This window comes from Actinia tenebrosa, unplaced genomic scaffold (genome assembly GCF_029948245.1).
Source record: "Actinia tenebrosa isolate PJP-AT-01 unplaced genomic scaffold, QUT_ActTen_1.0 PGA_scaffold17__23_contigs__length_9995812, whole genome shotgun sequence".
Lineage (NCBI taxonomy): Eukaryota > Metazoa > Cnidaria > Anthozoa > Actiniaria > Actiniidae > Actinia > Actinia tenebrosa.
This window is the reverse complement of record NW_028292577.1, coordinates 6,855,565-7,064,583: the sequence shown is the minus strand read 5'-3', so window position 1 is coordinate 7,064,583 and position 209,019 is coordinate 6,855,565. Positions and strand designations below refer to the sequence as shown.

At 38.5% G+C, this 209,019-nt stretch overlaps 19 protein-coding genes and 1 long non-coding RNA gene across 24 annotated transcripts; 9 read left to right on the top strand and 11 right to left on the bottom strand.

Annotated features, from left to right (window-relative positions):
- Positions 1-7,837: 7,837 nt before the first annotated feature.
- LOC148910382 (uncharacterized) lies at positions 7,838-12,483 on the bottom strand. The gene is made up of 7 exons (XM_089031682.1): positions 11,955-12,483; positions 10,959-11,651; positions 10,614-10,788; positions 9,960-10,066; positions 9,585-9,666; positions 9,210-9,385; positions 7,838-8,930 (listed from the first exon to the last, which is right to left on the bottom strand). The coding sequence occupies exons 1-7, from the start codon at positions 12,264-12,266 to the stop codon at positions 8,715-8,717; spliced, it is 1,761 nt and encodes a 586-aa protein (XP_088887808.1). The 5' UTR covers positions 12,267-12,483; the 3' UTR covers positions 7,838-8,714.
- A 5,957-nt stretch (positions 12,484-18,440) lies between these two features.
- On the bottom strand, positions 18,441-35,077 carry LOC148910379 (uncharacterized). Of its 5 annotated transcripts, none has more exons than XM_089031863.1 (18): positions 34,344-35,076; positions 34,029-34,162; positions 33,911-33,940; positions 32,875-32,919; positions 32,223-32,282; positions 32,074-32,121; positions 31,611-31,664; positions 31,085-31,141; positions 30,730-30,771; positions 22,520-22,552; positions 22,167-22,233; positions 22,056-22,080; positions 21,554-21,952; positions 21,322-21,348; positions 20,853-20,919; positions 20,352-20,444; positions 20,052-20,079; positions 18,441-19,050 (listed from the first exon to the last, which is right to left on the bottom strand). In XM_089031863.1, the coding sequence occupies exons 1-17, from the start codon at positions 34,613-34,615 to the stop codon at positions 20,054-20,056; spliced, it is 1,479 nt and encodes a 492-aa protein (XP_088887989.1). In that variant the 5' UTR covers positions 34,616-35,076; the 3' UTR covers positions 18,441-19,050; positions 20,052-20,053. The 5 variants fall into 5 exon arrangements, with proteins under 5 accessions (XP_088887989.1, XP_088887988.1, XP_088887987.1 ...); XM_089031862.1 differs by having other exon boundaries at positions 32,223-32,285; positions 34,344-35,075; XM_089031861.1 differs by having other exon boundaries at positions 32,074-32,124; positions 34,344-35,074.
- On the bottom strand, positions 23,066-23,701 carry LOC148910381 (uncharacterized). Its single transcript, XR_016120066.1, has 2 exons — positions 23,498-23,701; positions 23,066-23,261 (listed from the first exon to the last, which is right to left on the bottom strand). It is a non-coding gene; the product is annotated as an uncharacterized LOC148910381 (long non-coding RNA).
- Positions 27,137-29,893, top strand: LOC148910380 (uncharacterized). The gene has a single exon (XM_089031760.1). The coding sequence runs from the start codon at positions 27,152-27,154 to the stop codon at positions 29,891-29,893; it is 2,742 nt and encodes a 913-aa protein (XP_088887886.1). The 5' UTR covers positions 27,137-27,151.
- Positions 35,078-35,419: 342 nt separating the features above from the next.
- Positions 35,420-36,399, top strand: LOC148910378 (uncharacterized). The gene is made up of 3 exons (XM_089031681.1): positions 35,420-35,555; positions 35,900-36,083; positions 36,169-36,399. The coding sequence occupies exons 1-3, from the start codon at positions 35,482-35,484 to the stop codon at positions 36,397-36,399; spliced, it is 489 nt and encodes a 162-aa protein (XP_088887807.1). The 5' UTR covers positions 35,420-35,481.
- Positions 36,400-39,789: 3,390 nt separating this feature from the next.
- On the bottom strand, positions 39,790-43,002 carry LOC116305710 (uncharacterized). Its single transcript, XM_031715674.2, has 2 exons — positions 42,043-43,002; positions 39,790-40,536 (listed from the first exon to the last, which is right to left on the bottom strand). The coding sequence occupies exons 1-2, from the start codon at positions 42,376-42,378 to the stop codon at positions 40,072-40,074; spliced, it is 801 nt and encodes a 266-aa protein (XP_031571534.2). The 5' UTR covers positions 42,379-43,002; the 3' UTR covers positions 39,790-40,071.
- A 3,491-nt stretch (positions 43,003-46,493) lies between these two features.
- On the top strand, positions 46,494-57,960 carry LOC116302375 (4-aminobutyrate aminotransferase, mitochondrial). Its single transcript, XM_031711653.2, has 17 exons — positions 46,494-46,670; positions 48,273-48,373; positions 48,885-48,914; positions 49,142-49,259; positions 50,062-50,114; positions 50,886-50,966; positions 52,173-52,265; positions 52,709-52,771; positions 53,456-53,519; positions 53,915-54,063; positions 54,298-54,379; positions 54,886-54,941; positions 55,332-55,393; positions 55,692-55,797; positions 56,075-56,221; positions 56,719-56,830; positions 57,503-57,960. Exons 1-17 carry the CDS (start codon positions 46,616-46,618, stop codon positions 57,646-57,648), a joined length of 1,518 nt encoding a protein of 505 aa, XP_031567513.2. The 5' UTR covers positions 46,494-46,615; the 3' UTR covers positions 57,649-57,960.
- A 2,720-nt stretch (positions 57,961-60,680) lies between these two features.
- Positions 60,681-69,069, bottom strand: LOC116302379 (4-aminobutyrate aminotransferase, mitochondrial). Its single transcript, XM_031711657.2, has 17 exons — positions 68,970-69,069; positions 67,979-68,085; positions 67,851-67,880; positions 67,407-67,524; positions 67,095-67,144; positions 66,639-66,719; positions 66,175-66,267; positions 65,519-65,581; positions 64,959-65,022; positions 64,384-64,532; positions 63,926-64,007; positions 63,400-63,455; positions 63,108-63,169; positions 62,675-62,780; positions 62,099-62,245; positions 61,652-61,763; positions 60,681-61,283 (listed from the first exon to the last, which is right to left on the bottom strand). The coding sequence occupies exons 1-17, from the start codon at positions 69,052-69,054 to the stop codon at positions 61,174-61,176; spliced, it is 1,515 nt and encodes a 504-aa protein (XP_031567517.1). The 5' UTR covers positions 69,055-69,069; the 3' UTR covers positions 60,681-61,173.
- Positions 69,070-69,473: 404 nt separating this feature from the next.
- Positions 69,474-71,489, bottom strand: LOC116302376 (ubiquitin-like protein ATG12). The gene is made up of 4 exons (XM_031711654.1): positions 71,352-71,489; positions 70,881-71,017; positions 70,290-70,352; positions 69,474-69,902 (listed from the first exon to the last, which is right to left on the bottom strand). The coding sequence occupies exons 1-4, from the start codon at positions 71,482-71,484 to the stop codon at positions 69,843-69,845; spliced, it is 393 nt and encodes a 130-aa protein (XP_031567514.1). The 5' UTR covers positions 71,485-71,489; the 3' UTR covers positions 69,474-69,842.
- A 51-nt stretch (positions 71,490-71,540) lies between these two features.
- Positions 71,541-81,177, top strand: LOC116302369 (actin-related protein 8). Its single transcript, XM_031711647.2, has 13 exons — positions 71,541-71,676; positions 72,452-72,742; positions 73,539-73,646; positions 73,956-74,129; positions 74,893-75,003; positions 75,220-75,335; positions 75,876-75,936; positions 76,887-76,979; positions 77,259-77,363; positions 77,990-78,100; positions 78,471-78,654; positions 79,567-79,730; positions 80,052-81,177. Exons 1-13 carry the CDS (start codon positions 71,626-71,628, stop codon positions 80,202-80,204), a joined length of 1,722 nt encoding a protein of 573 aa, XP_031567507.1. The 5' UTR covers positions 71,541-71,625; the 3' UTR covers positions 80,205-81,177.
- Positions 80,655-92,343, bottom strand: LOC116302368 (cilia- and flagella-associated protein 52). The gene is made up of 15 exons (XM_031711646.1): positions 92,122-92,343; positions 91,322-91,658; positions 90,244-90,372; positions 89,863-89,962; positions 89,666-89,722; positions 89,239-89,414; positions 88,881-88,938; positions 88,470-88,582; positions 84,189-84,337; positions 83,615-83,833; positions 83,306-83,346; positions 82,892-82,938; positions 82,515-82,617; positions 82,077-82,211; positions 80,655-81,394 (listed from the first exon to the last, which is right to left on the bottom strand). The coding sequence occupies exons 1-15, from the start codon at positions 92,195-92,197 to the stop codon at positions 81,248-81,250; spliced, it is 1,887 nt and encodes a 628-aa protein (XP_031567506.1). The 5' UTR covers positions 92,198-92,343; the 3' UTR covers positions 80,655-81,247.
- Positions 92,344-93,367: 1,024 nt separating this feature from the next.
- On the bottom strand, positions 93,368-101,667 carry LOC116302370 (85/88 kDa calcium-independent phospholipase A2). The gene is made up of 12 exons (XM_031711648.2): positions 101,318-101,667; positions 100,519-100,738; positions 99,709-99,856; positions 98,766-99,043; positions 98,366-98,548; positions 97,458-97,683; positions 97,274-97,375; positions 96,845-97,075; positions 96,316-96,466; positions 95,752-95,882; positions 95,350-95,675; positions 93,368-93,653 (listed from the first exon to the last, which is right to left on the bottom strand). The coding sequence occupies exons 1-12, from the start codon at positions 101,536-101,538 to the stop codon at positions 93,438-93,440; spliced, it is 2,433 nt and encodes an 810-aa protein (XP_031567508.1). The 5' UTR covers positions 101,539-101,667; the 3' UTR covers positions 93,368-93,437.
- A 1,930-nt stretch (positions 101,668-103,597) lies between these two features.
- On the bottom strand, positions 103,598-107,817 carry LOC116302373 (peroxisomal 2,4-dienoyl-CoA reductase [(3E)-enoyl-CoA-producing]). Its single transcript, XM_031711650.2, has 10 exons — positions 107,669-107,817; positions 107,235-107,286; positions 106,667-106,732; positions 106,338-106,407; positions 106,151-106,210; positions 105,712-105,776; positions 105,360-105,422; positions 105,084-105,114; positions 104,661-104,765; positions 103,598-104,111 (listed from the first exon to the last, which is right to left on the bottom strand). Exons 1-10 carry the CDS (start codon positions 107,803-107,805, stop codon positions 103,903-103,905), a joined length of 858 nt encoding a protein of 285 aa, XP_031567510.1. The 5' UTR covers positions 107,806-107,817; the 3' UTR covers positions 103,598-103,902.
- Positions 107,818-107,866: 49 nt separating this feature from the next.
- On the top strand, positions 107,867-117,047 carry LOC116302372 (sorting nexin-8). The gene is made up of 13 exons (XM_031711649.2): positions 107,867-107,927; positions 108,044-108,171; positions 108,516-108,651; positions 109,922-110,115; positions 110,806-110,923; positions 111,510-111,631; positions 112,316-112,396; positions 113,017-113,137; positions 113,783-113,822; positions 114,188-114,320; positions 114,610-114,678; positions 115,123-115,419; positions 115,694-117,047. Exons 1-13 carry the CDS (start codon positions 107,906-107,908, stop codon positions 115,784-115,786), a joined length of 1,554 nt encoding a protein of 517 aa, XP_031567509.1. The 5' UTR covers positions 107,867-107,905; the 3' UTR covers positions 115,787-117,047.
- Positions 117,019-121,691, bottom strand: LOC116302374 (uncharacterized). Its single transcript, XM_031711651.2, has 7 exons — positions 121,336-121,691; positions 121,127-121,255; positions 120,548-120,602; positions 119,694-119,797; positions 119,371-119,491; positions 118,936-119,044; positions 117,019-118,401 (listed from the first exon to the last, which is right to left on the bottom strand). Exons 1-7 carry the CDS (start codon positions 121,415-121,417, stop codon positions 118,321-118,323), a joined length of 681 nt encoding a protein of 226 aa, XP_031567511.2. The 5' UTR covers positions 121,418-121,691; the 3' UTR covers positions 117,019-118,320.
- An 850-nt stretch (positions 121,692-122,541) lies between these two features.
- Positions 122,542-135,539, top strand: LOC116302377 (putative pyridoxal-dependent decarboxylase domain-containing protein 2). The gene is made up of 27 exons (XM_031711655.2): positions 122,542-122,658; positions 122,839-122,900; positions 123,262-123,315; positions 123,738-123,806; positions 124,158-124,307; positions 124,823-124,878; positions 125,293-125,362; positions 126,108-126,171; positions 126,628-126,658; positions 126,977-127,014; positions 127,219-127,297; positions 127,911-127,995; positions 128,165-128,213; positions 128,622-128,693; positions 128,910-128,939; positions 129,149-129,230; positions 129,621-129,715; positions 131,006-131,120; positions 131,378-131,460; positions 131,975-132,080; positions 132,286-132,344; positions 132,551-132,663; positions 132,967-133,138; positions 133,468-133,545; positions 133,925-134,017; positions 134,539-134,641; positions 135,325-135,539. Exons 1-27 carry the CDS (start codon positions 122,551-122,553, stop codon positions 135,471-135,473), a joined length of 2,265 nt encoding a protein of 754 aa, XP_031567515.1. The 5' UTR covers positions 122,542-122,550; the 3' UTR covers positions 135,474-135,539.
- A 147-nt stretch (positions 135,540-135,686) lies between these two features.
- On the top strand, positions 135,687-139,856 carry LOC148910377 (uncharacterized). The gene has a single exon (XM_089031767.1). The coding sequence runs from the start codon at positions 136,527-136,529 to the stop codon at positions 138,801-138,803; it is 2,277 nt and encodes a 758-aa protein (XP_088887893.1). The 5' UTR covers positions 135,687-136,526; the 3' UTR covers positions 138,804-139,856.
- On the bottom strand, positions 139,705-141,560 carry LOC116302378 (ribonuclease H2 subunit C). Its single transcript, XM_031711656.2, has 4 exons — positions 141,338-141,560; positions 140,814-140,926; positions 140,584-140,703; positions 139,705-140,251 (listed from the first exon to the last, which is right to left on the bottom strand). Exons 1-4 carry the CDS (start codon positions 141,522-141,524, stop codon positions 140,198-140,200), a joined length of 474 nt encoding a protein of 157 aa, XP_031567516.1. The 5' UTR covers positions 141,525-141,560; the 3' UTR covers positions 139,705-140,197.
- Positions 141,561-141,636: 76 nt separating this feature from the next.
- LOC116302366 (uncharacterized) lies at positions 141,637-158,422 on the top strand. Its single transcript, XM_031711644.2, has 25 exons — positions 141,637-141,704; positions 141,793-141,835; positions 142,046-142,083; positions 142,295-142,329; positions 142,409-142,478; positions 142,909-142,959; positions 143,312-143,564; positions 143,881-144,021; positions 144,553-144,756; positions 145,149-145,367; positions 145,720-145,905; positions 146,347-146,640; positions 147,176-147,304; positions 148,082-148,199; positions 148,750-149,461; positions 149,814-149,914; positions 150,224-150,503; positions 150,767-151,004; positions 151,430-151,533; positions 152,129-152,347; positions 152,715-152,933; positions 153,541-153,678; positions 153,990-154,107; positions 157,366-157,517; positions 157,779-158,422. Exons 1-25 carry the CDS (start codon positions 141,696-141,698, stop codon positions 157,869-157,871), a joined length of 4,164 nt encoding a protein of 1,387 aa, XP_031567504.1. The 5' UTR covers positions 141,637-141,695; the 3' UTR covers positions 157,872-158,422.
- Positions 158,423-162,968: 4,546 nt separating this feature from the next.
- On the top strand, positions 162,969-175,798 carry LOC116302367 (uncharacterized). The gene is made up of 13 exons (XM_031711645.2): positions 162,969-163,067; positions 163,355-163,533; positions 167,861-167,899; positions 168,370-168,396; positions 169,954-170,007; positions 170,316-170,406; positions 170,523-170,558; positions 170,860-170,892; positions 171,075-171,104; positions 172,110-172,275; positions 173,393-173,751; positions 174,119-174,342; positions 174,613-175,798. Exons 1-13 carry the CDS (start codon positions 162,995-162,997, stop codon positions 174,853-174,855), a joined length of 1,554 nt encoding a protein of 517 aa, XP_031567505.2. The 5' UTR covers positions 162,969-162,994; the 3' UTR covers positions 174,856-175,798.
- Positions 175,799-209,019: the final 33,221 nt, after the last annotated feature.

Sequence of the window (209,019 nt, the reverse complement as noted above, 5' to 3'; positions counted from 1 at the left end):
TTTCTTTTATTTGTAAAGAACTAGATTTGACCAACCAGGATTTTCAGGGAATTTTTTCGAGAATCTTTCGTCGAGCACCTCCCCAAACAAGGAATTTCTTCTGCCTAGTTAGATGAGATCAAAAAAAGCTCCAGCCAAAAGCCGCAAGATAGAACACCGGGAACCGTCACCTCAGCGCGAACAAAAAACAGAACCCATTATTTCCCCCAATAGAAAAATACATTTTTCCAAATGACAGTTTCCCAATAGTTTTGACTGTGAATCTCATAAGAATTTTGGACAGATGGCACATAGGGACACTCGGGCAGTTTGTTTTCGAATGGCATTGACAGTTTGTAACTCAGTGCCCTTTGCTTTTTGAATTGTGTAAAAATTCTGAGTTTTTCGATTTTTTATGAAACTGACTCTTAATTTAAAGCAATAAGAGTTCACTTTGGTAAAAGTATTAGAATGCTATTTGGATCAAGAGTTGGTTTGATACACGGACCAACTCAAGTAGCAATTTTCAGCCATCTTTTGGCAGCGAAATCGTCCCTGGAGCTCAAACCGATTTTTCCCTTTTTTCTCGAAAACTAAGAGTATTTTCAAAACTAACCACACAGCGTTTTCGTACTTCATCATACACTACTAAAATCCAAAAGTAGAGCGAATTCGAAAATTTGAGCCTTTCCACATATTTCTGATTTTGTTTGATTTTTACAGACAGTCGCTCTTAACTTGGGGTCATAACAACCAAGAGACATTGGTTATAAAATCCAAACATATTATTTAATAAAACCATAATAATATTAGTTAATATAAATGATTAACTTTGGGGTTATGACTACCAAATGGCATTGGTTATTATACCAAAATGGTGGCATCCTAGATTGATTTTACTTGGCCTGTGCAAAGTTGTATAATTAGTGACTAACAATCGAAGTAAAGCAAAAGAAAACAATTTGTATCTACTACTGTGTATTACGTTGACACTCCAAAATCGCTCAGTGACAGATAAAGCCAAAATTTTGATCCAAAACTTCATAATCATTAAGGTGGCTCGACTGGGTTTTGTTAGTGGCGTACCTTCGAAGTTTGAAGGGAAAATGCGTCGCTGCCAATAAGTTAAGTTCAAATAAATCATTATGAAATGTCTAGAGATAGATTCAAGTTTTATACGATATACAATTTATCGCGATCGGAGTTACCATAGCGATACAGTGACGTCATGTCATTTTTTTTATACATTCCGTTTTTGGCGAAATCAGACGTTTGTTTGAAAACTGGTTTAAGAGCTCTTAAAGTTCATATGTTTGTCTTCAAGTTAACGAAGTTATGGAAGCGTTTTGAAATAATTGCCACCGCAACTTTTGGGCAACAAAAATATTAAACAAATAAAAAACAATCCAAAGCAATTAGTTCATGTGACCGAAACCTCTTCTTACTGGACTTGGGAAAAGCTTTTTTGGGGTCATAGTGTTGTGTTAATATTCCACTAGTCCTTCTGAGAAACGGAAAGAAATCGCTTTATTCGATTTCGAGAAATATGATTTCAAGCCTAGTTAGTAAAGTTGTGCCTTTTGATATCCTGTCAAAGATTTCACTTCTCTTTACTAAAAACGGTCAAACTCAATAATCCGATGATGAATTTTTTTTTAACTTCCAAGTCAGTTACTTTAGATAGCGCATTTACATACCCTAAAGTTTCAAGTTCATTGAAATAATTTAAAACCGTCAAATAATATTCTCAATTCCATAAACATTTGTATCCCAATGCTAAATGTGCGACCGCTTTCTTCACTCGCAGTTTGTTTATATCGTTTACGCCTTTCTATTGTCCAGAATATTTCCAAAGTCGTGCATTCCAATACCTCACGCTTTGCATTCAATGCTTGATTGCTTTCCGAAACCCTTCCGACTATGATAACTTTTGTAGTAGCAATTTCAATGAGCTAGCAAATAACAAAGGACTTAGAAAAACGCTTGGCACACAACTATAGTACTCTAAAGACTAAAAAAATACTATACTAAATAAAGTCCTTTGTTATTTGCTACTTATACAAATTTTCATAGTCGGAAGGGTTTCGGAAAGCAATCAGGCATTGAATGTACACAGAGCCTGCGTTTCTTCTGGCCTGCGGCGAAGAACAAGGGCTCTGGCATATTCCATATTTTGGCGCATGCGCAATTCTCGGAAAGTTAGATATAACCGGTCAAAGTAATCAAAGTCAAAATAATCAAAGTAAAAATTAAATCAAAGTAAAAATCAAAAATCGGGGGAAAAAGTATTTTGAATTTTTGGCAAGTCTTTGAACGCTTGCGCTGTTATACCGGAAGTCCAAGAAAGCCTGGTATCAAAATATGGATTATGCCAGAGCCCTTGTTCTTCACCGCAGGCCAGAAGAAACGCAGGCTCTGGGTACGAGATTGAACCTGCCCTAGAGAAAAATTCCATTTCAGCTATCTGTTTCCTTGAGACCCAAGTTTTATGCAAACGCATTTCATTTTTGAGCTGTCTCGATCCGAGTACGCGAGATAAGTGCTTATATGAGAAAAAAATGTCTCGTCTATTATCGCAACAGCCTACCAAAGGATACGAGTTGTCTCCCTCCCTCTCCCTCTTGAAACACCCTGTTTTAGTGTCCGACTTTAGTGTAATATTGCTTTTCATGTGATTAACTTGTGTTCTGCTGTTTTTTCACTACTGTTATGTCCGGTCAAGTTTTTTAATTCAGTCTTCTCTACATTTTTTAGGCAGTGCGCATTAATCCGCGTAGATGCCCCCATAAAGGAATCTGAGGAATGCACATCAAATAGTTTTATTGGTCGGGATGAGAATTAATACTAATAAATACAAGTAAAATGAAAAGGAATTCGATTTTTTTTACCAAGAATACTTCACTTCCTGTTGATATCCTCTTTTTACTTTACAAATGTACTTGTTAATTTTCGTTAACTTTGCATTGTTATTAAGGTGGCTCGACCCCCTCACGCTTGACCGCTACCTTCCACTTTTGGAACGCTAGTGCATAAACACGTCTTTTATCCTATTGCAAATCTTTTTTGCACATAAGTCACATAAAGATTGAATTAATGTTTGATGTGTTTGATGCAGTTTTTTATGAGATCGGACGTCATAACACGTGATTATGATGAAATATTTGATTTCGTTTAGAAAATAATGCAGAGCGTTCAACACTAAAATGCTTCGTACCACATAATTATATACTGGATGCCTCCATTTGTGGGGATTTTTGAAAAAAATCTATCTAGCTAATAATGAGATATTTGAGATTATTTAAATATAGTGCATAATCTACTTCAAAACTAAACAATGGATTTCATACGGCCGAAATTAATATTTCAGAGCTATATATTCACAAAAGTCATTGCTCATTTAGTTTTACTCTGTATCTAGTTTTAAAAGGAACATTTTGAAGGTAATCGACTTATGCGATTTTGTGAAAACGTATAGTGCAGAAGACGGGGTAAACATTTGATGCGCACTTTTCATCGCAGTTTTCTAGTCAATCTTACTAGATCTTCCATTATTCTAAAATTCGCTGATCATTTCTCTCAAAATTACGTCAGGATACAAATTTGAACTTAAACTAATATTACACAAAATTGCAAGACTATTGAACTCATTTAAAGCGATCTAAAGCGAACGAGAAATACAGAAAACATTGATCGTTTCCCAACGATTTGATGCTCTGGGAACACCAAATTCTTTCGCACCATGCACGGTCTCATCTCGCTTGGCTGATACAGAGTAAAACTAAATGAGCAATGACTTTTGTGAATATATAGCTCTGAAATATTAATTTCGGCCGTATGAAATCCATTGTTTAGTTTTGAAGTAGATTATGCACTATATTTAAATAATCTCAAATATCTCATTATTAGCTAGATAGATTTTTTCAAAAATCCCCACAAATGGAGGCATCCAGTATATAATTATGTGGTACGAAGCATTTTAGTGTTGAACGCTCTGCAAGGCTAAATTTATTTTCTAAACGAAAACAAATATTTCATCATAATCACATGCTATGACGTCCGATCTCACTAAAAATTGCATCAAATATTAATTCAATCTTTATGTGACTTATGTGCAAAAAAGATTGCAATCGGATAAAAGACGTTTATGCACTACCACTAAGGTAGCGGTGAAGCGTGAGGGGGTCCAGCCACCTTAAATGTTCCATTTAGAAATAATTTCCATTTAAAGAGGTAGCTTACCTTGACAACAGTGTAGCTTCAAAACTACAAGAGAAAGAATAAACGCCAGAAGCATGTCTCTTTCTACAGTGAAAACATTTCATGTGATTAGTCGTTAAATTGCTCAGATATGATATCTGAGATAAACAAGAACCATATATATCCAGACACACGGGTCACGTGATGTGTTGTTTACAGGAAATAAAACATAGAATGGTTTTCCCTGTCTTTAAGCCAATATTGACCCGACATTATCCAATTAAACATAGAATGTAGTCTGGACAAAATTAATTTTCTTATGAATATAATTTAAGTAGGAAATATTAAGAAAGTTTTATTTTTTTTCCTGAAAAAATTCTTTTGCCTGAAGCAACCACAAAACGAGTTGAAACAAATCACCTCATGCCTCGCTAAATAAAAACTATGTTGCTTCTTTATCAATCAAGTGTCTTTGAAAATTTTACTAAAATGTGGCCTGCAGACTGAAAACATTTGTTTAGAAGTTTAAAAAAAATTAAACATAGAATGTAGTCTGGACAAAATTAATTTTCTTATGAATATAATTTAAGTAGGAAATATTAAGAAAGTTTTATTTTTTTCCTGAAAAAAATTCTTTTGCCTGAGCAGCAACCACAAAACGAGTTGAAACAAATCACCTCATGCCTCGCTAAATAAAAACTATGTTGCTTCTTTATCAATCAAGTGTCTTTTGAAAATTTTACTAAAATGTGGCCTGCAAGACTGAAAACATTTGTTTAGAAGTTTAAAAAAAAATTAAACATAGAATGTAGTCTGGACAAAATTAATTTTCTTATGACTATAATTTAAGTAGGAAATATTAAGAAGTTTTATTTTTTCCTGAACATTTTTTACTAAAATGTGGCCTGCAGACTGAAAACATTTGTTTAGAAGTTTAAAAAAAAATTAAACATAGAATGTAGTCTGGACAAAATTAATTTTCTTATGACTATAATTTAAGTAGGAAATATTAAGAAAGTTTTATTTTTTCCTGAACATTTTTTACTAAAATGTGGCCTGCAGACTGAAAACATTTGTGTCTTAGTTTCAAAAGAAAGCTACTGATATGCCGTTAAAATCGAATCGTATAGTATCGTACATCCTAAAAAAGGAACATTCTAAGAAAATTTATCATTAAAAGCCTCACTGAACATTGATATAAACAATCCTTTAATTACTTGATCAGTGAATTATAAATACGTGACTACGCAACTAATGATTATGTACTGTTTAATCAACGAGCAGGAGTGTTTTATCGGGTATAAAACACGAGGCGCAGCCGAGTTATTTAACGAGTTTATTAAACGGCTTAAAAAAACACATGATGTATTTTCTCATATCGTACCGAATGCTTTACGAAATACACCAAGTTTGATAGAGAAAATCCAAGTTAAAGTTTATGCAAATGAAGACGAATCTATATCAGATATAAAACCTCCTTCATGGTCATGATTTCTATTGTGTTTCCTTCATGAATTATTAATGAGTTTTTTAAGATACCGTGATAACAGTTGGAATGCTCTCTACATACTTCACTGTACTCAGTCAAACATTCAGAAAGTAATAAAACAGATATTAAAATTGTCTTCGTTTCTGACCTGTTTCATTTAAAAAAAACGTATAAAAGTCAATTACTCGTTGTTTAGATGTTTCTAGCTTCACAAAAAAATTTCTATTTCTTAAAACAAAAGTTCTGCAGGATATTTCGTACACTAATATTTAAAGGAATAATTATCGCCGTCACCGTCGGCATCACAATATTTAGAATTACGAATAATATTTTTTATTTGAAAAGGGTAGCTAGGAAATACAGTGTGTGGCCCAGTATCCTGCCACTTCAGCTAAAAATCACCGTAACTCCCTTTTATTAAAAGCTACTGCATTGAAACCCGATCAAATTATGAATCAATTAACCTGCAACACAATAAGAACAAATTTTTCATTTGTATCCTTTGTCTTTGGTTTGCATCGCAGTTTTAACAAAGTGGTTTGGAGGTCCAGTATCCTGCCACCTGGTCCAGAATCCTGCCACTGCCAACAACCGTGCGGTTTATTGAGATCCCTGAGTTGTTTAGGTGCTAAATAGCAAAAAGGCACTTTCTAAATACGCGCTTAATAGTTTCTTTCATTAAAAATTGCAAAACAAGTTAGATATCATTCATCGCCTTGAGCAATAATTCCAAACGGCTCTTGTGACTTTCACTCGCAATACAAAATTTTCATGTTATAAGATCCGCTTATTGATATTACAATCTGAGACACAAACAAATAGATCCCAGTTTGAAATAAAGTTCTTATCAATTTAATACTCCTAAATGATTATTTCTAATTTTAAAATTGTAAATTTAAGAAATTAAGCGTGTTACGAGTCCACTTTATTTATCTATTTACTGCATAAACAGCACGAACACAATGCATAATTAACACGAACGCGCGCGAAATGCACAAGTGTCTCGCTTGGTAACAACTAGATAAATTACATTAACTTCATTTAAAACACACTTCATATCCTGCTAACATATCGCATACATTATTCACATAGCCATTATCAACTTATTACGAATATATTTCGCTGTTCATTTACTATACAAAACGATGAGAATGACTTGTCAAGCACTAGCTTATTGGGGTTTCTATCTTGTTTTAATTCATTCATCTCCTGCTCTTCGGTCGTAGAATTGCAGAAATAAAACAGCCAAAGCAACATACAGCCCTTCTACTGCTTTATCAATATCAGTACATAGCTTTAAGAACTTCCTAGGCAAAGGAAGACAAAGAAGAAGTCGAACGATGAGCTGGCAGGAAAAAGGGCCCCCCAAGCCTAACCTTTGTCATTGTTTCTAGAGCGTAGTATTCAAACAAAAACGTATTTAATGGACCTTTCCCTAAGTTTATGAATGTTTTCATCATCATTCTTTCATCACATGAAAAGTCATAGCGATCCCAGTCGCGTTTCGCATGTTTTGAGTTCATTTATAATCATTGGTAATTTCACTGCGCAGTAAAAAGCCTAATTTTAGCCATGATAAAGTTTACCTAACTGCTCTTTTCTTCTCCTCGTTCCCGAATGCGTTGTCCAAAAAGCCCGTCAAAACTGTCTTCAGAAACAGGAAGTGTTCGGCTAATCATTGGATAGCTTCGGATTAAGTAGAAAAATAAAGCCGACGAGATATTTTAAGTTGAATTTTTTTTGGCAGGATACTGGGCCAGACACTGTACATATCTCGCGTTTGACAAAATTCGATCCGATAACGGTTTGAGATGACATTTCATTACCCCTCATTATTTCCTTGATAATTGCGCAAATACTCTTACTCAAAATTTTCCCACTCGCAGACTTTGGAATGCTCTCCACAAACTCCACCCCTCCCCTCAGCTTCTTGTGTGGTGCTACCTTTACTTTACTTTTAGCTGTGTTGCGAAGCAAAATCACAAATCAAAGTCAGGCATCGGGTTGAGCTTTATTGAACGCTCTGCAGGCGAACCAGTGTAGACAACGGTGGAAAGAAGGCACACACACACAAAAAAAAACGGTTTTAATTTTTACTGCTAAAAAATAGCTTTTAGAAGAAAAACATTTATCAATAATAAAGAATTTTAAAATAGAATGAATAAATTTAAAGCGGTTTAAAATTATTTTATTCAGCTGAAAATTATACGTTCGCTAGTGACCTTTTCCGTAGCTGTTTCTGGATAATTAACATTACTGAAAGTAGTTCTAAATATTTAACCTCTAATAGAGGATGACAGTAACAATACGATCATTTTCTCATCATCAAACATGACTGACGGCACGTGATCACGTTGTAAACCTATATCCAACAGTTCTATATACGAGAAGTAGCGAACTATTGCAGGCAAGATTCTATGTCGACGGTACTTTTGCACCCAAAGGGGTTTTGACCAAGGGTGCACGTGGATGGTAAAAACGGATTTCTCCTTGCAAAGTACGGATATCAAAACCTGAAACTACCTTCGATACTGAATGTCTAATTTATAATTGTAATTTTGTATATGGGGAAAAAAAAGCCTTTGAAACCTTGGTGATATCACCAAATTTAGGAATACAATACATGAGTGTAAATGCTATTAATAATTCATGAGGAAAACACAACAGAAATCACGACCGTGAAGAGTGTTGTAAATCATATACAGAATTGTGTTCATTTGCATAAACTTGGATCATTTGGATTTTCTTGGGAAGATTCACTTTAATTTTGAAAATTTTAGTGAAACACAAAGGAACTAACCTAGACGTTTGATAAGCAATCTACAGTATTCGTGTCCGTGTTGTATCCAATATACAAACTCTCGGCTACGCCTTGAGTTTGTATATCGGATACAATACGGCCACTCATACTGTATATATTACATAGTAAATGTAATAATTACAATTATTATAAGCACGTACTTCCTAACTTTATGGTCTTAAACCAAGAGCCATACAATTAGCTAACTAGTATCCAATGGAGAGTAAAACACGGGTTCTATTTCTATTGTTACTCATATTGCTTTCGCAACACTCTTCTCAAAATTTTCCCACTCGCAGACTTTGGAATGCTCTCCACAAACTCCACCCCACCCCTCAGCTTCTTGTGTGGTGCCACCTTATCAGCGACGTACTGCTGGACCTCTTCTGCAGTGATCCCACCTTTGGCCACTACAAATGCTCTGGGGAGCTCCCCCGCCTCTTCATCGGGGATCCCAATGAGCTGTTAAAATATAGAAGTTCAGTTTCCCATGCACTTGCTTTTAATGTGCGTGAAGTGTATTCCCAGGCATTATTCCATAATATTCATACATGTTATTCCATTGAAGATTATTTTTGCTCTTGAGAAGAAATATAGGTGAACTCAAACGTAGAATCTCATTTCCAAAAGGATATGAAATGGTGCAATCATTATACGCCAAACTAAATAATTTGCATTTGGATGAGCCGCATTTTGGGAAACTGACGATATGATGATCACGATTTCAAGTAAAAGTTAAAGTAGCAAATTCCAATAGCTATTTTTCGTCGCTACCTGAAGGCCTTTGTATTTAATGAGTTCCTTCTTTCTGTCGACAATATAGAAATACTCATCTTCATCGTAATGGCCAATGTCTCCCGTGTGAAGCCAGCCGTCCTGGTCAATGGCTTGTGCAATTTGCTCCGGGTTATTCAAGTAACCTGAAGGAGGTTACAAGTTATTGTGTATGGCACTTGATTTTTGTTCCACTGAAATTTTTAGCTGGGACCACAGGCTTCCCAGGCTAAGTAAGTCGTTTAGGGTAAGTTACCCCTTAAGAAAACTTACTTAGTCTGGTAAGCCTGTGCTGGGACAGGAATTTTGCCAAAATTCTGGCTGGAAAATAGCAGCCTCTCGTACCTTTTGTAATACCAGGTCCCCTTAAGCATATTTCACCATCTTCGCCTGGTCCAAGCGCTTTACCAGATTGTAAATCTTTTACCTAAAAAAACACATACACAAACAAACAAACAAACAAAGATAACTCACCTACCTGATTTCGTGCATGTATCAGAGGCACGTCAAGTCTTGTGACAGGGGGAGAAGAGGGGGAGGTCCATATTTCTCGCCTCAACTCAAGAAAGTCAGGTAATAACAGAGCTTTTCACATGTGCAAACGAAAGAAATTCTGGGAAGCTTTTTTGATCCTACCTTTAAAAAACTGAGAAATAAACTCATAGTAATAGTATGAAGAATCTTTAAGGCCACTAATGACATTAATTGTTAAACTCTTACTTTAGCTTCTGTGTTGGGAAGCAAAATCCCAATGGATCCACTTTTAGTAGGTGGTTTGTCTAATGGATTGACCATGGTCCCTCCTCCTGTCTCTGTCAGACCATATCCTGTAAAACATATCATCCAAAGTACCCTATCAGTCAAAACGTAGAATATTTTGCTGATTCTATCGTGTGCTTGTGAGTGAGTTTTCTCGCAGGAACTAGGGTCGGTTTTAATTTACTTCCTACATGAAAATCAATTTTTAAGTTCGATTTTTTGGGCTTTCACTTTACAGTGCCTCTCAATAGCACGGACGTCAATCAAGCCGTTTCCATGAGCACATGTTCGAGTACGTGCCCTTTTGAAAACTTTGTTTCAGTTTCCTATGGTGTCTTGGAAACACACTTTGATTGACGTCTACCAAAACCCTATTTTGATGCGATGATAGAACACAAACGATTTCGCGTGTGCTGTGATCAATTAAATAAGTTTTAAGAGATGTAAAACAAGTTATAAGAGATAGTACGATGACATATCTCTGTTAATGGCAATATCTTATTTGGCAGCTCTGAGCAGTGTGAAGTCCGGATAATTGCAGTAAACTATACTTACAAAGCAATGGTGGCTCAATATTGAAAGATAATCTTAGAACATTTTCTCAGTTTACGTTACCTTGCTGTACAGAACAGACATTGGGGAACCTTTTCAGCAGTGTTTTCTCCAGTTCGCCTGACAGATGGGCTGCTGAACACACAATATACTTTACAGATGATAAGTCATACTTCTCAACCATGGGATGTTTGGTTAGAAATAATACAATTGGTGGAACTAGAGGCAGGAAAGTAACCTGGAAAAAAAATAAATAAATAAATTCAAAGGGTAAAAAAAAAAGGAAATGATTCATACATCTAAAAAGTTTCCAAGACTTTTCCTCAATTTATTTTCTTGTGACAAAAGTTTGGCTGCCTCTTCATTAGGGATTACTTACAACAATATATGTTGCCCAAAAACTCCTACCTTGTGCTTTTCGATGGCATCTAGAAATAGCTCTGGTTCAAACTTCGGCAAACAGATGAGCTTAGATCCAAGGTAAAAGTGTACTCCCATAATATAAGCAAGTCCATAAGCATGGAAAAATGGCAGAAACGCTAATATTATTTCTTGAGGTATCTCAGGTCGTTTGGGCATGAATCTCTCACAAGCCATAATAACGGCTTGTGAGATGTAGTTTGTACTAGTCAACATGACCCCCTTTGGAAGACCTGTCGTTCCACTAGAGTAAGCAAGATTAACTACATCTTCACTTGGTGTCTTTGTGCTGTGGATGTTAGGTAAATAAGAGCCGTCATCGCTCAGAATCAGATTCCACAAGGTATCAATATCAAGAACATTGTCCATAGATAACTTTACTTTAGACGTAGCTTCTCTTGCCTTGGGTAAGAGTTCCAAAGATGAAACGAGGTATTTTGCACCAGTGTCATTCAACTGATATGCAAGTTCATCTGCAGTATACGTTGGATTCACTGTAGTTACAGTTCCACCGGCAACTTGGATGCCATATAGTGCTATAGGATATTCAGGTATGTTGGGCATGAAGAGGGCGACAACATCTTTCTGGTTTTTACCCATGCGTTTGAAGGCTGATCCACATTTCTTTACAAGATCATGGACGTCATTGTATGTAAATAACTTTTCATTCATGTAATCAGCCTGATGATGGAAGGTCAAACATATAAATTGTATTTGCTTTATCGATTGTTTGGATTTGATAAAATGAGTTTATAGACTATAGAAGTTATGATAACTGCCGTCAACAACTTTGAATCATTAGTTGAACTACAGTAACAACACAGAAAAAATTATCATTCATAAAAATGTCTGGTTAAAACTCGGGAAAATGAAATTAAGTACTTAGGCAGATCCAGTGGCAAATCCAGTGACGTTCACATTGTTCCAATATAAATTCAATGTAGGTTAGTCCTAATTTTTTAGAGCAATCAATAATGTACTCACAATAGCATGTTTCTCCCCATGACGTTCACAATGTTCCAAAATAAATTCGATGTAAGTCTTGTTCGGAATGTGGATATCGGGAGACGAAGAACGAATGATTCTTTTGTCTGTCGAGTTTAACGATAAACGTTGACTTGAATAATGAAAGTTGAGCCTTTGCACGAGTAATACACTATGATAGACATTTTCGAATACTTTTTGGCCTAAATTTATTGTCCTTTGCATAAAATGTCTTTTATTGAGAAGCATCTCGACTCTACTTATGAATCCAATTAAATGGTCATGGGTCAATGAGGTTCTTACTTTTTCCATTACTTGGAGTCACCGATCACGACGAAAAACGCGACAAGCCTAAAGATATTCGACAGGTCCTACTGAGTCTAGTCAAAACGCTCCGATGCACCCAGGGTCCCTATTCAGCAACATGGTACAAAGGTAATACAAGTTTTTGTTAATAAGGCCTTTGCTGTAGAGCTGTTGTATATGAATTGTAGCGTTGCAAATAGTCTAAAGCATATAAAGCCCTCATTTGAAAAACCTATATCACTACTGCAGTCCTGAAGATTTTAACGTAAATTTGATTATACATTCAATATAATGCCAAAATCTAGAAAAACCCTTACCTATGTAGCAACATATTCTCGTATCAACTTTCAGGTGTTGTGGGAAACTTTGCATTATATAACCATGGTTATGTTTGAGCGACGCTTCGTCAGTCAGTTGACATTTTATGCATCAAGAAACGAAACAAATTTGAAAATTAACTCTTTTCACTATCAACAAGCAAAAAAGACGCTATATAACTTTGGAGGCCAATTGAGATACGAGAGTAGACCCGCCCCCCTCCCCTGTGCGGGAGACCAACTTCAATAAAGGGTTTGCTTGCATGCTTGAATACTCTAATTCCGAGAACTCTGTTATTCGGGGTCAACCTTGATTTTGTGCAGATAATTCATGCTTTTCATTAATCTTTACTTTAACTTTTGGCATTTGCCTATTATTTTGAGACTGATACAAGGCTAAGCCCGAGTAACGTGTTTGTGTGTGGAACTGCGTCAGGCTTAAAAAAGTGATGTACAGTCCCTAATAAAGACAAGTTGAATAATATTTCTGAAGGAAGTTGTAGAAAATCATTTCACGTCTTGGTCAACTCGATCCACGATTCTTACACATTAAGGTATTTTCAGTGGTAAATATTCAAACACTCTGGCCCCGTCTACAGATCGGCTATTGTTGTAATTATAAATAACGCCAGATGAGTCGTGTCCTGAGGTCACGGTCTAGAAAAGTATCGTGCATATGATACATTTTTATATATTTTATTAATAGGCTTATTTTTAGGTATAACTATATATGGTAATATAGAATATATATATATATTTTTTTTTAATTGTATACACTTAATTCAATAAAGTTAGTCACCAAAAACCTAGAAAGCTGGGATCGCTGAGCATCATGGGAAACTTTTCATATCAAAAAAGCATATATATACAAAGCTTTTTTAATACAAATTGCAGCTCGATGATGCTCAGAAGAGGTGGGACTGTATTAAACTGGTAAAAGATTCGCAAGTCCATGAACAGTTATCAAGCGGTTAAACGTGTAAAATGAATCTACCCATAATCCTTGTCGGCCTCAGCTTTATAGCTTTTCAGCTGACTAACTTTATTGAAATAAGTGTATAATTAATCAGTTTAAATGTATTCTTATGTAACCGTGCTACATTGAATTTGTTACTTAAGATATATATGTTTTATCTTATGAAGAATAAAGACATTTATTATCATTTATTATTATTATTATTATCATTATTATTATTTCGATAATAAAATCATTCAGCATACAATCAAGAACATTACATGCATCCATTGCAATAAGAGCAACATATTGCATATTTTGTTGTATAGGAATAAGGAATGGTCAAATCCTGAATTGTTGAGCTATTAGCTTTTTTTTTTCCTTTTTCTTTTTAATTGTTTGTTATGTTTGTTTGATTGTTTTATTCAAACTTTTCTTTTAATCGATTCAAGTAGAAAATTGGAAACTACCTAGGTTATAATGAGGTTTACAATTGTGTGTAAGAAAAAATTGAAATAAAGTTTACATTTTTTTTTTTTTTTTGATATTCCGAGTCCGAGTCCGAGTCCGAGTCCGAGTCCGAGTCCGAGTCCGAGTCCGAGTCCGAGTCCGAGTCCGAGTCCGAGTCCGAGTCCGAGTCCGAGTCCGAGTCCGAGTCCGAGTCCGAGTCCGAGTCCGAGTCCGAGTCCGAGTCCGAGTCCGAGTCCGAGTCCAGGTTTAGGGGCATGCCCGGATCTCTCAAGGATACTGGTCTTCGAGTCTCGATTTTCAAAACGAGTCTCGATTTTCAAAACGTGTCTCGATTTCCAAGAACGAGTCTCGATCTCTAACGACATGTCTCGATTCCCAAAAACGTGGGATCTCTCAAGGATACTGGTCTTCGAGTCTCGATTTTCAAAACGAGTCTCGATTTTCAAAACGTGTCTCGATTTCCAAGAACGAGTCTCGATCTCTAACGACATGTCTCGATTCCCAAAAACGAGTCTCGATTCAATCGAGGGGGTTTTAATGGACGAGGGACGATCGAGGAGGCTTTTTGGAAATCGAGGAAGTATTCCTCTCGTGTGATTTAAGAAACAATTAGTAATGATCCTGAATGTGTGAAATGAAAACTATAAATGTGGCGGTGACGGCAAAAAGAGAAGAAAAAAGAAAAGAAATTTGTATGCTGGACTAGTGGAACAAAGTGTAACAACGACAAACAGACTTGTTGTGGACAATATATAAAAGAAAGCAAGAGACTAAAGGCTTTATCTTTTTTTCTTTCGGGCTTTATTTTCTGTGCTGAGTTATATTTCCTCATTTCCATTTTTCTCAGCACACATTTGATTAGGCATTTCTTGTCTTTGAATTTTAAATTGGAGCATCTAATATCTTTTATATATAACGTCTCAATCCTTCCGTTCTTCTCCTGAATTCAAAAATGACTATCTCAAGACTGATAGAAATATGATGCATACATACGCCCTCATTTTTGCAACGAGAACGCAGTATAAACAAAAAAGGTATGGTTAAAGTTTCATGTATCAGTATGGCATAAGTTTGGAATAAGTTTTCACAGTTTTGCTCAACCAACATGGCGACTGTTTCATTGTTAGTCATATCTCAAGAGTTTTGAGTCACACGGCCGCACACACTCTATTCAGCGTCTAGTGCAGTTTATTTTTCGTACGTTTGATTGTAACTTTATTTTAATATTTGTTAAGTTTTTTCGTTTCCTCTCTCCTGTCTGCACGTTTAAGGAACATGCAGCTACGAACGGCTGAGATTCGATTGGTAGCATTGTGAATGGTTTTTTTTTTGTTTTTTTTTTTGTTTTTTTTTTTTCTGTTTTTTTTTTTTTTTTTTTTTCTTAAGCTAGAACCGTTTAATTAACCACAATTGTCTTTTCGTTTAATTAACAACAATTGTGTCTCTATCACTTTTGTTTTGGTTCTTAATTTTGAGTATTACATTTATGTGTTTGGAAGTTTTGCTTACTGTATCCTATCGGAATTATTCAATTAATCTTCGTTATTTCCTTCGTTATGACTTTTGAGGAAATTTCCTTGGTTCGAAGTTAGTTTTTATTAGGCTTACGAACAACTCAATGACAACAACGTAACAGATATAGCGGTAGCTTTGTTTCGTAAACAAAGACTTCGAGGTAACTTTCGCAAGTTTAAAAATAAGTCCTCCATAATTTACGTGAAAAGCGGGCCAAAATAATGGCACATTTAATTTTACTTTCTTTATGATTAGTACTTTTCTCGGATCCCTTTTCTCGGACTCAAGCAATTTCCCGCGTGCTTGTATAACTCAAAGCGCGCTCGTTTTCTATCTCTTCAATATATAATATAATAGGATAGCGGATAGCTTTTATATAAGGCTTTGCTTTTTTAAATAACGTACGTATTTCGGTTTGAACTCGTATTAAAGCCCCCTCAATTGAATCGAAACACGTTTTGGATCTCTCAAGGATACTGGTCTTCGAGTCTCGATTTTCAAAACGAGTCTCGATTTTCAAAACGTGTCTCGATTTCCAAGAACGAGTCTCGATCTCTAACGACATGTCTCGATTCCCAAAAACGTGTTTCGATTCAATTGAGGGGGCTTTAATACGAGTTCAAACCGAAATACGTACGTTATTTAAAAAAGCAAAGCCTTATATAAAAGCTATCCGCTATCCTATTATATTATATATTGAAGAGATAGAAAACGAGCGCGCTTTGAGTTATACAAGCACGCGGGAAATTGCGTGAGTCCGAGAAAAGGGATCCGAGAAAAGTACTAATCATAAAGAAAGTAAAATTAAATGTGCCATTATTTTGGCCCGCTTTTCACGTAAATTATGGAGGACTTATTTTTAAACTTGCGAAAGTTACCTCGAAGTCTTTGTTTACGAAACAAAGCTACCGCTATATCTGTTACGTTGTTGTCATTGAGTTGTTCGTAAGCCTAATAAAAACTAACTTCGAACCAAGGAAATTTCCTCAAAAGTCATAACGAAGGAAATAACGAAGATTAATTGAATAATTCCGATAGGATACAGTAAGCAAAACTTCCAAACACATAAATGTAATACTCAAAATTAAGAACCAAAACAAAAGTGATAGAGACACAATTGTTGTTAATTAAACGAAAAGACAATTGTGGTTAATTAAACGGTTCTAGCTTAAGACAAAAAAAAAAAAAAAAAACAGAAAAAAAAAACAAAAAAAAAACAAAAAAAAAACCATTCACAATGCTACCAATCGAATCTCAGCCGTTCGTAGCTGCATGTTCCTTAAACGTGCAGACAGGAGAGAGGAAACGAAAAAACTTAACAAATATTAAAATAAAGTTACAATCAAACGTACGAAAAATAAACTGCACTAGACGCTGAATAGAGTGTGTGCGGCCGTGTGACTCAAAACTCTTGAGATATGACTAACAATGAAACAGTCGCCATGTTGGTTGAGCAAAACTGTGAAAACTTATTCCAAACTTATGCCATACTGATACATGAAACTTTAACCATACCTTTTTTGTTTATACTGCGTTCTCGTTGCAAAAATGAGGGCGTATGTATGCATCATATTTCTATCAGTCTTGAGATAGTCATTTTTGAATTCAGGAGAAGAACGGAAGGATTGAGACGTTATATATAAAAGATATTAGATGCTCCAATTTAAAATTCAAAGACAAGAAATGCCTAATCAAATGTGTGCTGAGAAAAATGGAAATGAGGAAATATAACTCAGCACAGAAAATAAAGCCCGAAAGAAAAAAAGATAAAGCCTTTAGTCTCTTGCTTTCTTTTATATATTGTCCACAACAAGTCTGTTTGTCGTTGTTACACTTTGTTCCACTAGTCCAGCATACAAATTTCTTTTCTTTTTTCTTCTCTTTTTGCCGTCACCGCCACATTTATAGTTTTCATTTCACACATTCAGGATCATTACTAATTGTTTCTTAAATCACACGAGAGGAATACTTCCTCGATTTCCAAAAAGCCTCCTCGATCGGATCTCTCAAGGATGCTGGGAAACGAGGGACGTTAAGGAAATCGAGAGACGTTGCCGTTAACGTCCCTCGTTTCCTATCGAGGGTGCTCCCACGATGGAGGGTGCCTACGATCGAGGGAAGGTTAATCGAGGGTGCCTAAAAATTAGTAAAAAGCAAAAAGGAGAAAAATAAGAAAAGTTTTTATTCGTCATAAATAACCTGAAAAATCCTGTGACTTTGCGACAAGCAATTACATAGCGGTCCTTTCAATGACAAAGTAATTCAGATTATTACTTTTTTTTCTTTTTTTTTTTTTGATATCACAATATCATTTAAAAGAAACCATGTACAATAAAGTTCGCGCGGCTTGTGCAAATGCAAGCAGTGGGAAATTTTACTTTTCATTCATATTTCATACATAATTTTGCCTACATTTGTGTATGGTTTTGATTTTTTATTTGCGTATGCACCGTACTTTCTTCTTCGAGAAAAGTTTGTAAAATATTGTGCAAATGCAAGCAGTACTTCGAATGTTGAAGAAATAGAAAACGCGCGCGCGTGCTGCATGCACGCGGAGGTTGGCAGAACACGAGAGAAGTGTTAGGACTGAGAAGCACAACGCGTAGTCGAGTGCTTCTGGAAACTTCTTGAGTGTTCTGCCAATCTTCAAGTGCTTTATGACTGCACATAGCACATCAAGCAAGTTTATTTCTTTTATAAAATACAAATTACAATAATAGATAGGAATGACGCAACTGAAAGTGCGCACGCGTGCAGTGTGCTCTCATAAAGCACGCGCTCCAAACCAATCAGAACGCGACATTTATAACAGTTATTTTAAAATGTCTGTGCGAAGATGCGTTTCAAGATAGTTTTATAATTCACTAATCGTATATACCGATCATGTCCTTTTCCACACATTGCAATTGGATATCATCACAATAAGAAATAACGTCTTTTATTGGTAGCAGTATGTGTTAACAATGCATATATACAAATACTCACACACAGAAAATAATATATTTTACAAAAGACGTCAAACCAGAATATTATCCAAACAGGGAACTTACACAATCTATCTTACAAATTTCAATAAAGTAAGGTAACGAACAAACGCAAAAACTTCTTTACCAACACTGGTCCAGGGGAAGAGGGAGAGTCAACATCTACCCCAATTGATTTTATGCCGGCAAAAAGTAAGTTTTAATCGAAGTGAAAGGATAGTGCAAACACTATTCGGTGTTTTCCAGAGTGCAGTCAGTAAACCCGTGAAATATACGCGTAACCGTAAGGAGCATTAGTTACAGGCATGTACCGCTAAATAACTACGCGTATTTCACGGGTTTACTGAATGCACTCTAGTGTTTTTATAGTGCTATTTAGTGCTAACTATATAGATCTGTTTCATGGATATATTGTCTGCACTCCATTTTTGATCATAGTTTCATATCTTTCATATGCCATTTGCACATTTAAATATTTGCATATTATTATTTACTTATTTACATGTATCTATTCTTCTTGCCAAAAATACTTGCTTGCTGATGTCAATCTGAAATGGAAAAGAAGGAAAAACAGAGCATCATATTCATTTGATTGGGTTTATGTGTAAGAGGCGCTAATATCAACCCCAATTACACATAATCCCCAACGCACGGATGTTCAAAACAGATTTTAATTCATTTCAAAATTAATCCTAAGCACCTTCCGGGTCAGACATATATGCCCTTCCCTCGCAGATGCCATAACTAAGCACCTTCCGGGTGGTAGGCATGGAATTACCATGGCTATTTCCCCTCACAGATGCGTAACTATCCTAAGCACCTTCCGGGCAAGCATGAGAGCTCCTATCATGCTTTTCCCTCGCAGATGCCATAACTAAGCACCTTCCGGGTGGTAGGCATGGAATTACCATGGCTATTTCCCCTCACAGATGCGTAACTATCCTAAGCACCTTCCGGGCAAGCATGAGAGCTCCTAGCATGCTTTTCCCTCGCAGATGCCATAACCAAGCACCTTCCGGGTGGTAGGCATGGAATTACCATGGCTATTTCCCCTCACAGATGCGTAACTATCCTAAGCACCTTCCGGGCAAGCATGAGAGCTCCTATCATGCTTTTCCCTCGCAGATGCCATAACTAAGCACCTTCCGGGTGGTAGGCATGGAATTACCATGGCTATTTCCCCTCACAGATGCGTAACTATCCTAAGCACCTTCCGGGCAAAGCATGAGAGCTCCTATCATGCTTTTCCCTCGCAGATGCTACAGCTAATTAAAGCACCTTCCGGGTGGTAGGCATGGAATTACCATGGCTATTTCCCCTCACAGATGCCTGGATCATATGAGCAACGCAAACGCAACATACGCAGACTCAACAAACGCAACATACGCAGCCTCAGTATTGCAGTTTTCACTGAGGTGAGAGAAAAACAAGTACTGGCAATGGGCAGAACACTACTGAATCTACGTATGTTGTCTGGGTTTGCATTTGTTTTTTGTTGCTTGTGCGAACCAGGCTTAAGATGATGTCCCGTAAGTACAACAGTACTTACCTTTAGTTAAAGTCTTTAATAAACTGAGCTGGAAAAAATGATATTGAAAATTGACATTGATAAGATATGAGAAATAATAAATTGAAACAGAATGTTAATATAATCGTGTTTATACTAAGATGTATTGACAAATGAAAACCCAAACACAATAACTATCTCTATGGCATTCAATGCTATCAACATGGATTATTTCAGTCTTTTCTTTTTTCCGTTCTTTTTTCTTTTTCTTTGATATTTGGTTCTTTGAGTTGTTATTGTTTGGATTTCTTTGAAAAAGAAAAAAAAAATGCAGGAACAGACCTCTCATTTTCTTCCTTTCTTCTTCATTTTGCCTTCTCCTGATCCTCCGCCTCTTATTTCTTTCTTGTTTTTTATTTGTCACCAGCTTTTCTTCTAAAAAAAAGAGTATGTCCTCATGATAGATATAGATTGAACTTTTGCTGAATTTCATAGGTTGGATTTATAGTAGATTATTAAAGTGTTTTTGTTTCAGATCAAGATGCCAAACTTCACATAACCTAACGCAAATGAATCCAACTGAATGGTTTGAACTGGAAGTCCTAATGATGTGCATGAATGAAAAAATGCTTTTGTCTTATATATTGTCTGTATATCAAAATTCCTTATGTACAGCATCTCATATAGCATAGAAACAGTCTAATTTACTGGTGCACTTACCTAAGGTTTGCAATACCAGTATGCCAATTATGTACATTTCGGTGGGTAATCTAACGCAGCAGTATCAGCATTTTTTATTTAACCAATTACATTACATGCATAAAATTTATACTTTCAACTAACCATTGTCAATTACTAATGTTGAGTCATTCCCATGAGCATTTAGTGGTGCACTTCCACCAAAAACAACCTATAATAAACAGACAAACACACACACAAAAAAGAGCTATCAAACTCATATGCCTTTTCAGTCTTCACAATGATACACAGTGCAGTTATAGTGACTACAGCTTGCATGGTAGACACATTTCCTATGGTGTTAGCCTCAACTGCATGCAATAAATTCATAATTAACAGAACAGCTCGTGGAAATTCAAAGTATTTGTACCATTCTAGTTTAACAATATTTGCCTTCCGTTGGCATTTGTAAACATTCTAGTGCAATTGAGGCTAACACTGTGCAAATATATCAGCAGTAAAGCATTTTAGTGGTATTAATAGTTGGACTACAAAAAGGTCATTCCATTTTTCCTACAATTGTATAATGTACATGTCCAGCTTAATGCACTTACATACATGTAAACTTACTTACCTCATCATCTGAATCTTGTAATAATTGCTGAATAACAATGGAATAAAATATGATTAAATCAGTTTTTTAAATTGTTATTCAATCATGAATTTTAACAAGTTGCTAGTTGAAAATAAATTGAAATGAATAAATAAATAAAATAAAATAATTAATTAAATTTAAATGTATAAATTTAAATTTGAATAAATCAAACAATAATATACAATATCAAAAATAAAATCATCCCGAAAACCTCGTATGCAACTTCGTGGTATTTTCTGTCAAGTGGCTGCTGTTGCTGCTGCTGTTGGAGGCGCTCTTGGTGTAGTTGCTGTTGCTGCTTTTGCTGTTGTTGATGGCGCTCTTGGTGTAGTTGCTGTTGCTGCTTTTGCTGTTGTTGATGGCGCTCTTGGTGTAGTTGCTGTTGCTGCTGCTGTTGATGGCGCTCTTGGTGTAGTTGCTGTTGCTGCTGCTGTTGATGGCGCTCTTGGTGTAGTTGCTGTTGCTGCTGCTGTTGGTGGCGCTCTTGGTGTAGTTGCTGTTGCTGCTGCTGTTGATGGCGCTCTTGGTGTAGTTGCTGTTGCTGCTGCTCTTGGTGGTGCTCTTGGAGGTGCTCTTGGTGTAGTTGCTGTGGTGTGTGTTGCATGGATGACTTTGGTGAAGAAAAAGTACAATTAATATACACAAGATGAATGGAGGTAATGTAAAACAGAAACAGTAAAACAAAAAAAGTGGCATCATCATTAATTACTTACATGTTTTGAAAACTGCTGGCTATTGCTAAGGTAAAAGAAAAGGAAATGGTATGAATTTGCATATTTTAATTCTGATTCAGTAATCTTAATCCAATAAAATTGGTTTCTTACCTTAACATCAGCTTGTAAACGGTGAGGTCTTTTTGACAGATGTCAATGCCACTAAAAAGTTCTTCCACTGTAATAATAAAATCATGTTAGAATTACATAACATACTAATGTATAGCTACACTAAAAATCTTTAAAATGTGGATATACGATGGGTGGCGCACTGTGCTAAAACATTGCCATTCACTCCATAAACAATACAATGCAGGTTGAGCTAGAATTGCATTTATAAAATATTTGATTTCCAATAAGGAACATGTATGGAGGATAGTAACATGGCCCCACAAGATTCTAACTTTAAAGCCAACTGTGCGCAATAATTAAAAACAATCATTGATAGTTATTTGTTATTTTACCAGGCTCTTCTTCACCGCGGCGAAACTTTCCAACTGTAAATAGAAAAAGCTAAATTAATTCAATGCAGTAAATTCAATTTATTGCATAAAATAGAATAGAATATAATGAAATAGAATATAATGAATTAAACTTAGATCATAAGAAAATAACATCAGTGGATAGTTTCAAGAGATCTCTTAAAAATATTTATTAGCTTTTTAATATTTTGTATATATCATAAGACTTTTTAGACCACTCCCGTACGAAAATTATCGGCGAGACACGAGCGAAAATCTAGCCTGACATTTTAGCCATACAGTGGCGAGAATTGAGCGAGAAAATAATAAACCTAACAGAGCCATAATAAGCCTGACAGGAGCGTGAAAAATGAACGAAAAACGCTTAGCGATTTTCAGGCTTAGAGCGATAGTTGTCGGGCCATACATATTGTATGGCTGTGTTATGGCGTGATTATGGTTTGTTTGCGTGGCTCGTAATTTGAGCCTACCACGCGACTATTTTAAAACTTTCAATCTACAAAATGGTACATTGACAACTCAAACAAGTAATCCGATACAGTATTTATTATGCTCTTTATCATAGGTATTACATCAGCAGTATCATTTTACAAACTGTTTAACTTTCCCTTGCTTCTGTTGACTTTTACTCGAGCGTAACTAATTTGCTGTGTAAAGCATTCGTTTATCGTCTTCGGTGGTGGAATGTCTCGATTTTGCTTTATAGCAAATGCAGTGACAAAATCTGCAACATATTATAAAAGGTAGGGGATTAATCACGGCAGAATTGATTTATGAAAAGAAATTAATGCCCTGTAGAGTGAACGCATGAAACATTTATTTAGAATTGATTGTAGTAATAACTGTAATTGAACAAAAGAGAACAACTTATTTCTATTGTGTAATCTAAACAAAAGCGATGCATTCAATCGTCACAAGAATTTTGGCAAAACTCAAACCGAGTTATTGATCGTTCCTAACCTTTACAAGCATTAACTTTCACTGCATCAAGCGGCTTTTTGCTGTCTTCAGTGACCTTTGACGTTGTCATTCCTTGGCCACAGGAATTTGCCAGTTCCTCCACAGAAAAAACCAAAGGAATGAGCTTCTGGAGGAGAAACTGTGGACCGTTCGATCCTTTGCTCTGTGCTGCCGTCGTACCGATCCTTAACTTCGTCCTGTCGACGAAGACATCAGTTGATTCGAGGAGTCTCACCTTATTTGTGCCCTGAGTCAGAAGTCAAAGTCATAAAGGGACATGAAAATTTATACATACAATTGTAAATAATTCCCGAAAATAATTACCTCAGCTGACGGAGAAAGGTTTGCTTTCAGTTTGTATTGCTCGGTAGGAGTGGTGGTTGAAACATCCTCAAGCATATCCATGCAAGTTTGTTCATCGAAAGAACTTGCATATGCTTTTAAAAAAGCACAGACTTCAGGAGATGGAACTGAAAAGAAAAATGAAACAATAGGTTAATGAGCGGTTGGCACAAAAAATGAGAATTATGTTAGAAATAAAGTTTCTATAGAGAGAAAGATTTAATAACTTTTTTTGATGCAAGTGTTAAACTTACTAGGGTGTTGTTTTCGAGCATTTAGCTCCTTTCTTAATTCCTCGTTTTCAGCTTCAAGGGCCGAAATCCTCGCACGAAGGGCAATCGGCTCATCATCTGTTTGTACCGGCTCCCCAGTGGACTCTTTAGAGGACTCAAGCTCTTCGAAAGGTGCTGTTGTCTCGAATTCCTTTAAAAAGATACTGTCTGTGTCAGAAAGGGATTGCAGAGCTTGTCTAAAGACTCCACTTAGCTGCTGGTCTTGTTCTTCAAGGTGTACAAAGTCTGGAGTGTTTTCGTCGTCGCTGCTATCGTTCCTGCGCATGCTGTTGTTGTTGTTAATGCTGTTGTTCCTGTTGCTGTCGCTGGTGTTGTTCCGGTTGCTGTTGTTGCTACTGTTGTTCCAGTTGTTGCTGCTGTTGTTCCTGTTGCGGTCGCTGGTGTTGTTCCTGTTGCTGTTGTTGCTACTTTTGTTCCAGTTGTTATTGCTGTCGATGTTGTTGTTGCTGTTGTTTTGGTTGTTGCTGTTGCTCAAGTTGTTTCTGTTGTTGCTACTGTTATTTCTGTTGCTGTTGTTGTTGCTAATGCTATTTCTATTGCTGTTGTTGTTGTTGCTGTGGCTGTTGTTGTTGCTGCTGTTGTTCCTGTTGTTGTTGTTGTTACTGCTGCTGTTTCTGTTGCTGTTGCCGTTCTTATTTTTGTTGCTGCTGTTGCTGTTGTTCTTGTTTTTGTTGCTGTTGTTGTTGCTGTTGCTTTTGTTGTTGTTATTGTCGTTACTGCTGTTGTTCCGGTTGTCGTCGTTGTTGTTGCTGTTTCGGGCGAGTGGCGGAAAGGCAGAACGGTAAATGGTGTCAGTGATCGTTTCTATTATTTCTTGACCCGCTAAAACAGCAGCAGCATCTCCAGATGTCATTAAGTTGGTGCACTGTTGCCTATTTTTCTTCCGTTTGGCCGGTGGCTCAACTTCTTCATTATTTTCCTCATCTCCCTCCATGCTCGCTTGTAGTCGCTTCGATGCCTTCCTTTTTCGTTTTTGTTCTGTTACCGGACGCTCATCTTCTTCCAGACCCGATTCTTCATCTATCACATTGTCTAGATCAATGGCAGTTATAGTGTAAAGATTGGCCTCGACATTGTCGCCTCCCAAGAACCAACCTTTGACGCGCTCCTCTGCTAGCTTTGCATAAATATCAAGCTTACCTGTATTATAAATACAAAAGAGGAACTCTTTACCTTATACGTTGCATATAATTTAAAAGTATATACAAACTGAAATAAGATATATAAATTCAGTTGGGGAAGGTACGTTTTGTATTGGCGGGGAGGGCTGGGGTGGGGTTCGCAGTAACCTTTCTTTTTAATTATTGTAACCCTCCCCCTTTCCTTCAGTAAGAAATTCATGACCCTCCTTCGGTATTAAGTTAACCCTTTCCTAGCTTTCATCAAATTAAAAAGGTTTTACCTGCCACAAAAGCTCAATTTACTGATGACCCTCCCCTCTGAAGTCCCAGCCCTCCTCCCCCAATAATAAACGTACTTCCCTTACAACAACAGAGACCACGTTGGTGGAATTGCGCCAAAATTCTAATTATGCTAATTTCTACTTAAGGGTAAAATAGTGCAAGAATATATACTGGTATGTAAAATAAATCAATATTGCATTGTAATACCCTAAAAACTATGAATGCAGTTGGTTTAACAACTAAAGTTAGAATTTTACGAGTCAATTTTTAATTGACATAATTTCTAAAAAACATGCATGAATAAGTGGGCGGCCGCGCGTATTCTTAAGTCGAATGAAAATAAAGTTAGATAAAATATGTAATAAGCACTACAATATATTATGAATGGATACAACCATTGTTTTTGTACCGTACTTATTTACTACGCAATTGCGTAAAAAACTTACCTTTTGGGCCAATTTGTAGAATTTTTCCGAGATATCTCACTCGTTCTCCACTAGAGTCTCTCCACATAACCTCCACCTCTTGGCTAGGGTTAAAAGTGCCCCTTAAAGTGCAGCGGGACTTTGGTATTACAGAAACACTTTTGTCCGATGCAAAATATATGCATGCATAAGAACTAGACATTGTCGGATTTTTCTCGCTTATAAAATTATCTGGCAGCTACACGTACTCTGAGAGAAGATGATTATAAATCAACTGTCGAGATTTAAGCGCCAAAAAATCGAAAATTATGGAACCTGAAACTATCTACAGAACAACCAATGGGATGCTAATGTGAGGACAGAGAATTTTAGCCGAGTTAATGATTAGCTCAACCGTTTAGTCAATAAGTCAAATTCAAGCCCAGTTGGTCATAATAGCAGGATAAAAGTTATAGTAACTTTAGGAAGTCTTTTCTTACTACAAAGAATAACGAGTTAATCCGCAGCAATAGATTGTGCATGGCTGAAACAATGCGCTAACAAATCAGTTCCGATTATAACGATCTCACGGGAATATTCGGGTTAGTTCGCGTATTGTTTAGCCATGTGCTCATTAGCGCTAAATCTTCATTAACCTACGATCTCTTTAGAAATTAGTTTAGTTTTGTTGGATACGCGGGTGCCACAGACGCTTAAATCTGGGTTGTCCTTAAATATCATTTTAATATGTTAGCTTAGTTTATGACTTGTTTACGATATTTTCTGTTTACCATTTCGGAAATTCTAACTAAGTTATTCCCGTACCAAATTGAGTTAAAGTTTGATTTCTTTTCATAAGATGGTAAACAAAGAGTTAGTCTTTTTAGGAGTGTACGTCTTTAGGTACTTCATTACCAAGTGGTAAGAAAACTAAGATTTCTCACTGCATAGTTACCAACTAGGCTAAGTAAGGGGGGTGCACGACATACTGGTTGTTAAGATAAAACTGAGCTAGACTGGCAGCTGTCCTTCAAGATCCTTGGACTATAAAAGGAGAGTTACCACGCTAGTTTGGTGTGTTAGTCGGGAACCCGAATGCTACAACAACTTGGTACGCGTGTGGAGTGTAACCAAAATAGTGAGTTCATTTAGAAGTGTGATTATTATCCTATATTTAATTTGATCAACTCAATACAACTATACTAGTTCAGTATGGCTGAGAATTTAAGTTGCAGTAGGAAAGGGACCAAAAAACGAAAACTGTCTGATAAAGAAACTGCCAAAACTGATTCACTTGACGAATACTCAGAATATGTTGAGGTAACAGTCCCTTTACTGAATATTAATCAGATTCCGGAAATCACAACGCCTGAAATACAAGATGAAGCGAACACCACCGAAGAGTGTTCTGACTCTCACGCGACGAGCGAACCAACACAAAATGAAATTGATCAATTTTGGGACGAAGTGTATGACTTAGCCTTGCATGAACAACAAGTAGAAGCACAGCAGAACTGCAACACTTTAGAAGAAAATATTCATGCCAATTACAACGATCAAGAACAAGATGAAGATCAGTTTGAAGAGATAGCCGAGATGTTGACATTATCTGAGGACTCCCTAGTGAATTCTGAGACATTCGGAGACGATGAAAACGAAAGCTATTTTTATGAAAATGAAATGGAGAACAAGGGTAAAGAAGAAAAAGAAAAAAATGACCAACAACCACTTTACCCGGGAGCTTCAATAAAAATCGGTGCTGTCATGGTTCTGCTCTCACTTTATGCAGTGAAATTTAACTTGCCAGCAGATGCAATTAGTCGACTTCTACTCATACTCAATCTATTGCTGCCATGTGGACATGTATTACCAACAACTTTGAACAGATTCAAGAAATATTTTTCAAACTTAAAGCACCCTCTCATTCTACATTATTATTGTTCGTTTTGCCTTGCCACAGTAGAAGCGAAAAGTAAAACGTGCTCTAATACTGCGTGTTTAAAGGATCTAACAGTGAGAGGAACCAAATCATATTTTGTTGAACTTCCGCTGGTGGAACAACTGCAAACCTTTTTTAAAAGACCTTCTTTCTACAGTGACATTCAATACAGGTTTCATCGTAAAAAACTTAACCGTGACAACATTGAGGACATTTACGATGGAAAGCTATATAAAGAAGCATTTGAGAAAGGCATCTTGTCGTCTCCTGACAACATATCGTTCCTTCTTAATACAGATGGAGTTCCAGTTTTCAAGTCTTCCAAAGTTTCAATTTGGCCTCTCTACCTAGTCATTAATGAGCTTCCATACCAAAAGCGAATGGCCAAAGAGAACATGATTTTTGCTGGGTTGTGGTTTGGGGAGAAAAAGCCGGCGATGTTCACTTTTCTCAAACCACACCTTCTTGCACTCAAAACTTTGGAAAGAGGTGTTGAATTTGCTTCTCCAGAGAGGGGAACGTTTAATTGTAAAGCCATTCTCCTTGTTACCACCAGTGATCTTCCTGCACGTTGCCTTCTCTGTAACAGCATGCAGTACAATGGAGAATGTGGTTGTTGGAAATGTTTGCAGCCTGGAAAGACATTCGCAACAAGTGCTAGAGGACACACTTGGATATATCCGTATCAGGAAAATGACCCCTCGGGACCAATACGAACATTAGAAAACATTAAAAAGGATGCTGAAAGAGCGCTTGAACAACTGAAACAAGGGGTTAAAAGGTACATGGTTAACGGGGTAAAAGGACCATCATGGTTAAGTATTCTTGACAATTTTGATGTTGTAAGGGGTACAGCTATTGATTATATGCATGGGGTTTTACTTGGGGTACAGAAGCACTTACTGACCATGTGGTTTAGCTCAAGTTTATCGGGTCAAAAATTCAGCATTTCCAAACTAGTTGGTAAAGTAGATAAACGACTGGAGCACATTACACCAACTACGAACATTAAGAGACTGCCACGATCAATATCGCAACATCTCAAATATTGGAAGGCGAGTGAACTTCTTTCCTTTTTGTTATTTTATGGTCTTCCCACATTGTATGCCATTTTGCCTGACTCTTATTTTACACATTACACGTTATTTGTTCACGCTATCTATCTACTTTTGAAAGATTCCATTTCAGAAGAGAATTTAAAAGAAGCTAATAATGCATTACAAAATTTTTGTAAAACATTTTCTAAATTGTATGGGGAGCGTTACTGTTCTATGAACGTACACCAACTTTTACATTTGACTGCAAATGTTAAAGACCTGGGACCCCTTTACACACACAGTTGTTTCCCTTTTGAGGATAAAAATGGATTCATACTAAAACTGATTCATGGAACACAGTTTATTGACAGCCAGATCATATCTGCTGTTTGTCTGACGCAAAAACTTCCGGAGTTAAAAGAGTCATGCATACCGGTAGGGAGTGAAATAGAGACAGTTTGTTATGAGTTGATTTATCCCCCTAAACGTAAACAAAGAGTTGAAATTAAGAATGGGATTTATGCGATAGGATCTTCTTATTTAAAAGAATTGAACGCCAGGGAATTTACTGCCTTAGAAGAATGGCTTGGGTCTTTTCCGTTAATTAAAAAGGTCAAGGCCTTCAATAGATTAGAAATTTGCGGTGTTGGTGAAATTTATGGCTTAGCATATAAACGTTTACAGAGGCGAAATGCTGCAACTGTAAAATGTTTTTTAGGAGGTTCGACCAAATTTGCACAAGTGGCATATTTCATACAGCATGATGATCACACTCTTGCTGTCGCACATCCTATCGCGTGTATGAACTACAATCCAAATGTACATATTACATCTGTCAACCCCTGTGACTTTGATGAGGTCATGATGTTTGACATCACGAACATTAAGGCTTGCTGTATCTATATTTCTGTAGTTGACTGTAATCCAGTTAAAGCATATATATGTGAATTCCCAAACAGTAGCATTGTAACTGAATAAGACATACGTTGGGTAATAGGTGGAGATCTGATTATATCAAAATACTAACGAAAAATATCAGGAAAGTTATATTGTTGTAATTAGAAACCATAAATAAAACAGATAATTAATTGCAGGACGTGACTTCAGTTATTCGTTTTTCAGAAACCCCACGATATAAATTTTCGTCCTCCACTCGGACTGATTTATAATTAATAGTGGTACTCTAACTTACCAAGCGATCGGACGTATTATTTTCAAATCGAGCCGCGCCTCTGAATCTGAATTTTAGGTTAAGATAAAGCAAATTATGTCAGGCCTGATTGTGGGCCATAAAATGGCCAGATAAAGTCTTCAGGTTTTAGGCGATCCTTGGAAAGTTATTCCGTTGTGACCTCTGGCGCTTCACACAAAATTAAAGCCTGATTCGGACCCATAAACAAGCCAGACAAATGTATGGCTCTTCAAGGTGGACCAAACATTTACTCTGTTTGGCTGTGTCTCGCTCTAATCATGGCTATTAAAGCTAAGTATGGCTAGAATCACGCTTGATTCTCGCTCTGTTCAGCCTCAAAGTTTCGTACGGGCTCTTTTGTATTTCATAACTTTACATTTTTCTTATCTTATCGTATTTATCTTTTTATCCATATTTTTGTTTATTCATATTTCTTTAATTGTATTATCGTAAAATTAGTCATTGTATATTCTTATTTAGGGCACTACTGAAAACCATGCTTAGTGAGTAGGTTTCCCTCATTAAAAATTAAAGATTATCAACTCAAATTCAAATGATTATATTAAAAAGGGCATGTAAAAAATAAATAAATAAAATAAACAATGAAATAAAATTTACTTACCTATGATTCCACCACCTTCATGAAATGAAGTATCAACCATTGCTATAAAAAAAAAATTTATATAAATCAACATAATAATAATAATAATAATAATAATAATAACTTTACTTAAACTGATTTAAGACCAGTCAGTCAAACAATTTAGTGAAAATGTATTAATTGGTGACCAGTATACAATATATAAATGAATATATTTACTTATATAATGTAACAGCTAGTCCTGTGCATGTGAGAATATATTGATAGTTATTGAACACATAAAGAAAAATTAAAAATTAAATAACATGATGATCATATATATATATGAAACCAAATATCATCTTGAACACATTAAACAGTTTTCCATGCAACTTACATGGTGTGTGCTTTATAAAAAGCTTTGGTGTTGATGCTGATGCTGATGCTGATGTTGCTGAAAAATATATTCAAAAAATAGGTTGATGAATGGATATATGTATGGTTGGACGGAAAGATGGATGGATGAATGGATACATGGGTGGATGATTCACAGTGGCATTCAAAACATACATGCATGAATACATTTCACACTGTACATTTCATGCGACTTTGTGGTTCCACTTGAGTTTGGATTGTTTGCTGACATTCTGTGTTCGATAAGATCAGAACACAGACACTTTGATTTGTTAGAAATCTCACAATACTCAGGAATGATAAATGAGCAAAAGATAACAGCACTCATTATACACTTTTGTATGCAACGTACAGTATATGGTGTGTGATTCTTGGTTTTTTGTGTGTGGGATATATATGGCAATGCTGCTGCTGCTAAAAAACAATAACAATAATCATATATATAAATCATAACTGCATTCATACACTAGAAGTTAAATACATTTCTTTTTTTGCATCCATAAACTTACATGGTGTGTGGTTCTTGTCGGTTTTTGGTTTGATGGATGGCGATGCTGCTGATGCTAAAAAACAATAACAATAATCATATATACATATATATATATATATATATATACGTATACACAGCCATTTGCAAAAATGGCCGCTTCCAATATATATACAAGTATATCAAAAGCATATCAAATGTTATGGGATGTATATATCCTCCATTATATTTTTTCGAGTTGTTTATCATTAGGGCTTTCTGAAAAAAATATCAAGAAAGATAGCCCGCCCTGCTGTCTGATATACTTTCGATATACTTGTATTTATATTTGAAACGGCCATAATTTTTGCAAATGGCTGTGTGTGTATATATATATATATATATACATATGTACATATATATATAAATCATAACTGCGTTCATACACTAATAGTTATTAACACTAATAGTTAAATACATTTCTTTCTTTGCATCCATAAACTTACATGGTGTGTGCTTTTTGGTTTTCTGTTTGATGGATGGCGATGCTTCTGCTGCTAAAAAACAATAACAATAATCATATATATATATAAATCATAACTGCATTCATACACTGGAAGTTAAATACATTCCTTTTTTGCATCCATAAACTTACATGGTGTGTGGTTCTTGTCGGTTTTTGGTTTGATGGATGGCGATGCTGCTGATGCTGCTGCTGCTGAGGAAAAAAAACAACAACAGTAATTGTATATATAAATCATAACTGCATGCATGCAAAAGTTACTGCAGCCAGATCGAACTGATCGATTTATAAAACATACCTTCTCGCCATACACTATTGCATGTAAGCTTTTTTGAAACCAATAATAAAGCATGCAAACAGTGGTTTACCCTTAGATAATTAATAATATTGATGATTAATTAATCTTTTAAGAACTAGGATATGGTCAGAAGTCCTGAAACCCTCTCTGAAGCCAAATTTGTTCCAAATATAAAGTGCATAGAGTGCAATTTACATTCATGATATTACAATAATTTACAATAATATGAATGTGCTGCTTGATGATATACAATATGTCGCTGCATGTAATGAAAAATTTCATGAAGCCTTCCCTAATAGATAGAGCACATTATTCCTTCAAGGGTTTTTTTTGGAGGGGACTGCACTAATATTGTCTCCTCAAAAGTGAAGCAAGAGTGTGAGCCTTTAAATTCTCAAGCAATTTAATGACCAACTGGATTACAAATCAAAAACTAAAAATGGTTAAGAAGTCTCAATATTTTGACAATCAAAGTAATATACTCACTAATTCCTAAGTCATCTCCAGACTGATCCTGTTCTTGCTGCTCATCTGAAAAATAAAGAAAAAAGTCCATAACCAAATTCAACCTGATTTAAGAACAATAATTATTCATTCCTATACTCCCTCATTAGACTAATTAATATGCAAGCTTATAGGCCAGCCAGATCAGACGTCGAACTTTTTGCTCCGAATCTAATGTCCTTTGCGTTTGTTTGCCCTGTAACTGCTAGAAGTACGTAAGCCTAACACATCACATGACATCTCCTATCTGGTGCAAAGCAAAAGAGCTGATTTAATTCTTATATTGTAATCCTTGCTGTTTTTTTAGCTGCTGGATGCAAAGGTAATTAGGCTTGATGCAGCAAACATGTGACATCTGAACCTAAGCTAATGCATATATTCTTATCAAGTTAATGTATTATATAAAGACTTAAACTTAGAACTTTATGAATTATTCTTCAAAGAGTTCCTGCAACAACTGTATATATGTGATTGCTTTCAGACTTCGGTTGATCGAAAGAATTACTGATTTTATACTGCAGTCCATTCATAGCATAGTATCCAGAAGACCGAGTTGATAACAGGTTCAGTCCTTGTTTACAAAAGGCAACCTATATTTACTGACTCATTGAGCTGTGACACAGGAAGCCCAAGCAAAGAAATCTTGTACAAACAATAAAGAACGTCAGGAAAATATTAAATCACTCAAAATCTTATGACGTTTTTGATCAAAATTGCTCTGCTTTACTTTTTTATTTCGTCCTCTTTGGGTTCTCTTTTGGTTATGTGCTCAAATTCAAGACCAATTGAGGCATTTTTTATTGTTAGGGAAAAAAGTCTTCAAATGACTTGCAATCGCATACAGAACCCAAAAAGAACATGAATACATGAGAAAAAGCAGAGCTTTTTTTAAGATTTGGAGTGTTTTGATATTTCCCTGACATTCTTTGTTGTTTCTACAAAATCTCTTTGCTTGGGCTTCCTGTGGTAATTAGTCTGACGTCACTGCGAACTGTAACACGATGCAAAATACCCATACCTTTGCCTCTGGATAACCTTTTATTGGAATCTGTAACAAAAAACAACAATTGCTCGTAAAGGATCATCTAAACAGTAACCGGCCCACATGGTTTATTATTTCCCCATGCATCAATTACCTTTTTTGTGAAACAAGAAAATCTTCTTGGATTTGGTTCCTTTCATTAGCGAAAGCAGCTCATTCGCACTAGGGAGAGAGTCTGCTACTCTTTCCATCTTCGAGCCTCTCGAAGTGGATCTAATCACTTGCAATCTGGTGAATATAATTCGGACAAATACGAATATTTTAAGTGCACAAACAATAAACAATTTAATGCATGTTAGTTAAAAAAATGGTTTTGATAATGATTCTTTGTTTATTGCTTAGCTTAAATATTAAGTTACAAGATCGGAGTTCTATTCGTCTAATAATGTTCGTTCGCAAGGTCACTTACCGGTCTAATGACACATTAGCCAGGCGGGGCATGGAAGATTTCAGGAGATCCCCCAATTGATCTTTTGATAACTTTGGGGAAAATGAAATCCACTTTGCCCTGCCGGAATTCTTCAATTCTTTCTCTAGTACACCTCTGGGTATACACTTTACCCGATGCTTTAAGAGCCAAAATTCTCTCTTCACAGACCTGGTTCTCAGGGGACTTGGTTCTCTTTCGCTCTCACTAGAGCTACCGGAGCTGGAAGAGCTCGAAGACGTTGCTGGGTCCATGGTATTAGCAGTAGAGTTCAGAGTAGAGTCGATGTTTTTTAGGTGAAGCGAAGTTTCGAAAGACTGTTCTACAACAGTGACAAAGCGTTTCAAACGCCGCCCCTAGTAATGGCGTATACCTGCGTTTCCTGGCATATAAGGCATCTCATATTACGCTGCACAAATGCTATCCAGACATGATGACTACCGTAAAACAATTCATCAGTCTCAACAAAAAGCAAGAATGCATTTCATGATGGCAAGATATAATAATATTATCATAAAATTATTATATATAATGTAGTGATATGTAATGAAGAATCGGCTTCACATCGAAATACAGTAGCTGCCAATCCCATCTGGATTATTTATTCTATTCATTGACAGTTTCAAAAATCAGGTTAAACCGGAAACTGTCGTCTCACGAATGAAGCCTCCTTTAGGCCTTCAGAATAGAATTGGAATTGTAAAAATTAAAATTTATTCAGAAAAGGAATGAAAAAGCATAAAACAATACAGCAAAGGGTAAAAAAAGAACTATTTCGTGCGGGCTGGAACCCACCCTTGCTTTGAGGCGCTTCCATTATGGCGAATCATATTACAGGGACGGCGGAGCAGTTTTTTGATTGGAGGACTCAATAGTGACATTGTATGACAAGATGGGGGGGGGGGGGGGGGCTAAATTTAGTGAAAATGTATTAAAATTTCACAAAAAGTGGGGGGCCTAAAGCTCCTCCAGCCCCCCCCCCCCCCCCCCCCCCCCCGGGTTCCGCCGTCCCTGTATTAGGGTACAAGAGCGGAGTCTGGACCTCCTGTGTTGTAATCTCCGTCATAGACCTGGATTGTTCTGTTGTCAGTTCAGTTGTAGTTATATTTATGCCTGATTGATGGTCAAAATGGAACGAAAATACGTCGAATGTCCTTTTCCGAACGCCAAGCAAGAAGCCCACTCGAGCGCATTGTGAGTATAACCTATTTCTCATATATGTCTCAACACGCAATCCGGTTGGCTTTTAGTTTGTAAATGCAAATGTAATGCGGTAAATGTTGATCTTCAACTGACGTAAATACAACTTTTCATAAATGAACCTTACCTTCCATATTATTATATTGACGTTGACGTTAGTGCTTCTCGTATGATAAATAGCTCTCCGTTATATCGTGTTGTACAAAAGAACGGTGAATAAGTAGGCGGGACAAAGAATCATACCGGCAAAAAATTAAGTGCCACTACGATCGCCAACGTATGCAAATTCTAACTTAGCTTATAAAAATTATATAAGTTTTTTGCTCATTCTTTTACAGATCGGAGGCCATAGAACACATTACATACAAATGCCCTTCAAAACCAAGAAAGTGCAGAGTGTACGGCTGCACATTTTGGGGCAACAGTAAAGAAATGCAAGCTCATCAAGAAGAGAACCTTGATGCCCACAACCGACTGCTGACTGAGAGGAACTCAGAACTTATGAATCTGCTTTTGTCAGAGGTATATACATCATTATCATCCACTTGTGATTTGTTAATTTGTCTTTTTTTTTTACTTGTTTTTTGTTTTTGTTTTTATTCATCAGTCGCCATACGTAGAGATCCATTTACAAGGCATTCAAGCCATGTGGACTCGTCACTGGCTTATCGATGACTTCAAGCAAAATCTCGCTTTTGCAAAAAGTCAAGATAAGCCACTGATGAGTCCTATATTTTACAAGGACACCCTGGCATGGAGGATGCTGATGTTTCCCTCCACGGGAGAGATCAAATTAAAAAATCTGGCCAAAAGGCCGGTTTTTCTAAGAATTGCGTAAGTTATAGTAATAAAAATTAATTTCCGTTCCATCAACAATGCTTTTCAGCAAATAATCCGAATATATCCAATTACAGTAAGCGAGAAACCCGCAGAGGTAAGGTCAAGGAGGGTTAAACATACCACAGTGCTCGCAGGGTGGCTTAACCCATGAGACGAGAAACATTTTAGTTTTATACAGCTATTTCATAAAAGGATGAATACTGAATCTATGTGTATTAACTTTTTAGTTTTATACAGCTATTTCATAAAAGAATGAATACTGAATCTATGTGTATTAACATTTTAGTTTTATACAGCTATTTCATAAAAGAATGAATACTGAATCTATGTGTATTAACTTTTTAGTTTTATACAGCTATTTCATAAAAGAATGAATACTGAATCTATGTGTATTAACTTTTTATTTCGAATGCCTTTTGGTATTGGAAAATGCTATTCAGTATGCTGAATTCAGTATTTCTTTTTTGGAATAGCTGTGTATTCTGAATATTCGATCCCTACTTGCTTAATTAAGCATTATAAAAGCGACTGAAATTTCTACGTGAAAACACATTTGGGGGTGGGGGGTAGCCGATGAACAAATGCTAATACTCCTTTTGGTTTTCCAATAGATTAGCTTTCGATGATGTTATTACCACTATCCCCACCCCCGTTTTGCTACGGCAAGGGGAAACTGTCGGGGGTTCATTTACGCTTAGCTGCAACCTGGAACAAGCCTCAGTACGGGTTGCAGCGGTGGTATTGCACTTCGATGTCCAAAAGGTATGGATAATAATAAAGGATAAAACTTTTGAAAAAAATAAAGAAAGAGAAAGGTGAAATGGTATGAAAATACGATAATGAGTAGCATGGAGTGAAAAAGAAAGTTTTTTCGCAAACAGCAAAAAGTAGAGGATACATCAATTTCATCAAATTTCAAGTTGTAATTAAATATATTTGTTGTATTTGATTTTGATTTGTTTTGTTTTAGAAGACTGATCCGACCGATTCCGCCAGCCAGCTAGAAAATCAACCAGTAGAAGAACAACCAGTAGATGAACAAGAAGCGGAGCATGACAGCGAAGCCATCACAAGGTAAGCATTCGAAGTGAAATGCAAAAAGAAAAAAAATCCTCAATAACTATTAAAGTAAGTACCTGTACGAGTACGAGATACCAAACTTTGTGTACTTTATTAACAGAAACGACGAAATGAATCCGGCGGCAATCGACATGACCTCAATTATTTCAAGGTTCCTCGACAAACTTGAGAGAGAAGGGAAAATGCAAGAGATTATTTCAAGAGCTGAGGAGGTGGCCAAAGATTTACCTAGAGATATTGGGAGGGGAGGGAAAGTAGGTGTGGATACTTTAAGAACTCTTGAAGTGTCAGTAAGGAAGGTGTTTGAGTCTCGTATCCACGCACCAGAATCCCTTGGTGAGGAGGTGGACGAAATAGTCACAAGCCGTTATATGGCACGTAGACAAAAAACCCAAATCGATCTGCTGTATAGCAGCTGTGCTGATTCAGACAACACTGGTCTGAACCTACGCGAATTTGGGAACATGAGCTCGTATATCAGTGGCTCTATAATTATGCTCCTCAAGGATGTCATGTAATTGTATTTTTCACATTTGTTGACTGGGACCGAAGTAAACAGTGAGTTTTGTTTTCCCGAGGAGTCGAAATTTGTTCACGTTCATGTGATAACCTCTTTCCCAGTCAGAATACGAAAGGAGTGGATTTGACAGTTGGTGTATAACAATGGTCATTGTAATGGCCTGTTTTTATATTGCACATTTTATGAAGTCTCAGTTTCAGAATAATGACAATCTCTGGACACTTGACCAGTTGACAGGCTACTACTAGCCGATAACAAAACAAATCTATATTCTCAAATTTGATTAACATTACATTAGTTATTAGTTACTGAAGTTATATTTTAATTACATGAGAATTGGGGTTGGGCTTGGATCTTGGGATATGAGTAGGGTAGTGAAAATTTTAGATAGTACTTAATGTTAATCACTATTTACATATTTATATATCTTAGAATACATATATTCTTAAATATTTGTATATTTCTATTTATTTATTTAGTTTTTGTATTAATTTATTTGGTTCTTTTATAGTGTCCCCAATTAGCTTATATCATTAGCTAAATAACTTGACACTTTTAATAAAGTTTATCTATCTATCTATCTATCTATCTATCTATCTATCTATCTATCTATCTATCTATCTATCTATCTATCTTTAGATTCATGGATGGCCCTAGTGTAACCTAATAATAGATAGCATTTTTCGTACTCTTAAAAACGTGCTATTTCAATCCAAATACAGTGGATTGACAGATATTGATGCTGTTTCTCCTCCCTAGGAGTCACTCTTTCATTGCTTTTGTTTTCAAATTTTACGAACTTCACAAACCTAGCTATGTTACATTAGGGAACATGGTCGTGGATTCTGCGGTTTCTTAATCGATCAAAAACCCAATATGATACGAAATCAGGTTAGATCATGCTTAACACTGTCTACTGATGCCCCCAAACATCCACTCAGTATTTAAGTTTCATTAGGAAATCGGGACGAAAATTTCAAGTAAGTTCGTATGAACTTCACTAGGTCCTAGGGTTTGAAGAAATTTCAAAATGATCAAAAACCGTGCATCTTCATGAAAAATTGCAATATCTTTCCACCGTTTTAATGTAGTGCTACTAAATTCAAGCACATACATTCTAGATACCTGTACTAGATGTCCTCAAACTTTCATGCAAAAATATTGAGTAGATGTTGAGTTAGAAGGATTTTCTTGGCCAAAGTTGTCGAAATGTGCGTAACCGAAAAGTAGCTGTTTTGAGCAAATCTAACCATTCCAAGCGGATAATGATAACTTCTTACAAACATTGAGGATAGGAATGGATTTTATACCAGTTGATAAGAGGTTTCTTCCGCACACTACACCAAAAGTGGAGGATAAAATAACATAATTCTAGGAAGTTATGATTTTTTATATGTACCCCTGTAAAATGCCGTTCAAGTTACAAATGGGAAAGTTAGGGTTAACAATTGTCAACACAATTCCATTATTCTCGTTTCGCAATGAAATTATGACGCTTTCAGGGGCGGCGTGTCTAGGAGAGAAGTGGGAGAGGAATTCCGTATTTAATAGATAAAGTATCAGTCGACCGCTTATATAAAAAAGGGAGGGGGGACGAAAAACAAAAACGACAACAAACAAATAAAACTAAAATTGAAAAAAAGGAATTAATAAAAGATGATAGAAAATAAATGAACGAAAGAAAGAAGAAAACAATTTTGGGAAAGAACAAACAAAATAACGGAAAGAATAAAGCCTGGAGAGACTAATAATGACTTTTTACTATCATTTTATTTTTTATTTCGGCGATTAACAAAACAAGCTCCTTGCCAGTATACTCCCCACTTTTTAAAGGCTTAGGATGGTCTCTCGTATTCGCCAGACTAGTACACTAACCTAGCTTTAGAGTGAAACTGACAAGTTGAATTTGAAAATAAACAACCCTAGAATAAAAAAAAGATAGTGCGCCATTTGGCTATCGATAGGTATTGAATATAAATTAGAATTAAATGTATTTATTCGTCTTAAATAGATGAGCGACTTCTACTAACAGGTGACGTTACCCCATCTTCGAAACATTACAAGTATCTGTCAAACAGGTACGTTGGGGAATAAAATAGAAATAGAGAGGAACAGATTTGCAAGCAACTCCTCAACTGTCGGTCCATTCCATTCCCGCCATATTCTTTCATTTAGAAAAGAACAAATGTCGTCGCTTGAAACTCCCCGCCTTTCCTTGATTTTCTGTTTTAATTGGTTCCATTTTGATTCGATGTTCTGTGTATGGACACCTGTAACAGGATCAACGAAATTAATGGAGTGGTTGACGACTCTGTGGGTTGTTACTTTATTGGCGAGATGGAGTTTTAACTGCTCGTAAGCACCCCAGTCATCCGTATGTACCTCACTTCCAGGCTTGAGGCACCTATCGAGGATCGGTACAAGTGTTTGTCGGCTTCTGTTTGCAACCACTTGATAATGCCCTCTTGCCGGTTCGAATTCTGTGGTTATCACGCCAAAAACCCAAATTTCTTTTCGTCGACGTCCTCTGTTATACTATACAAAGAATAACATATGTAAGTAACTATGAAAAATGTGGGTAACTCCGTACAAACGATTAAGAAGCGTACCACAGTTATAAAATATACATTCCATAGCAGTATCTTTTAGTAGGAGTCGTACTATTTGAGATTTTTCGTTAGCGCAATTCATCACTCAAACATCAAAATTATTATAATATAACTTATACAAAACAAAACAAAAAAACAAAACAAAAACTAAATTGCACTAAACAAAAAACTTGATAAATACATCATGTGTGAATCGTTCTCCCTATTCCTCCCCCTAGCGGAAGTGCATTTTTGATTTTTTTTAAAAGTTGTCTCCCATAGTTCCTGCGGTGTCACTAAAAACCCGAGGAGGCGCTTGTAGTCGCGGCGGATGGTCTTCGCTATGTGAGAGGGCCGCTTGATGGAGAATAGGTCCTACATTGGTCCTACATTACGCATCAATCCTCAAAAATAAAGCCTTAGAGAAACGTTTAGACTTAATTTTTCATTCCAGAGTATTTTTTTGCGATCTAATTAAGAGGAAAAAGACTGCGGAAAACATGTACTTTTAACTTTTCGTTCAATAATATTTTTCTGTAACTTTCATGTATTTTTTACGAGACGCTGGAAAATCTTTTTTTCTTTATTATTAATTTCAATTTTTTGTTTCTGAAAACGTTTTTACTAGAAGATGAGCTAGTCGCGTTGTGTTGGAATTCTGCGAGGAGACTGATGATAAAATCGCTGAACTTCCTTATGCAACCAGTTGTGCCAGATTTCCCTTAGTTTTCACTCTGGTTAACTTGTTCACATAAGTTCTAAAATAGTATTTGCGGTAACGGTATTTCAGTGCTTCTAGTCCGCATATGCAAAATAACAATATCCATGAAACTCCTTAGCATCTAAAACTACGATATAAGAATTGGCTCCCACATTAACACATCACAAGATAGAACCACCTCACAAGTCAGAAGTTTGTTATTTTTTATCCTATGATAGTCATGCAATTCAATTGGAACGTCTCAAAAATACCCGACAAAGATTATCTAGCATCGGTAAACCTTCGGCTGGCGCGCGCGCTAATTATTATCTGTGAAATCTCTATAACCACCTGAATATGAGTGAATTATTGTGCGAAGTTATCTAAACCGTAAAAACGATACTATAGTGGTACAGGTGAAAGTGTTTTGATATTGTACCGTCAATAAATAAAAAATGCCGGCAACAGTAGAAAGACGCTAATCCAAATTAAAGAGGAGGAATAAAGGAAGAGCCTAAACAATAGCAGGTTAACAATAGTAATGATGGCCGCGCGAAAAGTTTGATTCGGGGAATCCGGTGTTTATGCTTGATGATCAAAAATAAAACGCAATATGCTTTATTTTAGAAACTTACTTTTATTTAAGGACGTTTTAAAGGTATAAGGAATGGGAATGAAAGTATATCAGAGAAAAGATGGAATGCGTATGAAACAATAGTACTTTGCTGCCAGTAAAGGCATCGTTATTCTTACCTTGGGCTTAAGGTTAAACTTGCTTTCATCGCATTGAACAATGCAGTTGGGACCACCAAACGGCTGGATTGGATATCTCTCCAAATATTGAGAGCAAAGATCTTGCAGCATTCTGTAAAATTTTGAAGTGACATTAGCACTTAGCCCAATAGCTCTGGAAGCATGTTTTTGACTGGCATCTTGACTCCAGAAAAACATCAGAATCATCAAGTTTCCCAAAGAGATTTTGGAAAAGGCTGCAAAGATACTGTTTGTTCTAAGAGATCTTTTTTTCGAACAATATGGACACCTCCTAGACATAAGAGAAAAAGCGAAGGACAGTTTAGGAGAGAACATAGATTTCACAAGCTGTTAAATGAGAATCTATCTTATCAAATATTATTTATCTATCTTGTCATTCTTACCAACTATATCCATCGATATGGCTTTCCCTTCGTTTATCGAGGACCATGTTTTCATTGCAGGTTCCACAATATAGGGGATCTGGTAACAGCGACCTATGGCGAAGCCACTTTATAATTTTTCGTCTTGGTTTTCGCTTTAAGTTGAAAAGGTATTCGAGATTCATTGAGATACGATGCAGTTAAGCTGTCTGATTAGAAAGTGATCATGAAAAGTGAAAGTGATCGTTACGCATTCAAGGAAGGTATAAACAAAGACGTTGCTAAGAAACCAAAAGCATAAACAATTGTTGCCATGGAGCCATTCGTGTGTATGAATTAGTTTAACCTCACATTTTACATGTGCTGAATTCGATTCCAATTTCAATTCAATCCGACTAGATAAGTTAAATGTGGCAACCTGATTTAGACGTCGAATTGAAGGTGTCAGATTTAAGGTTCACAGCGACTAACGCGGAGTTCTTTAAAAGAAATTATTGAACATTATTGATTCTAGTTCTTTGATTGACGGCCGTTGAAATTCTGGTTGGCGAACGAGACATCAAACTTTGAGGGTCGCACTTCAACGATAATGGTTGTAATTCGGCTCTTTCCTCATGATCCATTTGCACAATACGTGAATGAGTTGTTTAGTAATTGTGACATGTACTTATAATAGGTCACGTGACCCATCTCCTTACTAGTAAACAAACAGCACCGTGAAAATGAACACCATAAACTGAAAAATCACCTCGATATTAGTGAGAAGCGAAAGATTTAGTTCGTAATATGTATTGCAGGAGAAGTGACATTAAAATTTGAATGAATGGCGAAGCTTACCAAAGCATTTTCCCATACTAAACCTTAATAAAAATTCAATTTTATATTCAATGCCATTTCTTGTTTAACAACATAATACTTGGTCTTCTTGCTAATATTAAGGCGCTCTTTCCATTTCTGTTGTTTACTTTAAAGCAACTGCTCGTTTAAGGCGTTTGGGTCACGTGGATGATGCTCAAACTTGGCAAACCGCTAAACCGCTCAATAAGCCTTTTCATAGTTTAAGAATCGATTCCACTGCGCATGCGATTTTATCCCGAATTTCTCACCTTCTTTTGTTTAATTAAGAACAGAAGAATGTTTAGACAAAAGAAGGTGAGAAATTCGGGATAAAATCGCATGCGCAATGGAATCGATTATTAAACTATGAAAAGGCTTATTAACTTACCGGCTCCGTTTACTAGGCTTATTAGAAAAAATAAAACCGCCCACAACACCGAAACAGCGACTCGCACTCATTAGACCGATGCCGCCAATTACGCTACTTCAGGTAATTAGGCTATTGTTATCGTGGCAGTATAAATATGACCACCTGGATAATTATAATACTTCGATTAACATTCATTCACCTGGGATCAGACGATTGACTGAATGATAATTGCTTACTATCAATCACGTGACTTTTTGGAGTTGACGGTTGACTGGGGGGCAACTAGCGGATGCTAAGTCAAAGCATTCAAAATAAATCCTCAAACTATTGTATTTGACTATTTTCACGACAACAAACCAGAAAACAAGAGATCAAAACAACCTCCAGGATCCTACAAAGCCATCGAAAAAGAGCTTTTACCGGAAGTGACGTCTATTGATAGCAACCTATTACGTCATGCACTGTTAGCCGTAAAGCTAAATATTTTAGACACGTGATGATAGCTTATTATTATCATAATCATCATCATCATCATCATTCGCCTCATCAGTCCATAAAATTTTAACAGCGGTGGCAGGTAAAATAAGGGGGTGGGGCAGATAATTTAGTGCTCCTTGAAAGTGGTGGGCTGTCAATGATATGGGGCACTTAAGAGGTCCTTTAATTTTTTGCCCTTGAAAACCTGGGTGGGCCATGTATTTTTCGTGCAAAAATATACGTGTGGGTGGCGTAAAAAAGTCTTCCAGTTTTTGGAATTTACCCCCTCCCCTCCCCTTGCACTTTATGACAAGTCCTTAAGCATTAAATTTGCGACTTAAAAGCGTGCACAGGTCACTAGTCAAAAATGCTTCTTAGCACTTGTTGTTATTCAACATTTCTTGGTTGATATTGACTAACCGATTAATTTGTGCTTTGGGCGGGGAAGCATAAATATTTCTTCTAGATTTTGTAATACTATGGATGAGAAAGTTCGTTTGAGCTTACTTTTTAAATATTGTTGTCCAATGCCGAACGTGCATTTTTTGGCGGGTAAGTTGGGTTTATTGAATTACTACTAAAGTACTGGTTCAGAGGGGGGTGGGGGTCATGATTAGTGAATTATAAAACTATCTTGAAACGCATCTTCGAACAGGCAACAAGCCGCGCGAACTTTATTGTACATGGTTTCTTTTAAATGATATTGTGATATCAAAAAAAAAAAAAAAAAAATGTAATAATCTGAATTACTTTGTCATTGAAAGGACCGCTATGTAATTGCTTGTCGCAAAGTCACAGGATTTTTCAGGTTATTTATGACGAATAAAAACTTTTCTTATTTTTCTCCTTTTTGCTTTTTACTAATTTTTAGGCACCCTCGATTAACCTTCCCTCGATCGTAGGCACCCTCGATAGGAAACGAGGGACGTTAAGGAAATCGAGAGACGTTGCCGTTAACGTCCCTCGTTTCCCAGCATCCTTGAGAGATCCCCGGTAGTGTCACAGGGATTTTCGAAAATCGAAGCATGTATAGCAAAGGACCGATGGACTTCCGGTAGTGTCACAGTGTCACAGTGTCACAGGGATTTTCGAAAATCGAAGCAATTTATCATAACATAATATTGACCCTGAAACAATAAGAACGCTTTATAATTATTCCAAAACAAAAAGTTTCAATGATAAGAACCTAAGCTTGACAAGAAATAATTAAAAATGAATGTATGTAATGAAATGAATGGTTTTAGGAGATATTTTTGAAGAGAAAAATCGGTTCAAGGTTTGTCATCTTAGTCGCCGGGTATGTGATTTCAAGCCGATCGGTTGTTTGGATGCTCGATGTTCTAGCTCAATCAATCGCGTTTGAATAAAGTCATCAAATGAAATATCCACCACTTGGCACCATTTTGAGGCAAGTAACAGCCCTTATGGTAAAAGGCCACCTTTCCTCATTTAGTTCTCGGATGTTTTGGCAGTCAGGAACCAAAACAATCCTCAGTCGTTTGCGAGGGTTGCCAGTGAAGCTAACTTGGCACCCGACTAGTTTTATCGTCATAAATGGCAGAGACTTCACCGTACAAGTATGTAGAAATTGAAAGTATACACAGTGTAGATATAGGAAATCACCAACTGCAAGAAAATCCACGCCAAACCGGTGAGACAGATTTGACATTCATAATACTTTCTTGCCAGGAGATGTTCACACAACGACGGTCAAACGCAAATAAAGCGTAATGAAACTTTTAACCCACAATGCTTCACGCGACTTGATCACCCTCCTCTGGTTAGTGCCATGTCTTTCTTTATTCTGCCGTGAGTTTAGTTTATTTTGCCGTGGCTTTCTTTATTCTGCCGTGAGTTTAGTTTATTTTGCCGTGGCTTTCTTTATTCTGCCGTGAGTTAAGTTTATTTTGCCGTGAATTTATTGCCTTTTGTCGTGAGTTTAGTTTGTTTTGCCGTGAGTTTAGTTTGTTTTGCCGTGAGTTTTTGTTTTGCCGTGAGACTTGTGGGCCACCGTACTATTTAGTATTACTAAAGTTTCAAGGATTTACTGTGGTCACTCTACTGCCACTTCATGAAGTCTTACATCCCTTTAACATGAAGTAGTAACTGACCATGGTTGCAGGATTTACGGCCCCACATTTTGCTTTTTTATAGTTTCGCGCGGCTATTTTCGATCGGCTACGCTCAGCAATGGGAAAAAACTAAACGAAAGTAGCGAAAAACCACCCACAAACGCCATAATTTTCTGCGGGTGCTCCTTTCTTCCTGACATTTTTATGTGTTCCCTGTCCTTTTGAGGAAGAAACTGGTTGGATTAACGTTTTTATTGTGAACTCAAACTGGTTCCCGCCAACAACAATAACCGGTCAAACAAGTTCTAGTATAACACGATTGATATAACGTATAGTAACTTTCAGTCTAAATGCGCTGCCCAAGCAAACTGAGGATCAAATCAGAAGAAGACGTAAACATTTTGTAGTTTTTGAGTATTCTCTTCTCACTATAAATGGCTTTGAGTGTTGGTCGTCAACTCCAATCTCGAAGCGGCATAGCAAGACGAGGTATCATACCATAGTTCTTATACGATAAGAAACACTAAACGTGATCATATTTGTTATTTATATATTACGTTTGGAACCATAATCATGTTTCCTGAAGATGGGCGCGTGTGTAAAGCCCAAAACTAAGACCCTTTGCCAAAATGGATGACTGGAAAGAGCACCTTAATTACTTTAGTGACCATGCAAAGATTCATTATGGCAGGACTGTTAAAAGGGTGAAGAAATTAATGTTATGTAATATTTATTGTTTCCCCAGCACTCATTTTTTGTGTGTGTTTGCTAAATATTTCTTTACTGAAAGGAGAGCCTGCGCGATATTTTTTTTCTTAGGTGAAGTGCTTGCTCGATATTTTTTGGGGATTTACACAACCCCCTTCTCAATTCTCATATCGTCCGTACTTGCACCACACACGTTTTCTATTTCCTTACAGCCATTCTGACGGCAACCATACAATAGCACTAATTGCGCTATTCAATAGATACTCGTTGGAATGCACGAAATACTGCATCATTGCCGTCTTATGCTGAAAGTAAGGCGTGAAATGTCCTATTTTTACGTAATAAATTAAGAGAACGGCTACGCCAAAAGCTTATGTTTGCTGATTTTCGTTATAAGTAAAGCGCTCCCAAAAGACGTCATTTCACTCTAAAACGGGGGTGCTTATTGAGTAAAATACTAGGTAACCACGAAATAATAATACAATAGAAGATTGAAGCTCCTCAATTTCGCCGACGTTGCCGTCCTGCAGCTTAAGGTCCCTATTGTTTCTGTGGCGACGAACTGAGAAGCTTTTGGTGAACGTCAAGGCGTTTCAATGACATTCTATAGGCATGTGCCCTTATATACCCCATATTTTTGTGTAATGTTAATATATTCAGTGGAGTTACTGCTAATTGAATCACGGGCAGCCCAAATAAGCTTAGCTGTGCTGTCTTATGCTGAAAAACTAGTAAGGTTAAGAAAAATGAACATACCTTGATCTTAAATTGTTCTTTATGGTTCTTACTGTACTTTTTGCTATCCTGCAAACACAGAAATTTTAACGGCTTGCTGTAAAATTGTGTTTATTTTACTGCCACCAGTGGAGAACGTAAGAGCTACCCACCAATAATTATATTTAATTGACTGTAGCAAAAAAAAACTAGAAATCTTTTTTTACTGCTTGATTATATTACTTCTAAAGTCTGGAATTACATCCTCAGCTGCTAAGCCAATCTATGAGCCCAGAATCTATGAACATGTCATTCAAATCCATATATATAGGTACTCTTGCACAAGAATGCTCTTTTCGCGAGAGAGAGAAGACAAAAAAGGACCAGAGGCATTTTACGACTGGGCTGCCACAGGCAACCCAGTAGAAACCAATTTCAGTGTGCAGCTTGCAGCTACCAAAATTGCAGAATATCAAAAACCACAGTAAATTTGTCTTGGGTAATTTTAACTGTTTTTAGTCATTAGGGAGGGGGGAAATGAGAAAGAAACTGATTTATGCTTCAGACAGGTGCTAATGACAGCCATCTCAATAAATATGTTTGTTTTTCCAAGTCATCTGGGTAATTTTTATGTGTACATGACAATATATTATTTTCTTGTTGTCAAAGTACTATGGAGGAACTCTACGGCTTCTCTTTCATCAATCAGCTACAGTCATGAGCCAGACGGCCCATCAATGAAAACAGAGGTGCCTGGACCTAAATCCAAGGTGTGTACATAACAAGTAAGACCTTGAGATGGGGTAGAATTCACCCAAGCAGAAACAAATATTTCCGCATGACACAGGAAAATTAGTTTATTTGGGGATGGGGTCGCACTGTTAGTCTAAAAATTTGTTGTTTTAGTAGTAAAGTGCATGCATGGGTACGTCGTTTTGGTAGCAGAGTGAAAAACAATCAGTATAATTGACGATAATCAACCATGGTTGGTTGCATGCTTTATTCAAACAGTTGTTCCATTTGGTTAAGTTTCGTTGCCATTGATTGTATTGACTCAAATGCCTGGACATGAAACATATTTCAATTGAAGGCAATAGTGTGTAACTCTAATATCTGCTATTGATTTTTAACAAACAGATGATACCCCTATCCAACCCCCCTCCCCACCAGAAAGCCTTCCCTCAGACCTGTTACTAATTTCTAAAATATATCCATTCTTTTGGCAAAGGACTAATTTGAGGAATGTAGAACTGTAATAATGTAATAACTTCTTTTTTGCAGGAACTTTTTAAACGATTGGAAACCTTCCAGGTATATATTTATATTATACAAAATGATTTTCATAGAAAAAATAGAGTACTTAAGTGAAAAAAATTTAAAAATTTCTCTTTCATGAGACAACAATCTTAATGGTTTATTATACAAAAATGGTAATTTAGCCATGTTTATATAGTATACTCTGATGAGAATAAAAACTTTTGTTCGTGGCACTAGGAAACATATCTTTTAACATTTGACATTTATCTCTTAATTTGCAGAGTTCAAAAGGAATGAAATATTTTGTAGATTTTGACCAAAGTAGTGGTAACTACATTGTAGATGCAGATGGTAATGTTATTCTTGATGTGTATCAACAGATTGCGTCAATGCCTCTGGGTAAGACACTAATAATACTCCCATTCTGAGCTCGCCTTTGCTCAGTCTTTAAGCCTCGATTGTTAAAAATGTGTTCTATTCTTATATTAAGGCCCATTGTATAGTAAGGAATGTACACACTACTGAACAATACGAGTTGATTAAAATGCTATGGATGTTGGTTGAACAGCTGAATATAATATACGTACAAACAAGACTAAGACTGAGGAAAGAGAACTCAAAACTGGAGTATTGATGGAATTCACCCCCCCCCCCCCCCCTCCAAAAAAAAAGTCCTTATTTTTACAAGGGTAACACTTTATATCCAGTGGCTAACAAACTGGTGGCCGTTGTTTCATGATCAAATTGAAATTTAGGAGTTGATTTTTGTGGAGGAAGGAAAACCGGAGAACCCGGAGAAAAACACTTGAAGCACAGGAGAGAACCAACTAGAAACTCTACTCACATAGGATTCTCAGCTGGTTGGGACTAGCAGTTGCATTTAGAGCAGTTTGTGCGTGAAAAAAATCAGCCAATTAAAATTCTAGAAAGCATCACGGTCATGGCACGTCACACTTGCGGCACTGAGCTTTTCACAGTCATACGAAAACTGCTCTAAATGCAGTCTGTCGTGTTCTGGGTATTTGATTGGATGGAGAGTAAATTCTGGTGTATTGTGATTGGTTTGGCATATCCCTTGCCGTGTCACGACCGTGTTTTTGCCGTAAACTTTTCACAGTCATACGAAAACTGCACTATGTGAGCACTCTCACCACTGCTAGTCTTCATTCAAATCATCCAATCAGCATACTTTTTTCTTCAGGCTACAACCATCCAGACCTTCATGAAGCTTTAAGGAACTCAACAGAGTTAATAGTAAGTCAATCATATTTTATTGGACAACAGCAACTACTTACGTTGTTGTCCTACACTTTACTGACACTAACCAACAAGCCTACTGACATTATGTTATCTGTGACCCTATCTACTATTGCTGGGACAATCAGCCTTGAGAGCTGAGAGGGCTTCACCCAGTATAAAAAAAGATTACTATTTACTAATCCACCCAATTTAAACACTCAATTTAAGCACCAAATTTCAGACAATCTATCAAAAATCCATCAACATCCTGTGAACCAATTATTGTGTTTGTCGCAGCTCAGCCAATGAAAATACTTACTAGATATATAGTGTTGTAGTGACATTCATAGCATGACATGTCTGTGTCTAATAATTATTGATACCCTGAAACAACCTCGGGGCTGATCATTGTTAGGGGAATGCATGGCTAACTCACAGGTTAAACCCTGAAACAACCTCAGGGTTGATCTAAGTCAGGGCATGTCTAACTCACACATTGAACCTGCTGAAACAACCTCTGGGCTGATCAAAGTCAGGGCACGGCTAACTCACAGATCGAACCCTGAAACAACCTCTGGGCTCATCCAAGTCAAGGCATGGCTAACTCGTTGGAGAAACTGGAAAAATACCCTTGAATCAAGGGAGGTACCTAAAAAATTCTACAGACACGCGATACTGAGCACAAGTCAACCTAAAACCTCAGAGGGGAGACAAGAAAATTATGGCTATGCCACCCTTTATTCTTTTCTCTAGACACATTTTTGTTTAACTTCTCTTTTTTTACAGACTTCAATCATAAATCGAGCAGCACTCGGTCTGTTACCACCAAAGACCTTACCTGATAATTTAAAAAATTCTCTTCTGAAGGTATGGTTAATAGAAATACGGGGTGTCGGGGTGTCGAAAAAATTAATTTTATCTAGTGGATAAATCAGTTTGATTCTAACAGCCTCGACTTATCCAATGGATATTAGGGTTTATTACACATTTAGGTTCAATACCAGTGTGATAGAGCTGTGAATAAAACCATATTAGTGAAGAGATATGATATGACTTCACAGTGAACTAGAAACTGTGAGTTTCGTTATCATATCGACCCTAAATTTGTAATAAACAAATTATTACATGTTAAGAGTCTGATATCTTAATCAGTTTTTTAATCACTTGTTTCCCATATCATATTGCTCAATTGCTCAAGGACTTGCTCGTTTGCTATATGATCTGGAAACTGGTGAATAAAAAGGATATCAAACTTTAAACATGTGATAATTGATTATTAAACATTTGACACAAGTTATCTCTTTTTTTTGATCTAAAAGTATACTTTCAGATGGCACGCAGCTTCTGTGGCCCTGCGTATCAACACAGGTATCCCATGCAAGAATATCCAAAAACAGAATATCCAATATTTTCTGCTACAATTAATTCACTTTCCTTAGTTTTAAAACAGGGTAATATATTTAAGGGTAATCTAAGTTTATATTAACCATTCCACGGTTGAGTTTGCATTGTAGCTCATTAGATAGAGCATTTTCACTCACGTGAGAAGGCAGCCATAAACAATTATAGAAACTTTCTGCACAGTATTTGCATAAAAATAGAGTTCAATTCCCGGAGGATAGAAAATGTATTGCTTTGGTACCCCCTAATGACCGCTGTGACGTCACGTGAAAACGCTCTATGTGAATAGACCTCCTCAGCTCGAGCCTAATATTTTCCTATTTCAGACCATCGTGTCGTTCCAATGAGAATAAGATTCTTTGTTTGAGTTGTATCCATATTCACATGTCTTTTCATGTGCAAACAAGCTGCAAACATTGAACAAGGAAATGATACTCTAGGGAATGAAGTGGTGTGAAATGGCAAAACATTATGCCCAAGCTGAGAAGGTCTGGTTTTTGTGATTGTCCTTTTACTTGTGCATCCCTTGAAAGTTTTACACCAGCACACCAGAGGTCCCACTTTCCAATTTCATCACATAGTTTTCATCAAAAATTTAATATTTGACAGGTTTTTGAGAATGTAGCATCCAAACTAGCACCGTGACCCCTAATTTTCATTTCATGTTTATAGATTGCGCCAAAAGGGCTTACAGAGGTAACTACTATGGCCTGTGGAACATGTGCAAATGAAAATGCCTTGAAAGCAGCATTCATCTGGTACAGGGTAAGTAGAGAGGGACTATCATGACACATACGAATGAAAGAAAGGTTGGCTCATTCATAGCATTTTTCACGGTTACTAAATATAGATATTGCAAAGCCTTGTGGGATTGAAAAGTGGACAAATAAAGGCTTCCATTATGTGGAAAAGAAGAATAATATCAGTTGAAAAACCATAGTGTTCTTCCATGAATTGGAAACAAAAAGACTACAATTAAAACATTGTTGCAGCATGTTGGCATGTGCACTGGGCTTGGCTGCTGTATCTCAAGCCCATGATGAACAATTGTGACGTCATCCGTGGACAACGTTATGGAGACAAAATCCCAAATAGTGATAGGGCTAGATATATGTATCAGTATATTAGCAGGAGCTGAACTAGGATTGGCCCAAGCATGCGAATAAGACTTAAGGCGAATACTGACTCCTCTGATTATTTTGTCGTAGAACAAAGAGAGGGGAGATATTAATCCAACGGAGGAAGAAATGCGCACCAGTTTGTTAGGAAAGGTAAGGCTTACAACAAATAATTAAGGGGTCTTACCTATTTACCTGCCACGGTTGCTGTGTGGAAAAGATAAAAAGCCTCTAAGATAGCTTTTCTTATGTTTTGCACTACCCTTGCATAAAAACAAATTTGTGAAATGGATCACTTTCTGATAATAAATTATGTGTGATGACATCATCACTCTTACTGCACGTAATTTATGGTGTCATATTTCATAAGAAATTTTAAAAAAACAAGCCGGCATTTGGTTGGTTTGAACCGAAAATAAGCAAACTTTAGCTGAGATGAATTGAAACAAAGTTAAGCATGGGTTTTACACTACATTAAGCAAAAAATGGGGAAATATCATTATTAAAAATTTTCAATATGACTTGGTAGCTATAGGCCTGGCTTTTTTACCGTTTAAAAAAAGAAAATGATTGGTCGTCTTTTTACAGAGGGATAAAAACTGGCAAACCTGTTGATTTCTCCAAACGTCTATAACTATTAAATAGACTCCTTGAAGCACGTCAGAATGCAGCTCAATTTGGAGGACATAACAATAGGTTTCTATGTCCTACAATTTGAGCTGCTTTGAGATCACATGCAATGGGTCTAGTATATTTTCTGGAACTGTCAGCTAAATGAATATAATACTCTGGTATGCTTACAATATTCAATATTATGTTAATTGCTTTTCATTGCAGCCTCCTGGCTCTACCCCATATACAGTTATGTCATTCCAGGGTGGATTTCACGGCAGAACTTTAGGTATGTTTACCAAGACGTCCTTATTTAATCATATCAAGACCTAGTATTCCAAAGAAAATACTTCTGCAATACATCAGAGTATACACTGAAAGTTGGTAAACGAAATTTGTCAAAATGTGGGATGTATAGATTTGACTGTAATTTTTTTTTTGCTTGAGCATAATATTTTTTCCATTTTGACCTGCATGTTATTCTCTTAAGTATTATTTGAATCTTTTTTACTGATATTGCTTAAATGAATAAAATGGCATCTATTTTCATAATTATGCGAGCTGACCAATCCCAAGACTTAAGGACCTTGATCACATGCTCACATGATGAGCAAGCTGTTTCAATCAGTAGCAGTAACGTGGAAGAGTGTTGTACATATGTTTGATATTTTGTTTACCTTTCAGGGGCTTTAACCTTGACCCGTTCCAAGCCGATCCATAAGGTTGATATTCCTTGTTTTGATTTTCCTGTCGCTCCATTCCCCAAACTGAAGTACCCACTGGAAGAATTCACAGCAGAGAACGAAGCAGAAGAAAAACGCTGTTTAGAAATCGTAAGTGCGTTATCCTTCTGTCCTTATGTATGTCTGTCTCTTTTATTTCATTTATTTATTCACTAACTTTACAACTAGATAATTAAATCTAATTGAGGGCATGGCCAACAGGACAAAAGTCCCATGTAAAGTCTGTTTGCATATTCTTTTGTCTATTGCATCTCCTGTCTGTGTGTGTGTCTGTCTTGTCAATCTCTCAACATAACCTATAAACCTAAATTGTTGTAATTCAAGGTATCTGAAATGATTCATGAATGGAATCAAGCTGGCAAGAATGTAGCAGCTCTTATAGTTGAACCTATTCAAGCGGAAGGAGGTGAGCAGGCTCTGCATATCCTCATGCATTCAGTGCATTGCAAGACAGTGTTGCCTAAACACTCACACAGGGCCAAACATAATGGCTTGTCAGATGCTGATCATGATGACTGTCTTAGCTTTTAGCTTGGTCATTCAAAAATGACTGGCAAGGCATGGGTTTGGCCCTACAAGTTCAAATTCTTACCTGACATTGTTTGATGGGCAGCCATTATTTTTAGTGGACAGACATGAGTACTTTCTCTTTTTAACATACACTGTCATCACAAGGTTGCCTTTCATATTGGAATGTAAAAATAGCATTACTGATGTCCAGATGAGACGATATTAATCTGATGCAGAGTGGCTTGATAACGACTGGCACATGCTTTAGTGCTGCCTTAACTCCTTCATATTGAACTCACTTGCTTAACCTCTTTATGACACAAACACTTGCTAAAGTTTTTAGAGCATGACATGTTACTAGGACAGCAAAAGAGATTAATAAAAATGATATTTCATTTCCAGGTGATAATCATGCTTCGCCCATGTTCTTTCGTGGACTGCAAGCGATCTGTAAAGAGGTGGGTATAAAGGGGCTAAATGAAGAGGAAGACACAGCTTTTAAATTCCCTGCTCGAAGCTGCATCTACTTGCAATTCTGATGATCAGCAAACTCATATGATTTTATTTGTTTACCCATTTTCCTTGTAGTTTAGTTTCAGAAAATATCCATACCCTATCCACAGAGGGAATTTGTAAAAGGACACCCCTAGCCCCAGGAACTTCCAATTTTCCTCCATACAAACTCTATAATTTTGTTCATTCTCTGAACCCCCTCCCCTCCAGAATTTCTAATTTCCTCTGTGGGGTGGGGTATGGATATTTTCTGGAACTATGCATTGCCATGATTTCCAACTTCCAACTTAGCAAGCAGTGAGAGTGACTGACATATCTTTGACTTGCCATTTCAGTTTGGTACAGCTTTTATTGTAGATGAAGTGCAGACAGGATGTGGTGCGACAGGGAAATTCTGGTTAGTCAAATCTCAACTATATCGTAAATATTATAGATTATTATTATTTAATAGATTATTACAGACTTTTCATTAATGATATAATGCTTTGTACAATTTAAAACATAATTCAGTCAGAAGACTGCGATGTGTTGGATTTTTAAACAAACAAGTTATAACTTATTTAGTTAGCTATTTGAACCCCATTACACATAGATCCAATCGTTCCTGCCTCCTGTCATGGCTGCCATCATATGATGGTGCAAAGCCTCTAATTTGCTTCTATTGTTTGTTGCTGTCATGTTGATATAATTCACAGGGCTCATGAATACTGGAATCTCGAGACACCTCCAGATATTGTGACTTTTTCCAAGAAGATGAGTACTGGTGGATACTATCAAAAAGCTGAATTCCGACCTGATGCTGTAAGTTTGCCTGGTGGAAGTTTTTTCACCTTCAGCTGCATATCTAACTCTATCTAACTCTTGTTTGACTTAGGCAATTGTTGAAAAATACCCCAAAAAATCACGTAGGCCGTTTTCATTTTAACCCCTTCAATTGTCCATTTTTTTTCTTAGAAAAAGTTTCTGATGTAACAAAAATATTCACATCTTTCACATTTTACCTTTTTTTCAAAAGTATCGATTAGATGCCTCATGATTTCATCACTGAGTAGATTGACTTTCCCTTTTTATTTCGTAGCCATTCCGTATCTTCAACACTTGGATGGGCGACCCAAACAAGTTGATCATCATACGTGAAGTTATTAAGATCATCGAAAAGTATGATCTTGTAACCAACGCTTATAACATTGGGGAAAAGTTAATAGGAGGACTCAAAGATTTAGAGGTAAGTAGATCTTAATATTTCAAGCAGCTACAAAACACAATCAAACTTATACACCTATTTCAATAAACGTTGTCATTGCCAAAGGCGGATTAGGCGATAGGCGATAGGTCATTCCGACATGGAAATGGTTTCGTTGAATATAAAGAACATTCAATTTCAACACTTTCTTGACGAGAATAAGAAGCAGAAACACAAGTCATTCTAGCTATTCTTGGATCTTGCAATGACCTATATCTTTTAGTAAATGAGTCTTTAATCAAGGAACACAGCGGTAATTTGGAACTCGAAAAGGGTCTATTGTCAATGGATTCTCATCCAACATGACTGCCGTGTTATTTCACTGTGCTCAACAGAGGTTTGTTGCTAATAGGGGTTGGTCGCTTAACGGTCGGAATTATAAATTATCGTCGACGCGCGGAATTTTACCACCCCACTTCCCATCTTATTTACTGAGAAATAATGATGGCTTCCTAAATATTTTTACCTTTTTTCAACAGAATACATATCCTGAACTTTTTTCCAAAGTGCGTGGAGTTGGAACATTTTGTGCTTTTGATCTTTGTGATGTGGCTACAAGGACAACGTTCTTGGCTAATGCAAGGAATAGGGGTATGGGCTTCCTATGGTAGAGCTGCGATCCCATTGGATGAGCAGAATCTTTTGAGCTGCCTGTGGACACAAAGTAACGTTGCAGATTGTTCTGGGTGTCCATCACCCCTACAGCGTTTCTTGTGTGCATGTGTGGACATTTATTGCGATCTTTCCCCGGCCCCTCGCATATAACGTCCCATCGTTTATCCGCGCCTTTACAGAGATGGACCTTCTCAAGCAGCCGGCAGAAAACCTTGATAAATTCATCCGTGCAAAATATTTCTTTCTGACTACACTCACGACTGACTTCGTAAGATTAGTTTATTTTGGGATGTTTGCCAGTCAGCACAGCGTGCTAATTCGTAACGCAAACCTTGATAAACTCACACGCACAAAATATTTTAATATTCAGTCAAGTAAATAAAAGATCCACAGGAATTTTATCCATTACGTATAAGCCCCTTGATTGTGACGTCAAAGCAGCTCAATTTGGAGGATAAAACAAAGGAATTTTAATATCAACAGAAATTGAAACCTATTGTTATGTCCTCCAAATTGAGCTGCATTCCGACGTGCTGCAAGGGGTCTATTTAATCTCATACGATCGAGGCTCGGCACACATATCCAACATACGTTCCCCCACGGTCATACCACATCTGCTTTTGTCAAATGAACATTTTTTTTTCCTAGGCGTGGACATGGATGGGTGTGGCACAAGCACTATCAGGTTCCGCCCAGCCCTCATTTTTGGTCAAAAACACCTTGATATCCTTCTTGATACCATGAACAGCGCTGCGAAGGACCTCGTAGATAGCAAACGTTCCACTGCAAACTAGGTTTCTTATACTTTCCTCCCCGGCCGGCATTAGTCTCGGTCCAGATCCCTCTCCACGTAGCTTGGACCGAAGGATTATAAAGTCCTGAAACCCAAACCCTTACCTTTACCCAAACCCCCCAACAAACCTAACCTTAAACTTCATTACGGAATAGTGTCATTTCATGTAGTCTTAAATAATGTAGTAATGTACCAAATCCGTAAAAAAAAACCAATTGTTGAAAAGTTTATATTCTTCTGGAAAAACGCCAAGAAAGACAGCTTTTAAAGTATTTGCATTTCTATAACGTATAAAGAAGGGGAAAATGTTAAATACGTGTTTGTTTGTTACAACCCCCTTCCAGGGGAAGGGTCACTGGCCTCGTCACTTGCGCTTTCTCGTATAGCACATTTATACATGCCTCTCAATGCGTTTTGCAGTCTTAATTTTCCCGCACAATGTACGGATCATTCTGTAATCCCACCCATACATATAAACTTTGCCTCTAGGTATTCTTGGTTTTCACCTACGTCATCATGGATTTCAAAATCGTAAATTCGCATTATAATGAAACAGAAGTTTTATATTCTTGTAAAGCGGTCCAAACTACATATACTGGTTAAATTTTAGGGCTGTAAAGCATTTCGTTGAGGAACTATAGGCGAGTAAACATGACGCAATTTTTGGTTAAAATGTATGGAGCGGCCATCTTGGTGTTCCAAGTTGGTACACCATCATGGCGGACGAAATTCTAAAGGCTTAAAATGATGGAATATTTAATACGTTTGACTATTTTTCACTTACACATACTTTAAATAGATATTTTAAACGTGTCTAAGGGAAAATCTTTCAACTAATGTAAATTATTTTAATATTTTCATCGCTATTTAGATAGATGTGACGGTATTGCGTGACACAAACTCAACCTTTATAACTCGGGAACCAAACATCGAAATGACACGAGATTTTTTCTTGTGACTTATAACACTGACTACTAAAACATACTTGAGAATTGTCCTCATACGATCTATAGTTTAGATTTTGATGTTTTGATGATGTCATGTGAAAACCAGCAATTCCTCTAGGCCATAATTGGATCCTTCTCGACCAAGGCCAGACGGCTTGAACCCACCGTAGGGATGGATCTCACATATGATGTTTCCTTCGTCGACTCCGATGATTCCCGCCTTGATAGCTTCAGCTGCTTGCCAGATTTGACTGTAGTGTCACGGCGGGAAATGTCACGCAATAGAATTTCTGACAACTCCCGTACGAATAACAATCGCGATTGTTATTCGTACGGGAGTCGCGGTTCAGTGAGTATTTACCAACATTTTCCACTCCCGTACGAAGTATTCGCGATTGCTATTCGTACGGGAGTTGTTCAGCGAATATATACCAACATTTATCACTCCCGTACGAATTATTCGCGATTGTTATTTGTACGGGAGTCGATTCAGCCTCTGGGACCAGGGTAGTTACGCAACATCTTTAAGAATTTATTTTGAGGATCTGAACCAATTTTAAGTCCACTACAGCGGTTGTCAAAAATACCGCTAAAGCAGAACCAACGCAGACCAAAAGGAGAGGCTCCTGTGTTAAGATAATTTTATACACCTTTTGCCAGTGCCTGCGCAACTAGCGGTCAGCACTCAAAAATTGAATCTTTAAAGTTGATGGAAGCTGGGATGATCAAATGGAACACAGACTTCGAAAGCAAACGTCATCATTAGAGCCTGCGATCAAGGTGGTCAGCAAATAGTACCTTTCCGGCGGTAGCCGTTGAACCTATGAAGGATAACTTCATTCCAGCCACAGTCCAAATAACATCCAATTTATCTCAATAGCATCTTAACAGAGGAAAATTAGTCGTAAAAATCTGTAACGATCCACACAGTCACCTATAGACACGATGTATGCAGTCCTTTGAAAAACCTTTGCCGCTGACCGGCTTCACAGGACTTCAACCAGTGCTACGATCCAAAACATAAAAAAACAATTTTGCATTTATTTTTTCAAAATTTCATAATAGAATCACTAGTTAATTATAATAAAATAAAAATCATAGGATAAAAGATGCAAATTCGGCGTAAAAAACGTCTTCGTTCCGTACGATCCATCCAACCGAAATCCAGTCCATTCCATCTATGTACGGTTCCAGATTTTCCAAAATTAAAAAACACTCGAAATTCGGGCATTTAGAAGAGTAAAACAAGTTTTAGAAGTTGGGCATGTTTTTGCTATATAGTAAGATTATCCATGGCCTTTCAAAAGGTGAAAATTCAAAACTTGCAGCTTAGTCGTAAAATACCTTTTTTTCACTGGGTTGCCTGTGGTGCCCAAAATACCTTAAAATGAGATCGAGAACTTCAGAACGGTTAGCGAAAAACATTTAACCAATTAAACATATTTATAAAAACGAATTTATGTCGCTTATTTGGCCATGTACCTTGAAATAAATATGATTATTTCGTCAGCTCTTTAGGTCAATTTTAGCTGTTGTTGTCCGTCAGTGAAATTTTAGATGGAGCCTATTAAAAGTCATTGATGCCGGTAACGCAACGCTGTTTTCTCCAGTTACAAAACCGCTGTAGTTTTACTAATCGAGTGTATTCCACTTCACTGGTCAAAAGATATACAAAAGCGGTCCATTTTTATTAAAATAAAACACATTTTAAAGGTGTACACATTTGAATAAATTTGATGAGAAAAAATAAGTGTTCGCAAGTTCTGAAAGAAAAATACACTTAAAATGTTCCGAATAACCCGCTCCTGCAAAATAGCGGTACATAACAAAGATTAGGTGTTAAATAAGCTCCAGCATACCTACACATTGGGCAACCCAATGCACGCTTCCAAGAGCGTCTTGTTTTACTCTAAGCAGGCATATTAGAATGTCTATTATGAGTTGGACATCTTGATGGTAGCCCGAGTAAACGCACCAAAGTGCGTCTAGTTAACGGAACAAAAGAAAGTGTGCAAGGAAGTCTGTTAGTAAATGACGCCATCATGCAAACGAGAAATACAACAAAGGAACTATGATAGACCAAAAATTTAGTATATAACAATTCTTTTAATAGTAGTATTCATAATTGGAGTATTTTTTTTTACAGTTTCAATATGTTCGTAAAAAGATTTTTCCGACGATCAAGTTCATGTTAACTGCACATATTTTCCATGACGCTAGGTCAAAGTTCATATTATTCAGATTATTGTCATGCTGTTCTTTCGTCGAACCACAGCAAGCCCAATTTTCATAAATTTGGACCATAAATAAGTGGCCGTGGTAGTTTGAGTTGTGGGTGAATTAAGAATGCGAAGTGCATATTTACTGTAGATATGCATAGTGAGTAAGCAGAGGACCAAATAGGAATAAATGGAAAAACAAAAGCGCCGAATGCAATATCTGCGTTTGACGAATTCAAAAACGTACCCATCTAGAGGTTCCTTAAACTTTCGCGACAACTTCTGAAATCAGTATTAATTAATTATTGAGGCAAATCAGAGGAAGATCACGATAGCCATTTCAACGTTTCTGTTTTATAATTATGACAAATAGTCAATTTTATCAAGGACTATTTCAGCATGACGTGGAGTGAAGATGAGAGCCGGGCGGAAGCGAATTGTATTCACGCCAGATCCATCTATTTCGATTCCTATAGAAAAAAAGAAAAGAAAATCGATTAACAATGAATTCAGACGGTTACAGAACCATGCATAGGGATCCCAAGAGAAATTTTTCTCGTACCGCAAGGAAAAGCCTTTCTGGTTTCCAGACCTTCTCGCGCTTGCAAACACGACGGTAGTATGAATAAGATAAGATTCCATATTTTTCAAAACGGGGTTTCAGATTTTAAAAAAATATGAAAAAAAAGGAGAATGGTATAAGGTTGACCTAACTCCTTACCCTCCCCCTCTGGATTCGTCACTATCCCTCCCCCCTCCCTGCAAGAAAACACGATGTGCCCCTTCTGTTTGCCAACACTTGATACCTTCTTAGGTCAGAGAAAATGACGTCACTTACCATTATTTCGTAATGCCGTAAGCATACCATTCCTAGAATCTACATTAGGTAAGTCTATAGCACAGTACGTTCCCTGACCACGAGCATTCGATAGAAAACTAGAATATCTTGCCTGAAAGTAACAATGAAAGAACGTCAAAATGCCAGTTTACTTAGAAAGAAATCTCGTACCAAGTGCCCTTCAGCGTCCACGTCTTCCCAGCTTTGTCGATAGCAACTGGGGAGACTTTTTACCGGTACCAGCCCGCTGACCAAAATATCCGGAGGAATCTGGGCTCGAGATCGCTTAGGCAGATGAATGGTTTTTGTAGGAAGACTGGTAACGAGTAAGTAGTGCAAAGGACTGTGGGGTTTATTTCAGGACGCGCTATAACATAGCCCAGAATGCCTTGCAGCATAGATTGATAACCAGGATTCCATTTGACTAAAGAGAGGCGAATATCCTACCTCTAGGTCCTTTAGACCATTCAGCAGTGCTCGCCCAGCATTCTGGGTAGATTCTGCAAGGTTATCCTCATTAATGACTTTAATGACTTCGCGTAGTAAAAGAATCTTGCTTGGATCTCCCATCCATGTGTTAAAGATGCGAAAAGGCTGTGAAAATATAGCGTTTTAGAGGCTTTTAGCTTTCTAACGGCTCGTTGCAGGTGTTGCAATATATCACGAACCCGTGATATGGTTCTGTAAATTTTCGGAAAACGAGATTGAAAGAGATTGAAAGAACTGAGATCCCAGTTACAGGGAAGTAGGGTACCCTTGGTTACAGGAAGGTAGGGACACGATTTTTGTTTTCTATCAAAGGGAAGTTTACAACAACAACAACAGTGAACGAAAAAAGGGCTAAAACTTGTCTCGTCTTATCTCTTTTGTATTTTCTTATTGGTAGGCTCCCTGTGTCTATAATAATTTCGACTCGGACTCCCTCTTCCTGAAACCTTCCACAGGACCCCCGGAGAAGAAAAGATGACCTCTAGGGTAGCTAAAATCAGTGACTAAGCTATAAAGTGTTGTCCGAGTGCTCACCACGTTTGGCCTGAACTCAGATTTGCAGTAGAATCCACCAGTGCACATTTTCTTGGCAAAGGTCACAATATCTGGGGGCTCATCCAGACCCCAGTGTTCATGGGCCCTGAAGAAAATGTTTCATTTTAAAATGTTTTTTTCTGAAATATCATGTTAAAAAGGAAAACAATCTGATTCTATTAGCAATTCTGAGGTTGAGGAAAAACCGGGTCGAGTTGCTATTTAAGGGACGAAATGGACGCCATCTTGGAAATATGCAATGCTGCAATGCAAACTGGGCCCAGTTTGTTCCTCAACATCGGAAAGGCTTATAGTACTGATCTATAGGGATCCAAAACTCGAGAGCAAACGTTTTGTTATTCTTCGTCATTACATGATTCATTCCATTCAAGAGGTTGAAATTAATTGCATTGTATCTTTGTTTTGTATTTACCAGAATTTTCCAGTTGCGAGGCAACCAGTTTGAACTTCGTCCACAATGAAGGCTGCACCATACTTCGATAAAACGAAACAAACGATGAAGTTAAATTACAATATTGTTTTGTTGATACTAGGATACTTTTTTCCGGCGTTACAAGTAAGTAAATTTTACGGTTGAGTTTATTGACTAAGGACCAATGTGCACTGAGAGGTCACATGACCATGGACTTTGGAGGAAATACGTCATAATCAAATTAGTCGTTTACTGAAGCCCTTGGATAAGAAGTTAGTGAGATAAACGTTACCTCTTTTCCAATGTTCTGTAGTCCTTTGAAGAACTCAGGAGACGCGTGACGGTCACCTGGCATCAAAAGAAGCAAACTTAATGAAGAACAAATTCCTTTTACTTTGGCTGAATATTTTTCCTTCTTTTGAAATAAAACTCTTTGCATTTCATCCGCAAAATGTACCTTCTCAAGGGTTACCAGTAAAGAAAGAAACAACACTCAAGGGAATGACACTTGGTTTTAAGTGGGCCAGAACTAAACATTACGCGCCCAGGCTTTCTAAAATCTGTATGTCTCTTGCTTCTATCCCAGCATGTCTCGCGGTCAGCTTAAGTGAGTAACGGGGAGTGGTGTTTGGCATGAGTCTACAATATTCCCAAACTAAGAGGCCTCTTTATTCCATGGAAAACTTTAACTCCAATTTTTCTCATAGCCTTATTCTCGACCCCAAAATCCCGTCTTCGTTCATTACTGCGCGTGCACGCCGACACAGTTCTCGAGCATGCGCAGTAGTTTCTTGGATTGCTGTCATAGTAACAGTTACCTCCTTCTCCTTGAATGGGTTCCACCAAAATACCAGCCACGTGTTTACCAGCCTTGTTCCACTTGGTGATCAATTCACGCACCTGTAACAAGACATATGCTTTCATTAGGTGCATGATTTGGGATACCATTTCACATATGACACTTCATGGGATACCTGTGGTGACATTGTTAAACATTATGATATACTCTCGACTCCAGATCCCAGTTATCATTTTTACTGCGCATGCTCTCATGCGCAGTAAGAATTACAGGTTTCTGAGATTGATTGGAGATAGTGATTATGATACTGCATGGGATACGTTTGGTTCACAAATCACTCTCGACCCCATACCCCCGTGTCATTCTTGGCGAACACGGCACAGCACAGTATAGCATGTCCGTACCTATATCGTAAATATTCTTCACAGTTGTGCAAATCCACATACATTCTAATATTATTGTTTTTTTTTTGTTCACCTCATCCAGGCAGCGCTGCTCTTCAGCTGTGTTTTCTCGAACGTTTTCTTCCAAAGGATACTTTAACTGAGGGAACGAGGCTGCTGGCCAATCAAAGGCTGGTAAATCTACCTTGTGAATCGGCTTGGAATGGGTTGCTGTGAGGGCACCTGATGAGGAAACAAAAGACAGATCACTAGTCAGGTTAGTACAACTTATCCTTCTTAATGGCGCGAACAAGTTCTTTTATATGCTCTGCTTTAGACTCCCTTTCTCATGAGGACTTTCTTTCTGAAGACCTTAGCACCCACATGGAAAGGATTGTGCTGGCGTTGCTCTGTTTACTGGAGGCCATATATTCTTTGCTACATATTGTAGGTTTGCACCGCTCTTATTTTTTACACGCTAACCAAAATCATAGCGATTGCGTATTAGGACAAGGTTATATGCGTTTTTTGGAAAACATCTTTCTTAGTTTGCGGTTGTGCGGTTTTGCGGTATCATCTACAAGTGCCGAATTTTAACTTTTTTTTTTCGGTTTCATTTGCGGATTCTGAGTTTGAAAATCTTTTTATAGCGACTACCGATTTACTCACCAAACGTTCTCCCATGGAATCCTCCTTTGAAGGAGAGGATGGAAAGAGAAGTAGAACCTGGGCTCTGTTAATAAATAAAAAAATCGTTTATTTAAAAAAAATCAGTTTGATCAAAATGAGCACTCAGGTTCTAGCACACACATATATGGACACTGGGAGCACTTTCCATTTACCCGGAAAAACCGCAAAATTCCGGTTGGAAACATAATGGTATGTGTTCATATGTGTCATTCCGATCGGAAAGTTAAGGAAACCTCGGTCTTCCGATTGAGGTAATCCACTTTTCCCGCTCTTTTTGGTTCTTCCGGTAGACGCGTGTACCATTTGTCAAATTTTCCCGCTCTTTTCTCTTGGACCAACCGGATGGATTGGTTTAAACAGAAAGCACCCTCAGTCACACAGTTCTCATCCTTCCAATTTATTCACCCAAATATAATATTGCTGTCAATTACTTGGATTTTGGAAATTTTGCGCCTTCAAATGGAGCAAGTATAAGACCAACTAATAGCGAAATAAATTCGATATGTATCGTATAATAAAATAAGGAAAACTAATCTTACTTGATTCATTACACATGATTCCATTTCTTCGGCTGTGGGATTTGGGTCTCCTCGAACTCTTGTCTAAAATATCAAAAAAAAAAGTGCGAAATCTTCTAAAGTTGACCATGTCGCACAAAAATACGTTGAAAGCTGTTCTACTTTTTTGTGCTGATTTTTTTTTTTTTTTGTTTTTCTTTTTTTTCTTTTTTCTTTTTTTTGCGTGGAAGGTAGAAATTAAAGAGGGAAATTACGTGCGCAAATTCGACTCTCTTCGAATATCCTCTAAGAGTTGCAAGGCCTCAGACTTAAGGCGTGATTGCACGGAGCAATTTTTCTGCAACTTGTCTCGCAACAGCGTTGCGGCATGAGTTGCAATAGTGTTCATACGACAATCGTTGCCAAAAGCAGAAACGAATTTTACTTTTGACGATTGCTACAACTTGTCTCGCAACATTTTTTTTTTCAAATTGCACTGTAGTTTACACGCTGCAATGCTCCACGCAACTGCGTTACAAGTTGCAGAGAAAATTGCTCCGTGTAAATTGCGCCTCAAAAGGTGCAGAGATAATGTGCAAAAAACTTGTTTCGTGACAGAACAACTCAAAAGTGTTTCATGATTGACAACAGAAGTTGCAAGGTGTTTTTGCTCGTAGTTTTTGACAGTTTCAACTAACCTTATACCGAAACATGGCGGCTTTCATGGCATTTTCTACAGAGCATGCTCCACAAGCCATCGTTGTCACTTCGGAAAGACCAGGAGGGGCAACCTAGGAAAAACACTTGTCAATAGGGATGAGAACTAAACGTGTATACTACTAGTGACTCCAGAGTTTTCCTCTGCGCCAATTAATAAAGAATTTCTGCTGAACTATAATGGCAAGGGACGACTGCCAAAATAGGTAAGTTAGAGGGTGCCCGATAGAAAGTGTTCCTTTTTGCAGAGGGAGGAAAACTGGAGAATCTAGAAAAGAACACTCTCCAACAAGCAACTCTTTTCAAGTATGACAATGGTTACAAGTGACACTAAACACTGAGATGGTGGCATCAAAAGACAGAATATTATCCCCATAAATGTAAGACATGCAAGCATTTGCAGTAACATTTTCTTCTTCTTAAATTTCTTTACACCATTACTTACTGAAAGTAGAGAATCCTTTAAGTCTTGAGGGAAAGATGCAGGAGGTAGAATACCAAGAGCTGAGCGGTTGACTAAAGTAGACTAGAATAATAGTAAAAAACTTGTAAGAGAGATTACCTCTTCAACAGAATCACCATTTTTCAAAATTTAGGACGTTTTCATAACAAATAATAAATAAAAACTGTGTCAACAGCAGAGGAAGCTGATGTAGGGTCATCAGAAAAAACTGTTTCAGCAAAGATGTAATAATAATAAACATAATAATATTATTTAATCAGAGGATTCACAATAAGTGAGGCCCTGCAAGTCATTTGTTCAAAATTGTACACTTTTTAACTGAGAATTTTTTTTCAGCATTTGTACTGGATCAAATATTTTGTCATGTTGACGTATTTGAAACAGAATTCATGGTGTTTCTAATGGAGGATTACATAATCAACTTAAACAACTACATACTACATTAGCAGGATCGTGAATGGCTCTGATGAGTGCTGGATGATTATAACCTATCAAAACAATAATATTACAATAAAATCTTATTAAAGACATGCAATATAAGGCTTAAAAATTAGCTGAAAAATTGAAAATTACATTTGCATGTGTAGAGCCACTTCTCACACTTCCCCATGGGACCTTGTGCTTTCTTACTAAGTTTCCCCACTGGGAAGGAGGTGTGTAAAGTCTCTCCTATCTCCTCTTTTTTCCCTTCAGGGGAGGGGTGTGTGAAGTTGCTGTACACAGAATACTTCAGGCCAGGCAGGTACAAACCTAAAGGAACCGATGCAATTTGCTGATAGACATCCAACATTACATTACCATCAGCATCAACTATATAATTCCCACGGCATTTATCATAATCTACAAAGAATTTTGTAGCATTGGACTGCTGTTGAAGACACACACAAAAAAGATGTGAAATTCAGTATATCTGGTTTGCTATCACTCCCCTCCCCCACCCCTCCCCCCCAAAACAATTATTCATATGGATTGAATGTTTAATCACTTGATAAATCATATGCTAAATTCAACCAGAAATAGTAACATAGTCTTATTTTGTTGTTATTAATATGTATAAATGTATATAAGTATTAATTACTGCAAGTGGAAACATTGTACAAAAGTACTAAGGGAGGGGTGGGTGAGGGACAAATGTGACTGAGGGGGTCGAGTGGGGGTCCCTATTTTTTAATTTTAAAGATATTTTGGTTTTACCTGTATTTCTGATAAGTCTTTCATTAGCTCCTGTGAGGAAAAAAAAAAGTTTTCTACTAGATATTGTACACTTGCAAAAGAGTCCATCAAATGAGGCAAGGAACAGGAGATTTTGTCAAAGGCTGTACCTCTGATCTTGGTCCTGGTACTGGAGTCTTCATTTTTGGATGATCATATTCTTCATCATATGCTAAAGTTCTCAATGACATCACTCTAGAAGATCTACTGATTACACCTTAAGTGTCGCAAGTAAGAGAGAAAGATAGGTTAGAAATTCGTCATTATCCATCCTCGGAAATTAAAATTCAATCTTGACTTCTAAATGTGCAAATATCGTTAAAGTGACCTGACTTGGACAAAAATGATTGCGAGCTCAGAACAAAGGTACTCCAAAAATAATATTGTTATTGTTATTGTTTGCAAACGTGTCATGGATTCCATTTTAAGCTCAATTGCTGAGAAGTCGTAAGGCGAGCAGCAACACTAATCTTGACACAACAGTTATTGCATGTTGGGAACCCTGTGGACTGTATGCAAGCAAAATCTCGAATTTGGAATTGGAATTGGAATTTTGGAATTTGGATGCTTGGAATATGCTCGGGCATCAGTCGTGTCGTACGTGTCTTCGGAGAATGCTCGGTAAATACTCGGCTTGGCTGCAGCACATATGGATTGCGGAGTTAGTTTAGTTGAGTTAGTTTAATTTTACAAAACATAAATCATATAAAGAAAGAAAGAACTATTGTACATTACGTCGAAAGCACGTTTTCGTTGTGGGTTGCAGGCAGGTTTTCAGGTTACAGAGTTCGGTGCACGTGAGCGAGGTATTAAGTCTTTCTTTAGCCGAGCTTCAGTCACATTTCACGGGGAAGGCAATGTTCTTTCATCAGTTTTTCAGCCCTGTTTCAAGTATCTTGGTGCCGGTTGTTGGTAAAATGTGGTCTTGCATATATCCGCAGCACTTCACTTACATTATGTAACAACTAGTCATTGATTATAGAACTTTATGCCTTTACAACTGAAGCTTAACCCAGGATTTAGGAGTTTTGTAAAATTAAACTCGTTTGACCATATATCGAACTGATTAAAGTGATCTAGCAGTTGTATGTCTATACTAACCATTACAGAAGGCCAAGGAGCATCGTTTTAAGATGACGCGATGGATATTTCTCGCAAAATATTTTGTTGTACACAACAACGCCATTTTGTATTCTTGGTAAATAACGTAGACACGTGATGTATGGGATACCTGTGTCTTTGGTGGGAAGCCTACTTCCGGTCAAATGTCGGCGTTTGCAAAAAAAAACTTCTATTTTTTAAAATTTTGTTTGTTTTAAACTTCATTCTGCTATTCTTTTCTCTTTAATTTGTAGGGTAAACTTGATCAATTATCGCGAGATAAAAGAAAGAAAGTTGGACAGAAAGAGAGACAAGAAAGAAAGAAAGGAAAGATAGAAACCAAAAGGAAACAGAGAAAGAAAGAATATCAAAGAAGAGAGAGAAAAAAAAAAAGGTAACAAAAAAAAAAGAAAGAAAAGGAAAGCGTAAGAATAAAAACACAAAGAGAAACGAGAAAACTATGTGTTTTAAAACATTTAAAATATTTTAAAATATTTAAAGGTATTTTGTTGATAAAAACAGCCTTGTATTTCAAATGAAATTTGAAGCATTATTTGTACAAACTTCTCTTCTGTTTATCTTTTTGTTTATCTTACTGTATAATCTGTCTACCTGTGTGTCTGTCTGTCTGTCCCACTATCTATTAATCTGTCTATCTTCTGTCTGTCCATCCATCCCTTCTCTTTAAATCTAATGATCATTGGCTTCATGTCTTCTATATCTCCAGTTAGGATTTTCATTGCATTGTATATTTTTACACTGGACTGGAAGTACTTCATCTTTCAATTGCTGAGTTCTAGTCTTTTTTTATGAAATTTAATATTGCCTGCATTATTTACATGAGTTTATTTTGCTTTTCAGTATTCTATAAGATTATCCCCAGGCTTGACTCTTACAGTAATGTAAAACTAGTTTTCCATCAGCTCCAAAACACTAGAATTAAAGAAAAGACAAACGATGAAAAAAAACAACAGATCTAGGAGGATTTCAATGGGGCTGTTGTTACCTAGAAAGTGTCCTTTTAGAGGTTTAATAATAACTGGAAAGGGGGGTGACTAGCCACCCAATTCACTCCCAAGTAATCGCTCCCTATATCAACCATTGATTATAGCATGATGAGCTTAGCTCCTAAAAGATTATCTTTTTAACTGGCTGAGGGCTCTCCTTACTGTCTGTAGCTTTCTTCCACATAAAAATTTACAATACCATTAAAATAAGGCTGTTGAATCTTCATTAGGCTATGGAATGAGTATGCACCAAAAGGAAGACTCTAAGATCACGTTCACTAGGAAACAGCAATGAAATAAAATTAATACTTACTTCATAAAGATTGGAAACAACTTGATCTGGAGAAGGAGCAAATGCTTGTCCAACATACAGAAACTACAAAAATAACAAAAAAAGCTTGTCATCGTTTATCACCACCACAAGTACGCAGTGGCGCAGCTCAAAGGGATCGAACTGAAAGCATGTGAACCTTGGCGTCTCTTGCAGCTGCTATGCAGTCCATGTATGACCCTGAAGCACCTGTCACCCCCGAACCCTGACCCTGTTCCAGAGTCAAAATCGCTGAAATTCATACCCTGTTCCAGAGCAAGATCGCTGAAAACCCTGTTCCAGAGAGGAGAAAGCGTGATTTCATATACCCTGTTCCAGAGCAAGCGCGATTTTATATACCCTGTTCCAGAGTAGAATCGCTGTAAACCATACCCTGTTTGGCGGCACATACCCGTATAGCGAATATAGGGGAGTACCCCCCCCCCCCCCGGGTTATTGATACCCTGAAACACCTAGCCTCTGGGCTGATCCTGGTCAGCAAGAGCATGGCTAACTTGTGGATCAAATCTGAGTTTATTGTTTTAGGTTTTGCAGAGGGAGGAAAACCAGAGAAAAACACACCACTGTACCTACCAGTGAGTCTGATGGTTCACATCTGATGTACTTCTTTATAAATTCAATCAGATATGCAATCGTTTTAGTTCCTTCGACTGTCCACTTCTTCTTCTTCATTATTGGTGCATCCCCAGCTGCTTTTAGGAGTACTTCAACTAAAATCAGGACAGCACTGCACGTCATATAAGCTCACTGGAGCTCAAATATTAAACTAAGATAACTTCTAAAGATAACTTGGAGTTGGATTAAAAACAGCTAATTCCAAAGGTCCGTTGATTACTATCTTACTTGATTTGAAACCAATGTATATTAATCGACGTCTTTCGATTACTTACTACGATTTATTTCCGTGACTAACTACATTTATAGAATTATCGTTTTGGTTTCAACGTTTTGAGATATTTTCATGAAAGTCTTTTAAGAATACTAAAAAAATAATGTCAACACTTCCTTGGCTTTCCATCTAGAATATAAAACACAATCACTAACCTTTTTGCTTTTCACCATTTTTACTACTATCTGCTTTTGTCTTGGTGCCGTTAGGAGGTACAGTTTGGCGATTTTCAGTTTGTTTTTCTGTACCTTCTAACCCTTTGTCGTTTTTAGCTTCCTCGTCCGCCATCTTGGATTTCTTCAGCTGTCCAGCGGATTACACTGTGGGCTCAATGTCCTGTTTTCAAAATGGTGGCCGGCGAAGCGTTTCTTTGCTGAGTGAGAAAAGGTTTCGAAAAGCGAAAAATCGTTTGACTTTAAAGCCGTCGTTATGCCTCGTGGAGTCAAGGTTGAGCGTCCGGTTTCTACTGAGCCTGTTGAGGTAGTCATTGTAAATTTTTTTATAATATCATGGTTTTTCGCACACTGTCAAGAGTTAACCTAATTAAGCATGCATAGGTCTCTCTCTTCGTCTCTTGTAGCCGCTTTTTCTGAAGAGAAATTCATTGGCCACTAAAGGGCATTATTTGCGTTGCTTTTTATCAGTTACTGATTATTATTAAGCATTTATTTTAGGGATATATTTGTTTACAGAATTGGGATACCTTGGTCTTGTTGTAAAGGGTGGACAGCGTTTAATCATCCTTATCCAGTGGATAAGTCGATGCTGTTATCCAATAAATTTATTAACTGGATAAGATTTTTCCATCAGATAGAACCATTGGAAATAACTTTCAACTCTTTGTACGACTGGGTCCAGGATTTGTTTCCAAAATTAACCCGGGATTATGGATTATAAGAACCACCCTAACAGGGCCTAAATGTTCCATATATAATTAGGCTTGTCCTAAATGCTCAACAATTTCAGGGAAGCATGGACCTTTCTGGAACTATACGATATATTCTGGAGCTACGGGCAATATATCCCCCTCAGACCCTCCCCACCCCATGGAAATTCCAATCCCCTTCCATGGGGGAGGTATGCATATTTCTGATACTACTGCCAATAAACCCTCAGACCCTCCCCTCCCCTCCCCTTGAAAATTCCAATCCCACTTCATAGGGATGGTATGGATATTTTCTAGAACTGCCAGCAATATACACTTGAATCACAGATGTCCCACTAATAAGACTTGCATATTATCTTGATTACGTAGCATGCAGTACAGGCATCAACCTTAATAGTACTTCACCCAGGGTCTACAACAATGTGGCTTGGCCGAGCAACTGACCACTTACCCAAGAGCTTTCCTCACGTTATTGCCTGGAGACGACCACCCCAAAACACAGTTCCTCTGCCAAATGATGGGATTTTGGAACGGGAAGGAATATACCATGCTGACAGTGAGACACAGAGGGATCTTGCTTTGAGTCTTGTTGAACAAGCTATTTGGTCAAGAAATTCAAGTCTTGGGATGAGCCGCAAGCAACAAATATCTTCCAGCCAAGTAAGAGTTTCACACATTTTACATCATTAGTGTACCAATGACAAGCTAAATTCCAATTCAATCTGTGAGTTAGCTGTGCCCTAACTTAGATCAGACCAGAAGTTGTTTCAGGGTTAGATCTGTGAGTTAGCATTGCCCTGACTTAGATCAGCCCAGAGATTGTTTCAGGGTTTGATCTGTGAATTAGCATTGCCCTGACTTAGATTAGCCAAGAGGTTGTTTCAGGGTATCAATTTGAGGGTTTTTGAGCAGCACCTTAAAAACAATTATTTGCCTTCTCGCCCCTACTACTGTACTACAATCTAAAGAAGTCATTGCGACAATGCAAAATTGAGGCATCATTTTGATGAAGGCATCTGCCAGTGATATAAATAGAGGATATTACATGGGCGTGCGGAGATATGAAATTTACCTTCGAGTGTTGAAAAGATCTCTCACGAGTTCGCTGCGCTCACTCATGAGAGATTTTCAACACGAGAAGATAAATTTCGTATCTCCAAGCTCCCATGTAATATTCTGTTTATTATATAGTTATCCATTAAATCAACTTAATAAGCTTTTTATTATTATAAAGAGTTTTTATTCATAAACTAATAGCTTAAATACACACGGTAACGATATTTTCACATGTGAAAATAACATGTTATTTTCACATGTGAAAATATCAGTTTTTCGAAAAGGAGAAATATAGGTATTTTATGGATAATTATATGATAAATATGAATATCATATAAATGGACAACAAAAAAGACTCCTCAATATTTTATAGAAAATTTTCTCTGAATAATTCTTCCAGGTAGCTGCATATAATAGTGGGGTTGAACCAGAAGTGCTCGATGAAGAAGATTGTTCTGTAGAGTGGACTGATCTCAGCTCACAACCGACCTATGTCGCGGGAGAACAGGTAGAGGCAAACAAATAAATAATTCCATTATAAACAAACTAGAGAAATAATTAACTAGATGTAGCAGTAAAGTTAACCCCACACATTGATCCTTATTTGCATACTGTCATGTGCAGCTTCAGAAGCTGAGTTTTGCCCCACCCCCCTCCCCTGGTGGCATTGATCTTATTCTTTTTCCTCTCAGTTTACTTCCTATCACAACAGTCAATGATCATGCCAATACACTGTAGTTTAATTATTGCAACACAATAATGAAAATTCTCTGAGGCAAAACTATATTATAATAATTCTTGTTCTTGATTCAACAAGGCATTATATATTGATCCCCGAGAGCCTTACAACTTGCGCTGGCCAATGAAATTTGGCTGTCTCAACTTGCATGGTGGTCCTGGAGGCTCACTGACTGCAATTTGTGAGGACCTTGAGCGAATCTGGGCAAACGCAATAGAAACCATGCTCAAAATCCCACTCACTGATTTACCTGTAAGTATCAAAATTACTCTGTCGTAATTATAATTAACAGTGGCGGATCAAGGGGAGGGGTGCAGGGGGCGTGCACCTCTCCCTGGTTCCACTTGTGTCACTACTTCAAAGATTTAACCAATACAAAATAATGTTTTTGCCTTTGATTCTAAGGAGTGCACCCCTCCCTGAGTCAACTATGTGCGCTGCACCCCTCCCTGAACAAATTCCTGGATCCGCCTCTGAATTAGTAGCATGACCTAAGGGTGATAAGTGATTACATGTCTTGAAAGCCGAGGAAGGTTTCGTTGAAGTCCTGACGCCGTAGGTGGAGCCAAGGCTAAGGTCATTTAATCGCTAATCATTTGAAAGGTCATACAATATTGGTATTACTATTGTTCCAGTCAACATGGCTGCTGCATGATTAAGGCCCATTAGATCTTGGCTTCATTGCTTGCTCCTGATTGGCTTAGTTGATCTCCTTAAGTTGTATCAGCCCAAACATACCCTACGTTCCTCCTCTAAATTTCTGCTTGTGACAACAAGACCAAAAAAGAACCTTCGCTTTGGCTGCACCGGTACTCAAGTTCAGTTTCAGAGTTTAAATCTGCACTAAAACACTACTTGTTCATCAGGAGTAACTGACTTTTTTTGCAATTTTTACCACAAACTTGATATCCGTCTGGTCCTTTTGTAAAAAGCAACAAGATGTTGTATGATGCGTTTGTTTATTATTATTAATTAGGAGCTTCCTCACAGTAAAGGTGTCTTTTTCTCTTTCCAGTTTTACAGAGCTGTGCTGGTGATTCCTGACTCATTCAACAAGAACCACACCAAGGAAATGATGGACATTCTTATCAACAGGCTGAAATTTTCTTCGGCTATTATACAACAGGTTCCTAACATAAAAAAACCTTGATACTGGGGATTATTGCCAGCACATGCATTACATATAGAATTGCAACTTTAGCTGGTTGGTTTTTTTTTGGGAGGTGGAAGGGAGACCATTTCCCTCCTACCTAGTTGTTCATGCATGTGACAAAAAGACTGAGCAACAAGCGATGTTGGAATGAATAAAAAGATTTTGTTATCTGTTTTTTTGTTTTCTCAGGAGTCTGTGTGCTCTACATTTGGGTGTGGGCTCAGCAGTGCCTGTGTGGTTGATGTAGGAGATGAAAAGGCCAGTGTCTGTTGTGTAGAGGATGGCCTTGTCATACCAAACTCAAGGTATGTTATGAATATGAGACTTTTAGAGAATCTAGAGACTTCTTGGGGTGCACCACTCATGCCCCTCCTCTCACCAATGTTACCCTGGTCCAATAGACCTCCTCTTTCAGACCACGTGTCATTCCCTTGAGAATAAGATTCTCTGCTTGAGTTGTATCCATATTCATGTGTCTTCTCATGTGCAACCGAGCGCAAACCTTAAATAAAAAAATGATACTCTAGGGAATGACTTGTGGTCTGAGATGGGAAAACATTAGGTCAGAGCCGAAGAGGTCTATTTCAGGGCTTGGTGTCGCATGTGAGTAGACTTGTTTGTTTGTTCTTTCCTGTTCTGCAAGGGTTTTTCTCCGGATTCTCCAGTTTTTCCTTCCTCCACAAAAATCAACTTCTAAATTCTGATTCAATCTATGGGCAGCTTTATCAAGTGGGTTGTAAAACCTGTTTTCAATCCCATCTGGAGTTGCAAATCCAGCTTGCTTTCCATGTCAATGAAATGAATGATCTAATTCCCCACATTCATTCAATACATTTTCTTGTCAGACACTGGTTGCACTATGGTGGAAGAGACATTACACGATGCTTTTACTGGTTGTTAAAGAAGGTAAGTCCTTAAAGTCCTTGGTGTCAGCACTACGTGCCACACAGACATAGAGGATAATGATGAAAGAAAGTAACATTAACAGATAGAGGCGTGATTAGAATCTGGAGCTTTTTCTATTTTTTTTGCAAAAAGATACAAATTTATTTTCAAACTCTTTCTGAGCTAAGAAAACAAAGCAAAACAATTCCCTTCTATTAAGGATTGAATTTTTCAATGATACAGCACTTCCCCAATCACATAGAAAAAAACTTACATTATTTCATTTGCCCTTAGGTTGAAGTAGGTTATTAGGACAAGTAAAAAAAACACGAATGTTTCTCGTCCAGATTCGTATAAAAAAGAGAGCGGGTAGACACATTTTTTTGTTATTTTCTAACTTTTTATTTAATCAAAATAAAGACAAATGCATGTTTATGTATTTAAGTAATTCTCTTTTTACCCAATTGACAGAACTAGTTACAAAGTGAAAGTAATGCCTGTTGCTTTTTGTTCGTTCTGATTTTTCCAATAACAATAAAAAGATAGGTTGCCCCAAAAAATGAAGTGATTGGGGACAAGAAACATTTTTCTTTTTTTACTTGACCTTAAGGAAGTCAATGAAGGCACATGCCGTTTGAAGCTTTGTGTTTTTCCACAATGTCGTGTGAACACTTTGATTGATGTCTATAAAGACCTTATTTTGCTACGACAGAAAATCGTACGATTTCAAGGAAGTGATTAAGAAGTGCTGTAATATTTTTCATTGTTTTGATCCTCAGCTTGAGTTTTAGTGCAAGGGGCAATAATAATCTTTATTGAGGATAACCAACGTCACAAAGTCATGAATTTACCAAAGGATCCTCCTAAGGGGTCTGCACTTTTGACCAGGAATTTTGTGGGTCTTGAAACTCTGTTATAAAATAATCCTTGTTCAACCTCTCTTTGTTCATCTTGGGTTTTTTTCTGTGCAGGTTAACTTTCCATACAAAGAGTGTGACCTGAAGAGTAACCTTAATACTTTCATGCTCACTGAACTCAAGGAAACATTTTGTCATCTTAGCCAGGTCAGACAAGTTCTCTACTTAATATTGAAACAGCAAAGGCAGTCAGTGCAAAAGATTCCTTCCCCCTCCCCCTGGGTCCCCCCTTGTTGCTTTAATAGAACTATGTGGTATGGTCCTGCTTTATTTTCCCTTTATTTTTATCTAAATTTTGCTTCCATCACCACTTTAGAATCTAGCAAGAGACTGGGATAAGTTTTGAATCTTAAATCTAATTATGGGAAAAATTTTGTCATTAGAGAGAGCAACTCAAGATAAGTAAGTCTGGTTTTATTATTCCAGGACATAGTAGGTGGTCGGGTCCACGAGTTCCAGGTACACCATCCTAATCAAGCACCTCTGTCTTACAACCTGAAGATTGGCAACGAAGCTATTCAAGCACCAATGGTTAGTTGAAATAATCAATGTTCCATTTTACAGTTCCATTCAGTGACCACAAATAATAGTTCCTATCCGAGGCTGGAGTTTCCGTGCATAGCAAAACTATAGATTATCATGCGCTGCAACTCCAACCTCGGCTAGGAACTATTATTTGTGGTCACTGAATGGAACTGTAAAATGGAGTATTGATAGACCCATACAACCTGTAGTTGATTTTGACATTTCATCTTGAGGAAAGGCTGAAAAATTAAAATCAAATTGAACCTGCTGGAATTCATTTAAAAGGGCAAGGATGTGTTATCATGATGGATAAGACTACTCAATAATGTAATAAATCCAGATTCCAATATTTGAATCAAAAACTTCAAACACTTTGAATCTTGGCCTTGAAAAAAGGGTGAGTTTTATCCATATTATTTTTCTTCTCAAATGTTGACTGTGAAGAAAGAAATTAATATTCATCAAAAGAAAGACATGTGGCAAAAAATCGTAAATAAAAACTCACAAGCTGTCAGGCTGTAGCTTCTTTTCAGAGAAAATACAATGAGCTGTGTTCTTAATAATATACATTTTTCAATGTTTCCTCTGAAGGAAAAAATGAATAATGAAACTTTTTGTCATTTTTTTGTTAGGCTATGTTCTTCCCTCAGTTGTTTGGTATTGTTGGTAAGAGGCTGGTGTTCACATCAGACCCGCCATACGACGATCCAGAAGACCTCTTAGATGATAGATATTTGCTCGAGGTACAGCCACCACAGCAAGCCCACTGCTTGCATTTAGTAGAAAAGCCTATGTGTAAAAGCAAAAAGGAAATAATTCATAAATGGGAACCCTGTGGCACTTTATATGGGATCCTACGCATCCAATACAGGACCCTTGAATTCTGTACAGTCTTGAAGAACTTGTAAGATATTGTAGTGAGGTTTAGATAGTGGTCCGAAAGATGACACCTTTTTAGGTTCTTTCTAATGCAAGAGACAATATTGCTTGAATTTCTTATCACATGTCTGTCTTTTTCTATGATCGGTTGTTCAATTAGTTTGGTTTTGACAGGTCTTTGTTGGATCAAGGTCTGACTCTTACATTAGTAGTTTTTGTTTGTTTGTTTGTTAGTCGCAGCGTGGTGATCAGTCAAGCAAGAAAGGTGGGGCAGGGACTGACACAGCAAACGAAGCCGACCAGGCTGAGGTCTCAGGGACCCCAGTTATTCCAGGCAACAGGAAGCGTCCAATGGTAGCATCAGCAGAGAAGACCTTAGCTATGGATCAGGCTATAATACAGAGTATTGAGTGTTGTCGTAAGTGATTAGATGTTGATAATTATTAGTAGTCACATTGAATCGCACTGTGCCACTTCAGATGGCGTTGCACAGCACGCCGCACCAAAACACAGCACAGCATACCATCGCTGCATACTTCCTCCTCCTTCACAGCTTACTACGCTGCATTCATAAGCACCATATGCCATGGCTATCCACAGCATACCACATCAAAGCACAGAACATTACACCATACTTTACAGCACCACATTCTAACCAACCACTATCAGTATATATTAACTCTTCTGTATACCACAAGAACTCTGCACTGAAGTACTTTACGACACATTATTATATAGTTAGGATAGTATGCGCATGCTGATTGGTCAAAAACTTTGCTTAACTAGTGAATGGAGCACAGTGCTGTAACATCCGCGCATGCTTGCAATGTTGCACCATGTGTCCATATCTTAAGAAGCACAAGCCTCATGCTTCTTCTTACACTTCTTTCATGCGTACGCCACTTCCTACATGCTTTATTACTAAACAGAGCACGAAAAAAGCTGTTTTATTTGTTAATTAAACAACACCACAGCACTTTACAGACATTATGGCATACCTAATACAACCAAGCAGGTTGCCACAAAACACACCACAGGGGCGGATCCAGGATTTTATTCAGGGAGGGGTGCTGCGCACAAAGTTAACACAGGGAGGGGTGCACACCTTAGAATCAAAGGGTAAAAACAATATTGGTTATCTTGGAAGTAGGGGTACAGAGTCGAACCAGGGAGGGGTGCACACCCCCTGCACCCCTCCCCTGGATCCACCCCTGCACCATCCTACCACCCCACATTACACCTTACTACCACCACTACTACCACTACACACCTCTCTCACAAAACACCATACCCGCAGTTCTGATTTTATATTTTGTATTGCTTTTTGTAGCAAGCGAAGACACAAAGCGAAAAATGTACAGCAACATACTGTTGATTGGAGGAGGGTTCAGCTTCAATGGCGCAGCACAAGTACTACAGACAAGGGTGCAGGCCAAACTTCCTTCGCATTTACGTAAGCTGGTTGACCAAGTTGAAGTCATAGCAAGGCCAAAGGTATGAATACAGTTTTCTTTATACATGTAGTTACTGGTTTACACAGTGCTAGAGGCATTGGTAGCATACATTTTTTTCTGAGTGTGACACTGTAGTCAATATTATACATTTAGGAATTTATAGAACCGTCTAGTGCTTTTGTAAATCCGATATTGGTTAACCAAAATCTAACCTTTGAGTTTTGCATGGTCATGATTATGAGCTCCGTTAGAGCGCTTTTGATATTTGCTTCTACCCCACCCCTTCAACTTACAGAAGTTCTAACCCAGATTGTAAGAAAGGAAGAATACTCTGCTGATATTCCTTTGATATTGCTCACAGGAGATGGATCCCCGTATTGTAGCATGGAAAGGAGGTGCAATCCTCAGTATCCTCGACTCGGCACAAGAGCTCTGGGTGACTGAACAAGAATGGAACATTATTGGTGTACGAGCTCTCCGTGAGAAATCATTATTCGTATGGTCAACCATATAGACATCATGATAAAGATGGCTTGAGGTTGATGGTCTGGGTAACAGTAGTAGTGTAAGTACCTTAATGGAGCCATTATTGTAATGGTTCGCTGTTAGGCCACATCTGGTCCCATAGATGAACAGTGTGGAATACCATAGTTGATTCAGTTTTGTGGATAACAAAGGGTATTAATCTTATAAGCAGTACCCTAGAACCAAGATTGAAATGGCTACACTTCCCAAGCTGAGTTTTCCATAAACATGCATTTAATCTTGGTTGTCAATGGATTTGCCTGCACATGGGTCTAATCCCACCTAGGCATGGATCAGACATCAAACATCTTATTTGATCCTTTCTGTCAAGGTAGATCAGATTGCAGTTTTGGTATTATGGCAGCGAGAACAGAGGAATCGGTGCGGAGAAAAAGTTATTGATTGAATGAATATGAAGAAATTAATACCACTAAAATGCTTCATTTTCAAAATCTTTTATTTTAAATGATATATATGAATACTTTGACGGAAACAAATAAAAACTGTATAATTTACAAAAATGATTGAACTACGAGACTGACTAAGCTTCACCTATTCTACATCAAAACTAATGTGTCATGCTATGCAATCTTAAAGTATAGATGACACAGGGAGCCCAAATAGTAAAACCACAACTGACTGACAATTTTTCTTTCAAATAAAGAGCTTAATCTTGGTCATCTTCAGTAATCTTACAAATGTTATTATCTTTTGTTTTGCACAATGTAAATAATGATAATGTACAATTTCTCCTTGGGGAGACTGGGGACAGGTTAGAATCGACCACAGAAAGCCCAAAGTAGCACAGAATAGTGAATAAGAATGTTTCTTTTAATATTGATAAGATCTGTTACACTCTAAATAAGCTGAAGATATTGAAAACTTGTTTCAGAGTTCAAGGGTTAGAGGTGTTGAAACCAAAATGTTGACAAAAATGTCCTATAAACACAGGATAACCAAGACTTCTAAGCCCTTGAGTGTATCATATTAATTGATTTAGATCTGACAGTTTATTTATATATTAATAAGCCACTAATAAGGGTATTTCCACTTCAGGATAGCTCCATCTGCACTGATTGATATTATGAACTTGGAATTGGGGCAAATTTTGACTCGTACAATGTCACCACTATGACCCGTCCCCACGTGGGTGACTTCACCTTTATCATATCCCCATACCTAGAGAGGACAACCAGATAATATCATTAGGGATTACCACTATTAATTAAGAAGATTGATTTGGAACTGCTGTTGTTCGGGGAAGGGGGGGGGGGGGGGGGTGGGGTACAAATTTCCAAGGATTGGTTGGGGAGGGTCTGAGATGAGCATATCTTCCCGGGGGGGTTACTCCCCTATATTCACTATACGGGTACGTGCCGCCAAACAGGGTATGGTTTTTAGCGATTCTGCTCTGGAACAGGGTATATAAAATCCCGCTCGCTCCGGCACAGGGTATATGAAATCACACTCTCTCCTCTCTGGATTAGGGTATCCATTTTTGCAATACCGGAACAGGGTATGATTTTCAGCGATCTTGCTCTGGAACAGGGTCAGGGTTCAGTGGGCTCAGCGGCACATCCCTATCCTAAACGGGCAAGAGTACTCTTGGAGTATAAACATCCCCACCACTGGTACCCCCATAAGAGATAATTAATATTAGAGTGGATTTTGTGTTAATGTGCAACATCATGGAAGACATCCCTTACAGAATGTAGATGATGGCTAGTAAACACTAGCGTGGACAGAATGGATGACATCCATAACATGCAAGATCTATATTCACCTAGTATCCTGAATGCTTTGGAATAGCACCATGCATTTTTCACACTTATACCAGGACTACTATATTGTTATTGCATACCTTGATTAGCTTATCTGAACCACCACTAACAAAATTAAAGCCATCAGGACTGATATCAAGCCCTTCAATAGAACCAGACTTGGAACCTTCCACTTCTCGGATCTGTGATCCATCATATGTTTCCCAATATGCAATCTGTAATGTAATATATGAACCAATTAAAACCAAGATATCTAGGATTGCAATACTACTCTTCCCAGTAGACTGTTACACCCCACGTTTTCAACGCATCCAGAGGAGCTTTTAAACCCACCCACGGCTGAGAAAACGGCTGAGATCTTGTGATCGCATTTTGTGATTAGCTTTTTGATGTACCACATGATTAAAATTTGACAACGCCAACAAATTTTGATCACGTGGTACATCAAAAAGCTCATCACGTGGTACACATAATGCGATCACGCGATCAATTTTTACAAGTCACAAGACTGTCATTACCTTTCTGTCGGTGCCACCTGTGATGACTTGGCTCTCCTGGTGGTTGTAACACACTGCTTTAAACATGGTGTTGGCAAACACTATCTGATGCCGAACCATTCGCCTAGCAACAAACAAGATGGGCAGTTCATAAATCATGAGCTAAAGCCACAGCATCAAAGATACACAAGGTAAGCAGGAAACTGGTAAATTTGTTCCCATGCAATTATAGACTTATTTAGTTAGGGTGTAAATTATGATCTGTTTACAGCACTTCCAAATCCCATGTGAAAAAATTATACCATTATTTTCTGTTGCGACAAACTGGTTTTCACAACATTCCATAGGCACGTGCATGTGTGTCTGAAGGGGGGAAGAATAATATCGTTTATACATACTCTAAATTCCAGATAATGCATGTTCTATCTGTGCTAGCTGAGATACACTGCAATGAAAGGACAAGGTATAATGAATTTAAATCATGATTGAAGAGAGTTTTTATTCAGTCCCTAGAATGAATTTTCTGCCAAATAGAGATGGCAGTCACGTTCTTGGTCAGTGTACCTTAACAAAAGAAACTAAATGACAGTTATTATCAAAGGTGCACCAGTAGATCCCTTGCAGCACGTTGGAACACCACTCAATTTGGGGGTCATAACAATAGGTTTCCAATTCTCATGAGATTCAAATTCTTTTGTTTTGAGTTGCTTTGACGTCACATGCAAGGGGTCTATATGGCAGCGGTAAAGTCGTAAAAATGCTTGTGCTATATAGCATTGATTTTATGGTAATCTAGATGCTGGTTTCCTTACCTCTTTGTCATTAGCACGCACTCTAATACATGTCACAGAACCTAAAAATAATCCAAACACAAGACTGATTAGTCTAGGAAAATATCCACATAACCCCCATGGAGGGGTTTGGAGGATCTGAAAAGGTTATATCATGTAGTTTCAGAAAATATCCATACCTCCTACATTAAGTAGGATTTGGAATTTCCAAGGGGTGGGGAGGGTTTAATTCATTTTTTAAATACACTCTGCTATTTTATTTTATTTTACAGAATATATTCTCTCAGTTAGTGAAGGTGGATGAAAAGTTGAAGTGTTCAGAGACTATACCTTTGTGTTCCTTCAAAGCATGATAAAGGCTAGTGGTTGGTTGTTCTCCATCATAGACATCCCAGACACGCACATCACCTTCTCCTCCCCCACTAATTATCCTTTGGCAATCAGATGTTGTGGCCAGTGCCGTCACTCCCTTACTGTGAGCATCGTTGATCTCATACTTTAGTTTTCCTTTCTGGGGTGTGAAGCAACGAATCTTGCCATCATCCCATCCTTTGATAAAAAGAGGTTAGATTAGTGTTGCAAGGAGATTAAAAAAAGTGTTGCAAGGACAAAATAGAGGCTTTGCACCATCACATGATGGCAGCCATAACAGGCAGGAATGATTATTGAATCTGTTTTAATATATGGTTTAATTTACATGAGAAAGAGTTCAGTTTCCCACAGGAAAAAGTCGACTAAATAATCGTTGTCTCCTGTCACAGCTGCCATCTTGATGGTACAAACCTCTTTAGGGAATGTACCTATGTTCACTCCTGCTACACCTGACAGAGAGCATAGAATCTAATTTCCCTGCATCAGAGCTACTATGCTATCTAGAACTGCACACAAGCTTAATAAATCTTACCACTGATAATAGATCTTCCATCTCTCATAATCGCTACAGCGTTACATGTCATGTTAGGTACTTCAATTCTCATCAGTTCTTTGCTTGTGTTGGTGTTCCATACGCGGATCTCATTCTTTGCACATGTTATGAACAGATCTGAGTATTGACTACAAGTAAAAGAGAAAAGAAATGTTAAATATTGTATAATAGAATGTAGTGAAGAATATACACGATTAAGCCGTGAAAGTAGGCTTTATTCAAGTAAACCATGTGCTTACACAAACATGGCCGTCGTTACAAAACGTGAGATTCCGCTGACCTAAGGCAGGCACTTACACAGGTAACCCAACAACTAGTAATTACTAAAGAGTGTTTTTGTTAATGTTTGGTACATTAATCACTATTATCAGTACATTCACCCCTTCCTAAAGATTAAGCCTATCAATGGGATGACTTCCCCGCTGAGAGCGTCTCAGTACAATGGGGGCCTGTTTACTTTCATGGGTAGTTCCGTGATTGGCACCGTTGTCAGGTAAGAGTGCTTCAGCGGGCGGCGTTGTTGCAGGTTGGACTTCAGCCGGTTGGGGTGTGGCAGATTGTGCTTCAGCTGGTGTTGGTTGCACAGGTGAGACTTCACTTATCGGCTGACCTCGGGGAGTGAGACTTCTCGTAGACACTGTTGTCTCCCGCCCATCAGGGTAGCGAACATGAGCATAATGTGGGTTCGCCTGGAGCAGGTCAACCTCATCGACGAGGGGGTCCATTTTGCTGTTTCGAACGTTACGCTTGATGTATACAGGACCAGGTACAGACAGCCAAGTAGGGATGGAGCTGCCAGTAGAGGACCGACGAGAGAAGCCCAGAAAACGCTCATGAGGCGTCTCGTTCGTTGCAGTACACAGCAGAGAACGGATTGAGTGTAAGACATCAGGGAGGACATCTTGCCAGTACTCGGCTGGGAGGGTTTTGGACTTCAGGCAAGCTGTAACAGCCTGCCAGACAGTGCCATTGTATTTCTCCACCTGTCCATTCCCGGCGGGGTTGTAACTTGTAGTGCGGCTCATCGCAATACCTTTGCTAGTCAGGAACTCTCGTAGCTCTCGACTCATGAATGATGCTCCCCTGTCTGAATGCACATAGGCCGGCATGCCAAAAAGAGAAAACAGCGTGGTAAGACACCTCACAACGGTGGGAGTGGATACATCAGGACATGGGAAGACAAACGGAAAACGAGAATACTCATCAATGATGTTTAGAAAGTACCTGTTCTTGTTGTTGGAGGGTAGAGGGCCTTTAAAGTCAATGTTTATTCTTTCAAATGGCTGGGTAGCCTTAATGAGATGAGCTTCTTCTGGCCGGTAGAACTTGGGCTTACACTCACAGCAGACAGGGCAGGCGCTTACTGTTTTCTTGACTTCTTCTAGTGAAAACGGTAAGTTTTTCGTTCGAACATAATGCCAGAGTCTGGTAACGCCTGGATGACATAGTGATTCATGAAGCTTGTAGAGGGAATCATGAGTAGTCGTAGCACAGCTGGCTCGGGACAAGGTGTCTGGTGCCATATTCTCTTTACCGGGTCTGTAGACTATGTCAAAGCTGTAACAACTGAGCTCGATTCTCCAACGCATTATCTTGTCATTCTTGATCTTCCCTTTCTGTCGTTGGTTAAACATGTAAGAAACTGATTGTTGGTCAGTTTTTAGAGCGAAGTGGCGACCGGTGAGAAAATGTCTCCAGTGTCTTACAGATTCAACGATAGCTTGAGCCTCCTTCTCGACAGCAGAGTGCTTTAGCTCACTTCCTTGCAAAGTACGCGAAAAGAAGGCCACTGGTCTCCCATTCTGGTTGAGAGTGGCTGCCAGTGCTACTTCCGAAGCATCTGTCTCAACTTCAAAGGGGATACTTTCATCTATGGCTGAAACAATGGCTTCTGCGATGATCTTCTTTATTCCTTGAAATGCCTCTTTGGCTTCCTGAGGCAATGGAAAGGATTTACAGCTTGTGATGGGCTTTATTCGATCAGAGAAATTTGGTACCCATTGTGAGTAATAGGAGAAAAGTCCAAGACATCTGTTGAGGGATCTTGAATTGTGTGGCAGAGGAAGCTCTTTCAAGGGCCGTAACCTTTCAGGATCAGGACTAATGGTACCTTCTTCAATGACGTAACCAAGTAAAGGAAGACGGCGCGTGGAGAAGACACTCTTGCTATCGTTGAACTTAAGATTGGCATTTCGTGCAGCATCCATGAAGGATTTCAAGTTGATGTCATGATCAGACTGATCCTTTCCACAGATAGTTATGTTATCCAGGTAGGGAAATACTCCTTTCAGATTATGGTCTTCGACTAGTCTCATCATTTCTCTTTGGAAGCATGCTACCCCGTTGGTTACTCCAAAAGGTAACCGGGTAAACTGATAGAGTCTGCCCTTAGCTTCAAAGGCAGTGTAAGGCTTGTCTTCGTTTTTCAACGGTATCTGGTGGTAGGCACTTTGCAGGTCAAGGGTACTGAAAACTCTAAACTGAGCGATTTCGTTGATAGTGTCACTGATTCTTGGCAATGGGAATGCATCAAGCTGTGTGAATCGGTTGATGGTCTGTGAGTAATCTATAGCCAGACGTTTCTTGTGGTTCTCGTCTTTAGTTACAACTACTTGGGCTCGCCACGGAGACTGACTGGGTTCAATGATGCCTTCCTTTTGCAATCGATCCACTTCTCCACTGATGAATGTGAGATCTTCTGCACTGTAGCGTCTGGATTTAGCAGCAACTGGATGACAATCTGATGTAAGGTTTGCAAAGGGTGAGGGCGGGTCGATGTTTAACGTAGTTAGGCCGCAGACAGATAGGGGTGGCTTTGTTCCACCATACTCAAACGTGACGTGGTCATGTTGAGACTGGAAGTCAAGTCCCAAAATGAGATCAGAGCATAGGCCGGGCATTATTGACAGGCGAAATTCCTCATAGCTGTGTCCTTGGTAGTTAAGGTTGACGGTGCAGAATCCCTCGGTTTTTGTACATAATGCTGATGCCGCCATGGACACTGTACTAGAAGAAGGATTAACAGGAATAGCAGCTGCTTCTACTAAACTTGGGTGAATATAGCTTTCGCTGCTACCACTATCAAAGAGCGCCTTCACATTCCATCCTGAATTGACTATGACAGTAGCAGATGAGGCCTTAAGAGCTTGCGGGGTCCCAACTGAGGCAAGTGATGGTGGCCAGAGGGCCGCAGAGACGTCACCAGGCTTTGACGGTTTCCCTCGACAGACTTGTGCAAAATGCCCCTTCTGACATTTATGGCACACAGCATCACGAGCTGGGCATTTGGCACGGGGATGCTTAGTATTTCCACAGAAGAAACATTTGGGACCACCGGTCGTCAGTGTTGAAGCTAAGAGATTGGGGTCAGGTTGAGATGACGCTGGCGATGTGGTTTCAGGTGACACACCTACGGCTGCAGCATTGAATGGCTGAGAAACTGCGTAGCTTTCAGAACTTCGCATGGCAGAATCAAGAGCTCTAGCTTGATCGAACATTGTCTTTAGATCAAGAGTTTTATTCTCCAAAAGCCGCTGACGAATTTGATTTGATTGCAACCCAGTAATGAAGGCATCCCGGACGTTCTCTTCACAGTATTTAGCAGCCGTAACAGATTGGAAATTACATTCCTTGCTGAGCACCTTTAGAGCTTGTAAATACTGGTCCAGTGTCTCTCCAGGCTGTTGTCGTCGAGTTGCAAGAACGTGTCTCGCGTAAATTTCGTTAGTCGGTCTAACGTAAACATTTTGAAGCGATTGCATAGCGGATTCGTAGCTTGGATATCCTTCGATGTACTCAAAGACTGCAGGTGAAACGAAATTGGTTAACACTCCGAATTTATTGAGACCTTCATCGGGCAGCACTGAGAGAAAATTCTCGAAAGTTCGTTTCCAGTGTATCCACGCTTTGGATGCTCCAGTATCACTTGGATCGACGCCGAAACGTTCAGGACGTAAAACTTTATCCATTTTTGGTTACTTGAATAAATTGTAGTGAAGAATATACACGATTAAGCCGTGAAAGTAGGCTTTATTCAAGTAAACCATGTGCTTACACAAACATGGCCGTCGTTACAAAACGTGAGATTCCGCTGACCTAAGGCAGGCACTTACACAGGTAACCCAACAACTAGTAATTACTAAAGAGTGTTTTTGTTAATGTTTGGTACATTAATCACTATTATCAGTACATAGAAAAAAATTAGATTCTTGAATGATCTACACAGAAGCAAAATGACTGATAAACACACAGTATACTTACTAAGGGAAGACAATGTCATTGACGCAACCATAATGACACATGTTGACTCTTTCAAAAGTGAAGTCATCATAATTGAACTTGTACATATAAGAACAAGTGGTGCCAATAAAGAACTGAAGTGGATTAAAAAAAGTATTAATAGCATTAATATAAAATTGATAAAGAATCAAAGTACTGTACACTGATGACACTCAGGCCAGTGAAATTGTCACTGCAGGAGAAGTTAAACTGTCTTGTTGGTGGAGTGTATACCTTTGGAGGCATGAAGAATCTGTGTGGTAATGTAAGCAAGGGTTACATACTTGGGGAGAACGGGTTTTTAAATTTGAATTGAAGGTGGTTGTGATGGTGATGCTGTGGTAGTGATTGTGATTGTGATTAAGATGATAATAATGATGATTATGACAATACCTGATGGCCATTTCCTCTGAGAGCAATGGAACTAACTCCCCCTTCTACTTTTGCAGACCTGGTTAAAAATGAAAATTTAACATAGAATAAATTATTATTAAATCATTAGAAACTAAAAGTAAATGTTACAGTGTAGGAGTGAAATTACTATTCCTAATTCTATAGTTTTTCAGATTTTTTCCTACCCAGATCGACTATAGGACGGTAACTAACTTATTATTTTTTTTCCCGAATTTTTTTACTTGTTTAGCAGCAAAGGACACCGGATACTAACAAAATACCGCCCACTCAAACAGCCAATCAAAATGCACTATTTTTTAGGATACCAGGCGGGGAAAAAATAAAAATTATTACTTACTTAGTTTTTCGGAAGAGCTTTTCTTTTTTGTCACTATCTTTGACAATAGCTACTGTTCCATTTCCACAACCAATCAGCAAATCTCCAGTCTTCAAGATCTGTATTGTCTTAACACCCTGGCTGAATTTGTCCTTTGCTGGGCCATGCTCCTTCAAAAGATGGCTTTTTACAATGACCTGCAAAAGAAATGAATCTTTGCATGGAATGCACTGCTAAGCCAATCAAAGGGGCATAGCCAGGATTTTGCTTGGTGGGGGGGGGGGAACCTGTTTTCAGAACATCAGTAAGTCTAACAAATATATCATGTGACTTTTAAATGTTTTGTTTTCTACAGCGTGAGAATGGCGGGGCCTCGGCCCTCTTGGCAATGTCCCTGCAACACAGGTAACCCAAGGTAAGTAGGTTAAGTTTAATATTAATATATTACCTTTAAGATGTCTCCACTAGACGTCCCACAAAAGAAATGCTGATCATCATCTGCAACCTTGAATTACATTTAAAATAGTGTTAACTATATAGACTGGCCCAAGCTTATAACTAAAGTGACGTAAGTGTGTTCTTATCAGAATTTGCAATTTGATCAAAACAATCCTTCAAGTATGGTGCAACCAGTAGGATCATTACCTGGATACAGTGGACTATTCTTTTCAGTTGACCCATGTTGCAATCTGTTGGCCGAATCTTTCGATTTTCCAGATCTACCGACCAGATTCTTAAAGTCTTACTGCAAGCACAAGAAGGTGGTTTGTTTAAGACATGTTGTATTATACACAAAATCATAAAAAGGTTAGTCATAGCAGTATACAGTATCTATCCTAACTACTAAAGGGGGAGGGGTGGGGAAGAAAGGGGAGGGAAATAAGAAGGCAAAATTGGGGTGTGGTAACATCTGATGCTGGCATATACTTTGTAACCTTTAAGAGTAAACAATTTAGGGTTACTTGGGTATAAGGAATGGGTAATCTTTCTTGGAATTAAAAGACAAATAGCAAATAATTCACTTACTTTCCACCAGTAAAAAAGAGTTTATCATTGTGGTTGGCAAAGGCAACAGCATTTGTTGTTCCAGCACTTGGTACTGCCGCAGGGCTGCCACATACGGCCTCTTTCTTTTCAAGGTCCCACAGTACAACACTACGAATAGAAGTAAGTAGGTTATTCATTTAGTGTGAATCATACATTTTTGTAAATATTTCAGGAAGAAAGGCTAGAAAAATACAATAGCTGATATTAGAGCTACACTGTATTGCCTTAAGGTGGCTGCCTACTTTTGAACGTTCGATTTGAGCCCACGATGTGCGCGCGCTCAAAAACCGCTGAAAAATCTACAAGATTTTATTGAAGGACCATACGCGTTTTGAGCTTCAACAGGGCAAAACCCTCAAATTTTGCACGGGACTCTATATTTTTTGATAGCTCATTCGAAAAAGCTCCTAAAAATCTAGGTTATATCAACATTTTAGGAAAAGTTTAAATCAGGAACACGTGAAAAAATAGATTTTTGTAGGGATTTTTGTTCGACTTTATGAGATTTTTTAAGAGCACCGAAACTACAAAATATGACAAATCAACGTATCTCGCTGTCTTTTTGTCAAAAATATCCATGTATTATTGTAGAAGGATTGACTAGCCTTCGTTCGTGCAATCATATAGTCTGCAAATAACTATTATCTTATTAATCTTAATTTTTTTCTAATCACTTCCGGGGGCGCAATTTTTACTCCAAAAGCTCGTGCGTAGGCTTCCATTAAATGCTGATTATCTCGAAAACGAGCTCGGGACACCCTATTTTTCTTTCCAGATTTGGAATCAGCATTAAATTTCAATTCGGAAAATCGAAGTTTTAAAAAAAGCTTAAATCAATTTCCAAAAGTAGGCAGTCACCTTAAGACAATAATTGTCTGAAGGCAATAGAGTGTTTAAAAAATGGTATTAACTTAAATGCCTTCACTTGAAACAAATATTGTTTGTCAAGGCATTTAAGTTAATTCTATAAATTGCAAGGCAAATGTCGAACATTTGATTTTCTTCAATGGATTTGACCAGGATACTGTAATTGATAAGATGTCAAAAGGCTACAAACCTGCCATCATCTTGTCCACCAAGCGACACAAGATACATGTCGTTAGGTGAAAATGCCAAGGCTTCGACCTTGACTTTATGAAGCGTCAACCTTAAATACAGTTTGCGCTCTTCATAATCCCAAACAATTATATCAGCTTTGAACCCCATGTGTGTCTTCTGACCAGACGCTAAGTACCGCCCACTCTTTGATACAGCAATACATGTAACTTCATCTGTATGTCCAGACAGACACATTTGGGATTTGGTTTCCAGATTTTCAACAATAACTGTGCTTCCGAGGGCATAAATTAAATGCTGGCGATCTGGATGTACAAGAAGTCCATTTGGGACTGCTCCTAAATGAAAGATTAATGTCATCATGAATGAGAAGGATCTTACCTCAAGACTTATTTGAGTTTACTTGCCAAGCAAATGGGTAGTCCATATAAAACTCATTAATTGCGATTTAACCAAGTTTTTTTCAACAAAAATGACGAACTCTTGACTTCATAGATGGTTTATTTTTGTCTATTCTATACAAGCGTGAATATTTTACATCTTAAAGTAATACATATATAAGTAACGTAGATTTTCATCAGCTAATAAACAGCTGAGATGACTTCAAAATCTACAGTTAAAAGACCAGATAATTTAATATTCTTCTTCACACTTGACTAAGAATACTTAAAACGAAGTTTAGTGAAGGAAGTTTTAATTTTCTACAAAAGTTCTAGGCAAATTAAAACCTAACCTTTTTTAAAAAAATACGAGACAACTGACTGAGTATCGAGACTCGATGTTTGAATCCAATTTTCTTACCTGCAAACCCGACAACTGACAGCAATTCGAGCTTTGAAATGTCGTCATTCTCTTCCGTAGACATCCTAGAGTTCATAGTGGCGAATAAGTATGAAAAAGGCTGCAAAATCAGTATAAAAATAAGAGTATTTTGACAGGATTCCTGCTGCAGTTTCTACTCTGCAGTTTATCTTGCTCGTTACCCTTGGTAACCGGATACAATAACATGTTACGCATGAGCAAACGCTTTGCGCTGACCGCCAAGTACTCTTTCAATCCAGTTGCATTTTCTCATTTTTCATTTTTTTCTCAAATTCTTCTCAAATTCTTCTTGAAAATCACTTTTTAATCTTTTTTTTTTCATTTTTCATTTATTTATTTTTATTATTTTTTACTTCGGGAAACCGACTACTGCGAAAATGGAACAGGACATTCAAAAGAATTGCCATGAAAAATACTGTCATTTTGCTTTGTTAAAATGCTTATTTTTACCTAGAAAATGTTGAAGGAAAAACTGCTAGATTAATTTTTAGAGAGGCGCAAATACTCGGTTTCCCATCATGCTTTGTGCTAAAGATTCGAGCTCTTTTCAATGTAAAGTCACGCTATTGAAAGCCCAGGGGGTGTACTCGGGTGTGTAACATGACGGGGAGGTCCGACGTATTTTTTCTGGTTGACAATTTTCGTTCCCGGTATTTTTTTGGGTCAAGAGACCAGCCACGTATTTTTTAAGGTCTCGAAATTAAACCCGTATTTTTTGGGTCGTCACATCTCTGAGTTCGATTTTTGTATCAGCAAATTATTTGTTTGATTTTTTTTTTTCAGCAACGCGTGAGTTCCGTAAAGAAACATACTGATAACAATAAAAAACTATACAACGTTATTTGTAATATGTAATCTTGTTTACTTTTCATAGGTTCCACGTTAATTTATTACCACACCTCAATCGTTCATGTCACTTTATCGCTTCATCATATTACTTGCACGTGTAAGCCCTTATGCTTAAGAGCGCGCTTGATCTATTTGGCTTGGATTCTGCTCGTCTTGAATGTGACCTCAACGGGGACATTAATTCCTCCTCTCACACGCCAACGGCCTCGTGGATCATTAGAAGGCTCTCCAGTTTTGAAGTATTTAAGTCTTGTATTTTTTTGAGTCAGAAATTTGGATGCCATGTATTTTTTTGGGTGTAAAATTTCAGGTTTGAGTATTTTTTTGGGGTTGCAATACGGAGCTCCGTCGGACCCCCCCCCCCCCCCACCCCCCTTCATGTTACCCACCCGAGTACACCCCCTGGGATTGAAAGGGGGGCCTTGGACGCCAAGTTTATACAATATCTAGCCGGTTAGCCTTTCTGCAAGTTCTTTAAATTCTTTAAAATGCTGCAAAACATATACTCTTGTCTCCCACAGCATCTTGACGAGAATCTTGTCATCCGACTCATCTAAACCAACATCAGCTGACATGTCAGAGCTGAATCGATAGTAAGGTACATCAATCATTTCACACCAGACTTTAGCTCGTTCTACTACTGGTCCATTGGTTGCGCTAGCCTATTGAAGAAAAAATATGTATTCATAATATGTGAAAATCATAGGGACTACGACACACAAATGGCTTTCGTAGACAAGGGATGTGATTGGCTTGCCGTGTGTTTTACTGTTGACACACATGAATAACACACAGGCATGACACAAAAATGGCTTCCGTAGTCAAGGGATATTATTGATTTGTTGTTGGCGTTTACTATCTTTTGTTTTGCTTAGAGACAAAACCACTTGACCGTAGTATTGTACCGTCGCTTAAGGATTCAAGAAATATGATTGGTTGGTGTCCGCTTAATTGCTTTTCGATTGGTTCAATGGAGCTCCAATTGAGTGAGGTATGGTAACGTGACATAAACTTAAGAAATATTCTTGGTGGGGGAAAGCCAATTGGACAGCAACATTGAGACCCTCCTTAAGAAATATTCTTGGTGGGGGAAAGCCAATTGGACAGCAACATTGAGACCCTCCTTAAGAAATATTCTTGGTGGGGAGAAGCCAATTGGACAGCAACATTGAGACCCTCCTTAAGAAATATTCTTGGTGGGGAGAAGCCAATTGGACAGCAACATTGAGACCCTCCTTAAGAAATATTCTTGGTGGGGGAAAGCCAATTGGACAGCAACATTGAGACCCTCCTTAAGAAATATTCTTGGTGGGGGAAAGCCAATTGGACAGCAACATTGAGACCCTCCTTAAGAAATATTCTTGGTGGGGAGAAGCCAATTGGACAGCAACATTGAGACCCTCCTTAAGAAATATTCTTGGTGGGGAGAAGCCAATTGGACAGCAACATTGAGACCCTCCTTAAGAAATATTCTTGGTGGGGGAAAGCCAATTGGACAGCAACATTGAGACCCTCCTTAAGAAATATTCTTGGTGGGGAGAAGCCAATTGGACAGCAACATTGAGACCCTCCTTAAGAAATATTCTTGGTGGGGAGAAGCCAATTGGACAGCAACATTGAGACCCTCCTTAAGAAATATTCTTGGTGGGGGAAAGCCAATTGGACAGCAACATTGAGACCCTCCTTAAGAAATATTCTTGGTGGGGGAAAGCCAATTGGACAGCAACATTGAGACCCTCCTTAAGAAATATTCTTGGTGGGGAGAAGCCAATTGGACAGCAACATTGAGACCCTCCTTAAGAAATATTCTTGGTGGGGAGAAGCCAATTGGACAGCAACATTGAGACCCTCCTTAAGAAATATTCTTGGTGGGGAGAAGCCAATTGGACAGCAACATTGAGACCCTCCTTAAGAAATATTCTTGGTGGGGAGAAGCCAATTGGACAGCAATGTTGAGACCCTCCTTAAGAAATATTCTTGGTGGGGGAAAGCTAATTGGACAGCAATATTGAGACCCTCCTTAAGAAATATTCTTGGTGGGGGAAAGCCAATTGGACAGCAACATTGAGACCCTCCTTAAGAAATATTCTTGGTGGGGAGAAGCCAATTGGACAGCAACATTGAGACCCTCCTTAAGAAATATTCTTGGTGGGGGAAAGCCAATTGGAGAGCAATGTTGAGACCCTCCTTAAGAAATATTCTTGGTGGGGGAAAGCTAATTGGACAGCAATGTTGGGACCCTTCTGCAGGCACCAGATAAGGACAATTCGAAAATCGGTACAGCCTTGTAAAAAATTTCATTGATTTGTTCGCGCTTGCAAACTCAAGACTTCAATTGGTTTCCACAAGACATCCTACCTGGTCAACTAACAAGGCGCCTAGTGCGCGTGCGCCCATTATGATATTAGACGCATCCCATATGGACTCCGGTTTAAACACATCAATATTCATGACATGTTTCGTCGGAGGGACACCAGTACCAAGGGACACAACGAGACCAACTTTTGATGACCCAGGGGACTTGACGTTTGTGGGCTCATGGACTTTATAGTAATTGTGGATTTCTGTCAGGACATCAAGAGTTGGGTTGTTAGCCATTAGACCACCGTCTAAGAACCGTCCCATGGCACGGAAGAATGTGGGCGCGGCACCAGTCCCTCTCGCTGCTCGCCACGCGTACTGGGCTGGAAACGAATAGAAAACTGAATATAACAATATTCATGGCAACATATAATATCACTTATAGAAACAATTCGTTACCTGATGGAGCAGGCGGAGAGGGAAATGGAGACTTGGCTGACGTTTCTGGTTTGTCCTCGGGCATATCAAAGTTCCTAAAGAAGTACAAACTTGCTGGACGACGATCTGCGAGGACAGCGGTTACTAGAACTCTGCGGACAGACAGAAGTAAAGGTAAACCACCTTGATCGCGCGAGATCACTGCTCATCCAATCAGAACACGATCCCGTCTCGGCACGGCACCGCGTATTTGTAACATGGGTTTTTCAAAGTCGTATACAAAAATTCATCTTTCGCACGATATACCTCTTTAACATGGCATGGTTTTAATGTCTTTTCATTTCAGATCACGTATCATTCTCACATCATTCTCATGAGAATAAGATTCTTTGTTTGAGTTATATTCATATTTATGTGTCATCTCATGTGTAACAGTTAAACAAAGAAATGATATTCTAGTGAAATCAGTGACACGTTCTCCGAAATGGGAGAACCTTACACCCAAGGTAAAGAGGTCTATTTGGGCCATTGCTAAAGAGATTCTAGCGCTTCTTTCTGGCAGTGCGGTTTACAGCAACAACCTACTTTGGATGAGTGACTGCAGTCATTGTAGTTGTTTCACCAAACTCTTCTCGAAGGAATCTTTCCAAAGGTTCCGAGTTGTACGGTCGAGGTCCTGTAAACACATGGTCTTTCATCATGAAGTACAATCCTTGGCAGTAACGAGCAGATTTTCCTGTCAAAATATAAAAGATTTTTCATACTCAAAAAATGAATAAGTACGAAATTGGGTTGGCCTAAAAAAAGGAGTGATTGATCATGAAGGTTTGAAGATTTTTGAAGGTATTGGTTACTCTGGTCTTCTTCGCAGCCGTCATTAATTTCAGGATCTGGGACCGAAACTAATGACGGCTGCGGAGGAAACTAGGGTTACTCTGAAATGGCTTCTACATTCCAGCAATGTGATTGGATGTTGCGCGTTTTTTGAGTCTTTTGATTGGTTCAACGTAGAAGCCAATTGCGAGCCAAAATATGCGCTCTCTCCAACCAACCAAATGCTAGTCTAGTATTTCGCTCTATTTGTTTAGAATGCTGTAGTAATTCTGAGCCCTACCATGTACAAGAGCGAGGGCCAAGATACCCCCAGTGCTCGTCCCACCGATCCAATCAAACAACCGTACAATTGGTTGACCAGTGACTTCCTCTATGGCCAGCAGTAGTTGTATTAGTACCAGGCCCCGTATTCCTCCACCGTCCATTGTTAGGACCGAATCACGGCCATGTTTCTCTTTGAAGATTGATTTTGTGATTTTTCTTTTAGCAGCACCATCGACTGAGTCTTTCCCTTATGAAACAAATTAAAGAAAAAAATAAATTCGGCTGTCTGCGGGGACTGGAAAGGAACGCAGCCTTTATGGAACTGTGGGATGTCCCTCCCAAACTCAGTGTGACGTCGATCGTTACCAGTTTTCTACTGAGGTTTGAATATGAGAGTGCAGTGATTGTCGCCAGCGGATACATCGGGTAACATCACGTGACTTACCTGGTTTGTTGCCCAGGGCAGCAGCAACAGCGGCAGCGCGAATGAGATCTTCGTATCCCGGCATACTTAGCAGGCTCGATGACATTTTATTGGAAGCATCTCCTATAAATATTGCATTTGACTTTGGGTCAGTAGACCAAAACAACTGATCACGTGTCATTCATTTGTTTCAAAAAGAACTAACCTATTCTTATTTCTCCATGAAAAGCTTTGGCGCAAGGGAGATTACAACCAGATTTTTGTTTGTCACATTGAGAAGCACCAACAAAGTTCAAAGCTTCAACCACGTCTTTCCATCGAGGTTGTTGTTCTTTGGTAGCGATGTGTTTAGCTGTGTAGTGGTCGTTATCCATGGCATTTACATCTGCGCCAAAAATGATGAGAGCCCGAACGATGTCACAGTCGTCTGCCTTGAGAAACAGAAACAAAAGCAGGTAAGGATGTCCCTTGACGATTACCAGGGGGGGTTGGGTACTTAAAAGTTGTTGTAGACCACTCCAAGTGCAACAAACTTTATTTCTTGCAAAGAGTAAAGACAGCTTCAGTCTACATCGTATACTAAAAAAGAAAACTTATAGCGCGGGATTGTAATACGAGCAACCTTTGCTCCTTAAACTTCTAACTCAAAAATGTTGCGCAACGAGTTGCAGGATTTTATTGCTCCTATTTCGTACCACACCTTAACTGTGGTTCTTTGATGTTCTTGGTAGCGTCGCCCGCAACATTTTCAGAACTTCAAGCTGACAGCAATTCCGCAATTTAGCGACACTACACCACATCACAGTTGATGGTGGTTCAGTTCTTACTTAAACTGTACTTCTCTGGTAGTGTCACAGTTAGCCCAAACTCGGTTTTTGTCATAAAGTTGGTAGCGTTGAGCGCAATGGAGCAGTTTTCGCATGATTGTGAAAAGTTTAGTGCAGTTAGCGTGCCGTGACCGTGAAGTTTAAAGAGTCACAGTCATACAACGAAAACTGTTCTAATTCCAAGTTGCATGCAAGGAGAACTCTCACGCGAGTCATTACGCACTATAGCGCACCGTTCAACTGCACTTTTACAATAACCCTACACTTTTAAAATTGTTTTAGATACCTTTGCTGCGATATGCAGAGGTGTACTTCCACTGTTGCTACGTGGATTGACATTAGCATTGGAGGACAACAGGGCGATAACACAACCAAGCCGTCGTCGCCTCGCCATTACGTGTAAAGCCGTCTCGCCATCGTCATTCGTGCACTCAATATCTGCTCCGCTCTTGAGCAGAAGTTCAACGGTCTGAGAATAACAGAAACTTAGTAACTATATTATAACCTAAGGTAAGATTAATTTAAAAGATTTTTCTCCCTCTAAAAAACTAACCTGTTATATTCCAATTTTATCTGTGAGTTAGTCATGCCCTTACTTTGATCTGACTAAAGTTTGTTTTGATAAAAAAAATTTAAACGTACAAAAAGAAAGAAAAGAAAAAAAAAAACACTTTAAACTATTTTACCTCTTTAGTCTTGGCCCAATGTATAGGATAAGCACCATATTTCAAGTCTTTTTCGTTTATCTGTTCTGGGTGAAACTCTAAGATCAGCGCAGCACACCGAGTTCCATTAGACTTAAGTGCCGTATGAATGGGCTTGGTGTAGCCTTCAACATGATTGACGTCTGCTCCCGCCTCCAGGAGCACGCGAACACCGTTCTCTTGAGAGAAGTGGCAGGCGACGTCAAGGGCTGTTTGTTCATCAACGTTTCGTGAATTCACAATATCTGACATTTGCATTCCTTAAAAATGGATAGAAAATATTTGAGAGGTTTTTTAGTTTCATGTTTTCCCCCCTGGCCCCATGTAAGAAATTCAGGATTCTGGATTAATTTAATAAAATGCTCAATTATTATTCCTGGAATTTGGGAGAGTAGCATTTCACTTATACACTTTGGTTAACAAGCTATTATACAAACAAATGAATGAGCAGCTGTAAGATAGAAAAATGGGAAGTGGAGAGTCTGGAGAAGAATTAGTGATTCTGGGGGGAGGGAAGGGGGAGTGGGAGGGGGGAGGGGAGAGGAGGGGAGTGGGAGGGGAGGAGAGAGGAGAACTGCTTCCCTCTATTTCTCACCCTTTTAATTCCTTTAATTTTGAGATCAAACGTAATACACCTTTTTCAAATTGCTCAAATGACCAAGAAACAATGGTTCAAAGTTCAACTTGATAAAATGCAAACTAAAAGTGTTATAAACACATTTCAACTCCAACCTTGACTTTGAATCAATGTTTCATGATCACTGAAGGGAATTTAAGGAAATATCAGACTTTTCTAAAGTGTGCCGCCCCTTGTGTATCTCTGCTGCAAAGCTAGCTCTTTCCTTGACACAGGAAACAAGAGAGGTGGACTTTGGGCAAGTTGGAAAGTTTTATTCTGTATTATTTACAGATAATAAAAACTCACCAAGATACTGTGCTTTCTGAACCATGGATATCATCATTTCAGGGTAGTTTTCAGCGGCATAGTGCAAAGGTGTGTTTCCAAGTTTATCTTTCACGAAATCCTTGGCATTCATTTTTGTTAGACTTTGAAGAAAGTCCATCTTACCACCCTGTAGGCAAACAAAATGTAGCTTTGACAAGAACAAATAAACAGCCTTTAAAATGGGGTATATGTACATATGGAATAATAATATTTCCAGACTAAAATGTGATGTGTATTGGGGGGGGATTAGCAAAAGTGGGGGTCTATATTAGCTGGTACAAGCTATGTAAAGTACAGTGCATACTATGAAAAACTTTGTATAAAATTGTACAAATTTCCACAAATTAGTAAGTACAGTAGAACCTATAAACCAATTGCATTAATTTGTACAATTTTGTTAGTAAACGTTTCCATGGATATAATATGGTATGCACTCTAATGCTTCTCTGGTACAGCCACCATGTTGGTTGATCTAGCAAGAGAAGCTAATAAGGTATACTTTTGTCATTGTCAACCAAGATGGCAGCTATTACGTAACAAGCAACCCAAGAATTGAGACATGAATTTTTGGCTCCTATTAATCAATTTTCTGATTATATGAGTTCTTGTTTCCATATTGATGGAAGCTTAGAACCAAGTCATCTTGAGCCTTGTTGGTTATGTAGTCAAGTGTGATACAAAATATAGAAATCCAAATGTTTAGGGATGGGATCACTGTATACTAAACTTAGGACAAAAAGACATAAGGAAAGAGGGTGACAGGTGATAACTTACGAAACTGTTCCTTACCTTACAAGCAACATGCAGTGGATGAGGCCCTTTCCCTTGGTCATCAGATGCTGCTATACGCTCATGACTGAGGCACTCTCTCAAGTCAAGTTCTTTTGCTATCTGGGCGAGAGACCATTCTGGGTGCTGTTCCATGGTGGTGATTATCTCTTGTAGAGTTCCTGCATTGAAACACTTGACGGAGCTCTTGTAAAATGGTGAAAGATTCTTCTGAAGATACCTATATTCCAGGTACAAAAAGTGAAATCAATAGATAGAAAAACCTTAACAAATTTTTTTGAGGGATGGGGGATATGGTGGTGGTGGTGAGGGGGGGGGGGGAGGGGGAGGTATAAAGAAGTCCCTTACCTCCTATCTTCCTCTCTTTACTGCCTCTCTCCCTCCCCTCTTTCAAGCTCTATCCCCAGTTAATCTATGCCTCTCTCTAACATTGATAGAACCTTATCTTTAAATATTAATAAGCTAACTCGTAGTCCCTAATTAAAAACAGGCTTAAATTATGACGTGTAGTCAAGCCATTCAATATAAATAATCTTACATAAGATCCACATATCCTTTTGATTTAGCAGATTAAAATATAGAAAATGCTGTTTCACCTGCATGATCGCTCTTATAAACTGGGTATCTGAGATCTTAGAGAGGATATTGAATAAAGATCATTTTATATAAGAACAAGCTTACTTTAAACAAAGTTTTTTTAAAATAATATTAAAGTTTACTGTAATTCTATACGCGGTGTTCGAAATATTAAATAAACAAAAACTTGAATTCATTTTGGCATGAAATATGGCTTTAATACCTGAATTTCTCCCTCGCAGCCTTCTCATCATCCATTCTAAATACACTCAGACATTTAGGATGTTGATCTGTCCTACTAAGAACGGCTTCATATCGTAATGAAGTCACACGGAACAGGCGAAAACTTTCACTTTTACTCTCATCCTTCTCGAGTAAAGTCGAATAAGAATATTGCTGTAAGGTCGTCTGTTCCACACGGAAACTAGATGGACTGGCTCCCATTTTACTTTATATCTCTATCTTGGGTAACTATAAATGTAATCGTTAGGGAACAGAGTATAATATTTTGGTAATGTTTGAATTAATACAACAAATTTTCTCCCCAAGGAGAATGAGGAACAGCTGGTAACACAGGTAGCCCACTTCAAAGGTCAACAATCACCACCACAGGTAATCCACAATTTTTTTTGTGTGTTTTTGTTTTTTATCCTTTTTTCCTTTCATCCTTTTTACTTTCATTCCCTTCTCTTCCTACATCTTTTCATTTCCCCTCGTTTTCTTTCCCCTCTTTTTACCCTCCCTCCCTTCCCTTTCCATCCTATATTCCTTTCTTCCCTTTTCATATCAAGACACAAATCAAACTCAATATATTTGCAGTTATGAGATCACGTGATAGAGTATTTTATTCAAACTTTAGGATATTACTTCGTTCCAACGAAAATTATAAAATATGGGCGCGTTTTTTATGCGCATACTCGCATACCCAGAGCCATGCATCATTCTCGTTCATCTGTCTTTAGTTTGAAGAAACTCATGAGTACGTCTTTATAGCGATAGCACTGTGGTTACAGTAACCAACTTTATTCCAAGAAAAAGAAAAAAGGAAAAAGAGAGCCTAAAAAATTCGTGATATCCTTGCCCGTCTCGTCCCACGAGGCGCTCTTACAACACATACATGATCTCCGCATACATTATAAAGCGCGCGAAAATTATAACGAAGAAACGACAAGCACTGATCGGCAAACATCGAGACTGCGCTCATGCAAACATCACCCGGAACTGATAAATTCAATACAAAAGATGATTTGCCCTTCAAAATCTCATCAACTTCAAGAGCAGATTTTATTTATAGCTTCTGTTTGTTTTGAGCGTGAATTACTTGTTACAAATCACTTTTGTTTGTTGTTTTGGTAATTATTGGATTAAAAACGTCTATCTAAAGCTAGGAAAGAACTGTGTATATCAGTTGTAGCCTGTGTAGCTTGAGCAGCCTGCGACCTTACAGCCTTGAGTGCAACTGATCACACAAGTCAAATATTCATAATCTGTTTCGAAATCCTATCGCATTCTTGAACAATCTCTCTCGCTCCATCCTTCATTCCAGAGATATATTCCACAATAGCATCCTGATTGTCTTCGCCTTTCACTTTTTCCATCCTGTCGAGAACAGTTTGCAGAACTTCTTCGTATCTACATGTAACTTTGCACACATCTTGAAGACTTTTTTCAGTATCTTCTAAATGAGCAAAAAGGATCGCAGGGTCGGTCTCCAACTCGCTGTCAAAAAGTGCCTTCTTTGCTTCTTCAGCACAAAAGGTTTTTATCTTCGATAAGATAGCTTTTTCGAAATCAGTTCCTTCCTTGCCTTCCTTTCCTGAGCCTTCAAACGCATTCTTCTGGTCTTCTTTGATCTTCTTGAACTTAGAAGCCAGTTCTTTTAACTGGGATATTTGTTGAATGCTTTCTTTTATAACGCCACTATCAATGCCATCAATTTTCTTTAGGGACATCTTACCTTTGAATAAGCTACTACCAATGTTTCTTTTCAAACGTTTCAGTGTTACTGGACTTTCATCTGCAGTCTCTAGAGTAGAACACATGTCGGTCAAGTGTTTCAAATGCGAAGCAAAATCGTCCTCGTAGAGACTCCCAAACATCTTCAACTTTAAAATGCTTTCACCATCATTCAACGGGATGTGCAAGACATCAGAAAAGAGCTTAGAAAACTTCTCTCTTGCCAAGCTAACAGTTTCATAAAACTCATTCAAATTCCCGATCACTTTGTGTAAATTTTGCGCGTCCGTTTCGGTGGACATGTTGGCCCGACTCAAGCGAATTTTGCTTATTATTAGTTACTTATTTGGTTGAGTGCCTTCGTTTGTACTTCAAACAATGATTTGTTAAGCCTGTTCTAATTCTTCCGTTGCCAAGCGTAAATGTTGTTTTAAAAATAATCAACAAAATTGACTTACAAGAGTTACCTAACATTAACAGCTCTCATTGACAAACGTTGCGCACGCAAAGCAACAAAATTTCCAAAAAAGACGCATGACACACGAAATATATTAAATATAAACGTTAATTTATTCAGACATGCATAAAATTGTACTTCATGATTATACACCATTGATATCTCTGGAAAACCATAGGAATCTATGTACAAATCACTTGAAGCCTCTGTGAGCCTAGGCACGACATGGAAAAGCTTAAATCAGGGTATTTGATTTGACGAGATGAATCAAGTGAGCATATTTATGGTCTCTTGGTTCCCTGCTAGCAGTATCTCCCTCGAAGGCAGGGAACTCTTGGATGAATGAATGGGAGAAGTGAGAGGCAATTGCAAATTCAAGGGTTATTGTTGCTTTATCATAATTTGCTCATCATTTTCTTCATGTCGTTTAACACCGTAGCACCTGACATCCAGCTTCCACCATCTACCACTAGCGTCGTCCCAGTCACATAAGATGACGCATTGCTTCCCAGATACAGCACGGCATCTGCTACGTCACGGCGAGTACCTACTCTCTCAAGTGGAATTTTTCCTAACGATGTTTCTCCAACTAATTGCGGACCACCTTCGCAGGAAAAAAAGAAAAGTTTAGCTTTAGATGGACCAAATCCATCTAGGCGTAATGTTTTCCCACTTCAGTAGAGGTGTCATTGTCTATAGAGTATCATTTCTTCATTTAACGGTTGCACATGAGAAGACACATTAATATCAATACAACTCAACAAAGAACCTTATTTTCAAGAGAATGACACATGGTCTGAAATGGAAAGATATTACGCCCAAGTGGAATTGGTCCATTCGATATCAGGACCGAATCATCTGCCGTGGACAGGAGACCAATTAAAGTTAAGGATAAGCAAGTAAGGTGTGGTGGGGCGATAAGGAACACTGTTGCAGTTGTTGCAAAGTTCGTGCGTAACAGGAATCAAGGGTGTTGTGTAGTGATGGTACACTCGCCCTCACCTCTGGGGTCTCAGTTTCGATTCCCAGACTCTGCATCACATGTCAGTAGAGTTTGTGAGGCCTACCCCTTGATTCGAGGGTTTTTTTCTTGCTTCTCTCTCTTTTCTCCATCCACAAAATTCCTTGGTTTCAGAAGACGATCACTACTTACCTAATTTTGAAAATCCAACAGTATCTTTAATGGCACCAGGAGCGACACAGTTTAACCTCACTCCATCAGGCCCCCATTCCACTGCTAAGTGACGAGTCATAGCCTCTGAAAATCATTCATCATATCATTGACATGTCAAAACCAATACGAGATGTGCTTGGGAACCCTGTGCGGTAAAAGGATGGAGGAAGGGGCTGCTTCCAGTCTTTCCTTGTCAGATTAATCTTACCACAGAGGGCATGCCAAAGAAGCAATCAAGACACCCAAAAGCAAAGACTCTTATTCTGTCTTGCAAGGTATTTCAAAAGAATAGTTGTGTCCTTTCTCTTATCCCCTACAACCTTAGGGCTACATTTCATATTTTGTTTCATATTGCTAATTAGGGTGCCATTACCTACCCCTACCCCCGTGACTGATACTCACCAATAGCTGCCTTTGCCGAGCCTGCATGACACTGCAAAGAGAACATTTTGTCAGCAATGAACCTTTCTTTAAATTTTTCAAAATACTGTGGTGTTTATAGACCCATTTACTCAGCTGGGTTAGCCTACTTTCCAGTGCAAAAACTTAATCAAAATTCCACGAATCTTCACAGGAACACGAGGATCAAGGCTAACCCTTAGCAACAGAGAATTTGAAAACTGGAATATTGGTACATCACAGTAATTTGATAGGATACCTGATGAAATGAATACTTACTTGAAAAGGTGTAGCCGCGTGGTGTAGTGTTGCAGTTATATTCACAACGCTTCCACCATGATCCTAAGTCCAAGTTAAAAAGAAAACAAGTCATGGCAAAGACATCAGCATCAACAACTGCATGCTGCATGTATAAATGTGCAGCCATTATATGGCAAGTCCTCCCCCTACAGACAGAAAATCCACGAAAATGTTATGAATACCTTAATTAAACCATGAGTTGTTAACTACCTTGCTGGCATTGAATGTAACAAAGGTATCAACAACTGTATGTTGCATGTATATATGTGCAGCCATTATCTGGCAAGCCCTCCCCTTACAGACACAAAATCCATGGAAATGTTATGACTACCTTAAACCATGAGTTGTAAACTGCCTTGCTGACATTGAATGTACCAAAGGTATCAATTTCAAATACTGAAACAAGATAAAAAATATTAGTATAATATTACTAATGGTATATCACAAATATATGTGCTCTGTTTAGCTGAGCTAGTAGTTGTCAATAGTGACAGACCAGTTTTGAAAAAAAAAATTTTTTCTACAACCAAATTTCAAAATAAGGGTTTTTTAAAATATTTTAGTATTTTTGTACTCTTGGGAATAAGATTCCTTTTTCAATTAAGTTATATTCATTGATTTATGTGTCTTCTCATGTGTAATCAGTAAACAAAGAAATGATACTTGAGGGAGTGACATGCGTCTAAAATGGAAAAACATTGTGCCCAAGATAAAAGGGTATATCAACTGCCACCCATCCAGTATTAATTTCTACTGTTATTTTAACCTACCAGTTTTCATCCCATTGTATGACAGTTTATTAGCAGGACACAAGAAATTGCCGGCAGCATCTATGTTTTAATGATTCATCAGTATTAGTTAAACAGCAACAATGACTGTATGGGTGAGGGGTATGTGGGGCTATAGCAATACGTTTTTTTTTTCAGTTTTAGAAGAGAATCATTTGGGGCCACTTACTGTTTACGACGATGTCTATTTTCTTGAATTTTTGTAAGATAAGTTTAACAGCAGCTTCAACTTGGTCAACCTGTGTATATGACGAAGACATTGATGATAGATTCATAGACTGCCAGAAATTTTTTTAATAAATATTCCTTGTTTATTACTTGTTTACATCACAAGCCAAGAAGGTGAGTGCTCGTATATCTGATGGCACACGCACCCCAAGAATTAAAAAAAACATAATTATTCTTTTGATTTCTATTGGAACCTTTCTATTGAGTGTTTTCCTTCATAAATATTAAAATAAGTTCAATAATAAATCAATAATAAAATAAATAACTCACCTTCCTCACGTCCATTTGTAAAGGAAAGCATTTTTGTGAAGTAGCCTTCTCTAGTTTATCTGCTGCCTGTTAGTATCAAATATTCATAAAAGGATTTAAAACAATGCTTCACACCTGATGGTTATCATATGAAATCCTCATATCATTATTCCTTCATCCTCAAGATTGAGTCCTCATAATAAAATGGTATAATCAATGTGTAACCTTTAGTTTATATTTTCACTGGAGTTCCACAATTAACGCACAAATGTAACCCTTGCCTTTTTAGTTCAATAGTTTTAACCCACTGTTTTGACAGCCGCTTTGACAGCAAGACTCCCAACTGCCCCCCCCCCCCCCCCACACACACACACACACTGATGATGTCCCCCTCCCCCCCACACACACTGTGACTCTGTTCTTAAGTACACCACACCCTCTCCCTTGGAAACTGCACGAGCCTAAACCCTCCATGACTTCCATATCTCCTGGAAGTGCTGTTACAAATGCAATCAATATATCCACCAACTATAAACATAAAGCCCTCCCCGACCAGCCAGTATATTGACTACCCATTGACATGTACAACCTTTTGAACTCTTGCAAGTTTTCTGCTCCCAATAACAGCTGTGCATCCATGTCTAAAAATTCAAAAGAGATTACATCAATTCTACATTTGATTGGAAAGTTGTTGAATGAATGGATGTGATAAATGAATGAAAGTATGGATGAATGAACATCCCATTTGGCATAGTATTTTTCCATTTTTCCTCAAGGGAAAAGGCTCGTTTGCTTATTTTTGTACCTTATCTAACTTTACAGTATGATAAAGAAATAATACACAAGAGAATAGAGAGAATGAAACGTGATCTAAATTGAAAAAGATTGAATTGTGCCCAGAAAAATATCCTTACCCCTCTCCCCCTTTGCATTGTTTTCTACACAGATAACTTAATTCTCTAGTTCATTTGAACGACCCCCTTAAATTAAGCTTTAAGAAAGTCCCTAATTATTCATCCCAACCTCATAAAAATCTCCGCAATAGTAAACCCAATTCCAGAGCCTCCGCCAGTTATAAAAGCAACTTTCCCAGCCAAGAGATCGGGCCGAAAAAAATGATCATAACTAGAGAGACAAGAATCTTCTACTTGATCGGCCATGTTGTAACAGAGGAAGAGAAAGGGGAGGGGGGTGTTTGTTATTACCGCGTGACTCAAGTCAACTGATCATGCGTAGTTGAATCCAGCTCACTTCGCCAAGATGGCGGCTTCGTTAACGTTTGGTAAGTTTACAAACTTCAAGCCTCTTTTTCAACCCATTTTTTTAAGCTTTTGCTCCTGTAATCTTTGCAAATGCCTGTTTGTTTAATATACTTAATTGTTTTTTTTGTTTTTTTAGGGTCGGTGCCGCAGTTTTATCGGGAGGTTTATCAGATAGTTTGTCCAAACCAAGAGAACAAAATAGAGAAAGAAATGTTTGTAAAGATCCTGGTGAAATCTAGTCTTCCTAAATCTTCTCTTACAATGGTACGTGTGTTGTCCTAAGAGCTCTAGTTATAGCGATATATGCTCTATTAAGTGCGAATTGGTTGCTCATAATGCATGTTTTGTTCTTAAATTTTTAAGTGAGAATTACTTTTGACTCGCACGAAAACCGATACTTTAGTGTTATTTATCTGTATCTGCACGTGCCAGGATACATATGAACTTATCAGATCGCATTCAGTACTTTAGAAATTTTTTTCAATCAAACAAAATAGCATCGTACTATCTTAAACGATAAAAATATCTCCATGGAGTTTTTAAAAATGGTTTAAGATTTTCTCACATTTTTCGTTTCCCTGAAAAAATCGATTTGGTATCGTAAATAGATCTGGGAGGCCATTGACCCCAAACAGGAAGGCTTCATCACTAGAGATGGTCTGTACAAGGCACTAGCACTGACAGCTCTTGCACAGCAAGGAAAACCAGTCTCAGAAAAAGCACTGGAGTCATTTGTGGACTCAGGTTTGTATTTAGGGAATAATATAAAATGGGCACCCGTCTCCGCTCCCAGTATGTTTATATTATAGTACAGAGACATAACCAGCCTTTTTATAATGCTTTTATAAAATATTTTTGAAGGATTTTGTGCAAGCAGTGCCTCTGTCCTCTGATATAAACATGTTAGCCAGCCAATCAGAGTGCACGTTAAATTTAAATATTTTATAAATCAATATGTATATATTGATGGTTTTCATGGCGGCCATGTTGGAGGAACTTAACAAAAGAATTGTCAATGAATTCTTTTGTTATATCCTCCAACATGGCTGCCGTGTCTTTTGTTATTTAATTCTCTAGGGAATGGTTGAAAACCATCAATAAATACATATATATATAAAGGGGAAAACACAGATATATCTATCAGGTCTGCACTAACTAAGAAACAGTAGTGTAATTGTTAGAGAGTAAGATCCCAGTAAGATTCCTGAATGTTAAAAGTTAAAGCCCTGGGTATAGATAGCAGTAATGCACTGACCTCTTAACTTTGGGGTTTTGGGTTCAATAGACCTCCTCGGCTCTGGCGTAATTTTTTTCCCATTTCAGACCATGTGTCATTCCCTAGAGTATCATTTCTTTAAGGTTTGCGCTCGGTCGCACATGAGAAAACACATGAATATGGATATGACTCAAACAAAGAATATTAATCTCAATGGAATGACACATGGTCTGAAATGGGACAACATTATGCTCGAGCGCTCCAAAGCCGAGGAGGTCTATTCCTGGACTCAGCATCATATATACAAGTCACATGACATGGGTTAAGTTTATTAGGTCTCTCCCTTGATTTTAAGGGTTGCTCAAATGCTTCTCTCTAACCCTCCTGTGGATATGGAGAGCAACTCTAAAGATGAAAAATGTACCATGCCATTTTATTGGCCATTGAGAAAATGATACCCTGCCCCCCTGTGTTTAAGACCTCACCATGCCTTTGTACAAAGCCCAACACACTTAAATCCAATTCAATCTATGAGTTTGCCATCCCTAACTTTGATCAGCCTATAGGTTATTTCAGCGTGCAAACAATATAACCGTGAAACTTTAGTAATACTAAATAGCACAATTTCATACAAATTCCATTGTTTTCTATTGTATAATTAGCACTATTATATTTGTACTATTTAGTAATTAGTGTTCCATGGATTAATTGTTTGCACTCTAATAAAATTTTTGATAATTTTTTGTATCATCACTAATACTAATAACTAACTAATAATCATTGATACTCATTTTTCAGAGTTGCCCAAGCCATCACTAGGTGATCTGTCAGATCTCAAAACTCTAAGTGCTAGAGTACGACGGGAACAGAACCCAAACATTCTTGGCTACAATTATGAAGATCTTATGGCTCTGGATTCTGTAGAGGTTGATTTGCTGGCAGAAAAGAAAGGAATACTACTAAAACATAATGAATATCAGATCTCCAGTAAGGTAATTCAACTTCAAATTTAATAAAAAGTGTCCTGATCCTATGCATGTGAATTGAATGGAACTGATGGAATGTGTATATGAGGACTCGAAGCCTCCTGTTATGAAAATGAAAAAAGGTATATTTTTGTATCTGTGTAATTTCACAAACAATTAACACAGTCGCTCCACTACAGAGATAAAGTAGGAGGAACCAAACTCCCTTCTTGGCCCCACTCCACCCCCATGGGTATCAACCCCACTCCCCCCATGGGTATCAACCCCACCCCCATGGGTATCAACCCCACCCCCATGGGTATCAACCCCACTCCCCCATGGGTATCAACCCCACCCCCATGGGTATCAACCCCACTCCCCCATGGGTATCAACCCCACTCCCCCATGGGTATCAACCCCACTCCCCCATGGGTATCAACCCCACCCCCCATGGGTATCAACCCCACTCCCCCATGGGTATCAACCCCACCCCCATGGGTATCAACCCCACCCCCCATGGGTATCAACCCCACTCCCCCCCCATGGGTATCAACAAAGTATCAAATTGATTTTTTTGCTGAAAGCTATGTTCTATGGCAGAACACTTTTCATTTCCCATTTTTTAGCAATTTGAAGGGGTGATTAATCACTAACATCTCTCAGTGTTTCACTCTATTGCTTCGTTGAATCTTATGGTTTGATATTTTAAAACATCAGAGACACAACATGACAGTCCATCGACGATACAATGATTTTGTTGCCTTCCACGATGTTTTGATATCCAGATTTCCATATCGTCTTGTTCCTAAGTTACCACCAAAAAAGCTCATGGGAGGTAAGGATGCGGTTTCTCTATTATAAAATTATTTTTTAAAAGTTTATTGACTTGACTGAATTGTATGTCTTACAATATCTTACAAATTTCTCGCTCACTGATTGGTTATTTTTTATCATCGATAAGAGGACAGACAGATAAAGCTGACGTCAACGAGCACTCGCTCTTTCAGTTGGTTGTTTTGATTGCTAAAAATGAGAAGTTTTTATCGCTTTTGTTATTGTTAAAAAAAATTATTGACGATAAATTTTGTCATCACATTGTCAAAGTAGTATGTGGATCTTTGACAATGTGATGATGCAATTTATCGTCAATGAGAGGACATACACATAAAAAACTGATGTCTATTTGTTAAGTATCTATCGAAAAATTGAATCTTCAGACTAGACTTGAATGAGGGGTAAAAACTGCACATAACTTCCTAGTTATCCAATGTGCATTTTTATTGAAGATTTGCCATTCAGGTAATAAGAATTTCATGTGAGACACCTAGAGAGAGAAACTACAACTTGCTTGTGATAATGTATATAGAGGTTATCAGTCGGCTAAGCATCTGATACTGCTGTGTATTTTCATCATTTCACAGCCAGTAAAGAGTTCATTGAGGCCAGAAGAAGAGCTTTGAAGAGGTTTCTAAATGTTGTGGCTCGTCATCCTGTCCTCAGCAATGATAGAATTGTCATTTTCTTTTTCACAATTAAAGGATCTGTAAGTTGCTGTTTAGTTATGATGATAATAATAATGGATGATGATGATTACATTGATGGCAGTGGTGATAATAGTAATGGTGGTGGTGGTGGGGGTGGGGGTGATAATGGTGGTGGTGAGGGTCATGATGGTCATGGTGATGATGGGGATGATGATGATGGTCATGGTCATGGTGATGATGATGGTGTAATAATGGTGATGATGGTTATGGAGATAGTGATGGTGATGGTTGTCATGATGATGATGATCATGGTCATGGTCATGCTGATGATGGTTATGGAGATGGTGATGGTTGTCATGATGATGATGGTCATGGTGATGATGATGATGGTGTCATGATGGTGATGCTGATGATGGTGATGGAGATGGTGATGATAATGGTGATGATGGTGGTCATGATGATGATGATCATGGTTTGAAGATATCCTATAATCTGGCTATAGAGGTTTTGCACCATCACTAGACGGCAGCTATGTTAGATGGCAGGAACAATACAGTTGTTTTACATGAGAAAGAATTAAATTCCCTAGAGCACAGGGATTTTATTGTTCTGCCATCTAACCATAGGAAGCCCAAGCAGTATAATGGGATGGGCACATGATGGTGCAAAACCTCTATTACTTGCTTCCTACCATAAAAAAACCATGATACAATGTGCCATTGTTTGTTCTCCTATCCATGTAGGATATTGGTCAGAAGATGAAGGATCAATTCAAGTCCTTCCCAGATGAGTTTGTTACAAGTCCATTGTCAGTAGGAATAAAGGTAATCAAAGGTTGAGGGGAGGTCAACAGGTTTTGCCCTGTGAAGTTCAAAACACGTGTGGTTCCTAAATAACATTTTGAAGGTTGTTCAGCAGTTTTGAGCAGTTTTTGTGCATGCACACACAGTGGGCTCAAATTAAACGTTCAATACACCTAAATCCAAAATGGTGCACGGCCGGTTGAAAACGAAGCATCCAGGGCCAAATTTACAAATTTACAGCTTTTTCTTATAATTTGATGCTGCAAAATTGTCATGTTCCTGAATGTAAGAAGAAAATAAAGACAGAACAAGTGAACAAGTGTATGCTTTGCATTGACAACATATTATTTCTTTGCATTTTGCCCTGGATGCCTTGTTTTCATGTAACACACTCAGCCGTGCGCCATTTTGGACTTAGATGTATAGTCACCTTAAGGTATTAAACTCCTTGGCAAATACTGGGTTTGGCAGAGAGGCACCAAGCCACTCCAAAACTACTACTCAGTGAGGCAATAGTTTTTGATTTCTGCTTGTCAAATTCCTTTGGCAATGTTTTCTTGGTTTGGCGCAAAACCTCTTAGAAACCAGACCTTAGATTTTGCTAAAGAATACAACAAGCACAGATGCATTTATTTTTGAAGGAACTGGTTCCAATGGATGTGCAAGCAAGTTTCAGTGCAAGCAAAGAACACATTCGTTGTATTCACAACTCAGTTGAAAGAATGAAGGAAATAGCAGACAGAATAACTATGAGAACTCTTGGTAAGTTTGAAGAACATCTTGCTAGTAGAGTACTAACATCCAGTTGGCTCAGTTGAACATTAGTCTGTTGTGTGAGAGGTCAGAGGTCATGATTACATCCCTGAGCAGACCAGCACCTAGGGAGAAAACAGTACTACAAGTGCAGTAGTTCACTCTCCTATCATATCTAGGGTCTCAGGTTTGATTCCTGAACTGGTAATTACCTGTGAGTAGAGTTTGTTGGGTCTCGCAGAGGTCTCCCCTGATTTAGGGTCTTTTCCAGGTACTACCAGTGTTTGTCTCTAAAGTTTTGATTCAATCTGTGGTTAGCTATGTCCAGATGGTTTTTTCCAAATTTTGTTAAAATTTGAAGATTAAGAGATACAGCATGACTTCTAACAGGTTTTGCAACCCAAATTGATAAGTCAGAAACTGGAGAACCCGGAGTAAATTCCCCAGAAGCACAGGAGAGAACCAACAAACGACACTGAGACCCGCAGGACTCGAACCCGGGTTGCATTGGTGAGAGGCTGTGCTTTAGCAGTGCACTCCACCTAGCTTTCCTAAGATGATGGTCATGATGATGGTCATGATGATGGTCATGATGATGGTCATGATGAATGATGACCTTGATGATAAGTCTGTTACCTCTTTGTTTTTTTAAAGGCTTTTCAAGTGACATGCTAGCATTTGCTAAGGAATTAAGGTAAGGATATGCTTAGGGTAGGTAATCAAGACCAAGCAGGATCCACAGTACTCCTTAAACTCCTTGAAAACATATTATTTCAAGAACTCTGCATTTTTCTCCACTATGCACTATGAGAAACATACCACTTATAGTGTAGCCAATCAGAGGGCATGATTTGCAATAGTCCACTAGTTTACTGTTAAACTTTATACTTATCACTTTAGAGTGCAAACAATTAATCCGTGAAACACTAATTACTAAATAGTACAAAATAGTACTAATTAAACAATAGAGAACAATGGAATTTACATGAAATTGTGCTATTTACTATTACTAAAGTTTCACAGTTATATTGTTTGCACTCTATTACTTGTCGATTACAGTGCCCTCAATGGAGACTCACACCCAACTACAGTATGGGCTTGTGGCAATAATGACTCATGGGGACACCTCAAGCATGGCTTTAATGGTCTTATGGGACACTTCAGCCGATTATCAGATAAAGCAACAGCATGGGTGAGTATGATGATTAACTTGCTTGCCGATGTTTGCATTGCTACGTACTTATCCAAACAAATCATTGTGACAGGTTACTGTCAATATTATTAGAGTACATAGGTCTAGCTTTGGTACTAACAATGTCAGGGACATAGGCAGGGGAAAAAATCCTGGCTACACCCTTGAGCATGCCATATTTAGGCATGATGAACAAAAGATGTTGGTATGTACTGTACCCAAGCTAGACAACAATGCATCATGCACACACTCTTCTAAAAGGTCTATGTTGCTTATTTCTTGGTTGCAGTTTAAGCGAGAAGACTGTGGTGCAGCTGAAACATTTGCTCTTTTCCTTGAAGTTACATCGGCATATAAGGTGAGTCAATTAAAGACTTTTTATCTTTCCTCCTAGGGGACCTTACATTTTTTATCAGGGAGGGGAGGTTGGTGGAATTCTTGGTAACTAGTTGCATAAAAAAGTTAACCCTGCCTTGTTTTCTATTCTGTTTGTCGTAAAAGTGCTGTGTGCGAGGGCGGATCCAGCCAAACTTTTAGGGGGAGGGGGGCTAAGTGAGTTTAGGGGGGGGCTAATTGAGTTTCTTGCATCGACACAACGGAAAACAATATAAAAAAGCATCGTTTTTTTCTGCTGAAGGGGGAGGGGCTTCAGCCCCCTTTGCCCCCCTCGATCTGCCCTTGGTGTGTAAATTTTTCCCATGGACTCCCTCTTGAGCATGATTATTTTAATGGGCTCCAAATCCTGCCACCCCCTCCCCTCCCTGGTGAAAAATTAATTGTCCCTTATGCTATGACTTTAAAGGACCTATGTGAAAGACATGAAAAAGGTGTTCTAAAGGATCACCAGAACGCCCTTCACAAGATGCAACAGATCAAGAAGCGACAGATTTTATCTCAAGCAAAAGGGCAAGAAAATTTGGTTGATGCTCTAGAGTCCAAGATCTTGGAACAAGAAGCTGACATCAGTAATATGGAAAACAGGAACTTCTTTTCCTTGCATTGTTTGCAGTTGGAAACTCAACTTGTTCATGCCAATATAAAAATGATTGCTGTTGCTTTGGAAAAGATGGTGGCCTCAAATTCGCTTGGGCACAAAGAGGTATGAGGGGCATTATTTCATTATTTTTGAACTCTGTTTTGAGAGAACCGAATGACAGATGATCTAGCTGGAGTATATATTTTGTTCAATATCATTCAACTTTTTGTCCATAGTTTGCAAATATGCCAATATGATTAAACTTGGTGAACAAAGTGTTCAATTGGACTCCAAGAATCTAACAAGAGATTCAAATAAAAATTTGAAATTTGGTTCACTTTAAGGTTGAATTACAGAGACTTTGCTTACATAGTTATTTCTTCTTTTCTTTTTTCAGCTTGCACAGATATGGGCGGAGACGTACCCAGCAGTAGAAAGCCTTGTGCCCAAAGAAACAGCATCATCCCCACCAGGGTCACCCCCTTTGTAACCTACAACTTCTACTACACAGGTCACGTTAAAAAAAAAAAACTTTGATTATGAGGCTGACTGGAAAATAATAAAAATTTTGTCAAATTCCCATTTTATCTTTGTTTCCCATCAGCCTCATTGTCAAAATATTTTCAAGTTTGCATTGCATAGTATTAGTAGACGATTGAACAAATTATCCCCAGGGTACCCCTCCCCCTGTGGCTTGTTTGTATAGGATTTTAAAATGTTTCATTAAGGATGACGTGTTAAATCTTAAATTGTGCTGGATACACAGGAAACCCATGAATGATTTTTGTAGTGCGCTGTTAACACAGGAAGCCCAAGTCTTGACAATTTTGAACCAAATTTTTAAGAATGACAATCGTAAAATTTAATCAAATCTAGGAACTTCAAACAATGTAAAATAGGAAAACATACTCTCCTCTCGCCTCTGTCCCTATCTCAACTCTGCACCCTTCAACCTTGTAAGACAATAGGGAATAACTCCATGTAGGAAAGGTGCTTCAGAGGTAGGTGGGGTGGGGGGTGGATGATGGTGTTTTTAGGAGGGGAGGGGTGGGGTAGGTATGTTTATTTTGAAGGTGAAGCATCAAATAGCTTTGTCTTAGCATATACAGTGCCCATATACATACCCACGGGACTTTTCCGAGTTCAATAAACATGATGCATTGTGGCCTAGCTTGGGTACAAACAACACCAAACAAGGCATGGTGAACAAAAGATGTTTGAACCCATGCTAAATCAAAATACACTTTGCTAAATATCTCTGTAAAGGGCCATTGTTCTACATAGGGTTTATATAGGTATCCTATATCTGGGTGTATTCCCTTTGGAAAGACTTCGAGTTTCAATGAGGTAAACTTCAATATTTTTAAAATAAAAATAAGATAACACTAAAACAAAATAAAATACAAAGTTATAAAAAAATATGTACTGAAAATCAAAATTCACTTAGATTACATATAAAAGTTAAATTGTAAAACCTTTCTAGATAAAAAGATATATTATCATTCTGTTAGTCTTAGTCACTTGTACGTTGTTCATTCCCCCCCCCCCCCCTCCCCCCATAATTCCCACACAATATGATTTCGGGAATCTAATTGGGAAGCTTTTGTTATTACTAGAGGTGTCATGGGCAGATCCAGGGTGGTCACAGGAATTCTGAAAGCACCCCTCAATGGAATTCAAAAAAATCTTCATTGGTATTTGATGACGGTAGTCTCAAGAAAATCAATATAGAATAAAGACTTTATTCATTACCTCTGTGAGATTACAATGTATTGATTTGATTAATACGCTGGCGTTACCTCTGACATGAGGAATTTTATTTAGTCCATGGAGCAAAGTCGTATGAACGGTCAAAATATAACAGTGGAATAGACCTAATTCATCTTAATACAATGTTTACACATTTCAGACCACGTGTCATTTTTCTAGCGAGTAAGATTCTTTGTTTGAATTGTATCCATATTTATGTGTCTTGACATGAACAACCGTTAAACAAAGAAATGATACTCTAGGGAATGACACATGGTCTGAAATAGATAAACATTACATCAAGACGAATTAGGTCTCTTAAAGTGTCTACTAGTTTTTCATTGACCAAATAAAATCACTACTAGTTCTCTTGTGGAAAGGTATTGCAACTGCTTGCTCCAACTGGACAACACCTTCAAATATTATTGAGAATATCGTTTCATTACTACTTATTTTACTTTTTATAACATTATATTATGAAGTTTTACCCCAACTCCTTACTTTTGTTATGCATTTAGAATTTTTTTTTTTACGTAATGTTTAATAAACGAGCAGGAGTGTTTTATCGGGTATAAAACACGAGGCGCAGCCGAGTGGTTTTAGACCCGATAAAACACGATCTGCGAGATTATTGAACGGCTTAGAAAACTTATGATGTTTGTTCTCATTGTGTACCGATTTTTTTACGAAATGAACCAAGTTTGATAGAGAAAATCCAAGTTAAAGTTTATGCAAATGAAGACGAATCTTTATCAGATATAAAATCACCTTCATGGTCATGATTTCTATTGTGTTTTCTTCATGAATTATTAATGAGTTTTCTAAAGTATTTTATTCATTTGTTTTTCATCTTATTTATATTTTTTACAATCGTTTTAATTTTTTTTTACTTTTCCGGCTTTGAATTTTCCACCTTGATCTTTAGGTTTTCTTTCTCTCTCTTCTTGTTATGCATTTAGAAATTTTTTTACAGTATTTTATTCATTTGTTTTTCATCTTATTTATATATTTTTTACAAACGTTTTAATTTTTTCATACTTTTTCGGCTTCGAATTTTCCACCTTGATCTTTAGGTTTTCTTTCTCTCTAAGTTTTTCATACAAAATTTTAAATTATTGCACGAAATCTAGAGAAGACCAATCTAGAAAAAGTAGTCGTTCTTTCGTTCTTGTGGCGACTCTTATCATGGGCGTAATGTTTTCCCATTTCAAACCATGTGCCATTACTTTGAAAACAAGATCCTTCGTTTCTAACTGGATCCGCTGTTAGCCTTGTTCAAACTTCAAAGTCCTTTGCCCCTAGGACGTTACCAGAAGAGTCATTCCCAGTGGAGTCAGGAATAGAACCTTGCTTTCCCTGTAAGAAATCATGTCATAATGTGACAAATTGATTGTGAACTACATATTGGTTGGATTTTTTCACGTTTTCGTTTTGTTTTGTTTTGGTTTTGTTTTTTCAGTGGCGGATCTTAGATTTTGAGTTTGATTTTTAGCCCAGAGTCCAAAAGTTCTTATTCCCCCTAGTTTTTCCAGTTTTTAAGTGACCAACCTCTGTTTAGCAGCCAGTTGTCAAAGTCTTAAGGAGGGTCCTTTTGTATCAGAAATATACCATTATTAAGCCACCAACTTGTATTTATAGGCCATTTGACAATTCGCAAGGGTGGCCATTTAAGATAACTTTTACCGTATTTTCCACATATTTGAAGAAATCCTGGGCAAAAAGGGGTTACACGCGTATACTCGACGAACATGTTCTAAATCCACACTTGCGAGTAATCATACTTTTATACGAAAGTAGTGAGAAATAATACCAACGTCGATCTGCGCGCGCCTACAATGCAACGGTTCGTAGACTGACTTGTGGCACCAGTAAGACCAAGTCGCTACCTACCTCTTGGGCGTTAGCACTCTTTGCAGCATTTCTGGCCTTCCTTCTTTCTTGCCTTTCTTTCTTTTTTCTTGCGCGTATTTCTTTAATTTGTCTATCAGTATCCTCATCACTGTAAATCAAACATTATCAATTACATACCTAAACACAACATATAGCGGCCATGCATTGTATAAGAGTACACCGAGAATACCCTTAAGTGTCACATGGGATGCACATCGTATCCTTAACTAAAGAAATCGCGGGCATAAAGATGCGGTTATACGGGCAACTAGCTAGCTCTCCTCTTTGCAACTTGCCAAGCGCAACATTGTTACGTGAGAAGATGGACTGTTTTAATGCCCGTATCACCCCACCTTTAGAATAATCTAATCTTTCACTTTCACAGAGACTTGCCGAACTGCGCATAATTATTGCTATTATACCATCTCTGCGTACATTTTCCTTTTCTTTATTATGATGATTACGATTACAACCACGATGATCACTACAGCCGCGAGAGACAATCCAACGATAAGTCCAATCGTCTGTGCCTTAGTCCACTTGGACTCCTCGGCCGCTGTAGATTTAGAAATTGACTTCATTAATAATACTAGAGGTTATTTTAATTTTTTGAGACGCTCGGGAGGGCTGTGAACGAAATCTCAAACACGAAATCTCAAACGCGAAATCCCAAACACGAAATTTCAAATCTCCCGCGTCTCCGCGGTCCCTACCCCACTCATGTAGTCTTGGGAATGAGCATAACAATTGTAACCTACCTTTACAAACATCGCCCTGCTCATTTCCAGTAAACTTTAAAATAACCTCTGTTTTACATTCGTCCGTACACTTCCCTGTTCCTTCTATGAGGTAACGGACGCATCTATAGAAACATAACGATTGCATGAGTGGTGTAATGGTGCGCCTTGGGGGGGGGGGGGGGGGGGGGGAATGTAGGGGGTTCAATCTTCTATGGATACACTGCTCTCTACTCAGCGAAGCTCCAGCTGCCTGTGCGTCATACGCAGGTGAAAAAACGGGAACCCGGAGAAAAACCCTTGGAAGGATTCCTCTAATATTCCCAAAAGAGGGGTATTCTAAAATCTCCGGTTTCACAAATGCATGGGGCAATTCTCATCAATCCATCCTTTACCCCAGAAAAGATGAGATCCATATCTTCCTATGAGAATAGAAAGGTAAAAAACAAGGTCAAATTTTGGATGACATAACTAACAGAAACCAAGCCAAGTCAATCAAGATGGTGGCTATGACGTCACATGCACCCTAGACTTTTCCACAGTCTCTCGCTCGTCCGTTCCGTCTCCACGCTTAGAGACTGTAACGGTACAATGACAGAAAGGACTTATGGGTCCCGAAAACTTGGAGCCGGCGTGCTTTGGGAACCAAAATACTCGTCCACAGTCTCTCTCGTTTTAATATTTTCAAGATTGCGGCGAAAACGAGAGAGACTGTGGACGAGTATTTTGGTTCCCAAAGCACGCTGGGTCCAAGTTTTCGGGACCCATAAGTCCTTTCGGTCGTTGTACCGTTACAGTCTCTAAGCGTGGAGACGGAACGGACGAGCGAGAGACTGTGGAAGAGTCTACATACACCCAAGTTACCAGTCCCTAACCTTTTGCATCTGGTCTTATCTATACAAGTGACACATTTCCCATCTTCACACTTTCCTAAAAATAAATGGGGAAAATATATTTGAATTGGATTTTGGAATGTCAATTGCTTAAAGCAAGACATATGACGTACATACGCGCATTAATGGCACCACATCTGGTCAGTATAAATGCTAAACCACTTACATCGGAAAATCATCGATTTTCGAGAGAAACAACTCTATTTTTTTGACCTCCAGGTTCGAAATTATTGCAAAGGGAACGATTTTAAGTACATGGCATACGAAAGAAATATTGATCAAGTGTCAGAGCCAGTAAGCGTGACAAAACTGGAGTGCAAAAGCAATAGTCAATCCCGTTAGTCGTCTAGAAACTTGACTGCCGGCTTGACTGGTATAGCCAAAATCAATATTTATATATTAGTGAAAATTTCAGTAGAAAAACATTTTAATTAAATGCTTTGAGTTTTTCTTACATTAAATTTCAGTCAAACCAAAGATTGAATAAAGAATAAGTCACTCAAAAGCGGTGCATGGTTTAACAGGAATTTAAGCGAATATCAGGCACATTTGAGTACTTACTGTCGACACAGTCCTTGCCTTTCACTCCAACTGGTTTGACTAAACTTATGAATCCTTCGTTACAAAGACACTCCTTGCTGATGCACTGCGAATTATAGCCACAAGTTTCATTCTTGTGGCACTTAACAACTTAAAAGAACAAAAAGAAAACATTAGAGAGTTTGACAAACAAATGTCTGAGTATATTTGTACACAGAGTATGTTCATACTTTCTGAATTCGTGCGTCCAAAAATATGACACAGAAAGGCTGCGAAGACAAGGATAAACGCCTTGAGAAATCTCAATTCCATCTTTGGTTTAACACGATTTTTTTTAACAGTTAAAACTGGCGAACTTGTGCCGGGTCAATTTGAAGTCGCCATTCAGAAGAATTGAACTCCGCTTGGGTTTGATCAATGTTATGGTTATCTAAGCATATAAATTATTCATCAGTAGAATACAAAAACAATAGAAAAAGACAATATGGTCAACCCGGTAAAAAATAGACAAAGCTCCAAGAAAGAAAAGCCAAAAAAAGATCTTTCGGCGTGTTCAGTTTTCTCCCGAATAAATACCTAAGTAGTGGTAATACGCGGTATCATTATCATCATCATCATCCTGACAAACAGTCTACTAAATGCAGATCATTTCAGTATATTATCCATTACCATTTCAACTCATAGTTCAAGTCACGTATTACTAACTTATTTAAAACATTTTAAATTAAACTTGATTTAAAATGATAGCAATTTTCAAAGGAAACTAGAAGTCGAATTCCCAGTGACGACGTTTCAAAAACAAAGCCAGACAAAACAGAGTTGAAACAGAGTTATAACCAAAAGATATTGGCTTGAAACCAAATTTTGTTGGTGAATTTGACTCGGAAAAGACTTTATTTCGCATGCACAGTGTTTACTTTAATTCTTTCCTTATTCTAAATAAGCGTGATTTCGAAACCATATGTTACGAAACAGTTGGAAAGACGTATTTGATCGATCTACAAACGACTAGATATATCGACAATGGGAAGTGTTGCTTTAGCAACTGAGGGCCCATGTTGATAGGCTAAGTGAGAAATGTTAATCTGGCTTATTTTTGAACAAGAAAAATAAAATGAAGTTAAAAGCAGAATAGAAATGAAAAAAGGGTTCACTTTTCGTATTTTCCGTTTTTTTCCTTTCCTTTCCTTTTCTTTCCTTTTTCAGTCTATTACTCCTGTCTCTTTTACTTGTTTTGGTTTTAATTCTTTTTACTTTCATTGCCTTTTTTATCTCTCCTCCTATTTCATTTCTATTTTTTCTTTTTTTCTTTTTTCCCTTCCACTTTTCCTTCCCATCCCTCGCTTCCTACTACTAAAGAGTAAAAAAATTCTGTTGGTCTTCCTGTGTTTCTATATATGGTATCCAGTGACGTAGCTTATGACTGCGTGGCCAGTCACGACAAGATGGCGGACGAAATACAGCAAAATTCACCAACACCTCCACAAGACACGACTGAAAAACCACCTAACGCAACAACTAATCACCAAGAAACGGAACCGAACTCCACCCAGGTTTGTATTTTCTATCCTCCTTCAAATTTTCTTATATTTATCTGCAAATAACGTGTATTTTTTTCAAAATTTATCCATGTGATTTGTCGGTCTTGTCTTCCCATTTCCAGGTTTACTCCACCATTTATTCAATTTTCTAAAACTTGAATTGATATTTGACTGTTTTGTATTTTTCAATAGATGATGTACGAAGACGTCCAAGCCTGTGTGAAGTCTGTTTTTGGAAAAGATGGGATTCCCAGGTACAGTCACTATTTACAAACATTCATGATATACATATAAATAAATATATTATATGTCCACGTTTAATTGTATTATTTAAATATTATCTAGAAGGAAAATTCCAGCAATTAAACACGTATTACTTACATGTATTTCTTTATACATTAATATCTAGTTTAAAGTTCTTGGTTTATATTTTAAATGCAAGGGCATTATTGACTGATAAAACTCACAAGGAATCAAATTAATTTAATATCAAATTCATTAATAATATAAATTTAAGTTTGGAAAGTTAAAATAATCCCTGGCTTTCAGTTTATTAACATATCATAAGATATCCTATATATATATAGCTGCAAATATATTATTTCCTTTTTTTAGTGAGACAGAAGAACATAATTCTGATGAAGACACAAATGCTAAGCAACCTCTGAAGTACGTAGAATTTATTTGCTTTTACTTAAATTATATTTTGTTTTTATACCCAACTTTATTTTGTCGCTTGGATAAAATCAGTTATAAAAACGAGGTGACAAAAATATCAAATATCCTTGAAAGACCCTCTTTGTCCTTTGGAAACTCCAATCCCTTGTAAATTGGAGTATGGATATTTTCTATTATGCTATATACCCTCCTCAGACCCTTCCCACCCCTTCAAATTTCCAATCCTAAACCATGGGGGAGGTAAGGATATTTTCTGAAACTGCATTACATATCCTTCTCAGACCCTCCCCTCCCATTGGAAATTTCAATCCCTCTCCATTGGGAAGTATGGATATTTCCTGGTACTTAGCAATATACCCTCTAGATACTCCAAATACATGCTTCTGATTATCTTCTTTGTTATTTTCATGCAGATATGCTGATATTAGAAGTATACTTAGAGGGATTGTCAATCTCGTTAACCATGAAAAACCAGCCAGAATGTAAGTTTAGCATTTCAACTATTTAAAAGTTAGTGTTCTATCCCTTTAAATATCAGTTATAGATATATCGGTATTATTTGAGGCTCGTTTGGGACCTGCACATTATTTAGATAGAAACCAGGAAATTTTAAAAATCAAGGGAATGACATGCAATAACACAAAGGGTGAGACATGTCTGTAGATCATATACCATAATTCTAAAACTTTTTATAAAATTCTGAGGGATAAGGGGTTTAAGGAAAACAAATTTATCATTCCTGGATGGTAGTATTAGTAGTGACCATGGAAAATATTTCCTTTAACAACGAATTAAGTTACTCTGATATCTCATGATCTTATTTCTGTCATCAGATATTCATACAGTCTAGATCAGTTCACCCATGCTAGCGTATCAGCACAAGAATTGGCCTCTTATCTTTCTTTACTGGACCAACAAAGAATTAAGAAACTGACTGCTTTTATGAAATCTGATTGTACACACTGGCTCTCAAAACTGTTTAGGTAAGAAGATGATGGTGGTTATGATGAGCATTATGTTGGAAATGGTGATAATGGTGGTGATGATGGTAATGATGATGATGATGATAATGATAATGGTGGTGATGGTGATGATAAAGATGATGATGGTAATGATGATGATAATGATAATGGTGGTGATGGTGATGATAATGATGACGATGATGATAATGATGATTGTGGTGATGGTGATGATAATGATGATGATGGTAAGGATGATGACGACAATAATGGTGGTGGTGATGGTGATGGTAATGATGATGATGATAATGATGATAATAATGATGATGGTGATGGTGATGGTGATGATGATAATGATGATGATGATGATGATGGTGATGATGACGGTGATGGTGATGATGATGATAGTGATGATGATGGTGATGATGATGGTGAAGGTGATGATGATGATAGTGATGATGAGGATGATAGTGTTGATGATGGTGGTGATGATAATGGCAATAACTATACCTTTGTTTCTATATATTTTTCTGATGTAGTTTTGAGAATGCTTCAGCCTGTTTCCATGGTCATCAATGGGAGGGACTTGAAAGGGGTAAGTAAGTGCACTCGTACATAGTTGGATGTATTTCTCTATACACCCAATTAACTTAAACATGTTTCACAGAACTCTCCAGCAGTTCATACACCCTTCTCATAATGGCTAATGAACACACGAAAAAAAGAGGTCACCCAGTCATCTTGCAAGGTTGAGCCAAGCTGCTCATTCAAAATAAAGGCTGTTAGTGCTAATTCAGATCAAAACAAAGGTCTTTTTTTATACTTTTCTTCTTTAAAGTCATTTCATGTAATTTTATATCTTTTATTGTGAAATAATGACTGGGTGACCTCGTTATCGTGCACTTGTCAGCCATTATGAGAGCGGCGTATTATCTTCTATTATTTCAAAACGAAATGAAAACCCTGACAATACATTATGCATTTCCTGATGAGTTTTTTCCCCATTTAGTTTGTAGACTAGCTCTTCTGGCTAAATATCCAAAATATGGGACAGAGGGATTTACATCATTATACACCAGGTAAAGTATGGAAATTAATAAAGTATGATAATAGTTTTAGTAATGGTGATATAATAATGTCATTTAGAGGTGCTTTTCTTTTCTGAATCCAACTGGAAATTATTTAATTAGATCTTATTAACCGAGCGGGAGGTCTGTACGGGATAATCTTGACCAAGGTTGGAATGTACAGACTGAGCTCAGTGAGTTCTGTACCCGACCGAGGTCAGGATTATCCTGTACAGACCGACCAAGCTCGGTTGATAAGAGTTTTATTATATGGCCATTTTTCATTGAAAAGGACTAAATGTTTTCACCGTAAGATTAATATGCGATGGGACAGGTTAATACCGGAGAATCTAGACCAGTCCGTGATACGATCTATCCAATCAGATTGCTCGATTTGCTAGTGTCCAGGCTCTAAGATTCACGGTAATATAATAATAGAGGATATTCCATGGGTGCGCGGAGATACAAATTTTATCTTCGAGTGTTCAATTGATATCTCACGAGTGAGTTCTGTTTATTATATAGATATCGATAAAACTTAAATAAAACAAAAGCTCAAAAACTCTTTATTAAAATAGCAAGCCTATTCAACAGCAATATCTTCACGTGTGAAAGATATGGTATCTTCCACTGGTGAAAGATATCAAGTTTTCGACACTAGAGAAAACCTGGTATTTCATCGATATCTACATATTAAGAAGTTAGTGATACTGAATGGAAATACGTTTTTGACATAATATGTATTGTTTTACCATAGACCACCTGTGATTTATGTCAGTAATGCATGTGCGCCTGGATTAGGACAGTACTTGTGTAGCCAGGTAAAACTCATTTTCATTGATTAATTTTTATCAACATCCATTAACATCTTATCTTTTCCCATCCCATTCTATATTATTTCATTTTATCCCATTCTATTCCATGTCATTCCCTCTTATTCTGTCTCTGCCCCTCATATCTCTTTCTATCTTATGTCATCTCATCTCATCCCATCTCGTTTCATGCCATTCTGTTCTATTTTTTCTCATCTCCTCTTATCCTGTTCAATGCCATTCTATTCATCATATCTCATCTTATCCTATGCTATCCTAATAAATTCCATAACCCTTTTTATACTGTGTGTCATTGTTTCCAGTTCCATCCCATTCAATCCCATCCTAGCCATTTCCATCTCCTCTTATCTCATCCATTGCATCCTATGCCATCACATCCGATCACATGTTATACTTGTGTTTCTTGTTAACATCGTGTGTACGTTAATTTTGTTATTCCAACAGCTTGGCTTACCACAGTCAAGTATTTGTAAAGGTATATTACTTATTTTTTAAATAAAATTGAAGACTAGCATACTCAACATTTCGACTCCCTCCGGCATCATTTTTAAGAGTGAAAGCCGAGTATACTAGTCTTCAATTTTATTTCAAGAAACAAACACCTTATTCATATTACTTATTCTTTCATTTTTGTTTGTTTTATCTTGTTATATAATCTTCTTTATACCTAAAGCAAATTGGCATAGTGCGTCAGCATTTATTGCTGTCACCATCATCATCTTCATCATCATCATCATCATCTATTTCATCAACATCATAAGATTGATAAAAAATATATTTATTTATATTTTAGTTCCTTGCAACACTGTATTTGGATCACCTCATACTCTGGTAAGACTTATTTAAGATTAATTTAAAGAATAATTCCCATGAATTCCCATTTTTAATCACCCCATTTATTCTGATGAAGTTAGCCGCTGGTGAAGCTGAAACACCAAGACATTATCATATCCATAAAAACCATACGAATTTTCATGTCGAATATTCCCATGTAATTTATGCTTATTACACATTCCCATACTTGTATTCTCTCAGGATATTGCAGCATTTGAAAGATTGTTCAATGATGATGTTGCCTGTGGGAAAACACCTTTACTATTGGTCGCTTATGCAGGTCAGCCATTCAGTTCATAAAATTTATGATTGTCACAATTACCCAGCCATGTCGTTTGACAGGAACTTACAATAATGTTTTTTGCACAAGAAATCAAAATCACTTCCTTAAAGCAATTCTTTTGTCTAGCCATCTAACATTGCTGCTGGCACGTGACAATGCAGAACCTCTATTTGCTCAAGCCTACCTTCTCAAACTATTTGGTTTATGATTGTTTCGCCTACACATCGTTTCCCCTACTGAAGTTCGTCTACGCATCTTTTCATCTACTGAAGTTCGTATAAGAAAAGTCGTGAAACCTATCTTAAACAAGTGTGACACAGTAAATGTATCAAAAAATAAAATAAAATAAAACAAAGCGACTGCTGTTGAGTAAAGTAAGAGTAACATTGAGCATGAATCAAAAATTTTAGATGCAAAGGAGTTGATGTATGACAACAAAAGCGTAATGACTTATCAAGTCAAACCAGTAAACTATCAGATTTCATGAAAATATCTTTGCTTACTTACCAAAATCTTTATTAAAAACACATCTTTTATTGCTAAGAAATTCTTTACCAACTATTTCCATACAACATATTTTCAGTTCACAAATGATTTACTTTGCTGTCAGGTACCCCATTGGTAGGACACACAGATAACCTAGGAAGACTGAGAGAACTGTGCACCCAGAATGGACTGTGGCTTCATATTGAAGGGTAAATACTGCAGGTTCACCATGTACCCCAATCATAGCCAGCAAGTTATACGCAGGGCAGATTGAGTCAAGATACCACCTAAATTTCCAGGATTTTTTTTCAGTTGAAAAGCCATCTCTTATTCATATTAAGTGTTTATTTATCGTATGTTTTTTTTTGTTAATTGTAGTGACAATCTTTCAGCCCTGGCATTAAAGTCAATACCTCCATCTCTGAAGGTAATATTATTTTCAATGTGCATATTTTGAAATGTCAGAAAAAAGACTATCCTCAACAGCGTTAGAGTGTTATGGGTGGTGTATGCTGCTAATGCGTCCCCTTTCACCACTGTAAGTCCCACGGGTCGGGTCGCTGGTTCAAGCCCTGCAGTCACCACATGTGAATTGAGTTTGTTTAGTGTGTTGTTCTCTCCTGTGCCACGAGGATTTTTCTCCGGGTTCTCCGGTTTTCCTCCCTCCGTAAAAATCAACATGTGAGTCAAGCCTTGCATAAAATAGTAAATGTAGTGGTAGTCAGCGTGAGTAAAAGCAGGCCCATGTAAGTGAAAGCTTCCAGAATAATCAAGCTGCTCTAACAAATAAAATCAAAAAATATTATATCGTTAATATATTTGTGGTTTGTTTTAGAGTGCCTCGTCGTGCGACAGCATGACCCTCAACATAGCTCATTGGTTTGGTCTTCCTGGAGTACCTCTTTGTGTATCCTATTAATTACTTTATATATTATTAATATTAGAATAATAAAAAATATTAATTATGAATGAGGGCAGAGGAGGGTTAAGGGACATCAAGAAAGTCTCTCTCCTACACTATATATGACTCTAACCTAGCTTTGTAGCCCACAACCCTCGGAAATTATAGAACTATAGAACAGATTTTATGTCATCATTTTTGCCCTTAATTTTACCCAAACAGACATTTTTTAGAGCTAGAGATCCTATCATGGTAAGTATCTATTGCATTTTCCCATCCAAAATACCAGTTTTTCCCAAAAAAATTGGAAAATTATGTTGGCTTTAAATATTTTTTAACTTTCTTCATATTTTTTCCCCTTTACTACCATTCTCATTCCAACTTGTTTTCATTTTTTTGAATTTTTGGTACAATTTGTCCATTCAATTATCATTCAACTATTTTTAATTTTTAATTTTTAGGCTGAATCTGCTGGACTGACCAGATCTTCGTCACCAGAAAGACTGTCAATACTTCCTCTCTGGACAAGCATAAAGAATATCGGTAAGTCATAATAAAATGGCTTTTGCTATTGAATTTATTGTCAAAAGACAAAGACAAACAGCAGCCACCTTTGTTAGTTCTGTTTTAAAGAAGGGAATCAAGGCTAGTGTAGTGCTAATCACTTCTCACCTTAGCAGAGTTTGTTAGGCCTCTCTTGATTTGAGACTTTTCTTCAGATCTGGTTTTTCCTCCCTTCACAAACCTAACATTCCTATATGATGTTATTGAGTTAGCTGTGCCCTGACTTTGAAGAGGGCTAATGTTGGAAAAATATTGTCTTTAATAGTACTAACATGATGGGGGTGACTAGTGTATGATTTTTCCATACTATGAGCCTTTTTTATACTTGACTATAATCAGTGATATATCTATAAATGCCATTGTATATAGGGTTGGATAAGATGAGGGAGATGATATTACATGCTGCACACCTGTCTCAGCAATTATGTCTTGGCATAGACAGCATCCCAAGCATGAGGAGAATAGTAAGTACTACAACATACAATATACCTGTACAACCTCATGCATAGCTCAGATTTTTAACAAAAAACATCCTAGTTCCAGATACTAGGGTCTTTCTGCATGTACTATTGTATAACTTGGGGTCTTTTGTTTTTTTCTATTGAGTTACAGAGACTGTGACCATTATCTGCAGAAGGAGCCAAATGTTATCAGACCCTTTTACTATGGGCGTAATCTTTTCCCACTTCAGACCACATGTCATTGATCTCTATAGTATCATTTCTTTGTTTAGCGGTTGTACATGAGAAGTCCAGACACATGAATATGATGGATACAACTCAAATAAAGAATCTTATTCTTAAGGAAATTACATGTAGCCTGAAATGGAGAAAAATACACCCAAAATAAAGAGCCTGTCTATTCAAGAAAAATCCCTACCTTCTCAATAGGGCGAAAGAAAGTTTAAGAGTCAGGATTGCTAGAAGGGCAAGCTAATTTCTTATTGAAAAATCCTTAGGTTTCTTTGAATGCCACTCGACTGTCTGACGATGTCAGTGGGCCTCAGTCAGTGACTGGAACTTGAATCACAAAAAAAAAAGTTTTGAATTTTCACCTTTTGAAAGGCCATGGATAATCTTAATGTATAGCAAAAACATGCCCAACTTCTAAACTTGTTTTCCTCTTCTATATGCACAAATTTTGAGTGTTTTTTAATTTTGGAAAATCCGGAACCGTACATAGATGGAATGGACTGGACTTCGGCTGGCTGGATCGTACGGAACATAGACGTTTTTTTTAATGCCGAATTTGCAGCTTTTATCCTATGATTTTTATTTTTTTATAAATAACTAGTGATTCTATTCTGAAATTTTGCACTCAAAAAAATGCAAAAATTTTAAAAAAATGTTTTGGATTGTTGCACTGGTTGGAGTCCTGTGAAGCTGGTCAGCAGCAAAGGTTTTTCAAAGGACTGTATACATCATGTGTCTATAGGTGACTCTGTGGATTGTTACAGATTTTTACAACTAATTTTCCTCCATTAAGATGCTATAGATAAATTGGATGTTATTTGGATGTGAGGGGTGTGAATAGGTGAGGTGGTGAGGAACAACACCCAAAGGGTCAAAGGGGTGTGAATGGGTGGTGGTGAGCTTGCATATAAAGCAAAAGTATAACTCCGTATGGCTACACTTACCACATGTAATTGATTATGATAGATGTCGCATCTGCAACATATATTTTCCACAGCACATGAAAATGGTTTGATCAAAATGTATTTTTGTACGATAACTGTCTGCTGCATTCTGTTACAGGCTCAGCCTCACTGTACCTCCCTCGGAGTTGTATTCAGATACAGAGCATCTTCTTCGTCATCGTCAAATAAACCAGAAGACAGTCCAGAACAAAGTGGAGGAGATGACGACCAGGGTAATGACTGGTTCATTCACTTATTATTATTTATTTCATGTCTTTTTTTATTTGTATTTTAATTTAATTTTTTTAAATGTTAAGTAGCTGAAATTGCTTTGTTTGATTTACTGACTTACTTTCTCAATGACATACTGACCAATTCACTGACTCACTGATTGACTTAAAGGCCGACCGACTAACTCAATGAATGACTGACTGACTACATAATAAGTAGTTCAATTTATATAGTAGTTGATTATCAATTCTTCATTCAGATGAACCAGAGTCTCCACAACATTCATCTAGCTCAGAAAATGAAGAGATTCCTCAGTCTGTAAGAGACGCCATGAACACTAAGGTACTGCTTGCAAAGTATGATATCAGCAACATGGGTTAGATTTACATTGTATATTCTTCTGACTAATTCTCGACTTTCACATCCCCATAATCCTTTGCGTCTTTGGGGGGTAACCAGAGGGTAAAAACCCACTTATTTTGCTGAAGGCTGATCAGACAATGTTGACAATACCTTGTTTGGTATCCAAAAATAAAATGAAGAAGTAAAAAACAGAAAAAGATAGAAGCTTGAAGACGTTTAAAGTAAATTTTAAACATTTTTTCGTAAGTCAATACATTTTCTGTACGACCAAAACTCTTGATGATCTGTACACGCAAAAATAACTTGGAATAAACTGATAATCATTATTGTGCAGTTAAAAGCAGGTATAGTATAAATTCAATTAAGAAACCTTTCAATTTGGGACAGTTTTTTGATTCGTTACTCACCAAAAACGCAAGGCATTATGGGGATGTGAAAGTTGAGAATATTATAGCTTTTTACATTCCTAACTGTGTAAACCTGTCATTTACAGCTTGCCGACTACCTTGCAGAGGCAGCACCTAACGTGGTGCTTGATATCATTGATATTCCTAAGGAGGGATGCTTCTTGAAGTTTACTCCCATCTTATCAGCAAGAGGTAAAATCTCTAGTCTTGTTGAAATGCAGCTTATACTGTAGATAACTCACTCAGTCACTCACACAGCTCATCCTTCCTTCCTTCCTTCCTTCCTTCCTTCCTTCCTTCCTCCCTCCCTCCCGCCTTCCCTCCCTCCCTCCCTCCCTCCCTTACTTTACTTATTTGTTTTTTTTCCTTGACAAATATGAATTAAATATCTTTTCAGTGACAGGAACAACTTCAGACCACATAGACGATTTTATTATCTCTCTAAAAAAGAAAGTTGTAAGTACCAAAGTTGTATATAACACACGACCTACAATATAACACTCAATTTAGCTATGATTGGCTAAATTAACATGTCCTTTGGGCATGCACTAAAGCTTGCTGGACAACTTGGTTGGTTGATGGAGCAGATGGTGATGGTGATGGATGTTGGTGGTGATTATGATGTTAATGATGTAGCATTGAAAGAAGTATATTCTTTTTAGGCTAGTATGGATAGTATTCTCGTTGCTCAATCAGCCATCAAAACAGCACTTGAAGACAAGAATCATGTAATCATGGTGGACTCAACTGATCCAATGATAGCTGGCTCACTACTGTAAGTATTGACAACTTAAAAAAAGTTTTTCTTTGATTTCACAATTATAAATTACTCTTATCTTCTCTCACTCCTGTCTTTTCTTTCCACTTCTGTGTCAGAACTTGAAATTAAATAAATGAGTAACCTAATACTTAAATCTAATACTAATCTTTAACTGTGTAAAAAATACCTGCCCTGCCTTCTGTCCTTTTTTCTAAAAACAATTGCTCCCCAATTATTAATAGTCCTTTGGAGAAATGTTAAGGAATACATATCCTGGGCAGACGTAAGGTAAATATTGTTACTTGTACCGTTTTCTAGGTGCTTCCCTCCATACTGGGCCCTCAAGACCACAGAAAAACTGAGTGAGGCCAAGAAGATGGAATTGAACAGTCTGAACAAAGAGGTCCTCCAAAAAATAGCAGAATATCATGAGGGTGTGTTCTCTCTTGGATCAACAACAGATGGTCTTGCTTGTATCAATGTACACCAGGTACGACACTGTCTACTTGTGAGGGGGAGGGGTAGGGAAGGGAAAGAAAGGGAGAGAAGGCAGAAGGGATGGAAGTCCATTGGAAGTGGAGGAGAAGTGGAAGAAAGATTACATTAAGAAGGAAAGGAGCTTTAGAAAAAGAGGTAAAAGGTAGTAGAGGAAAGGGAGAAATAAAGTAAGAAGTGGAATTGAGATTAGCATGATAGTGAAGTTAAAGAGATGGAAGAAGTGAAGGAAAGAGAGGAAGATAGTAGAGAAAGGTAAGTGGAGAAAAGGGAAAAAGATGGGAAAGAACTGATTCTGAGAGCTGACTGGTTTTATTCCACCAGGGATCTCATCCTAACATGTATGGTGACTTTGTCGAGCTGGTCAGCAAAACCTGTGTGGAACTAGCAGACTCCAGTAAGGTAAGATGATGATGATGGATGATGATTATTAATGGACATGATTAAGGAGGGCCACCTGAAAATTATCAGTCTGGTAACGGTGTACCCTGTCTAATAAAGGTATTATTATTATTATTATGATGATGATGATGTTGGTGATGATGATAATGGAAATGATGACGATGATGATGATAATCATGATGATGATGATAAATGGTAATGATGATGGTGATGAATGATGGTGGTTGTGGTGATGATGATAAATTGTAATGATAATATTTGATGATGAACGGTAATGACAGTGATGATGGTGATGGCAACAATGATGATGCAGCTTTAGTCTTCTTATGAGTTCCATGGTACAAAATCTTAATACCAACCTTAAATCCTTTTGCAATAGTTTCTTGAACAAATGCAAGATATGGTAAGGAAAGGGATTGAGGCAGCTGAGGAAGACTTACACAAAGATGCTGAAGATAAACTCTTGGAGGAGGTGAGGACTATTTGTGTTTCTAGTTTAGAATATACAATACAGGATGGGAGGCTTTGCTATCCAGCACATGTTCCCATACAAATCGTTATAAATTATTCAATGATATATCAAATACCATTTCTACTATGGTTGACGTTGTGAGCTTAAAATTTGCCTTCTTACTAGAATTAAGGTGGTGCTTATTTCATTTTAGCTGTTAATTTTGACACAACAGGTGATTTAAGGACACATTACCTACGACAAATAGCCTACACTATTAATAAGACAATCAACCAAAACGGAACCACCAAAACAACATACTTATGTCATAACATGCATGCCATGTATCCGTGAAAAAAATTTGGCCACAAATTTGCACAAATTAGTACATTCAGTAGACCTCAGTAGAAAGTGGACCTAAAAAGAGTTGCACTAATTTGTACAATTTTGTTGGTTAACTTTTTAATGGATTTATGGTATGCACTCTAGTATGTTTGCAACTGGATGATGTTCTCAATCGCTATTGTGTTATTAATCCCTAGGGTGTAATACGACTGGTCCCAATAGTTGGATCACTATACAATTGGTGGTCCCCACCACCCAAAGATTCTGGAGTCAAGGGAAGGTCCTTTAATCTGTCTTCAGGTATGTCTCATTTTTTAAAATCTCGTCCTCTTTTTGTCATTACTTTTTGCCTAAAAAGGGGGTGTAAACTGGATGGGGTGCCAGGGCTAAGTCGTGGCTAGCTCACAGACTAACTGGGAATTTAGTACTCTGGGTTCTGCATAGGGAGAAAAAACCTTCAAAGGAGAGACCCAACAAACTCTACTCACAGGTTATCCCAAGTCCAAATATAAAACCCGAGACACCAGAGCTGAGAGATGGTACAACACCATTGATTCCCTATAACCTGCAAATCTCCATTTAATCTCATAAATGGAACCCAAGACCCGTGCCCTGACTTTGATCAGCCCAGAGGTTGTTTCAGGGTTTGATCTGCGAGTTAGCCGTGCCCTGACTTACATTAGCCCAGAGGTTGTTTCAGGGTTTGATCTGTGAGTTAGCCATGCCCTGACTTTGATCAGCCCATAGATTGTTTCAGGGTTCGACCTGTGAGTTAGCCGTGCCCTGACTTAGATCAGCCCAGAGGTTGTATCAAGGTTTGATCTGTGATTTAGCCGTGCCCTGACTTAGATCAGCCCAGAGGTTGTTTCAGGGTTTGGTAAAAAATTAAAGGTGTTTTAAAAGAGACAAGTGCATTACCTTACATCACCCTTGATTCTTGTTCTTACATAGAAGTAAACCCACAATATATTATTTTATATCAGGTCATCTTGAAACAACAGACAAAATCTACAAATATCACATGCAAGTACAAGAAGAAGAGACTGCAGCTACACCGCCAAACAGTCCCAACCCTAAGTCATCATTGAAAACCACCCCTAAGGAAGAAGTGCCGCAAGACGATGAGAGTTAACTAAAAAATATAACCAAAATATAGGGGAACAATTAGGGAAACTTAAAAATGAAAATCTCTTAATTATTTCCGGAACTTGGTATTTTATTAGTTTCATGCTGAGTAGGTTACAGTTTAAATATTTCTGTGTGACACATGAAACAAGGTTCCTGTATCTTAAATTTAAAGATGGAAAAACCAACTCAATTCTTTATTCCTATGACAAACTTTTCCAAGTAATTTCTCATTGCTGTACTGCTCAGAACTGTTGCAATACTCCTTGCAAATCAGTAATGATGAAAAGGTAAATTATACACCGTGAAAAGATGAAAAAACTTACTGACGTTTCGGACGCTAGTCCTTCGTCGGAGTAAAAGAGAAAGAAGTGGTAGAAAGGAGTGTATATATGATAGAATAAGACAAAAGAAACCAATGAGAGCAAGGTAGGCAAGGAAACAAAAACAAACAATCAAAAGACAAAAGAAAAGGTTAGTTGAAAATAAAGCGTTCATTAATCCCGTTGGGACTAAGAGTGCCCAATAGGTGAATAAGCCGCATTTCTTTGGTCTTGCGACAATCATTGTTGCCGTTAAGCAAAGAAAGACCGAAAACAATGAAGTCAGAAAGAGAATGGTTAGCTAGATTAAAATGGCGGGAAACTGGTTTGGTGGGATCGTTATTGCGAATATCATAAAGATGATTGCAAATGCGATCACCAAGACGGCGGCCAGTCTCGCCCACATACAAAAGATTACAGCGGGTACATTTAATACAATATACAACATTAGAAGTGGTACAAACAAAATGGTCAGTGATTTTAACAGTTGATTTAGGACCGACAACAGAAGTGTGAGAGACTATGTGAGGACAAGTATAACAACGTTTACGAGAACAGCGAAAAGTACCAGGTTCTTTGTTAGAGGGAAGAACTCCCTTGACCAAGAAAGAACGGAGATTACGATCACGTTTATAGGAAAAGAGAGGGCGGTTGTTGAAAATAGCAGAAGTGCGAGTATCAGAGTCAAGCAGAGAAAAGTTGCGGTTAACAATGGGTTTAATGGAAATGTTAATAGGATGATACGTAAGAGTGAAAGGAATGCGGTCATTAGAGGGACGAGTGTGAGGAGTGAGAGCGTTGAACATAGCAATCACAATGTCTTCAGTCATTCCGTTGTCACCATTCCCGAAGATTTACCTCTTTCTGATTCTGAAGTTTCAGTTCTTAGCAAGGGTTTGAACTTCGTTCCTCTTGCTAAGAAATCTGATGAATTTCAGGTCAAGAAAGACTCTGAATCTTTTTTTCGCCGTACTCGCCTTAAAGCTTTTTTCTCCGACTCTTCTAACTCTAACTGTGAACGTGATGTCTTTGAGCGCCTTTGTCCTCGTAAGTCTAACTGGGTCCCTCCCGAGGGACAATTTTCTTCTCTTGATCTTTTTGTCAATAAGTGTCGCCGTGATATTTCTAATCTCAATCTTAACCGTAAACTCAGTTATTCTAATCTTTCTAAGGACGAGTGGTTGGCTTTACGTCAATTACGCAATCGTTCTGACATTGTTATTAAGCCCGCTGACAAAGGCGGTGCATTTGTTGTCTGGCGTTCTGACCTGTATAAACAGGAAGCTATACGTCAACTCTCTGATACTAATTTTTATTGTGAAGTGGATAAGGATCTTACCCCTGACAATCAAAAATTAGTTAAAGACACTGTTAACTCTTTCATTTCTGATGGCTCTTTACCCTCCACTGCTAAAAACCTTTTTGTTATTACTCCTCGTACTTCTCACGTCTATTTTCTTCCTAAGATTCACAAAGCTAACAACCCTGGCCGTCCTATTGTTTCTGCTTGTAGTTGTCCTACCGAACTCATCTCTAGCTATCTAGATTCTCTCATGCTGCCTATTGTTCAGTCTTTACCTACTTATATTAAGGATACTAATCACGCTCTTAGTATTTTTAACGATTTTCGCTTTCCTGATAACTCTTCTAAGCTTTTGTTTACTATGGATGTCAAATCTTTGTATACTGTTATTCCTAATGATGAGGGCCTTCGTGCTCTTCAGCATTTTTTCGATCTTCGTCCTGTCCTCGAGCCCAGCACTCCCACTTTGTTACGCTTAGCTGAACTTGTTCTTACTCTTAATTGTTTTTCTTTCGGTGATCGGTATTATCGGCAGATAAACGGTGTTGCTATGGGTACTAAGATGGGCCCTAGTTATGCCAATTTGTTTGTTGGTTATATCGAAAACCTTGTTTTTCAACAATATACTGGACCTAAACCTGAGTTTTTTGGACGGTATATTGATGATTGTATTGGTGCTACTTCTTGTTCGCGTAATGACTTAGATTCTTTCATCTCTTTTGTTAACTCTTTTCACCCTGCCTTAGACTTTACGTGGGAGGTTAGTGAAACATCAGTCACTTTCCTTGACATCTTGCTTAGTGTTAATGACGACCGTCTTAGCACTAGTGTCCATTACAAACCTACTGACTCTCATTCTTATTTACTCTACTCGTCTTCTCATCCTAAGCACACTCTTAACGCTATTCCGTTCTCGCAATTTCTTCGTCTTCGTCGTTTGTGTAGTGATGATCTTGATTTTTCTGTTAAATGTTCTGAGATGCGTTCCTTCTTCCTTAAGCGTAATTATCCTGCTCATGTTATTGATCGCGCCATTCGTAAAGTTTCTACTATTGATCGTACCACCGCTCTCACTCCTCACACTCGTCCCTCTAATGACCGCATTCCTTTCACTCTTACGTATCATCCTATTAACATTTCCATTAAACCCATTGTTAACCGCAACTTTTCTCTGCTTGACTCTGATACTCGCACTTCTGCTATTTTCAACAACCGCCCTCTCTTTTCCTATAAACGTGATCGTAATCTCCGTTCTTTCTTGGTCAAGGGAGTTCTTCCCTCTAACAAAGAACCTGGTACTTTTCGCTGTTCTCGTAAACGTTGTTATACTTGTCCTCACATAGTCTCTCACACTTCTGTTGTCGGTCCTAAATCAACTGTTAAAATCACTGACCATTTTGTTTGTACCACTTCTAATGTTGTATATTGTATTAAATGTACCCGCTGTAATCTTTTGTATGTGGGCGAGACTGGCCGCCGTCTTGGTGATCGCATTTGCAATCATCTTTATGATATTCGCAATAACGATCCCACCAAACCAGTTTCCCGCCATTTTAATCTAGCTAACCATTCTCTTTCTGACTTCATTGTTTTCGGTCTTTCTTTGCTTAACGGCAACAATGATTGTCGCAAGACCAAAGAAATGCGGCTTATTCACCTATTGGGCACTCTTAGTCCCAACGGGATTAATGAACGCTTTATTTTCAACTAACCTTTTCTTTTGTCTTTTGATTGTTTGTTTTTGTTTCCTTGCCTACCTTGCTCTCATTGGTTTCTTTTGTCTTATTCTATCATATATACACTCCTTTCTACCACTTCTTTCTCTTTTACTCCGACGAAGGACTAGCGTCCGAAACGTCAGTAAGTTTTTTCATCTTTTCACGGTGTATAATTTACCTTTTCATCATTACTGTTTCATTAGAAACACCGACGCAGCTCACACTAGTTTTTAGCTAGTTATATCTTTTCCTTGCAAATCAGTGTTGCACAATATTGGCTTAAGAGGAATTGGGGAAGGGTCAATGGATGTACATGTATGGGTGACTTTTGACCAAGGAGTTTCTTGAAAATGATATCTTTAAGGTAGTCAAACTGACAAGTATTTCGCGGGTGAATCCCCAATTCATATCCCAGCATAGCTGCAAAGTAACCTTACGCAAAAAGGAAAATCTTGCAGCTATTAATCCATCCAGTAACCAAAACTCATTGAGGTATTATCAGACTTTACGTATGTAGTTGCTAAACCTTATAATGAATTCTTAAAATGCCAATTTCTATAATTGATTTTATGTGGTAGAAGTAGATTGAGAAAACGTGATAGAAATTCTAAGAGGTAGTTTCAGAACCCTAAGTTAACCAAATAGTGTCATACGTCTTATCAATGTTTCCATTTCAGACTAAATGTCATTCACTTGAGAATAAGATTCTGGGATCATTTTGCATCCATATTTATGTATCTTCTCAAAAGAAAAGAAATAATACTCAAGGGAATGACACATTGTCTGTTATTGAGGTCCAAAATGTCAGGTGTAACTATTTGTTAATTAATTCTGTTGCAAAATAAAACAACATCGATGATGGCTAACATACATAATAAAACACACATACATGAATTATATTAGACGTGCACAGTTTATTTCGGTTAATTAAGTATAAGACATCTAATAGCTGTTGCTTAGCAACCTGAAGATTTAATGTTACCTTGTTTAATGTTACCATGTTACCTCTCTAATCAATGAAAAGGAAATAAATAGAATCCAACCAATTCCAGAATAGGTGAGCATAAAGTCTGTAGCCTTCAAGAAAATTCCTCTTGAGTTGACAGTTATTTTTTCCATAAGATGATTTCGTAGAGTGCACGCACTAAAACCGTGAACATTAAATAGTACTAATTAGTACTATTTCATACAGAATCCTTTGTTTCCTATTGTTTAATTATCACTATTTAGTGCTAAAAATTAGTATTTGTTTCACGGATTTAGTGTGAGCACTCTATTGTTTGATGTACATAACATACGGATACAGAATTTCTCTCTATTTCAACAGCTCTAAAACTGTTACAAACTGTCACTAAAAAAACTTCTAAAGGTCTTTGTTGAATATACATTATCTTATAGTGTCTGGAGTTGCATTCTGAATATCGTCTTCATTACCATGAAGCTATAAAGAACAGAATAGGAAAATTATTAGGTTGGCATAAAATTATGTAATCTGTTTTGGTTGATTGTTATGTATTTAATTTGTAAGAGCTGTAAGTTAGTTACTTATTGAAGTCAAAATGAACAAAAAAGATATTGGAGGGTATGATGGTTTATCTTGGTGAAAGCATAGGAAGTACGGCAGAGAGAATGCTTGTTGCCCCATCTGCAGCAACTAGAATCGATTCCCAAACTCAGTATTAGTTGCTGGTCTGCGCAAGCCCATTTACATGCATTTGTGTGAGATTCAACAAATTCCTACATATGTATTGCTGGTGACATTTATTTATTTACCGCAGATGCAATATCAATCCACTGCATTGCCTTGGTCATCGCGTCATTTTCAGACGGTGGCGTTTCTAAATTCCAGTAGTTGAATTGTGAAAACTTGTGCGTAGCTCGAAGGGTACGATCCTGTAGAAATTAGTGAGAAAAACATTTTTAGTTTATAGGACCAAATACCCCATTACATTCCACAGAGTCAAACACCCAATATGACTTAACCTCATCGGCTATCAGCATACCTCTTCATCAGTGTATGGTTTCCTGTCTTCTTTCAATACATATCCATTATAACCCACTGGTAAACTAACTGTGGTACCTTTAAGGATCCGGCCACGAAAGGAGCCTGACAAATCTAACAGTAATAGAACATATAAGATGTCAAATCTGGGGCTGCTGAGAGCAAGGCTAGGGGCTTTTTAACTCTAGTTCTATAAACAACTATACTCACTTATGACACCAAGAAGTCCTCCTATGTGTATGGATATTATATTTAGTATAAGCCCTTCCTCCCAAGTGGTGGCAAATTTAATGTCAGTAAATTATATATCTACATATTAGATTGTTATGGTAGTGTTCAATTACTGAGGGGGAGGGGGTGGGTAATGACTAGGAAGGGGTACTCCTACACCATTATGATTTAAAACTCGTCTTGATGTCTTGATACTGATACATAGTTGTACAGTTAAGTTGATTAAATAATATGGGTGGTGATAGGTAAGTAAAAGAAACAAGGCATCAATGAAAGGCGTATCAAAAGCCAAACCTTTGTCGTTGGTATTGGACCCACTCTCTGTCTTCACAGCCACTCCATCGACAATCGGATCAAAATAACTCGCTACATCAGCATCCCCATTGTGATGAATAGTACAAGGCATCAAGTGGATACGAGTTGTTTCTACAGCGCTATCAAGTGATGAAGAATTCACAACTACATTTCCTGATCCCGACATTTTCAACCAAACACCAAAAAAATAATGGCGCGAAAATAATACTGAGTCCGCGGTCTTCAACTCGGTCAGTGGCATAACACTACTTCCTTATGCGTGGAATTTTCAAAATGGCGGATCATCGTTATTTTTGTTATTTTTAAATATTCGAGATGATTTCTTGATAGTTTAAGCATGAAAAAGGTATACAATCGCAGACATTCGTTATTTAGTGTCTTACTATGATAATATACTATAGAATGCAGTGTGATTTTTAGTTATTTTCTTGCAGAGCGGGGACCCGTTTGGTCGCCCAGCGACCAAGGGACGCTCAAGTGAGTACGAAGTTGACATATATTTTGAATCTTATTTATTGAATTTCTTTGTTAATTGATTGAAGATTTATGGATTTAAATTCCTAATTTTAAGTTAGGAAATCTCAGAAAGTATTATTCATGTTATTTATTATTTGAATTGAGCTTTCCTCATCAGCTGCTTCTTAATCTACTTGCCAACTCATTTTCATATCTTTCTTTCTTCGAAAGCTCCAATGTCTTTAGGCAAAAGTCAAGCCTCTAAAACGGTAAGTAGGGAAGGTACGTTATTAATTGGGAGAGAAGCGCTGGGGGATTTGTAGTAAACTTTGGTAAAAATGGTCGTATGTAGCCCTCCCCCTTTTACTGAGTCAACAAGAAACAGCTTTCGTGAAAAGTCAAGCCTTAACATTACTGCCTTATGGTATTTTCAGGGGTTTAATGAACAGTTCTCTTATATTTGTTCATTTGATTCACTAGGGCAGAGGCTCAAAGCTTTCAACCCTCACCTCAAGGTAATGTTTGTGTCTAATTGAAAAAAATATGAGGGAGGGGGTGAGTAACATTTGTCACTGTTATGATTCTTATTTAAAGTGCAACAGATGAGGATTTTTACAGCAGTTTAGCTGATATGGCAGGTGACAACTTTCATGATGATGATGAGGTAAATGTTTGTATATCTCTGTCTGGTATAAATTACTATGGATAAAATATTTCACATGCAAATTAAATAACGGTATATCCAAACATTTTTATTGGATTGAAATGACTTCAAATTTTATTGAACCCTGAAACAACCAGCAACACATTAGTTGTTGTCATCTAGACCTGACGAATTATATTACAGGGCTAAAAATAATTGCTGGTCAGTCACCAGTATACCTCATTTATTGCTCAACGTTACTGGTCAAAATGACTCAGTGACAGACAAGGCAAAAATTGGACTAGACAAGTTCCAAATCTGACCAGACATTGCCTGATGACCGGCCATTATTTTTAGCTCTGTGTTATGCTTTTAAAGATGTATGCTATACACTCTTGTCTACTCATGTCCACAATGTTTCATCAAATATCTGTTATAATTTTGACAATAGGAAGAATCAATGACAGAACTGGATGCCAAGAACCTTGCAGATACCCTTGAGGTAAGCTTCAATCAACTGCTGGGTTTCACTTGACGTCATTTCCTGTCTCATGTGGATTGTTCATCAGCTGAATCACAAGTTTTAGATAGAATTCTTTCTGCCTAAAAGCACATGGTGGTCAGTGTTTGTCCACCATTTGGAGCAGATACTGAGATTCAAAGACTTTTATCAGCTGATTGAAACTCAGCAATACTATAGTGGATCTCTGATCAAAAGATTATTTAGGCAGATGGTAGCAACTGTTACTAACTACAGTATTGATATTCTTTATTACTATTATTAATATTTATGATGCAAAAAGTCTATCCTAAGAGTAAGTCATTTATTTGTTATCACATCATTCTGTAACTAGGGAATGGATGATTTGGATTCTGACTTGTTTGGGGATTCTCTTAGAAGAAAAACGTCCACAAAGAATGTGTCAAATACAAAACCTACTACAACTTCTACACCTAGTAAAAACAAGCTGAGCAACACAGCAACATCTGAAAAACAAGATAAAACTGAGACAAGAGATGATACTACAAGAAAGACTGCAGAGAAAAGGGGAAGCAGTTCATCACCAACTGGAAAGAAGTTCAGTCTCAACAAATATGATAATCTTGGTAAGTAAAATTAGAATTAAAGTTTCATTTATTGATGGGTTTCAACCATTCCCAAGAGAATTAAATAATGAAAGGCACGGCAGCCATGTTGGAGGATATAACAAAAGAATTCATTGACAATTCTTTTGTTAAGTTCCTCCAACATGGCCACCGTGAAATCCATCAATACCTTGAAACAACCTCAGGACTTCTGATTCTGTTGATTAAAGATGAGGTCATCATTCACAAATAAAATATGAAGACTAAATTCATCAATAGTAGATTCCCTTTTAGCCTAAACAGAACATTTAATGGGATATTTTTTAAACTATTAAAGATTTTGATGAAGATGACCCATTAGCTGGTCTGCTCTCTGATGATGAAGATGCAGCCACTAAATCCAAAGCCAAGAAGAAGACAGCAGCTGCTAAGAAAACTCCTGTGAAAAAAGAACCAGAACCAGTAGCTGTATCGGCAGGTTTGTTGAGTATAACACATAGCACATTAATAATGTTTCTACTTGCTGAAAATATTGCTGAAAATATGTTTCTCACATCCTTTCCATCCTTTTCCCTTTTCTTATCTAAAAAAATTAAATTAAATTTCTATTTTTCCTTCTTTCCTTAATTTCTTCTCTTCTGTTCTCTGAACTCTTCTGTTCTCTTCTGTTCTCTTCTGTTCTGTTCTCTTCTCTTCTCTTCTCTTCTCTTCTCCTCTGTTCTCTTCTCTTCTCTTCTGTTCTCTTCTGTTCTCTTCTATTCTCTTCTCTTCTATTCTCTTCTCTTCCCTTCTGTTCTCTTCTGTTCTCTTCTGTTCTCTTCTTCTCTTCTCTTCTCTTCTCTTCTGTTCTCTTCCCTTCTCTTCCCTTCTCTTCTCTTCTCTTCTCTTCTCTTCTCTTCCCTTCTCTCCTCTTCTCTCCTCTTCTCTTCTCTCCTCTCCTCTTGCATTTCCTTTCCTTTCCCAGCATTAATGTATTTAACCTAACTATATAAAATCTTTTAAAATGTAGAATTAGAAAGGCCCACAACATCTAGAAGCCAACAACGGCAAGAAAGTCAGTCATTAGATCTTCAATCACCACCTCTATCCCCTAACACTAAGACACAAAACAGACAAGAAACAGCAAGTCCGAAGTCTGTCAAGTTTAGTGACAGAATTTCATCTCCTACAGAATCCCAAGATGGTTCCTTAGCTGCATCACCTAGACCCAAAGGTATTTTTATCTTTGTAATAAGTGTTGCATTTAACATATGCACCATTTGTTCAACCATTTACATTAGTGAGGTACTGTTGAATCAGAGGTCCCAATATAAAGCCTTGAGGAACACCTGACCAAATACTTTAAAGCGAAAGGTGGACATGCATGTAATGTTTATAGACATTGCCATGGTGATGTTATGTTAATGTATCAGCCATTTTAACAATAGGTTTTGTCACTTTGCTTTGTTGGATTGATCAAACAGATTTCTGGATTTCAATTTAGATAACAATAAACCAAAACAAATTACATCATTGTATGTCCTTCTATAAATTATACCCTTGATAAAATGCTGAATGTTGTGGAATATCAATATTAACATTACAAGAACCCTTTAATTTACCCAGGTCGGCAGTCCCAATCCAAACCAAAGAATGATGTAAGTTTTGATGATGATGGTGATGATCTTCTTCCTGGTATTGACCAAAGCCCAAGACAGACACCCAGTTCAAGGCAAACAAGTGTCGGCCAGACACCTAGTACCAGACAGACATCAGGGACTCCTGGCAGGAGACGAGAACAAAAGACAGACAGCGATCTGTTTGGTGAGGACGATGGTTTGCTTGGTATGTATCGTCTTGTTACTGGTGCTTGGTTTGTGATGCTCTGGTGCTCTGTTCACTGGTGCTTGTTTTATGTTGAGGTCATTAATCATTTAAGCTTGCACATTGACATTGAGGGCTACTATTTGCCCCACCCCATCCCCCAGGGTAGGGAATTTGACATTGTCAATGATCTTTAAAGGCCAGAGAATCTGGAAAAGAGTCTTTCCTGATGGTTGAAATTTGACAATCATTTGATCCCAGCGGTAATTATCTTGACTCAGTGGCCCCTTGAAACTGTCAAATTTCTCCCGGGCCTTAATATTGATAGTACATGTTGGTGCATAGATGTACCCCCTTGTTGGTATGAAAACAGGTTTGGATGAGGGTAAACCTACAGCAAAACAAACCAACACAAAAGCCTCAAGATTTGACGAGCTTCTTGGAGGAAAGAAAGAAAAAATTGAGCCCAAGCCACAAAAACCCAAGACACTGGATGACTTTATGTCCAATATCAGCACCAGCAGCGGCAAGAAATCAACTGAAACACAGCCTAAAAAAGGTCAGTCAAGGTTCAAATATAGCAACACAATTTACATTTGCAGGGATTGAGTCAGGGTTTTTCAGTTTATGTCCTATGACCTGCGTGCATCTCATTTTGTTCTGGCCATAAGGAACATCGTGGTCAAATGCCACCTCATGTGAATGAGAACTTATGAACTGTTGCTGTTAGTTATGCTTGATCAAGACGTAGCCCTAAGCATTTTTATGGGTAAAAATACTTTGACACTCTGCTCCTGTCAACTCAGGAAAACTCAGTTATGGGAAATATTAAAAGTTCGAACTGCATTTTTTGTCATTTTTCAGTAGTTTGAGGAAACCTTGATAAGCACTGTACTAGTAGACATGTCATCCACTTTTATTTATTTCTCATAGTAGCGAAAATATTAGGGCACAGGTAGATTGATTAAGAATGTCTATCATAATGATTGTGTGTCTACAGCTCTCAGCTCTAAAGAAGAAGAAGAATCCTTCCAGTTTGGTAGCTACACCCCTTCAGCTGCTATAGGTCCTGGTGGTCCAGGATCCAGACCAGACACTGCACCTGGTAGAAGATCTGTAAGGTTTGCAGATGAGCTGGGCTTGGATGATGATCTTTTAGGTGGAGCATCTAGGCCTTCGACAGCACCCCCTGAGAGAAAACAGGCAACCCAGGGAAAGGGACGAAGGGGAATGAAGGATTCAGGGGGGTCATCCTTTGATGAGGACTCTACTCAAAAAGAACCTCACAAGAAAGGTAATTTGTTTGGTTCTTTTTCTTTTAGGAAGAAGTGAGTGACATGGTCATAGAACTATCTGATTTGAAGATGATGACAATATGTCAGTGATGGTAATGATGATGATGTTGGTGATGGTGATGTTGATGATGTTGGTGATGATGATGGTGATGACAATATGGCAGTGATGAGGATGTTGGTGATGTTGGTGATTGATGATTATGATGATATGGCAGTGATGGTGATGATGATGATGTTAGTGATGATGATGATAATGATGATTTTGTTGATGATGCTGGTAATGGTAATGGTGATGATGCTGGTTATGCTTATGGTAATGGTGATGGTGATGGTGATGGTGATGATGATGATGATGATTACGGTGAGGGTGGTGGTGGTAATGATGATTATGACAGAGATGGTGATGGTGATGAGAGAGTGATGATAAATGTAAATATGGTGATTTAATGATGATGATGACTAATGGTGGTGGTAGTGATGAAGATGATAATGGTAGAAGTATAAAGTTGTTCAGCAAGGTGCTATTTTCCCCAGAAGCAACACCTGGTTCTGACTGGCTGGGTCTTGGCAGTGAAGACCCTGGACTAGAACTAGAACTTCCTTCCTACAAACCCTCAACTCCATCCAAAACTGTCCCCAAAAAAACAAAGACAGAAGATGCAGGTGAGGAAATCCTGATGATATTTTCAATTTTTGTATGAGTAAGGTACAAAATAGGACAAATAGGACCACCTATTTTGTATTTGGGGGAGGGGTGAGTGCTTTTAGGGGGTCAATGAAAAACAGGGTTGAAAACTGGGAGTTTACAAAAACCAGTGATCAGTGTCATAAGAAAGGTCAGCATAGACAGTTTCTCAAGGTTGCTTGCGCATCCAACTTGACGAGCCACAAAACTGAAAAACGCAAATTTAGTAAAATTGAGAAGACAGTTTTATATTTAAAGAGGAGAATAATCAATTTTATGAATTCTTATCAAAAAAAATTTCATAGCAATGCATGATAACACTCATCATAAAGCTCGTGTTCTGGTATCGTGGCCCGTCCAGTTCCTTAAATTTGGATGCGCACGCAACCTTGAGGAAACAGTCTATTGTTGGTTGTAAATTTAGCGAGCACAATTTTTACAACTAGGATAGAAGGGGGTTAAGTTATACAATGTTAAGGCAGGAATATTCCCTTGGTTTTGGTGCAAATTAGGGCCAATAATTTTGATGCTTCTCAGGACTCACTTCACTTGTGTTGACAAAGGCTTCTTTTTTACTACAGTATTGCGTGGCACCCACAATACAATGCTTGGGACCCAAATTTGACCCTAGTAGGTCCAAGATCTCAGATTGAAAACTCCTATTTAATCCCTTTTAGAAATTCAACCACTTTACCTCCTAATAAGAACCAAAAGGCTCCCTAAATGCCAGGCTCATTGTATCATTAATTTTCCAGCTGCTCAACAGAAACCCATACAAGATTCTACTGGACGAAGAAACAGAGGACAGGACAGTTCTGATGGTGATGACTTTCTCAAGATGTTAGGAATCACTCCAGATGATAAAACACCAAAGTATGTAAGCAAAATTAAAGGAAGGGATGGGGGTGGGGGTGGGGAATTTTGAGATTAGCACTACCGTGACGTCAGAATATCCTTGGTTTCTCAGAAATGGATTGAGGTGGTGATTGATATTGTGCAATTACAGATTAATGCACTTTCATCTTTAATTTTTGCTGCAGTATGAGATAAATTAACAGTTGCATTTTTAAAGAGGTTTTAAAGGTGGGAAATGAGAACCTTCATTTTACCATAAGTGTATTTTAAACAAAAATAAGTAAGTCTTACCGTAGCTGTGGCATGCTTTACCTTGACCGAATGAACGGCTATGATTGCATAACACCAATTACTTAAACTGGGAAACCATTTCAATGTTATAGCTTGCGCAGTACCTTATGCAGAAATCGTGCAAACTGCAGACTGAATTTTGAGTTGCGTCATGAAGTAAACTTTAAATTGCATCATGAAGTAAATTTTAAGTTGCGTCAGGAAATAAAAGAAATCCTGTGCGTTGGCTGAGAGTAGTACTGAAAGCTTGTATATAATTATCCATTATCCGTGTCAGGTCACCTCTGGACGGCAGTCCCCGAAGAGGAAGGAGATGGCGTGACCAGTCTTCCCAGGAGGAAGATCCTCTGGATTTGTCCTCATCTTTAACTGATGAAATGAAACCATCACCAGTTGTTCATCAAAAAGCGCAGCCGACAGGCTCAAGTGACGTGCCAACACGCTCTGATTCTCCTGGGCGCGACCAAGTATTGCGTGACCAAAAACTAGAAACTCCTAAAACGACTGCGTTACCTCAACATGGTTTGCGTGACCAAAGTTTAGAGATTTCGAGAACATCTGCGATTCCTGAACGAGAACAAGAAACTTCGAAACCAACTCCGTTAATTTATCAAGGAATGCGTGACCAGATACCAGATGTCACGTCAAAACATGCGTTACCGTTGCATAAAGATGTTCCGTCACTACATTTCCAATCCAACCAGCATCCATCTCAAACGTCGATCAGTACTCCTTCAAGTCCTTACCTACAACAAGGACAACTCCAGTTGACCAATCAGATGCAAGTACATTCTCCTCAAGGACAACCCACTACTCAGTACCATACCCCTTCCAACTATATACCTCAGGGATCCCGTTTAATCACAGGTGATAAGGCACAGTTAGAAAGCGAGATGCACGAGATAATGAAAAGAATACACGAAATGGAAGGGAATACGCAGAGACAGCAGATCGATGGAGCAGGATATGTAGCACAACTTGAAGCAAAGGTAGTTATTTTCGTGTGATATTTCGTTTGATTTTGGCTTTTTAAAGAAGCTCACCTTGACCTTCCCACCCTCCTACCCCTCCCCCAACCCCCACCCACCCACACACACAAATGCGCGCTACTAGTAGTTACCAAGGAGTAGTTTACACACTTATAGCAATTCAGATTACAGCTTGGTAGATGTCAATCTCGAGCCCAAAGTCTTCTTGCTTTTTGGTCAGCGGTGTTTGCTTAAGCAAGTTAAACGGTGCCCAGTTAGTCAATCAATGATTGGGCGTAATACGAACTTACAAACAAACCAAAAAAAAATTGACCGCTAACTCATTCCTAACTGTAATGGCCTTTGTTTTCAGGTTCGACGTCTAGAGATGGAGATAGACCATCTACAGACTACCTTAAACTCCATGAAGACTCGTCACCACACTGAGATGGCAAATATCGATACCTCTAACAAGTATGTAGAACGAATTCAAACCAGAGCTAGTTTTTGTCCGTTACCCAACCTTAATGTGCGCTTATTTTGACTGGATGAAAAGTAAACTTGCGGGCTGGGATTAGTGTAATTTACAGATAGCTAAATTGTTGTTACTGTGTTGAATGACGTATCCTTTTTTTTTTTTTTTTTTTTTTTTTTGATGTAAGTCTCACTCATAAGTAAAAACAGTCTTTCAGACTCAGAACGATCAGACTAGTTTGATTTACCTCAATGTAAATAAAGATCTAAAGTTTTATAGACTAATGTGTATATATGTGTCTCCCTCAGAGCGCACATCAAGACACTTGAAGAATCTTACCAGCTTCGTGAGACTCGCATCAAAGAAGAGACAGACTTACAAGTGAGTCATTACAAGGATCGAATACGAGCCTTGGAGGAAGAGAAGAGCACCATGCAAGCAGCGCACTTGAGGAAGGTGCAGTCGTTAGAATCTTCACGGAACATCGACTTGGACAGGATAAAGGAGCTTCATCGTAAAGGTGTTGAAGAGATGAGACAGGAACACGAAGAAGAGATGGCGCATCTGAGGAAACTCAAGGAACAGGAGGTAAAAATATATCTGATACCAACTTTTTTTCTCTTTGGTTTGATCGCCTGAATTCCGTGGCATCTTTTCTCGCCTCCCATACATCTGCTCTCCTTTCTCCTCTTCCCTGTTTTTTTTTCTTGCACTCTATTGCTCTCCTCGTCTCTTTTTTTCTTCTCTGATTGGCTTGTTTTCCTTTTCCTTCTCTCCCCACTCCTCCTCTTGTATATTCAGTTACAGTTTAAAACTGCACTAATTTTCCACCATTTTCCCGCGCTTTTTAGGTCAGTGCTGCCACCAGTGCGCACGGCCACACCAAGTCGCTCCAGTCTCTCATGCAACAAGTTCTCAACTCGACCAAGGATGTCAGTGACATGAGAACCCAGATCGAGACCACTCATAAATCAAACATATCCGAGAGGGAACTGGCGGCTAAAGCACGTGACGAGTACCTGACGCATCTTCAGGAAAGACTGGCGAAGCAACAGGCAGAGAATGACGAGGAACGAGCGAGACTACAGGGTGGGTCACGTGATTATACTGTAATGATAGGATGTTTCTGGCTTAGTATTGAAATCAAGGGTGATATAATGGTTCACTTGCCTCACATCTCTGGGGTCTCGAGTTCGATTTCATGGACTTAGCATCGCATTTGAGTAAAGTTTGTTAGATCTATTCCTTGATACTAAGGTGTTTCTCAGAGTTCTCGGGATTTTCTCCCTCCACAAAACACGCTAAGTTCCAATTTGATCAATGAGTTTAGCCACGCCCTGACTTAGATAAGCCCAGAGGTCGTTTCAATAAATACTCAAGTTAAATTACAGAACACACAACTTCAATAATACAAACATTTTGAAGTTCCACGGACATACACTGGAACACATGGATATTCTACATAAAATAGAATCGCAACGTAGACTTTAAATGACATTTTTGTTATGTCGCAGGTCTTATCGCAAAGATGGAAGTCCACATGAGAGAACAGAGTCGTCAGGTGGACCAGGAGCGATGGCGACTGACACAAGAAGATTCGCGCATCAAAGCCCTTCAGGTAACCACAAAAAACGCTTCTTGAAAATTCTGAGAGAAATTGATAGGAATAAATCCAAAAACGCCATCTACGACAAATGTAGCTCCTCTAAAACAGAGTCGAAAAGAACTAACGATGACATGATGACAATATCAGTAATAGTGCACTAGTTAACTGCTTATGATCTCCAAATCCAACACCCGCTCGCCTGCATCATTTCGTCACGCATATGTACCAAAAAATGAAAGATTATCAAGATCTGTAGCGCAAGATTGGTTCGGGCCCATGCTTATTTGTTATCCTGTATAACGCGCGCTTCAAAAAGTCGATCGGCCGCAACCATCACAGGTGTTTGGACTATCTTCGCGCGCCTTCGTAGTTGAGTTATTTCAGTCGTGTCTTCTGCAAAGAAGGATCCGCATTGGTTCTCTATCTCGCATTTCGATTGGTCGGGCGCCGGACATACTGCTTAAATAACGCGCGCTCGGGTTGGTTGATCGGTATAGTGACACGGGTGTCTCTTATTTTCTTTGCGCACTTTCCTATATGATTGGATTCAATCGTGTGTGATGCAGAGTACGATTGATATTGCTTTTGTTCGTGTTGTTATGTACAGTCCGCATTAGAAGACGAGCGTCGAATCACCATGGAACAACTAGCGATGGAGCGAGCAGACGTACAACGAGCCAGAGAAGAACTCCTTCGAGAACAGAAACGAATAACAACAGAATTACAAGAAGAACGAAGGAACATTTCCATGGAAAGAGCTCGGCTTTCCTCAGCTCACAGAGAAATCTTAACGAAAGAGAAACATAAGACTGATACTACAATACAGGTTAGTAGAGTAAAATATGGTACCGCAGTGTGAATAGGGCATAGAAGGGGCATGTAAGTAGTTATAGGGTGTGTTACATGGGACTATGTGGCTACATAGATAAGTAGTATGCAACACATTGTTATAGGACTAGAGGTAAAGAAAAGAGAACTATATATCGTCCTTAAAGGGTATCGGGGTTCATAAGGGGTGGGAGGTGTGACAAAGGACTATATGGCTTACAATGGGTAACAGGGTATAACAGGGCATGTAAGAGGTATAAGGCATATACGGTGTAAAACAGGATTATATGAGTAACACTGGGTAATATAGGTCTAAAAACGTATATAAATGTTGCAGAATAAGACTATGTTGAATCATTTTTTAGGCTGAAGCGGAAATGGAAATCACCGCATCAAAAATCAAGGAAGATGCCGCAGCACTGGGTGTGAGACAGGCTCAACTGAAGCAGGAAGAGGATGCACTGAGACGAGAGAAGCGCGACTTCAGTTTGCGTCTAGAGAGGTTTGAAGAGGAGAAAGATAGAATAGGAAAACTGAGCCTTGAAGTGCAGCGAAGATCGGAAGAAATAGGAAAATTATGCACAGTAAGTCGGTTACATGATTGTAGCATATACCTCAACACTACCTCAATCATCATCCTCAACATCCCTACCATCATAATCGTCACCATCATTATCACCATCATCATCATCACCATCATCAGGACACCAGCAGCCACAGAGCATCACAGGAGCACCAGCATCACAGGACACAGAAGTCAGCAGGACATAATAGAACATCACAACATCCTACTATCATAATCATCACCATAATCATCACCATCATCACCATCGTAATCATCACCATCATCATCATTATCACCATGACCATCATCATTACCATCCTTATCATCATCCTCAACATCCCTACTATCATAATCATAATCATCACCATCATTATCACCATCATCATTATTATCACCATCATCATCATTACCATCATTATCACCATCATTATCACCATCATCATCATTATCACCAAGTCATCATCACCATTATCACCATCATCAACTCCCACCATCATCGTCATCACCACCCACCAACAACACCATCATCATCATCAAAAACACCACCATCACTAATATTATTCACCATCACATTATTAGTCTTTGATAAAGTTATGAATATTTTCATATATTTTGCAAAATTATAGGAAAATACAAGAGCTCGTGAAGAAGGAGAGGAAGCCTTGGCCCGAGCCGAGATGCTTCGAAGGGAAACTGAGAACGAGAGAGCCGAACTTGAAAACCGATTTATTCTGATACAGGAAAAAGAAAAACAGCTAGCACAGGTAAAGCTTTGGATGATTTGAAAATTAGTGTTGTACTGTTGATTAAACTATCCCCATGAAAAGCGCATGCGCATTTCGAACCGCCCGTTTGACGAGGCACTTATAAATGGCTTCCATCGGTAAGCCAATCAAAAAGCGCAGGAGTTCGTACCAGCCAATCACAAACTCACTCAGCTAGTCATGAAAATCATGAGTTACTTGAAAGCCACACTTTCATATTAAAACCGTTGATTCGTTTTTGTTTGTTTGAAAGTCTAGCCAGCGGTAGCTCTCATTTCAGTTTCAATCTAAACCTGTTTTTCTTGTTTCAGGATCGTGTTTCTATTGCGCATGAGCGGCGAGTTCTTGAGATGGACAAGCGCAACGGCAGATGTAGACAGTGTGAAGGAAATACCACAGATAGCCCACTCCTTATTGCTGACCTTCCAGGTAAGAAAAACATGGTTTAGACTTCAACCATAAACGTCGTATACCTTCTATGCTCTATTGAAGAGCGTTTATACAAAAGAAACTAGATTTTAAGTCGTAATACTCGTAAAATTTCGACATCCAGATTTCGTTTCTCCATTCTGGATTTTTACTGACGTGACTATAAGTGGCTTACACGCTCAGCCAATCGAAATACACTATGCAGCACACTAACCAGATGTAACCGCGTGACAACATGTTATAATCTACAATCTTGGACAAAAAGAGTTGAGAATTTTTCATCCAATCATGAAATAGTAGAATTTCCCTTATTTAAAAAAATATTGTCCGTACCCCCTCTCCCCCAGGACAATGTTGGTCCCAGTAGGTAAAGCAGCCCTGTATCCCTCGAAACAACATTGTTTAAGGTGGGAGGGGGTCGCTTTAAGGGGAATTTCTTATGTTTTTCATGAAAATACCATCAAAACCAAATATTTCTCAACATTTTTGACCAAGATTGTAGCTTGGGCCGCCTGTGGAGAGGGGAGTCTGTGAGGTCGGTATATTTAGAACAAGGTGATTGCTTCAAGCTTCTCTTTGATTAAGATAATGTAATTACGTTAAATGAGACTGATTGTCGCGTGTAGGTGAGTACAGTATATCTTGACCGACGCCATGTGTAGTGATAATGTCTCTCCAGTATCTTATTAAGTATCTTAGTTATTCAGTATCTCGATAGGTTGACCCCTGAAAGGCTATTCGATACACAGTCAAGAGAGCACTCGGCATTCATTCTATCATTATTTTGCTGAAAAAATAATGGTTGTAGTTTAATCGTGAAATGTTTTTATGTGTTGTCTTACTATTTTACCTTCCATTTTTCTGCCTGTCTACGACTGTCTGTCTGTCTGTCTGTTTGCATCTCTCTGTCTGTCCGTGAGTCTTTACCGGTATATCTGTCTGTCTGTCTTTCTGTCCGTCAATCTGTATATCTGTTTGATTATCTGTCCGTGTGTCTGTATATATGTCTGTCTGTCTTTTTCCCTGTCTGTTCCTCTTAACTTATGTCTGTCTGTCAGTCTGTCTGTCCATCCGTCTGTCAGTCAATCCACAGTCTGTCTGTCCGTCCGTATGTCAGTCAATCCACGGACTGTTATCAATTTTCCTTGCGTATTTCATTTCTTTTTGTGTGTGTCATCAGTTCAAATAATTTTCAAGTCTGTTTCACATTTGTTCCACTCATCATTAATTAAGTCCTTCGATATCAAATACATGGATACCGGCAAAATGCCGGGCACTAGCGCCAATTAAACAGGAGTGTTGTACCTCCTTGACAAGTGTTCAACTATCACATCAGAATAATGACGGAAGAGAGCCAGAGAGAATAGCATCAAGCAGGAGATCATTATAAGTGGGTCTGTGAGTCAGCATATTAGTAGATCAGGTTTGATATTTTAAAAAATCAATCGGCCAATCAGATTCTAATATACCAACCATGTTGCAGCTATGAATGAATAAACAAATCGAATTGCAGCTGTCAAATGAACCAACCACAATCGCTCTTTAGAGCTACAAAATTATGAATGGTGTTTTTCTATTTTATAATGGTGGAGATCAGCCAGTTGGAATAGATCCTATGAGGTTTGCCATTAAAATACCTTGGCACCTATTAGCATGTCTAAAATGTCCCCTACCCCTACCCCCTCTTTACAGCTACAGTAACATTACTCCCTCTTTCCCTTTACCTCCCCTCTTTTCTCATCCCATCCCCTCCTCTCTCCCCTCCCTCTCCTCCCCTCCACAGTCCATGGCATGGAGGTTGTTCAAAAAATATATATATACACAGTCAATGTCATTAACGTTGTCCACCGAAAAATGACATTTACACATTTACACATTTAGACTAAAAGAAATATCACGTGTTTCCTCGAACGTTCTGGCATAAAACAAATGCTGAAATACCATTCTCCATCTTAAATCCTCACTAAATGGTCAGGGCATTCTGGATTATTTTCGATTCATGAGTTGAATTAAAAGTTTAGGCTGACGAAGCATAGAATACATAATGAAACACGTGATATTTCTTTTAGTCTAAATGTGTAAATGTGTAATGTGTAAATGTGTAAATGTCATTTTTCGGTGGACAACGTTAATGACATTGACTGTATATATATATATATGTATATAGCTTATATGACGTCAGTGGGTGAGCGATAGGAATTTCCAAGCATTATTCCTTTATCACGTGGTACATCTGTGTATAATATTGTATGAGTCGATTTTTTGGAGACTGATCAAAAACATATTTCTATAGAACTGTAGAACTCCAGGTTAAGACGTAAACCAGGATTATCGGTAATCACCTTATCAATAGCCAAGCCCTGTGCAACACTTGTCAACATGTTAATTAATCAGTGCCAGATTAGGTTTGACTTAGACTTTTTATTTATATATATATATATTTTTTTGTGTGTGTGAAATCTTCAATTCATTGACATTAGTAGCCAGCGCTGGCAAAGAAAAGGCTTGGCAAAGAAGCTCTCCGACTCTCGTGAAGAAGTTAGTCTATAAACTAAGTAAATAAATCCTAAAGAGAAAGGATAATTCGTGTCCGTCCCACGTCCATTACACGCGTCCTCTGTCCCGCGCGTGCCTCTAGCATCAGCAATCCGTTCATTTGCCTAGGCCACCTGTCTCTAATAATCACAAATCATCTGGGATTGATTTAAAATACTAACGTATTGTTATATAATCTTGTTACTAGTAATAATAAGGCATATGGAGGAGTTGTCTATCGTATTAAAAACCCTTTGGGCCGATCTCAAAAGTGATTATAGCAACATCCGACATATGTTATAAGAATAACAAAATATGTTCTACTTTCTATTTTTTGTTACTCCGTGAAGAATCTAATGAACGCATTCTTGCAGTGATCCCAGATCCACGAATACCGAGTACAGTAAGCATGTGACTGGGCTTAAAAACCTCCGCGCGTGCGCAGAATGGTCCAAGAAAACAAACATGGCCGCTAAAATATGTCGCATTCAGAACGAACATTGGTCGGGGTTTTTAGGGAAAAACATTTTATTACAAAACATTAGAAAAGTTCTACATTCAATGAAAACAAACATTAGGCTTTGGTTAATAGATATAAATACAATTATTTCCTTAATCTTAAAGAAATGAGGTTATCTGCTGATTTTGGAGATTTTTTTCGAAAGCATAAGCATGGTTTTTCAACTTTGTCTGCGACTAACTTATTTCACCTCGTTGTTGCAGACGGACGAATCAGCTCTACTCCCGTCATATCGGCATTAGACTTTGACTGCTTGTCCCAGTCTCCCGGCCGGACACTTGGAACGCCTGACATTTTACTGAACAGCTTGGAGTTGAAAAGAAATTTGAGAAAATGGACGAACGAGAAAGAAAAGGTAAGAAAAGAAAGGGACGGTCCTACTTTGGACGAGAGGCTTTCCCATTTCAAACCTCTGAGTAGTTTTTCCTTACATCTAAAAATGCCTCCCCTGGAAGTGTTACAGGAAAATAAAAATAGTGCTCAAGAGAATGACATGTGGTCTGAAATGGGAAAACATTCTTGGAGCGAGGAGGGGACGTAAAACCCCACCCTCCCCTCCCAGGCACTGTATTTGCAAACCATAACACATCCAAGACTAAACTTCTTGTTTCTTTAGGACGAAGAGTTCTTGGAACAGGAATCACAATTTCTCAACCAGCTGCGAGGTTCTCGAGGCAAAACAAAAAAGAGACTCTCAGTGACAAGCTAAGCCTGCATGTATTCTAGCATATATATACCTTTAAATAATTGTAAATAGATATCTTGATATAATTGATATATTATTTTTAAAAGATATTACAAATGGTATATCTGCTGTTGAGCCACATTTTTTTATATTAGCCCCAGGCTTTTTTTCCTTGTCTTTGTAATGTCTTGGTGTTAGATGCAAGGCTACCAGGAAGTTATAGTATTTCTTTTATATTTTCCTCGTAGCCTTGCATCTTAGATATTTTTTAAAGAGTTCGGCTATAATATACCAACAACTGAAAGTTCTATAGCCGATTGCTATTTTATTTTCCTACTCAAGCAATCATTAATATCTTTTTACTCATAATTCAAATGTTGCTATCTAAAATGGCGGATGAAAATCACGTGATTAACATGACATAGTCACGTGGGCTAGCATGGCGGAAAATATCCACGTGAACTATTAATGCGCATTGCTTCTACATACGCCCTTAAGATATTAGATTTTACTCGGATAGCTTGTATTATGGTCAGTCGCACTAGCCAATGTCAATACTACTGCCATTGTTCTGGGTAAGTTATGAGTTTTTTTGTTATCATTTAGACAGACGTTAACAAACAAACCCAAACACTACTTTTCCCGTTATTTATTTTAATGGCTCCGACGACCACCGCGACTTTTTCCTAGAATATTTGATAAACCAAGACGATAACGGTACTAGAGAACAAACTAGAATTCGCTGCGAGGTGAAAAGTGCGGGGTTCTCTTAACCACCGTGAATGTAAGGAAATCTGGTAAAAACCTTACGGCGCTTTCAGACACTTCCTAATGGGTAGATCTTATTCATCAATTTCCTGTGATATTAACCTTATATCTCTAAAGAAAGCAAAGTCCCCGGACATCTTGCGAAAGGAAACATTGAACAATTAACTTTTATCAGTATCATCGCAACTTAGGCGCTTCCATTGTAACTATTTCACACATAAATAGACTGATATCGATAGATCTTCTCTGTCATTTATTTGTTAAAACAGATTAAGGGCGTATATAGAAGCAATACGCATTGATAGTTCACGTGACTATTTCCCGCCATGCTAACCCATGTGCCCCATGTCCGCCATGTTAGGTCACGTGATGTTCATCCGCCATGTTTAAGTAAAAAGATATTGACGACTACTTAAGCTACAAAATAATATAGCAAACTATAGCCAGAGAACTGTTTTGCAGCATTTTTCGACGAAGTTGTCTCTCACCTCTGGGGTGGTCCTGCGGTCGATTTCTGAAATTCGCATCACGTGAGTAGAATTTGTTAGATATCTCCCTTGAATGATCGTGCAACATCACGAGACAATTCTTCAATGAGTACATCACCAACTTTTAACATGGTCAAAAATCTTCTTTTTTTTCGTGGTTAACCTTTCACGAAAAATTAGAAATCTTTTGCGTCAACTCGTGCCATGAAAACGCCTACTTTAAAATACTGAGTCATGTAAAATCCCACGCCTCGTTAATATTATCCTGAAACTGTTATCACCTTGCATGTGCACGCAATCTCTGCTGTGGTTTCCGACAGTTTTATTTCTAATCACACCTAGTATTTCAATGCTGCGGCGCGCTTATGTGGCAAGAATGTTTGGTAATTTTTTCGTATTTGTCTTTGCTGTTGGATTATGATTCATTCCCTTATAAAAGTGGACTAGGCTGTGATTCGTGCTTCATTACCAAACACGCGCATCATTGTGAAATCTGAAGACCACGAAATGAACAGAGAAGAAAAATTTAAAGCAAGCCTCAATCTTATCGATATCCTGAAACAACCTCTGGGCTGATCAAAATAAGGCACGGCTAACTCACAGAACTATATAATTCGCATTTAACTTGTTATATCTTGCGGAGGGAGGAAAACCGGAGAACCCCGAGAAAAACCCTTGAATTAAGTGAGAGACCTAACAAGCTCTACTCACATGTGATAACAAGTCCAAGTATCGAACTCGAGACCCCAGAGGTGATAGGCAAGTGTAGTACTGCTGCGGACGCCTTCTTTTGCTTCCCAAGCTGAGAGACACACTGACAGCGGGTGTATACGAAAACTATTTTGCATGTGTGGGTTAATCATACCACAGGTTATCAATAATGCCATCTGCAACCACAAATGAAGAGTATTACCGATAATACTAAATGTTTCTTACAGATGGATGTTTATCCTAGTTTAATTAAGAGTAGGACATGTGGATGAAATATCTTCGTATCGCGGCGCGGTGGGAATTCATTTTACAGGAAAGCCATTATGAATTCGTCAGTGTTTTGATTTTTTTTCCTTTCAAGCTGCGCTGACAGTTTTCTATGAGATGAGATGGATATTTTTATGTGTTTTCTCGTGGAATATCTTGGAATATCTTACTTGTCACTTGTATTTCCTTTGTATACAACGACTTGAAGCTCTACTTGAATCCTCGTGTGTATACAAGAAAAAAACACAAGTGCTTCGTGGGATTTTCCATGGTTGCCAAAACCATGATATATCTAATCAAGTATACTTTTGTATCTTTGCACGCCTCTAGAGCGATATACCACCAGATAAGCCAAGAAAGGTCATGTAGCTTCTCCCTAATGGAAATCCCCCACCGTGTTTGTGATATCAAAATAAAGTCTATCTTTCGCATGTTCTTGAGCGTTAAAACTTCATATACGAGCAAGCCGTCAAACTCTCCCTACGTCAAGAAGGGCTGATTCTGCTGTATTTTCCACTGATATGTCACTGGATTCTACGGTTTTCTTTTATCCGCAAAACCAAACTTGCGAAATTCCGATTCAATCTGTGAGTTTCAGGGTATCCGGATAATATTTAAAGGTATTATTAAGATTATTATTAAGTATTTTTAAGATTATTTAAAAATAATCTTCCATAAAGTTTTGCCTGTCTCAGGTGATAAATCGGTGTACTCGTCGGTCACGTGATCTTGGTCCGCCATCTTGTTCGAGCACTTATTTTGAGCAATGACTTTTTTTCTACAAAAAAAACTGTAGCTCAGCTGTCAGTGACGCGGTCAAAAATATATATACTTCAGGAATCACATTCCATCGATGTAGGCGTATGAATACCAGATCCTGAGTGAATTAGGTAATGTATTAGAAGTATAGGCAGTAAAGTTTTCCACACCTTACCTGATGGAAATCCCCCGCAAGGGTTAGAAATTGGGCGCTAAATTGGCCTAATTTCCTCAATTATTTTAACTGAGATGATAAGTTTGATTCAACCTTTCATTCAGAATCTCCGTTGGCCTTGATACCCTGACAGATAGTAAGTCCAGTCAATTTATTTTGATGTTTAATTTCCTCAAACATTCAAGGTTTGAACACGTTCACCTATATATATCAGTTTGTACGACGCTAGTAGCGTCATTACAGGTGCGAACGGCTTTCAATTCTGTTTTAATGCATCTCTCGTTATTGAGACATGATAGTCAAGAGAACGTTGAAGTGTAATGACTATTATCGTCTGAAATAGTTAACTTTAAGCCATATTGAAATGAAATAATCTTTATTTACCGATACCCTTGCTAAGTCATTTACTAATTAATGAAGTACGAAAGCCTTGTTTTATTTTCAGATGCGTGCGCATCAGTGTTCTTCAAGTTTGAACCAGTTTTAGCCCTGCGCGCGAATATCGAGCAAAAAAACTTGCCTTGAATTACAATTAAGTCACAAAAGAAACTTGAAATTTTGAATGAAATCCGCGTTCGTACCATTGCGTTAAGGAGAAGAAAAATAAGAACGTCTTTGTGGCTTTTCCACTCGTTATTCATTCATAAATTTGTGTCTTATTCTTAAGTAGCGGTGCGTATTTTATCAGGAAGAATTTACTCTGCTAAAAAAGATTTCATATTTCGTGAACTTGACCCCCAAATTAATTTTGAGATACATATAACAAAGTTAATGATTCGGACTTTTTTCTCGAGACCTTACCTGCCCTTTTGCGTTTGGCCTGTAACTCTTTTTCACCACCCGATAAGGTATCTTCAAACGTTTACAATCGCATCTATCATATCTTCAGTATGTCAGGATTAAAATCTCAATTTATTGCAGCAGAGAAGTTTCTTAAACCTTTTGAAAGAAAAAAATACTCTGAAGTGCTCTCCCTTTGACTTAGAACGGCCGGGTGAGTTTGATTATCGAAGGAGTAAATATATTGGGTCTGAGTACGATGACTGGTCTGATCCATTCGCACTTGGTGTCGACAAACAGTTTCCGTTCTGGAAGTCAAAGTGCAGGCAAACATTCTAAACGTTTTATTTATCTCTTCTTCAAACAATTAGTAGGCGACACATAATATTGGAAGTAAAAGTGCGCACCTTGAGGTGTTCTCCCTCAAAAAAGGCGGGAAAACAGGAGTGCGGAAAAAAAGGCGTCCTTCGTCTCAATACATGGCTTTAAGATTCAGTTAAAGAGCCAAAATGTTTTAAATGTTTGTTTCTGGATTATAAAACAATGTCAATTATGTTCAGAGTCCAAAGAATTCGATTTACGATAATGCTTTTTGCTGCAGAAATCTCTAATCCAGAAAGGGTCAAACCGGCTTTCTTTGTTCGTCATATTTTGATACTTATATTGGCTCAAAAACTTCGGAAGCAACGCCATTTTGGCGACAAGTTTGACTAAATTAGTACGCACTACAGAAACTTGATAGTTAAAACTTACCTTGACATTTTCAGAAATTTGGCAATATTTATTTTGTTTTTGTAGAACGAATTGTTTATAAAGCCAATGTTTTATGTGTGTTGTGTCTGTGCCAGTATTTTTAATCTAAATTTTATCAGTGTTTATGAATTAAGGACATTTATCGCGAAAGATAGATAGCCTTTTTAGAGCTATTTTTCTCTTAGAAACGAGAAAAATTCCAAAATGACTTGCATTCCTGCCTACGAACACTTCAAGTAGGCGACGCTTTTTATCAATCGGAACCAAAATTGATAATTACTGTAAACGACGATAAAGTGTAAACTACAATGAGACAAAAACTAGACTCATTTCAAGTCGCAGGGACAGAAGAGACAATATAGGTTTGTACTTCCGGCTGTCAATAACTCGTTATTCCACTTCCGGTCTCGTGGAAGATTTCATATATCGTGTATGAAAATAACTTAATGATTTTTACCCCCTTTCTCAGATATTTCCTGTTGTTTTCAGACATTAACCAAGTGTTTAATACGATAAGAGGTCAGTATGAATCAGTTGGGAGATTTTTGGAGGTGTCTTTGACCTAATTTTAATGTTCGAGACCTGATTGTTCACGGGTTATTGAATTACGATAATTTCACCAAACGATTTGCAAATCCTTTTCAAGGTTTAAACAAACGCGTGACCTGCAAGGACTTCAGTCGTTGTTGTTCACCCAACCGGTAGCTTCTTCAACACCGGGGGTATAATACACTTCTGATATCTCTTCCTGCAGTAGCTGCTAGTTCTGTGATTACTAGACCCTTACAACACTGGTAAATCTTTAGGAAATCTAAAGACGAAGCAAACAATGGAAGTACTACGAGTACTACATCATCGTGCTCTGTTTTGGTTCATGATAATACTCCTTGCCATCGATTCATGCTACTCAGCACGAAGGAAGTGTCCCAGAGTCTGCACAAGAACCTTCACAGATTTAATTGACCAAAGACTAAAGAACACAAAGGTAAGTTTAGCTTGAAAGATTTTCATTTATAATCAAATCATTTGAACAATCGACACCTTGTTATCTACTTGGTCATTAACTTGAAGAATACAACTTTTAAAACTAAGTTCCAATTATAAATTTCCTTTCTCCAAAACGCTAAATACACAGAATATCAAAATACTTTTGATCAATGCATTGTATACTGTAATACTTTTCAAAAATAGCAGAAAAACTCGTCGTATTTCGATTATTTTATTCGTATTCAAATGCAACGTATTATGACTTCAAGAAAATGCGCATTGTAAACAAGTTTTCTTAAAATGACCTCCCACAGCATGTCTAATGTTTTTCAATATTGCTCTAAAGTTTATGACATTTGGCACCGTATTCTACTATATCATTGCTTTCTTTATAATCAAGAAGTTGTCTTATAAGTTAAGAAAGTTTTAAAACAAAGCATTTTATCGATTTGTTTAGCAAATTTTTCGGCATATTTATGTATTGTAGGAATGCTATCTAGGGGACAGTCAGTCATTCACTTCAAATCACAAAGATCTTTGCGCCCTGTGAAAAAGCTGTCATTCCAGAGCAAAAATTATGCATTGTACGTAAGATTTAATTCGACGGCTCCTCTTGTAGTGCTGAAAACTGATATGACAAGTCAACATTTTGACAATAGTACAAACAGATGTATTACTCGGTAAATATACCTCCCCAATCTGTTTAAATTTCTTAAATCTTCATTTAGAAAGCTTCTTTAGGTTGTCGTCTTGTTTTATACTCCCTAAAACGAAAAAGCTCTGAAACTACGTCCTCTTTTTTGTCTTTTTATCATATCTTTTTCGTTTGAGAGCATGTTTAGTCATTATTTTTTCCAGGGTTATACACTTCAAGAAGAGATTTGTAACAGAAACTAGTAAATCTATTATTGGCCTTATAACCTTTTCTAATTGTCGGATTTATCGACATTTTTTCTTTAATTTACTTTCTAACATTCCTACGAATATTTTCCAATATATAAATTTTTTGAGTATTGGGAAAAAAGAGTTATCAAGATAAGCTTGTCAAAATTCTTCGCTAAAAATAGTACATTTGGTTGGAAATTTTTTTTCTGTTATCCTTTAGAGTATGCATTTACCGAAAAAAATCCTCCGAAAATAGTTACATATAAGCTGGCCACAGCTAATACATCTGTCAGTAGGCTTTTTAGTACCAAAAGTATTTTATTTCAGAGCAGATTTCCAGAGCGCGGTTTTTGCCAAGTTGCTGATATTCTTGAATTGTGGTCAGGGAGGTATTTCCGCGAAAACATGAATTTGACTTTGCTCACTTTAGACACAGCGGGGGACCTCACGGACGGTAATTATGACGGAATAAAACCTTCAACACAAATCATTATCCAAAAATGTATTCACATCGATAAGGGTTATTCACGGTAATGTTTCGATAACTGGTTCGATGCTAAACAAGCGATTTTGAGTTTTACAGGCTTTTTTAAGCCCTCAGTAAGCTAATTATCGAGGCAAATCAAGTAAAATATATAAAAATGCTATAACATATTGTTTATTTTCGCGAATGAAATGGCTGAGCGAGCAGGCTGTACTTCGATTGACGATGATCTCGGAATATCAAAACAATTTCCCAAAACACATTTCTAGGGTCAAAGCTAGCACACTCCTAAGTACAGGAATGTATTTTTAGGTAAGCATTGAAGCGTTGTGTTGACTCAAGCAGGCTTAGCGTACAGGGATTAAATCGGCTTCAAAGAACTACAGACGTCAGTATTTTGATAGCTCTGCATGCGACCAAATGGCCAAGTATTAGACTCCACGAATCCTCTACATTTGTGCCATTCCGGATTTTTCTAAGAATTTAGAGACTGGTTCTAGCAATGCAGTATTTTTGTTCAATTTTTGAGTGATTTTTGGAGGGGAAAATGCAAAGGAAACGTAGAAATTTAATCACAAAAGAGTCACCATCGCCTTATTATCTCACAAACAAGAACATCGTTATCCAATTATCCAATTTTTAATTTCACACTTGTGGTTCACGTAACATTCGTGGTTTCTCCCGCTGTTCGATCTTTGTTATCCCGTTTCTGTGGTCGAATTCTGTTTCCGTTTGATAAGCTTTTTCGTGTGTTAAGTTAAATTCGTACGAGCCCTTAAATTCCGTTCGGCAAGAATTACTTTTTAAAGCATTTTTTGCGTCATAGGAAGAGGTTTACGAAACACGCCTACAAAATGTACCCCACCCTACTCCCCTCATTGTTATTTTGTTCATGCCGCGGGTGAACTCGTGTGGAAGCGACCGCACCTTGGTCACGCCAAGACGGTCGTTAGAGAGAAGTTAGGGGTCGGTTTACAGAGGTAGACCTATGTAAGAAACAAAGATTAGGAGTCGATATACGGAGGTAGTTTTCATTAGCAACATGCCTAAGGTATAAAGAGAGATTACAGATAGTCGGTCGTTTGACAGGGTTGATCGGATTTAAAAGGTGGTCGATATACTAAGGTTCATTTATTTATTCAACTAGAATCGTTCGTTTCTGTCTGTTGTCGATCACTACCAAAAAGCATTAGAAAACTCATAAATCATTCCTTACAAATGTTGTATACGATATTCTAATTTAAGACTACTGTTATTTGGCTTCATTTCAATTAACCTTGGGAATAAACACACGATCAATATTCGAATGATCAGTTCACATCACGGGATGATGATAAGTCGACAGTTTTCGTTTTGTGACGTACCCGCCTCAGCGGAGACAATATTGGCAAGTATTGTTAGATGAAGTATTTACGGATGTTAAAAAAGGGTAGGACTATGGGAGGAGAAGAAAAAGACAAATATATGAACAGAAGAAAAATGAAAGAAAAATGGGAGAGAGGGAAAAGCGAAAGGAAAAGTTTGGGAGAGAAGAGGGGAAAGAGAAAGGGAGAAAAATGGGAGAAGAGGAAAGTGAGAGAAGGAGAAAGGAGAGCGTGATGAATGGATTGAAAGGAAAGGAAAATATGGGGTGATGAAGAAAAGGAGAGGGAGGGGAAAGGAAAGGAGAGGTATAAAGAAAGAAAAGAAATCAAATGGTGGGAAAAGAAAGGAAGCATATATCTTTTTTTAAATTTCCGGGGCTTTTCACTGTCGTTGACTAATTTGAGAGCACAATTAAAGTGTGCAGTAAGTGATGACATACTTGTGACGTCATTCGTTCAAGTGTCGCCGTTTGACACGAAAACAGGCCATACATTAACTCTTCAAGGACCGGATGTATCACGGATTAATATGTCTTAAAAAATAACCACACAGTCTCGCTTCAATTGCGTGACGCGCATAAGACCATTCAATGAAGAATGATGGAAATGGCGAACGTCGAGAGCTTTGGTTTAACGAGGACGCAATTTCTTAAACCTGCGCAAAGATATAAAAACAGTATTCTTGCACTTAATGTTTTGCGCTTAAATTGGTATTTGTGCAAAATTAAAGCAAGTCTTAGTGCGCGCTTAACCTTGTAATTCTAGTCGTCTTTGCGTCTTTATTAGACTATATTAGACTATATTAGTCTTTATTAGACTAGGCTAGTTCTCATCGTTGTTTCGTGTTTAGATTGTTGCCTCGGATTCTACTTTTATAAGTGTGCGTGTGCGCTTTGTTCTTTAGGTGTTGTGCGCATTGATAAAGCATATCAGATCAGTGCGCGTCTCCAGCTTATTATTTACAGCCACTATGATACATAGTACTACAAGCTTTCTCCATCCACCTTCTCTTTTTGACCTAAGAAACTCCAACTCAATCTTCACCCTGTCTTATATGCAAAAGCATTGCGCTCAAAGAATGAAATCTATTTTGTTGACTTAATTTAGCTTATCATTTCATGATGACATTCAAAATCCAAATAGATAGCACCTTTTAGCCTTCTGCTAGTCGTGGTTAGGGTCGGCTAATTTTATTAAAGACCCAATTAAATCTAATCATATAGGTTCATCAGTTGAACAGATATTTTAGCCATTTGCCTCGAGGGCATCCTTGCTCCTTGCCAACAGTATCTGGCTTCCTACTGTGTTATGGCAGCAATTCATTCAATAGAACACGCTTAGTTACAGTAAGATACGGTACGGCTAAAGTAAGGCTACGAATTTACCGTATCGTTTCCCACTCATACGAAAACCGCTCTATCTTGCGCGTAAGTGTGACTGCAATACGTGCGCGCGCGAATGAGCTATGTTAACCATTGAATTCCCCCGTGACATCGGCTAATTAAGGGGTTTGGTTTTTATCGTGCCTTGGCCGTGCAGCTTTTACATTCCTGGGAATTCTTCACTAATTATGTCCCATTGTCTTTATTCAGTCCGGACCTCGTGGACCAAGAGGACCAAAAGGACGAGAAGTAGGTATATTTATGGTAGATAAGCACATTGATATCCTACTGCTTGACGTGGTCACGCAATCTCTTCCAACTAACACATTCGTGGGAAGAGAAACGTTGCGTGACATAGACTGATAGAGTGAAATTGTCTAAGAGTAAGAAAAACGGTGCACGTGCCGTGCCGTGCTCGTAACTGCGCAGCACCTTAGCATTCTGATTGGATGAGCAGCGACCTCGCGCGCTTTGATTGGAACAAAGGATGTTCTCATTACCGTATCCGTGCCGCGTGCTCACCGAAGGTGACACTTGGAAAATACTTTATCACCAGTCGTATGTTTTGCAATCAGATGATGTGCACTTTGTGCATTTTGTTCGATTCGAAACGAATGAGTTGGATTGCGTGCTCATCATTGCTATAGAAATAGAAATCCCCTCTCTTCCAGAATCAATATTTGAACTAACTAAAGATCAATGTTTCTTACTTCTTTCAGGGTGTGCAAGGGCCAATTGGACCACAGGTGAGTGGATCAGTTTCACAGCGATTAATAACGTCAGCAGCTCTAGTAATGTCGCATGCGCACTGGACCACTGATGAGGAACAATTTCACAACGATATCAATGTTGTTAGCAACTCTAGCATCTCACAAGCGCACTGGCCCACTGATGAGGAACAATTTCACAACGATATCAATGTTGTTAGCAACTCTAGCATCTCACAAGCGCAATTGACCACTGATGAGAAACAGTTTCACAACGATATCAATGTCGTTAGCAACTCTAGCATCTCACAAGCGCACTGGCCCACTGATGAGGAACAATTTCACAACGATATCAATGTTGTTAGCAACTCTAGCATCTCACAAGCGCACTGGACCACTGATGAGGAACAATTTCACAACGATATCAATGTAGTTAGCAACTCTAGCATCTCACAAGCGCACTGGGCCACTGATGAGGCACAGTTTCACAACGATATCAATGTTGTTAGCAACTCTAGCATCTCACAAGTTCAATGTACCACTGATGAGGCACAGTTTCACAACGATATCAATGTTGTTAGCAACTCTAGCATCTCGTAAGCGCAATGGACCATTGATGAGGAACAGTTTCACAACTATCAATGTTGTTAGCAACTCTAGCAACTCGCATGCGCACTGGCCCACTGATGAGGAACAGTTTCACAACTATCAATGTTGTCAGCAACTCTAGCATCTCACAAGCGCAATGGGCCACTGATGAGGAACAGTTTCACAACGATATCAATGTTGTCAGCAGCTCTAGCATCTCACAAGCGCACTGGCCCACTGATGAGGAACAGTTTCACAACGATATCAATGTTGTCTGCAACTCTAGCATCTCACAAGCGCAATTGACCACTGATGAGAAACAGTTTCACAACGATCAATGTTGTTAGCAACTCTAGCATCTCGTAAGCGCAATGGGCCACTGATGAGGCACAGTTTCACAACGATATCAATGTTGTTAGCAACTCTAGCATCTCACAAGTTCAATGTACCACTGATGAGGCACAGTTTCACAACGATATCAATGTTGTTAGCAACTCTAGCATCTCGTAAGCGCAATGGGCCACTGATGAGGCACAGTTTCACAACGATATCAATATTGTTAGCAACTCTAGCATCTCACAAGTTCAATGTACCACTGATGAGGAACAGTTTCACAACTATCAATGTTGTGAGCAACTCTAGCAACTCGCATGCGCACTGGCCCACTGATGAGGAACAGTTTCACAACTATCAATGTTGTCAGCAACTCTAGCAACTCGCATGCGCACTGGCCCACTGATGAGGAACAGTTTCACAACTATCAATGTTGTCAGCAACTCTAGCATCTCACAAGCGCACTGGACCACTGATGAGGCACAGTTTTACAACTATCAATGTTGTCTGCAGCTCTAGCATCTCACAAGCGCACTGGCCCACTGATGAGGAACAGTTTCAAAGCGATCAAAATTGTCAGCAGTTATTGGACGTGCGCGTTGAATCCATCTCACCATCAGCTCAATGTCGTAAACGATGACTTAGCATTTTTTAAAAGTCATTCGTTCCTTTTAGGGTTTATCAGGACTTCCTGGTCAGCGAGGACTCCCCGGACCCCCCGGACCTAAGGCAAGTAGTCTACCTATAGATATAAATGAGCTATGTAATACAGGTTTTTAAAATGTTATAGTCATTCTGCCCCACCTTGAAAGATAACTGTGCCTGTGTATCGAAGCAAGGACGGTGGTGACCTTGCAATGATAGAGACATGAAAATCCAAGGTGTTAAAAAGGTCTCAATCATTGCAAGGTCGCCGCGGTCCTCACTTCGATACACAGGCACGGCTACCTTTCAAGAAGGCGCAGAGAACTGTCAAGGGGACTATTACATATTCCAACCAAACCAGATTTTTTGATATTCCACGTATTTTATTTCAGGGCGACTCTGGTATTCTTGTTCGTCTACCGCGATGTGAAGTAGGACAGTACCTGACGTCTGATGGAAACAGGCTGATTTGTGTGAAATTTGGTGAGTTTGCTCTACATATATTGCTATACGAGTCACAATATGAGTACACAACTCAATTTGTGTGAATTATTTGTAGACTAAGTACTGACTAAGACTTGTTCTTGTTCTTATTTCAGACGCAGCTGTTTGTAGTTCTGTTGTCAAGTGTCCCGGTGAGTGAAGGACTGTAGAGTCAAACAATGGGAGAGGCTTAGATGTATTTGCACGTGACTATTAACAAGAAGTTAAAAAAAACGCTCCAGCCTCCCATCCCTGCGCTTCATTTGAGTTTATGAAAACGCGAGAGGGGGAATCCTGGGTGTAGAATTGGTTTTAAATTGAAACCTTAAATCTCAAGCTCTCCTTACACCCGTATTTGTCTCTAAGTGACAATACTAGTTGTCACAGCAAGCGGCATTGCGTCAAGAGTTACACCCAAGGATTTATGTATGTCTCGTTAATGTTCTTCCACAGGGAACCCAGTTGGTGCCCCGGCTACAACACTGGGTAAGCAATCGACCCTTTCTTTATTTTATTATTTATTTATTTATTCACTTTACGACTTGATACTGTAATTAAATCTAATTGAGGGCATGGCCAACAGGAAAAGAGTCCCATGTATATACCTGAAGAGTTATATGTATCATTTCTAGTTACCATCTAAAGATCGTACTCTTTGACTCTTTCAGCTCCAACAACCACTCAAACACCAACCATGGGTGAGTGTTAAGTTAAATGCTACAGTTCATTAAAGGTTTGACTATGACAAACAAGATCATGCCCAAGTCTTTGACCAACTCATAGTTTCCTTGCCGCCTTCCCTTCAGCTCTTCAGCAGCCTACTAAACTTTCATCCAAGCACCGTCCCGTGTCGTGACCCTGAGAATGCTGTACCCACCCTAGCAGTTGAATATCAACCTCGCGCACAATGTCCAATCATGACGCGCGCCTTAATTTCTGAGAGACATAAGTTTTTATTTTCTTAATTGACTGCGCTTTTCAAGTCTTGAAAATTTGTGTCGCCGAAGGGACTTAAAACCGTTAAAAGAAGTTTCTTGGTGAACTTCAGCTTTAAATATTACTGGCGCCATGCGCAACTCTCTCGTTCTCAGTCCCAGCTGGTTTCGCTTCCACTGTCAGAAAGACTGGGCTCTGTGGTCGAAAATAATAACTCTCTTTACAATTTTATTTTACAAGCATCATTTTCCCTAAGGGGTTCTTTCTTAAGATTCGCCCTCCACGCACTACCACTACAATCATTATTTACAACACGCAACACTCAACTCACATGTTAAGTTTTATGAAGGCAGGAAAATCGTAGCCTGCGCTGCATCCGGAATTTTCTGTCGTAAAGTCCGGACTTTACGAGTAAACTTTCGGAGGCACACAGGCTAGAAAATCGAAGAAACCGGAGAAAAACCTCGTGATAAGGGAGAGAACAACACATCCAACAAACTGTCTCAACTCATATGCTGATTTTTATGGAGGGAGGAAAGCCAGAGAACCTGGAAAACTAAACCCATGTGGCAGGGGAGAGAACAACACGTCCAATAAACTGTCTCAACTCACATGCTGATTTTTATGGAGGGAGGAAAGCCAGAGAACCTGGAAAACTAAACCCTTGTGGCAGGGGAGAGAACAACACGTCCAACAAACTTACTCACTTACGTGGTTCAGTCGCCTGTGAATCTAATAAGTATTTTTCTCGTGGTTTTCTCTCACAGGATTTGTCAACATGACCCAGTTTATGAAGAAGTACATGATCCAGACTCTTTACACTGATGCTTGGGATCTAGGGACATTCTCCATCGGGGATCAGTTGTTTCTTGGAATTTCACAGTTGGGAAGCAAGAGCTTTGTTATTTACAAATGGTGGACTATTAACAACAGGTAAGAAAAAATATTAATAAGATTTATTATAATATAATTATCCATAAAATACCTTTATCGTATAATTATCCATAAAATACCTATATTTCTCCTATTCGAAAAACTAATATTTTCACATGTGAAAATATCGTTACCATGTGTATTTAAGCTATTAGTTTATAAATAAAAACTTTTTATAATAATAAAAAGCTTATTAAGTTGATTTTGTGGATAATTATATAATAAACAGAATATTACATGGGCGCTTGGAGATACGAAATTTATCTTCGAGTGTTGAAAAGATCTCTCGCGCCCATGTAATATCCACTATTTAATATATTTATATTAATTTATCCAGAATCCTTTATCATTCTTAGTTTTTTGTCAGAATTTTTGATTGCGGATCTCTAACTTGAGCCTAATGTTCCTTGATGACGAAACGGCTTCCCATTCCATTAGCCTTTCTTTACCGTTTTTGTCTGATATCTAAAAGAATTTAGGTTCTATAGATTTTAAACATCTTCGGAATAAGATCTTAAGGTTGAGTTACAATCATATTACCCCGTGTTTATAATAACGCCAACAAGCTCTTACTAGTTCAGACCTTTGAAATTTAAATTAAGGTAACCAAAAAAAAAAAAAAAATTCAGGTTCGTGTTTGGTCGCGTAATTATGGAAGTGGATATAATTTATTGAGGGTTATTAGTAGAGAAAGAAATAATACTCAAGTGTCTGCCCTGTCTTATAAAATGGGTTCACATTCGCCCTAGGTAAAGAGGTCAGTTTATTTATTCAAGTTTTTTCCCAGAAAGGTTATTTCATTTTAGATTTTATTTTATTTTAAAATGGGTTCACATACGCCCTAGGTAAAGAGGTCAGTTTATTTATTCAAGTTTTTTCCCAGAAAGGTTATTTCATTTTATATTTTATTTTATTTTAAAATGGGTTCACATACGCCCTAGGTAAAGAGGTTAGTTTATTCAAGTTTTTTTTTCCAGAAAGGTTATTATATTTTATATCTTATTCAACTTCGCCTATAATAGTACAGGTAAGCTAGGCACCCACTACAGCATGGCCAATCACAGTGCGCCCAGGTTAAGTTTCCTCATAGTTTAGTTATTTTAATTTTCCTTCACAGATTCCAAGAGTATCAAGTCCTCAAAGTAGCCAACGCGCGCAAGTGGACGTACTTAACCATCGGCAAAGACACGTTCTTTGCTGCAGCAAGCAACTCACGCTACCACCAATCACCTGTCTTCAAATGGGTCGACAACCAGTTCATTCCATTCCAAACAGTCACCTCCTCCAAGGCGTTTGACGTCGAGCCAATCAGAATCAAGGATGATGTGTTCCTGGGTGTGGCTATCTATTATGGTCCTTATTCCAATATTTTCAAGTGGAATGGACAAAGGTTCGTCTTGTTCCAGAAAATCTTGGCTGCTGGTGCTGATATGGAGTCATTTTCGATCGGGGATGATGTCTTCCTTGCCATCACAGGTACGTACATAAATGGGAGGTTCTACATAAAACCATCCAAATTCAGGGGTACATGATTCAAGGGTCGGTTCTTCGTGCGGTGTCCAAGGGTAGGGCTAAGGGCGGACGACAGGCAGAGTCATGTGACGGGTTCCAAGGGAATTGTGAAGGGACTGGGTACACGTGGGGTTCGAAGGCTGGTTGATAGGAACTACGTTAGAGGTCCAAAAGCGGGCGAGCCCCTTCTCCATCCCCGACCTCATCAAAGACTGAGATCGTTCTCGGAAGGTGGTCGTAGCTTTGGGTGTTGCGGTGTGGTCTTTTATGGTAGGTAGTTGATCTTATGTGGTATGCGCATGCCACGTTTTAACCTATGATTATATTTTAGGGCCAGGCGCACGCGGTCCGTTTGCAACCATCTTCAAGTGGAATGGGGCAAAGTTTGAGAAATATCAGCAGTTGTTTACAGAAGAGCGTGCATACGGATTGAAAGCTCTGCGAGTGGATGGCTTTACGTTCCTTGCTGTGGCTCGATGGCAAGCAAAATCCTCACTTATCCACAAGTGGAATGGTACTGCATTCAACTTATTCCAAAGAGTTCCTTCACAAAGGGTGAGTTTGTTGTTTTCACTCTAGAAAAGTTTGTCGTTCGAATATCCATCCAACTTGTAATTATTTCTTAGGCCAAAAAAATGAAAGTGAGAGAGAAAGAAAGAAAGAAAGAAAGAAAGAAAGAAAGGAAGGAAGGAAGAATGGAAGGAAGGAAGGATGGAAAGTATGAAAGGGGGAAGAAGAGACATGTAATGATTTCTTAATATTACGTGACAAAACGAATCAATATAACGCAATCCAGTGATGTTACATTCTTGGGTATCGTTACAGGCACGTGACTGGGTGTGCATTACGTCACCATTCATGGGAAAAGAGAAGACATACCTGGCTATCATCAGCAGTAACATCAATCCTGTCATCTACGCCTGGGATAAATATCACTCGAAGAAGTTCGCTAAGGTGCAAGATATCCCATCCACAAGAACGCGTGACATGGAATTCTTCAACATGGGCGAGAAGGTTTACCTTGCAGTCGCTTCACATCGCAGCACAGACATTTATCAAGGTTCTTGATAAACGCATGCCTTTGCGTGATCAACGTTAAAATTGTTGAATGCGTGACATCTCAGTCGCGCGACATTTTAAAATCTGCTTTTAAAGTTTATCATGCACTGGTACCGTGTCGTGCAGATTTAAATGTTCTTGTGTTACATTTATGTTTGCGCAAGCCTTAAACACCAGTGTTTTTTTCTTCAGAATTCGTACAAAAATTCGTATTGCTTATTTGCATTTTCAAGTTATGTGTTATCGTAGTAAATGCACCTAGTTACTTGATGCCCTCGACCTGCCCTCGGCATGCCCTCGGCGGAAGTTCGGGCGAAGGAAAACGCATACCAAAGCGCTCGAACAAATACAGAAGAAAAATAGAAGTTCTTTAACCTTTCAAAGAACATCATGTTGGCGTAAGGTAAGGCTAGGACTTTTGGAAACGATACAATCCAAAACGGTTCAATACCTTCTGATATTGAGTGAAACACTGCGATAGCATGCAGTGCCAACTTTAGATCTCATACGGTATCTTGTGGTTTCCTGCGACATCTTGCGATTTTTTTTTTTATGATATTGGTCAGATTGTAAATTTATAATTCTTTTTTTCCCTTCATAATGATGATTCACCTTGTTATCTAATATATATACATAGAAGAGATAACTAGCTAAAAACTAGTTTGAGCTACGTCGGTGTTTCTAATGAAACAGTAATGATGAAAACGTAAATTTTGCACCGTGAAAAGATATAAAAAAACTTACTTCGTCGGAGTAAAAGAAGGACTAGCGTCCGAAACGTCAGTCATCTTTTCACAGTGTAAAATTTACCTTTTTATCATTAATATGTATACATAGCTTAACTCGTTAAGAAAAGAAACCTCACATTAAAACAATTGTAACAAAAATAAATAATATTTTAGAAAGTAGTAGTTAAAATTTCAAACTAAATAAAGCGCCTATTTTTCATCAATATTAATCAAAACTCTTTAAGTTTCAAACAAAAGGAAAAACGATCAAAATGGGCTGGAGGAATATCATCTCATTAAAAAATATGAGCCATAATCCATGGAAATCCCCAACAGATCAAAGCATAAGAAAATGAAATAGATGACCGATTTTACACGTGGAAATGCATCCAATCCCAAGGGTATAGCCCATGGAACTCCCCAAAGCGTGGGAAACTTATGAATGAGGGGTTTTACTTGGAAAACTTTGGAAAAACACGAAAAACCAGAAGCCGTCATGCAAATGAGAGCGAGGAACGCCTGCTGATTTTCATGACTATTACACCAACGGATTAAGCTCAAAATTAAACATTTTGAGCTGGTGTAAAAATCACGATATTCACCAGGCGTTCCTCGCCTTTTTGATACCGGATTTTTGGTCAAAATGTTAACCCTTTTTCGAAAAGTGATCGGAAATGCCCCTAATCCCAAGGGGATAGCCCATGGAACTCAGCAAAGCGTGGGAAACTTATGAATGAGGGGTTTTACTTGGAAAACTTTGGAAAAACACGAAAAACCAGAAGCCGTCATGCAAATGAGAGCGAGGGACGCCTGCTGATTTTCATGACTATTACACCAACGGATTAAGCTCTAAATTAAACATTTTGAGCTGGTGTAAAAATCACGATATTCACCAGGCGTTCCTCGCCCTTTTGATACCGGACTTTTGTTCAAAATGTTAACCCTTTTTCGAAAAGTGCTCGGAAGTGCCCCTAATCCCAAGGGGATAGCCCATGGAACTCCCCAAAGCGTGGGAAACTTATGAATGAGGGGTTTTACTTGGAAGACTTTGGTAAAACACGAAAAACCAGAAGCCGTCATGCAAACGAGAGCGAGGAACGCCTGCTGATTTTCATGACTTTTACACCAACGGATTAAGCTCAAAATTAAACATTTTGAGCTGGTGTAAAAATCACGATATTCACCAGGCGTTCCTCGCCCTTTTGATACCGGACTTTTGTTCAAAATGTTAACCCTTTTTCGAAAAGTGCTCGGAAATGCCCCTAATCCCAAGGGGATAGCTCATGGAACTCCCCAGAGCGTGGGAAACTTATGAATGAGGGGTTTTACTTGGAAAACTTTGGTAAAACACGAAAAACCAGAAGCCGTCATGCAAATGAGAGCGAGGAACGCCTGCTGATTTTCATGACTTTTACACCAACGGATTAAGCTCAAATTTAAACATTTTGAGCTGGTGTAAAAATCACGATATTCACCAGGCGTTCCTCGCCCTTTTTATATAAAATGTTTGGTCAAAATGTTAACCCTTTTTCGAAAAGTGCTCGGAAATGCCCATAATCCCAAGGGGATAGCCCATGGAACTCCCCAAAGCGTGGGAAACTTATGAATGAGGGGTTTTACTTGGAAAACTTTGGAAAAACACGAAAAACCAGAAGCCGTCATGCAAATGAGAGCGAGGAACGCCTGCTGATTTTCATGACTATTACACCAACGGATTAAGCTCAAATTTAAACATTTTGAGCTGGTGTAAAAATCACGATATTCACCAGGCGTTCCTCGCCCTTTTTACATAAAATATTTGTTCAAAATGTTAACCCTTTTTCGAAAAGTGATCGGAAATGCCCCTAATCCCAAGGGGATAGCCCATGAAACTCCCCAAAGCGTGGGAAACTTATGAATGAGGGGTTTTACTTGGAAAACTTTGGAAAAACACGAAAAACCAGAAGCCGTCATGCAAATGAGAGCGAGGAACGCCTGCTGATTCTCATGACTTTTACACCAACGGATTAAGCTCAAAATTAAACAATTTGAGCTGGTGTAAAAGTCACGACATTCACCAGGCGTTCCTCACCCTTTTTACATAAAATGTTTGTTCAAAATGTTAACCCTTTTTCGAAAAGTGATCGGAAGTGCCCCTAATCCCAAGGGGATAGCCCATGAAACTCCCCAAAGGGTGGGAAACTTATGAATGAGGGGTTTTACTTGGAAAACTTTGGTAAAACACGAAAAACCAGAAGCCGTCATGCAAATGAGAGCGAGGAACGCCTGCTGATTTTCATGACTTTTACACCAACGGATTAAGTTCAGATTTAAACATTTTGAGCTGGTTTAAAAATCACGATATTCACCAGGCGTTCCTCGCCCTTTTTACATAAAATGTTTGTTCAAAATGTTAACCCTTTTTCGAAAAGTGATCGGAAATGCCCCTAATCCCAAGGGGATAGCCCATGAAACTCCCCAAAGCGTGGGAAACTTATGAATGAGGGGTTTTACTTGAAAAACTTTGGAAAAACACGAAAAACCAGAAGCCGTCATGCAAATGAGAGCGAGGAACGCCTGCTGATTTTTATGATTATTACACCAACGGATTAAGCTCAAAATTAAACATTTTGAGCTGGTGTAAAAATCACGATATTCACTAGGCGTTCCTCGCTCTTTTTATATAAAATGTTTAGTCAAAATGTTAACCCTTTTTCGAAAAGTGCTCAGAAATGCCCATAATCTCAAGGGGATATCCCATGGAACTCCCCCAAGCGTGGAAAACTTATGAATGAGGGGTTTTACTTGGAAAACTTTGGAAAAACACGAAAAACCAGAAGCCGTCATGCAAATGAGAGCGAGGAACGCCAAATGATTTTCATGACTTTTACACCAACGGATTAAGTTCAGATTTAAACATTTTGAGCTGGTTTAAAAATCACGATATTCACCAGGCGTTCCTCGCCCTTTTTACATAAAATGTTTGTTCAAAATGTTAACCCTTTTTCGAAAAGTGATCGGAAATGCCCCTAATCCCAAGGGGATAGCCCATGAAACTCCCCAAAGCGTGGGAAACTTATGAATGAGGGGTTTTACTTGGAAAACTTTGGAAAAACACGAAAAACCAGAAGCCGTCATGCAAATGAGAGCGAGGAACGCCTGCTGATTTTTATGATTATTACACCAACGGATTAAGCTCAAAATTAAACATTTTGAGCTGGTGTAAAAATCACGATATTCACTAGGCGTTCCTCGCTCTTTTTATATAAAATGTTTAGTCAAAATGTTAACCCTTTTTCGAAAAGTGCTCAGAAATGCCCATAATCCCAAGGGGATAGCCCATGAAACTCCCCAAAGCGTGGGAAACTTATGAATGAGGGGTTTTACTTGGAAAACTTTGGAAAAACACGAAAAACCAGAAGCCGTCATGCAAATGAGAGCGAGGAACGCCTGCTGATTCTCATGACTTTTACACCAACGGATTAAGCTCAAAATTAAACAATTTGAGCTGGTGTAAAAGTCACGACATTCACCAGGCGTTCCTCACCCTTTTTACATAAAATGTTTGTTCAAAATGTTAACCCTTTTTCGAAAAGTGATCGGAAGTGCCCCTAATCCCAAGGGGATAGCCCATGAAACTCCCCAAAGGGTGGGAAACTTATGAATGAGGGGTTTTACTTGGAAAACTTTGGTAAAACACGAAAAACCAGAAGCCGTCATGCAAATGAGAGCGAGGAACGCCTGCTGATTTTCATGACTTTTACACCAACGGATTAAGTTCAGATTTAAACATTTTGAGCTGGTTTAAAAATCACGATATTCACCAGGCGTTCCTCGCCCTTTTTACATAAAATGTTTGTTCAAAATGTTAACCCTTTTTCGAAAAGTGATCGGAAATGCCCCTAATCCCAAGGGGATAGCCCATGAAACTCCCCAAAGCGTGGGAAACTTATGAATGAGGGGTTTTACTTGAAAAACTTTGGAAAAACACGAAAAACCAGAAGCCGTCATGCAAATGAGAGCGAGGAACGCCTGCTGATTTTTATGATTATTACACCAACGGATTAAGCTCAAAATTAAACATTTTGAGCTGGTGTAAAAATCACGATATTCACTAGGCGTTCCTCGCTCTTTTTATATAAAATGTTTGTTCAAAATGTTAACCCTTTTTCGAAAAGTGCTCAGAAATGCCCATAATCTCAAGGGGATATCCCATGGAACTCCCCCAAGCGTGGAAAACTTATGAATGAGGGGTTTTACTTGGAAAACTTTGGAAAAACACGAAAAACCAGAAGCCGTCATGCAAATGAGAGCGAGGAACGCCTGCTGATTTTCATGACTTTTACACCAACGGATTAAGTTCAGATTTAAACATTTTGAGCTGGTTTAAAAATCACGATATTCACCAGGCGTTCCTCGCCCTTTTTACATAAAATGTTTGTTCAAAATGTTAACCCTTTTTCGAAAAGTGATCGGAAATGCCCCTAATCCCAAGGGGATAGCCCATGAAACTCCCCAAAGCGTGGGAAACTTATGAATGAGGGGTTTTACTTGGAAAACTTTGGAAAAACACGAAAAACCAGAAGCCGTCATGCAAATGAGAGCGAGGAACGCCTGCTGATTTTTATGATTATTACACCAACGGATTAAGCTCAAAATTAAACATTTTGAGCTGGTGTAAAAATCACGATATTCACTAGGCGTTCCTCGCTCTTTTTATATAAAATGTTTAGTCAAAATGTTAACCCTTTTTCAAAAAGTGCTCAGAAATGCCCATAATCTCAAGGGGATAGCCCATGGAACTCCCCCAAGCGTGGAAAACTTATGAATGAGGGGTTTTACTTGGAAAACTTTGGAAAAACACGAAAAACCAGAAGCCGTCATGCAAATGAGAGCGAGGAACGCCTGCTGATTTTCATGACTTTTACACCAACGGATTAAGTTCAGATTTAAACATTTTGAGCTGGTTTAAAAATCACGATATTCACCAGGCGTTCCTCGCCCTTTTTACATAAAATGTTTGTTCAAAATGTTAACCCTTTTTCGAAAAGTGATCGGAAATGCCCCTAATCCCAAGGGGATAGCCCATGAAACTCCCCAAAGCGTGGGAAACTTATGAATGAGGGGTTTTACTTGGAAAACTTTGGAAAAACACGAAAAACCAGAAGCCGTCATGCAAATGAGAGCGAGGAACGCCTGCTGATTTTTATGATTATTACACCAACGGATTAAGCTCAAAATTAAACATTTTGAGCTGGTGTAAAAATCACGATATTCACTAGGCGTTCCTCGCTCTTTTTATATAAAATGTTTAGTCAAAATGTTAACCCTTTTTCAAAAAGTGCTCAGAAATGCCCATAATCTCAAGGGGATAGCCCATGGAACTCCCCCAAGCGTGGAAAACTTATGAATGAGGGGTTTTACTTGGAAAACTTTGGAAAAACACGAAAAACCAGAAGCCGTCATGCAAATGAGAGCGAGGAACGCCTGCTGATTTTCATGACTTTTACACCAACGGATTAAGCTCATATTTAAACATTTTGAGCTGGTGTAAAAATCACGATATTCACTAGGCGTTCCTCGCTCTTTTTATATAAAATGTTTAGTCAAAATGTTAACCCTTTTTCAAAAAGTGCTCAGAAATGCCCATAATCTCAAGGGGATAGCCCATGGAAATCCCCCAAGCGTGGAAAACTTATGAATGAGGGGTTTTACTTGGAAAACTTTGGAAAAACACGAAAAACCAGAAGCCGTCATGCAAATGAGAGCGAGGAACGCCTGCTGATTTTCATGACTTTTACACCAACGGATTAAGCTCATATTTAAACATTTTGAGCTGGTGTAAAAATCACGATTTTCACCAGGCGTTCCTCGCCCTCTTTATATAAAATGTTTGTTCAAAATGTTAACCCTTTTTCGAAAAGTGCTCGGAAATGCCCATAATCCCAAGGGGATAGCCCATGGAACTCCCCAAAGCGTGGGAAACTTGTGAATGAGGGGTTTTACTTGGAAAACTTTGGAAAAACACGAAAAACCAGAAGCCGTCATGCAAATGAGAGCGAGGAACGCCTGCTGATTTTCATGACTATTACACCAACGGATTAAGCTCAAAATTAAACATTTTGAGCTGGTGTAAAAATCACGATATTCACCAGGCGTTCCTCGCCTTTTTGATACCGGATTTTTGGTCAAAATGTTAACCCTTTTTCGAAAAGTGATCGGAAATGCCCCTAATCCCAAGGGGATAGCCCATGAAACTCCCCAAAGCGTGGGAAACTTATGAATGAGGGGTTTTACTTGGAAAACTTTGGTAAAACACGAAAAACCAGAAGCCATCATGCAAATGAGAGCGAGGAACGCCTGCTGATTTTCATGACTATTACACCAACGGATTAAGCTCAAAATTAAAGATTTTGAGCTGGTGTAAAAATCACGACATTCACCAGGCGTTCCTCGCCCTTTTTACATAAAATGTTTGTTCAAAATGTTAACCCTTTTTCGAAAAGTGATCGGAAATGCCCCTAATCCCAAGGGGATAGCCCATGAAAGTCCCCAAAGCGTGGGAAACTTATGAATGAGGGGTTTTACTTGGAAAACGTTGGAAAAACACGAAAAACCAGAAGCCGTCATGCAAATGAGAGCGAGGAACGCCTGCTGATTTTCATGACTTTTACACCAACGGATTAAGCTCAAAATAAAACATTTTGAGCTGGTGTAAAAATCACGACATTCACCAGGCGTTCCTCGCCCTTTTTACATAAAATGTTTGTTCAAAATGTTAACCCTTTTTCGAAAAGTGCTCGGAAGTGCCCCTAATCCCAAGGGGATAGCCCATGAAACTCCCCAAAGGGTGGGAAACTTATGAATGAGGGGTTTTACTTGGAAAACGTTGGAAAAACACGAAAAACCAGAATCCGTCATGCAAATGAGAGCGAGGAACGCCTGCTGATTTTCATGACTTTTACACCAACGGATTAAGCTCAAAATTAAACATTTTGAGCTGGTGTAAAAATCACGACATTCACCAGGCGTTCCTCGCCCTTTTTACATAAAATGTTTGTTCAAAATGTTAACCCTTTTTCGAAAAGTGCTCGGAAGTGCCCCTAATCCCAAGGGGATAGCCCATGAAACTCCCCAAAGGGTGGGAAACTTATGAATGAGGGGTTTTACTTGGAAAACTTTGGTAAAACACGAAAAACCAGAAGCCGTCATGCAAATGAGAGCGAGGAACGCCTGCTGATTTTCATGACTTTTACACCAACGGATTAAGTTCAGATTTAAACATTTTGAGCTGGTTTAAAAATCACGATATTCACCAGGCGTTCCTCGCCCTTTTTACATAAAATGTTTGTTCAAAATGTTAACCCTTTTTCGAAAATGATCGGAAATGCCCCTAATCCCAAGGGGATAGCCCATGAAACTCCCCAAAGCGTGGGAAACTTATGAATGAGGGGTTTTACTTGGAAAACTTTGGAAAAACACGAAAAACCAGAAGCCGTCATGCAAATGAGAGCGAGGAACGCCTGCTGATTTTCATGACTATTACACCAACGGATTAAGCTCAAAATTAAACATTTTGAGCTGGTGTAAAAATCACGATATTCACTAGGCGTTCCTCGCCCTTTTTATATAAAATGTTTAGTCAAAATGTTAACCCTTTTTCGAAAAGTGCTCAGAAATGCCCATAATCTCAAGGGGATAGCCCATGGAACTCCCCAAAGCGTGGAAAACTTATGAATGACGGGTTTTACTTGGAAAACTTTGGAAAAACACGAAAAACCAGAAGCCGTCATGCAAATGAGAGCGAGGAACGCCTGCTGATTCTCATGACTTTTACACCAACGGATTAAGCTCAAAATTAAACAATTTGAGCTGGTGTAAAAGTCACGACATTCACCAGGCGTTCCTCGCCCTTTTTACATAAAATGTTTGTTCAAAATGTTAACCCTTTTTCGAAAAGTGCTCGGAAGTGCCCCTAATCCCAAGGGGATAGCCCATGAAACTCCCCAAAGGGTGGGAAACTTATGAATGAGGGGTTTTACTTGAAAAACTTTGGTAAAACACGAAAAACCAGAAGCCGTCATGCAAATGAGAGCGAGGAACGCCTGCTGATTTTCATGACTTTTACACCAACGGATTAAGTTCAGATTTAAACATTTTGAGCTGGTTTAAAAATCACGATATTCACCAGGCGTTCCTCGCCCTTTTTACATAAAATGTTTGTTCAAAATGTTAACCCTTTTTCGAAAAGTGATCGGAAATGCCCCTAATCCCAAGGGGATAGCCCATGAAACTCCCCAAAGCGTGGGAAACTTATGAATGAGGGGTTTTACTTGGAAAACTTTGGAAAAACACGAAAAACCAGAAGCCGTCATGCAAATGAGAGCGAGGAACGCCTGCTGATTTTCATGACTATTACACCAACGGATTAAGCTCAAAATTAAACATTTTGAGCTGGTGTAAAAATCACGATATTCACTAGGCGTTCCTCGCTCTTTTTATATAAAATGTTTAGTCAAAATGTTAACCCTTTTTCGAAAAGTGCTCAGAAATGCCCATAATCTCAAGGGGATAGCCCATGGAACTCCCCCAAGCGTGGAAAACTTATGAATGAGGGGTTTTACTTGGAAAACTTTGGAAAAACACGAAAAACCAGAAGCCGTCATGCAAATGAGAGCGAGGAACGCCTGCTGATTTTCATGACTATTACACCAACGGATTAAGCTCAAAATTAAACATTTTGAGCTGGTGTAAAAATCACGATATTCACCAGGCGCTCCTCGCCCTTTTTACATAAAATGTTTGTTCAAAATGTTAACCCTTTTTCGAAAAGTGATCGGAAATGCCCCTAATCCCAAGGGGATAGCCCATGAAACTCCCCAAAGCGTGGGAAACTTATGAATGAGGGGTTTTACTTGGAAAACGTTGGAAAAACACGAAAAACCAGAAGCCGTCATGCAAATGAGAGCGAGGAACGCCTGCTGATTCTCATGACTTTTACACCAACGGATTAAGCTCAAAATTAAACAATTTGAGCTGGTGTAAAAGTCACGACATTCACCAGGCGTTCCTCACCCTTTTTACATAAAATTTTTAGTCTAAATGTTAACCCTTTTTCGAAAAGTGATCGGAAATGCCCATAATCCAAAGGGGATAGCCCATGGAACTCCCCAAAGCGTGGGAAACTTATGAATGAGGGGTTTTACTTGGAAAACTTTGGAAAAACACGAAAAACCAGAAGCCGTCATGCAAATGAGAGCGAGGAACGCCTGCTGATTTTCATGACTATTACACCAACGGATTAAGCTCAAAATTAAACATTTTGAGCTGGTGTAAAAATCACGATATTCACAAGGCGTTCCTCGCCCTTTTTACATAAAATGTTTGTTCAAAATTTTAACCCTTTTTCGAAAAGTGATCGGAAATGCCCCTAATCCCAAGGGGATAGCCCATGAAAGTCCCCAAAGCGTGGGAAACTTATGAATGAGGGGTTTTACTTGGAAAACGTTGGAAAAACACGAAAAACCAGAAGCCGTCATGCAAATGAGAGCGAGGAACGCCTGCTGATTTTCATGACTATTACACCAACGGATTAAGCTCAAAATTAAACATTTTGAGCTGGTGTAAAAATCACGATATTCACCAGGCGTTCCTCGCCCTTTTTACATAAAATGTTTGTTCAAAATGTTAACCCTTTTTCGAAAAGTGATCGGAAATGCCCCTAATCCCAAGGGGATAGCCCATGGAACTCCCCAAAGCGTGGGAAACTTATTAATGAGGGGTTTTACTTGGAAAACGTTGGAAAAACACGAAAAACCAGAAGCCGTCATGCAAATGAGAGCGAGGAACGCCTGCTGATTTTCATGACTTTTACACCAACGGATTAAGTTCAGATTTAAACATTTTGAACTGGTGTAAAAATCACGATATTCACCAGGCGCTCCTCGCCCTTTTTACATAAAATGTTTGTTCAAAATGTTAACCCTTTTTCGAAAAGTGATCGGAAATGCCCCTAATCCCAAGGGGATAGCCCATGAAACTCCCCAAAGCGTGGGAAACTTATGAATGAGGGGTTTTACTTGGAAAACGTTGGAAAAACACGAAAAACCAGAAGCCGTCATGCAAATGAGAGCGAGGAGCGCCTGCTGATTCTCATGACTTTTACACCAACGGATTAAGCTCAAAATTAAACAATTTGAGCTGGTGTAAAAGTCACGACATTCACCAGGCGTTCCTCGCCCTTTTTACATAAAATGTTTGTTCAAAATGTTAACCCTTTTTCGAAAAGTGCTCGGAAATGCCCCTAATCCCAAGGGGATAGCCCATGAAACTCCCCAAAGGGTGGGAAACTTATGAATGAGGGGTTTTACTTGGAAAACTTTGGTAAAACACGAAAAACCAGAAGCCGTCATGCAAATGAGAGCGAGGAACGCCTGCTGATTTTCATGACTATTACACCAACGGATTAAGCTCAAAATTAAACATTTTGAGCTGGTGTAAAAATCACGATATTCACAAGGCGTTCCTCGCCCTTTTTACATAAAATGTTTGTTCAAAATGTTAACCCTTTTTCGAAAAGTGATCGGAAATGCCCCTAATCCCAAGGGGATAGCCCATGAAAGTCCCCAAAGCGTGGGAAACTTATGAATGAGGGGTTTTACTTGGAAAACGTTGGAAAAACACGAAAAACCAGAAGCCGTCATGCAAATGAGAGCGAGGAACGCCTGCTGATTTTCATGACTTTTACACCAACGGATTAAGCTCAAAATTAAACATTTTGAGCTGGTGTAAAAATCACGACATTCACCAGGCGTTCCTCGCCCTTTTTACATAAAATGTTTGTTCAAAATGTTAACCCTTTTTCGAAAAGTGATCGGAAATGCCCCTAATCCCAAGGGGATAGCCCATGGAACTCCCCAAAGCGTGGGAAACTTATGAATGAGGGGTTTTACTTGGAAAACTTTGGAAAAACACGAAAAACCAGAAGCCGTCATGCAAATGAGAGCGAGGAACGCCATCTGATTTTCATGACTTTTACACCAACGGATTAAGTTCAAAATTAAACATTTTGAGCTGGTGTAAAAATCACGATATTCACCAGGCGCTCCTCGCCCTTTTTACATAAAATGTTTGTTCAAAATGTTAACCCTTTTTCGAAAAGTGATCGGAAATGCCCCTAATCCCAAGGGGATAGCCCATGAAACTCCCCAAAGCGTGGAAAACTTATGAATGAGGGGTTTTACTTGGAAAACGTTGGAAAAACACGAAAAACCAGAAGCCGTCATGCAAATGAGAGCGAGGAACGCCTGCTGATTTTCATGACTATTACACCAACGGATTAAGCTCAAAATTAAACATTTTGAGCTGGTGTAAAAATCACGATATTCACTAGGCGTTCCTCGCTCTTTTTATATAAAATGTTTAGTCAAAATGTTAACCCTTTTTCGAAAAGTGATCGGAAATGCCCCTAATCCCAAGGGGATAGCCCGTGAAACTCCCCAAAGCGTGGGAAACTTATGAATGAGGGGTTTTACTTGGAAAACTTTGGAAAAACACGAAAAACCAGAAGCCGTCATGCAAATGAGAGCGAGGAACGCCTGCTGATTTTCATGACTATTACACCAACGGATTAAGCTCAAAATTAAAGATTTTGAGCTGGTGTAAAAATCACGATATTCACCAGTCGTTCCTCGCCTTTTTGATACCGGATTTTTGGTCAAAATGTTAACCCTTTTTCGAAAAGTGATCGGAAATGCCCCTAATCCCAAGGGGATAGCCCGTGAAGCTCCCCAAAGCGTGGGAAACTTATGAATGAGGGGTTTTACTTGGAAAACTTTGGAAAAACAAGAAAAACCAGAAGCCGTCATGCAAATGAGAGCGAGGAACGCCTGCTGATTTTCATGACTATTACACCAACGGATTAAGCTCAAAATTAAAGATTTTGAGCTGGTGTAAAAATCACGACATTCATCAGGCGTTCCTCGCCCTTTTTACATAAAATGTTTGTTCAAAATGTTAACCCTTTTTCGAAAAGTGCTCGGAAATGCCCATAATCCCAAGGGGATAGCCCATGGAACTCCCCAAAGCGTGGGAAACTTATGAATGAGGGGTTTTACTTGGAAAACTTTGGAAAAACACGAAAAACCAGAAGCCGTCATGCAAATGAGAGCGAGGAACGCCTGCTGATTTTCATGACTATTACACAAACGGATTAAGCTCAAAATTAAACATTTTGAGCTGGTGTAAAAATCACGATATTCACCAGGCGTTCCTCGCCTTTTTGATACCGGATTTTTGGTCAAAATGTTAACCCTTTTTCGAAAAGTGATCGGAAATGCCCCTAATCCCAAGGGGATAGCCCATGGAACTCCCCAAAGCGTGGGAAACTTATGAATGAGGGGTTTTACTTGGAAAACTTTGGTAAAACACGAAAAACCAGAAGCCGTCATGCAAATGAGAGCTAGGAACGCCTGCTGATTTTCATGACTTTTACACCAACGGATTAAGCTCAAATTTAAACATTTTGAGCTGGTGTAAAAATCACGATATTCACTAGGCGTTCCTCGCTCTTTTTATATAAAATGTTTAGTCAAAATGTTAACCCTTTTTCGAAAAGTGCTCGGAAATGCCCATAATCCCTAGGGGATAGCCCATGGAACTCCCCAAAGCGTGGGAAACTTATGAATGAGGGGTTTTACTTGAAAAACTTTGGAAAAACTCGAAAAACCAGAAGCCGTCATGCAAATGAGAGCGAGGAACGCCTGCTGATTTTCATGACTATTACACCAACGGATTAAGCTCAAAATTAAACATTTTGAGCTGGTGTAAAAATCACGATATTCACAAGGCGTTCCTCGCCTTTTTGATACCGGATTTTTGGTCAAAATGTTAACCCTTTTTCGAAAAGTGATCGGAAGTGCCCCTAATCCCAAGGGGATAGCCCGTGAAACTCCCCAAAGCGTGGTAAACTTATGAATGAGGGGTTTTACTTGGAAAACTTTGGTAAAACACGAAAAACTAGAAGCCGTCATGCAAATGAGAGCGAGGAACGCCGGCTGATTTTCATGACTATTACACCAACGGATTAAGCTCAAAATTAAACATTTTGAGATGGTGTAAAAATCACGATATTCACCAGGCGTTCCTCACCCTTTTTACATAAAATGTTTGTTCAAAATGTTAACCCTTTTTCGAAAAGTACTCGGAAGTGCCCCTAATCCAAAGGGGATAGCACATGAATCTCCCCAAAGCGTGGGAAAATATATGAATGAGGGGTTTTACTTGGAAAACTTTGGTAAAACACGAAAAACCAGAAGCCGTCATGCAAATCAGAGCGAGGAACGCCTGCTGATTTTCATGACTTTTACACCAACGGATTAAGCTCATATTTAAACATTTTGAGCTGGTGTAAAAATCACGACATTCACTAGGCGTTCCTCGCCCTTTTTATATAAAGTGTTTGGTCAAAATGTTAACCCTTTTTCGAAAAGTGCTCTGAAATGCCCATAATCCCAAGGGGATAGCCCATGAAACTCCCCAAAGGGTGGGAAACTTATGAATGAGGGGTTTTACTTGGAAAACTTTGGTAAAATACGAAAAACCAGAGGCCGTCATGCAAATGAGAGCGAGGAACGCCTGCTGATTTTCATGACTTTTACACCAACGGATTAAGCTCAGATTTAAGCATTTTGAGCTGGTGTAAAAATCACGATATTCACCAGGCGTTCCTCGCCCTTTTTACATAAAATGTTTGTTCAAAATGTTAACCCTTTTTCGAAAAGTGATCGGAAATGACCCTAATCCAAAGGGGATAGCCCATGAAACTCCCCAAAGCGTGGGAAACTTATGAATGAGGGGTTTTACTTGGAAAACTTTGGAAAAACACGAAAAACCAGAAGCCGTCATGCAAATGAGAGCGAGGAACGCCTGCTGATTCTAATGACTTTTACACCAACGGATTAAGCTCAAAATTAAACAATTTGAGCTGGTGTAAAAGTCACGACCTTCACCAGGCGTTCCTCGCCCTTTTTACATAAAATGTTTGTTCAAAATGTTAACCCTTTTTCGAAAAGTGCTCGGAAGTGCCCCTAATCCCAAGGGGATAGCCCATGAAACTCCCCAAAGCGTGGGAAACTTATGAATGAGGGGTTTTACTTGGAAAACTTTGGTAAAACAAGAAAAACCAGAAGCCGTCATGCAAATGAGAGCGAGGAACGCCTGCTGATTTTCATGACTTTTACACCAACGGATTAAGCTCAAATTTAAACATTTTGAGCTGGTGTAAAAATCACGATATTCACCAGGCGTTCCTCGCCCTTTTTATATAAAATGTTTAGTCAAAATGTTAACCCTTTTTCGAAAAGTGCTCGGAAATGCCCATAATCCCAAGGGGATAGCCCATGGAACTCCCCAAAGCGTGGGAAACTTATGAATGAGGGGTTTTACTTGGAAAACTTTGGAAAAACACGAAAAACCAGAAGCCGTCATGCAAATGAGAGCGAGGAACGCCTGCTGATTTTCATGACTATTACACCAACGGATTAAGCTCAAAATTAAACATTTTGAGCTGGTGTAAAAATCACGATATTCACCAGGCGTTCCTCGCCTTTTTGATACCGGATTTTTGGTCAAAATGTTAACCCTTTTTCGAAAAGTGATCGGAAATGCCCCTAATCCCAAGGGGATAGCCCATGAAACTCCCCAAAGCGTGGGAAACTTATGAATGAGGGGTTTTACTTGGAAAACTTTGGTAAAACACGAAAAACCAGAGGCCGTCATGCAAATGAGAGCGAGGAACGCCTGCTGATTTTCATGACTTTGACACCAACGGATTAGGCTCATATTTAAACATTTTGAGCTGGTGTAAAAATCACGATATTCACTAGGCGTTCCTCGCCCTTTTTATATAAAATGTTTAGTCAAAATGTTAACCCTTTTTCGAAAAGTGCTCGGAAATGCCCATAATCCCAAGGGGATAGCCCATGGAACTCCCCAAAGCGTGGGAAACTTATGAATGAGGGGTTTTACTTGGAAAACTTTGGAAAAACACGAAAAACCAGAAGCCGTCATGCAAATGAGAGCGAGGAACGCCTGCTGATTTTCATGACTATTACACCAACGGATTAAGCTCAAAATTAAACATTTTGAGCTGGTGTAAAAATCACGATATTCACCAGGCGTTCCTCGCCTTTTTGATACCGGATTTTTGGTCAAAATGTTAACCCTTTTTCGAAAAGTGATCGGAAATGCCCCTAATCCCAAGGGGATAGCCCATGAAACTCCCCAAAGCGTGGGAAACTTATGAATGAGGGGTTTTACTTGGAAAACTTTGGTAAAACACGAAAAACCAGAGGCCGTCATGCAAATGAGAGCGAGGAACGCCTGCTGATTTTCATGACTTTTACACCAACGGATTAGGCTCATATTTAAACATTTTGAGCTGGTGTAAAAATCACGATATTCACTAGGCGTTCCTCGCCCTTTTTATATAAAGTGTTTGGTCAAAATGTTAACCCTTTTTCGAAAAGTGCTCGGAAATGCCCATAATCCCAAGGGGATAGCCCATGGAACTCCCCAAAGCGTGGGAAACTTATGAATGAGGGGTTTTACTTGAAAAACTTTGGTAAAACACGAAAAAGCAGAAGCCGTCATGCAAATGAGAGCGAGGAACGCCTTCTGATTTTCATGACTTTTACACCAACGGATTAAGCTCAAATTTAAACATTTTGAGCTGGTGTAAAAATCACGATATTCACTAGGCGTTCCTCGCCCTTTTTATATAAAATGTTTAGTCAAAATGTTAACCCTTTTTCGAAAAGGGCTCGGAAGTGCCCATAATCCCAAGGGGATAGCCCATGGAACTCCCCAAAGCGTGGGAAACTTATGAATGAGGGGTTTTACTTGAAAAACTTTGGAAAAACACGAAAAACCAGAAGCCGTCATGCAAATGAGAGCGAGGAACGCCTGCTGATTTTCATGACTATTACACCAACGGATTAAGCTCAAAATTAAACATTTTGAGCTGGTGTAAAAATCACGATATTTACCAGGCGTTCCTCGCCTTTTTGATACCGGATTTTTGGTCAAAATGTTAACCCTTTTTCGAAAAGTGATCGGAAGTGCCCCTAATCCCAAGGGGATAGCCTATGAAACTCCCCAAAGCGTGGTAAACTTATGAATGAGGGGTTTTACTTGGAAAACTTTGGTAAGACACGAGAAACCAGAAGCCGTCATGCAAATGAGAGCGAGGAACGCCTCCTGATTTTCATGACTATTACACCAACGGATTAAGCTCAAAATTAAACATTTTGAGATGGTGTAAAAATCACGACATTCACCAGGCGTTCCTCGCCCTTTTTACATAAAATGTTTGTTCAAAATGTTAACCCTTTTTCGAAAAGTGCTCGGAAGTGTCCCTAATCCAGAGGGGATAGCACATGAAACTCCCCAAAGCGTGGGAAAATATATGAATGAGGGGTTTTACTTGGAAAACTTTGGTAAAACACGAAAAACCAGAAGCCGTCATGCAAATGAGAGCGAGGAACGCCTGCTGATTTTCATGACTATTACACCAACGGATTAAGCTCAAAATTAAACATTTGGAGCTGGTGTAAAAATCACGATATTTACCAGGCGTTCCTCGCCTTTTTGATACCGGATTTTTGGTCAAAATGTTAACCCTTTTTCGAAAAGTGATCGGAATTGCCCCTAATCCCAAGGGGATAGCCTATGAAACTCCCCAAAGCGTGGTAAACTTATGAATGAGGGGTTTTACTTGGAAAACTTTGGTAAAACACGAAAAAGCAGAAGCCGTCATGCAAATGAGAGCGAGGAACGCCTTCTGATTTTCATGACTTTTACACCAACGGATTAAGCTCAAATTTAAACATTTTGAGCTGGTGTAAAAATCACGATATTCACTAGGCGTTCCTCGCTTTTTTTATATAAAATGTTTAGTCAAAATGTTAACCCTTTTTCGAAAAGGGCTCGGAAATGCCCATAATCCCAAGGGGATAGCCCATGGAACTCCCCAAAGCGTGGGAAACTTATGAATGAGGGGTTTTACTTGAAAAACTTTGGAAAAACACGAAAAACCAGAAGCCGTCATGCAAATGAGAGCGAGGAACGCCTGCTGATTTTCATGACTATTACACCAACGGATTAAGCTGAAAATTAAACATTTTGAGCTGGTGTAAAAATCACGATATTTACCAGGCGTTCCTCGCCTTTTTGATACCGGATTTTTGGTCAAAATGTTAACCCTTTTTCGAAAAGTGATCGGAAATGCCCCTAATCCCAAGGGGATAGCCTATGAAACTCCCCAAAGCGTGGTAAACTTATGAATGAGGGGTTTTACTTGGAAAACTTTGGTAAGACACGAGAAACCAGAAGCCGTCATGCAAATGAGAGCGAGGAACGCCTGCTGATTTTCATGACTATTACACCAACGGATTAAGCTCAAAATTAAACATTTTGAGATGGTGTAAAAATCACGACATTCACCAGGCGTTCCTCGCCCTTTTTATATAAAATGTTTGTTCAAAATGTTAACCCTTTTTCGAAAAGTGCTCGGAAGTGCCCCTAATCCAGAGGGGATAGCACATGAAACTCCCCAAAGCGTGGGAAACTTATGAATGAGGGGTTTTACTTGGAAAACTTTGGTAAAACACGAAAAAGCAGAAGCCGTCATGCAAATGAGAGCGAGGAACGCCTGCTGATTTTCATGACTATTACACCAACGGATTAAGCTCAAATTTAAGCATTTTGAGCTGGTGTAAAAATCACGATATTCACCAGGCGTTCCTCGCCCTTTTTACATAAAATGTTTGTTCAAAATGTTAACCCTTTTTCGAAAAGTGATCGGAAATGCCCATAATCCCAAGGGGATAGCCCATGAAACTCCCCAAAGCGTGGGAAACTTATGAATGAGGGGTTTTACTTGGAAAACTTTGGAAACACACGAAAAACCAGAAGCCGTCATGCAAATGAGAGCGAGGAACGCCTGCTGATTTTCATGACTATTACACCAACGGATTAAGCTCAAAATTAAACATTTTGAGCTGGTGTAAAAATCACGATATTTACCAGGCGTTCCTCGCCTTTTTGATACCGGATTTTTGGTCAAAATGTTAACCCTTTTTCGAAAAGTGATCGGAAATGCCCCTAATCCCAAGGGGATAGCCTATGAAACTCCCCAAAGCGTGGTAAACTTATGAATGAGGGGTTTTACTTGGAAAACTTTGGTAAGACACGAGAAACCAGAAGCCGTCATGCAAATGAGAGCGAGGAACGCCTGCTGATTTTCATGACTATTACACCAACGGATTAAGCTCAAAATTAAACATTTTGAGCTGGTGTAAAAATCACGACATTCACCAGGCGTTCCTCGCCCTTTTTACATAAAATGTTTGTTCAAAATGTTAACCCTTTTTCGAAAAGTGCTCGGAAGTGCCCCTAATCCAGAGGGGATAGCGCATGAAACTCCCCAAAGCGTGGGAAAATATATGAATGAGGGGTTTTACTTGGAAAACTTTGGTAAAACACGAAAAACTAGAAGCCGTCATGCAAATCAGAGCGAGGAACGCCTGCTGATTTTCATGACTTTTACAACAACGGATTAAGCTCATATTTAAACATTTTGAGCTGGTGTAAAAATCACGATATTCACTAGGCGTTCCTCGCCCTTTTTATATAAAGTGTTTGGTCAAAATGTTAACCCTTTTTCGAAAAGTGCTCTGAAATGCCCATAATCCCAAGGGGATAGCCCATGAAACTCCCCAAAGGGTGGGAAACTTATGAATGAGGGGTTTTACTTGGAAAACTTTGGTAAAACACGAAAAAGCAGAAGCCGTCATGCAAATGAGAGCGAGGAACGCCTGCTGATTTTCATGACTATTACACCAACGGATTAAGCTCAAAATTAAACATTTGGAGCTGGTGTAAAAATCACGATATTTACCAGGCGTTCCTCGCCTTTTTGATACCGGATTTTTGGTCAAAATGTTAACCCTTTTTCGAAAAGTGATCGGAAATGCCCCTAATCCCAAGGGGATAGCCTATGAAACTCCCCAAAGCGTGGTAAACTTATGAATGAGGGGTTTTACTTGGAAAACTTTGGTAAAACACGAAAAAGCAGAAGCCGTCATGCAAATGAGAGCGAGGAACGCCTTCTGATTTTCATGACTTTTACACCAACGGATTAAGCTCAAATTTAAACATTTTGAGCTGGTGTAAAAATCACGATATTCACTAGGCGTTCCTCGCTTTTTTTATATAAAATGTTTAGTCAAAATGTTAACCCTTTTTCGAAAAGGGCTCGGAAATGCCCATAATCCCAAGGGGATAGCCCATGGAACTCCCCAAAGCGTGGGAAACTTATGAATGAGGGGTTTTACTTGAAAAACTTTGGAAAAACACGAAAAACCAGAAGCCGTCATGCAAATGAGAGCGAGGAACGCCTGCTGATTTTCATGACTATTACACCAACGGATTAAGCTGAAAATTAAACATTTTGAGCTGGTGTAAAAATCACGATATTTACCAGGCGTTCCTCGCCTTTTTGATACCGGATTTTTGGTCAAAATGTTAACCCTTTTTCGAAAAGTGATCGGAAATGCCCCTAATCCCAAGGGGATAGCCTATGAAACTCCCCAAAGCGTGGTAAACTTATGAATGAGGGGTTTTACTTGGAAAACTTTGGTAAGACACGAGAAACCAGAAGCCGTCATGCAAATGAGAGCGAGGAACGCCTGCTGATTTTCATGACTATTACACCAACGGATTAAGCTCAAAATTAAACATTTTGAGATGGTGTAAAAATCACGACATTCACCAGGCGTTCCTCGCCCTTTTTATATAAAATGTTTGTTCAAAATGTTAACCCTTTTTCGAAAAGTGCTCGGAAGTGCCCCTAATCCAGAGGGGATAGCACATGAAACTCCCCAAAGCGTGGGAAAATATATGAATGAGGGGTTTTACTTGGAAAACTTTGGTAAAACACGAAAAACCAGAAGCCGTCATGCAAATGAGAGCGAGGAACGCCTGCTGATTTTCATGACTATTACACCAACGGATTAAGCTCAAAATTAAACATTTTGAGCTGGTGTAAAAATCACGATATTTACCAGGCGTTCCTCGCCTTTTTGATACCGGATTTTTGGTCAAAATGTTAACCCTTTTTCGAAAAGTGATCGGAAATGCCCCTAATCCCAAGGGGATAGCCTATGAAACTCCCCAAAGCGTGGTAAACTTATGAATGAGGGGTTTTACTTGGAAAACTTTGGTAAGACACGAGAAACCAGAAGCCGTCATGCAAATGAGAGCGAGGAACGCCTGCTGATTTTCATGACTATTACACCAACGGATTAAGCTCAAAATTAAACATTTTGAGATGGTGTAAAAATCACGACATTCACCAGGCGTTCCTCGCCCTTTTTACATAAAATGTTTGTTCAAAATGTTAACCCTTTTTCGAAAAGTGCTCGGAAGTGCCCCTAATCCAGAGGGGATAGCACATGAAACTCCCCAAAGCGTGGGAAAATATATGAATGAGGGGTTTTACTTGGAAAACTTTGGTAAAACACGAAAAACTAGAAGCCGTCATGCAAATCAGAGCGAGGAACGCCTGCTGATTTTCATGACTTTTACACCAACGGATTAAGCTCATATTTAAACATTTTGAGCTGGTGTAAAAATCACGATATTCACTAGGCGTTCCTCGCCCTTTTTATATAAAGTGTTTGGTCAAAATGTTAACCCTTTTTCGAAAAGTGCTCTGAAATGCCCATAATCCCAAGGGGATAGCCCATGAAACTCCCCAAAGGGTGGGAAACTTATGAATGAGGGGTTTTACTTGGAAAACTTTGGTAAAACACGAAAAAGCAGAAGCCGTCATGCAAATGAGAGCGAGGAACGCCTGCTGATTTTCATGACTATTACACCAACGGATTAAGCTCAAAATTAAACATTTGGAGCTGGTGTAAAAATCACGATATTTACCAGGCGTTCCTCGCCTTTTTGATACCGGATTTTTGGTCAAAATGTTAACCCTTTTTCGAAAAGTGATCGGAAATGCCCCTAATCCCAAGGGGATAGCCTATGAAACTCCCCAAAGCGTGGGAAACTTATGAATGAGGGGTTTTACTTGGAAAACTTTGGTAAAACACGAAAAAGCAGAAGCCGTCATGCAAATGAGAGCGAGGAACGCCTTCTGATTTTCATGACTTTTACACCAACGGATTAAGCTCAAATTTAAACATTTTGAGATGGTGTAAAAATCACGATATTCACTAGGCGTTCCTCGCTTTTTTATATAAAATGTTTAGTCAAAATGTTAACCCTTTTTCGAAAAGGGCTCGGAAATGCCCATAATCCCAAGGGGATAGCCCATGGAACTCCCCAAAGCGTGGGAAACTTATGAATGAGGGGTTTTACTTGAAAAACTTTGGAAAAACACGAAAAACCAGAAGCCGTCATGCAAATGAGAGCGAGGAACGCCTGCTGATTTTCATGACTATTACACCAACGGATTAAGCTGAAAATTAAACATTTTGAGCTGGTGTAAAAATCACGATATTTACCAGGCGTTCCTCGCCTTTTTGATACCGGATTTTTGGTCAAAATGTTAACCCTTTTTCGAAAAGTGATCGGAAATGCCCCTAATCCCAAGGGGATAGCCTATGAAACTCCCCAAAGCGTGGTAAACTTATGAATGAGGGGTTTTACTTGGAAAACTTTGGTAAGACACGAGAAACCAGAAGCCGTCATGCAAATGAGAGCGAGGAACGCCTGCTGATTTTCATGACTATTACACCAACGGATTAAGCTCAAAATTAAACATTTGGAGCTGGTGTAAAAATCACGATATTTACCAGGCGTTCCTCGCCTTTTTGATACCGGATTTTTGGTCAAAATGTTAACCCTTTTTCGAAAAGTGATCGGAAATGCCCCTAATCCCAAGGGGATAGCCTATGAAACTCCCCAAAGCGTGGTAAACTTATGAATGAGGGGTTTTACTTGGAAAACTTTGGTAAGACACGAGAAACCAGAAGCCGTCATGCAAATGAGAGCGAGAAACGCCTGCTGATTTTCATGACTATTACACCAACGGATTAAGCTCAAATTTAAACATTTTGAGCTGGTGTAAAAATCACGATATTCACTAGGCGTTCCTCGCTTTTTTTATATAAAATGTTTAGTCAAAATGTTAACCCTTTTTCGAAAAGGGCTCGGAAATGCCCATAATCCCAAGGGGATAGCCCATGGAACTCCCCAAAGCGTGGGAAACTTATGAATGAGGGGTTTTACTTGAAAAACTTTGGAAAAACACGAAAAACCAGAAGCCGTCATGCAAATGAGAGCGAGGAACGCCTGCTGATTTTCATGACTATTACACCAACGGATTAAGCTGAAAATTAAACATTTTGAGCTGGTGTAAAAATCACGATATTTACCAGGCGTTCCTCGCCTTTTTGATACCGGATTTTTGGTCAAAATGTTAACCCTTTTTCGAAAAGTGATCGGAAATGCCCCTAATCCCAAGGGGATAGCCTATGAAACTCCCCAAAGCGTGGTAAACTTATGAATGAGGGGTTTTACTTGGAAAACTTTGGTAAGACACGAGAAACCAGAAGCCGTCATGCAAATGAGAGCGAGGAACGCCTGCTGATTTTCATGACTATTACACCAACGGATTAAGCTCAAAATTAAACATTTTGAGATGGTGTAAAAATCACGACATTCACCAGGCGTTCCTCGCCCTTTTTATATAAAATGTTTGTTCAAAATGTTAACCCTTTTTCGAAAAGTGCTCGGAAGTGCCCCTAATCCAGAGGGGATAGCACATGAAACTCCCCAAAGCGTGGGAAAATATATGAATGAGGGGTTTTACTTGGAAAACTTTGGTAAAACACGAAAAACCAGAAGCCGTCATGCAAATGAGAGCGAGGAACGCCTGCTGATTTTCATGACTATTACACCAACGGATTAAGCTCAAAATTAAACATTTTGAGCTGGTGTAAAAATCACGATATTTACCAGGCGTTCCTCGCCTTTTTGATACCGGATTTTTGGTCAAAATGTTAACCCTTTTTCGAAAAGTGATCGGAAATGCCCCTAATCCCAAGGGGATAGCCTATGAAACTCCCCAAAGCGTGGTAAACTTATGAATGAGGGGTTTTACTTGGAAAACTTTGGTAAAACACGAAAAAGCAGAAGCCGTCATGCAAATGAGAGCGAGGAACGCCTGCTGATTTTCATGACTATTACACCAACGGATTAAGCTCAAATTTAAACATTTTGAGCTGGTGTAAAAATCACGATATTCACTAGGCGTTCCTCGCTTTTTTTATATAAAATGTTTAGTCAAAATGTTAACCCTTTTTCGAAAAGTGATCGGAAATGCCCCTAATCCCAAGGGGATAGCCTATGAAACTCCCCAAAGCGTGGTAAACTTATGAATGAGGGGTTTTACTTGGAAAACTTTGGTAAAACACGAAAAAGCAGAAGCCGTCATGCAAATGAGAGCGAGGAACGCCTGCTGATTTTCATGACTATTACACCAACGGATTAAGCTCAAATTTAAGCATTTTGAGCTGGTGTAAAAATCACGATATTCACCAGGCGTTCCTCGCCCTTTTTACATAAAATGTTTGTTCAAAATGTTAACCCTTTTTCGAAAAGTGATCGGAAATGCCCATAATCCCAAGGGGATAGCCCATGAAACTCCCCAAAGCGTGGGAAACTTATGAATGAGGGGTTTTACTTGGAAAACTTTGGAAACACACGAAAAACCAGAAGCCGTCATGCAAATGAGAGCGAGGAACGCCTGCTGATTTTCATGACTATTACACCAACGGATTAAGCTCAAAATTAAACATTTTGAGCTGGTGTAAAAATCACGATATTTACCAGGCGTTCCTCGCCTTTTTGATACCGGATTTTTGGTCAAAATGTTAACCCTTTTTCGAAAAGTGATCGGAAATGCCCCTAATCCCAAGGGGATAGCCTATGAAACTCCCCAAAGCGTGGTAAACTTATGAATGAGGGGTTTTACTTGGAAAACTTTGGTAAGACACGAGAAACCAGAAGCCGTCATGCAAATGAGAGCGAGGAACGCCTGCTGATTTTCATGACTATTACACCAACGGATAAAGCTCAAAATTAAACATTTTGAGCTGGTGTAAAAATCACGATATTTACCAGGCGTTCCTCGCCTTTTTGATACCGGATTTTTGGTCAAAATGTTAACCCTTTTTCGAAAAGTGATCGGAAATGCCCCTAATCCCAAGGGGATAGCCTATGAAACTCCCCAAAGCGTGGTAAACTTATGAATGAGGGGTTTTACTTGGAAAACTTTGGTAAGACACGAGAAACCAGAAGCCGTCATGCAAATGAGAGCGAGGAACGCCTGCTGATTTTCATGACTATTACACCAACGGATTAAGCTCAAAATTAAACATTTTGAGCTGGTGTAAAAATCACGACATTCACCAGGCGTTCCTCGCCCTTTTTACATAAAATGTTTGTTCAAAATGTTAACCCTTTTTCGAAAAGTGCTCGGAAGTGCCCCTAATCCAGAGGGGATAGCACATGAAACTCCCCAAAGCGTGGGAAAATATATGAATGAGGGGTTTTACTTGGAAAACTTTGGTAAAACACGAAAAACTAGATGCCGTCATGCAAATCAGAGCGAGGAACGCCTGCTGATTTTCATGACTTTTACACCAACGGATTAAGCTCAAATTTAAACATTTTGAGCTGGTGTAAAAATTTCGATATTTACCAGGCGTTCCTCGCCCTTTTTATTTAAAATGTTTAGTCAAAATGTTAACCCTATTTCGAAAAGTGCTCGGAAATGCCCCTAATCCCAAGGGGATAGCCCATGGAACTCCCCAAAGCGTGGGAAACTTATGAATGAGGGGTTTTACTTGGAAAACTTTTGAAAAACACGAAAAACCAGAAGCCGTCATGCAAATGAGAGCGAGAAACGCCTGCTGATTTTCATGACTATTACACCAACGGATTAAGCTCAAAATTAAACATTTTGAGCTGGTGTAAAAATCACGATATTCACCAGGCGTTCCTCGCCTTTTTGATACCGGATTTTTGGTCAAAATGTGAACCCTTTTTCGAAAAGTGCTCGGAAATGCCCCTAATCCCAAGGGGATAGCCCATGGAACTCCCCAAAGCGTGGGAAACTTATGAATGAGGGGTTTTACTTGGAAAACATTTTAGTAAAACACGAAAAACCAGAAGCCGTCATGCAAATCAGAGCGAGGAACGCCTGCTGATTTTCATGACTTTTACACCAACGGATTAAGCTCATATTTAAACATTTTGAGCTGGTGTAAAAGTCACGATATTCACTAGGCGTTCCTCGCCCTTTTTATATAAAGTGTTTGGTCAAAATGTTAACCCTTTTTCGAAAAGTGCTCTGAAATGCCCATAATCCCAAGGGGATAGCCCATGAAACTCCCCAAAGGGTGGGAAACTTATGAATGAGGGGTTTTACTTGGAAAACTTTGGTAAAACACGAAAAAGCAAAAGCCGTCATGCAAATGAGAGCGAGGAACGCCTGCTGATTTTCATGACTTTTACACCAACGGATTAAGCTCAAATTTAAGCATTTTAAGCTGGTGTAAAAATCACGATATTCACCAGGCGTTCCTCGCCCTTTTTACATAAAATGTTTGTTCAAAATGTTAACCCTTTTTCGAAAAGTGATCGGAAATGCCCCTAATCCCAAGGGGATAGCCCATGAAACTCCCCAAAGCGTGGGAAACTTATGAATGAGGGGTTTTACTTGGAAAACTTTGGAAAAACACGAAAAACCAGAAGCCGTCATGCAAATGAGAGCGAGGAACGCCTGCTGATTCTCATGACTTTTACACCAACGGATTAAGCTCAAAATTAAACAATTTGAGCTGGTGTAAAAGTCACGATATTCACCAGGCGTTCCTCGCCCTTTTTACATAAAATGTTTGTTCAAAATGTTAACCCTTTTTCGAAAAGTGCTCGGAAGTGCCCCTAATCCAAAGGGGATAGCCCATGAAACTCCCCAAAGCGTGGGAAACTTATGAATGAGGGGTTTTACTTGGAAAACTTTGGTAAAACACGAAAAACCAGAAACCGTCATGCAAATGAGAGCGAGGAACGCCTGCTGATTTTCATGACTTTTACACCAACGGATTAAGCTCAAATTTAAACATTTTGAGCTGGTGTAAAAATCACGATATTCACCAGGCGTTCCTCGCCCTTTTTATATAAAATGTTTAGTCAAAATGTTAACCCTTTTTCGAAAAGTGCTCGGAAATGCCCATAATCCCAAGGGGATAGCCCATGGAACTCCCCAAAGCGTGGGAAACTTATGAATGAGGGGTTTTACTTGGAAAACTTTGGAAAAACACGAAAAACCAGAAGCCGTCATGCAAATGAGAGCGAGGAACGCCTGCTGATTTTCATGACTATTACACCAACGGATTAAGCTCAAAATTAAACATTTTGAGCTGGTGTAAAAATCACGATATTCACCAGGCGTTCCTCGCCTTTTTGATACCGGATTTTTGGTCAAAATGTTAACCCTTTTTCGAAAAGTGATCGGAAATGCCCCTAATCCCAAGGGGATAGCCCATGGAACTCCCCAAAGCGTGGGAAACTTATGAATGAGGGGTTTTACTTGGAAAACGTTGGAAAAACACGAAAAACCAGAAACCGTCATGCAAATGAGAGCGAGGAACGCCTGCTGATTTTCATGACTTTTACACCAACGGATTAAGCTCAAAATTAAACAATTTGAGCTGGTGTAAAAATCACGACATTCACCAGGCGTTCCTCGCCCTTTTTATGTAAAATGTTTAGTCAAAATGTTAACCCTTTTTCGAAAAGTGATCGGAAATGCCCCTAATCCCAAGGGGATAGCCCATGAAACTCCCCAAAGCGTGGGAAACTTATGAATGAGGGGTTTTACTTGGAAAACTTTGGTAAAACACGAAAAAGCAGAAGCCGTCATGCAAATGAGAGCGAGGAACGCCTGCTGATTTTCATGACTTTTACACCAACGGATTAAGCTCAAAATTAAACATTTTGAGCTGGTGTAAAAATCACGATATTCACCAGGCGTTCCTCGCCCTTTTTACATAAAATGTTTGTTCAAAATGTTAACCCTTTTTCTAAAAGTGCTCGGAAATGCCCATAATCCCAAGGGGATAGCCCATGGAACTCCCCAAAGCGTGGGAAACTTATGAATGAGGGGTTTTACTTGGAAAACTTTGGAAAAACACGAAAAACCAGAAACCGTCATGCAAATAAGAGCGAGGAACGCCTGCTGATTTTCATGACTTTTACACCAACGGATTAAGCTCAAATTTAAACATTTTGAGCTGGTGTAAAAATTTCGATATTTACCAGGCGTTCCTCGCCCTTTTTATTTAAAATGTTTAGTCAAAATGTTAACCCTATTTCGAAAAGTGCTCGGAAATGCCCCTAATCCCAAGGGGATAGCCCATGGAACTCCCCAAAGCGTGGGAAACTTATGAATGAGGGGTTTTACTTGGAAAACTTTTGAAAAACACGAAAAACCAGAAGCCGTCATGCAAATGAGAGCGAGAAACGCCTGCTGATTTTCATGACTATTACACCAACGGATTAAGCTCAAAATTAAACATTTTGAGCTGGTGTAAAAATCACGATATTCACCAGGCGTTCCTCGCCCTTTTTACATAAAATGTTTGTTCAAAATGTTAACCCTTTTTCGAAAAGTGCTCAGAAATGCCCATAATCCCAAGGGGATAGCACATGAAACTCCCCAAAGCGTGGGAAACTTATGAATGAGGGGTTTTACTTGGAAAACTTTGGAAAAACACGAAAAACCAGAAGCCGTCATGCAAATGAGAGCGAGGAACGCCTGCTGATTCTCATGACTTTTACACCAACGGATTAAGCTCAAAATTAAACAATTTGAGCTGGTGTAAAAGTCACGACATTCACCAGGCGTTCCTCGCCCTTTTTACATAAAATGTTTGTTCAAAATGTTAACCCTTTTTCGAAAAGTGCTCGGAAGTGCCCCTAATCCAAAGGGGATAGCCCATGAAACTCCCCAAAGCGTGGGAAACTTATGAATGAGGGGTTTTACTTGGAAAACTTTGATAAAACACGAAAAACCAGAAACCGTCATGCAAATGAGAGCGAGGAACGCCTGCTGATTCTCATGACTTTTACACCAACGGATTAAGCTCAAAATTAAACAATTTGAGCTGGTGTAAAAATAACGACATTCACCAGGCGTTCCTCGCCCTTTTTATATAAAATGTTTAGTCAAAATGTTAACCCTTTTTCGAAAAGTGATCGGAAATGCCCCTAATCCCAAGGGGATAGCCCATGAAACTCCCCAAAGCGTGGGAAACTTATGAATGAGGGGTTTTACTTGGAAAACTTTGGTAAAACACGAAAAACCAGAAGCCGTCATGCAAATGAGAGCGAGGAACGCCTGCTGATTTTCATGACTTTTACACCAACGGATTAAGCTCAAATTTAAACATTTTGAGCTGGTGTAAAAATCACGATATTCACCAGGCGTTCCTCGCCCTTTTTATATAAAATGTTTAGTCAAAATGTTAACCCTTTTTCGAAAAGTGCTCGGAAATGCCCATAATCCCAAGGGGATAGCCCATGGAACTCCCCAAAGCGTGGGAAACTTATGAATGAGGGGTTTTACTTGGAAAACTTTGGAAAAACACGAAAAACCAGAAGCCGTCATGCAAATGAGAGCGAGGAACGCCTGCTGATTTTCATGACTATTACACCAACGGATTAAGCTCAAAATTAAACATTTTGAGCTGGTGTAAAAATCACGATATTCACCAGGCGTTCCTCGCCTTTTTGATACCGGATTTTTGGTCAAAATGTTAACCCTTTTTCGAAAAGTGATCGGAAATGCCCCTAATCCCAAGGGGATAGCCCATGGAACTCCCCAAAGCGTGGGAAACTTATGAATGAGGGGTTTTACTTGGAAAACTTTGGAAAAACACGAAAAACAAGAAACCGTCATGCAAATGAGAGCGAGGAACGCCTGCTGATTTTCATGACTTTTACACCAACGGATTAAGCTCAAAATTAAACAATTTGAGCTTGTGTAAAAATCACGACATTCACCAGGCGTTCCTCGCCCTTTTTATGTAAAATGTTTAGTCAAAATGTTAACCCTTTTTCGAAAAGTGATCGGAAATGCCCCTAATCCCAAGGGGATAGCCCATGAAACTCCCCAAAGCGTGGGAAACTTATGAATGAGAGGTTTTACTTGGAAAACTTTGGTAAAACACGAAAAAGCAGAAGCCGTCATGCAAATGAGAGCGAGGAACGCCTGCTGATTTTCATGACTTTTACACCAACGGATTAAGCTCAAATTTAAACATTTTGAGCTGGTGTAAAAATCACGATATTCACTAGGCGTTCCTCGCTCTTTTTATATAAAATGTTTAGTCAAAATGTTAACCCTTTTTCGAAAAGTGCTCGGAAATGCCCATAATCCCAAGGGGATAGCCCATGGAACTCCCCAAAGCGTGGGAAACTTATGAATGAGGGGTTTTACTTAAAAAACTTTGGAAAAACACGAAAAACCAGAAGCCGTCATGCAAATGAGAGCGAGGAACGCCTGCTGATTTTCATGACTATTACACCAACGGATTAAGCTCAAAATTAAACATTTATAGCTGGTGTAAAAATCACGATATTCACCAGGCGTTCCTCGCCCTTTTTACATAAAATGTTTGTTCAAAATGTTAACCCTTTTTCTAAAAGTGCTCGGAAATGCCCATAATCCTAAGGGGATAGCCCATGGAACTCCCCAAAGCGTGGGAAACTTATGAATGAGGGGTTTTACTTGGAAAACTTTGGAAAAACACGAAAAACCAGAAACCGTCATGCAAATGAGAGCGAGGAACGCCTGCTGATTTTCATGACTTTTACACCAACGGATTAAGCTCAAAATTAAACAATTTGAGCTGGTGCAAAAATCACGACATTCACCAGGCGTTCCTCGCCCTTTTTATGTAAAATGTTTAGTCAAAATGTTAACCCTTTTTCGAAAAGTGATCGGAAATGCCCCTAATCCCAAGGGGATAGCCCATGAAACTCCCCAAAGCGTGGGAAACTTATGAATGAGGGGTTTTACTTGGAAAACTTTGGTAAAACACGAAAAAGCAGAAGCCGTCATGCAAATGAGAGCGAGGAACGCCTGCTGATTTTCATTACTTTTACACCAACGGATTAAGCTCAAATTTAAACATTTTGAGCTGGTGTAAAAATCACGATATTCACTAGGCGTTCCTCGCTCTTTTTATATAAAATGTTTAGTCAAAATGTTAACCCTTTTTCGAAAAGTGCTCGGAAATGCCCATAATCCCAAGGGGATAGCCCATGGAACTCCCCAAAGCGTGGGAAACTTATGAATGAGGGGTTTTACTTGAAAAACTTTGGAAAAACACGAAAAACCAGAAGCCGTCATGCAAATGAGAGCGAGGAACGCCTGCTGATTTTCATGACTATTACACCAACGGATTAAGCTCAAAATTAAACATTTATAGCTGGTGTAAAAATCACGATATTCACCAGGCGTTCCTCGCCCTTTTTACATAAAATGTTTGTTCAAAATGTTAACCCTTTTTCTAAAAGTGATCGGAAATGCCCATAATCCCAAGGGGATAGCCCATGGAACTCCCCAAAGCGTGGGAAACTTATGAATGAGGGGTTTTACTTGGAAAACTTTGGAAAAACACGAAAAACCAGAAGCCGTCATGCAAATGAGAGCGAGGAACGCCTGCTGATTTTCATGACTATTACACCAACGGATTAAGCTCAAAATTAAACATTTTGAGCTGGTGTAAAATCACGATATTCACTAGGCGTTCCTCGCCTTTTTTATACCGGATTTTTTGTCAAAATGTTAACCCTTTTTCGAAAAGTGCTCGGAAATGCCCCTAATCCCAAGGGGATAGCCCATGGAACTCCCCAAAGCGTGGGAAACTTATGAATGAGGGGTTTTACTTGGAAAACTTTGGAAAAACACGAAAAACCAGAAGCCGTCATGCAAATGAGAGCGAGGAACGCCTGCTGATTTTCATGACTATTACACCAACGGATATAAGCTCAAAATTAAACATTTTGAGCTGGTGTAAAAATCACGATATTCACCAGGCGTTCCTCGCCTTTTTGATACCGGATTTTTGGTCAAAATGTTAACCCTTTATCGAAAAGTGATCGGAAATGCCCCTAATCCCAAGGGGATAGCCCATGGAACTCCCCAAAGCGTGGGAAACTTATGAATGAGAGGTTTTACTTGAAAAACTTTGGAAAAAACACGAAAAACCAGAAGCCGTCATGCAAATGAGAGCGAGGAACGCCTGCTGATTTTCATGACTATTACACCAACGGATTAAGCTCAAAATTAAACATTTTGAGCTGGTGTAAAAATCACGATATTCACCAGGCGTTCCTCGCCTTTTTGATATCGGATTTTTGGTCAAAATGTTAACCCTTTTTCGAAAAGTGATCGGAAATGCCCCTAATCCCAAGGGGATAGCCCATGGAACTCCCCAAAGGGTGGGAAACTTATGAATGAGGGGTTTTACTTGGAAAACTTTGGTAAAACACGAAAAAGCCAGAAGCCGTCATGCAAATGAGAGCGAGGAATGCCTGCTGATTTTCATGACTTTTACACCAACGGATTAAGCTCAAATTTAAACATTTTGAGCTGGTGTAAAAATCACGATATTCACTACGCGTTCCTCGCTCTTTTTATATAAAATGTTTAGTCAAAATGTTAACCCTTTTTCGAAAAGTGCTCGGAAATGCCCATAATCCCAAGGGATAGCCCATGGAACTCCCCAAAGCGTGGGAAACTTATGAATGAGGGGTTTTACTTGAAAAACTTTGGTAAGACACGAGAAACCAGAAGCCGTCATGCAAATGAGAGCGAGGAACGCCTGCTGATTTTCATGACTATTACACCAACGGATTAAGCTCAAATTTAAACATTTTGAGATGGTGTAAAAATCACGACATTCACCAGGCGTTCCTCGCCCTTTGTTAATAAAATGTTTGTTCAAAATGTTAACCCTTTTTCGAAAAGTGCTCGGAAGTGCCCCTAATCCCAAGGGGGATAGCCCATTGAAACTCCCCCAAAGCGTGGGAAAATATATGAATGAGGGGCTTTACTGGAAACCTTTGAAAAAACACGAAAAACCAGAAGCCGTCATGCAAATCAGAGCGAGGAACGCCTGCTGATTTTCATGACTATTACACCAACGGATTATAGCTCAAATTTAAACATTTTGAGCTGGTGTAAAAATCACGATATTCACCTAGGCGTTTCCTCGCCCTTTTATATAAAATGTTTAGTCCAAATGTTTAACCCTTTTTCGAAAAGTGCTCGGAAATGCCCCTAATCCCAAGGGGATAGCCCATGGAACTCCCCAAAGCGTGGGAAACTTATGAATGAGGGGTTTTACTTGGAAAACTTTGGGAAAACACGAAAAACCAGAAGCCGTCATGCAAATGAGAGAGAGGAACGCCTGCTGATTTTCATGACTATTACACCAACGGATTAAGCTCACTCCACCCCAAACACCCCCCCACCACCACCCCCCCCAACCCCCAGACTCTAAAAAAAAACCAAACAAAAAAGAATTAAAACATTTTGAGATGGTATGTAAAATTTTGTTGTTACAAATCACGATATTCACCAGGCGTTCCTCGGTCATTTTCTGATACCGGATTTTTTGGTCAAAATGTGAACCCTTTTTCGAAAACGTGCTCGGAAATAATGACCCTAATACAAGGGGATAGCCAAGGAACTCCCCAAAGCGTGGGAAAATATGACCCCAGAGGGGTTTTAATTGGAAAATTTGGTTTTAAGACACGAAAAACCAGAAGCGTCATGAAAAATTGAGAGGCGAGGACGCTGCTGAATTTCAGAAATTTACAACAAACGGGATTCAGCTGAACTTAAACCTTTTGAGTGGTGTAAAAATCACGATATTTAGCCAGGGGTTCACTCGCATGTTTGATTACAGGATTTTTGGCAAAGTTAACCACTTATTTCGACAAGTGATCGGGGAATGCCCCTTACTCCAAGGGGATAGCCTATGGAAACTCACCAAAGCGTGTAAACTATGAATGAGGGGTTACTTGGAAAAATTTGGTTCAAGACAGAGAAACAGAGCCCGTCATGCAAATGAGAGCGAGGAACGCTGCTGATTTTCATGGACTATTAAAACCAAACGGAGTAAGCTAAAAATTAAAAATTTTGAGTAGATGGTTTTTGTTAAAAATCACGAATTCACCCAGGCGTTCCTCGCCCTTTGGATAGATAAAATGTTTTTAAAAATGTGAAACCCTTTTCTGAAAAAGTGTCGGAATCCTCGTGCCCCTAATCAGGGGGATAAGAAAATAAACACTCCAAAAGCGTGCGGAA

What these genes read in the sequence shown, in the direction of transcription:
- LOC148910382 (XM_089031682.1), bottom strand. Translation starts at nt 12,266, where the DNA reads ATGGAAAAAGTAAGAACCTCATTGACCCATGACCATTTAATTGGATTC. An exon ending in TTCCCAACACAGAAGCTAAA is followed by an intron (nt 9,667 to 9,959) that starts GTAAGAGTTTAA and finishes GTGTTTTTTTAG; the next exon opens with GTAAAAGATTTACAATCTGG. An exon ending in AAAATAGCTATTGGAATTTG is followed by an intron (nt 8,931 to 9,209) that starts CTACTTTAACTT and finishes TCTATATTTTAA; the next exon opens with CAGCTCATTGGGATCCCCGA.
- LOC116302369 (XM_031711647.2), top strand. Translation starts at nt 71,626, where the DNA reads ATGCCTCGTGGAGTCAAGGTTGAGCGTCCGGTTTCTACTGAGCCTGTT. An exon ending in TTTACTGGTTGTTAAAGAAG is followed by an intron (nt 75,937 to 76,886) that starts GTAAGTCCTTAA and finishes TTTTCTGTGCAG; the next exon opens with GTTAACTTTCCATACAAAGA. An exon ending in AAGCTATTCAAGCACCAATG is followed by an intron (nt 77,364 to 77,989) that starts GTTAGTTGAAAT and finishes TTTTTTTGTTAG; the next exon opens with GCTATGTTCTTCCCTCAGTT.
- LOC148910380 (XM_089031760.1), top strand. Translation starts at nt 27,152, where the DNA reads ATGGCTGAGAATTTAAGTTGCAGTAGGAAAGGGACCAAAAAACGAAAA.
- LOC148910377 (XM_089031767.1), top strand. Translation starts at nt 136,527, where the DNA reads ATGATACGTAAGAGTGAAAGGAATGCGGTCATTAGAGGGACGAGTGTG.
- LOC116302377 (XM_031711655.2), top strand. Translation starts at nt 122,551, where the DNA reads ATGGCGGACGAAATACAGCAAAATTCACCAACACCTCCACAAGACACG. An exon ending in CGGAACCGAACTCCACCCAG is followed by an intron (nt 122,659 to 122,838) that starts GTTTGTATTTTC and finishes ATTTTTCAATAG; the next exon opens with ATGATGTACGAAGACGTCCA. An exon ending in GACAAGCATAAAGAATATCG is followed by an intron (nt 129,231 to 129,620) that starts GTAAGTCATAAT and finishes CATTGTATATAG; the next exon opens with GGTTGGATAAGATGAGGGAG.
- LOC116302373 (XM_031711650.2), bottom strand. Translation starts at nt 107,805, where the DNA reads ATGGCCGATCAAGTAGAAGATTCTTGTCTCTCTAGTTATGATCATTTT. An exon ending in ATTGCGGAGATTTTTATGAG is followed by an intron (nt 107,287 to 107,668) that starts GTTGGGATGAAT and finishes TTGAATTTTTAG; the next exon opens with ACATGGATGCACAGCTGTTA. An exon ending in TACAAATGGACGTGAGGAAG is followed by an intron (nt 106,408 to 106,666) that starts GTGAGTTATTTA and finishes TCATATACACAG; the next exon opens with GTTGACCAAGTTGAAGCTGC.
- LOC148910379 (XM_089031860.1), bottom strand. Translation starts at nt 34,615, where the DNA reads ATGGACCCAGCAACGTCTTCGAGCTCTTCCAGCTCCGGTAGCTCTAGT. An exon ending in AACCAAAAAGCACACACCAT is followed by an intron (nt 31,665 to 32,073) that starts GTAAGTTTATGG and finishes ATTGTTTTTTAG; the next exon opens with CATCAGCAGCATCGCCATCC. An exon ending in AACATTAGTAATTGACAATG is followed by an intron (nt 20,445 to 20,852) that starts GTTAGTTGAAAG and finishes TCTTTTTTTTAG; the next exon opens with AAGAAAAGCTGGTGACAAAT.
- LOC116302374 (XM_031711651.2), bottom strand. Translation starts at nt 121,417, where the DNA reads ATGGAATTGAGATTTCTCAAGGCGTTTATCCTTGTCTTCGCAGCCTTT. An exon ending in AGGCAAGGACTGTGTCGACA is followed by an intron (nt 120,603 to 121,126) that starts GTAAGTACTCAA and finishes ATTTATTTTTAG; the next exon opens with GAAAGTGTGAAGATGGGAAA. An exon ending in AGAGTGCTAACGCCCAAGAG is followed by an intron (nt 118,402 to 118,935) that starts GTAGGTAGCGAC and finishes GATTTCTTACAG; the next exon opens with GGAAAGCAAGGTTCTATTCC.
- LOC116302368 (XM_031711646.1), bottom strand. Translation starts at nt 92,197, where the DNA reads ATGAACTCTAGGATGTCTACGGAAGAGAATGACGACATTTCAAAGCTC. An exon ending in TGCGTGCTAATGACAAAGAG is followed by an intron (nt 82,939 to 83,305) that starts GTAAGGAAACCA and finishes CTTTCATTGCAG; the next exon opens with TGTATCTCAGCTAGCACAGA. An exon ending in GTTCAGATAAGCTAATCAAG is followed by an intron (nt 81,395 to 82,076) that starts GTATGCAATAAC and finishes TGTCCTCTCTAG; the next exon opens with GTATGGGGATATGATAAAGG.
- LOC116302378 (XM_031711656.2), bottom strand. Translation starts at nt 141,524, where the DNA reads ATGTCGGGATCAGGAAATGTAGTTGTGAATTCTTCATCACTTGATAGC. An exon ending in GTCCAATACCAACGACAAAG is followed by an intron (nt 140,927 to 141,337) that starts GTTTGGCTTTTG and finishes TATTACTGTTAG; the next exon opens with ATTTGTCAGGCTCCTTTCGT. An exon ending in AACCATACACTGATGAAGAG is followed by an intron (nt 140,704 to 140,813) that starts GTATGCTGATAG and finishes TAATTTCTACAG; the next exon opens with GATCGTACCCTTCGAGCTAC.
- LOC116305710 (XM_031715674.2), bottom strand. Translation starts at nt 42,378, where the DNA reads ATGTTCTCTCCTAAACTGTCCTTCGCTTTTTCTCTTATGTCTAGGAGG. An exon ending in AGTTTAACCTTAAGCCCAAG is followed by an intron (nt 40,537 to 42,042) that starts GTAAGAATAACG and finishes TTCTTTGTATAG; the next exon opens with TATAACAGAGGACGTCGACG.
- LOC148910378 (XM_089031681.1), top strand. Translation starts at nt 35,482, where the DNA reads ATGGTCAAAATGGAACGAAAATACGTCGAATGTCCTTTTCCGAACGCC. An exon ending in GAAGCCCACTCGAGCGCATT is followed by an intron (nt 35,556 to 35,899) that starts GTGAGTATAACC and finishes ATTCTTTTACAG; the next exon opens with ATCGGAGGCCATAGAACACA. An exon ending in TGAATCTGCTTTTGTCAGAG is followed by an intron (nt 36,084 to 36,168) that starts GTATATACATCA and finishes TTTATTCATCAG; the next exon opens with TCGCCATACGTAGAGATCCA.
- LOC116302367 (XM_031711645.2), top strand. Translation starts at nt 162,995, where the DNA reads ATGATTTTTACCCCCTTTCTCAGATATTTCCTGTTGTTTTCAGACATT. An exon ending in TTCTGTTGTCAAGTGTCCCG is followed by an intron (nt 170,559 to 170,859) that starts GTGAGTGAAGGA and finishes GTTCTTCCACAG; the next exon opens with GGAACCCAGTTGGTGCCCCG. An exon ending in AAAGAGTTCCTTCACAAAGG is followed by an intron (nt 174,343 to 174,612) that starts GTGAGTTTGTTG and finishes GTATCGTTACAG; the next exon opens with GCACGTGACTGGGTGTGCAT.
- LOC116302372 (XM_031711649.2), top strand. Translation starts at nt 107,906, where the DNA reads ATGGCGGCTTCGTTAACGTTTG. An exon ending in GGCGGCTTCGTTAACGTTTG is followed by an intron (nt 107,928 to 108,043) that starts GTAAGTTTACAA and finishes TTGTTTTTTTAG; the next exon opens with GGTCGGTGCCGCAGTTTTAT. An exon ending in ACCAAAAAAGCTCATGGGAG is followed by an intron (nt 110,924 to 111,509) that starts GTAAGGATGCGG and finishes ATCATTTCACAG; the next exon opens with CCAGTAAAGAGTTCATTGAG.
- LOC116302376 (XM_031711654.1), bottom strand. Translation starts at nt 71,484, where the DNA reads ATGGCGGACGAGGAAGCTAAAAACGACAAAGGGTTAGAAGGTACAGAA. An exon ending in GTGAACCATCAGACTCACTG is followed by an intron (nt 70,353 to 70,880) that starts GTAGGTACAGTG and finishes TTATTTTTGTAG; the next exon opens with TTTCTGTATGTTGGACAAGC. An exon ending in TTGTTTCCAATCTTTATGAA is followed by an intron (nt 69,903 to 70,289) that starts GTAAGTATTAAT and finishes CTTTAATTCTAG; the next exon opens with TGTTTTGGAGCTGATGGAAA.
- LOC116302366 (XM_031711644.2), top strand. An exon ending in ACTTTCATGATGATGATGAG is followed by an intron (nt 142,479 to 142,908) that starts GTAAATGTTTGT and finishes TTTTGACAATAG; the next exon opens with GAAGAATCAATGACAGAACT. An exon ending in AAGAAAAACAGCTAGCACAG is followed by an intron (nt 153,679 to 153,989) that starts GTAAAGCTTTGG and finishes TTCTTGTTTCAG; the next exon opens with GATCGTGTTTCTATTGCGCA.
- LOC116302379 (XM_031711657.2), bottom strand. Translation starts at nt 69,054, where the DNA reads ATGGCGTTGTTGTGTACAACAAAATATTTTGCGAGAAATATCCATCGC. An exon ending in TACCAGGACCAAGATCAGAG is followed by an intron (nt 67,881 to 67,978) that starts GTACAGCCTTTG and finishes TTTTCCTCACAG; the next exon opens with GAGCTAATGAAAGACTTATC. An exon ending in TAAAGGATTCTCTACTTTCA is followed by an intron (nt 66,268 to 66,638) that starts GTAAGTAATGGT and finishes TGTTTTTCCTAG; the next exon opens with GTTGCCCCTCCTGGTCTTTC.
- LOC116302370 (XM_031711648.2), bottom strand. Translation starts at nt 101,538, where the DNA reads ATGGGAGCCAGTCCATCTAGTTTCCGTGTGGAACAGACGACCTTACAG. An exon ending in CACTGCATGTTGCTTGTAAG is followed by an intron (nt 99,857 to 100,518) that starts GTAAGGAACAGT and finishes GTTTGCCTACAG; the next exon opens with GGTGGTAAGATGGACTTTCT. An exon ending in GGCCCTCGCTCTTGTACATG is followed by an intron (nt 96,467 to 96,844) that starts GTAGGGCTCAGA and finishes ATATTTTGACAG; the next exon opens with GAAAATCTGCTCGTTACTGC.
- LOC116302375 (XM_031711653.2), top strand. Translation starts at nt 46,616, where the DNA reads ATGGCTTTGAGTGTTGGTCGTCAACTCCAATCTCGAAGCGGCATAGCA. An exon ending in GGAACTCAACAGAGTTAATA is followed by an intron (nt 50,115 to 50,885) that starts GTAAGTCAATCA and finishes CTTTTTTTACAG; the next exon opens with ACTTCAATCATAAATCGAGC. An exon ending in GGTGCGACAGGGAAATTCTG is followed by an intron (nt 55,394 to 55,691) that starts GTTAGTCAAATC and finishes TATAATTCACAG; the next exon opens with GGCTCATGAATACTGGAATC.